The 243,793-nt window shown below is 34.3% G+C and overlaps 2 protein-coding genes and 1 long non-coding RNA gene across 5 annotated transcripts in view; all 3 read right to left on the bottom strand.

The window, feature by feature from the left end:
* Positions 1-246: 246 nt before the first annotated feature.
* On the bottom strand, positions 247-160,541 carry LOC115209302 (GTPase HRas). 2 transcript variants are annotated; one of them, XM_029777641.2, is made up of 9 exons: positions 160,081-160,541; positions 159,192-159,350; positions 56,230-56,278; positions 41,321-41,349; positions 34,523-34,607; positions 13,576-13,678; positions 12,266-12,305; positions 4,583-4,743; positions 247-771 (listed from the first exon to the last, which is right to left on the bottom strand). In XM_029777641.2, the coding sequence occupies exons 2-9, from the start codon at positions 159,220-159,222 to the stop codon at positions 712-714; spliced, it is 558 nt and encodes a 185-aa protein (XP_029633501.1). In that variant the 5' UTR covers positions 159,223-159,350; positions 160,081-160,541; the 3' UTR covers positions 247-711. The 2 variants fall into 2 exon arrangements, with proteins under 2 accessions (XP_029633501.1, XP_029633500.1); XM_029777640.2 differs by lacking the exon at positions 34,523-34,607 and adding an exon at positions 34,383-34,467 and having other exon boundaries at positions 253-771; positions 160,081-160,536.
* On the bottom strand, positions 68,554-86,212 carry LOC118762610. Its single transcript, XR_004998367.1, has 3 exons — positions 86,202-86,212; positions 72,548-72,558; positions 68,554-68,729 (listed from the first exon to the last, which is right to left on the bottom strand). It is a non-coding gene; the product is annotated as an uncharacterized LOC118762610 (long non-coding RNA).
* A 60,394-nt stretch (positions 160,542-220,935) lies between the features above and the next one.
* The window catches only part of LOC115209545 (aldehyde dehydrogenase family 3 member B1-like), a 37,664-nt gene continuing 14,806 nt past the window's right edge, over positions 220,936-243,793 (bottom strand). The window contains exons 5-14 of one of the 2 annotated variants that reach the window (XM_036501434.1): positions 240,600-240,685; positions 239,100-239,263; positions 235,409-235,535; positions 231,261-231,364; positions 229,811-229,937; positions 229,165-229,235; positions 226,082-226,197; positions 224,915-225,044; positions 223,335-223,408; positions 220,936-221,940 (exon numbers count right to left, since the gene is read on the bottom strand). In XM_036501434.1, coding sequence (XP_036357327.1) covers positions 221,933-221,940; positions 223,335-223,408; positions 224,915-225,044; positions 226,082-226,197; positions 229,165-229,235; positions 229,811-229,937; positions 231,261-231,364; positions 235,409-235,535; positions 239,100-239,263; positions 240,600-240,685 — 1,007 coding nt within the window. In that variant the 3' untranslated portion in view covers positions 220,936-221,932. The remainder of the gene's footprint in view (positions 221,941-223,334; positions 223,409-224,914; positions 225,045-226,081; positions 226,198-229,164; positions 229,236-229,810; positions 229,938-231,260; positions 231,365-235,408; positions 235,536-239,099; positions 239,264-240,599; positions 240,686-243,793) is intronic. The other variant, XM_036501435.1, reaches the window with a different exon arrangement.

Genomic DNA, 243,793 nt, shown 5'->3' with positions numbered 1-243,793 from the left:
AAAAGGAGAAAAATAAGAATCTGATGATAAAAACAATATAGCTTGACTTCATTCCTTCCCACAGTCATAATATATATATATATATATATATATATAATATATATATATATTCATATATATATATATATATTCATATATATATTATATATTCATATATATATTATATATTTATTCTTACACATATATGCATACATACATATATATATTCTTACACATATGCTTACATGTACATACATATATATAGACATACATACATGTATATATATATAATTATATACACGCACACACACACACACACACACACAAATAAGGACAAAATTTAAACCCTATAAAAACAAAAGAGCATTTGTGTACCTTTACAGGAAAAACAAATTAATAAGAATTGAATCAACAAAAAAATTATTTAAACCCAATGAAAATTAGGACAGCACTTGGTAATAAAAAAAAAAAAAAAGAAAAGATAATCACGGGTTTAATGAAATGACAGAATTGAAGGAGCTTAATTGCTAACCTAATTCAAAACAATTTGTAGAAGACATGACATGGGTGTTAACTACATTCTTCAAAATTGCAATGGGACATTGATCCATAGAGTACAAAAATAAGAAAGACCCCAAAATTTAAGTAAATTTCTCCATCAAGATAAAGAGGAAACAGTAAAGTTTGCCAAGTCAACTGTCACTGACTGAAATGTCTGGGAAAAAAAAAACCTCACAAAAGGACACAGGGAAATCGGCGTCGCTTCTTTTTGTTCTTGCCTTTCTTCTCTTTCTGAAAGATTAAAGAAGACAGAATTAGTTAAATAAATTACACCAATTTCTTAAATCGAAACAAATCTACAAATTTCTGGTAATTGTTTAAATGGAAATGAAAGGCATCAATGATCCTAATACAATTTAATGTGCGATGGTACTGCTGTGAGGGAGCTTTCAAATCAAAGGTGAACCCAAGAATTTTTAATATTTATAGATATACCCTTCCAACATCTTCACACACATACAACCTTTTCTTTGTTTCTTTCCAATTGATATATAGTCTGTAGAGAAGATTAAATAAGTGATTGTGTTAAATCAAAGCATTTTGCACTTTGGAACACTGAAACCAACCAAGTGTACTCTCATCCACAGACTTGTCAGGTTTAGCATTTCTAATTTTACAATGTGCTGTTTGGGATTTGTATACTAATTATTTAAATGAATTGCACATTATGATTGTAGCTTTTATAATTATTTTAAAATTAAATGAAAGATTGTAAGTGATGATGTGTCTTTACTTCTAAGAGTGAGCATCTATTTAATGAAGTACAACAATGGCAAAAGACTTGCTTGGAGAAGTTGAACGGTGTGTAAACAAATGAGGCTTAAAATGGGAAAAACTAATAAATGTAACAACAGATGAATTCTCAAGTCTTACTGGGACAAATAGAAAGCAACCAAAAGGAATCCAAAATCAGGTTAATGAAATTAATACTGAAGGGATCGTCTTTTTGCACTACTTCATACATCAAGAGCCCCAATGCAGAAAAACTTTGAAGCTTAATCATGGAGGAGACACAGTAACAGGTATTGTAAATTACATTAGAGAGCATGGCTTAAATCATAAGTAGTTTGTGAATATTTTGTAAGAACAGCAAGTAGAACAATGATGTCTCCTACAACACAAGTGTATGCTGGTTACATTTAGATCAAGATTGCAATTCATCATCATCATCATCGTCGTCGTTTAGCGTCCGTTTTCCATGCTAGCATGGGTTGGACGGTTCTACTGGGGTCTGTGAAGCCAGAAGGCTTCATCAGGCCCAGTCAAATCTGGCAGTGTTTCTACAGCTGGATGCCCTTCCTAACGCCAACCACTCCGTGAGTGTAGTGGGTGCTTTTTACGTGCCACCCGCACAGGTGCCAGACAGAGCTGGCAAACGGCCACGAACGGATGGTGCTTTTTATGTGCCACCGGCACAAGGGCCAGGCGAGGCTGGCAACGGACACGAAACGGGGCGGTGCTGGCAACGGTCGCGAAACGGAAGGTTCTCTTACATGCCACCGGCACTGGTAACACATCTGCAATTTCCATTGATCGATTTCCATTCTGATCCTCACTTGCCTCAACGGGTCTACACAAGTAGAGTTTCGACATGCCACCGGCACTGGTAACACATCTGCAATTTCCATTGATCGATTTCCATTCTGATCCTCACTTGCCTCAACGGGTCTTCACAAGTAGAGTTTCGACATGCCACTGGCACTGGTAACACATCTGCAATTTCCATTGATCGATTTCGATTCTGATCCTCACTTGCCTCAACAGGTCTTCACAAGTAGAGTTTTGTGTCCCAAGAAGGGAAGGATGCATACGTAGGCTGGCTCCATCCCAAGTAGAAGGCCACGGGTTATGGACTCACTTGTCCTGCCGGGTCTTCTCGCGCACAGCACACTTCCAGAGGACTCGGTCTCTAGTCATTTCCTCAGTGAGACCTAAAGTTCGAAGGTCGTGCTTCACCACCTCGTCCCAGGTTTTCCTGGGTCTGCCTCTTCCACAGGTTCCCTCAACCGCTAGGGTGTGGCACTTTTTCACACAACTATCTTCATCCATTCTCGCCAATTGACCATACCAGCGCAATCGTCTCTCTTGCACACCACAACTGATGCTTCTTAGGTTCAGCTTTTCTCTCAAGGTACTTACACTCTGTCGATTATGAACACTGACATTACACATCCATCGGAGCATACTGGCTTCATTTCTTGCGAGCTTACACATATCCTCAGCAGTCACGGCCCATGTTTCACTGCCATGTAGCATGGCTGTTCGTACACACGCATCATACAGTCTGCCTTTCACTCTGTGCGAGAGGCCTTTTGTCACCAGCAGAGGTAAGAGCTCTCTGAACTTTGCCCAAGCTATTCTTACTCTAGCAGTTACACTTTCAGCACACCTGCTCCCGCTACTGACTTGGTCACCTAGGTAACGGAAACTATCAACTATTTCTAGTTTTTCTCCCTGGAAAGTGACGGAAGTTGGTCTCAGAGCATTTTCAGTATTTATTGTTCCTGAGCATCTGCCACATACAAAAACCATCTTCCTAGTTAGCCTTCCTTTGACATTGCTGCACCTCTTATGTGTCCATAGCTTACACTTGGTGCATCTTATAGAGTTTCTACCTACATCTTTTCTACAGATCGAGCAGGGCCATCTACCTGAAGGCGTTTGTGATTTGTCTACCTTCCTACTGATTACGACTTTGGTTTTAGCTAGATTGACTCTGAGGCCCTTCGATTCTAATCCTTGTTTCCACACCTGAAACTTCTCCAGTTCTGATAGCGACTCAGCAATTAGAGCAAAGTCATCAGCATAGAGGAGCTCCCAAGGGCATCCTGTCTTGAATTCCTCCGTTATTGCCTGGAGGACTATGATAAATAGGAGGGGGCTGAGTACTGAGCCTTGGTGGACCCCTACCTCTACATGGAATTCTTCACTGTACTCGTTTCCAACCCTCACCCTACTAGCAGCGTCTCTATACATGGCCCGCACAGCTCTCACTAACCATTCATCTATCCCTAGTTTCCTCATTGCCCACCAGATAAGGGATCGGGGGACCCTGTCGAAGGCTTTCTCCATGTCAACAAAAGCCAGGTACAGGGGCTTATCTTTGGCTAGGTATTTCTCCTGCAGCTGCCTTACCAGGAATATAGCATCAGTAGTACTTTTCCCTGGCACAAACCTAAACTGCATCTCATCTAAACTAACTCTCTCTCTAATTAGTTGGGCTATGACCCTCTCCGTAACCTTCATCACCTGATCCAACAGCTTGATACCTCTGTAAATAAGGAATTTGAAAATTGATATAAAACATTTTTTTTAAAACTTTCTAAAACTGTATAATAAAAACTGGATATCAGATTTTGTATTTGCCGTCAAATTACTCACACATTTCAATGAATTTGATCACAAACTTGCAAGGGAAAAACACCTTAACATATGACATGTTTAAAAGCATAAAGGCATTTATGAACTAACTACATTTTCCTGAGAAAGGGAAAAGGGGCAATTTATTCATTTTAAAACTTTATAGTGAAAAAGTTAAGCAATTACAATTTCAAGTTAATGGATCATCATGCTGAATTGTCCCAAAATGTTACAAAGTGAACTAAGTTTGGTATCAACTCCACGTTTGTTGCTGATGAAACTACAGCCAAGCCTCAAACTGAACAAATTATCTTCAAAGTGATATGCAGCATTCTGATTTGTTTTTTAAAGTTAATTCTGATCATGAAATTTCATGTTGCTTTCAGTGAAGAAAAAATTCCAAACCTAAAGGATTTTGTTTAAAAATACCTTGTTTTCTTTGGTTTAACTAACACTTGTGAGCAAAAGTTTTTGATGATGAAACATAAGTCAAGATTAAGGACTATGACAATCACCAAGCATTTATCTCCTGTATAAACCATTACTACCTCTGATCTTAACCACTGCTTTAATAACAGTTTGTAACATAAACACAAAGACTGAAATTTTAAAGGGAAGGGGTTAGTTCATCATCAACCCCAGTAATTCTAAACAGTAATAAATCAGCCACAATAGTACTTACATATTTTCTTATTTCTCTAACTAGTGTATAAAATGCTTCATCAACACCTTGTCGTGTCTTGGCTGAGGTCTCAACATAAGGGATTCCATAACTTTCAGCCATTTGCTTTGCCTGCTTTGTGTCTACTGTTCGAGTAGAAAGATCCACTTTATTACCAACCACTGAAATAAAGGAAAGAATAAATTAAATGAAAGAATGCAATAAATATGCAACAGCAGAGCAACCAATTTTAATTCACAAACAGAATACATTGTTTTTTACATAAGTGTAAATAAATGGTTTAATCAAGATAAAGTGACTGAATATTCTATGAATGTGTAATTCTCAGGCAGAATCAGTAGGAAACAAAATGTGGCAAGTCTGGACTTTTGGAATTACAAATGCAATCCATCCAGTGGGCTTCCACAAAGTTTCTGTGAACCCAGTTTCACTCACAAGGCTTATGCTGACCAAAGCTTATGGAAAATGCACTTGCCAATGTTGCCAAATTGGGTTGCTATGAATACAGAGTAAACTTCTAATCACTTCACCATGCCTCTATCCAGATGGGTATGCTTGTGCATGCAAACGCACAAACATAGTAAAGGTGCTTGGCCTAGTGGTTAAGGTGTTGAATTCACAATCTTTCCCACACCAGCAGTGCAATGTGGTCTTGAGCAAAATACTTGATTTCATGTTGCCTAGTCTATTCAACTGCAATTAGGTAACCCTGTGATTGGCATTCTGTTCTGGTGAAATGTTGATCTGCCCACCTAGCAAGCACGATGGCATCATTCAAAGTTACAATGTAAGGGAGCACATTGTGTTCAGCAGTGTATAACAACATCTGACAGTTTGGTTGATACAGTGGTGCTCTAGCATGGGTACAGTCAAATAACTGAAACAAATTAAAAGTATATATATATATATATATATATATATATATATATATATATATACACACACACTGCATGAGTTGTGCATGTACATGCACATTTAGTCCTGTGGTAAGTTTTTGGCAAACAAACTTCATGACTTGATTTTAATTTCCGAGTTGAATCTGCTTTATTTAACTCTGTTTTACACCTACTGCCAGGTACATAATTGGGGCGTTCGAGAAGTTGTTGCTTCCTGATTATCCTTACAGGAAAAAAAAAACAAACTATTTTTGCTCCCTAGCTAACGAAGGTGTGGTATTATAACCATTTCTATATAACCTAGCACAAGAATACACAGAGAAAAACTGTTAGCACACAAAGATCAAGTAATTCATTTTAATTTTATATGCCCAGGGATTACAATATAGCATGCACGACTGGTGTTTAATAATTTTCAGTCAGTCCATGAAACTATGTAAAAGTGAATAATAATAGTTATAATTATTTCTAAAACAGAATCAAGGCTGCAAACATATTCAATCACACTAGTTCCAATGTTTGACTGGTATTTTTTTTGACTCTGGAAGAATGAAAAGAAAAGGAAGCTTTGATGTGATTTGAACATAAATGAATACAAGGTATTTTGTCCACTACTACTCTTAATGATAATTTTCATCACTAGTACTTTACTATATGCTCCACCATACCAGAATGGAATTCTAAAAGAAAATTAAAAGGACAACATAAAGAAAAATCTAGAGAGAATATATGGATTTTTCTTTGATAAGATAATTCAATGAGAGCTGACTGGGCAAAAACTTTAGTTCATTCAGTTTTTAGAGTCATGCTCTCTTTAGGGAGAATCAAAATTATTGTAGAGCAAAACTAAAAATATTTTGTATTGAATGAATCCTAAATGTCTAGTACCATTGAATAATCATATTGCAGTGACCAGCTTTTGGTTAGTTTGATAGACATGCAGACCTTGTGGATAATGTTTATGCTGCATATGGACGACAAAGGGGGAATGAAGGCCAGCATTATTGGTGTAAATAACTTAAGTGGACATCAAATAGGATAGGTTTGTGCAAAAGTTGACTGAATCATGGTGACACTATCAGGTTTTATAAGGAAAAAAAACCCTATTAATTAAGTTCATCAACACGTTGTTGCAAGGAAGCTTTCTGTTAGAAAATTTCCACTTAAGTTACTTGTATGAAACTCTCTGCAATGGGTGTGAGGGATGACCTTTTTAACTGGTTGAAATCGTTCATTCTCAACCGAAAGGAGGTAGTCACAGTTCTAGGACAGCATTCTACACCATATGAGATGTCATCGGGTGTACCACAGGGATCTGTTCTTGGTCCCCTCTTGTTTGTGGCATACATTAATGACATAGATGCAAATTTAAAGAATGCCACAGTATTAAAATATGCAGACGACATCAAGCTGTACCTTGAAATCAAGAGGACAGATCCTGTTGTCTACAGCTCTTTCCTGCAATCAGACCTGGACACAATGCAGCAATGGATCACAGACTGGCAACTGAAACTGGCTGTGGACAAGTGTACCACCATGCATTTTGGGAGAAAAAACCCTGCGTCCACATACTCCCTCCACAACACTGATATCAAGAAATCCTTTTGCGAGCGTGACCTAGGCATCACTGTCAGCAGTGATTTGCGTTGGACAAAGCATATCTCTAAAATTGTCAAGAAGGCCGAGGGTGTCTTGGCATCACTCAGCAAGACTTTTGTTAGCCGCTCTCCAGCCATCTATTTAAAACTGTATACAGCTATGGTATGACCACACTTGGAATTCGCATCATCAGTTTGGAACCCCTATCTTGCTCAGAACATTCACCTCCTGGAATCTGTTCAGAGACGTGCAACCAAACGCATACCCTCCATCAGACACCTACCATATTCTGAGCGCCTTGTTTCCCTGGGCATGGATTCACTGAAGCTCCGGTGTCTGGCGACGGACTTGGTAAACGCCCACAAAGTTGTCAACCACCTCACCAATAACAACACTGAACACTTTTTGATCTCCATGTGTCTAACACACGTGGACATGCCTACAAAGTCAGAAAACAACACAGCTCCCATGACTTTCGGAAACATTTTTTCACGCTCAGAGTTGCTGAAGCGTGGAATAGACTGCCTGCGTCAGTTGTTGACTGCCATGACACTGCATCCTTTAAGGCCCTCATGCTTCCCGAAATCCGTCGAAACTACACCTGAGCACTGTACACAATGTTTATTATTATTATTATTATTACAGAACCTATAATACAACTGCTTTGCTAGAACATTCTTACACCAACAAAGTCAAGGGCAACAACTTCGTTTTAACTGAAGTAGTTCTCAATGAGTAATCACTTGTGTTAATGAAAGGGAAGTTACAAAAATGATACATTTAGAGATCAACATTTAAATCTTAGCAATAATAATTCTCTAAAAAGACATGATAAAGTTGTAATTTAGTTTGACATGAATTCAAATATCAGAAAACATTTAGAATTTGTATATTTTGACGAAAATAATGAAGCTATTAATATTAAAGGGCTGATGGGCATCGAGTTTGTTTTTCATAGTCAGATTTCTGAAAACTTTCAATAGCTTAATATATTAGTTCACTAAACATTTTAGATGAAGCAGCCTGTAGTCAGCAAACCAAGCCTTGCAAATACAACTCAATAACAAACAACTCCATCCAGTGAAATACTTTAAATGCCTTGGAGGAGCACTTGACAGAACCTTAACTTTCAGACATCTGGATAACAGCAGAAATTTACAAAAGAGAAACAAACTGATCATAAAGTTAGCTGAAACATATTGGGAAGCATTGCAAACAGTGCTAAGAACATCTATACTGGTCTTATGTTAAAGTATAGCTGAATTAGGTGATCCAGTATGGACATGCAGTGCCTATACAAATAAAATCAACACTTAACTACATGAAACTATGCATATTATATCTGATACTATAAACTCTAGATTTTGAGTGTGAATGCACCATTGTATCAGGAACACAAATAACTGTTGCAACACCTACCATTTCAAGATGAAAATTAAGAAAACCATTATAAATCAGTGAAAGAAAACTTCAATATCAAGGGAACCTAACCAGGTCCCTATCACTTTGGTGGGGACTTTGTTGGTGACTGCACTGAACTACTGCCTGGATTCTATCACCTAAGCAGAGAGTAGTTGACATATGCAAACAAACTGGATCATGGTAGGACAGCAGCTAATCTGCATTGAAGATATCATGACCTTCACCTCCAATATATACCCAGAATGTTAGCTATTCTGACAAGACAAAGGATACCTTGATCCTGAAGGGATATGGAGCAATCCATGAAGCTGGTGAAACAAACATCAATAAGATTTTGATTGGAGATATGAGACACCATGCAAAACAACAACACCCATGTGAAGATGTTGGGACAAGCCAACTACAGGTACACCTCACCCTATGTCGTTAATTGGTTCCAGGAGACACGACTAAAGTCAAATTAACTTGTCTCTAGGCTAGTCTAGGCCGAATTTACTTGTCTCTAGGCTAAACTGATAATAACCATTCCCAGTTCTGCACTTTATTTAGGAATGCATTTTTAATAATACATGGTTAATAAATACCTATTTTATGCTTACAAACAAATAACTTTAATTGTTTAATACAGTACAGAAAAAAAAAAGTAATCTAAATTAATGAATACAATTTGGTGGTGTTTACTGTATATCGCAGATGCTTTATTTATGAATGCGGTTTGCAATAAGACATGGTAAAATAAAAGCCTCTTTTAAGCTTAAAAAACCCCCAATTCAGTGATTATTATTTCACAATAGTAAAAAGAACTTAATTATTTTAAATTTACCAATACGTACATACAATTTGGTGATTTCGTGATTTCATTCACTAAGCTAAACTACTTTATGGTGTGCATCATAACATTTACTGTACATATTTTAATATGATTTTATATGCTTTTATCCTTATTTATTGTACAGTGGCATGTAAAAAGCACCATTTAAGTGTGATTGATGGCATCATGATTGATCCAGATTAGATTGGAGCCTGGTACAGCCTTCTGGCTTGCCAGGTCTCAGTCAAACCGTCCAAACCCATGCCAGCATGGAAAGTGGACATTAAACAATGATGATGTACAGTAACATGATTTTATGTGTTTTTAACAGATTTCAAGTGATTTTACGATTCCAATATTTGTGGCGGACAGATATAAAGTTGAGTAAAATGACAACTTGATTTTGATTTTCCATATATCATTTTTGAAAACCAATGTATAATCGAGAACGACTTAATCGAAATGATTTAAGCCAAGGTATGCCTGTATATAGTTTTATTGTTGCTTAGAAGACTGACTCACTAGCATACTTCTCTCAGTGGTTCAATTTCTGCCAGCTGTATAGGTTCCCTTTTGTTAAGGTCTTATCATCATTGTTTAACGTCCGTTTTCCGTGCTAGCATGGGTTGGACGGTTCGACCGGGGTTTGGGAAGTCAGGAGGCTGCACCAGGCTCCAGTCTGATCTGGCAGTGTTTCTACAGCTGGATGCCTTTCCTAATACCAACCGCTCCGTGAGTGCTTTTTATGTGCCAGGGTAGGCTGGCAGCAGCTACGATCGGTTGGTGCTTTTTACGTGCCACCGGTACAGAAGCCAGTCAAGGTGGCACTGGCATCGGCCACGTTCAGATGGTGCTTTTTATGTGCCACTGGCACAGGTATCACAACTACAATTTCCATTTGATATTTATTTTGATGTTGATGTACTTGACTCAATAGGTCTCCTCAAGCACAGCAGGTCACCCTACGATCCAAGGTAAGCACAGCAGGTCGTTCTGCAATCCAAGGTACTTTGGATGGGCTGGGGCTATGCAAAACTGGTGCAGGAAGCAGCCATGAACTCACATTATTTGTCGGGTCTTTGCAGTCACAGCATATCTCCACAGATCTCGGTCTTTCGTCATTGCCTCTGTTCGAAGGTCATGCTTGACCACCTCATTGCATGTCTTCCTGGGTCTACCTCTCCCCCAGATACCTTCAACTGTTTGGGAGTGGCACTTCTTCACACATCTCTCCTCATCCATCCACAGTACATGACCATACCAGCACAAACGTCTCTCTTGCACACCAAATCTGATGCTTCTTATGTCCAGCATTTCTCTTAGGGCGCTTACACTGTCGTACGCGCACACTGACATTACACATCCAGCGGATCATGCTAGCTTTATTTCTTTTAAGCCTACGCATGTCCTCTGCAGTTACTACCGTGAAGCATGGCAGTTCGCACACATGCATTGTACAATCTACCTCTCACTCTGAGCGAGAGACCCTTTGTCACCAGTAGGGGTAGGGGCTTTCTGTGGTGACACTCTCTGAGCATCCACCTCCACTACTAACTTGGTCACCTAGGTAGCAGAAACTATCAACTACTTCTAGTTTCTTCCCCTGGAGTGTGATGGAATCTGTTTTCTGAGTATCTGTGGTGTCTATTGCCCCTGTGCATCTGCCACACATGAAAGCTATCTTCTCGGTTAATTTTCCTTTGATATTGTTGCACCTCTTCTGCATCCATAGCTTACACTGGGTACATCTTAGGGAGTTTCTACCTACACCTTTTCTACAGATTGAGCAGGGCCACCTGCCTGAGGGGATGTGTGATAAGTTCGCCTTTCTGCTTACTATAACTTTAGTCTCTGCTACATTGACTCTAAGGCTTTTTGATTATAAACCTAGCTTCCACACCCAAAATTTCTTTTCTAGTTCCGGTAGTGATTCTGCTATGAGGGCCAGGTCATCAGGATAGAGGAGCTCCCAGGGGCAACCCGTCTTGAATTCCTCTGTTATTGCCTGGAGGACTATGATGAATAGAAGGGGACTAAGGGCTGAACCTTGGTGGACCCCTACTTCTACCCGGAATTCTTCACTATACTCGTTGCCAATCCTCACCTTACTAACAGCCTCTCTGTATAGGGCCTGTACAGCCCTTATTGGTATATATTCATTTACTTTAAAAAATATTCAGCAACATGTATTTCATAGACAAAAATCATCTTTGGCCAGATTCTAAATAAGCTAGTGAATAGGGAAGGTGTAGAATAAGTAGCTTCTGCATTTCTCTTAGACTAGCAGATAGGGTTAAGTTAACTTTACCTCCTAATAATTCATTCTTCACAATGGTGTTGGATAAATTTAGGAAGTTAAATCTCAACTTCATTTTATTAAATATGGCAAGTTGTCTGCCCCTTTTCAATCCTTACAGTCCATTGCCACAATAAACACTGGGTTAAGTGCAGATAGTGTGTTTGAACCTTTGTAGGCTAATAGTTTTGAGACAAATCTAACTGATGCTTCTACACTGAAGGTGCCACTTTTACACAAGGAAATTACTTATAGTTCTTCAATTTGACACATACACGTGTGTGGAAGCAAGTTCATGATAATAAAGTCAATTAATAGACTTTTCTGTAGATACAGTAAGCACATACAAGTTGCATTGTCTAGATGTCATTGTCATTAGAAAAGGGGCTTTAATTAAAATTGTAACAAATATATTAATATGTAATTACTTGCTGGGCAAAAAAGCTAATAGTTCTGAAATTCTGAATTGCTACATCATCATCATTGTTTAATGTTCGTTTTCCATGCTAGCATGGGTTGGACGGTTCAACTGGGGTCTGGGGAGCCAGTAGGCTGCGCCAGGCCCAGTCTGATTTGGCAGTGTTTCTACAGCTGGATATCCTTCCTAACGCCAATACATTAAATATTTTCTATTAGAAAAAAATTAAAATGGTACTTACACACCATAGGGACTTCATCAGCATCTTTCACTCGTTTTATCTATGATGGGGAAAACAATTAGAAATAATAATAGAACAACAAATTGGTTTAAGAATGGGGCATTAGAATAAAGTTAGAGAAGAGCTAAAATAGTCCAAGACTGGTGTTATATAGAATAACAATTTAAAGCTGTCTATGCAAAGCTTTGATCACTTCATAAAATATGGAAATTTTGTTACATAAGTGATTGATCTGATTGGTAATAACTACAACTGTGATGTAATTAAGTAATAATGTATGTAATATGGTACAACTGAAAAGAAATTCTTTTAATAAAAACAGTGACAGAAATGTGCAAGAGAAGAAACTATGTAATTAGGATATCTAATAAGAATGGATGATGCATGCTGAGTGAAAAACAAAAACTTGAATTAATTTACAGCTGAAGGAAAACCCCTGAAAGAATAACTGATGTGAATTTAATGAAGAGAGAGAGATTAGGAACAGTAAACTCCATCAACACATAATTGAGGGAAAAACAAAAAATTAAAGCAAAGATGATGAATTAGGGTGAAACAATGGAATATGAAATGAAGTGAAAAGAGAAAATATGTAGCATTTAGAAGATGGAAGAATGATTTGTAGTAACAGAAAATGGATGAAGTGACTGGAAATGAATGTATGTAAGAGAGAAGACTATAATGGTATAGACATCTGATGAGATATTAGAACATGGTTGACAGTTTAGATAAGATTCAATAATCCGAGAAAAAGTTAAAATCAGAGATGTTTAGTGAAATTATCTTAAATTTTATTTCTACTTCTATTGCCTTTTATATTTACAACACTTATTTCTGTCTATTAATCAAGGAGAGGCTGTAATGGCAAACACAGGACTCCACTTCATTGGATAAACTAAAAATTAAAAAAAGGAAGGGTTCTACTTTGCTTAAATGAGTTTAGAATAAAGTACACATGCTACTATGGTGAATAAGCAGAGTCTGAGATGCAATTCTTTGGGAAATTTTGATTGAATGTAAGATATGGTACCAACATCAGAAAATACTATGGGCACAGATCTAACAATTCAATAGTAATTAAGTTTAGAAATGAAATAAATTTAGAGAGCAACACGTTGAAAAAGAGTTTAGTTAACATGCTAGTTATGTGAATGATGGTGGATTAAGAAAATAGACAGATAATTTTAGAGAAAAAAATTCTAGAAGTGAATGCTTTGCATGAAGAATGAGAAGTAACCTAATATTTTTTTAAAAGATGGTGGTAAGTTGTAGAGTCAAAAGCAAAAGTATGGATGTAAATAGATTTTTACCTGTTCTCGATATTGGTTGATATCCTCGAATGATTTTGTGTTGTTTACTGCAAAAACACACAGAAAGCCTTCACCTGTTCGCATATACTGGTCCCTCATTGCACTACAAGTAAACAGAGAAGAAAGAATGAAGTAGCTATAGTGGTGGAAGAAATTATCACAAGTTGGACTGTTGTAGTCTTGAGCAGTGGTACACGGTGTCAAAATTAGGAAATGCAAAAACAAATATGACTAAATCATGAAAAAATAAGATATAAAAAAAGCTTGTCTGTTAGCAGAAAGCAACAAAATTACAAAGACTAACATGATAAAGTCACAACATTAAATTGCATCAAGTATCAAAGCAAAATATCTGGGAACATTAAATCTTTCCATTAATAGTATACTTTAGCATGAAAGAATGGTTTGCTCAGATAACATCAATTTACTAATTAAAAAAAATTTTTGAACTCCAGGTTCCAGAAGAATTCTTAAAAAAATATTTAAAATGTGATGAAATCAAGCATACTATGAAATTTTAGCCCCTATATCACAATATATTAAGTACATACTCCGTTTAGAATGTCTTAATACTTTTATTATCCCCTAAAGCCAAATCATAGTTATTCTGTATTTTTGGCCCATCAAATCTTTGGACTTAACAAAAAAAAACCCATTTTAATGTAGGAAAACAAGGGAAAATGAAGAGATGTTTGATTGATTACAGACTTGCTAAAAGGTACACTCATACTTACAGTCAAGACTTTATAAAGAGACTTCCATTTCAATCATAATTACTGGGTATTCTTGCCCATTAAAATTTTAGATTTAATCAACAAAAAGATAGCATTCAACCAAACATAATGAGGAAAACATGCACTCAAGCTGTTTAAATATTTTAGGCTAAACCGAGGGGATGTGTTTGATAACAGAATAAATTACTGTACTTATTGACACTACACACACAGAACATTTCTAATTAATTGATATAATAGAGAGAGAATGGATCATGCATTTTACTGAATTTGACATACATCTCAATAAAGGTGAAATTGCAATAATAAAGAAAACTCTATTTTTAAATTCTAAATTTTATTCATTAAGAATCTGTATTCAGATATGAAATTTACTAAGGTACTGCCCATAATTAAGAGATATGTTCCAAGCCATTTTCAATGGATGGTTATTTGAGTTCCATTAAAATAAGTCAATCTTAAAATATATGAACTTCATTCACTGAAGTCTAACATTTTAGCAAAGCACAATAAAAATAGCTTAAGCTAATTCAAAGCAAGAAACACACACACATTGAGTCAACAAGGAGATATTTTCATAATTATTCAGATAATGCAGCTACTAACTTCAAAATGGACAACAGTAAAGAGAGAACGGTTACAGCTGAATGTTGGGTTCAATCAGTAGCTGTTTCTGTGTTAGGTATGATTTATTTGAGCAAATTGGGTGAGAGCTTAACATAATAAATCTGGTAAAATGCTCAACTGATATGAATTACACAACTGATTAATTCATTCAACTTTTCCTTATAAAGTAGATACTAAGCCTTCTAACAACAATAGTTACTGAAATGATTAAGAAACATTACAGATAATAATGGGATCAAAATTTCTGGAAGAAAAATTTGACTGATGGTACCTTACAATTCAAGTCATTCATCATTTCAGAGGTACATTCACAGAAATTAGTATTTAATTCTACCAGTTACAAAAATTTCTAGCTAATTTATTGAATACTTACAATTGTTAACCACATTCCAATTGTTAACCCTGTCTATATCCTTATCTGCTGTTTCTTTTAACATATAGTGTTCTAAACTTATTGAAGCACATGTTTACATATCCTGAGCTACAAGGAATTCTTTCAAAAAGAAATGTCGTGCATTTTATTCCAGTATATCACACCAGAGAGGAGACAGAATGAGTGATAGTGTGTGTGCATACACATGTCCTGTCGTCAGGTTTTTAGGTGGCCTTTTTGAACCATTTTCTCAACTTGCAATGAACAGTAAAAATGAATATTATGACTCTTTAATTAAAAATGAAAACTTCCCCAATTATTTGGTTTCAGGTGGTCTCTTTTGAGCAGCTCTGTTAGCAGAAACTGAAAGAAGCCTGTCATGCATGCATGCATGCATATATATATATATATATATATATATATATATATACACACACACACACAACACACACACACAATCAAGAGACCACTCAATACATTGTATAGCCTAAGTTTGTATGTGAGCTAATGTTCACTCAAATGTCCATTACTTGAAGTTTATTAAACATGAAAAGACATGTAATTATTCAGTTGTCCGCCTTGAATGAAGTTTTACCTGCATGTGATTTCAAAAGGTCAGTTGTTAATAAGGCACCTTCCCACTGATAAAGTAGTCATATAGAAATTGTTTGAAGTTGATGCCCTAAAATCACTGCTAGAATGTAAGGGGGACAACTCGGCTAACTTTTCATTAGCAAGGGAGTTTACTCCTTGATTTTTCTCTAGCTGTTTCAAAATATGCAGTTATTCTGATAAGAATATTCTCAGTTAATAGTCAAGCAGTCATACCCTTGTTATCTAAGCTTCTGCATAAAACATTGAATTTACCCAATCCTGAATCTTAAGGAGTGCAGATGTTGATTGTACTAATTTTTGTGAAGAATAGATTGTATGATGTTCGTGTACAAAGTACAATAATGCATGGGGGAGAAACATGGTCCTTGATGTGCAAAAGAAAGACCAGATGAAGTGAACAGGCTCTGCAGGATATGTAATATTAGTGCATATGAAAGTTGGAGCAAAATGAACTGAGTATAATCAACTGCAGTTTTCAAGAAACTGTTTCTGTATAGATGCATATGAAAGATGATAGTCAAATAAAGAATCTCAATCCAAATAGGACTCTGTGGAACAAGATGATATGAGAAGTGATTAAGACTGAGCAGAGGAGGATAAACCTCATAAAGATGATAATGGATAAACAGCAAGACACTGTGCTGAAGAAAACTCATCACACACATGCAAGCATGGAAAAATAAATGTAAAATGAAATAAACAACATTACCATCCCATCATTACCATTTAATATCTGTATTGTGCTGACATGGGTTGGACAGTTTCACAGGATCTGATGGGTCTGAAGACTATGCATGCCCCAATGCCTGTTTTATCATGGTTTTTATGGTCAAATGCCCTTCTTAATGCCAACCATTTTACAGTGCTTATTGGTTGCTATTTTCATGGCACCAGCATTAGTGAGGTTGGCATGCAGTCTGCAAAACTAAGATCCAAGTGGGGGCTACAATACAGCTTTATAGACAGGAGAGAGGAATTAAAGTGTGGAAGAAAGGACCAGAACAGAACTGGCTCCTTCTGTAGAGGAGTAAAAGAGCTAAATGGTTACTCATATTATGGAAGAAAGGGAATAACCAGAGTGGGGCTGGAAAGAGATAAAAATAGTGATGAGGTGTCAGAGTGGACTTTCGAGATGCGATGAATGGAGAGAGAACAGGAAGTGTAGGTGGTTAGAGGTCGCAAGGGTGTATGGAAGAGTGAGAGATTGTTAGAGACAGGAAATAGACGATACATTGCGAGGCAAGAACACAGTACGTAACCTTTTTACAAGGTACCCAGACTGAGAGCATTAATGTAGCCAATGCCCAATTTTAACATCTGCAGGAAATAAATGTAAGTGGAGAGAAAACAATATCTGAGGCTAAGCAAGAAAACTACAGCTTAGAATACAGTACAGTGGAATTTAGAAGTTCTTAACATCTTAGTCATGCTTATGGTCAAGATAGCTTGTGCCATGTTTTTGATGATTGTTTTAGGTGTCCTTATAGTTGTGAGCAGACATGGACTGCATCTTGAAACTTCCACCATTGACCTAGCGAAACATTAAAGGATTTGATAGCTGGAAGGATAATGAACCACTACAGTATGAAATAAAGTGCCTTAGTCAAGGATATAATGCACTACTTGATTTAGGAATCAAAGCCACAACCTTACAATCAAGAGCTTAACAACCTAATCACAAGACTATACACTAATCTCTTGGTTACATAACCATTTACAAACACACATGTGTGTATAATATATACAGGGTGAACAAATTTTAGTGGGTCATAAATAGATGACCTAAAAATGTTATGCAACATGCACCAAATTGTAACTTTTTCGGTTCTCAGACATACCAACAGTATCAAACATAGCAGTTTCCATTATGATACAAGAAAGAAAAATGGCATGCTATGCTAGTGCCATTAACTGCCGATTATTGTGTATGGTCTTCTTGAATAAGGTCAGGTCCTTCTTGTTGAGGAATAGAAAAGGGTTGGAGGCCTCTGGTAGGAGATGTGTCAGCCATGACCAAGAGAAAAACATCTTTGGTAGTTAAGATATCAACAATAATACTGGAGGATCAATGAAGGCCAGTGTCAAACAGCTCTAGATAACCAGATGACAAACTCTAACCAACAGTTCATGCTAAGCAAAACTTCAGAGATGAATGTGACCATGTGATCCCTTGGAATGTTGCATCAAAGGTTCAAGTATGGGAGGAAGGGACAGCTCTTTGATGCCAGGGACTTGGGAGTTGCTTCTGTGGGCATGGATAGAATCACTTTGCTCTAGAATGCAACTGCTTCTGTGGTTGCAGAGCTATCATTGAGGCAGAGAGTAGTTTATTGAAACGCTATTTCTTTGCTGTATCTATTTACAAGTGTTTTTCTGGGAAATTATATTTAGGAAGAGCTGATATTTTTCCATAGTGTCATTGATATGTGCTGTGGGTGCAGGTACAGACAACTATTGAACTATAGTGTATTATTGTTGACTAGGGTGGTGTTAGTAGAGGTATCAGTATTCTATAGAATGATTTTTCTGAAACAATTACCTTTCAGGAAGAAGACTTCCATATTTTAAACAATAGCATGTCAGCTTCTTTTGTTCACATTGTGACTCTTAATGACAAAGGACATGTTTTGCATGCAGTGGTAGCTTATCTTTACATTGTGTTTAATATGGGGTGGAATTATACCCTACCAAAGGTCTTCTGCAGGTCAATGACTGCTAGCTTGCTCTTGGCTAAGACACCCCCACCTCACACACACTCTATACACTAAAGATAAATATTTGTCACAAATATTTTCAGTGAACAAGTGAATGCAACATCAATCACTTTACAGAGTGTACTGGGTGTTTTTTTATGTGGCACCAGCACTGGTGTGTGTTTTATGACACCAACACCAGATAGATAGTCAAGTAATTTGCAAAACAAAGACCACTTGGCTGGGAGAGGGAGTGGAACTGAGGGACGTAGCTTTGTGCTGGCTGAGCTGTTAAAGTGTAACAGAAGGATAGAGACAGGTGCTTTACTATAGAGGAGATACTTTGCTACTCCCTACAAAGTCCAAATTGAAGATAAGACAGCAAATTCACTAAATCTGAGCAGGCATACAATCATCATATTTTCTTATTCTCATTAATACAAAATATAAACATATTTCTTTAACCCTTTTAGCATTCAGATTACTCTGTCTAATGTAATGTTTATTTATTCACATTGTTTTGAAATCAATCATGTACCATCTCATAGCTTGACATTGCTATGATGTGATTGTTTATTTTTAGAATGTCATTGTAGGTTAGATGTGAGAGGCCAGATCTGGCCAGTTCAAACACAAGACAGGTAGAGTATGTGGGTTGGATATGGCTGGTTTAAATGCTAAAAGGTTAAACTTTATACTTACTGGAACTGTCTTTTGGGAAAAACAACTGATTGATCAAACATCCAACAAATTTTGGAATTAAAAAAAGACAAGGCTTCTAATAAACCAGCAAACAAATAGCCATATAAAAGGATACTGCTTAAATATACATACAGATATGTATAGGGATGTGCACACATACACACACAAAACTTATGCATTTATAGAAGTAGTTACCACAAAGCTTTAGCTCTGCTTAAGTGGCAATGCAGCTAATGTTCGTTTTAAATTTTACAAACTGAATCTAGTAGGATAAAAATTGGTTAAGAAGAGAATTCCAAAGGAGCTGCTAAAGTACTTAGTCCAGAGTATTGCAAGTGAGAAGTGTATAGATGAGTGAAACAAGTAGTAAGGGATTCTTTACCAATCAGTCAAACAGCTCTTTTGTTCCACATGAAAATTTTAATTTCAATATCATAGGTTTAATTAGGAATAGAGAGAGAGAGAGAGAGAGAGAGATAGACAGAAAGAGAGAGAGAGAGAGGGGGGGGAACCATGCAGAATAAAAAAAAAAAAAGAAAAAAAGGTTCATATCTAGAAAATATACATTTGAAGCATGCATGAATATCAAGAATTTCAGTCCTTTAGAAATGATGTAAAGTGTTTCTAAAATTTAATGATAACTGAGAGCAGAACACTGAATGCAGATGGTAAAGAACAAGGAAGCTGCAGCAACAGATTTGCAAGCTTTATAGTGAAGAGAGATTAAATCTGTGAAAAAGATAATTTATGGCAACGCTATAACAAAAATCTGTTATAATTATGTTTGTGTTAGTAAATTAGAAAACTACAAAGTGCCAAAAGCAAACATTTTATTTTAATCCTAAATTAGTAGAAATTTGCAGAAAATATTCCAAACTTTAACCAACTACTGATAAGAAGTTGAAACTATTGTTGGAATCTTGGATTTCATTGTATTAAAATAAGCCAGTAATCTAATTATAATATAACTGAATAACTTTGAAATTTTAGCTAAAACTTTTAAACAAAAATATAATTCTGGTATATTATTTTTATGAGCTTTGTACTGAGCTCATTCCTTTTACATTTCCTGATTTAATATTTTATCAGTGAATTTAATGAAAGACGATGTCAAATTGTTACTGATAGTTTTGTCTGGGAAATATACAAATAAATAAGAGTTCTATCTAAAGAAACCATAGCAACTTGCTATGATACTAAGCATAAATACTAACTATAAATTCCGATACATTGAATAACACTTAATATTCAGTAGTTTACATATATGAAAAGTAAAGCTTAAAATGGAACTAAGAATTGATAAGTATCTATTCAATTCTATACAGCACATTAATATTATAACTTCAGTGAAGACATTTCTAAAACAATCACTGAAAACTTATTTAATCTCGGTAGAAGTAAAGTTAAATATAAACTGAATAGAAGCACATTTGATTCACACACACACACACACATACATACATACATACACATACATACACATACATACACATACATACACATACATACATACATACACATACATACACATATATATATATATAATATATATATATATATATATATATTATATATATAAAGTAAAAGGTAAGAAATTCTGTCTAGCAGAACAAATTAAAAGAAAAATTACCAATATAAAATACATATTTATTTCTAGTACAGGTACAAAAAACAAATTTGGAATATAGTAGATTACATAGACCCTATTATCTTATCTTAATGACTTCAGGTGGTTGAAAAGTAAAGGGAATAAACTACAGCAAAGTACTTAGATGTGCTAATGATTCTGTCAACGATTCTTGAGTAATAATATTGCTAACATGGCTGCGACTGGAAAAGCTAGGCGGCAATAATAGTCTAAAAGTGCAGTACAAAGGAACTGGATCATACTGATGTACAAGGTGGTATCAGAAAGTTCCTGGACTAGTTCTGTAGCATACCAACAGATGGTAGCACACGGTTGTGGATGCAGTCAGAGCTAGCAGTGACCATCATGAGGCAGTGTGCCGAGTAACATCTTTCTGTTTACTTCCTAAGTTGTGAAATTTGTATCTTTGTGATCATGTATATGCAGTAGTCTACAGATTTCGTCATGGACACAATGCTGGAACAAAGAGCAAACAGGAAATTTTGCATTAAACTTGGGAAGTCTGCTTCAGAAACATTGAGCACACTTTGGCAAGCTTATGGTGACAAGGCAATGGGTCATGAGCAATATGGAAGACCTGCCACGAGCATCACCCCTGTTAATGTAGAGAAAATTCATCAGTTTGTGCATGAGGATCATCGAAAGATAACCAACGATGTGCGGAAGCATTTGAGGGAGGATGTTCAGTGAAAGCGACTGGATCTGTAGAGCATGAAGAATTGGATTCTTCCTGAGGACAATGCACTCTGTCATTGAATTCTCTTCACTCGTGAGTTTCTCACCAAAAACAACATGGTATCACTTCCACACCTGTCCTATTCACTAAATTTAGTACCTGTGGGCTTCCATCTCTTCCTTAAGATGAAAATGCAGCTGAAAGGTTGCTGTTTTAACACCATTGTCAGGATTTAATGTGAATCACAGAAGGTCCTCGACTTGCTTATGGAAAATGACTTCCAGGCCAGATTCCAAAAGTGGCAGGAATGCTGGGACTGGTGTATTGCTGTGCAAAGTGACTCTTTCAAAGATGATGATGTCAAAACTTAGGTAAATAAATTATATTAAAAATCAATTCTAAATTTAAAATATACTGTATTGCTTCAAAAGTTATTGCATTATTGTCTTTGATAGTGTTTTAATAAGATAGAGCAAGGGACTTTACTATACTTTCACTAATTGTTTTAGTCACTTAGGCCATGTCAGTTGGAAGGAGAGAAAGCTACACCATCAGCTGGCTAACATTCATTTCAGCTGGATAGACTGAAATAACATGAAATGAAGTGTCTTGTTCATGTTACCTTGAATTGTGGACCCAGGAATAAAACCCATGACTCCTGACCATTAGTCCAATACCCTGACTGCTAGGCTATGCATCTTCATGATGTCAAATTAACTGTATACAAAACATTGGATGCATGAAAAAGTAAGTTATTGAGAGCGGTAGCAAATGTCACTTTAACTATATATTATACAGGCTTGTAAGAAATGTTGATTGTTGTTGTTGTTCTTCACTAATCAACCAAGATTAATTTTCTGTAATTGAAGTCATATAGATAATAGTTAAGATACTCTTGATTAACATGATCAGCATTTTAATGTCTATCTATTCTGGTCATGTATTGGATAAAACTGCAATACATCAGCTCTCCATGTATCTTGACCTCACATATATACGAAGATATGTCCTTAACAAAATCAAACTGCCTGTGTTTTCAATTAATTTTTAAGATCAAGAAAATTAGTAAATTTAATGCTATATTATGCTGCTGTTTAGATTATAATTAAATATAAGTTTCTTACATAGAACTATAATAGAACTTTTATCAATTAGAATATCTTGTGTTGTAATGAGATTTAGTGAAGATCTCAACATAAATATTATGAGCAATTCCAAGTTGGATCATGTAAAATCTCTGGTGAGTTGTTTTATAGGATCTCGAAAGAAATATGTATGCTAATGGCTGTTCAAATTAATAAATGTGAAAGGACCAATTAATGAATTTTTATGAGGCAAGGAAATTATGAGCAAGAGAAATGCAATAGTACATAGTAGGATGTTGGAATTAATTTTGCCAAGGATGTAACTATAAAAGCTGTAAAGATGATAATTGTAGTTAGTAATTCCATTCTCCCCCACCCACCTGAAAACAAATGAAGTGAAATGGTAGGAACTTATGCTTCAAAGATGTATCAGCTTTCACTCATCCTTTGCTTTACTGGTTTCTGTCACTTGACTGCAGCCATGTTGAGCACCAGCTTCAAGGAATTTTAAATTATACTGACCATAGCCTATTATTTAATAGCTAAGTTTACTTATAAGTTATGTTCCTTTAGGAATCTAAGTATCACAAAGTATTTTTACACTGGCACACACACTATATATATATATAAATATATATATATATATAATATATATATTATATATAAATATATATATATATATATATATATATAAATGGTAGACTTCTGCAATTTTTGTAAACCAGCTCTACATTTGATGGTCACCAATGTTATATGACAGACAACTATTAATATTGGTGAGTTTAATAAGTAATCATCATTGTCGTCGTCATCGTTTAACGTCCGTTTTCCATTCTGGCATGGGTTGGACAGTTTGACTGAGGTCTGGAGAGCCAGTGGCTGCACCAGGCTCCAATATGATCTGGTGATGTTTCTACAGCTAGATGCCCTTCCTAACTCCAACTACTCAGAGTATAGTGGGTGCTTTTTACATGCCACCAACACAGGAGCCAGTCAGGTGGGCCTGGCATCAATCAAGTTCGGATAGTGCTTTTTACATTTCACAGGCACAGGGGCCAGTCATGAGATACTGGCATAAGCCATGCTCGGATATGGTGCCTTTTACGTGCCACCGGCACAGAAGCCAATCAGGGGGCACTGGCCACAGATACAGTATTGGTTTTACTTGACTCAACAGGTCTTCTCAAGCATATCATATCGCCTGACGCATTAAGAGTACTCTTAACTGGGCTGGACATGCATGGCTGCGATCTCACTTTAGTTGCCAGGTCTTCTCAATTACAACATATCTCCATATGTCTTGGTCTCCTGTCATTGCCTGTGAGGCGCAATGTTCGAAGGTCATGCTTCATCACCTCATCCCATGTCTTCTTGGGTCTACTCCTTTCACAGCACTTCCTCACACAGCTGTCCTCATCCACATGTAACACATGACTATACCAGTGCAGTTGTCTCTCTTGCACACCACATCTGATGCTTCTTCTACCCTGCTTTTCCCTTAGAGTGCTTACACTCTATTGTGTATGCACACTAACATTACACATCCAGCAGATCATACTAGCTTCATTTCTTTCAAGCCTACACATCCTCAGCAGTCATGGCCCATGTTTCACTGCTGTGTAGCATAGCAGTTCGCACACATGCATCATACAGTCTACTTTTTACTCTGAGCAAGAGGCCCTTAGTTGCCAGCAGAGGTAGGAGCTCCCTGAACTTTGCCCAGGCTATTCTTATTCTAGCTGCTATAAATAATAATAAATTGCTGAAAGAACTGTTTTAGCAACTTCCTCTAGAAGAGCTTGTCAGGATTACAGATTCTGCTTTCATTACTGGCCATAAAGAATAACTTTCTAATCTAAGTATTGAGCCAGCAGGTTTGAGGAGAAAGGGGTTAGACAATTACATCATACCAAGAACTTGACTGATACTGTATTTTATCAACCTCAGAGGGATGAAAACAAAGTTGACCATAGTAAGATTTGAACTTAGAATGTAAACACATACCACAAGGTATTTGTCCATCACTTAATTTTGCCAATTGATTGGCTTAACAACAATCTAAAGAATTATAAAATTAAAAAAAAAAGACAAGCACTCTTTGATTAGACATATGTAAGCAAGAGTTCTTTAAAAGAATTGTATCATCACGATTTCTCTATATTCTGTCTGGAAACTTTTTATGAAAGTGGAATCTCTATACAGCCAACAATTTAGTTATCCTGGTAGTGAAACTGCATTTAACTCCAGTGAACATTTGGAAAGGTTAAATGACTGGACTCTGTTGCTTTGGTATTTGAAATAGGAGAAAAAGGAAGACAGAAAACTAAAACATACTATTTGGTGGTTAGTAGCAAACATTAGTTTTTTTTCATGTTTCATGTTATGATGTAAAAGAAGGACAATAGGAGCAAAGAGTCAAAAGCAAAGAATATCTTCTCAAAAGATAAATACAACAGTAAACACTAAAGATGATTTGAACTATCAATGTATTCCTCTTTATACACTATAGTTTGCTATGTTCTACCAGTTATTCAGCAGCTTCATCAACAGGTAAGTTTTTAAGTAACCCATCTCAATTTGACAAATAGGTCAGTAGGACACTTTCTAGCAGCAGCCTATAGGCTACTCATATAGTGATGGTGATATGCTTCAGTAACTAGGTTTATTATAGAAAAGATTTCCTACATATATAGCAATTCTTGTACTAGCATCTGGAGTATAATAACTTAACTGCTTTATAAATGACAGTTAGTAAATTTTTAGTTTTAAATATATTATGTGCCAATTATACTGCCAACTAGAAGCTACCTTGTTGACTAATTTGTTGTAAAAGTAAACAAACACTGAAAAGCAAGCAATGTTTTTACTGGTTGCAAATTCCATCCTTGTTGAAACTTCAGCATAGTTACAGAACAGGAAACTGAAAGTTGCCTAAGAATACTCAGGTTGAAATTTATAAACAAAACTTTCAAGATGTCTACTTTAAAGTCACATTATTTCAAGAAATCATGAATTGTAGGATTAACATGCTGTCTGATTTAACACTGCTACTCAGTTGCCTTTAGCAAAGTTTACCTATTTGCATGTATTCACCCACATTTTTTTCTACAGATGTACTGACTGGCTGTCAACTGCATGAATCTCATATGTCTGGGACAGCCTACAGAGATCATGAATGCTACTCTTCCGTCTCCTGAGTAATTTGTCAAAAAGTATGAAGATGTTTCACCAGTATTGGTTTAGTTTTATTAGCATTTAGTTCAATGCAGAGTCAGATTTCTAACTCCATTTTGATTTGAAATATCTGAAGAGATTTAACCTTTGCATTTAACCATAGTGTAAATTGTAATACAGTCACTCAGTAATAAATGGATATATGATTGAAATCCCAACAGTAGATTTTTCTTGGCCTCACTATCAAATTAGCATTTACATAGAAAAATTCTTAAGGTGTTAATTTAGGATTCACATCCCTAGAATATAATTCTTTGAAAATATTTAATCAAGATTGGCTATCTTATTCCATTCAGTCATTTATCAAAGACACTTGGTGAATTACAAAGTGCTAAGTACAAAAGAGAAAAGTAGAAAAAGAAAAGTGAAAATGTGTTGTGGATAAAAATTAACTTTTTAGCATTTAAACAGGCCATATCTGGCCCAAATATTCTGCCTGTTTTATGTTGAGGCTAGCTATATTCAGCCTCTCACACCTACCCTACAATGTCATTCTAAAATAAACAAGTATATTATTGAAATCTCAAAGCTATGAGATAATCCATGGGTAATTCAAAACAATGCAAATAAATAAGCATTACATTAGACGGGATAATCTGAATGCTAAGAGGTTAACTGAAAAGCATAATCCAGTGTATACAGTTGAAGTAGTATTAAAATAACCATTTGTGTATCATACTTAATATATATACATCAATGACAGGCAAGTTACTGTGGTTTGATCCTAGATAAAATCTCTTATGGCCCAACAAGGCTGAAATGCATTTGACATTCTTGCAATCTCTGCCACGATGATTTTTCATCTCTCTTCAAATATGTGTATTTTAAAACAGCACATCCATAGATTTTATCTTGGACAAAAACCAAAGTATTTTGCCTGTCAAGGGTATATATACATTAAGTATGACACACAAATGGCTATTTTAGTTAAAAGCAATTTAAGAAAGAGGGGAATAAAATATTGGTGCACAATGGCTAACAAGTGATGGATCAATTACAATGGAGTTGTTCATTTAAAAAAAAATATTTTAAAAAAATGATATATAGAAGTGTTATGAAAACAATCCACGCCCCATTACCAGAAGTTTTGGGGTAAAAATGAAGATTTTGTTTCCCATTGATGACTTAAAAGAACAAGTACAATAATATTGTTCTTTCCTCAAAATTCTCAAGAAGATTTAGTACAGTATTGCAAGTTAAAGCCACCAATATTCACCATACTGTGAGAAGTCACATTTCAAGAAGAGACCTTCATCAAAAGACAAATGAAGATATAAGAAGTTTGGAAAGAAAAACAAACTTTTAATATTCTCCGCCCTTATAAAGGAGAACTATACTTTATATCTTCACACAGGATCTATTACAGTGAACAATATAGCCAATCAAATTAGAATTGTTTCAAGTGTCCAGTTGCAGCAGTTACTGATCAAAATGCATTTAGAAGATATGCTAAAAACAATCACTTATTCTGGACATGACTCACTGTTTACTATATGATTTGATTGATTACCATGCTCAGTTATTCTCATAAATACATCTTCATAACAAGACATAAAAATATATGGAAAACAGACATGTAATTGATATATAAAACAAAAAGGAGAAAATAATATTAACTCTTAAGATCAGAAATAAATAGGTCATCTAAAATAAAGGAGATGCTTTGAAGAGTATTTAATTAGTCATTATGGCTGGAGATTTAAAACAAACAAAATTTCACATGTTCAATAAAGAATTCAACATTTTAGTATTTCAAATCATTGGTTTCTAATTAAAGAAACAAAACTAAACTAATCACAGTTAGAGTTAATCTACCTCTACCAGGATACTGCTCTCATGCCTGCAGATGGAGCAGCTGCTCATCTAAACTTGTTGGCCAAATACTACTAATTGCTCCACCCTTCACCTAAATATTTCTCAACTCATAAGCCAACTCGTTTGAAATAGCACTCAAATTTTCAAATCATACACCCTATCTTCATAAAAACCAAAGAATACAGTGAATAATGTAAGCCTAGATACATGTACAAAAAAAAGATGGAATGGTCATGACTGGAACATATCTGATCACAGGCTAGACCAGAGCTGATCTAGAGTTTTAAAAAAGTAGCATTAAAACTCATTCAGCACTCCTGAAATGTGTACAAAACATTTCTCAGAACAGAATTTTACTGAAAATTCTTTTCCACCTATGTTTTCTTTTCAGCAAATAATTTTATATGATTTTAATGGGACATTAAGTACACCAACTTGGCTTATCTATATGTACCAATATGGGGAAAAGGGGATGGAGGAGGACTCCCTTCTCCACCAAACTATGGGAAAAACTGAAAACTATAAATATTTCTCTTCTGCAGAGCAAAACATTCTGAGCAAAAATACACACACACACACACACCATTATCAATCCTTTACAGCACCTACTGATCCTTCTCTCTCCCCTTTCCCCCTATGGGATGTGAATAACCATGCAGATTTCTCTACAAGAACCTGCTCTGCACCTCCCACCTGTTCATAGTGATCCTCCCATCCCCTAACGTGAAACTGCAAAATTGCCTCCTTGCCTCACAGTCTTGTGAATTGTAGGGTGAGCTCAATAGTGCAGGTGGCATGAAAAAAAGCATTCAGTCTACAGTGTAAAATGGTTGGCATTAGGAAGGGCATCCAACCATGGAAACCATGCCAAAGCAGACACTTGAGGACAATACAGTCCTGGATACAATAGATTCTGTCAACCTATCCAATCCATGCCAGCATAGAATATGGATGTTAAATGGTGATGATGATGATACAAAGTTCTTTTACATTTATGAAATATGGGGAGATGCTAAGTGAATTACATCACCCTTAGTACTAGACTGGTACTTTATTTTATCAACACTGAAAGGATGAAAAGCAAAGTTGACTTAGGCAGTATTTGAACTCAGAACATAAAGAGGCAGAACAAATGCCAGATTCTGTCTCTTGTGCTAACAATTCTGCTGGCTCACTGGTTTCATAAAAATAATGGTTTCAAATTTTGGCACAAGGCCAACAATTTTAGGTGTTGGGGTTAGTTGATTAAATTCACCCCAAAACTTAAATAGTACTCAATATTAATGATCCCAAAAGGATGAACGGTATCACTAACCTTGACAGAATTTGAACTCAATGAAAAGAACTGGGAAAAATATATTCTGCTAAGCATTTTGTCAGATATGGTAACAATTCTACTAGCTTGCCACCTCTACCTCAATAATGTAGTGAAATTATTACAATATGGTGAATAGCACACACATTTCAGGTTCAGCATATAGCCATACTTAGCATATCGAGGCTTGGTCTATTTTTTCTTTTCGGTTTTATAACATCCAAAATCTCTAACATTTAAATCTTCATATTAAATCAATATTACTGTTTTCACTATTTTGAAATAATGGTTTAACTATTCACCTAATGCAACATATATATATATATATATATATATATATAATATATATATATATGTGTGTGTGTATATATATATATGAGAGAGAGAGAGAGAGATATTAGTAAGATTTTGTATCAGTAAGTTAGCAAGTTATGTTTGTGAAGCTTGAAGTGTAATGTCTGACAATGCAGGCTGAACCTTTAATTGGCAAATAAAAGAAGGTAGGGAGGTAATTTTTAAAATGTCTGATATTTTATCTCAAAATAGCATACCACTACATTACATTCTTTGAGTATCTAATGCTAATGACAAAAGATCTCTAAATTAACTTCAGTTTTCCTTCTTTGCTACACAACTTATATAAAAATGGGATTGCTTTATATGTCATAATGTAACAGCATGATTTGCTTGATGACTGCACTTTATACTCCTGCTTTTGAAGATATAGTATTTATTTTTGTAAATTACTTTTTTTTCATATTCCTTTTTGTCCATGGTGGGAGGGACTGTATATTACTTGGCTAGACTTTGGTGTATTGCACCCATTCAAGGGATATGTCATAGTTATTACAAACTATTCCAAACACACATACACAAAAAAAATTCATTCTAATATAAATATATATTATAAGTTTAATATTGTTGCAATAGACTGACTGATAACTGTGTGTAGAAAGGTTTTGAAGAAGAAACCAAAACTTTCTTGAAACAAAATGGCAAATGAAAACAGAGGGTCAATAATTGACTTTTATGTAAGAAAGTAATGCAGATAAGATAGAAATAGTTATATAAAAAAGCAGGATAGAAGCAGATTCATAATCAGCAAAGGCAAGAGAATGGCTTACAGAAATGGATAGTAAACTGATTAGGAAAAATAGAATAATTAGGTTAAAGGATATAAAGACTGATTGATAGACATCACATGAAAGTGACCAGTTTAAGAATTTTAGCCTAATAGAGAATTTCTAATATGATATGGCAACTGAAATATATGTTATAGCTACAATAATATGATGGGTACTAATTGGTTTGTGACTCATCAATAGTTACCGAACAATGACTAATATGTTAATGATTGTTGTCAACTGATATTTCAACATGGCAGCTAATTAAGATAATTTGATATTTCTTAAAATAGCTTTGACTTTGCTCAAACTATTAAGCTATTAACTATTTACACAAATAAAACAAAATTCAAATAAAAAATTTTTTAAAAGAAAAAAAAAAAAAATCAAGATCCAAGAGATTTAAATGGATATATTCAAAAATGGAAAAAAAACCCCAAACTTATGATTTGAAAACCTAGTTACAAGAAAGCCAGGAAGCTGTAACATTGAAACCTTCAGCAAACACAAATTGTTTAAGTGCAAGTTGAAACCATGACATGGTTTCCATTCACTGAGAACTTACTGTCACATGATACAATTAATACAACAATGACTAAGTGATGTCGCTTCTAGATACATAATTGTTCTATTTGGAACAAATTTCAACAAATTCCTTACCATCTTTAAAGCAAGAAATACATGTAAACCTGTAGCATTCAGATTATTCTGTCAAATGTAATATAAATTGAATCAAATTGTTTAATCTAGTAGCTTTGAGATTTCAATGATCTGATTGTTTATTTTAAAAATTACATAGTAAAATAGGTGTGAGAGGTCAGTTTCACCATAAATCAGGTAGAATATTTGGGCTGGATGTAGCCAGTTTAAATGCTAAAGCATTAATCATTCTGTAACTTTGTTTCTAACAAGTAGATTGCCTACGTATTTTAATTTTCAATACAATCAAGACTTTGGAGCTTTAGTAACTTTTTATATTTATATATTACATGAATGTTGATTAACTGACTGACCTTCCATGTAATGAAATTTGGATTGAGATTATAATAAAATATAATACAAGTGGGTGGGTATTAGAAAAGTCAAGTTGTACATTTTAGGATGGCACAAGAGGTCATCTATTCAAATGTTGAAGTTTGATCCTAAAATAACATGCCAAACATATCAGTATTTAGACTTATAGGTTACTATCCAGCATCTGATTGGATACTTCTATGTCATAGCTTTACTAAAGTAGAGCTAAGTGCTACTCAACTGTAATATTCTTATCTAAACCTCAATGGCTAGCCCTTCAGAAAAATAAAATACACATAATACTGAAAATGATTGCCAAAAAGCTAATTTATACTTGTTTCATGTCAGTGTTATTTCCAGCAAACACTTGCTATGTGAGACTAGTTTTATAAAACAGTCCCATATATTAAAACAGCAATAAAAAAGCACAAAAATCAAAATTTTGAGCAACAAAGCATTATAAATAAATTGCTCAGACTTAATATAACAGCTAAATCTAAGATTTTGATCTGAAATATAACTTCTCCATTTCGAAGATGAGAAGCTAGTTGAGAGATAATTGGTTAGTAGCTTGGCTACGTTGAATAATTTAACAGCATTCTTTTCTACTTATAGCTTAGTATATAAAATTAATTGTGCCCATTGTAATTTATTTAACCACAGAAATGTATTTTAAATTTTATTCACTATTCAGAGTACTTGGTTTGGTGCACAATTTAATGCCAAAAAAGTGAGAACATGCTCTCTTAAAAAAAAAGTCATTTATATATTAATCTCTATTTTGAAAGAAATTTAAAACTAAATTGTGCTGTGAATGTTGCCTTTATTATATTAATTGTTTAAAGTCTGCAACTATTAATATGTCTACATATCCTACCAAATATCTTCTTTCACTTTCTTCAGTCACTGAGCTGTGGTCATGCTGGGACACTGCCTTGAAGGGCTTTAGTCAAAGCAGTCAACCCTAGTACTTACTTTTAAGTCTGGTACTTAATGTATTAACCTATTTGCTGAATTGCTATGTTAAGGAGGTTTTAAACAAACCAACACCTGTTGTTAAATGGTGGTGATCAACTAACATAAACACAAAGACACACACACATACATGACGGGCTTCCACAGCTTCTGTCTGCCAAATTCACTCATAAGGGATTATTCAGCCTAGGGTTATAAAAGATACTTGCCCAAGGTACCTAAAATTATCATTTATGTCCAAATTCAATTCAAATATTAGCAGCTTGCATTTAACCACAAGTTACTAACATAGAAAGTACAAAATAAAATCCAAACCTGATTTCAAAGGTGACCCTTTAATGCAATAAGAAAACAACACAATCTATAAAATATACATTCAATAAAGCTCCTTTGGATTTATACATATGGATTTAACAAAGCATAGGAATTGTTTGCTGAATATATTTTCAAGAAAGAGTAAATCAATAGCCTTTTAGATATATGTCAACATAAAATGACTTAAAGTAAAACTATTGATTTAAGCTCTGAAATGGTTATCTGGTTAACTTTCCTTACATTACTGTTTAGTTCAAAATCTTAGTCAAGGATGCTGTCAACATAAAAAACAAGTTTCCCTGTTAACTTTCATCAATTACCCAGCATTACAGGTTTTGTTTTTTCAGCAAGACATAAGGTTCTTGTGGGAAGAAGTAGAAAATATAGGGTCAGGAGATGAAACATTAAAAAAAAGAGCAGTGTAGTATTAAAATATGTACACATCTATGTCTAAAAAACTAAAATTATTTCATCAACTTATCTGGAAAGAACTTGTGTTAAAATTACTATTTATCCTAGTCAGGGCAGGTAAAGTTCCTACCTTAACAGGAAGTAATCAAAATCTAAACATTATGCAACTGGCAATTGTTAGAAAGTCAAAGATTCAATTAAAAACAATTGTTTTGTTGATTGGTTATTTTTATCAGATGGCTGCTGAATGTCAACTGTATCAGTCATTTTATATGTATACACACATTGTGTGTGCCTGCATGTGTACATGTTTTGAAGATTGCAAGTTTGTTCAGTTTTTAAATTAAGTGTAAAAAAAAAATCAATGATAATAATAGTACATATTTAATTAAAAGTAAAAATGTTAGTGTTTTTAAAATCCAGCAAAAAAAAAAAAGAATTTCCAACAAAATAAAATAAAAACCTCACTAAGTCATAAGAAAAAGAATAAAAGATTTTTATCATTGAATCAATAAAATACCAATATTCAATACAGAACATGGAGTTAAAAAGGAAAAAAAAAAATCAAATTTTGTTTGAATTTTTAAGATTGATTTTAAAAAGCTTCTTTATCTTCAAATAATGTTTGAAAAGAAATGGAATGGAACATTGACCTAATTAAGGTGAAAGATTTTAATCCTACCTGAATCGTTTTAGATTAAATGTGCTATATGCAGGATTGACTAGGAGACATAGCAGAATAAGATTTATATAAAAAAAAAGTAACAAAGTCAATTACAAGAAACCAATACAAAATTAAAAGCAAGTGATAGGATTGAGGAAATGAGAAGGAAAATATATAAGCTATGACAAGGATGAAAAGAAGGAAAATATAACAGACAATGAAAAAAATGATAAAACACAAAGCAAAACCTATTAAAAGTAATATCAAAGTATAAAGCCAAAATACACAATTATTTTTGTAAAATGGCAAACCAATATTTTGAAACGGTGTTTTTAAGAAAGCAATGAAACCAAGAAAAAAAAGGTGCAAGATATCAACCTTTACAATCTTCAGTGTTAAATTGCACACATGAAATCATAACAGAACAAAGTGTGTACATGGGTGTGTGTGTGTGTGTGTGTGCATGAGTAAGAGATGTTAAACTGAATGTTAAAGCAAAGATGTAGAAGACAACAGATTTATAGATTGAATGTGAAAAAGGAGAATAGGAGTGAGGGTTATTTTCAATTAAGTTACAGATAACAACAAAATATAAAGAACAATACTGAATGTTCCAGAAACTTACAGATGATAGCTTACAGGTGAGGAGGACAAGGGTGGTTAAAATAAGGTGAAATGATGTGTAGAGGGAGGGAAAGAAAAAACAAAAACAAAACAACCATGCCTGCTAGGTGCTGAAAAGCTAAAGAATGTCGGGGCAGGAGTGTGTGTTAACCCAGCAACCAACCTGTATTCTTCTTGACCTGCTGTGTCCAGAATATCCAACAGACAAGTATCCCCATCTATGACAACCTGTTTTCTGTAGGAGTCCTCTGAAAAGGAAAAAAACAAATTAACAATGAAATTTAGCCAATGTTTAAAACCAACCTGTATTCTTCCTGACCAGCTGTGTCCAGAATGTCCAACAGGCAAGTCTCGGAATCAATAACAACCTGCTTTCGATGAGAATCCTCTGAAATGCAAAGATATCAAAGTTGAAATGCTTTTCAAAGATTATTTGAATATAGCCTCACTATAAAGAATGTCAATAGGGACCAGGGACAAGGACCTCAGCTTACATCCATCTGTGTAATCACACTGTTACCTCTTGATGCATGCATCTCTTCTCTTCCCTTCAATCCCCTTTTGTTTAATCTCTTACACCTTTCATCTAAATATTCTGCTTTAGAATTTATCCCTACTAAATAGTAGAAACCCAAGCTGAACATTAGCTCTACCCAGATACTTCCTATTCTGAATGTAAGATGAACTTGAAAAAATGCAAACATGCACTGACTCCTTAATTTAAAGACAAAACCTTTTTACATTTGTCATAGGTATTGGGAGCATTTATGCTATTATAGCTAAAAAAATTTTTTTGACAGTACTGGAGCTGTTGCTAATAACTAATGCAATGGCTTGTGGGTGAGATGCAAGGTTTCCAATGAATCAGAAAATGTCAAAATATTTTGCTTTTTTTTTAATGTACTGCATTAGTGTATGTATATTCCTTTGCAGCAAACCACAATTCATGCACCCATCCCCATTTTAATAAATTTGATAATTCATAAAACTTTTAAAAGCTGATGGTGTGCCATAATACTTTTTAATGCCTTATTCAGAGGGTAAGAATAAAAAAAGATTGAAAATTGCTGTCCTAGAGAGATAAAAGGTAAAGTCCATCATGGCAGTATTTGAATTTAATAAATAGAATTGCAAATTAAATACTAATCAGATAAGCAAACATTTCTGCTAAACTCATGCCCTTATAAATATATAATACTTTTTTTCTCCCAAGCCATAGGACTAGTTAGTCAGTTTCCATGGTGTACAAGTGACCAAGACAACAGCATTCCCTTAAATAGGATGCTAGTCAATTGCAAAGTTCAAGAGGAAAGTGGGAACAAGTTGATTACATCAACACTTGACATATTTTATCAACTCTAAAGGGTTGAAAGGCAAAGTTGATTTCAGCAGGATTTGAACTCAGAATGTAAAGAGATGGAAGAAATGTGATAAGCATATGTGCTACATGCTAATGATTCTGCCAGCTCACTACCTACATATAATGAATGTATACTTCAATTAAAATTGGTTTTTATTAAAGCGAGAGAAAAAAAAAGTGTCCAACTGATTTATTTGCAAGGCTGAATGCCTTTGGAGTGAAATTGGGTTTCATATTTCAATTAAAATGGCCTCATGTTTTTATGTCAGACTGTCCAACAACAAAGTAATTCTCAGTAAGATAACTTTTTTTAAAAAATTTCTTTACTGAAAATGTTCTCTGCTACTGTAACATAGGTCAGATGGGAAGTTTTTTGCCTGTTAGTTTTATAGAAAAATAGGAAGTTGCAATCTTATTTTTTGTGTCAGATGTGTTTTATCAATCTTCTTGATGTATCACTTATTTCTGACGGCCTACACCAGACTTACTTAACAGATATAAAATAACAATACTATTTTTATTGGGCAGTCGATAAGAAGAACTGCTAGAATGTGAGACAAAATGAATAGTGGTATTTGTACTGGTTCTTTTTGCTCTGAATTCAAATCTCACTAAAGTTTACATTACTTTAGTGAGTCAATAAAATGAGGTACCAGTCACATACTGGGCTGATATAGTCAATGATAGAAATTATTATTATTATTAAAGCAGAGCTGGCAGAGTTGTTAGCACACCAGGCAAAATACTTAGTGGTATTTCACCCATCTTTATGTTCTGAGTTTAAATTCTGCTGAGGTCAACTTTGCCTTTCATCCTTTTGGGGTCAATAAAATAAGTGCCAGTAAAACACTGGGGTTGATGTAATTGACTTACCTCTACCCCCGAAGTTGCTGGCCTTGTGCCAAAATTTGAAACCATTATTATTATTATTATGTGGCAAGCTGGCAAAATTGTTAGCACAACATGCAAAATGTTTAGTGGCATTTTGTCCGTCTTTATATTGAGTTCAATTTCAGCTGAGGTAATTTTTCGCTTTCATCCTTTCAGGGTCAATAAAATAAGTACCAGTTGAGCACTGATGTTGATGTGATCAACTAGTCCCTTCCCCAAAATTTCAGGTAGTAGAAAGCATTATTATTATGCTGAGTTCAAATTCTACCAAGGTTGACTTTGCATTTCATACTTTCAGGGTTAACAAAATAAGTACCAGTACCACTGGGGCTGATGTAATAAACTTACACCTTCCCCTAAAATTGCTGGCCTTGTGCCAGAATTATTATCATCATTATTAAGGTGGCAAGCTGGCAGAATTGTTAACATGTCAGACAAAATGCTCAGTGGCATTTCTTTTGGCTTTGAATTTTGAGTTCAAATTCTGCCAAGGTTGACTTTGTTTTTCATCCTTTCAGTGTTGACAAAATAAGTGCCAGTGGAATGCTGGGGTCAACATAATTTATTTCCTCCCTCAAAACTGCTGGCTTTGTACTAAAATTTGAAACCATTATTATTATTTATCATAAAAGCTTCAGTAAATGAAAAGCAGCAGGATGATTTCAGATGGCTAACTAAATTATATCCCATACCACATGACAAAAAAAAACAGACAGACATATTTTTATCTATCTATCTCTTAGTAACAGAAATAGTTTTGTGCCATTGCTCTCTTTGATAAATATATAAAAAATTAGTAGATGTTAACAATAGATTTCATACAGGAACAGCTTAGTAATAATAATTCTAATTTAGACACAAGGCCAGCAACAATTTTGATCAGTGGGGTCAGTTGATCCCATCACCACAAAGTTGAACTCGGTAGAATTTGAGCTCAAAATGTAAAAAGTCAGAAGAAATGATGCACGTCTAATGATTCTGCCAGAGAGCCTGAGCAGTTCTGAAATCTGAGCTAAATGCACACAACAAGGTCTTAGCCATAAATTCGTTAGCTGTTCCAGTCATTACATACAGCTGTGTTGAACTGGAAATATCAATGAAACAGAGAAAATTGACAGAAAAGTTCCTAAGCTGCTAACTTGTAACAAGATGTACCACCCAAAGGCAGATGTGGATCATCTTTACCTTCCCAGAGTCCAAGGAGGTCGAGGTTTAATCCAGTTTGAACTTTCTTACAAAACCACAATTGGACTGACTAAATATCTTGAAATAACAAACAACTGGTTGAAAATCACAAGAGGCACAAGAAGTTTCATACTATCTTAAAAGAGAGTAAAAGATTAGCTACTGATTTTATGATATCCAAGCTGAACAATCTGAAGGAAGTGTGGCAACTGTAGTTGCAAAGAAAATAAAATTAATGATAAAGAAAAAAAAGCACAAACAATTGGCTGGTAGGTGGGAACCTCTGCATGGCAAATATGGAGCCTATAGCAAATGAACTGATGTTGACCAGAAGTACGTCCATCAGAGAATATAAAGTTCAGGGCTAAAGGCAGAGGGTGAAGGTTTCATCTTAGTAGCTCAAGCTCATAGCTTATTGATCCAGAACTATCAAGCCAATGTGATGAAAACTGGAGTAGATTGAAGTGCCGATTCTGAAATGAGGAGACTGAAACAGTGGACCACTTATCTCTGAATGTACTTTTAGTACCAGTAGAGTATAAATCAAGACATGATAGAGTGGCCAATATCTATACTGGTTAAGATGTTGGCATTGTAACTGAAGGAGAAAATGCAATGATTCTTTGGGACTTTCTAATATATATCAACAGAATAATCAAACTAATGGTAATGATTTATACTGAAAACAGTAAAAAGTATTATCTTGGATAGGAAGTTATCTATCATACCATTACTCTATAGCCATGCAAATTTAAAATATAATCAGCCCTCACTGAGCAGAGATTATGATCAAAGGCAATCTAGTTGTGACCATCATATTTTATTTCAGACATAATGAGTCCAAGCATGACATTATGTAAGGCTTCCTTTTTAAAGATGATTTAACTAAGTATTGGCTGTTATTTCTTAGAATTGAGCAATTACATATAGGTTCCAACTTAAAGTAAGTAAATTAAGACTGTTTTAAATTAACTTCATAAAACTAATATTTCAGTGGAAAAGATATATTTTTCTGTGAGCCTTAAAAGCACTGGCATGAAAATTTATATAAATTATTTTCAATTTATCTAAGGTACTAAAAACAATATTGATTACGGAAAAGAAATAAACATGTTTATAGGGGAGAGAAAATGCATTGTTATAATATTTGTGCCTTTCATAAGGATAGGACAATCATTTCTGTAATACAGAACAAGCAATCTTTAGTTTTTGGGACATACATAACTGCAGGATTGATAATGAGACCAAAACAATCTTGGAAAATACAAAAATACACTTAGTTATCCCAAGTCTGCAAGACTAATATGCTAAGTGTATTAAATGTTATTACAGATTTCTCTTTTTAATTGAACAGCCTACCTTTTTAAAGTTATTACAAGAAAATTTTACATATAAAGTTTAAATTCAATAGATGAAAACTAAATTTGTTGTTTTATGTCTCTTTAGCACAGAATGCAACATTGAATAAGAAGGATCTTACACACAAATATGGAATGTATTGTATAACTACTTCTGACATCAAAGTAAATTCTAGTAGCACAGTCCTATGGCACAAAATAATAGGATCTTGCAGTGACCATCTCGTTAATTCATGGGGTATCTCCTAAAATACTGAAAACAGCAGGGTGTTTGTTGCAAGGGAGATTTGGCAGTAATGTTGTATAGTGATGAAAGAAAAATTTTCTTATTGGTTAATGTTAATTAAGTTAAAGCTTTCTCAGACAATATGATCCCTGAAAACAAGGATATAATCATATAAAATACCTATTAAATTTTTTTGTTGTTTTATTTTAATGCCAGTAGCCTTCATTAGAAACATTAGAAAAATAATCTTGCCAAAAAATGTTAGTTTAAATCTGATGGGAATTGTTTTCCTTGATAAAAGTTTTCTCACACACACACATGGCGTATAAGTAAATTACTAAGTAATCCTTTATATAATAACATGAAAAATGAAAAATACATCAACAAATATTGTAATGATATTTTTTTAAATGCTCTAAAGATGTTAATGTAAATTATTTTAGAGATATTCAATATATTTCTAAATCTTTAAGATGTTCTTGTTTGTTATTTTTCATCAACTGTTTAAAGTACATTAAAACATCTATACTTTCTACATGTTCTGCAATATCAATGAAAAGAAAGACTGGGAAAGATTAGTTTTTTAATCTGATACCAAAAATTTAGCCTAGATAGAAATAAAAATGAAAAATAGTCCAGTGTAAGAATCTCAGTATAGAATATAATTTAAACAGGTACATTGATAATACTGTTATACAATATATCGTCTTATGAAACCTTAAGAGAATAACTTTTTTCTTTGTTTCATGAGAAATCTAAAGAAAATATTTATGTTTAATTTAATATTCTTATAAAGAAAATAAAAACATGTCTGATTTCACTGATCAAGTCAAACAATATTTGTATGCCCAAAACTTTGGCAATGCTATAATTTTGAATATTTTCTAACTAGTAATGTCAACTCTATCAAATAGAATGGTACTTGAAATGCCTCTTTCACTTCAATTTTTTCAAACTGATAGAGAGAAAAATTACATTATTCCTTATACTAGTGCCTATTACTATGTTACTGTTAATCTGGGTTCTTGACATCAAATGGATTTTTTTCAAGGAAGTCACCTTGAGAAATTAAGCATAAGAGGGAGATACTTTCTACCTTAGAAGATAAGAATGTATTTCCATAAATATCAGAAATACCAGCTCATGAATTTTGTCATTAGGTTCATAATAGAATTCTACTAAAACTACCTTAAATCAGGCTCTAAGAGATCACAACTGTTTCCCTCCTACTGGTAATATTTAAAACTGACAATTCAATTGAGGGAGTAAAAAATGAGAAGCAATTTTTATTTATTGCCCTAATGCATAGAAAAACTTTTTTCATGAGACAGAAAGAGAGATCTATAATGCAGTACAAAGTGACCTTTAAGAGTTTCACTGCTGTATGTACATAAATGTAGTATATAGAGAATATAAAGACTGATAAGAGTACAGTAAGCCAGTGACACATTGATAAATAAGGTTCTGTAACCAAAAGGACAACTGAGGGTATTTGAATATGTAACAGTTGCTGGGTTTGGGGTTGAATACAACAAGGAGATTCAAACTTGAGTGAGTGAGTGAGTGAGTGAGTGAGTGAGTGAGTGAGTGAGTGAGTGTGTGTGTGTGTGTGTGTGTGTGTATTTATTACACAGCCCACCTGTCATACACAAGCTGACCTAAATATGTACAGCCACCAGTTTTTTTTGTAATTAGGTAACCTACTTAAATATAGCTCTGAAGACGCATGCAGTTAATTAAACCAGGACAAGTTTATACCCAGCTATGGGATAGCTGAACTTAAGATTTGAGAGAACTTTAGGCAATACCCTTTTTTATTACTTTATTTTTTTCCCTTTCAAATATTTACCAAAACTGTCATATATATTACAATCTTAAATATATGCTGATTCAGATTACAAAGCAACACATACATCCACTGAGAGGGAATACTCTCTCCTCCACACAATTTTTAATTTATGGTTACAAAGATTTAAAATTACGTAATAAAACTAAGCAACTAGTAACTTGTACCTTATTTGTGCATATATGGTATTTTTTTTTTTAGCATGACACTATGTAACAATAAAATGATAACTTACCAATTGTTGGATCATACTCTTCCACAAAGCTGAAATATAAAAAAGGAGAAGAATATAGAAAATGATTTTTAAATTGCAAGATTTTATCAATGTTTCACACAGAAGAAACAAAAATGTTAAGCAGAATCAGCATGATGCCAGATAAAATGCCTTGTGGTATTTATGTCTTCACATTTCAAAGCACAAATCCATTTAATATTGAATTTGTCTTTCATCCTCCTGGAGTGTAATACTGGAAAAATTAAGTCAACATTAGCCTTTCATAAGATTTATAGCTTTTTTTTTGTCATTAGAGAAGGAATTATTATTATTATTATTATTAGGTGAAATGATAGAATTGTTAGCATGTCGGGTGAACTGTTTAGTGATACAGTTCATCAGTCCTTACATTCTGAGTTCAAATTCCACCAAAGTCAACTGTGCCTTTCATCCTTCCAGAGTCAATTAAATTAAGTACCTATTTCTTTACTACCCACAAGGGGCTAAACACAGAAGGGACAAACAAGGACAAATGGATTAAGTCGATTATATTGACCTCAGTGCATAACTGGTACTTATTTAATTGACCCCGAAAGGATGAAAGGCAAAGTCAACCTCGGCGGAATTTGAACTCAGAACATAGCAGCAGATGTAATACTGCTAAGCATTTCGCCCAGCGTGCTAACGTTTCTGCCAGCTCGCCGCCTCAATTAAATTAAGTACCAGTTGAGCACTGGGGCTGAGTTAACCAACATACTCTATTCCCCTAAACTGCTGATCTAGTGTCAAAATTTGAAGTCATTATTATTAGTCGGTGAGCTTGTACAATTGTTAACACACTGGACAGAAGCTCAATAGTATTTTATCCATCTTCACATTTTGATTTCAAATGTTACTGGTGTTGATGCTGCCTTTCAAAATTTTGGCATTGATAAACTACCATAAAAACCCATGAAATTTATGCATTTTTTCCCCACAAAAATAGAAAAGCTTTAGGGGTGCATATATTACACGAGTAGATCGTTTTTAGAATCTTTTTAGAAATTTCTTTTGTTGCAAAAAGACATAGAAAATATAAATATTTGTACCAGAATTGGACTCATTTAATATCAGAATAGGGTTTTACAGAAAAAACAAGGGCTTAAATATAATGAAATTGACTTATGCTAAACGGTATAATGCTTACTTTTTCTGTATAAATTTACTAAAACCATTAAATGGTTAACTACTTTTTGAAGTCTGATGTTCATGCAGGTAATCATGGCCTGGGCCATATTTTACATATTTTATTCGGTTGAGTAAAGTGTCATCCAAGCTGATGTTTATCGGTATTTAAACTTAATTTTCAACACCTGTGCATATTTATCAGCTTTGTTTTTGTTAATAATTCTTGGTAACTTTTCCTGTGATCATGATTTGAGAAGACATACAGCAGTATACTGAAGATCAGACATAAACTCTTGTGGGCAAGAAATGTAAAAGTCTACTATAAATGACATAAACACTTTTGTAATTTAATAGCTTTTAATGTGATACTTGTTAAACAGAAATTATTTCTATTTAATGAAAATTTAATAAAATCTAATCATAACTAAGTGAAATGCTAAATACAACTAAATTGAAAACCTTTTCCCCCTGGCCATGTCGACAATTCTGAAAACTTTTGAGTGCAAATTTTACAATTTTTATCCTGAAAATCACCTGTGTAAATTACACAGGTACGCAAATTACATGGGTTTTTATTGTAATTGATTAGTTCCTTCCCCACAAAATTTCAGGACTTGTACCTATAATGGAAAGAATTATTGTTATTACTATTATTATATCTACAAATGATGGTACACTTAGATCATTATAATATTTTGTTGCCTTTTTCATCATTCTGAGTTCAAATCCTACTGGAAGTGATTCTTTTATTCCCAAGTTATTTAATATTATATTGATTTTACAATTAACTGAAATAATATGAATATATAGCTGGAAATAAAGTTATTTTTATTACATATAAGTGAAATGATAAGAATATATGTAGAGATAACTTACAAAGATACTCTGTCCTATCTATCTGGTAACAACTAAATTGAATGTTAGTTTGTCCTTTTTAGGATGTGACTAAAAGATTTATAAATTACCTCATGTGAATTTAAAACAGCAAGAATCTTATCCAAATTCATAAAAACTTTAAAGATGCAAATATTAGAATTTTGCAACTTTTGTATAATATCAAAATATAGCTTTATATAACATAATGGCATGTTAGAGGACATTTATAAAAAGTTATTCAAATCTTGCTCATAGAGCACAAGATACAATGCTAATATATACAGATGGTTATTCTGCCTAAGGCTACAGAAGAGACTGATTAATTTATTTTTTCCTCCTGTTTCAAGTCCCTAAAGAAATGCCAAAAAGAAAGACTACAGTTAGCTACAAATGAGTCAAAGAATTTGCATTTATGCTAAAAGCAGAAAAGATAGCTTTCATGTTTTTTTTTCTGCACCCTGCTGTTGTGATGTACAAAATTGGTAGTGGAGAAAAAAATGTAGCTGAATGATAGGCTACCAAAGATAAACAAAGTTAACACTTGTCTTGCTAGTAGTTTATAAATTTTCTCCCTAGCTCAAACAACTCAAGATAATAAAATCTTGGCTGCAGTACTGTGCAGAGTGTATGATGCTGTGAAGCATCATCAGTCATACAAAAGTATTGATTATGGAGTAAAAGTTGACAAAGGAATATACTGTGACTCATAGGTAGTGAAAAGCATGTGTGTAAAAACTGAAGTAAAAGCTTATTGTTGAAATATTCTAGCACTATTCTGTACAAAAGCACATGGAATATATCAAAGAATATAGTTTGCCCTTTTCAGTAGCAACTTAATGGTTCAAACAAAACTGCAACAAAGTTTGTTCCAATACTTTCCTGAGATTCTTTCATTTTGAGAAGTTAGTGCAACATGTGTTACTTGACTTTTACAATGAATCATCAGAGAAAATAACAAATCAGCTGTTAACTTAACCACAGATGTCAAGTCTGGACCTGAATAAAGCATCAGTATACATTGCTGACAATGCATGTATAAATCATAGAAAACATGACAGTACTTATCAAAAACTGAAAATAGCTCAAAAGAACAATATTCCTGCAAATGGTCTACTTCACACTATCACAATGCAATGGTGCAGGAAAACTGGAATTTGATGTTGATAATGGTGAGCGTAAAGTGTACAAGCATCTCAGCTAAAAAAGTTGCAGTTAAAGGAATTTTATGAGCTCATGGATGTTAATTATAATTTGTTGTACATTTTCGTGATTAGGAGGCTATCTCTTTTGTTTTTTATTGACAAAATACTTAAGAGCTAGGAAGTCCTAAAAAATTGCTTTCAGAATCAAGGTGAGAAAAGTACCTTACGGCACCATGGAAATAATTTTGGTTGCATGTGGATTGTCAGATCCACGGTTCTTAGACATTATTGATACAAATCCTAACACAATTTCAGTTTTTTTAAGCTAATAACTGAACTGAAAAGCAAAACGAGTGAAAGATTGCTCATGTCTTTTTATCCTGTAGACATTAAGCTCAGACAGTTTATAATAATCTCAAATGTATTTAAGAAATGGGAACCAGACCTTAGTGGTTTTTATGAAAAAATCCATAAAGTGACAGCTTTTATAACAAATCTGCATAACTTAGCCAAATGAGTGAAGCAGTCAATGCTTGAAGTATCCAAGGTATTGACAGATGAATTATGTGAAGAATATGTGAGGGTAGAGTCAATTATCAACAATCCTGAGTTGGTAGATAGCCACAATGAAGATACTATTCAGAAAATCTCAGCCCTCTTTTACAAATCTGAGGGAAGTGTGTGCTTATATCTTTTATTCTATGCAACAATGTTTGTATAGAAGTTCTTTAATGTTGACTTCAGTTGGAAAAATGAAAGAAACCTTTTGCAAGTCAACTCAATCAAAGCAGAGTGCCAAGGATATATAACAAAATTAATCAATCACAACAAGCTTAAAAGTTACAAACAAGTTTGGATTTATTTAACAAGTAACTACATTAGTTAGTTGCTATAAGAATGCTGCTCTACCTATATGCAAATTAAATTATAGGTAATACTCTCAAAAGAGTGTCCAGCTATAGATAAAAGTTCCTGGCCAAGTAAAAAACCCCTATGGAAAACATGTAAATAAAAGTGACTACTATAAAAAGAAATTTCATCCCATTCACAGTGACTAGAATTTATATAAAAATACAAAATAATGAATCCCTGAATAAGAAAATACTTCTGGATTTTATATAAGTTTCAAAAAGTAGCTTGTTAGAATCTTTAATACTTAAAACTAAAGCGATAATTTATTTTGTTTTTAAAATCATTTAAATTGTATAAAAGAAATCATCATCATTTAACATCTGTTTTTCCATGCTGGCATGGGTTGGATAATATTGTAATATATAGAGAGTACTCTATAGTAAGTATGACCACATAATTATGCCCTGCATTTCAGAAGTGGCACTCCTAAGTGATATAAATCATAATGTGTGTGTTATATATTACATATTAAAACAACTGAAACGATAATTTGAACAGATATAGCTGTGTTACATATATCAAAACTCTCATAATAGCAATGTGATGATATTAATTTAAAATGATAGTTCATAGAATTGCCTGCACATAAGTATAATAATAAATTCACATCCAAAACAAGAAAATAATAAAGTGAAATAGTGTCTATAGAAATATATTAACTACAATAAATTGTAAGACTTCAGCTGTCTCTAACCACATATATAAGGAATTATAATGAAGTCAGATAACAAACTTTCAAATCTGCAAAAAGATTTGAATTTACTTAAGTTAGTTGTTACATAATTTTTTGAATCCAACTAATATACTACTGCTTCAACAAACTATCATTTTCTTCTAGAAAAATATCAAGATTATAGTGTAAGAAAGTGAAAACTCGTTTTTCTTCTTTCAACACTTTTCCCTAAATTTTCAAATGTAAATTCAGAAAGTGGTTCAGGAAGACTCATTGGTTGATGTATGCAGGAGAGATGGCTAAGCTGGAATAAGTAACAGAATGGATGATGTATTATTATAAGTAACATATTGGTGTGAATTACATATGGAAAGTACCCATGGCAGAAGTAGGCCAATGAAAACTTAGGATGTCATAGGTTAAATCTAAACTGGACTAAGTAGGTTTGTCTTCCATAAGAATCACAACCATACTACAGTGCATGCTATTTTTACCAATAATAAATAATTACTTTGAGCTAAAGACAGAACTTGTAAAAGGGCAACCTTTTACAAGCAGTGGACCACATGAGATATAGTTCATCTTAAGGCAAGCCACACTATTAAAAAATTTAAGGTAATTTTTTGTTGAAGCCATTTTCATTAAAGAAAATCATTTGCACAAGCATCTGCTTTACAAGTGGAGAAAGTTGCTTTCCTCTTTTTTTTTTTTGGAGACAAATTTTTTTTTTCTATAATTAAGTAATTGAAGTCTTGGTATAATATTACTGATGACAGTGTGATTCTTCTTCTTTAGTCTACACCATATCACTTATGGAGGTTGGCTCCAACTCGAGAGCAAACTTACTTCCAGGCTGTATGAGATGACACTGCATGTGCCAACTGTAGGATAGTGTATGGTTCTATGTTCTGACTACCAGGCTTGAATGTTCTCACAAGGTTAGAGAAAAAAAGCACAATGACAGGTTGATCTGTTTGACAGAAACAGTGGCCTGCAAATTTTAGTTGTCTTTGCTTGGTTGTGTGGCTAATGGGCTGTAAAGATCCATATAGTGCTTCATCTTCATGGATTTCAAAGCTTTTGACTTTCCACCAAGAATGAATGTTTCAGATTCTTTTCGCCTATGACATACCAAATGAAGTATATGCAGACTGCAAAAGTTTTATGTGCACCCCTGATGGAGACACCATAGATCCTTTCCTTTGCATTAAATAATTCTGGACTATGTATAACAGCATGCTATGGTATCTGAACAAGGTATAACTCTCCATCGCTGTCAAGGTTCAGGTCATCAGGCATTGTATCTCATTGACCTTAACTTCACAGATGACAATGAACAATTGCGATCATATATGAGACAAGTGCAAACTCTCCTCACAAATCTGGAGTCAACCAACTGGAAAGCCCAAAATCATTGGTGAAAAATGCTGGCGTGTTTGATCTTACACTTCCATCAGGGCCCATTGAGTCACTTGCTGATTTCTTATATTTACTCTACTAGCACAGATGTTAACATTTGTAATACGACAACACTCAGCATTTGAATAGGTGTGGAAAAATTTGGAAAGCATCACAACTGCCATATGACTTGAAACTATGCCTATTTCATACTACATTTAATTTGTTCTGTGCCACAGCTCTGAATACTAGTCTCTTACAGTGGCCCAACAACAATCATTTGATGGTATATATATATACTTGACTTCTGCATAAGGCCTTAAACATCTCTTATGCTGACCATATACCAAACAAGTCACTATATAGACTTTTACCACATGCAGCCAGACAATGACACAAAAAGAGACAGTGTGATTAACACACACTGCTGCTGCGATACATCACAGAATAATTAAAAGAAAAAAATAAGTACTTGAAAAATTAGAGCAATAAGTATGAATATCTATATGATCCATGTATTGAAGAAATAATTGACGATTTTCGTAATCTGTGGATCAAAATTTTTCTGAAACTATTTTTTTAAAATAATAGGTGCACATTTGACAATCTGATCATTAATTTCATTGGTCACTTTTAAATTGAAAGATAACATTAATGTAAAAATATGCAAGATTTGTTTTTGATTTATTCATTTGACTATAAACAATTTTATCTCTTCTTCAAGAAAAAAAAAACAAAAAAATATTTTCCATTTCTAAACCAAGGGACTTTGGAGGTGCAGGAGTGGTTGTGTGGTAAGTAGCTTGCTTGCCAACCAAAGCCTTGTGAGTGGATTTGGTAGACGGAAACTGGAAGAAGCCCATCGTATATGTATATATATATGTGTGTATATTTCTGTGTGTCCGTGTTTGTCCCACCCCCCCAAGCATCGCTTGACAACTGATGCTGGAGTGTTTACATCTCCATAACTTAGCGGTTCAGCAATAGAGACCGATAGAATAACTACTAGGCTTACACAGAATAAGCTCTGGGATCGATTTGCTTGACTAAAGGTGGTGCTCCAGTATGGCCCCAAAACAAGTAAAAGAGAGTAATCTTTGTTATGTATGTGGTTCAAATGAACTGTTTCAAGATCTGATGTGAGGTTGGGGGAAATAATGGTAACCTGTTTAAAGCTATAAAAAAAAGAAGAACAAAAACAAATTAACATGACCTGACAAGTTAGGTGGAGCATAACAACTGAAATGCTGTGCAAAAATTTGAGTAACATAGCAAGGAAACTAGCCCGACTAAATCACATACAATGATTAAAATACTGCCTAAACAGGAAACATGACATTTATTATTCAGTTATCAACAAAAATAGAAATATTTTAACCACAAATTTTAGTGAGAAACTTAGTATTGTACTTCTTCATTTCTCTCTTTTTCTTTACTACAATTTTTCTCTGGAATGTTGCAACTTATGAAATTATCTTCAGTATGAATACTTCTCAAGCTGGATCTAGTTTTTGATCATTTATATATATATATATAAAAAAATCGCTAACAGTACACACACGGTCACATTTATATCATCATCATCATCATTTAGCGTCCGTTTTCCATGCTGGCATGGGTTGGACGGTTCTACTGGGGTCTGTGAAGCCAGAAGGCTTCATCAGGCCCAGTCAAATCTGGCAGTGTTTCTACGGCTGGATGCCCTTCCTAACGCCAATGTATATATATATATATATATATATATATATATATAAATAAATAAATGTGACCGCGTGTGTACTGTTAGTGATTTTTTTCCTCTGTCTTCCCTTCTCCTATGTTTCCGACGAAGAGCTCTGCTCGAAATGTTAAACCCTCTTTCTTTCCTGAGCGTCCAATAATACTATATTTGTTCCACATCCTTGCGTTGTTGTGTTTTTTTTGTGCTTTCTTGTTTGGATTAACTTTATATATATATATATTATATATATATATATATATATATAAGTTCACATATACCATACATGGAGGCATATCTTCTTGTGAAGCACACTATTTTGAGATAGTTTTCTTCAGAAAGAGTTCCATAAAACTACAATAATCATTTGTCTTTTTGCTTCAGAAATTCATCGCTTTGGAGTTTATTTTCATTTGAGGTCCCTTTTGTGCCACTTTTGCAATATCAGCATTAAAGGGGTTTTGAAAAAGGTTAGAAATCACCCTTTCTAGCTTTGAAGTTATTTTTTATCAATTTAATAAATACCACAACAAAATCTTTGTATCCAAATTCCCCGTGATTGGATAATATGGGGAAATAGAAAGAGTCACCAGTCTTCAGTTAATTCTCCAAATATGAAATTTTGTTTCAAAAGCATTGACATGAGAATACATCTCATGAATCAACTGAGTTTGCTTTTGCAGTTTAAAACTGAGATCATGAAAAATGCAAGGTCACACATGTAGTTATCCTTCAGCTTGGGAACAAATTTATACTTCATTTCTAAAAAAGCATACATCTCTTTTCTGTGGTTATAAAACCATTGAAGTAGCTGCCTTTACATAACCAGTTAGCTGCACAGTAGTAAACCAGATTGTCATGCTCCAATTAAAGTAATAAGAACTCTTTAAACTGGTAATGGTTAAGTGCTCATGGTTTTATAAAATTTCTGGTTGAAACAACTGCATTTCTTAACGTTTTCAAATTTTACAGACTTTGCATATAAATTTTCTTAAATTATGCAACGAATCATTGCAAAGTTACTGTTTACTAAATTCAAAAAGTTAATTTGGATAGAAAACCTATCTTTAACCCTTTAGTGTTCAGATTACTCTGTTAAATGAAATATTTTTTTGCTCAAATTGTTTTGAATTAATCATGCATTATCTTATAGCTTTGAGGCTTCAATGATGTGATTGTTTATTTTTAGAATGTCAATGTGGATTAGGTGTGAGAGGCTAGATATCACCAGTTTGAATATAAAACATAGAATATTTGGGCCAGATATGGCCAGTTTATATACTAAAGGGTTAATCCTAACCACTGCTGGGATCCCATCTGCTGCAACACTGATGGGCTTTTCAAGTGCAAAATTCGACATCATTGTTGCTTTCTTCACTTCTTTATAAATGTTATATCTTACATTTTGTTGTGTGAACAGTAAATAATTCTTTGGCCATATTGAATGATTTATCAATATCACATTTGAAAATTATCAATTAAGCTGAATCAAATACATCTGTGCTTTTGTCGATAGCCAGTGAAAAAGAATCAAATTCTCTTATGTTTTTCCTTTTTTTTTTCTGACAGTGTATCTGCTGCAATTTCTTCAGTTTGTTTTGTTACTGTCCTGTAAGACAAGCTAATCTTGTCAAATATACTTAACTTTAATGCTGAGCGTAAAAGTTCAGTCACTGCCAAAAGACATTCTTTTATAAATTCAGCATAATTATTTGAATGTTCAGCAACTTTTCACTAACAACACAGCTTGCATGTACAATTTCTTTGAGTTCTGTCTACACTTTAGAAAAAAAGTGTATTTGAATTGCTGTTTCTTGAGAACTTCAATTTTTGGCTTTCGTATAGCTCCTTTGAATTCATTATACTCCAAATGTTTTGAATGTTAATGCCACTTCACATTAAATTCTTTAAAAGCAGAGATGGATTCATAATATAAACACATTGGTCTGTTTTTTTTTCTTTTCTTTCTTTCTAACAAAAAGTAATCATATGTCCAATTTTCTTCTCATTTCTTCAGAAATCTTGCTTTTTCTTTTTTCTGATGAAGCCATGGGCTGATATTTAGAAATAAAATGTAAAAAAAATACTTATTGATTTAATGTTCAATTTGTTTCCACCACTTATGACTTGTTGCAATTCAGTAACTAACTACTGGTGCATATTGCACAGTGCAGCTTTGCACACACTTTAAAAGTAAAGTTTTGTCCATCCTGCCTGATAATGCTATGCAATATGCACTTGTAATTACATTGATTGAATTATAACAAGAACTTGTTATAAGAGATAGAAACAGAAATTTAACATTAAATCAATAATTTTCATTTTGTTGATGTAGTGTCCTGAGCAGATATACCAATTTAGGGTTTTTGACTGTTTGGATGGGTGCATACTGACAGAGGCACATTGAAATTTACAGATAATAGCGGTGAATATTTTTATTTTTGTGACTGATGTACTCATAAGGCAATAGGTATTAATAAATGAGGGATGTTAGCTAGGCATTTAATAACTGTTCCACTTTGACACCAGCTTCCCCAAACCACTCTGCATGAGCATGAGTGAACAAGTGAGGGAAAAAAAAAATTTAATATACATATCTTCCTCTATAGGCACAGGCATGGTTGTGTAGCAAGAAGCTTGCTTCCCAACCACATGGTTCTAGGTTCAGTCCCACTGTGTGGCACCTTGGGCAAGTGTCTTCTACAATAGCCTCAGGTCAGTGGATTTGGTAGACAGAAACTGAAAGAAGCCCATTGTGTGTGTGTGTGAGTGTGTGCGCACGCACACACACACGTAGATGTATATATTTATGTCTGTGTCCATGTTTGTGCTCCCACCATCACTTGACAACTGATGTTGGTGTTTACATTCCCATAACTTAGACTCATGTTAGCACAAAAAGATTTATGTATGTAATGAAAAGTGTTACGCAAGAAGACATTTTGTGGGTTTTCTTTTCTTAAAGTGCTTGCTGCAGTTATCTTAAAAACTGGAAAAAAGCAGTGCTGGATTCTCTATGGGGGTCAAATAATCTCTAAAGTTATGCAGATGATACTGCTGTCATTGATAATGACATTGCTAGTCTTCAAGATTATGTTAATCATTTAGCTTCAAATGCGAAAGAAGTGGGTTTCTAAATTAATCTTGATAAGACTGAGAACATGACTACAGATAAGACAAACTACAGCTATGCATAATTATACACTCCAAGCAAGGCATATACCTTGTCTACCTAGGTCATAAACTATCAATAGCTTCAAGCAATAGTGAAATTGCTGTTAACCGCAAAAATGTATTAGTATGAGAAAAGTTTTTGAAAGTGGGATGAGTGTGTGCCTTTAGAAATCATATGAAATGTCAATAAGTTCAAGTTTAAGGTATTTAACAATTACATTGTCCTGTACCTGTGTATAGATATAATTACGTCACTTGGTTTACAAAAACTGAAGTATTTTAAAATCATACTGAAATTCATGACTTGCAAATATCTAACTGACAATGTTAAAAAAGTACTAAATCTATGATAAATGATACAACTATAACCAATTTTTAATGAAGTTTAATGAAGTTAAAAGTAACACCCTCAAACTGTTAGGCCACATCAAACATTCAGCTTGGTTTTTCTAAAATCAGTTTAGTGTGTGTGTGTGTGTGTGTAATACCTAGAAAGCAAAATCAAGGATATCCAATGGTAGATGGAGAGAGTAGGTTATAAAATGGGTTCATTTTTAATCATGAGCAGAACTCACAGCAATGATTGCAAGCAGGGATATGTACAGAAACTACGTTCATGCCATTTCATACTCTGCTCCAAGTTAAAACAATATTTAGGTAAGAAGTTTTTCAGAGGAAAGAAGTATGGTCAATGGAACATACTTAATGGTTCTAGAAAAAAGACAGTCTCAAAAAAGAAATAAAAAAGTGACACATATAACCTGACACTCAGATATCCCTACCATTCTAATAAGGTTTTATAACATTATCACAAGGTTACAAATATTGCTGTAGAGTATAGATGATTAAATAGTCTTCATACTTGCCAGAGGTCTATTTTATTGGTCCCAGAAGTATGAAAGGCAAAGTATACGTTTCAGAATGTAGAGACTTAACTAAATACTGCAAGGCACTTCATCAGGTATTCTACTGATTTTACACAACCTTCTGCCAATAATAATAATGTGCAGAAAAGAGATAGCACAGGAAAGAGAAAAAAAAATAACATTGCTTTGACATGATAATTGTAAATTTATAGACCACTAAAATCCTATAATTCAAAATGATAAAACTGTAACGGAAAAAGGCAAGAAGCGGAGAGTATTACAGATGACAACTAATCAGTTACAGCTATAGGCAGCTTATTACTATTGCAAGTGCTGAATGGCAGAATAAAAGGCAATCTTTACTGAGATTTGTCTTTGAGGTTGTCTAAGCTAACAAAGATTCTAATAGATAAAAATGGAGCCAAATTAATTAGACTTTCATTTCCTGTTTATCTCATGGAGCACTGCAAATTATTGTATTCAAACACTAGTAGTAGTAATGGCAGTAACAAATGATATTCTCTTGTTTGTTTTATGCTGTAGAACACAAATATCTTCTGGTATTTTAATTAAATTGATTTGGCTATAGATTTCATTTCAACGAGTAAAGCTAATAAAAAGAAAAACATTTCTGTTTTGGTTTACTGCATTTAACTAACATTTTCTAATTTAGCCCCCATTTCTCTTCTTGAAATTACAAAGAATCATATTTGTCAATGAAAATTACAACAGAAACAAAGCAAGCAAAGAGATAATGACATGTTTGAAACTTCCATTCTACTTGGGCTGCAGGCAACAAAAAAGCTTGTATAATTGGATTGGAATTTAAAGTTTGTCTTTCACATTTGGCAGTCTGAAGGTAAGAGATGGTACATATAGTAACTTTAAACTTAAACTGTGAAGAATATATATAGATAATTGGGTAAGGCAGCTCTATTTGATGTTCAAGCTTAAATTGGTATTAAAAAAGGATGAGGAGAAACGTGGCTGGAAAAGTCCACTACAGAGATATAGTTTTTGCATATGAGAGTTGTGACAATGAAAGTGCTAGGTGAAGGAGAGTGTTTGAAAAACAATGGTAATTGAAGACTCTCTGCCTGTTATTTTCTTGGAAGCAGTCAAAAGTGTGTGAATAACATGTGCGAATGAATATATGTGCATGTATAACTATCATATATATGCATACATGTATAAACTAATGTGAGTTATTGCATGAGCTTCTTCAAGATTTGAAGTCTCATCATGTGGACCCTGTTCATCTCTACATGGTGAGTACACATGTGCATACACACTAATGCATGTATGTGCGCACACTGACACACCTGTAAGTGCACAATTCCTCAGATGAGAACAGCATTCTAGAACAAATTTTGTGCTTTGTAAAGAGGTTCCAAAGTTGAAAATGTTCCTGCCTCTGAAGTATAAGCCTACCCACTGCAGTCATAGCTAAGAATATGGACCTTGCATTTAAAGGGAATGTGATAGAATGAGCTTTGTATAATTTATGACTAGAAGAGTGTCATTTTTCTGAGACTGTTTTCATGAGATGTACAATGATGTCTGTACACAAATCCTTACTGTCTATTTTCCATGCTGACATGGGCTGGATTGTTTGTCAGGAGCTGGCAAACCAGAGGATTGCGCCAAGCTCTACTGTCAGCTTTAGCGTGGTTTCTACAACTGGATGCCCTTCCTAATGTAAATCACAGTGTACAATAAATTGTAACTGCTTTGTCATAGCATGCACTGGAAGAACCAATGATAAAATTGTTCTCTGTCTTCTATTCTTCCGCACTGTCAATCCATTAAAAATTTATGTCAATCCCATCGGAGTTTATAACTGCCCACAAAACCAATTACGAAGAACATAAAACAGGGTTTTTGCAGCACTACAAGCTGCAAGCAAAATGAAAGAGACTGGACGTAGAAACACTCATTGCTGCAATAAGTTACAACTCTAAGATTCTCTTCACCTACATTGTTAACTCTCTTAAAATGCTCAGAACACTGCTACATTACCACCTCTCCCATCTAATCTAGTCCAGCCAAACATACCAAAGATATAAGTGCTCTGCTGTGCTAATAAAATCATTACATGTTATACATAGGGTGGTCCTGAACCAGGTGGCGATATGTATAGAATGTTGAATCTGTGAATCACATCTAGTTGTTCAACTGACTGCTTGAACATCACAGATCTGCACAATCAGTTGGCCAGTGTTGAGCACCAACCAATAAAATAACCTTTATCCCATAAATCTATTTAAAATGAACAAATTGAACACAGTTATATGAAATAGATCACATTTTTAAAACAGAAAGTTAGTCAGTTAAAAGAAAAACAAAAAATAACCCCCATAATATGAAATAGTGTCCAAGGAATATGCTCAAGCTGGGGGCTAAGTAGGTGCTGCTGACTTCAAATAGCAGTGTGCTAGGATTATCTGCCATCCTTACTTTTCACATTACTTTTTTGCCAGTCTTTCACAGTATGAAGCTACATTTGTGTGTAGCTAGTATAGGTTTCTGATAATCCAACTTAAAGTAAGTAACATTAGTTCAGTTGGTAGCACACAAAATATAAGCATTCATAATCATATTATTTTATGACTTTAGTTGATATTCTGTGCATTTCTAGCACATTCTGAGTACACACACCCAGTGTGTGAGTGTGTGTGAAATATTGTTCTTCGAGAAGGCATAACACAATGTTGATATAAAACAGAATATATGTAGTCTCTTGGGCTTTAGTTGGGATGGGGCTCTAACTCTGCATTTGTTTAAAGGCACCACAAAATGAAATAAAAATCCACAAAGGAATACAGATGCATTGTACAAAATTACTTTAGGAAGCATGCTCACAATATCAGTGAGACCATCCTACAAAGATGTTTCAAGGTAAAGTTGTAGTGCACTGAAGAGGCAGTAAGAAAGTGCTAAAATAATATTAAATTGAATTTCAAAAGAAATGTTTTACACAAAATTTTTAAACCAACAGTACTTACTGGTTTTGTATGAGTTGTATGGTCAAGGCACTCTTTCCAACACCACCCGCTGTAAAGAGAAAAAAAAGAAATATTAGAATCCAAGAGATAATTTAATAAACTACAATTTAACAATGCACTGCCATCTAGAAATATTGATTTCTTCTGACTTGACACAGGACCAAATTTTGCTAGAGAGTGTATGTGTGTGTGGTACCGTTGATTAAATCAACTTTAATATCTATTCCACGTAGTTATTTTATTGATTTGAATACGGAAACTTGTAATTCTTGCGTGGGAAGAAAATAATTCAGAAAAGAACATTACCTTTTCTGACATGCCAAAGCAGACATTAGAGAATGATGCAGTCCTCAGACATGTTGCATCCTGTCAAACTGTCCAACTCAACCTATGCCATTTATTCTTAAAATTGCAACTTCTTGGTATAATTTAGCCTATAAGGAATGTTTTTGGAGAAGTGAGAGCAAGAGAGAGAAAAAATATCCCTTGCTTATTAACAAGGAAAGGATGTTTGAATCTGATAATGATTATGATGATATGCATCCAACTCTTCAACATTTTCACCAGCCAAAGACACCTGTCTTACTGAAACTTCATAACTTTACTTCAAACTAAATCAAATGAAATGTGGGTCACTGAAATGTTAAACTTGTTAGCAAGAAAGTTTACAAAATAAAAAAAAATTATCAAAGATGGTTCTGAAGAATACTCATGATAAAAATGGATTTGTGATGATTCAGGAACAATTAAAGAGAGAGAGAGAAAGAAAGAGAGAGAGAGAGAGAGAGAGAAAGAAAGAGAGAGAGAGAGAGAGAGAGAGAGAGAGAAAGAGAAAGAAAGAGAGAATGTGTACATGCACATGTGTTATGCACTCAAGTGCAATATTGTAAAAGCTCAGGCAATATTCTGTGCTTTGAATACTGCATTCTGATCTTTGAAGATTGTTATTTGCTTTTTGTATTTCCTGTTGTGCATTCTGATACTGAGTGATCTGGAATTCTCAAATTATGTACAATGAACTTTGTATTCTGATATTTGAACTTTGTGATTTGCTTTTTACATTTTGCATTTGATATTTGCAGTACTAACTTCACATTTACCACCTGGCATTACATTGTATTGTGGAGTTACAAAACCTCAGTAGTTAAATCTATATTGGGTGGTACAAAGGTACTATATAATGCATGGTGACATTATTGCATGTGGCAAATGAACACTTGACATCAAAGTCTGCATATACTATTCTGAGATGGCCAGCTTATCACACACTTTCTACCTGCTATCATTCATTTGTCTGCTTCAATTCATCTACTATTATGGTAAGTGGTATGTTTTTCTCAGTGATCCAAAGTAACTTCATTTATTTGGTCTAGCTTTCATAGATTTCTTTTTGTTACTTTCCAAATAACACTTCAATCTTTCTCATAAAAACCATTTGTTTTGAAAGCACATTAATCTTGTTATAATTTATCCTATATAGTATTGCATCATTAAAAAAGGGATTGCATATTCAAGGATATGGCATTACCTTCTGAATAATAGTCAACCAGATTGATCCAAAAAAAATTATATTCTACCACACAATATTTATATAAAATTAAATCAAACAAGTCCAAAGGAATCAAGTTAATTACATGAGGGAACTTTTTCCTCATGATCGATTTTAAGCTAGCTTTTGTTATTCAAACCCCCAGTTCTACCTATACCCATCCAACGTTTTAAGTATATCCCAGGCTGTGTACTTCCTTTTTAAAGATGATAGACTGTAGTTGGATGGGATTGAACAGCTATTTCTAGCAGGTTGATTTGTATGCACTGAATCAAGGTATATTTAATATTAAACTATTCTACCTTTCTTTCCACAGAAATTATGTGTATAAGTGTTAGAAGTGAGTCCCAACACATCAGGCTTTAGCTTTATGTAATAATTGTGTTTAGGAACAAATGAATTTCACACTGCATGCAAATAAAACATTATAGATGTTATTTTTGTTCAACTACAGACCAGCCCTGATTGAACAATCTTATGATCAAAGGCATATCACTCCATTTTTAAGACACAGTCTGTATAGGACATTATTCAATGCACCCCTCTTTTTTTTTATCAAAGACAAAAATACCTTTTGGTATCAATTTACAGCTAGCCAGATTAAGTTATTCAAGAGGAAATGCCAAGTCCTTGAACATACAATCCCTTTTTTTAATGATGCAATGCTATAAAGGATAAATTATAACAAGATTAATGCGCTTTCAAAACAAATGGTTTTTATGAGAATGATTGAAGTGTTATTTGGAAAATGACAAAAAGAAATTTGTGAAAGCTGGACCAAATAAATGAAGTTACTTAGGATCCAGATAAATGGAATTAGCCAATATGGAACAAGGAAATGGATATTAAAATGATCATGATGATTGTTTTACATAAGCCTAAAGGACATTGTAATTAAGTGAGGTTAGTACAACTGTTAACATTTAACTTCAACAAAAGCAAGTGAGTAATTGATGAGAAATCATGAGCAATGAGAGAATTCTGGATAACCAGTTAGAAAAATGAAACTGAGTAAAATGTCAGTCTAAATCAAATCTTGTACAGATCACAAAAAGACCAGGACCATATATATGGGCAATAGAGTTGGCCAAGATAGTAGAATCCTAAATTAAAGTCTTCAGAGTATTTAGTTTAATCTCTGTTGATTATGAATTTATAGACTTTATTTCTCATTCCTATGATACCCCAGAAAATGCCGCAGTAATATATTCAGGACAGGCCAATAAGTTGAGATTGACTCACTTGTAATTCCTCTATAAAAATTGGTCTTGTACTTAATCCCTCCACTCATTTAAAAAATAAATTACAAACAAGACTGTTTCTTGATTCAGTAATCTCAAAATTGATTTTCCCTTTTATAGATATTTCTAAATCCTCTATGCCCCATTGGAAGCTCTAATTGGTTATGTTAGATATGTTTGGATTGTAAGCGGTATAAACTTGATCTATGTACTGAGATAGCATCAGTGACATGGAAAGAGAAAAGAGACTTGTCATAGGTACAGGAATGGCTGTGTAGTAAGCAGCTTGCTTACCAACCACATGGTTCCAGATTCAGCCCCATTGCATGGCACCTTGGGCAAGTGTCTTCTACTATAGCCCTGAGTGGATTTGGTAGACGGAAACTGAAAGAAGCCTGTCATATATATATGCTTGTGTATGTCACCCCAACATCGCTTGACAACCAATGCTGGTGTGTTTACCTCACCAAGTAACTTGTATGACCTCTCAAGTGAGTGGGGGTGTGGTATAAACAGATATGGCTTTACACCAGGTGTCTTGTTGAAGAGGTCATATATAGCTTCTCCAGCAGGAAAGAGAGGAAAGATGTGAAGGCAGAATACCTAAGTACAAGCTGAACATGAGAATAGGGACAGAGGATTGCAAAGGGTGAGTGGGAACTAAGTTTGTGAGAAAGTGAAAGGAGAGTGCCAGATGGCTAAAGATGGGGAAAGAGATGGCCTGCATGAATGGGACAAACGAGTAGAGGCATGGTCAGTAATTAATGTTAGTTTGGGGTGGGAAGTGAAGTAAATAGGTGTGGGTCAGGGAGGAAGAAAAGGTTTAAGGTGATAGTAATAGGGAGATGTAACAGGATAACTGATATCATTTACAGCACCTGTGTGAATAGTGCTGTAGTTAGTAGAGTGCTAGACCAGGGACATTCCCTGTCTTCATATCCTCAATTACTCCACTCATCATACTGCAGTCAATTAAAAAGGTTGGTCTCTCTGTTAGGTTTACATTAGGAAGAATCTCTTTCTCCCTTTCATTCTCCTCATTTAGTAGCCTTTTATAATAGCAATTCCATGTCTTTTTTCTTTTCAGAACCACTAAGTGCAAAAAAAACATTATCTTATTCATACACAGATCTCCCCACCAACATCTTGATTTTCTTTGATACACAGCCTTACAATCTGGAATACCTCATGCTTCTTCTCCCCACATTGCAGAACATAGGCAAACCTCTTTCTGCTTCCCGTCTTGCTAAATAGACCTGTCATCTAGCTTCTCTTCTAGCTACATGGTGTTGTTCTCTGCTACTCACCCTTCCCACCAAGACATTCACACATACATACTGAATTCTGGAGAACCACCAAGTTAAAGCAAATGCACACAGCTGATCACTATACCTAACTAGCATTATTTGATTTCACCAGGAGACTAATTAGTATTAAAGCAGAGATAACCATCAAGATTTAATTTTGGTATATACCATTACATAATTGGTGGAGTCCTACCACCATCTTAATAAGAAGTTAATTACAGTTGCATTGTGTACAATAAGGCTAATTATGGCCTGCTATCTGTAAGCAACTGAATTATATCTTCATTATCTACAAATCATTAATTTTCTTTAGAGAACTGACCAACATATCAACACAGAAAAATCTATTTCATTTTAGATTAACAATGTATCTGTCAATGTATTTTTATAACTCCAAGGAAGAACGTAAGGTCAGTAATCAGTGGAAGATTGTTACAGTTGGTAAACATTTGGATCATCTTTATGCGACACACAATCAGTACCGTGCTAGATTAAATGGCTTGCAGGAAAGAAAGAGACGTCATTAGAACATTGGATAGAATGTCATGTAGGGTTTCTTCTGGCTCACTGCATTCTGAGTTCAAATCATGTCAACTTTACCTTTCACTCTTCCAGGGTTGATAAAGTACCAGCCAAGGATGAGGGTTGTTTCTCCTTTTGTTTAAAATCGACTGCAAGTTAGTGGAGGAGTGTTGCCACTTGAGTTTATGTGCCAAAACCTGGCCTTCTATTGACTGGGGCTTTGGCAGAGTCTGTAGATGTAGGCATCAACAGGTCAAGAAATGGTTCTAAATATTTTCCATATTCCCAGTTCAAATCCTGTCAGACATAACCTTACATTGCATCTCATTGGAGTTGGTAAATAAATACCTACTATTGACCATTGCTTTAAACAAAATATATAATCTCGTATGAAATTTACTTCATACTTGAATAGAAAACACACATATTGGTAAATGGAAGTATGGCTTAACTCTTTAGTAATCCAATTACTGTCAGATGCATTATTTATTTATTATTTATTTATTTATTTATTCATTCATTCATTTATTGTTTTGAATTTATTATGCTTATCTCATAGATTTGAGATTTTGATGATGTCATTGTACATTTTTAGAATGACGTTGTAGGGTAGGTGTGAGAGACCAGAACTGACCAGTTTCAACATAAAACAATATTTGGGCTGGATATGGTCAGTTTAAGGGGTTAAGCTAAGAGCAAAAAAAAAAAAAAAAAAAAAGACTGTCAGCCACATATTTATAGCTATATTATATCACTTAACAGATTTCCAACAGGCCTATTATTATTTCACACACACAATTGTCTTGGGATCTTTCCATATTTAAGGTGATGACAAACTAATGGGATCATTTTTTAGTGAAAAATATGCTCACATAATTGTGAAGAATATTCTAATTTTAATTTTAACATTAATTATACAATTATATAGGACATATTTATGAGTACAAACATTTTAAATATTGTTTAGTAATGTACTGTGATGTAATAATGTTCGCACTAGTTCATGTATATACAAGCAGCTGTTTGCACATAGTGCTTAATTTATGTCCACACACAGAAAGTTAAGCAGAGAAGAAAAGGAAGCAATTTCATTAATTGAATTATGATTGAGTAGGCCTATGATGGGAGACTTTCAGCTATAACTATGCTTTTTTTTTTTTTGGTACATGAGGTATTTTCTTTAAGGTACCCTCCCTTTTTTGAGGCCGTACATCTCCCTTATTACCATTTTAACATTTACTTTTCCCTGTTTGGACAGAGAAGATGAAATTCGCCGAGATAGATTTCCTATGACTAGATGCTCTTTCTGTCACCAAGCTTCAACTGTTTTGTGATAGACTGGAAACATGACTTTTTGAATGACAATGTTGCTTGCCTGCAACTACCACATGATGCCATAACAAGACACAAACATACACACGACAGGCCTCTTTCAGTTTCCATCCACTTACAAGGCATTGGTATGCGCATGCATGCACACACACAGACACGTAGAGGAAGTTTTCTGTTAGAAAGAGTTAGCCATATATATCTGCATCTCAAGTTCTTCACCAGGTCACATAATTGATTAGATTTGTGACTGATCACAAGTTGTCCATTCAGTTCTCAACACTATAGATACATCAGTCTACTCAGAATAGCAAGGTAAAATAAATCTATTTTAGAATAAAAAAAGTAGTTTTAGAATCTTTTGCTATCAGCTATGATTGGTACTTTAGGTCCGAAATGGTTAAAAGAAAACCAGTAATAGTACAATGGTAAAGCAAAATTCTCAGTAGAGACAATACCTTATTAAATACTGGCATAATTACCAACAAATATAGCTTTACATAATAAAATAACATGTCTGCATTAACTACAAATAGCCACACTTCTTGTGGGTAAGTTCTTTTTGTCCTTGGATTGAAAGCAGTGTTGTTGATTAGAGCTTATGAAGTATCTTATTACTAGAATACCCTCAACCAAATTATATGGTTAACAACTAGTTTAGCTGATGTGGTAATGTCATTAACATTTAGTTTTGTGTACAAAGTGCTCAAATAACAGAAAAATAAACATGAAATAGAAATGCAGTTGGAATGTGTCATGTCAATTATCTGTGGTATTATTGCATAATCAAAGTTTTCAAATATGCAATTGGTTGCACCAGTATATAACATCATTCTTCTGTGATATTATATACTCCAGTGCACAACTTTAGGGAAACAAGACAAACTGCAAAAGAATTTTCTGGGTGGGCTAATTAGTTTTAAATTCATAAATTTTGTATAACTGGAGAACAGCCCCAAGGAAATAGTAGTAGTATCTTAAAAAAATATTTCTGATCTCTATTCATGAGTTCAAACTCAGCTTCAGAGAGAGAAGAACTGTACCCAAGGTATAGCATGTTAATCTACTTACTTTAATTAAGTCCTATTGAAATGAATTTAAAAATTTCTAGTAAGAGCTAAAAGAATTTTTAAGAGCTATTGCTTCTTGCTCTAGTTTCATGGTGTTAATAAGGGATAAATTTCCTCTGGATAGGATATTAACCAACAATAGGTATTGCGTCCTCTTTGATTTGGGAAGATTAACTGGGAAGGATGCATTGGATAATGTATCAGTATGTGTATTATTGTTGGATAAAAGAGGAAGTGGTCATGGCTGATATGCATTGAATCATAGGTCCACTTGATCAAAGTTGACCCAGGATTAAATAGTTCTTAATAAAAAGCTATATTGAAAAAGAAAAGTCACAGTTGACTGGGCCAGAATGAAAAGAATTAAATCTGTAGAAGGCATATAAATAAGCAGGCATGGGGAGCTATTTCAAAACAACTTTTGAAATAAATGAAACTTGACTGAGATTTTTTTTTATTTATACTGTGGAAGGAACTAAATTGAATATTTTTGTTGTTGTTGGTGAATACTTAATATTTGAATGACAGCTTTTACTGCCGAAATCAGAATTGCCGGTGGTTTTAAAGAAAAAGCTATACTGTGTTCAGAACTAAATTCAAGATTATTATTATTTTGGTTGAATACTTAATATTTGATTGACAGGTATTACATACAATAACCATCCTCTCCTGTCTATCAAAATAATAATGATACCAGAATTGCTAATTGTTTTAAAGAAAAAGATAATGAAAAAAAAAAAGACAACAAAGAAAAAAAAACTGTTTAGTCACTGAGAATTTATTCTAACAAAAATCTAGGTCAAAAATCTTTTTTGATATTTATAATAGTCATTATATTTGGCATTCAAAGTTTTACAAAACCTTCCTTTCCAATTTTTTTTCTGGAAAGGGAATGTATAAAAATACAATTTTATTATGTATGGTTTTGTTTCAGAATGTTATTTATCTTGAAACTAAACAGCTATATAATTCAGGCTATTACAAAATTGCGAGAGCAGTGGAAGTGGTGCTATTTTATTGTATTGCAATTTGTTGTCTCACTGGTCTATGCCCATATCCCCATAGACTCAACTTTATTTTCCCTTCAGCCAAGGTTGGTAAAGGCAGCATTATCTTATTTCTGGAGGAGTCAGAAGATAAGCCAATTGATTAAACTTAGGTTTCCTATTTATTCATAGCACCTAATATATTACCCATGAGTACTTTCTGAACAGCAGTACCCAGTTGTTCTTTGTATTCTATTAATTCATTTACTGGGTTTAATTGGACTTAAAAAGACTTATGAAATAATTGAAAAAGCTAGCTTTATCATGAACCTAGTAATGGTATCACCACATTCTGGGTGGAATCACTATCACAGTAAAAGAAATGAAATAGTAAGTACACTGTTTGTGTAAATGCTTTACAATATAATATATTCGGTGTTACTCAAGTCCACTGACACCAATTTTTGCCTTTCAACTAAATTTCTGCAATTAATAAAACAGGTACCTATGTAAAATGAGAGTTTAAAATACTGCTACAACTATTATGCACATAGTTGAACAATAAGTTAAGTTATCTTTATCCCTACAAAATAATGAAACAATATTTTCAACAAAAAACAATCCTAAAAGGGATCAATAGTTAGTTTTATTCAAGTATTTTTTGATAGAATACAATTTTAGTTAGACTTCTTATAATGTAAAATCTATAAATTTTTCTATAAAAAAACTTTAAATGATCTTAAAAAGTACTATAAAAATTTCCATACCCAAACTGTAGTAATCAATTTTGTTCTCAACATTCTCAAAATGTCTTAAAGGTAATATTTAAACAGATAAACTTGAGAGAGAGGTGAGGAGGAAGAGAGGATAAATGAATGTTTGTGAGCATGCATGCAAAAAAAAAAAAAAGAAATCAACAAAAAACAAGAGACTGAAAATTAAATTATTGATCAAGCAAAAAGTATTAAATTAGATTTTAGATGCTATGGAATTTATTTAATTGAAAAAAATCATGTCTTCTTTAAACGATGTTGATAATAAAACCATATTCAAAACTGAACTCCATTTATTTTGTAATGGCTGTGGCTGGAGCACTTTGATCATAGATCTGTTCAATCACAGTTTGCTTGGAGTTAACAACAAAACCACTACCAACACTGAAGTAAATTAATCCGATCTATTTCAATTTTTACCATTATCCTTTTAATATTCTGCTAGAACTTTACTTTTGACAGGGCCCTTCATAATACTTAGGACAGTAGACACAATAAAGAACAGATAAGTTACACACAAGACCATATTAGGAGTAAAAACAGGTATTTTCATATGAAGTAAATAAGTAAATATTTGGTCTTTAACTGAATGCTTTTTCTTATTCTACAGTCTTCACTCATAAATGTAAGTGGTGCCCATTTTTCGTATCAACATTCAAAAACAAGCAGAATAATGCACACTGTGTAATAGGAAAGCAATTAAATTACAATGGTGAGATTTCAATGCACTACCTTGTGATCTACAGTCCAACCTTTTAACTGTTTAACCACTTGTAGTTATTTTGTCCTGGGTGGTTGTGGTAAGTGGGAGGAAATTATCAGTTTATACCATTAATCAAATTTTAGTATCTTTTTCTTTTCTTTTCTTGGACTGGATCAGAAATGTAGAACACACCCAATAAAATACTGTTGATTATCAAGGAGTGTCTTCCTTTTTCTTATTATTACACATTTAAATACTCCTTCTGACTGTAGTAGACACACAAGTGATATTGAGGGCAGATTATAGTGAAAGTCAAAAGAGGTTGTTGACCCTCTTGTGATTGCGCAGTAAGGTAGTGATTGTGCATAGTTTTTATGATTAAAAGAATGCACACTACTCACTCTCATACACTAAAATATTAAACACGAAAAAGTAAAATTTGGAACTTGCTTTAATACGGTGGCATAGTCTCTATAATAATTGTATTTTTAAATAAGATATATTTACAAAAAAAGTTATACGAGAAATTAAAGATTACCTTCTGGAGGGTGGTAAGATGAACCAGATAGCAGAGAGAAGGGGGATGTCATGGTGTGCCAAGTTATACCATTTTATGGTACAAGACATTTCACTTCCCTATCATAGTGAAATTTTATAGAACAAAGTGGTTCTTTAGAGACAAGATTTTGAGAAACTGTTACTGAACAATTTCACTCAATTCTATTGATGCTATGTTAAAAGCACCCAGTACACACTGTAAATGGTTGGTATTAGGAATAGCATCCAGCTGTAGAAACCATGCCAAAACAGACAATGGAGCCTGATATGGCACCCAGACTTGCCAGCTCCTGTCATACCATCCAATCCATGCCAGCATGGAAAATAAATGCTAAATGATGATGCAATCTTTATTTAGATTTAAATGTAAATAAATTTGAACAAATTATAAAATTCTTAATTTTATCTTGCAAAAAAATGCTTCAGCGAAGCTACAACCTGCTTACTGGAATCAGTACTAGTAGGAGTAAAAAGTTAAAGTTATAGTCGACATATGCAGGGAATATCAACAAGCTAATTAAATATAATTAAGGAGTGAAGGAAAAACAATATTTTCACCTTTCTTTTTAATCGTAAGTTTCTATTATATTTGCAGAAATATATTACCAAGTGTACAAAATTGTCATCAGTTAGCCATAAGAAAATAGAATGACATAAAAGATGACATCAGCAAGTAATGCAAAGAGCATAAAAAAATAAACTAGAAATAACTAGCCAAGGCTGGGGGGGGGGAGACCCAACATATTTAGTGTAGTGAACAAAATAACTAATGTGACATCCTTAAAAAAAGCAAAAAAATGGTTAATGATCAATTTTTAGGAAAGACAGAAGAGAGAATCCAAATTTCAACTAAAAATTGAGTATCTTTAGCAAGTACAGTGAAAACCCTGGACAAGTTTTAGCCTTATTAGACCTCATCAGCATAGTCTCACCAATATTTGCAAGATCTTGACTAGTGAAATCATCGATTTTGAGTGATTAAACACTTGATAGTGTGGTAAAAGATTGACTGGGGGAAAATTATCAGTTATAAGTTTCTATCCACTCAGTGGAACCACCCCCTGAGATATATTGAGTTATATGTGTAATACATTGATAGTTCATTTGATTTCAATGGAAAACTTTGGAGAACTTGAGCTAAGCAACACCCTAGTTCAGGTGTTCTTAATAATTTTTTTTATCTATGGACTCTTGATTACTATTTTATTCTGGTGGACCCCCATAGCCATTCAATATTTAAAAACTAGTTTTATAGAAACTTCTTTCAAAATTTCTGTTTTGTTTTTCACACTTTCGCTTATGTGGGTTGAACTATGTAAAATATTAGAGAAAAATACCTAGCTGTTTCTTGCAATAAATACCAATACATACATCTAAAGCAAAATATTTTCAGGAGCCTTTAAAATACTTTTGTGGATCCCAATTTGTTGCATGGACCCACAAAAATTTTACATGGACCTTCAGGGGCCATAGGGACACCAGTTGAAAACCCTGGTTGATTGCCAATAAGACTAGATTAACTAAAACGTTAGACATAACAGAGTATCTGTGAAATATAAAATAATTTAAAAGAAGGAAATTTACTGTGATGTAGTGTGAAAAAATAGAAAACTCAAAAATAACTATAATGATCTGAAACCAGGACAAGAAATTACAACAGCCAAGTCTAGTTGAAGAATCAAAAGTTCACAGCTGGGATTTAGGTTCTGCTTTACTAGCTTTCTTTTAAATTGGTTAACACTATTCATGTTTTTAACATCTGCAATACTTTTATTTATGAGATATCAAAAAGACCCTTGTTCTGTTTCTGTGCAATGAATGAAATTTGAAAGTTAAAATGCAGCAGTTAGTGGAGCATAGACAACTTTAAATAAAAGTATTGCAGATGTTAAAAACATGAATAGTGTTAACCAATTTAAAAGAAAGCTAGTAAAGCAGAACCTAAATCCTAGACAATAATTTTAGGGCCTTAGGAATGCATAAGCTTTTGTACCAGATGGTTAAAACCAAACCAAGCAGTATTTCAAAAAAATTAGATAAAACGTCAACGATCATACATCTGAGTTTCCAAGGTTAGCTATTATTAATATACACTTATTATCCTAATCTTATGTGTTTCAATTGTAGGTCAACAGGTTTTTGGAGGGGATAGTCTGCCATCAAATTTGACAGCTTCACCTCAACCTGGAATCGAGAGCACCCTGGTAGATAAAGCAATTAAGGATATTAAGTCAGCTGCAGGAGAAATATCTAACCAAAGATAAACCCCTATTCTTGACTTTTGTTGACTTGGAGAAAGCCTTTGACAGGGTTCCCCGATCCCTTATCTGATGGGCTATGTGGAAACTAGGGATAGATGAGTGGTTAATAAGAGCTGTACACGAATGCCGTCAGTAAGGTAAGGGTCTGCAATGAGTATAGTGAAGAATTCCAGGTAGAAGTAGCGGTTCGCCAAGGATCAACTCTCAGCCCTCTTTTATTCATCATAGTTCTCCAAGCAATAACAGAGGAATTCAAAACAGGCTGCCCCTAGGAGCTCCTCTATGCTGATGACCCTGCTCTCATAGTGGAATCACTACCAGAACTAGAAGAAATTTCAGGTGTGGAAGCAATTTTAGAACCGAGGGGCCTTAGAGTTAATGTTGCAAAAGCCAAAGTCCTAGTAAGTAAGAAGGCGAACAAATCACAAACCTCTTCAGGTAGATGGCCCTGCTTGATCTATAGAACAAGTATAGGTAAAACTCTATGATACCTTTTGTGTGTGGCAGATGCACAGGGGCAATAAACATTGTACAGCTCTAACAAGCCACTCCTCTACTCCTAACTTCCTTAGAGACCACCACATAACAGAGCAGAGGACTGTTGAAAGCTTTCTCCATGTTGCTGAAAGCTAAGTACAATGGCTCACTTTTGACCAAGGACTTTTCCTGCAGCTGTCTCACAAAACCAAACTGCATCTTGTCTAGTTTAATTCTATTCCTAATCAATTGAGCTATAACCCTCTCAGTAACTTTTATGACCTGGTCTAGCAGTTTGATACCTCTGTAGTTGTTTCTATCCAAGGCATCACCTTTATCCTTGTAGCAGCTAACTATAATACTACTACACTAATCACTGGAGATGGCACCTTCCTGAATAACCTGATTAAGTATATGAGTAATATATGGTGTATGCTACACCATTGGATATTTTAATCTTCTCGGCAGTGATTTCTGATGGCCCAGAGGCTTTCTCTGTCTTCATATTCTTAATTGCCTTATCTATTAGGCTGCTATCAACTCTTATGGCTGGTCCCACAACTGGTTCGATATTTGAAACACTCCTTCTCCCATTCATTAGAATTCACAAGAGGGAAAAATGCAAGTTAAATATTAACTTCTATTCTATGAAAGAGACAGTAAAATAGTTATATAAAAAAAAAAAAAGATTTAATGAAAAATATAATGAACTAGAAAAATTAGCAGATCAAAATAGTTGAGAGGCGGGGGACTAAATGATAGACAGGGATAGATGTATATATGCTTTGCTTTATGTGAATTCAAGTGATTGAAGAGATTAAAGATATAGCATGGTGAATTAAAAAATGAAAAGCAATGTTTTGTGTGTTATTTATAGCTTTGATGACTATTTGTGGTAAAGATTTATATATATATATATAGCAGTCATTACTACAAATAGTCATCAAAACTATAACACATACATAAGTGCACATACAAATTTCATTTCATTTAATTGTATTTTGCCTTGCAACATTCCATGGCAAAATGAGATTGTAAATGCATAAGTAGACACGAAAGTACATAGACTTGTAGTTAGTTGTTGTATGTTCCTTCCTTTGAGGTAAGTCCATAGCCAAGACAACTTCTTTTGGGTCACAGCTATAATTTGCAAAGGGGTATAAGTGTAAATTACTATTACCTTGTATAATTGAGTTGCATTTTCGTATTAGTATAGAGAAAACTACTGGAAACCACTCAACATCAGAGCAGAGACATCAATCTTCTTAATATAGACTACTATAGATTTTTAGCCATCATTATATGTAATAGACTTATGTAAACAGTGTCTTTATACATAAAATCTTCATAGACAACAGAAGATTTGGTTTTAGTCCAGTATTGGGATTTCATCAGTGACTGAATATCTTTAACTGTCACTTGTAGACACTGCTTATAAACCCACTGTCTCTGACTGATTTTTCTTTTCCTATTTGCAAAAATACTGTACACAAAGACAGTGTCCACATCTATGACATACAGTGTTGGCTAAAATCTATAGATATCTTCAATAATACAGAATACTGAAACAAAACAATATACAAATAATTTATCTTCTTGATCAACACTGCTATTGGAGTCAGACCCTGTTCCAATTCTGGTAATAGGAGGTGCATGTGTGCAATGGTTTAGTGTTTAAGATATTTGGCTCATGATAATAAGGTTGTGAGTTTGATTCCCACCTTGTGTCCTTGAGCAAGACACTATTTCATGTTACTCCATTTCACCCAGCTGACAAAAACGAGTTGTATCTGTAATTGAAAGGGCCAGCCTTGTCACATTCTGAGTCATGCTGAATCTCTCTGAGAACTATTTTAAGGGTACATGTGTCTAAAGTGCTCAGTCACTTACATGTTAATTTCACAAGCAAGCTGGTCTGTTGATTGAATCAGCTGGAACACCTGTCATAACTGACAAATCTACACCAGGCTATAATTTACTTATATTGAGCTCATCATATACAGATATCCAGTACCAGGTGGGTATCTAACTTGATTATGAAAGATCTGCTACATTATTAAATGTGTAGCTTTAACTTGCAACATTGCTCCAGCAATTCATTTCCTTCAATTTGCAAGTATTCCAAGTAGATTTTAATTTCCCTGTAATAGAAGAATTTAATTTGCATAGAACACTGCTACTTGAAACTGACATGAGCAATTAACTACTTTCTTTAACATCTGTGGACAATACTATTACACCATAGTACTGCCCCACTCCCATATATATATATACACACACACAATAGTCTATATTTTATATGTAGGTAATAACTATAATATCACTAAAAACCAATTAACTTCTAAGACACCCTAATGAAACTAGATTAGGCTTTACTTTTTATGCCAAAATCCACTACTATATATTATGATCATTTCTTCAGTTACATATTATGCTTGAGATAATGATTTGTGGCATTATGATGCATAGAGTTTTCCCCAATGAAAACAAAAGTTCTGAGAGGAAATAAAAAAAAAAATTTTGAATGGACAAGTAACTGATACAGCACAAGTTTTAACATGCTTTTAACAAATAGTAATCTCTCACATGTCTTACATAGTATGGTTCATATGGTCAGATCCAATATACTAGTGGATTTTCATATAGAGTTCAGTTTCAAGCAAGATGTATATGAAGGGAGAAAGGATTTTACTTCAGTGTTCTTATATTTGTTGCTACTCTAACTTAATACTAATTTCCAACCTATGAGCACATAGCTTCAAATTTTGGAGGAGAATATCTTTCAATCCAAGCTCTTAGGAAAACAAAAAGCAAAGTCAATGGTGGTTGTTGAATGCAAATTGCAAAGGGACCTAATTAAATGCCAGATCATATTTAATGCATTAATGTAATTTAGGTACAAAGCCAGCAATTTGGATGGGAGGGGATTTGTCAATACTAGATTGGTAAGATTAGAACTCAGAATGCAACAAGCCAGAACAAATACCACAAGATGTTTTTTCCAATACCCTAGTGGTTCTGCCAATCAACAATAATAATAATTTTGGAAAAACGCCAGCAGTTTCAAGGGAGGGGTTTAGTTGATTACATCAACCCCTCAAAAGGATGAAAGGCAAAGTCAACCCTGGCAGCAGTTGAACTCAGAGTGTAAAGAAGGATGAAATGCCGCTAAGCATTTCATCCAGCGTGCTAATGATTCTGTCAGCTTGCCACCTTAAATAATAATAATAATAAATGATAGTCTTTCTAACTTTTGTATGAAGCTAGAAATTTTGAGAGAAGTGGCAAGTTGATTACTGCTCATTTTATTGATTCCAAATAGATGAAAAGCAAAGTCAATCTTAACACAATTTGAACTCAGAATGTAAAGAGCCAAAGGAAATGTTACCATCTCACTACCTTGCATAGGAATAATAATTTCTGAAACTGACACAAGGGAATAGTTGCTTAAATCAACTCCCCTGTACTTGACTGGTACTATTTTATCACCCACATAAAGGTGAAATTCCTAACTAAATATCAGAAAACATTTAATATGTCACTCTTCAGTCTACTGTACTCGTGAATAATAATTATAAACAGTATTCCAAGTGCTAACGTCCAGGACAAATCCAAAATTGTTTGCTATTATGAAAGGCATCTCAATGTAGAAATAACTATTTACTGAGCCATTAAAAAAAAAATTCAACAAAAGCTAGTATGAATTAAAATAGCCAAAAATCATTTTATGATTTCAACTTACAATAATTTGCAAAGCCAAACTTTTTAAGAAAGCCAAATCCTTGAATTGCTGTCTAATTATAGCATTAGCATGCCTATTTAATAACACATAGTTACAGTCAACAAGGTCAGTATAAATCAGAGCCATTGAAAATGATACAGGCTGCCTAAATTTGTAAAATAACTTTATAACTTGTTCCTTGTAATTTCAAATGTACTGTTTTCTTTACTCATAAGAGCATGCAAGATTGGCTAAAGTAAGTATAGTTGTCTTGCATTCTTTCTATCTATCTATCTATTTACCTACCTCTCTATACATACATATGAGAGAGAGAGAGAGAGAGAGAGAGAGAGAGAAAGGCAGATAGACAAATAGAAAAAGTTGGTAGAACAATTTTAAGAAAAGGTTGAATTTGAGTTTGGAGTTTCTCGTTACAGATCCTCAGATGTTTGACTTCATGGAAAGTTTTGTTATATATAACCATCATCATCATTGTTGTTGTTTAATGCCCATCTCCATGCTGGCATGGGGTTGGATGGTTTGACTGAGGGCTGGTGAGACAGGAGGCTGCACCAGGCTCCAATCCAATCTGGCAATGTTTCTACAGCTGGATGCCCTTCCTAACGCCAGCCACTCCGAGAATGTAGTGGGTGCTTTTTATGTGCCACCAACACAGGAGCCAGTCAGGTGGCACTGGCATCGGCCATGCTCAAATGGAGCTTTTTATGTGCTACCAGTATGGGTGCCAATCAGGCGGTACTGTCATCAGCCATGACAACGACTTCACTTGCTTCAACAGGTCTTCGAAAGTGCAGTTTATTGCCCAATGATTGAAGCGTACTCTTAAATGAGCCGATTTTGCTGAACTGGCATAGGCCACAGTTATGGTCTCACTTGCCTTGCCGGGTCTTCTCAAGCACAGCATATCTCCAAAGGTCTTTGTCACCTGTCATCGCCTTGGTGAGGCCCAATGTTCAATGGTTGTGCTTCAACACCTCATCCCAGGTCTTCCTGGGTGTAGCTCTTCCACAGGTTCCCAATACTACTAGGGTGTGACACTTTTTCACACAGCTGTCCTCATCCATACGCAACACATGACCTAACTAGCATAGTCGTCTCTCTTGCACACTACATCTGATGCTTCTTAAGTTCAACTCTTCTCTCAGGGCGCTTACACTCCGTCATGTATGCACACTGACATTATACATCCATATATATATATATATATATATATATATATATATATATATATATATACACACACACACACACATACAAATTGATTGTATCACTGTATATAGAGGGGAAAAAACTAAATATACACACATATATACATACCACATATAACATGCAGTACTGCACAATTGCTAGGAGCAAGATAATCTACAATAATCCAATATATTAGTTTATATTATTTAATATCTATCTCTCAATCTTAATATATATAAGAAATAACACAGCTTTATTACTTTGTGCATTTTACTTAAAATATAAGTGGATGAAAAAAAAGTCTAGCAGCCTAATACCAACATTACATGTAACTGTAATGTGATTTTGGTGAATAAAGTGTGCAAGTTAACATGGAATTTAGTAGTATAAGAAAAAAAGATATACAGAGGGACTACTGTGCTTATGTTTATGGTTTCTGTTAGAGAAAAGTAAATAGTTAATACATGTTTGTGAGTATGTGTGAACTCACTTGAATAATTAAAACATTAAAAATCATCTGGTTGACAGATGAAACCTATGGTATAGGGTTTAATAGTCTAGCTGCTATACACACATTCACTACATCCTAAAGGGCAACTGAATCATGTATTGTGATGAGGGAATGTCACCATGTTGGAAACCATCTCTCTAAATGGCGTAGCAACAAATAAATTTGTGTTGCAGAACTCTCCATCACCACAAGCTTAAAACCAACACCTTACAGTAAGTACACCTGCACATGTGAATGCATAAATACACAATATTCTTTGCAAATGTATTGCTTGACTTGATATCATTTTCCATTTTAGATCTGGGTGTGAGAACTAAATATAATGGTAAGAGCTCCTCAGTTTATCAACACAATTCATTCCCTAAGTCAGTTGCATGTAAGAGTGCAGAGGAAGGTAAAAATGAAATTAATTACTCTTTATGAACCTATTGAATATGTCTATACACACGCATGTACATGCATGGCTGATAAAACAGTACCAGTTAAGTACAGTGGTGGAGTTGATTTAAACTACTATTCCTTTGTGTTCATATCAGAAATTATTAGTGGCTTGACAGTATTGTTAGAGCATCAAAAAACATGCTTTGTAGCATTTGTTCCAGCTTTTTACATTTTGAGTTCAAACCTTGTAGATGTTGATGGACATCTGGTTGTAAAAAATAACCTCAATAATACATACAGCTAACCCTTGCTAGAATGGAAAAACAGATAAAATTAAATAAATGAAACTATATGTTTATTTAAGGGTAATATATTCAAGCAGTTTTAATAACAGAGCATTTACTGATGGGGCAACTCAATACTAAAAGTGGAGTCAAAACTAGCATACAATTTATTTTGACTGGAATCTTTTTTTTTTACATAAAGGAAAGCAGAGGTAGATGTGAAGGAAGACAATAAAAAATATGTATCGATTCATCTAAGTTATTCAAAGAGGACTAATTCTATGGAGACTTGGTAAAAATTCCTTGATGTCATTATGGAGGAATGTAGCATAAACAAACTTAATGCTCTTTGTTTTTGGCTTTGTCACATTGCTAATAATATCATTCTGAGAGAGAGAGAGAGAGAGAGAGAGAGAGAGAGAGAGAACACAAAACATACCTCCTCAAATCATGCATGATTTTTCAACCCAAATTAGAATTTTCAACAAGTTTAATTCATCAGACTGTTTTCTAAGCATATGCTTATGAACAGAAAACAAAATGTGAAAAAAACTGAAGATGGTAGGGTACATGAGAATGATTATCAAGCATGTTTTCTTTAACAAATGTTAAGTAGGCATGCAAAAAACAGCAATTGGCAGCTGCAAAGAAAAAATACAGTTACATACAACACTTGTACACATTTGCACAACACTCATGACTACTGACATAAGTAGGTAAAAATGTAATCATCCATACATTTATACAAACTTATCTACATATGTTAAACTGAATTTAAATTCAACAATATTTGTTTCAATCTAATTTGACATCTATTTCCAGACTAACTGTTTAGCAAACTGCTAAACAGATAAGTTGCAGATGCAACTAAGTGCAATATATCTTCCATGACACAAACCATCCACCTGCCAACTCTAGTAAAAATAAATTGGAAATCAACACAGACAAAAGCAAACAGTATCCAGTAAATATATTATATGAGAAGGCAAATTCTTGATATTTTTAAAACTTCATTTCTGAAATCACAGGAACATCTTAACTTGCAGTTCTATAAACAGACAAGTAACTGTAAAGACAAACAACTGGTCTAGCAACAATACGTTGACACAAGCAAATGGACTGGTAATCTACAAGGGACATAGCAACTGCACTGACAACCCTATACAGATCACTAACTGTTCATATGCAGAGGTAAATAACTGGATTGGTAATAATTTGACAGGCAGCTATACAAAACATGACTGCATTGGCACCTAGACACAAATAGAAGCAACTGGACTAGCAACTATTCAGAGGTAAAGATAAATGGAATGGCCACCACAGTTAAATTAGAAGCAACTCAACCAGCTGCTATATAAGCATATAATATCATTACCATATATTGAAAACACTAGCACCATTCATTAAAAAAATTGCAAACTATTTTCATTGCTAGAGTGGTAACCAAATTATTAGGTTGCAATCAGTCTAAAATACCTTTGTACACAGTCTGTTTTATTATGAGGTAAAATATCAGATTTGTTTACTTTTATGTCATATTTTTCAAATAAATCCACTTGACCTGCTAAAACAATAACAAGAAAGCAACAACGTACAAATAACTTGAGTAAAAGACAACTAGAGCACACAAAAATAGTTTCCATAAATTTTGGATAAAACATGAGCACCCCATCACTCTCTTTTAAATTTGTCTTGAACAAACAGTGGCTTCTAATTTATAAGGCCAGCAATTTTGAGTGAAGGAGGAGTGACACCATTGGCCCTGGATGGACAAAAGGTAAAGTTTACCATGGCAGGATTTGAACTTAGAATGTAAAAGAGCTAGAAAGAATGCTGCAAAGCAATTTTTTTTCAGACACTATAATGATTATGTCAATCTGCTGCAATAATATGTCAGACTCAACTAAACTGTAAAGGAAATTCAAGTTCAACAATTAATAAAATATGTCAATTACAAAGTATTATCATTGTTTACAATGGTAAGCTGTACCTTCCAAAAGTACCTATCTTCAGCTAGGTGTACTTTTAGAGTTATAATTACAGAGCATTGCCAAAGATACATCAACAATGCCATTGTGGAATGGGAACAATTGACTTTCCAGTCAGAGAGTTATTGGTTTGTCAATATAGCTGGCTTGCTGCAAGTTTCAACATACAAACTAAAATGACAGTAATTTTTAAAAGTTAGAGCAATTAACTTCAATATAAAAAAAAAAATTAAATTATGTTAAAATTTAGATTGCTTAATCATTTCTGCAGTTTGATGAAGTGATCTTGGTTATTCTTCTCCAAAATTTGGAATGATGTTTTTTGTAATTTTAGAAAGCAGAAAAGCGAGTTCCTTTAGAATGTCATTGACATAACAAATAAAATTCACAGCCACAACTCACCAGAACTGGACCGATGAAGTACAAGGCATTTTCTCCCTCCCTCCATGTGTGTGTGTGTGAGTGGAGAGAGAGAGAGAGAGAGAAACAGACAGACAGACAGAGGGGGTACAATCAGTCGAAAGCTATAACAATTCAAAGAATCACATTGTAATCAACAGTGTGCAACAACATTCAATAGTCTGGTCAATACAATTATATGCACACATATATGCATTATATCTTAGTTACATCACTATATCACGACTATATATTGTGTGCATATCTGCATGTATATGTATGTTTTAAAGACAAGGTTGTTCATGGAAATGATAACCCTGGCAATATCAATGTGTACAGATGAACTAAAAAAGTTTAAAGAAAGGGAAACCAGCACTGAAGACAAAATATACAGTGTGGAGAGATGAACTGCAACCACTGACACAAATTATCAGAGAGTGGACATTAAATTGCATGAGCAGATGAGTTACAATTATACAAGTATATTGAGGTCACAATCCATTAAAGAATTTTGTGGTCACAATCCATTATAGAAGATGGAAGACCTTGGATATCAGAAAGTGTATGACAGTTGATATTCAATTTGAAGGAAATAAGAATGAAAGTCTGCTTTGATTTACTGGAAGGAAGTGTTTGAAGCTAATGAAAACACATTTTTTTGGATCTGGTGACAGGGAATGAAACATGAATGTATCTTTAAGATCAAGAAAGAGACAAAGGGAATGAAACAATGTATTTTTATGATTCAGTCCATGGAATGATGTCATACCTCTTTTCCAAAGCCTAAGAATTCAAGAGCTAGTAACTGAGACAAAGTTTTTTGTTTTTTTTAATGGGCTTTTTTTTTTATGGAAGGGTGAAACTGGTTATCATTCTCCTTGATTTTTGTGGTTAGACTCTGACAACCAAGCAGTACATTGAAATGCTCAAGAGATCAAAAAAAAAAAAAAAAATGGAAAAGAGTTCATATTCATCATGAGCATGTCTAATTAAAATTGGCAACAAATTAGGCAACCAGCAGCAAATTGGGCATATCAGTGGTGCCCCATCTACCCTGGATTTGGCACCATCTGACTAGTTCAGTTCATTGAAAGTTGTTAGGGGTCAGTTTGATGACACAGAGGAGGTGAAAGTGGAACAAAAGTGGGGTACAATAGCACACCTGAATTTTTTTGAAGAGGATTTTAAAGTTGGGTGTAAATCATCATTGTGATGAAGATTATGCTAAATAGTACCTCTCTATAAAGAAGTTATGCTACTAAACATGTGCAATTTAAACAAACAATGTCAGTTAATAAAAAAGTTATGCTCACTTTTGCATTACTTTCAGGAAACCCTTGTTGTAGGTTGGTGGCTTTTCTAATTTAAAATATGTTTTATTAACTAATCCTATTTCAGATTTAGCTGGGTTAATCAATCTGTAAGGGTCAGATATAAAATTGTTTTTATGGATCTATAATGCTTTTTATACCTGGTGCTTGGCAAGTTTGTTGCCCAGTTTTCAAATATATAAACTTGCTTCCATAAAGAAACAAATGAACCTTATAACAATAGATAAATCTAATGCTCCGAGTTGTAGGTATTTTACTTCATTCATATCATCAATGATCATAAGATTGGCATAACTACCACATGTTCCATTACATTTTGAGCATCCCTATGAATCTTACACACAGCTTCAGAATCACATAGAAACTCATCTAAACATCATCTAAGCTGTATAAGATTTATGCTGCTTAATAGTAATATAGATTTTGTAAGTTACACCTGGCCAAGATAATAGGATATCATTCACATGAATTATTAAACATGTGTTAAATAAAAACCTAAAATAACTCATCTTAAGTTAATTGCCAATATAAATCCCAAGTAATTGACAATAAAAAATGTTCATTAATTGCTCAGGTAAGTAAGTTAATCTTCAATACAATAGCATCTACATTTAATTGAAACAAGCAAGCACACACTAGAGTTGAAGCTACGCTTCCAGTGAAGTCTACATTCTGGTTTTGTTTCTGAGTGTTTATAATTTCAAACAGTGAATGTCCAACCAAAGATGAATGTCACACATCAGAAGTTGTAAACAAAGTCATCTGATTTATATGTTTTAATAAAGAATATTCAATAAGATATTCAACAAGGGGAAGAACATTAAGAAATGTCAAATGGTAACTTCCAAATGGTAAAAAAACCCAAAAAAACTTGGTAATTAACAATACAAAGTCTAACAAAAGTCATTGTTGGTCATTAGGACATATCATACACATCCAAATAAGCAAGCATTCTTCTTGCTCCTTTCAGGACGCTAGAATTGATAGTTAAGTTGCAGTAAACATTTTAGATGTTCTCAGCATTTACTATTTCCAAACTTATGATTGTTGTAGTTGTACTTGCTTAAGAGAGAGGATACATGACTAAAGGTTTGCAGGTTTCAGTGTTACCTAAAACTTTGTGTTCAGGAGTTTGAGATAAATGGCTTGTTGAGACTGTCAGGCTTCCCTGTTAAAAATTAAATGAGGACATTAAGGGAGTACTTTAATTACATTTTTAAATCACCACCCGAGCAAGTTCTTTTATCATCTTGTTTGCTTGAATTAAGTACAACTTAGTAGTTTTCCACATCTTCCCATTGTAACATTCATATTGTCCATTTGGTAATTTATAGCGATGAGTTGTTCTTTCTACTTAAAAATTCCAAACCCAGTGCTTTCATATTGAGTGCCATGGTTACTATGAACAAAGCTTGGAGCTCTGAACCAAGTGAATAATGAGTAGAAGCTTTTAATGAGAGCTTGGAAAATTTTCTTTTTGTAAAACAAATACAATAATACATAAACTCATTAGCTACTGTCAGAATGTAAGAGTCACTCATTATAGTAATTGATTTTGGTCCTACAATATCAAGGGACAGTTGCTGCAAGGTTTTGTTGATTGTATAAGCTAGCAAGTTGAAACTCTTGATGAAATAAGGTTTTAATGTCATACACATACAATCTAATTTCATCTGTAATGTGTTTTTGTAACAGATTATTAGAACTGACTCTTCATAGAAGCCAATTTGTGTATTTAACCCCTTAGCATTCAGATTACTATCAAGTGTAATGCTTATCTATTCAAATTCTTCATTATCATTTAACATATATTTTCCATGCTGGCATGGGTTAGATGGTTTGTCATGGAACTGACCAGCTGGGAGCTGTCCAGACTCCAATTGTCTGTTATGGTATGGTTTCTATGGCTGGATGCTCTTCCTAATGCCAACTACTTTACAGAGTGTGCCAGGTGCTTTTCATGTGCCACCAGCATGGGTACATTTATGTTGCACCAACATGAGTGAATTTTATATGGCACCAGCATTTGTAAAGGACAAGCCTATATGTACGGAGGACAGCAATTTTACTTTGCTTGGTGCATCACCACAACTCCCAGTTCCTTATCATTTCCTTAATGAGGCCCAACATCCAAAGATTCTTTCTTGCCACTTTGTCCGTCTTCCACAGGTTCCCTTCACAATTACAATGGAACTTCTTTATGCAACTGTACTCCTCCATACACACTACATGATTAAACCAGCACAGTCTTCTCTCTTGCACAAAAGTAGAAGCTCTGAACTTTGACTCACTCCTTATTCTATTAACTATACTTTCAGAACTTCTTCATCCACAGCTAACTTGGTCTCTTAGGTAACAGAAGCTATCTACTTCTAATGATCTCTCTGAGCATTTGAGGGAATCTATTGATATCAATTCATCATCTTACAAGTACTTCTTGGATGGTACTGTATTTCATGTGAACTCTGTGAGCTATAGTCTTACAGAGTATTAGTATTAGATGGAGACTAAGTAACATAAGGAAAGTTATTGTTTGTTGATCTATATTAAGTTTGAATTTTTGTGTTAACAGGTAGTGTTGCATATTTTTCAAATGATAAAATATGAGCTGCAACAAGTTATATCTTTTCAATAGCACTCAATCTATGTGAATAGTAGCAAATTGGCTGCCCATTTTGAATTAGCACAGAAACTTTTAATGAAACAGATGAATATCTGCTTCAATCGTAAGTAGGGAACCAAGTGTTGGAAGATGATGAACATAAGGAAGCTCTTTAATTGTTTCTTACCTTCTCTAAATATGTAACCCAGAAATAGTAACTCAGTCACACTGATTTTACATTATTTTAGATTGGAGTTAAAGCCCTCTCATTTGCACATATTCACAACAGAAGATATTTTAGTATTTTCTCCACAAATCACCACATTAAAGTAATGAGGCTATTTCTTTTAAGTCTTTAATTTCTTTCACTACTCTGCTAAAAGCTAATGCTATTTGTAATTTCAGAATCTTGCATAAATTGGAATAATTCACTATTAGCTTCGAAAGAAGTAAAATGTTACTCTTGAGGAGTAAACTACACTTAATGTGCTGAATGAAGGTCAACCATACTGAAATTATGATTTCTGTAACTTAGGTTTAAAACATTACTAATAAATGGGATAGGAAATGTACCTAGCTGGGTATATCTGTTAATAGTAGATACGTAGTGAAACACTTTTTGCCACAACTTTTATTGACTTCAACACTTGAGAACACCATGACTCTGAAGATATAAATATTCCCTCATCCAGTAGTTTATTAATTTCAACTTTAATGAATTTGAGGTTTTCAAAAGAACGAGTCTGAGTGAAGCAAAATTATTACTTTTACTAAAATTCCTAAGTTTGAGACAATGAATACTCAGACTTTTAAATGTTTGTTAAATATATTAACTTTCAGATTAACACATGCAATATAATTAAAGGTGGAAGTTTATCTTTAAATTTAAATTGAAGTGACTGTAGTTGTGATAATGCAGAAATTCCAAAAATGGCAGAATCAGATATTCCATAGACAACAGAAACTTTAGTTACTAGGAAACAATTTATTTCACTACTTTGAATTGCTTTTGATGGAAGGATACTTTTAATACTTTTGGTTTCCAAAATATCTTTGCAAAATGTTCCATTACCTTACATTGTTTATCAGTTAGCAGGAAATTCTCTATGGCCATGTAAGGTAAGAGCTATCCTAAAAACAAGTTTTAGACTAAAAGTTAATTTCCCAACAGCAACATAAGAATTAGAATGTCTTAAGATGCTGTCTATAGCACTAATGATAGATTCTTCCACTTGAATAAGGGTTTTTCTAGTTTTATGAAAAAACACAAAGCTATGGAAAACTACTTTTCAAATGGTTAAAGCTCTAGGCAAAAAGCACCTGTAAGAACTTCTTTTGCAAATGATATAGGAAGTCTGCAATATTTGTCAAAGAGAACTGACAAAGTCATTAACAGGTTGTCCAGGTGATTGTTTCCAGGTGATTGTTCACTGAGTATTTTTATCATTTGTAAATTTAGATGCAATGAAATGCTTTATTCGTGAAAAGTAGTTAATGACATCCTCAGCTGTCTCTTTTGCAATCTTAAACCACTATTTCATCAGAGTAACCAAATATTGAACACCTCCCAGACTTAATAGAAATAAATTAATTTTATTGTATTCATCTGGCTTCATAAATCTAAGATATCTTTCAAAACAGATAATAAATTTATGAAAAAGCTCTGTAAAATTACTCCTTAATATAGGAGGGTCAGTTCTAAATATTCATTATATCACTAATGCACTAAAAAAAAGAGAAAAAATGCAGGGAATCATTGTAAGATGTGCCTGAGAATGAATAGGCTTAAAAAAAAGCAAACAAAAAAGTCTGCAGAAATATAGAATATGTAAAGTTACTCCACTTGTCTCAGTCACTTTCAATGATATTTGTTGCTATTAAACATAGTTAAGGTGAATAAAGAAAACAAGATTACAGTGAGAATGTTAAAAATACACCTGAACAACGATCTAGCTAATCTAGGTTGAAGCAAATACCTCAAGTCAGCATGTGGAATGTAATACAGTGTGCAAAGTGGCAAGTATACAGCATACTTTAAAATATTTTTCATAATTTGTGTAAATGAAGAAAAACTATATATTCCTGAAAGCATTTCTAGATTTACCTCCATCAGCAAAGAAAAAGAAAATAAAAATGAAAAAACTGAACAAAATAAATAGTCATGCTATTTTTGATAAACTGCCTTCTAACTAGAGGTGTAATTGTGATCTGCCTTTTCAAATTATATATACATAAATTAGTATGAAGACTTCCTCATGACTATTGAAGAGGCTTTCAGACCCAAGAGAATGACATCCAGACAATGAAGGTATTTTTATGCAAGAAAAAAAAATTTTAACCACGAAACAAAAAATGTGTTAATAATCACAATGTGCACAATTTGGCTTGGCATCCATGCACTGTTAGAGACATGCTTTGAGTGAGAGAGTGGGATGGGCTTTACACTAACTCATCTATTTTGAACGAATTCCTTATTCATGTAGCTTAGCATGCAAAGCCTGATGGAAATGTAATTTTCTTCTAAGCCCCATTTAAGGATTGGTGCATACCTTCAAATTTATGGTATGAAGCAAAAGAGATAAATCATCTGTTGTACAAGATCTTGGTCTACCACAAGTCAGTTTCAGTTGATTTGTTACCTATTCCTAACAGATTGGTAAACTGAAGCAATAAAGCATTCTGCCCAGAAATTACATTGGAATGCCAGCAGTAGATCTCAAACCACAACCTATGCAATGAGTAGGTAGGTGGTCCAATATCTTATTTACTCTACCATCTTACTTCTAAAAGCATAGAGTAGCCAAAATTAAGTGAAAGAAATAGTAAAATAATGAAAATGGTCAAGCTTGGGAACACAGAACCATTTTGATTGTCTATTAGTTGCGAGACATATGACAGAGATATTGCAAAAGTTATGTAGCTGAAATACTATAACCTTCAAAAAGGAATTTCAAAACTGAAGAAATGCATAAACATAAAAATCAAAGAGCAAGAGCAAAGTGTTAATCGGTGCAAGGTGTGTGGAGCAGTGTATTTAGCCAAGGTAATTTGTATAGGGTGCAGTATGACTAAGTGAGATGTATTGGGTATCGCTTAAGATCATGTCATCAATCAAGCAGTGTATTAAGTAGAGCATCTTACTCTTGCTTTTCCGGTCAAGTATATTTTCCAATACTTATAAAGTGCATGTTTCTAAGTTTTGATGACAAAGTTAATGCCATATACAATACAATTTTACTTTCATACATTGGTATGAAACCTCAAATTTACAGGGAAGATACAAGGAATATGTAGTGATTTTAAGTGTGATATTGACTTAACTGAAAATTGATAATATATTAAAGTACTCAGCAGCCAAGAAAGAAAATTATCTTTCTTATAATAAAACACGTTTCTTGTCAAATGTCCAAATGCCTGATCACCAAATTGTCCTACATATAAACTCTTCTACAGGTTTTATGACAATCTTTATCTCACAATATTCTCATGCTTTATAGTCCGAAAGTATGTTCCACCATACTTTCATGCTCCACTTAAACATACACATTAAACCCATCTTGGAACAAATTTCCCACCCATATCAGATGTGCTAGCTCCACCCAACTAGCTCAAAAACAATTCTACACAGATGAAAAATTGTTATCTGTTCACTGATGCACCTTCAGCAGACAGGTTCATATCTGGAGACCATACTTGTCTGGCTCTCAACTACCTCATCCTTATCAGTAATTACATGCAGATTATAATGGACTAGTTAATTAGCAGCATGTTACTGGTTCTTATATTACAGTCCCAAGTAATGAAAGCTCACTATCTGTTTGAAAAGTGAAAAACCAAACTAGCTACACCAAAGCTACCAACTTTTGGCTGTCGGTTATATCAATAATTAAGAAAAATGAAAGAATGACGCTATATAGCATGAAGACTGATCAAACAGATTTATATAATCAAAGGTTTTCAATCTGTGACCATCTTGCATTTTAGAGACAGGTCTTGAGAGAAAAATTGGGCATAACAGGCATCAGATGTGGTGTGCAAGAGAGACGACTGTGCTGGTATGGTCATGTAATGTGTATGGACAAGGACAGCTGTGTGAAGAAGGGCTGATCTCTAGTGGAAGAGGTAGATCCAGGAAGCCATGGGACTAGGTGATGAAGCATGATCTTCAAACGTTGGGCCTGATGGGGGCAATGACAAATGACCAAGACCTTTGACGATACCATGCTTGAGAAGACTCATCAAACCAAGTAAAATTGCAGTCGTGGCTGATGCTAGTGTCATATAACTGGCACTTGTGCTGGTGGCATGTAAAAAACACCCTTCAGACATTGGGCAACATGTTGTGCTTGAGAAGACCCATCAAGCTAAATGAAATCGTAGTTGTGGCCAATGCAACGCCGGTGGTGCATACCTGGCACCAGTACTAGTGGCATGTAAAAAGCACCGTTCAAATGTTGGATCCCATGGAGGCAGTGATATGTGATGAAGACCATTGGCAATATACTATGCTTAAGAAGACCTGTCAAGCCAAGTGAAATCATAGTCGTGACTGATGCTGATGTTTCATAACTGACACTCATGCCAATAGCATGTAGAAAGCATTCACTACATTCTTAGAGTGGTTGGCATTAAGAAGGGTATCCAGTAAAAATCATGCCAAACCAGACTGGAACCTGGGGCAGCTTACCAGTTTTCAGTCAAACCATTTAATCTATGCCAGCATAGAAAACAGATGTTATATGACAATAATGATGTCTAAAACAACATTACCCAATCATCATCATCGTTTAACGTCCGCTTTCCGCGCTAGCACGGGTTGGACAGTTCGACCGGGGTCTGGGAAGCCAGGGGCTGCACCAGGCTCCAGTCTGATCTGGCAGTGTTTCTACAGCTGGATGCCCTTCCTAATGCCAACCACTCCGCGAGTGTAGTGGGTGCTTTTTACGTGCCACTGGCACAGGTGCCAGGGGAGTCTGGCACCGTCCACAATCGGTTGGTGCTATTAATGTGCCACCAACACGGAAGCCAGCCAAGGCGGCGCTGGCATTGGCCACGTTCGGATGGTGCTTTTTATGTGCCACCGGCACAGAAGCTAGTCGAGGCGGCGCTGGCATCGGCCACGTTTGGATGGTGCTTTTTATGTGCCACCAGCACAGAAGCCAGTTGAGGTGGCGCTGGCAGCAACCACGTTTGGATGGTGCTTTTTATGTGCCACCGGCACAGGTATCACAACTACTATTTCCATTGATATTTATTTTGATGTTCATGTACTTGACTCAACAGGTTTCCTCATGCACAGCGGGATGTTTCTGGAATCCAAGGTACTTTGAATGGGCAGGGGCTATGCAGAACTGGTGCAGAAAGCAGCCCGAGTATTTTTCCACTGGCATCGGCCACGTTCGGATGGTGCTTTTTATGTGCCACTGGCACAGAAGCCAGTCGAGGCGGCGCTGGCAGCGGCCACGTTCGGATGGTGCTTTTTATGTGCCACCGGCACAGGTATCACAACTACTATTTCCATTGATATTTATTTCGATGTTCATGTACTTGACTCAACAGGTCTCCTCAAGCACAGCGGGATGTTCTGGAATCCAAGGTACTTTGAATGGGCAGGGGCTATGCGAACTGGTGCAGGAAGCAGCCCAGGTCTTTGCAGTCACAGCATATCTACTGAGATCTTGGTCCTTCGCCATTGCCTCAGTGAGGCCCAATGTGTACTTCAATTTTTAAAACAGCACAGAATGATTTGATGGAAAGTGTCCATAGTGAGATATAATATAGTCACATTGTGTTAATGAAGCATAGGACAAGCAATTGCAAGGAGATAGAAATGTAGGGGAGAATAGACAGAATAGTTATGTGAAGCTGAGAGAGAGAACAAAACAGAACTTGAGAAGAAAGGAGTGTATGAAAAGGTCAGTTTTAAAGTGGAGTAAGAATAAGAGAGTAACAGAAAGAGTGAAGAGCAAAATAAAGCAAGAAATGGAAAAGGAAGAAGTGAAGGGGTAGAAAACAGACAAGATTGTAAAAAGTTTTTTTAAAAATCTGCAAACCAAAAAAAAACAAAGAAAGCAAAACCAGAAAATGGATGTGACAGAGCAAACATGGACAAAGGGTGCCGAGAGAAAGAAATCAAGTGATTAAAAAGGTGGTGGAAAAAGAGGACAAGGTGAGTAATTAATACAACTTCCAATAACAGCAAGTGTAACACAAAAATCTAATTTAGTCATCACAACCACTGATACTGTCTACACAACTAAGAGCGGTCTCTGTAAAAGAACAACTGTAGCACTGCCTGATTTCCAATCAACAGCATTACATAATTTAGCTATACATCATATTCAAGCACCAATGTCTTTTTGTGTGTAATGTACAAACATTGACTCAACTTTTATAAGCAAGTGACCTCTGGTAAAAACAGTAATAAACTTAAAAACGTCTATGTTCAGTAGATAGGTATTCAAATCATATTTTATACATGAGTGCAGTTGATATTTGCCAGTCATGTCTGTATAATGCTATAAAAATTACACTCATAAAAACTAGCTGTAATGGAATGAAAAGCAAAGAAAAATAACAAAGACCCATAAGTGTGGGAATGTACTCTCACAACAGAGATAACAAACCTATGATTAAACACATCCACAAGACAGATATCAAGGAACTGGAACAGAGTACTGTAAAGAACATTTATTATGTTAAAATAAACATCCTAAAAGTAGACCCAGTAAAAATGATGAGAAATATATCCCACATACACCTACTTAACTGCAAAAGTAAGCACTGGATTTCAACCACTACAGATATGGCCAAAAGTACCAAATAGGTTTTAGTGAAACCAAGAAAAGGTTCAAAACTATCAACATCAATGATGCAAATGAAATAAGAGGAGACTCTGGAATAGATTAGAAAGGACATGTAAAAAAAAAAATCCTGGTATGATAAGTTCCAGGGTGTAATGTTTGATGAAGTCACACCTAAGAATGATAAAAACTCACAATATTGCTGAAAACTAGTGACTATATATATACATGCACTCAAAAATAAATGTAAGGGTAGGTGTATGGATGGACAGGCAGACCAGCACAACACAAGCAGGTAAGTACATGCACTAGTAAATGACCATAAACAACATATGGCAATAAAATAAGAACAAATGTGTGTCTGTGTATCTATATAAGGAAAAACACAAGTAGAAGCCCCTACTATGAGCGCCTCCAATTACAAAGAGAGAGAGAGAGAGTAGATATAAATACCAGATCAAAAGGAAGATATAGTTGCAGGGGTGGGGGAGTGACTGAAAAATTACAGTTGTATTGGTGAAAGATAAACCAATCAACTGAATTCATTTATAAAATGTGAATTATGACAATGCATGTGGCAAAATGACCCTCCTGAAGAGTATCAATATCTGCTATAATACACAATACATCAACCCCAGTACCAGTTACATACTGGGGTCGATGTAATCAACTTAATCTGTTTGTCTTTCCTTGTTTTTCCTCTCTGTGTTTAGCCCCTTATGGGTAGTAAAGAAATATATAATACACAAGAATTCAAGAACTGTACAAAACATTCAAGAAAATCACAAAACAAATATTTAAAAAGTCCTATTGAGATATTTGGCTTAAAATTTCTTGAGAGGAAAAATGGAAGGTTGTGATATTGATAATTACCCACAATCATTGGTGAAGTCAGTGAATTGAAATGACACCAAACTGAAAATTTAGTTGACAAATAACTCACCAAGCTGCCTTCTTGATGCTTACCATATGTAATGATGGTTTCAAATTGAATGGGTATACTCAAATGAACATTGTCTACTACTTTTTTTATTGACCCTGGAAAGGTGAAGAGCTACTTTTGCCATTAGATTGGAGATTTTGTAGTAGATAATATGAAGGGACATTAAAATACCACAATACATTGTGCACAGCTCTTTACCAATTCTGCCAGCAATTAATACTAGTTTCTAATTTAGGCATAAAGCCAAAAATTTTGAAGCAAAGTGGCAAGCCAATACCATTGACTTGGTACTCAATAGGTGCCTTATTTCAACAATACCTGGCGGATGTAATGTGAAGTTGACCCCAGTAGGATTTGAACTCTGGATGTAGAGAATTGACAAATAGCACAAAACATTTTGTCCATTGCTCTATAGTAGAAATGATGATGTTAAAGTAAATACTATGCTGTACTAAGTTTCTTTCCAGTATGCCATAGGCACAGACATGGCAACGTAAAAAAGTGTGTCCCAAACACTTAATTTTGGGTTCAGTCCCACTGTGTGGAAATTTGAGCGAGTGTCTTCTACTTTAGACCCAGGCTAACCAAACCCTTGTGAGTGGACTTGATAGATGGAAACTGAAAGAAGCCTGCTGTATGCATGTGAGAGTGTGTATGTCAGTAGCTCTTTGTCTTAACACTGTGATAGTATCACTGTCAGACAAGCAGTGTCATTCATTTGCAATGTTCTGTAAAGACATATCTGGCCATGGGAAAAATATTACATTATTTGGTGACAAGGACATCTGGCTGTGTAAAATCCACTTCAATAAACTGACTTGTACAAGCATGGAGAAGTGGACAGTAAAATGATAGCAATGATGTGATATAACCTTAAATTTGGCTAAGGCCAATTTTATTTTAGATCTTTCTGGAGAGATATCAGTGAAATAGTTCCAGTCATATACTGGGAAAGAGGAAATGATTCAGCGAACTTTTACCAATAGCCTATCATGTAAGAAATTATCCTTATGTTAAATCAGATCTGTTTATCTAACATTTAAAAAGAAAATGCACTTAAATACTAATTCTATTATCTGCTTTATTTGAAAAAAACACTCCTAAATCTGAAAAGAGGATGACTGAGCAAGGTTTATCAGATAGAGAAGTACAACGTAGACTAGGAGAAAGCTTCAGTAGAGGAAAAATAAAGAATGGTTTCAATATAGGCAAGACCTCATGGGGTAAGATAACAGTGGTTTGAAAGAAAGTTGGGGTGACTGGAGATAGTTTTCAAAGAAATACAAGCATAAATATGTGATTGAACCCCCAAAGGGAAGGATTGTCATGTTGGAGAACCATTTCATAAATCTATTATTCTTTTAGTTAACCAAAAAGAGAATATATAATTATAACCTTGTAGTTAGTTATAAAATGTTCACATATATGGCCAGATTGAAAGTAATAGTGGTATTGGCAGTGATTAGAACAGCAAGTTTGACAATTGACAATCCTAGTCTGAGCGCCCTCTGATAATGGTGTGATTAATAATGGTGGAGGTGGTGCAGGTTAGACTAGCTTCAACTAGTTATTTCTGACCTTATATCTGATATGAATTAAACCTTTAGGCTTATCTGTAACCCTTCAGAGATAAGGCTGCTGTTACTTCTACATGAAAAAATACAATTTCTTACACAAACAAAAGATTACATGATTTGTGCAAAGAGAAACTAGAAGTTAGGATTTTGTTGTTCCCAATGGCACTGCTGGCAGAGAAATTAAATAGCTACAATCAGTTTCAGAACCAAGATGCACATTAGGTTTGTTGAAGAATTTTCACAGCTCAGTAGCTAATAAAGAGTTGGATTTTGGTTTAAAAGCAGAAATATATAAGGAAGTGGTATAATCAATTAAACTAACACTGATATCTAACTGGTATTTATTATTAACTTGCAGATGAAAGGATATGTGTTAATCCTTGACAGATTTGAATTTAAGTGTTGGGGTGGCTAGAAATATATACTACACACATTTTCTGAAAATTGAATATCCTCTTCTAGGCACACAACCCTAAGTTTGGGAGCAGGGTTAGTCTATTACACTGACCCCAGTATTTAACTACTACTTTATTATGTCAACCTCAAATGGATGACAGTCAAGGTTGACCTGAACAAGATTTGGACCCAGAACATAAGTTAGAAGAAATACTGCAAGGAATTTTTTCCAGACACGATTCTACCAATCCATCACAACTATAATAATAATTCTTTCTATTATAGGTACAAAGCTGGAAATATTTGGGGAGGAAGTTAGTCGATTCCATCAACCCCAGTGCTCAACTTGTATTCATTCTATTGTCCCTGAAAGAATGAAAGGCAAAGTTGACCTCAAGCAGGACTTGAACTCAGAATGTAAAAACAGTCAAAATGCTACTAAGCATTTTGCTCAGCATGCTAACAATTCTGCAATGGTTTCAAATCTTAGCACAAGGCCAGCAATTTCAAGGGAGTGGGTGAGTGGACTACATCAATCTCAGTGCTCAACTGGTACTTATTTTATCAACTCCAAAAGGATGAAAAGCAAAGTTAACCTCAGCAGAATTTGAACTCAGAACATAAAGACAGGTGAATTGCTGCTAAACATTTTGCCGAGAATGTTTATGATTTTGCTAGCACAATAATAATAATAGCAGCAGTAGTTTCCCACACTGGCATAGTGAGGGGGCACAGTCATAACTATTTGTCCAAGAGCTGAAATTCAGTTTGTTCAGGATGGGTCAGTGATTTACTATATATTAAATGAAATCTAGTGTGTGCGTGTGCGCACATGCACATACATATTTTAATGTGAGTATACAAGCATATACATATGCTGTGCTGTGATGTGGTTTAACTCAGGAAATTAGAACTTCTTTTATGATTATGCTGGTGACATTTAATGGGAAGTTACTGATAATCAAGAAGGTGGTGTGGGTATGTTATAGAAAACATATATAAATGAAAATAGACTTAACTGATAGAGAGTGTTAAATGGAGTCAAGTGGTATGTGATGGTGAGGTAAGAGGGACACTGTGCTGGCTAGTGTAAGGTGGGAAACAAGAGAGAACATTATTTAGCAATTTCAAATTGGTAGCTATCTGCTCTATGAAATCTATCTAGCTTTAATGCAAACAATGAATGGTAGAAAATGACAGCAAATAGTTTTCCATAGTTATATGAAAATGTATATATAAGTGTTAACTCGTTGCCCTATCAAATTACAAAACTCCAGCTCATATAGCTTAGCCCTTTCAACAGAATTTAGAGCAGGCTGGCTAAAGCACATCTAATGATTCAATCCATTATAGTCTAAAAAGGTTTTAATAAATGTATATTTGAACTAGTTCTTTTGTTTGAAATCCCTTCCAGTACACAACAGAATCCTAAAAACTGAAGAATATTGTTCATCTTCATTTCATTTATGTTTTTCTTGTGGGAATAAGTTGAATAGATCATTATCATCTGAGCCAGCTCTTTTTAGAGTTACTATCTTCTTCAACAGGTTGCAGGGCCATATCTCACTTACCATTTGGCATGGTTTCTATGACTGGATGTCTTTCCTAACACCAACCACTTTACAGAGTGTATTCATCATCATCATCATCGTTTAACATCTGCTTTCCATGCTGACATGGGTTGGACAGTTTGACTGGGGACTGGCAAGCCAAGAGGCCGCACCAGGCTCCAATCTAATCTGGCAGTGTTTCTATAGCTGAATACCCTTCTTAATGCCAACCACTCCAAGAGTGTAATGGGTGCTTTTTACGTGCCACCAGGATGGAAACCAGTCATGCGGCACCTGCATCGGCCATGTTTGGATGGTGCTTTTTATGTGCTACTGGCATGGGGAGCCAGTCAGGCGGCACTGGCAACGACATGCATGAATGGTGCTTATTGCGTGCCACTAGCATGAGAGCCAATCAGGCAGCACTGGCATCGACCACAGCTACAATTCCCATTTGATTTTTGGTTTTGATTTTACTTACTGGATGTGTTTTATCATGGCACCAGAGAGGTTGCCATGCACTTGGAGAGAGAGAGAGAGAGCCCTCTCTTAGTTTCCACTATTTGTTTACCAACCACTTTACAGAATGTACAGAGTGTATTTTATCATAGCACCAACACTAGAGATGATGCCTTGTCCTTACAAGTCTTGAAGAGTTGTCTACGCTATATTGGTTTCATTCTTTTAAGGTAAAAGGACAGAAAGTATTGAAAGACAAGAATGATGATTAAAAGGAAACAGAAGAGAGTACGAATGTGATTAGAGAAATATAGTCATAGGATAGTGAAGAAGTGAGTAATGGAAAAGAGTGTGATAGCTATATGTTAGTTGTTGATGAGGAGACTGAATAGGAAACATTATGAGCAGTGTCATGATAAGGGAGAGAGAGAGATGAAGTGATAAGCGAAAATGGTTAGTGGTAGAAAAGTGATGGGAATGGAGTATCAGTATCCATCCTTCATAGAAGAGACACAAAAGAAAGTAATACACATGCACACTGAGAAAAACACATATAAAAGCAGATACACCCACAGTAAATAATTAATGCTCATGTACAGATACAGAAAAATATATATATAAAAACACACATTTAATAGTGAATGCACAAATAAACAGACAAATACATACCAGAAAAGACACAAAGGTACAGTAATTAGACACATAAGGAAGAGATTCATATGCACATAAGTATAAAGCATTTTTTGAATAACCACTAAATTACACACGCAGTGCATTTCCTGTATATCATATAACACATAATATATACACAAAGTTGAGCAATAAGTATTACTATTGCCTTAACAAAAAAAAAAAAAAAACCTGACTTTATGAAAATTTTGGCAAAATTGTCATTGGTTGTGTTTAGAATATACAATTCTGAAAAAAGTTTGGGGGGAAAAAGTCAGAAAAATACAAAACTACTGCTGGTTGCATAATGAAGAAGCAGAGTAGCCAAAACATTCAATTAAACAAGTTACTGCAGGGTGCTTATTACACAACTCAATCATATATAAAACATGGCTGTAAGCTTGGCTGCCTTGCCTGCCACAATGGGTATATGTCTTCAACAATAGCCTCAGGATTACCAATGTCTTCTGAGCAAAATTTGGTTGACAGAAATTGTAACACACAATTCGTATATACTTTCACAGTGCTTAAAAACTGCTCATTGTTTAGACGTATGACAAGTATAGATTGATTTAATAAGTCCCAGACTTAAATATAGATACCAAAGCCAGTATGATCATATTGACTTTAGTAAACCCTTGAATGTGGTGCTCCAGCATGACTGCCAGTAAAAGAATGGTTGTGTGATGAACCAGACTGAAAAGGCTGGAGACAAATTCTTTCCTCTATGGCCAAGCCTTCATGAACTTTCTTAAGTTTCACTTGAAAAGGAAGCTGATTATAGAAAAGGAAGTGCTGCTCCCAGCAATTTTGTTGGAAGGTGGGTGAATGTGGAAAGAATTGTCTGAGTGAACAGGTCTACTCTAAGCATGTGCCTGTAACTTGAAGGAAAATGATATGGAGAGGGCACTTGCCCTAGTGGTCAGGGTAACTGTAGTTTTCATGAACAGCTCTAGGAAGTCTCCCTCCTTCTTTTGGGGAATTATTCATCATTAGAATTTATTTTAACATTTTTCTACTTTTTACATACTTCTTTATATAATCCCACATTGTATTATCTAGCAACAGCCCCCAAATTTTTTGTAAATCCATAGTGTTAAATAAAACATTATTATTACCCTAGTTGGTTGTTGATTTTCTTTCTCTAAACTTTGATGTCCAAGAAGCACCTTTCTGTAGAAAGTCATGTCATACATAACTAATTACAAACACATTCACACAAGCAATAAAATATAAGATAAATTATTTTCTCTAAGTCATCACTTAATAACTTACAAAACTATTCAAATGGAAAGGAAGTTCTATGACTGCTATAATGACATTAGTGAGATGACTTACCATTATGATAGTTTTGATATAAGCGTTCTTTCAGAATATTTAAACATACTAAAAACACTCGCCTTCCAGTAAGCTTCCTGTTAGTGTATATTAAAAGCATCATTGATTATTTTGAAGTAGGTAATAGATTAATTTTTGTAGTCAATTGAATTAATCTGAATATATATTAATTACTTACTTTATCAAACCTAACTGACAAAAAGTGAAGCTAACTTCAGTAAGATTCAACCTAGAATCCAGAGAGAAGCAAAAGTTGATATAATTTAGATTCTTTTCTACTCTAGGCACAAGGCCCGAAATTTTGGTGAGGCAGCCAGTTGATTAGATCAACACAACTGGTACTTCATTTATCGACCCCGAAAGGATGAAAGGCAAAGTCAACCTTGGCGGAATTTGAACTCAGAATGTAAAAACAGACAAAATACCACTAAACATTTCACCTGGTGTACTAACGTTTCTGCCAGTTTGCCACCTTAAGTATAATGTATTTAGATAAATGCTCCATGATTTCTGCCAAGTCTACTGTCTTCTATTGACAAAATATTATAAGATAAATTTCAATATTTCTATGTATTAAAAGGCAGTGGGGGTGACTGAAATGTTCTGAGTGTTGGATTAAATGCATAGTATTTATATCTAACCTATTTTTTATCTTAACTTTTACTTGTTTCAGTTACTGGACTGTGGCCATGCTGGGGTACTGCTTTGAAGAGTTTAGTTGAACAAACTGACCCTAATAACCTATTGGTTTCTTTGCCAAAACTGCTAGGCTACAGGGACAGAAACAAATCAGCACCATTTGTAAACTGACAGTGGTGGGGAACATATACAAACACATATATACTTATGTATACAACAGACTTCTGCATGGTTTTTACCTTCCAAATTTTCCCACAAGGCATTGGTTGACCTGAAGTTGTAGAAGGCACTTATCCAGAATGTCATACAGTGAGACTGAACCTAAAACCATGTGGTTCCAAAGCAAGCTTCTTAACCACACAGCTAAGTGTGTGCTTATGTTCAAATCTCTTCAGAGTTGGCGTTGTCTTTCACTCATCCTCCCATCATAAAATACCAGTCATATACTAGGTGTCAGTTCATTTAACCATAGCATTCATACAAATTTATAGCCCACTGTTATCATTTTAATGTCCAATTTTCTGTGCTTGCATAGTTCAGACTAATATAAGAAATCAATATTTATATGTAAACCATACTAAAAGCAATGTCTGGAGTAATATTTGAGGGGAGAGGTATTTTTGTAGCAAGTTTTTTTTTTTGTTTCTTGAAAACAAAAACTAAATAGAATATAGCTGTGCAATGATAATATTTCGAGGGTTACGCTATTACATACAAGGGTTCTAAAGAAAAAATTTTTCAGCACTAATTTCTTACACTTGCACAAGGCTACAAAAGAGTGAATTAATTCAGGTACCCACCTTTATTTTTAATCACTCCAGGAGAGATCAGAGGCAAAGTTAACTCCTGTTCTCAGAATGTAAAAAGATACAGCTACATACATGAAGGTGCTACTGACAATGAGGTCATCAACTGTCCCCTTTCAAACTAATATAGTCAGATAATGGCACTAATAAATGGAAGTACAACAGGCTGTGAGAAGTCCCAACTACATTACCAGCTTTCGAATCTAACATTACTAATATACACTGCAACTCCTGTAACATGATCAAGTTGACTCAATAACATTTGTGTGAAAGAGACAAAGAAAGAGAACAAAGGGTTGGGGGGTTGGGGGAAGAAATGAAATGTGAGGGTAGAAGTGGGTATTGGAGAAAGAGACTAAATTTACAAGCAGGAAACAGGTAGGACACTAATAGATAGTGAACACTAAAAGGTTAAAATTTGAGTAGGTTTGAGTATGTTCAGATAACCTTCATTTAGCTGCAGCAATCTTTAGTAAAATGGCTTCACAGTGAAAACATATTCTGAATTCAGTGTATATTTCTAGGCCAAGAGTAAAAAAAAAAGAAAAATCCAGGAGTACTAAGAAATATATTATTCAGACTTGAGTTTTAATATTCTCATACATTCGTTATTGTTAATCGTCCTACAGTATTTGTTTTTTCTTTCATAAAATATTCATTACTTTTCTACTAGACATAATGACATCAATAATATTGATTAAAAAAATAAAACATCCTCAAGAAATTCCTTAACCTGTTGAGATATCTTTTGAAGTAAAGGTATCCAAATTCCCAAAACCAAGAATGTCTTTGCACATTCATCATACAGCTTGGAATCTCTTCAGCCTCCTAAACTTTAGCAGAACTTTGAAGTTTCTCATCATCAATTTTGGACACAAGTTTCATGACACTTCCAGCAGTGAGTGTGACCAAAAAGTGTCTGTGCAACTTGGGTACAATAAATACCACTAGGTATTTTGTTTGGCACAGTGGTTTATCAATAAATTATCTCCCAGAGTGTATACATTTTGCTGTTAATGTGTACCATCTAAGAAGAGCAACCTGTCTGACCTTGCCAACTGCTCACCCCTTCCAACTGCTTGAAGGCAGTCATAAGCAATAAAATTCTTCATTACCCTTCCCCATTCAGTATCACCAATACTATTTTCATGCAGCCAGCTGTACCAGTGATCTTTTTTTCTTGAGAGGATTCAGCAAAAACAATCCAGTTGCCATTGATTCATTAAAGCTTTTAATCATATCAGGTATAAAAGAACATCTTAGCTAAGATACTTGCTTATAGAATCCATTTCTGTAAAGTTTTGCATCAGAAGTTTCTTGTTAGATCATTCCACTAACTGTGTACTGATCAATTCTGGTGTATCCTAAGTTTCAATTATGACTTTTACGCTCATTTTTCCCTGTTCACTGATGCTGTCTCTTCTCATAATGATTACACACATGTAAAACCACACTTATCTTCCCACAAAAAAAACCAAGGCAATTTTTGCCAGGCATTAGAAACATCTTTCACTGAGAACATGACAACTTAATCATTCTTAACAGCAAAAATTCAAAATTACTACACACATTAAAGAAACAACTATGTTCTTCACACCCTCTGTAAATATGAAATACAGCTAATCATGAGCAAGAAGAGAATCGAAGGTTTCCAGTTTGGAGGATGAATTGTCAGGAAAATAGTCTATAGTACGAGATCTGGGTGGGTGGGAGTAAGACATAGTAAGAGGAGAATTGACAACTTCTGCTGGATGGACTTGAGTAGAGGAAATATGTACTAGTTCAGAGGCCATTGTAATATAGAAGCAGCAGTAAAAAGAAAGTGTCTCTGTAATTCTTTGTTAATCAGCTGTATAGTTTTCTTGTATGTTACTTAGTGTTACTACAAATGCTACACTAAATCTCTGATGACCTCTCATGGTGGCCAAAAGTATTACCAAAAGTGCCTCCAAGAGTACTTTGGTTCCAATCATTTGCTAACAACCAACAAAGCTAAGAGATAACTCCGAGTACAGCTCACATATTTGAGATAGTGTGCTGCTACACCATACACAAACACACACAAAACTATAGAGCTGATTAGCAAAGAACTATTTATACACACAATTCTCTTTGCATCTTCTATCTCTGCTACAATGGCCACTGTGTCTCAGGTAGCTAGCTACATATTTCTTTCATCCAGGCCCACTTAACACACCCATCTAATTTCCTCTCACCATCATCACAATCAGTGTCCTACCCACCAATTCTGTACAGAAGTCTTTCCTAACAATTAACTGCTAAATTCTCATCCTGCCCACAATTTCCTTGCAGATGCTGAACTCCAGACATTCCAAGTTAACATCAATCTTATCAATCTGGGAGCACTTGCAAAAAGCCATGGTACTGCCCCACAGACAAAAAATAAAATGAAGAAAAGCCACATACACAAATGAGATCAAGTATTAAGGTACAAGTTTATGCATCTTGAGTTCAAATCCAATGCTGGTGTTTTGTCATTCATTTGGGCAGTATATTTAATTCAACATTAATTCAGTTCATTTTGCTGTTGAGGAAACCAGATATTCTGGGAATGCCCAGTGGACTATTCATAAGGTGATTTATACCATTGACATAAGGCCATAAAACACTAGAACAGATGTGATGGTAAGTGACATACAAGTTTGCCTTATAACACATTGATTCTCCATTCCTTGTAATCGTTAACATTAGTGAACTTGCCAACATTCTTGCCTTGCTTTTATTTCTCAAACCTTCAGTGAAACTTATTGTGATTGCTCATAGAAACATATACAAGATGATGTATATCTCTTGCTCACTGAAGCATTTGTTTTATGTCTGATAAGATAAAATATACAAAATCAACATGCAAAGTTAGTATCTAAAATAGATCCTTAATCTGATCTTACTGGCTTAAGCCCCAGATTAGCGAGAGTTATGCAATCTTCAACAATTTTAATCTCAGCTCCTTTTAGCTGTCAATTTTCACTGAGGAAAGAAAGATATTGTAAAGTGGCTCACTTACGAACAGTCATCTGGTATAAGGTTGATATGGGGGTGGACAAGGTTTTAGTGTGAACAGATAACACATTACTAGAAATGTCATGATGAACAAATCCATCCCACTTTATCATTGCAGTCAGCAATAAATAGGACATGCAACCATAAAAACATGCAATGAAAACTACACGAGATGCATTGTAACTAAAAATACCATCATATATGTTTACAGATTAAAGAAAGCCAAGAAATAAACAGTCAAAACAATCTTGACAGAACTGGTAATGATGCTGTATCAAGATTAATGCCAAGATGCAACATTGCTGATTTGTTGTAACCTATGTCTGCATGGGAAAACCAATGTAAAACTTATGGTGATAAAAAAAAAGTAGCAATACGTTAATTATCTAAAAGGTAATTAAAGGGTAAAACTTCTCTAATTCATAACTAATGAATTAAGTTTTAGTCTTTTCAATGAAAGGAAAGAGAGAATAGTCTGTCAACTGACATGTCTAATATATTAGACTTTATCATGCCAGAAAAATTCAGATCTCTATGAAGAAGCTAACCAGATGGAGTAAACCACTTCATACAGCTTTCTATCTACATCAGCTGCTTTGCCCTCAGGTTAAAAATTTACATAAGAAATGGGGAAATTGTCTTCAATATTTGAAGAAGACAGTATTGAAAAGTGTTGTAGTGGTGGATGTAGTAGTAGCAGCAGTAATAGTGATGAATCTTCATTATATACAAAAGAGTATTTCTTCTTTATTCCTCATCAGTAATGCAAGTTTGAATGTAGATTCCTAATAGATTGAAAAGAATCTAATAATAAATTAAAATGAAATTTCAGCACAAAGCAGAATAAATAATACATCAGTATTGTAGCAGTAAAAGCTGAATATATGGAAAAGAATTACATCACTTCAATGCACAATTTAATTTGGATATTTGAGGTGCTAACTAAAACTACAGCACTTTATCGTCAATAAAACCACTGGAAAATATTCTGGCTCAATGCTTTTTCTTTATATAATTTATGCCTTCTTCTTCCTTATAAACCAGGATTTAAAATGACTTAAGTTTGAACTCATTACCATGTGGCAACACAGAAAAATGTAATACATATGCAAATTTACATACTATATTGTTATAAAATAATAGGAAAAATAGCCTTACTGTATAAAATGCATTGAAGTCCAAATTTTTCTCAAGGGCATTAACAATCTCAGTGAAAGTAATTGTCAACTGGGAATAAAAGTGAGGTTATAGACTAAGTTCCCTATGAACTGCAACTTATGACCAGCTATAACATGCAATTAAGTAATGAAATAAATAATCTACACCAAATCTAACCAGATTTAGTGTAAAATATGTTAAAAGAAACACGAGTAGTATATGTATAAATGAAACTGACTGAACTAGCAGTGCTTCTTAATCTACTTATTCAACATTTACAGCTGAGAACACCCTTGCATCAGCATTGAACAATCTATTTTCAATAGGAATAATGAAGAATTTATCATCAACATGACAAAACACTGTATTAGCATAGCATCCAAATACATTATAACTTTAACTAGCAACAGATGGAATGAATAAGTAGCCAAAGATAGGTTTTATGTCAGCTGGTTGGCTATAGTCTGATTTCAATATGTATTACGTTTTTTTTTTCATATATTAAATACATGAAAGATAAACTACCAACATATGGTGACAAGTATGACAGGCATTATAAACAACTTCAAAATAGATTAATTTGCCACTTAAATTAATTTTATATTACCAAAAAAATACTGCTAAAATAGTCATGTATTTTGAAAACCAAAGTTAGTGTATTATGAGATCTTTGGGTAGCAAGTATACAATCAAATAATTAAAAAAAAAAAAAGAAGAAATGCAATAGACAGTGTGGGAACAAAAAAGTTGGGAAGCAGAGCTAAATATATAAAGAAACAGTAGCCAAATTCTGATATCAGAGCAAGAAACTAAAATGATTAAGCAGTGCAGGTAGCTAAAAGATGGTTGGATGTTTGTAGAAATTATGAGCCAATTAGGGCCATTAGTTTGAGAATCTATCATGGTCCTGTGAAATAGATGAAGATGTGCATGTTAATCTGTAAATGGTTGGCTTACAGGTCTTAATTTGTATACTGATAACAGTACTGTATAATTGGGCACAGTACTTTTACCAATCCACCTTGGTGCATACTACTGGAATATATATTCAATGGTTCATCTGGGAAATTAACTTGGAATATACAAGTGTTTTAATCAGGAATAATTTTTATCCTTTCTATATTTTAGTGTGTTTTGGGAACTCAGAATAAGCAAGAAATCTGTGTATCACTAATGTGTAAAAGATTAATCTTTACTTTATCAAAAGAATACACAGGTTTACTTGTTCCGTCTAAGTCAACATACACACATACTCCTCCTCCCCACCACCTCATGATTGTTACTAAGTTGTAGAAAATGTGTCTATAGCTCTTGTAAGGATTTTATTTCAAGAGTTTATACAGCTTAGATATAATTGCAAATCGTATTAAAAAAGCTTTGTGAGAGAGAGGAGAGAGAGAAGCATTTTCAACTGCTTCATCTCTAGCATCTACAACTTATTTTCTTCTAACTACATAATTCACTTTGCCTTACAGACAAACTCTATTATACATGCCACTTCCATTCAAATAACATATCACTTTCCTATAATTTTTGTATATCATGCCAGTTATTTCTAGTATTAATATCCTTGTTTTTTGTTAATAACATTACCAAGTAGCAATTCAACTCTGTATCCACTATCTACATTTCAAAACCTTAGCATGGAAGAATGATCACAAAAGCAACAGATGGTCAGAATAAGAATGGCAGAGAATATCAACAGAATCTAATCATACATAAGAGATCTAAAAGAAATTGTGAAACTATAGAATCCAACAAATGCCATTATGTGACAGATCCAAAAATAAACTGCAAATAGAAAAAAAGACAAAAAACTAATAAAACAATTGCAGTCCTTAGACAGAGAGAGAGAGAGAGAGAGAGAGAGAGAGAGAGAGAGAGAGAGGAGAGAGAGAGAGAGAGAGAGGGAGACCCTTCCCGCAAAATATGATTTTCTTTTAAGTAGGAAATGATCTATTTAGAATAAACTGGAAAACTTATTTCTTAGTAATGAGGAAATGACAGATTTGTTTTCACTTGCATTTCAAAAGCAGGATAACAATTTTAAAATGACAAAAATCAAAAACATTTCAAAGATTATGGGTTTTTTAATCAAATTTGTTTATCCAGACATTATAGTGCAAAAAAAAAATTTTTTTTTTAAATGAACATGTATCAAATTTGGATTACCAAAGAAGGAAACAATAAATATAAGACTGATCTCTTTCCTGAGAGCAAGCATTACAATATCCTTATATCAATAACAGCTGATATACAATTGGTTTAATTTTTCCTACCTAACCTAATAGCCAATGTTCAACATTAGCTATAAATAAAAAAATACTTATGCTCTACTTCATGCTAAGAAATTTTAGAGAATATGGAAAGTTGAAGAGCCAGTATTTGAACAAATCTTACACCGACAAAGAAGCCTCTACAGGAGTGTTCAACCTGCTGGAAATAGCAACCACATCATCTTCTGATCACACACGGATACACTGGACAATGTAGTTCAATATAAAACTATGATGGTCACAGCAGGGAAGCCTTTGATCATTGGTCTACTAGATCATAGCTCTTTTGGGGTTAAACATCTCTATGATGTGTCCATATTTAAGTTTTAAAATAGTCCAGTCTTTCCAACTGCCAATACCTGGTAGTACTCAAAAAACAGCAAGAGCACTACAAGAGCAAAACAGCAAGAATATTTAATAATGATATAAAAAAATATAAATTCTCCAATGAGTGTGGTTTGGAGAGAGATGGGCTTGCCCATGACACATTGCAGGAAGATGTGATCTGCAAGCAATACTCCAATGACCAACTAGGTGATAATGTTTTATTCAAATACAGGGCAAAAAGAGATTGCATCAAAATATAAAATACTAAAAAAAGTACTTATTAAAAATTGCTACAACGAGAGAGTGTGTGTGTGTGTGTGTGTGTGTGTGTGTGTGTGTGTGTTAATTAGAGGATATATTAATTTCTTAAAGGGATGATTACATCCAAGAAAACATTGGGTCTATATCTTATATCTTTGGGAAATAAAATTTCCCTAGATCTATATGTATATAATTGCAGCGTGTTTGCTTTTCACGTGAAAACGGCTGTGCTAATTGCTTTCATATTTGGGATGCACAAATAATTTGACCTCTGATACATAAGGTCATCAGTTTATTTTTTTATTAAAAATAAATAATATTGCTTTATATTTTTTATGAGTTACTTCTTTAAAAAGGTTTCTCAATGTCAACTTCTGGTATTGATGTAGCAACAGTGAAATTTTACATTTTAATTTGTGAAATCTCCCATTCTCTATTTTAATGTTTTCATTTCAAGTTTTAATTTGCTATTTATTAACTATGATAAATTACTGAAAGAAATATTTACTAAGTTCACAAATTTAAATATTCGATGCAAGATAGTTTTTAATGTGCTTTTATGCTTGATTTTTTCATTTCATGTTATTTATTTAATTCATTGCTTGCAATGTTCTCTGTGCCCCCTCTTTCATACACACACACTCCAGGTTTGATTTCATTATTACACAAATATCACATTAAAATTTTGCAATTCAACATAGGGCATCCAAAAAAATATGGGCATTCTTTCGCTTGAATCCACACAATTTGTTAATTTCTGTTAAAAAATTTTTATTTACTTTTTTGCGTGCCATGTTCAGCACTATGTATTTGTAGTCAGTGACACATGCACGAGCTTGTGTATGTATGTTTGTATACATTTATGTATGTGTGCTTGTGTGCGTGTGAGAGAGATTGATTGAAAGTGTGTTATGTATACATACATATGCATACATCTTTTCTGTATGTATGTGAGAGAGAGAGTGATGTCTAAGTGGCACTCTCTCTTTCTCACACACACACACACACACACATACAAAAAAGATGTATACTTATATATGTATACATGACAATACACCCCTTCACTTGTTCTTGTCTCTCTCACACACACACACACATCATTTCAACTGAAGTTTGATACTGTGTGTGTGTGTGGCGTTCTACAATCACTACAAAAAAGTGGAGGAATTTTCTTTCTTGATGCTCCTGGCGGCACAGGTAAAACATTTTGTAATACTGCTTTTCTCCAAAGTAAGGCAACAAAAAAGAATTGCAGTTGCTGTAGCATTGTCTGGCTTTGCTGCCACCGTTCTCTTGAGAGGACGAACAGCTCATTCTGCTTTTAAATAACCACTAAACCTGGTCACAAATGACAGCCCAATTTGTAACATATGCAAAGATTCAGGTTCAGCAGAAGTGTTGTACCAATGCCACCTTATCATCTGGGATCAAATGCATCATTTCAAATAGAAGTGCAATGGAATCTCTTGATAAGACCTTACAGGACATAAGAGGACATGGGGGGAGTTACATTAGTTTTATCAGAAGACTTCAGACAGACATTAGCAGATCTGATGAAATAAAACCATGCATTAAGTCTTCACACCAATGAAATAAAGTGTGAGCTTTATTACATGGGAACCAATGCGCAAAACAATTTTCAGTCTAGCTCCTCCAATTAGGAAATGGGAAAGCACTATTTGATGGGAATGATGATATCAATTTGGCTCATATTGCTATCATGGTGAATTCCCCAGCTGAATTGAAGAACAGGGCATTTCCAGACTTAAATAATAATTACAGTTCACATAAATGGTTGTGTGAAAGGGCTATTCTTGCTCCAAAAAATGAGACAGTAGCAAGAATTAACCATGAATTAACAAATAAGGTTCCAACAGTCATTAAGGAGTACAAATCAGTTGATTCAGTCCCTCAAGTTTAATTCTCTTGAGTCACCTGGAACTCCTCCACAGAAACTTTTTCTGAAGGTAGGAGACCTAATAATGCTTCTAAGAAATTTAGATCCTCCTAAATTATGCAATGGGACAAGACTGATTGTGAAAACATTATCACCTAATGTGACAGAAGCTACCATCATCACTGGATGTGGCTTTGGGGAAGAGGTTTTCATTCCAAGAATTCCAATCAAACCAACAGACATGCCATTTGAGTTCAAATGAACACAATTCCCAGTGTGACTTTGCCTTGCAATGTCTATTAATAAAGCTCAAGGTCAGACTTTAAAATCTACTGACTTACTTTTCTCATGGTCAACTTTATGTTGGTTACTCCAGGGTTGCTAGCTTGCAAGACTTGTTTGTCTATGCTCTAAACCAGAAAACAAAGAATGCTGTTTACCCAGAAGCTCTTCCATAATTTCCTTCAAAAGTTTTAAATTTTGTATTTCCGTTTATTATTATTATTATTATTATTTTGTATTATGAATTCAGAAGTGATTTCCCAATTAAAGAATAAATTGAATTTAGAATAAAATTTCTATACAACATATTTTGCTTTTTTCTTCCAATATATAAGGAATGGTTTCATTCCCGGTCAATACCGGGTGCCTCTGCTTGTGTGTGTGTGTATATATATATATATATATGATAAATCAGGATTTGAATGAATTAGGCACTTAAATGATAAGGTCATGTTGAAAAGTAAAATGTGTACACAACAAAAATAAAGGAATACATATGTGGGTACCGAAGTACAGGCAAAATGATATTCATCAATAGCCCTGAGGTTAGTCAAGAAATGCACATTGTACTAAATGTACAGTCCATAATATATTTCAAATCTACACAAGGAGCAGGTTCTGAGATAGGTGAATAATAAATTAATAAATAACAAATGGATAATGCATCACTTCACTACAGCTGTTTCCGACAAATTTTTAGTTGATCAACAGAGACATTACATCATTAGAAAAAAACATTTTCATCAGGTGAGTACATGGAACAGTTTTTTCTAATGATGTAATGTCTCCATTAATCAAAAATTCATTGGAAACAGCTGTAGTGAATTGACGCATTATCCATCTGTTATTCATTTATATTATATGTGTGTGTGTATATATATATATATATATATATATATATATATATATATATATGTGTGTGTGTGTGTGTGTATGAAAATTGCAACTAAAAGATGACATATATGTAGGAAAAATTGTGACTAAAAGATAAAATATATATATATATATATATAAAAATCTTTTTTTCTCAATTCTTCCTAAAGCATTCCAATAATATAAAAATATTCAACAAACTGTAAACAATCTTTCTTACCAACTCCATTGTTAAGAGAAATGCTTCCAGTACTTACCTGAAATATTGAAAAAGAAAAAAAATTATTAACATAAATTTCTTTTCAGAAAACTTAATAGTAATGGGGGGAAAAAACGAAACAAAAACAAATTGATTTGTTATAACAATGTTTAGCACAAATAATAGGTTATAAAAACTAATACATTCAAATAATGACTAAATTACTATATTGATGTATAAATGATTGTTTTTCTTTAAAAAACATTTCCAGTGCCTTAAAACATTGGTTGATTTATTATAAGGAATTAACTGAGAAGTATATTCCAATAAGATATGCTAGAAAAAGGTTGTGAAATAGATTCTTGAATTAAAATTACATACCATATTGCCAGTACCATTATCTCTCCTCTCTGCTATTCTTAATAGACAACCATCCCTTATTCTTGTCATCAGCCACTCATATTTACTATGCCTGTTCACCATTCATCCCATATATACATTCTGGTACCTCATTACCACCATGTCTCACTTTGGCATACTACTCTAGCCATTCCCATTCACTTATGTAAATTACTAAGTAGCTATGAATCTCCTCCACAAGAAGGAACTGGTAGCTGTTCCTCCCATCATGCGTTAGCATTTCAACATCTTGTTTAAAGCAGCTACTCTATTTCCTATCACTCTTCTCAGTCTAAAGAGATCTTTAGTTTTGCATGTTACAAGCTAACCTCACTAGTGCTGGTGCCAGGAAGTACAATCTGTAAAGTGGTTCATGTTAGGAAGGGTATCCAACCATACAAGCTATGTCAAAACTGAAACACTGGAGCAAGATGTGGTCCTCTGACTCATTGGATCTTGTTAAAATGTCCAACCAATGCCAACATAAAAATAAATATGTCACTTATGAAGTTCTCACAGAGATTCAGTGTGACACAGAGTGTGACAAGGCTGGCCCTTTGAAATACAGACAACTCATTTTTGCCAGCTGAGTGGACTGGAGCAACATGAAATAAAGTGTCTTGCTCAAGGACATAACGTATCGCCAGGAATTGAACTCATGACCTTACAATTGTAAGTCGAATGCCCTAACCACTAAGCCACGTACCTTCTACAGATAATTGAAAAAAACCCAAAAAAACAATGTGCAGTGAAATTGGAACAAAATATTTCTGAGTGTGGAATATTATCTTTACTAAAAAACTCCAGAATAGCGAAAAATAATTCTTTCTTTCTGTGGGCATAGCAATTCAGGTTTAGATGGTAGTGGATATGGAAAAGTGAAGTGCTCACAATTTCCCCAAAGACATTAGCAACACAATTCAATCCATTCTAACAAAAAATTAAATCTCAAAAGGGGAAAATGTGATTTAATATTTTTATTATATTGCTGTTAAAATACATGGTCTTTGCTTTATTTTTGAAAATAATTAAGAATTTATTAAAATAAATTTGTCACTATTAAGCTGGTGTTTGGAATATAAATTAACATGAAATTTTGATGGAAGGTTTTCATTTAGATCAATTTAAAACAGTGAATTTGTGTCAGAGCTAAGGGTGGTTTCAGGCAGGTTGATATCAAACGGGTTAAATTAATTGCTTTTTTTCTCCCCAATTCATTAGGATAGGTATCAAATATTTTAGTTTTATTAATAAATCCATCCCCCACTCTTTATATTCCACATATATGTTAAGAATTAAAACAGAAGACATTAGTCTATTTATTAATAGAATATTTGAGACTGTCACCCACTAAGTCTATCAAATCTGATTCAGTAATGGTTATGCAATTTTGATACATTAGTGACAAAGGAAATACTACTAAAATTGTTTAAAATTTATAACAAAATTCTCATATAAGAACTTGATTTGGGAAATATAAAGTTTATTCAGATTCTGAAACATGTGCTTCAAAAATAAGTCAGGATTATCACTATCTTCTCATATCTGATGGCTGTATTAGAATGTCTTTGGCAGTTGTCTAACAGAAAAAGAAACCAACAAACAGTATATTTGGCATCATTTCAATGCTATCTTAATATAGATAAGGTAATTCCAAAAATCTCTGAAAGGAGAGATGAGGGGAGATAGCTAGATCCAGATCAGTAAACATCAGTAGTAACAATCTTTTGGCGAAGAATTCAGCTGTGAATATAAAATAGTCCTAATACCACAAGAGGACCATTTCACTAGATGCAGAAATGAAAACAACAAAATTAATCTATTTCATTCACCACTGGCTTGAAAGGCAACTTGGACGTCTTACAGAATAAAAAGTCAGATTTGCCACAGTATGGATGGACTTTAATTGAATAAATACTTACAAGGTGCTTAAAAATAGTAGTCCCTTGGAATAAGTAAGGATTAATTACACAATAAGTTTTTTGGCCAACCAAACTGGGAAGTAAAATGGCTGACTGACTATGGAAAGGGATGAGCAATCTATAAAATCTAGAGATAGTCCAGTTTTCACAGCAGCAGTATACAGAGTGCAATGGGTAAATTGTTGCCACTTTATATTTTTAATTTTGCGCATTATTTTTGATTTTGTCAACTACACAGTATAATAGGGTCAGTTGGGCACATCTGTGAGAAAAACAGCACCATGACGCAATTCACTCTGCCAGAAATTTGAAACAATATGCTGTACTGCTTAGCATTCACACCAGAAGTGCCAATATGAACATTTCAGAGTGTTTGGGTGTCAATCTGAGGACAGTGCAGAGGATTCGGAAAGAGTTGGAGGAGTCTAATGGTGATTACAAAGGTACAGCAGCTTGGAAAACTCACTCTGGTCATTCTGATAAGAACTCTTGAAATGGCTGGTGAGATCCAGACCATAATTGACAATGATCCCAGCAAGTCAGTCAGGTCCATTGCCAGACATGGGAGTGTCTGAGCTTCTTATCAGACAGGTAGTGCATGAAGACATTCAATTTTCCTCATACAAGATGAGAAAGGGCCAATTTTTGTCCCAAGCTATCAAAGACAAGAGGAAAGAACATGCTACAAAGCTTTTGAACTAACTCAAGGATTCTGCACCATGCGACACAGGCAAAACAACCCAGTCATGGCTGTCAGACAATTTCTGCTACCGCAACACTCCTAAATTCTAGCCATCTAACTCCCCACACTGCAACCCCCTTGATTATTATGTGTGGGGTACAGTTGAGGGAGAGACCAGCAAAACTCCTTGTAACACCCAAAGATGAACTAAAGGCAAGGATTATGGCAGCATTCACCAACTTAAACAAGGATACCGTCCAGAAAAGTTGCAGGAGATTCCAAAGTTGTCTGGAGGCTGTGGTTGAAGCCAATGGCGATTTTATTGAATAAACTTACTCTTTAGTATTTCAAGATAATTTTACGTAATTTTGGTAAAAATGTCTGTTAAATTGAGATGTCAGTGTTATTTTTCAGTTTTGTATAATTTTGACGACAATTTAGTCACCACACCCTGTAGGTCATGTATACAATTCTATGAATGTCCGTAATAACATTTAAGACCTGGGGATATTAGATAATGATATCTTGATATTCTACCACAGGGAGAAATTTCTCTTACATCCTCTTCAAGTTATGAAAGCATCAACTGTTATAAGTTTGTAGGTGGCTATAACAGATTTATATCATATTTTTAACATCAGCAACAATTGAATGTTGGCCTAGTCCAGTGCATCTAAAACTGTTTTTGTAACTATAGCCGCTTTTTCTCTTACTAACACTTTTACAATGTCCCTATACTACAATGCAATCACAACTAAATTGTTGCTGACTGATTTGCCATTAAAAGATCACTTGCATATAACATGTAAAGTCAAAACATTTCAACCACTTATGATGTTATCAAATGATTCACACGCATTAAAAATTGAAAATATTTTTGAAAATTAGGATAGTTAAAAGATGTATCTCTTTCCCAGCACCACCTGCTTTATAAAAATTTCCACCCCTTCTTGGCCAGTACACTCTGAGAAGTATTGGCCAAGTCCATCATGACCTTGTTTGAGCAAATAATCAACTGAAAATTACTTACAATGGCAAATCTAAAGAGTAGCTTTAAAAAAATTTGGCAGAAAATTAGGTAAGTGAAGATTTTTATTTTTTGATTGCTTACAGGTGAATTATTTCTGAGAAAAAGGACACATTGTGTAAAACAAATCAACACTACCTTCAGTAACCTTTCTTAATATCTATTACATCAATCTGCACCTGAAAGTTTATATTCTTATTCAATTCTAAAAGACATTTTACCACTAAATGGCTGCATTATGAATATTGCCCATCCTTTCTGGATCAATAATTATTACACATTTAAAATGATAATTATATTATCTGCAATTTTCCTGCTGCTTTAACTTCTTTACTCTTCTAATTACTAGAAAATGGAAGCTCTGAAGAGAACTACAAGAAATATTAACGTGAGTACATTTTAATAGTGCCTCTGTAATGAGATGACAACTTAATACAATGAGGCATTTGATTAAATCTCTTAACAGTTATGGGTATATAAAACTCTGTAATTAATTTTGCTAAATTTTACTTAAATTGGTTTCTCACAAATGCACATATGGTCTTGAATTTATAAAGATTTATAGAAAATTAAATTGTGTGACATGCTTTCCCCTGGGTTTTAAAAGTAAAAATGAAGTAATTTTAACTGGGAATCAAGCCTAAAAATAGGAACACCATGTCACTTTCTTTCTAGCTTCTCATAAACAAATACATCTAAGCTTGAATTCTTAAAGGCTTGTTGTTCATTAAAGTAAACAAAATAGTTTTTATCTTATCTTTTTGTTAAAGATTTGTCATCAGAATTTGTAAGCTGTTTACTATGGCTGAAACAACTTAGAGTGACTTTAATAAATTAGGATATGTACAAGAGAAGATAAAAGTGGCTAAAAATTAACTTAGCAGGAATGGTGCCACAGCTATAGTTAGACAAGAAAGTCGCTATATCTCAGTCTCTATGTGCCATTAGACCTGCTAGAAATAGCAGTTCCTCAAATTATACCAACTGTTTTAGAGAGGAGTAAAAGAAAAAAGTCAACGGATAATGTAATCTAAAGTTCAGTGGCAGAGAAAAATATAGGACAATCATGGCTGTGATGCCTTTGATCATAGTCTGTTCAATAAGGACCAACTTTGAGCAGACAAGTGTTGTTAATCAGATACTAAGTGAAGTATTATTTTATTCCAGTTTTAAGAAAAAAAATATTACAAGATTTAGAAAATTTTAACACTTTACCACAAACTTACTCAAAAAGCATGCAGAGAAGAAAATTAAACCAATTAGAGAGATAAATCTGGGTAGCAAATGTTAAAAAGCAAATGACAAAAAAGTTTCTCTGAATAAATCTTGTATATTTCGTATTTTCATCACTACTGAGGTTTCTTAATGACAAGATTAAAATGCAAGACAGTTTAGATGGAAGGTGGAGAAGGTGGATGGAAAACCCAAAGAATCAGAGTGAGAGAATGAAAGAAAAAAAGAAAATACTAGAAATTAATTTGAAACACACATGGAGGCACAAAGACATAAACATATGTAAGCATAGATATGTCTGCACAGAGATACAGACATGTATATATCAGTTATTTTAAAGCTAATTCAAAACATGTTGCTATGTTAAGACATATCTGGGAATATACACACGACGGCTGTTTATTATGAGTATTTGACATCAAAATGTATTTAATAAATCCAGTATATTATATTAATATATTCAAGAGTTCAACTAATGAAACAACTGGTAGACATTAAATATCTGCAGATTTATTCAGATACCAGTTTACATTGAATTAAAAAAAAAAAAAGAAGCAAATCACTAGTTCAATTTTAACATGGAAAAGGCACTATGTGAGTTTTGAAATTAAAAACTGATAATTCATTTGCTACTCAAAATTTGAAGGAGTACTGATTAATCTTTGTTATCTGTAATAGGTTCGGTCAAGATTTTGAACACCAGCTCAATGACCATATTCCTGAAAAAAGGCACTCTTCCAAAAACTTCATTAACATCTTACAAAATTTAAAAAAAAAAAAGCTGTTCCCTTAAAGTAAAATAAGTAAAATTATAATCAAAGACATCCCACTTGTGACCATCCTGCATTTTCTTCAGACAGAGTATCAAGAACTACATTATTGAATGCATATTCCTTTAAGAAGGTAGGATGAGATTTAAGAAGACTTGCTTGATATTTCAACCTAGTTGAGTGACTGTGTAAAGATTCTCTCACAGGCTTAAGCGAAAGTTTGACTGTCAAAAGTGTCAAATTGGTTGCAAATGGGAAGTGTAAATATTAATAACCTTGATCCTATCTTTGTAAAATGTGTGTAATGCTAAGGGAAGAACAAGAAAATATATAAGTAGTGGTAGAGAGAGTAGCAATAACATTGGTGTTGATAATGGTAAATAGAGAGAGAGAGACAGAGATTATAAGAAGCAAGAGGCTGTAATGATATAACTGCATTTTTAGTTTTTCTTTTTCCCTCCTTCATTATCAACACCAATATCACTGCTGTTGCTTGCACCATCACTATTATTATATCCAAGTTCTTTTTTTGTGTGTGTATGCATGTTTTGTAGTTTGTTGTGGTAAGTATTCATGTGTTTATATATTTTAGCCTGTAATGCACGAAAAAAAAAGTATTTAAAGGCACAGTGTTAGATAGAAATCTCTTTTTTGTCAAGTGTAACACATACAGCTCAAATCTTATTTTCAGTTATTATCAAACTATGGTAATATACTTACTAAATCAATGTTGTATTTATAAGTATAAAAAAATAAGTTCATCACAATATTATGAAGGAAATGACAGGATAATTTCCAACAGAAGATATGCTTATGGCTGACATTGTACCACAAAAATGGGCTATGGATTTTCAACAAGTACAGCTCATATTATAAAAAAATTAATCAACAGCCTATAAAAATTATAAATAAAATTAAATTGAGATTTAATTTCACTGAAACCAAGTAATACTTGATAACTCCAGTTGGATTTATCAGGTTACTGCTTTATTAGCAAAGGTTTCCATGTCATTAATCAGATTCTGTGCTAGTTAAAACATTTGCTAGTGTAGTTCACCCCACTATAATTAAATACCACATTACAGATTTAGGATATTCAAGCTGAACATTAGCCACATCAGGGACACTGATCTGTCTTCCTCAGGCTAATTTATATATAAAAAGTTAATCTTAGTAGTTGTGGTAAAGCACAAGGACTTCATTAGCTTACAGTATGAGTTTACATCCTCAAACCCAAAACGATACTTTAATGATTAGTCTGAGTTAAGAGGAGTACTCAAAATTAATTTTCATGAATTCCTAGAAACCACTCAAACTAAAGAGTTAGTGTCATCTTTTAGAAATCCAGTTCTTATGTCAAATCTGTAAATCTTTTCTTATAAACAACTTGTCAGTTTCCAATTAGTTTGAGACTCAATTTCCTTTCACTATCTTTCTTTGTTTCTCAAATTATAAGAATCCATTCAAGTGTTTGTTATTATAAAAAGTTTGAATCAGTAAGATTTGTTTAGAAAGGAATAGTTTGATTTTGAATGATAGGCTGATATGAGATTTGTTAAAACTTTTTGATGCCTCTTATGGTTGAATATCTTCAGATTCCAGAACAAAAAACTTTTCTTCTTACTTATACAGATATAAGTGTAGTAAATAAATGATACTGAAAGACATGAAAAATTAGAGAACAAATTAATCCAAAGATCTTTTATAAATATTAGTATATATATCAGCTATGTAACTATGTTTTCAGGTTTGATCCTGCTGAGCTAAATCTTGGGTAGGTGTTTTTTACCAAATGTTTGGGAGAGAAATTTAGCAGATAGAAACTGTGATGATGCCTGTTGGTTTGACACCACCATTTGACTATTAGGTATCTTTAACAGAGTCTACTACATTGTAAGAATTTGGGCTAGGTCTCTGGTCAAATGATAACTTCATTAATCCCACTGGTCATAGGAAAGGATAACAGGTGTCATCCTTCTTCCTCTGATGAAACCATAAAAAATATTTACTTTTCAAAAAATAACTGACCTGGGAAGATGACACGAATGCAAAAATTATTTATTAATATTATAGTTAACAGTGATAATATGTCACTAATGACACAAAGCCACAAATTTTGTGAGAGAGAATAGTTGATTAAATCAACTCTAGTACTTGATTGGAACATATTTTATTGACCCAAGAATTAGGAAAGTCAATTATTGCAAGATTTGAATTTGGAACACAGGGGTAACTACTAGACAGTATTTTCTTTAGTATTTAGGCAGTGGCTATGCTCTGATGCTGTACCAGACAGTGGTTGTGCCCTGGTGCAGTACCAGACAATGGCTCTTATGGCTTTTAATCTTAAGTGATTGGAAGTGCTATCATGTACATGTTTTTTTGTCTTAGTTTTTAAAAAAATGGTCTACAGCAAACATTCTGTTCAATACTACAGATTTGCTTGTCAGTTGCTTGACCACAACCAGTTAAGTATGTCCCTTAGTGGCTGACAATATGTGCATCCTTGATCACGAGCAGAAATAGTGGGTGAGCATCATAGCCATGTTTTGAAATGAATTCTTTGGTAGGTTTCATTCATCATCCTTAAAGAAACCTTATTCAGGGACCTTTTGAGCAGGATGGGCTACTCGACCTAAAGAAAACTCTGACTGGGCCTCACCTGCAAGGTTATGTGCTATTTATCTTGATATGAAATCACTATGTTGTACACATATGGCTGTAATGGAATTGCATGGTGTACCCTTATCATAGGGGTAGTTATGATGGGTATATTGGGCTGTGTATATTTGTACCCCAGTGTCATTTTGATGGCATGCGCTACTCTCTCATTCAATAATAATCCCCTCTACAATAGGTATAAGGCCCAAAATCTTCTCTGGGAGTGGGGAATAGCTAGTTGACTACCTTGACCCCACTGGTACTTATTCCGTTAACCCTGAGAAAATAAAAGGCAATTTAACCTTGATGGAATTTGAACACAGAATGTAAAAATGGACAGAATGCTAGTAAGCAATTTGTCCATTCTGCCAGCTTGCCACCTTATAATAAATTCCTACACAGAACATGACTACAAACTTAAGGAGAGGTATAGGTAATAAAACCAACTATTTACTTGACTGGTACTAAACTGATCTTAAGATAAAAGGTAGTCAATCTTGGAAGGATTTGAATATGAAAAGAAAGTAACTAAACACCACAAGGCAGTTTGTCTTTCAGTCAGTTGTCTGTCATTCACTGCTTTTGATGACAACAATATCAATACACAAGGGAGCTAAATTAACAAATGTACCCAGTGGGACTCAAATCTTCTCATTGATGTTTCTGGTTACTGCATTATTCTCTTCATGCATGCAGACATTATAGTTACATATTTCGCTTTGTTTAAAAATGTAAACCTAATTAGCAATTACTCCTAAATTAAACAGTAAATTTAATTTTTCAAGCACATTGGTCATAAAGAAAATTACAAATAGAGTTTCTTGTAAAATGATCTGTAAAAAATGGCTATTTTATCACCAATGATATTTGATAAAAGATTTTACAATCTATCTAATCAAATCAAAACAAGAGAGAAATGAATAATAAAGTTTTACTCAAGAGCATAAATTCTTCCAATCTTTCAAAAAATAAATAGATAAATGAAAATGATTTCTAATGTAGGTACAGGCATAGTTGTGTGGTCAAGAAGTTCATTTTACAAAAGTGGTTTCAGGCTCAGTCCCACAGCATGGCACCTTGGGTAAGTATCTTCGGTGCAAAGAAACTAATCACATGTGTGTATAAAAATTTATATGTGTGAGTGTGGGTCTCCTTGTCTTGACATACATTAAATGTAAACAAACATTACTGTCATTCAAGCTGTGGCATTTATATGAACATGTATACAACCATTGTGCTGTTCATACTTGAAGGACTGGGGAAACAGGTGAGGGTTGATGACACAAACTGCATCTTGCCATAGAAAATCATCAACTCCAACTTTCGTTTGACACATGTAAGCATGGAAAAGTAGGCAGCAAAACACTGTATAAGGCCTATGAGCTACCTGAGTTATTTACATCTCTTGACATAAAATAATGTAAAGATATGTAAATAACTATATTAAACATGAAATTTTGATGTTGACTGTTTGGGCCTTTATGAGTTGATATTCACATTGTATGATGGTAGCTAATGACAATTGGAAAAAGTGTAAACTTGAGATTAATCTTCATTGATTTAAGTTGTTCTTATGAAGAACAAAATTACATAATATACATTATATTGTTATCTTCATACAGATATTGCTCTACATTTAAGAAATTGCCATTACAAGTAAAACTATAATGCTTTCAGGAATTTTTTTGTTTTTCAACACAGAATGTTATTTTTATTGAAAGTTGAAACTGAGTAAAGAAACAGATTACAAACTGAAAAATTTGGCTGTTCATATCCTGTTAACAATAGAATACAGCTACCCCTATCTAGTTGCCCTACATAACACCGCATGAGGACAAACTCTTGTGGCAGTATGCCAAAATGACTTACAGAAAAACCTCACCTCCACAAATACTTAAATTTAATTATTAGTTTGTGTTTTGCTTTTTAAATTATAAAAGAAGGAGGAGTCACAAATACTACTGACTTAATAGTAAAGCTGATTTATGCAACTGTATATCCCAAATCTCAACTCAAAATTACTTTGGATAAAACACTGAACTAAAGAGACACTGCTGAGTATGGATGATGGAGTATAACAAAGTCTTAAAATAATTAAAAAGAAAACAACTGCTATAATCATTAGCATATTTTTTTCTAATACATTTATGTATTTAATGAAGTAAAGCTAAACATGATTCAGCTAAAGTTTAAAAATTTTGAAGTTTTATATGCTTAGTTGTGTGTGTATGTATGTGTGCATGTACGCATACAAGAGAGGGGAGTGGTTAACAAGTTGTACCCATCAGAAGTCTAGTTTAGTTTCATTTATAAAAGGCTAAAATGCTACCACAAACTTTACAATCAAGTAGTTTTCAGGCAGTAAAATGTCAAGTTAACTTTTGAGTAAATAGTAATATTTAAGTTTGGTCTCTAGTGTACACTAAATACTTTTCTTCTATCACTTCCACCACTTTTTTTTTGCTTTTTTAATTTCTTGATAAAAATAATATAGTTTCTAACACAGGCACAAAGCCTGAAATTTTAGAAGGGAGTATAAGTTGATTAAAACAATGCCATTACTTGACTGGTACTTTGTTTTTTTTTACTCTAGAAAGATAAAAAAATAAAATTGACATTGGCATGTTTTGAACTGAGGAATGTAAAAAGCCACAGTTAAAGACCACAAAGCACTTTGTCCAACACTAAATCAGCCAATTCATATGTATAAGGATTTTTTTCTTTTTATTATTATGCCTAATTAGCTGAGCTGAGCCACATATATTACTGATATATATGTTTCATTGATACTGGTAGGATAAAAAAAAAGAAAAAAAAAACAATCATATCCAGAGGGATCTGAACTCAAAATAAAGGAAACAAGACTACATATCATAAGCCAGTTAGGTTCATACTTTAATGTTCTTGCACACTCAGTGCTCTTGGTGAAAATAATTTCTTATAAGACTAAATTTTAGGAAGATTACAACCAACTGAAATGACATCAATATATTCTTAACACTTGTTTCAACAGTTCCTAGAGGAATGAAATGAGAAACTAACTGTAGTAATTACTTGGAATCAGAACATAGAACAAAATTAAATACAGTATAAAATAATAATAATAATAATAAAAACAGAGTCCAAAGAAGTAGTATAGGTTTGTGTCAGAAAGTTCATAAAATGAGATAAATTGAAGTCTAAATATTCTACAAATTTAGCTAACTTGCAGCTTTGTGTTAGTTTCTTATTTCAGTCTTACATTTAATGGCAAAACTGACATTTTTGGTAAAAAAAATTAGCAAGCAATTAGGATGCAGTAAAATAGCCACTGGCCAATACTAAGATCGACAAAGAAAGGGCACTCCGAGAAAAACAACAGTAGAGATGGATCGGCAAATTCATAGGCTCTCTGAAGATAACTGAATGCTAACAGCAGTGGACATTTGCAAGCAATTATCTGATGAAACTGACATCAGCTTCACACCACAAACTGTCAAACTGCCTAAAAGAATTTGAACTGTTTGGCCGGATCACTGTAAAGAAGTTGATATTTTCTGAGATTAACCAGCAGAAGCAGATCAAGTTTGCTAAAAGTCATTAAATGGACTGCTGAAGACTGGTCAAAAGTTCTTTGAAGCGACGAATCCTGCTTCTGCATCATTGGATTAGATGGAAAGACCCATGTTACACGCTGTCTAACTGAACAATTCCAACCTAAGTGTGTCGAAACAATGACGCAAGCAGGAGGGGGGGTCACGTTCAGCAGTTTAAGTTTAGGTCCAATTGTTAAAGTTGAGGGCAGACTGAACAGTGTAGGCTATTTGCAATTAGTAAATGAAAATGTGCTGCCATATTTAAATATCAGATACCACTGGGGTCTATTTTCAAGCAGGACAATTGCCCCGTTCATAAGGCTAGGAAAGTTTTGCAATATTTTGAGCGCAATAACATGGTGGTTATTGAGTGACCACTGCAGAGCCTGGATTTGAATCCAATAGAAAATTTATGGAATTACGTTTCGGAAAGAGTTCATGCTAAAAAAATGCCAACAAATTTGTCCCAATTATACAATTTTATTGAAGAAATATGGCAGAAAATTCCAAGTGATTTTTGTGCTCATTTGTTGAACTCCATGTCCCACTATTGTAAGGCCGTAATTGAAAATAATGGCTATGGAACTAGATACTAACAACAAATTTTTGTTCGTTGACCATTGTGCTGTAAATTTTCAATTTAAACAAAATAATGTTGGTATGGTCTTAAATTTATTTTGCCAACAACTTTTAATCATTTGAATTAAGTGCCCATTAAAATTATTCAAATTGTATAAAGATATATAATGCCTATATCATTTGAAAGAGAAAAAAATTCTACATAAACAGTAAAAAGTAAAATTTTATATAGCTTTGTTAAAAATAAATTAATGAAGAATAAAACTGTCATCATTAGTCTTAAACTTATTTTGGCCAGTGTATATAACCCAAAAGCTTAATTTAAGAAAGCATTTTAAATTCTCCATCGAATATTCTATGTACTAAGTTCCCCCTGTCCAACCCTAAACATCTTTGAACCTAAGCAAGCTATGTATAGAACATTCTTTGCTCAGTGATATACTTTCATCCCCAAAACATCAGCCACATGAAAGTCTCTTCTTATCCAGGATCTTTCCACAGATGTCAAATTGCAGAGATTCAAATTGAACATGAATGTATCAATGCCACAAACATCAAAGAGTCTGCAAATGTCTTTCTACTGACTATACTATAAAAATATAAATTTGCAGCTGAGACACATGGAGTGTAGGCTTGAAAGTCAGAGTGCAATCTGCTGTATTCTCAAACAAGAAGAGTGTTAAACCTTACTTATAAATAATAAACACACACAAAGGCTGATTCACTTAGCTATACTCATCTAGAAATATTGGCACTGCACCTAATAAAAAACAAAAATATTTTTTAACATTACACTAATACCATTTTATTAAAATAATGCCTGAAGATTAGATATTTTCTCTTTCACTTTTATTTCTTCTTTCAGATAATTAAATACTACATACTGCTAAATGCCTTTGTTCACAACACTGTGTTTGGCATTGTTAGCAATTAAGCACTTTAGCTAGTGACAACTAACCTTTTCCAACTGGACTGAAATAAATGTACGTTGCAAAGTAGACTTCCAGAGAGGAAATAGTGGAGGAAATATCAAGATGTGACACACAACCAATTGTCTATTTCCTTGACGGCACACTAGTTAGTGAATGGCAGTAGACTATTCAACTAATTTACTTAATACACACCAACAAAACTAACATTATCATTCACAAATTTTACTAGGTCACACATGTCTACAGTTAATATAGAGACAATAGATAGAAAAAAAAAAAAAAAAAAAATCAGTCAGAGTCCATGAGCAGATCCCAGCAAAATAACCCATTATGAAATGAAACAGACCAAAGGATGATAGTATTTAGAAATGAAAGATTACAAACTTCCTTTTTCTTAAGAACAAAACTAGCTTGTTCTTAAATATCAAACTGGTACAGTTTAACACAAATCTTAATCTAGATAAGGTTGTTAAAAATCATTTTTAAAAGTTGGGCATGGGAATAGAAGCACATTTCATTACACACATGAGCATGAGTGACATGTATTTGGAAAAAAGTGCAGTAATTTGGCAGAGAAGTTTCCAAAACAGAGGTAGATCAAAGAAGAACTAACAAAAAAGTTGACCAGAGAACATTTGAATTTGACAGACAAGTTACAGACATGTAGGAAGGTACCAATTTGTAAATCCATCCATGGGGATATGAAACAAATGTTAATGCATGCAAAAGGGTAAAAGCTCGCTCGATTTTGATTTTCAGTACTTAACACACAGAATATTTGTTCCAAATTTTCTAACCAAACGACTGTTTATTCAAGTTGTATTGAATATTGTGTGGTGTAATTTTACAATATGAAATTCTGTATTGAGGAGCTTATTTGCCTACAGAGCTGAATATTCAACTGGTAAATAAAAATATAAACTGGACTAAGCTGACATAACGAAATTAGGTGAAGAATTAATTATTCTTTTTTGAAGAGAACTATCTTCAAGAAACAGTAATTATAGTTTAAGAATGACGTTCAGAGAAGACAACATGGAAAGAAATAATATGATAGGTAATTTTGGATCTTACAGTTAAGATGATAAGAGAGAGAGAGAGGTAAAGAGAATAGTCTACCCCATGCCAACATGAAAGGAAAAACTATTACAGTGATAATTTAAACTATAATTAGAGATTACTAATATATTATCAAGATAAGCAAGTATATTGAAATGTTAACCAATACCTCACTATATAACAATATATGTTCCATAATTTAGCAGTTTGGCAAATGAAACTAGAATATGTATTAGACTTTAAAAAAAATCCGGGGGTCGATTTGTTCGACTAAGGCCCTTCAAGGCCCCAGCATAGTCAGTCAAATGACTAAAACAAGTAAGCAATTATATATATATGAAACCATTTTTTTAAATGATGTTTGCTTCTGAAAAGCTGTGAACCTGTAACTCCTGAAACTGAGAGGAAGAGAGACAATTTATATCTCAAATTATTCAGGGATAGGTAAAAGCACATGAATTTATAAAATGTTTTTTTTTTTAAATAGTAAAATGTAAAAATAAAATCTTCCAAGATTATAATCAAACAAGGACAGTATTATAAGAGAGTATGTTACATTAGAAATATTGTATCTCAACAAAAATACAATCACCACCAGTAAAACGAAAACTCTATACCAAAGAAATTTCTTATGATCATCCCCTACCTCCTCCTCTAATCCAGAACAACTCAAAGTTACTGCAAACAAACATTTCACTGTTCTGAAAAAATTTCTACACCCTTGACAAAACTTAAAAGTTATTTGAGACAAGCCATAAACTTGGTATCGGTTTTAAAAAAATTAAAAAAACAACCATTATTCCTATTACATGAGGTAAAACATTTCATTAAAAGGAAAAGATTAATGTTCTTTAACACAAAGTGAATGTGTGTATGCACATAACTGGTCTCTGTGATTCTGTGTTGCTTTCAATCTCAAGTATTCCATGAAATACACTATTTAGACATTATACTGCTTAAAAATGGGAGCAAATTAAGAGTACTGTGGTTATAGATCCAAATCTGCTCATGCCTTTTGAAACTGTTAGCAGCAGCCATAGTAGTAGCCATAGATGAAAACCTTTTCAGATAACCAACATTTGATTCCTCAGTCATAAAAGCAGTTAGATAAGGGGAGCAAGTTTGAAGAAAGCAAAAAAGAAGGGAAGAAGATAGTAGGGAGAGTAAGCAATATGTTACAAATTCTATTTGTTTTATTTTTTGCTTCTTTAGAATATTTTCTAAAAGTGCCACAAAAACACTATATAGTGTTTTAATTTTGTTAAAACACTGTTCTTTATCAATCTTGGCAATTTAAACAATATCAATAAGATAAAGATTAGTGGCATTATGGGTTGGGATACAGAAAGAGGAAAAGAGGCTCAGGACAAAAAAAAAAAGACATGCAAAGAAAAGAGAAGAGTTACTGTTGTAGGGTGACAGACCCAACTTAGATAAACAAACCGAAAATTGAATTTTTCCACTACTATATATTTGGATGACTAACTTCTTTATATATTCCTCAATTTTATCTGTGGACAGGTTGTTAAACAGATAAACATTAGAAAAATTAACAATAATAATAATAGTGATTTTCTAACATAGGCACAATAAAAACCAAACATGAACAGTCAAAAACTAAAAAAGAAATTTTGAAGTAGACAATAAGGTCTTCTGTTTGAATTTGAAAATGAAGTCCACATGGAAAGTGTTAGTGTACTGTAAAAGCTTTTCTACTGAACCCAAACCTGTCATGCCCTCAGGGAATTAGACACCCTCACAACTTCAGGCATATCAATTTAGATTAGATACAGACAACTTTGGAATGGGTGTGGCAACTAGCTTTATTGATTATTATGCTGGCATGAATAAAATGGTAAGCTGTTTTGCATCCCATCAAAAGTGCTGGGTAGTAAGTACTCTAGGCAAGAGGACTCAACTCACATTGCACCCAACCACCTAGTCATTAATAGACACTATGACTGTAAGCAGCAAATATACACACAATTTCTTTTGACTAGGTACAAGGCCAATACAGAGGGAAGAGTAGAATCATTTGTATTTATATTACTGGCCCCTTAAGGTTCCACAATGAAAGAACTGGCAATAAACTAAGCAGGTTTTGAACTTAAGATAGTGAAGAATTCACTCAGACATTCAAGCTACTTTAAAATCAAATGAAAATTTTTTTTCAACAAAATCAAACATACCAACTGTCACACATGTGTATTTATTTATCTATCTACACACATAAAACAAATATTCTAGCAATCTATCCTCTAACATAAAAATGGCTGTTTGTTGTTGGTGATGCTACTGTTTTCAGGACATTCCAGTGCCTTCACATACCAAAATATTAAAATTCCACAATAAAGCTATGCCATCACTACTATTATCCTGGTCCCATTCAATTATCTATAGCAATGACATCATACAAACTTCCATTTCTTTCTTCTTTTTTTTTAGGTATCTAGAAAACAGAAAAACATGTTATTGTAAAGTGAATGGAATGTAGCAGTAGCAGCAGTCACTACAATCTCCACTGCTGACATCACCTCTCCAAAAGATGAAGAAAAACTAAAACTATAATCCATCTTTTCCAAATCCAATAAATAGCATAAATGATCAAAACACAGGCGTATGTGTGTGTGTGTGCAGGTACAAAACAACTGTTCTATAGGTAATGTCAATTTTCTTTCTAAAATAAAATCTACAAGGTATTGAATTAATTTCAATTACTGTGTTGTGTCCCTGGGCAAAGCACATAATTGTATTTGCTACAGTTTGACTAACAAAAAACATATCACTAAAGCTTCACAGGTGAGTGATTACTAGTGAAATAAGTGTGGACATCCAACTGTGAAAAATTGCTGTAACCAAAACTATTCCACCCACTAAGCACAGACATATAAAACTGTGCGTGCGCACAAGCACACACACACACACATGGATGCATGTATATTAAAACCGATAAATATCTTAATAAATTACACAACTGAAAGCAGAGTACTGTATAACTGCCAAAAGTTTTAGTTTGCAGTACTCAGTTGAAATGTTCCTTCAAGTCTAGCTTGGAGAGGAATGAACTCCATGTTGACTGTATCAAGGCACACCCTTTAAATTCAAAGCTGGTGGTTCACAATCCAGTTGGACTGTACCAAACCACTTGACTTGAGAGACAGAAAATTAGTCATTGCTTCTTCAATAGTCCCAGCCATTTCTACTAAATCAATTCAATGATATGAGGATCCAATTTTGTGTCTCCAACACTATCATAATTTCTCACTATTTCTCTGGCAGTATCTAGAATTATAGTAACTAGACCTGCAATACCTTAATACACAGCTTTTAATTAATGATAATAATATTGGTAACTACATGAACATTTTCAAGCAACTGACAGGAATTGCTGAGAAACAGGAAACTGTGGAAGAAAAATTATATAAACTCTATTGAAATTTCCAAGGAAAAAAAATTAACACCAAGTATAAGAGAGATATTCAAGTAGCAAGAATCAAATCATATTATTGATATAACAACCATACACATAAGACTGAATTCCTTGGACTCCTTGATCAAGAAATAGTTTATATTGTCAATACATACTGAATAACTGAATAACAGGATTGACTGATTGATCAAAGAATAGCTTTTGTCATCTTGTATTATGACACAAACCGACATAATATACCATCAGAAATCCTGAATGTCAGATACATGCTGGGAGTGAATCCATTTGCTTATCTAAAGCCCAATATCTTCCCAGTAGACTTCAGTGAAGTTCTAAGTGCACCTAAAAAGCCAAAACTACTGCTAACACACAAACACATACAGAAAAATATCTCAATATGATTGCAGCAAAACTGTAATTTACTTCACAAATAAATAAAAAGAGAGAAAAATAGAAAAAGCCATCATTTTCAGCCAACAGAACCCATTACCAGAACCAGGCTGATATTCACAAGATAAGAACAGAAATATTTACTGATACCTCAGTGATAAAAAGTAAACAGCAGGAGTAGCAGAAAGAATCTATTACTAATATAAGAATTGCACCAAACAATATAGATGGACAAGGAACCAAAGAGGCTCTTTATTCAGAAGTATAAAAAGGTTATACAAACAACTTACCCATAAAAAAAAAGATAGATGGGTGGAGGGATACTGATTCTCTCACCCAACAACACAAGATGCAAAGCATTTTTTCTTTCTTTTTTTCTTTACTCCATACTGACACCTAACACAAGATAAAAGATCAGAGTGAAGGAAAAGATTGTGTGACATTCATGTCCTTCTCAAATACAGGAATGGCCTATAGCTCAATTGAAACTGAGTGAAGCTGAGTTAATGATTAAGAAATTCTTGACACTTTAATTCTCTAGAACTGTTTAAATTCGGGTCTGTCATAAAAAAACAACAAAAAAACTACCATTAATGGAGACCCAGATGACATTTTAAGTATTTTTTTAGAAAGAAAAAGATTTTTTTTATTATACTTTGATATGAATAAATATACTGTAACAGATATCAAGTATGTTCTTTGTTTATAAAACTACCTTCAATACAGAGACACCAGCAAGCAAGTAAAGCAAGTGTATATTGATGAAAGACATTCAAGATGAAACTTGTTTCAGTCTTATTGTACTGAAAAATTTAACATTGAATATAGTTATGAAACTTGTCAAGCAGGTTATCATCATGTGGTCAAGAAGTTCACTTTACAATAACATGGTTCTCAGTTTGATCCTACTGAGTAACACCTTGTTTAACTTTTTTTATCATAGCCTCAGTCAAGTCACATAAAATGAAACTGGATACACTAAATTTTATGGAAGCATTTATCTGATTTAACATCAAACCTTTTGAACGTATTTGGACTGAAGAGAATTTGGTATATTGATGCAGAAACCTACGAGTTTAGGTTTCTTAACCTCACCTACCAGTTTGGAGGCTGTGCCAATTCCACAGGTGTTAAGCCATTATGAAAAAATAAATTCTTAATGTTGACAATCTCAACATCTAGGAGTGTGTAACATCCAAAGACCGAGGTTCAAGTACAAGAGTAATTCATGGTTGATGACAACTACAGCACTATAAATTAGTAAAAAGGTGCAAAAAATTTTTAAAATTTTAGTTCAGCTTGTCTAGAAAATATATGACAGATAAAACCAGACAAATGAAGGAGTTGATAAAGAAACCCCTATCAAAATTGTATGTTTCTAAGAAAGTGAAAAGTTAATGGCAGCAAATGTAGTATTTTCATAACTAGATAAGTGATATTTACCATACTTACAAGAAATTTAATAGAAGTAGGTAAAAGGTTTTCTTATAATATTTAATTGCACAACTGACAAATCTAAATAGAAAAAATTACAAAAAGAAAATGCAAACCTAAATTTAAATAAGCTAGATAAACTACCTTAAAAAAAAGAAAAAAATGGCTGGAGTGCCTTCAATCATATGTCTGCCTGCTTGATAAGAGCTGACATGGAGCTAATAATAACCATCTGGTTTTCAAAGGTGTACAGAAAGAAACACTCTGTACTACTCTGTAATTTACTCTATAGATACGTTTTTCTTATTTTTTTCTTATAATCTTTTACAAAGATAGGTCAATGAACATGTTGTTATAGCAGCTGTATCAGATACAATATCAGTGTCCATCAAGCTTTCAAATCAAAATTGGAAAGTAATATTTCCAACTCTCTCTTATAGCATGAACATAATAAAACCAAGAGAACAATCATTTCTGATTCATTGTCACTCATCCTTAACAGCTGAAACCTCTAACACTCAAACCATCTTGAGAATTCTATGAAACATATGCTACACCAGTAATTGTTCTGACTGAGGATTTATTCCATATTCAGTATCATAAAACCACAATTGAGCACTAGTTTATGGATAAGAAAGAACAATAAAAATCTTTCAGAAGTGTTACTCTAATATTTCAGGGTTTTTGAACTGGAATGCTAGCAATGAAAAATTGCAGATACTCCAATTACATAACTATTGTTTTTTTTAAAAAACTGAACATTGTGTAGATATAATTTTGTCAGGTGATTATAGGTCACCTTAAAAAAAAAAGACTGAAAAGCTATGTGCTAAATTCAATTGAGATAAACAAATGCTTTAGAGTGAGAAAATATTTCCATGAAGTATTGATAAAAGTTTTTTGTATGTGATGATAAGCCACCTGTTGCAAGTGGTTTGGATACATGCCTATAATATAGCAGCTTGCATAAAATAATCTAGTGTAGTGAGCAGTGATATTTGCTTGTAATAGTGTTAGAAATTTAAATATCTGAATTTAAAATATCAATTTTTGCACATCACTAAAAAATAATTGTGGAAGAGATAACAGACTAGCAAAAAGTCAGATTGAGTATATCATACTATCCAAAATTTGGCCTCAGACTTCTGGGTCCAAATGTCACAGATCTATTTTGCTTAGCATTCCTCCTATTTGATAAAGCAAGGATGACTACAATACTAGTGTTCAATAATAGAAATTGTATATTTGCCTTTACGAACAGTATTTCCTTGTCTAGACAGAAAAAAAAGTACCAATCAAATATATGGTACTACTGCGTGCCTTATACAGAGTAAGCTCCTGGTAAGCTCAATCCACAACCCACTTTTGATTTCTGAGTTAAACACTTAAAAGAGCATTTACCAAAGCCATATGCAGCAAATTTTATTTATATTCTATGATAAAAAGTAGCTGTTTAAAATCAGGTGTACATCTATGAAGTCAATAAAAAGCTAAGTTAATAAGATTTTGATTTACTCTTTAACTTATGAAACTAATATTTTTCAGAAAAGCACAAATATTACATTTGCATTTCTCCCTACTTCCATATTCTAAACTGTCAAGTTCACTCACAAAACAAAATAGGAAACCTAATAGTAACAAATTAAAAAGAACCAGATCTGCTGTATGATGCAAATAAATCTCTACCAACAAACTTTATAACAGATACAGGTCTTTTGAAGTCCAAATTCTTCAGACATACTTGCTATTTATCTCCTGAATTGTTCTTGATTTAGCAGACTATGACCAAATAAAATTTCAATCATCCCCATCATGCCATCTTTTCAAGAATCAATATACCTCATGACTACATTATCCAATGTTTTTAAGAAGGTAGAGTGAGAGTGGACTGAGATTTAGCTGTTAGTTCCAGCAGGTTGAATGACAACATATGGTAGACTCATGATTCATCATCAATTAGCATCTATTTTCTATGCTAGCATGGGTCTGACTGGATCTGGTAAGCCAGATTATATTTTATCTTGGCAGGTGCTACTAAACAAAAAGGTTTTCATCATCTTGAAGCTGAATATATATATGATCATCATTTAAAATTTGTTGTCCATGGGTTTGTTTGACCAGAGCAGGTAAGCTGGGGAGCTGCACCAGACTCCAGTTTGATTTGGCATGGTTTCTATAGCTGGATACCCTTCCTGGTGCCAACCACTTTACAGAGTGTGCTAAGTGCTTTTACATAGCACTGCATCAGCTTATGGCAACAGAAAACTTCAGGAGAGAGAGAGAGAGCAAAACTATTTGGTAAATAATTTTCACTGCAGGGAATGGTTCAATATTTCAGACACTTGTCTCACAAGAATTTAAAGACAAAAAATGTAGAATGAGACCAGATATTTAAAACTTAATACAGCATAGTGAATGAGCAGTGGAAGTGTATACAGAATGGATTATTTTACAGCCAATTCTACCAGAAACTGCCATCTGACCATGTCCCATACAACCAACTCATCTTCCCACATAGTACATCATGTAACTTAATCATCTATGGTCACCCTAAAATCTATTAAGCCAATACTCCTGTTTTGATTGCTGACTTTCCAGTATATATTCATGATACCAACCATGCCTTCTGCCTCTTTCAGGTTCTTTCCACAGTTCAATCCCTTTATACTCATCCCAAAGATGATGGCCTCCTAGTCCTAAACTTTCAAGTTCAGCATCCCCACTATCCACCACTTTGCTGAATTCATCCTCATGCTCACCTGTTTCTCTTTCCAAAGATTTCTATCTGCAAGCAGACCCATTGTGGACCTTCTGTCACCCATTTGTACTGTGAACAACAGCTAATTATTAATCCCAACTGGAATTAATAATCACATTTTCCTTTAGGAAAACTGCCTCCCAAACATTGCTACACCCCCACCACCATGTACAAATTATTATACATTACTCAATTATCATACATAACTTTCGCAACTGTGACCAATAACCATGTTGCTATTCTCAACATCATCCCCCACCCCATTCCCCAGAACTTATATTACACACAAGCTGGTGATAAACACTCCTTTACACCCACACATACATCTTGCTTATCATTCTGCATACTTCCATGCTATTCACTTTTGCTATTCCTCCACCATACTGGATTTAGTTTAAGCAATATTTCTTTTATCTCTTTCTTTTCTTTATCATGGTTCTTAACAAAGGACAAGTGTCCAAAATATTGAACCCTCTGTCCCTTCCTAATAGCATAACTGTGTACTTTATCTTCTTGAGTCTTTCTTTCTTTTCTGTTTTGTTCTAAAATTTATTTTGGATATATAGCGGACGCTAAATGATGATGATGATGATATTTCTTTACATTTGAATTATGTATGTAACACTTCCTACCAATAACCATTCAGCTATGAAAAGGGAGTGGCAGCTATTTTCCTCAAAACCCAACCTAGTTCTCAAAAGTTGTAGTGTTCTCACCAAAAGAAAACTTAATACTGCATAAATGATCAATCTACTTGTATTTTAGGAAGAGGAATAGCTAAAATATTGTGATGTTCATGGCTTTTCCAAGAGCATGTGTAACATACAAGAAATTAGCTTGTACCAAAATTAAGTAAAATAAGGAAATTAATTGAAATAATTTTTAAAACCCTGAGATAGGATAGAAGATATTTTGCTATCTAATGGCAGTACACCAGCATAGCCTCAACCACTGGCTGGAAACAATAAGTGGGTAATGGATATGCATTTGATTATTCTCTAATGCAAAATTACTTTTTTTTTTACATGGTTTGATATTTTATTGCTTTTATCAGAAATTTGTGGTTAGCCCTCAACTTGACTATTCAAAAAAATTTTTCCAACAAAAATTTCAAAACTAAATTGTATATGTTTTATTAATTATTCACTGGCTTATTTGGTATATCTGGAATTAGGGGGCATAAACTTGTTTTAAAAAATATCTGAGCTCTGGCATCAGTGGCCTTAAGACCATTGTCAGTTCAAAAATTAATGCAAAGGACACTAATTTTATGTGTCAGTAGTTGGCTAGGTGATGGGGTAGGATACATCCCCATGAGTTAAAATGAAGTTGTATTATTTAGTATCAGCTTTTGCAGACCATAGCAAGCAAGTTTCTTTAGCTCATGTAATCTTGCAATTGATGTTACCTCAATCAAATGCTTTTTGTTTTCTCTTAAATTAATGAGATGAACTGGGTAATCATAATATTATGCAGAGAGAGAGAGAGAGAGAGAGAGAGAGAGAAAGAGAGAGAGATGGACAGAGAGAGAGAGAGAGAAACAGAGAAGAGTTGAAAGAGGAGCTGAGAAGAGTAAGTTCAAATCCCTTGCAAGTGTTGTATTCTCTGAGCAGGACATTTAATTCAATGTATGGAATTGGTGTCCTGTTCAAGTGGATGGTTGATTTGTTTCTTATCCATTTAATGTTACAAAAAGGAATTAAATCCCAGACCCTATTGACTTCTGTAGTCCACAAAAGGATGTGGGGGCAGGGGGAGATATCCATTTTAAAACCTATCCAATAACAAACTGACTACATGATATCACTGGATTGTTTCATTACTGTCATTGATTTCTTTAATTGTCGACATGACATTTTTTCTTATTTCCTCTTTTCTTTTTCATTATCTCACCACTCCCTTTCCTAACTTCCTTTCTTATTGCCACTCTCCTTCACCTCCATCACTCATTGATTCCCATGCCTCTCCAAAAAGGTTTTCCCCACCCTTTTCCCCAAACCACTCACATATCCCATTCCTTTTCTTCTCTTCACCCTTTTCATACTACTTCTCTATCTTCCTCACCACTGTTTCTTACCTATCCCCTTATTTTTTTCCCTCTTTAACTTCTTTCCTCTTATCCCCCTTCCTGTTTTCACCTCATCCCACTTTATCATTCTCCTCCATACACAATTTTCTCTTATTTAACCTCTCACCACTCCATGTACAACACCTCTCAATCCACTCAGTTATTCTAAAGTTAATTGACCAATTATTGTATTGATCTTATTTAATGTGTTGTATTGCTTTTCTAAATGCCTGTGCAGATATGAAACCTCAAAAACAAAATAATATACAGTGGAACCAAATCATCACAGGTTCTATTTCAATTTGAAATTAAGACTTGCTGGAGATAAACATTTGTAGATTATCTGTTACATTATAAAATCCTTATTCATACTTTTATTATCTCCAGATTCTTTAGGCCCTTAAATCAATGAACAACTTCCTTAAGAACTATATACTTTTCATGGAACTGTAGTTTCCCTTTACTTTCCTTTAAATATTTCTCACAAGAGACTATCTTGTCAGCTAAAAACAAAGTTTGCCCCACCTGCCTTAGCATTCATAATGTAAAGAACCAAATATCACAAACGCCTACAATCTAGATAAAAGTTATTCTCTATTTATTGATTATTGTAAGAGAAATCAAAACAGAAATAGTGAAATCACAGGTTCAGACTATTACACTCAATCTTATGTATTTAAAATGCACAACTGTGAGAATGCCAAAGATTTATTTCTATGTCAAACATCTGTGACTAAATACTGAATAAAAGATACCATTCAGAATTGTATAAATGAGAATATGTTCCTGTTACCATTTCCAACCTCAGTCATATTAAGGACTGACTTACACTTAATGTGGTGAATAATTAATTTTTTTTGAATTGCAGAACTTGTGGCAGCAGTGCTTTTGTCTTCCCAGACAAAGGAATATTCTTTGATAGCCAAATTAAAATGTCACAAGTATTTATTCTATAATTTCCTATTCCTCTGCATTGAAGAGTCAATCACATTAGTCACTTCACTGATTACATTCTAAACTCTTATCTTTATATTGAACTATAAACTTTATTACAGCTCAAAAGTTTGAACACTCTCTCACTCAGATGAAATGACACCCCAGAAACAACAGACTCCTTCCATCCCATGACATACAAACTAATCCAAACTACATCAACTTTACAATTTTTGTCAATACATACAGACCACTCTCAGTTTTCCTTGGCTGTTTTTACCCATAACTCATCACCGCAGCATTATTGTTCAGTTTTTCTGATTTCAGCAGTTGAAGCTTCCTACAAATGCATTCAGTCATACATACCAATGTTTCTCATAATGTAAAGTAACAAAATTTGTCCCACAATAACCATCTAAAATTGATTTTAGTAGATACTCTTAAAGCCTAATTCTCATGTTCTAAGCATTGTAGCATTACTATTGAATGGAAATATAATTCTTAGATACTAACTTACAAATCAGACTAGCAGCTGCTTGAAATAAGTTATAATCACTTTAGTACAACTTTTTTGGTGTCATGCTGTACTTTTACTAAAAGTACGAAAGACACACAAAAGGCTAACTTGCCAGACACCTGGCCCATGGGGTCATGAATTTTCAGGCCCCCATCCCATTGTGTTTCTGAATGACTAATTCAAATATCATTATTGAAAACATTTACTAGAAACAGGGATAGGAACAATGTGGATTTGTTCAAAACAACATCAACATTTTCGGTGCTGAATTAGGAAATAATGCATTTCCTTTTCTACAACAGATTCATCATATTCTTTGCCTAATAATATTTGTGAAGTGTCTATGTAACTACAGTGAGTGCTTAAAGCAATGTGATTCAATTGAGAGCACTTAAAATGACCCCAAATCAGGAAAACCTACCTTTGGATCAAATGTTTTCCTTAACCTAAGGTTGTAACTATAATATAACTACACTATTAGTGTAATTCATATACATACATATTAAACAAATTTGCAATAATTTTTTTAAGGCAATTATCTTTGGAATGTGCACACTTGAATACACATAGTCAAGAAGATAAAAGACTGAAACCCTTTACCTATATATTTTTGCATGTGGTAAAATATGCATAAATAATTACATGAATATAGACAAAAAAGGCATGCAAACTTTTTAAGATAAAAAACAGGTGGGTAAGATGAAATATCATTGGATGCTGTTAATGATGACATATGGTTGCTTCACAATCATGTGGTTTTAGGTTCAATATGGTTGCTTCACAACCATGTGTTTTTAGGTTCAGCCACGTGTGTGTGTGTGTGTGTGTGTGTGAGTATGAGAGAGAGAGAGAGAGAGAGAGAGAGAGGAGAGAGAGAGAGAGAGAGAGAGAGAGTAGGCACACACATAGGTCTGTGTGAATGCTTGGTGTTTTCACTAGAAACTGAACACAAAAGCAGTGATGTTATGTTGAGATTGTTTCAGTGAGGATTTTAGTGTAATAGTTGCAGTCCATCAATGCTCAGTTTTCAGTCCCCTCCTATTCACCATAATCCTACAGGCCATCAGAGGCATTTAAGACTGTCCATGGGAACTCTAATATGCTGATGACCTAATTCTCATAGCTGAATCTATAATGGAATTCGAAAGGAAACATCAGGCATGGAAGCTAAACCTGGAGTTGAAAGGTCTTAAGGTAAACTTAGTAAAGATATAGCAGAATCACAAGCAGACTATCAGTGAACATAAGCCTCATATGTGACAGATGCACTGGAACAGTGTGTTCCACAAACAGCAGTATGCCTTGATGATTCACTAGTAGTTGATAGTTTTTCCTAACTAAAAGATGTCATCAGCAAGGGAGATGGTTGCTCTGAATGCATAGTAGCCTGAGTAAGAATGGGTTGGAAAAAGTTCAGGGAACTCATCACACTTAGTGACAAAGATCTTTTCTCAGAGTGAAAAGCAGTTTCTAGAAGCACTGCATGGGTATGTATTATATGTACACACACACACGAGCACCTCAATTCCCTCTTCCTGTTGACCTTGCCCGCTATCACAGCTCTTCCCCTTCTCAATACCACTTTTCACTCTTACTATCCAGAACATTCTCATTTGTTAGCTATTTTCTTCATTCAGTAATATTGTCAGCCACACCCACATGTTACAGTAACCATCTCTCTGGACCTCAAAATTATCTCTTATGTGCTACACCTATCTATTTCTCTATTCTGCTCTTGCAGCCTACCCAAACATGTCATTTCTCCTCACCTCCGGTCAAGGGCATCATCATTACTATCCTGCCACAAGCATCCAACTTGGGCACCTCCTCCTTTCAAGCCTTTTCTGTCCACCTACCTCCCTCTTCTCCATTCACTCTATTTCTTTCCCCATACACTCTTGGAAAACCCTACCCACTATTACCTCTCTTACTTGAGGTACCATCCACTATCTCTTTCAAGATATCAATAATTCATTTTCACTCTCTCTCCTAAATGTGAGTAGCCATGTAGCTCCTCTACAGCAACAACTTGCTCTACCCCAATGTTTACCCTTCATACCTTAGCTCTTATCTAACAAAGACACAGAAATCCCCTCCTTGGGTTTGTACACCTGTGAGCTACAGGGTTACCTCAAAAGTACCAGTGGCATGAAAAGTACCCAATACATAATGTAAAATGGTTGGTGTTAGGAAGGGCATCTAGCCATAGAAACCATACCAAAGCAGACAGTCAAGCATGAAAAAGTCCTTAAACTCATTATATTCCTATCAAACCATCTAACCCATGCCAACATGGAACATGGGCATTAAATGATGATGCTGTGTATGAAAAGTTTTTTAATCCTTTTGTTATCTTATTTTTATTGAACTACATCCTCTTTGATTCAATTAATTTTGAAAATAATGAAAAATACAGCAAAAACAAAAAAACTGATGTTTGGAAAATAAATTAGCATGAAATTTTAATTTAGACTTTAAATGTAGAAGTTTGTACAATAGAACCAAAAGTAGTATTGGGCAGGTTGGTATCAAAAGGTTTAACTGATAATTTCTTTCTTTTGATAATGTTAGCAACTACAATTGGGTGTGATAAAAATTAGTTTATCAATATAATAGTATATGGCAATAAAAGAATAATTAGACATCTTTAACAAAGAAATACAAGGGAAAATTACATTATTAAAATAACTATCACATTCAGTTAAACTAGAGAAGTTGACAAAAACAAAAACTATTAAAAAGGTAAAAAAAAAAAATTCTTTTAAAGAAATCTTGCTGAGATTTGATGTAATTAAACAAAATGTCGGAGATTTTGTCGACCACATACATACTGAGTTTCATTACCTGCCAAAAAGGTTTATTGAAATGAAAATTTTATTTCAAACACCCACAGTTACAGTATTTACTACAAAAGAATTAAAACAGTAGCAGCTGCCACCAGCACAGATTGATCTTATACAATAGGAATTCAATTGTATAAAGCAGTATTGGAGAAATGAGAGTGCACAAGGTCCATACTTCTTCCAAACAAGATGAAGCATTGTGAGTCAAGTGAAATTGTTACAATGACGAATTGGAAGAGAGTTGCATATTCAGCACACCGGAAAGTTTACCTGTATTTTATTTCTTGCTTCGAGTTGAAAAAATTGATTCTTAAAAAGTTATATCCTCAGATTTATAAAAGAAATAAAGTTGAAATATTTTCCACTAAAATATTAGTATGTAAAAATGGTTATAACTTGCATTGATAAGCAGATAGTGGGGCAACTCACTGAACCATATATACCAACCATTAATATGGTATTGTACTTTTAAGTAAAGAGTTCAAATCATATGCATTCTGACATAATGTTACCACCTGGCCCTTGGCTGAATTTAGCAGAGTTGACATTGTTGCAAGCATTTAGGCTAGATCTTCAGACTAAAGAGGATTCTTCCTCCCTTCTTTCTACCAGTCTCAGAAGCCTTAGAAAACAGTTCTGGATAATATCCTTCATCCTCTGATTAGTCATTAACCCTTTTGGTACTGAGATGAGACCGCCCAAGGTTCTATGATATAAAGTTCATGTTAATTGATGTTCCAAACACCAGCTTAAAAATTCTCCAATATTTTCAAACATAACTGAAACAACAGCAGTGTATTTCAACAAGAATATGGTGACAAAAAAAAAATCCTGCTAGTTTATTCCCTTTAGGTCTATGGCCCAACTAAAGAGTTCTAAATGGTTGCTTAACCTGCTAGAAATATGGCTATTTAAGAGGTAATTTTGCCAGACAGTTAGGTACATATTTTCCTACTTGGTAAAATTAAGCAGTGTCGGCAATGGGTAAATAAAATGGAGAACATTGCAATCAGGTAAGATTAATACCATAAAATAAATGTGATATGTATAAATGACAGTACATATGTTTATAATCAGTGCAGAAAATATGAAATAAGATTAGTGTTTATATGTACTTGTATTATATTACCCAGAAATATACTCTTTGCTTAGATATACAAATATCTGTTCTGGAAAATAAACAGTTGAACCACTATTCAGATATCTAATTCCCTTTGCTTCTTTGCTTTTATGAAAAAATGCCTATTGGTTAAAATAGTTGGCAATCTTCACCCAAAATGTTTTCATATTCTAGCAGAATGTTTTTTTTACCTCACAAACCAACTAAAATTAGGGAAGGGCTAGAGAAGAGTTACTAACTTGCTAGCACTGTAACACAAGTAAATCCAAAGACACTGTCTTCAGTGATATGACCAATAATAAAATATTAAAATAAAAACATTAATAAAATGTATATAATACAAATTTCTGAAAACGGTACTTAATCTCAATTGCTTATTGTTCTTGGTAGCTATGAGAATATTATTCAAAACAATTGTGAAATGAGACTATTCTTCGTAAACAAAAGAATTTTACAGAACAACATACAATTAATGAAAATGTACCAAAACTAAAATTTAATTTCAAATTTGAGCAACTCAAATTATCTGGCTATTTTTAAACTGGGCAATTTCATTGGCTTAAAAATGTAAAAAATTTCTACCCCAAATAAAATATACATTGTTGTTAGAATATAACAATGTACGTCACAAATGATTATATGAGAATAACATGTAATTTCCTCATGAATTACATCTAGGTCATATCTGATACAAAACTAAACACCATAATGGTGAAGGTGAAAATAGTAGAAGCAGTAGGGGGTCTGATAATAAGTGATGATGGCAGCAGCAGCACTGGTAACAGCGACAATGAAGGAGAGAAACCCCACAAATGACGTGATGAAGTGTCAGTCATGAGAAGAAAATAGGTGCAGTTCTTAACTAGCAGGCGAGATTTAGCTTCTTTCATCTTTCAAGTATCAATGTTTTGAAGTATAACTGGATGGAATGTTGTTGGTTGCCGAACATTCAACTGACTCAGACATTCAGTCAAAGTTGATACCAAATACCATATTTTGAGAATGGGAGACAGTGGGGGTTTAAAGCTGCACATTTTTTCTGTTTCAATGAGCATTTTTTTGTACCAACTGAATCATTTTTCTGATTAAATTAAATTTTTAAGAAGAAAATAAAAAAACAAAAAATAAAACTTTCATGCACTGTGATAACTAGAAGACAAATTACATTCTACAACAGTTGCAAGCAAATCATTTTGTTTTTTTTGCAAATAAATTCCCTGAGCAAATTAGAAAATATTTCTCAGATATATGTAATAAATACTTTGTTCCTGAATGAAACAAACAAAGTCTTATACATATTTTGTTTCAGAATGAAACAAAGTATTTATTTTAAAATAAGCAAAAAATAAGTAAAAACATTGAAGAATAATATTTCTGGTATATATCTCAATATCCATTATATTGACCTTTTTTTTCTCTTTTTAAAGAGAATCTCCCTCACTTTTTCTCTCCAAGCATAAAATGTACTGAATATTTCTATTCAGTATTCAGTAAAATATTTTAGAATGAGATAAGGTTATAATTGTCATTCTACACGATATACACACATAAAGACATGTAAGATCAACAACTGTTGCATTATTGTATGTATACACTATAAAATGACTAAGCATATTATATGCAAATGTAGGCATAAGCAGTTGAATTTTGGAATAATATGTCAGTGCGAAGTCAGCTGTACTAAGAAGCACCACAACACATAACATATAACAACCAGGTGGTGCTATTAAGTTAGACATGGCCTGGGCCAATAATGGCCGAAACCTATCAAAGTATAATGTGTTTTAAAAACACCAACTGTTTGAAAAAAAAAAATGACTATACATATACACACAAAAGCTCTTAGGAATGAAAGCAGCACAACTACAAGAATGCATGAATAATTATGCAGTAGGAAGAAGAATCTTTTCCACTCTAGGCACAAGGCCTAAAATTTTTGGGGAGGGGGCAGTTGATTAGATAGACCCCAATACACAACTGGTACTTAATCTGTCGACCCCGAAAGGATGAAAGGTAGAGTCGACCTTGGCAGAGGAAGAAGAATAAAAGAAACAATGTTTCAAGCAAAGACTTTTTCGTCAAGATAAAGAAATAAAGTTCTTGCAGTCAGTTGGATTGTAAGTCCTTTGGTGAAGAGGTAGAACACAAAAGTAACTTATCAGACAATAGCTGATAGAAATAATTGAGCTGAATGAAGTTTCTTAGTAGAAAAAGCATTTCAATCAAGGGAGAAATACTGGGGATGGGGGAGGAGTGCTTATGTATGTACGTTTGTCTGCATGTGTCCAGCACAATTTTTTCTCCAAGTTAAACTATACTGAATTTGTATTGTACTGCACAAAATATCTGCAACATTTTAACATCCACTTTGCCATGCTTGGATGGGTTGGATGATACATTGAAGATTTTTCTATGGCCAATGCCCTTCCTGTTATCAAAATGCACCTGTCCCCTAGTAATATTTCCTTAGAGGCAGACACATTTTCACAACTGTGTGATGTCAAGAAACATATAAACACGTGCATGCAAGTGATAGGCTTCCTTCAGTTTCTGCCTATTAAATCCTCTCACAAAGCTTTAGTCAAGCTAATGTTGCAGTAGAAAATATTCACCCAGCTCAAGGTACCACATAGTGGAACTGAGTCCAAAACCATATGGTTTGAGTAAAATTCAGCCCAACCTGTGCCTATGAAAAAAACATTGGGAGGCATGCATAAGCAATATGATGCAATATGGTAGTGAGTTTGTGAGCAATTGCTATATTGAGAAAGGAATAAATTGTGGTGCATTGGATGCATAATATTTAAATTAAGATGAGAATATGTCAATTGAGGAAGCTACTGAGTACCAACCAAAAATAGATGGAGCAAGAAAACAAACCCACTAGATATACAAGTGTCAAGTGAATAAATAATTCCATACAGAATAAAGAAAGGGGAAGGTACCGCAACTAAGGTAAACAGCAAAAGCAAACTAGCTAAATGAATGTTATTGCACTGAAATAAGGAATTTTATCATTTTAACACATCTCAGTTTACATAAGTATTAGGAATGGGTGTCAGATCTCCTGATACAGAAAATCTGAGATAGACCCAATTTGAAATGGCAATTTGTCTTAATCCACTTAATGCTCTTCAAATGGAATAAAATACCAGCCCTTAAAAGTTTCTTGGTGTTCAGCAAAAATTTACAATTACATTTTATGAAAAGAGACCAAGGAAAACCTGAACAGAAAATATTTAGGCCTGAAAAAGTGAACTGACAGATGAAACAAAATCAAATGACATGTTTAAGATCCTGTCCAATTCATATCAAAACAGAAAGCTGAAACTTTAATACTTATTAATTCTTGAACTTATTAAAAAAATTTTTAAGTCCTTTTCTGACTCACAGAAACAGAGTTGGTATTTATCACTGATTTTCCTATGTTAAGAAAAGGAGAGAGAAATCTTCCTTGGACAGAGTAGATTTTTCTGCTGGAAAAATATTCAAGAATATAATAAATACTTAATAAAAGTGACTTTGTGGCTACTAGAACTGCTAGAACTAGTAAGGGAATTTGGCTGCTATTTTTAACTGCCAAATTCCACTCAAGCAACTCTTTACCATCATAAGAAGATGAAGGGCACACTAAGTACACTGCCTGAAAAATAGATGGTATGATCATGGCTGCAATGTTTTGATCATTGATCTGTTTGATCAGAACTGATCTGGAGCTGAACAACAATACTGGCCACAGTAGATTATTCTGATTGTAGTGGTCCATTGAGAGCTAAAATACAAACAATGCTGGTGACAAGGTATGAACTACTGAACCACAGCTGGTTGTCCAGTACTTTATCAACTCAGCCAACTGTTATTACACTGAAGCTCAAAATAAACAATAGTTTAAATAACAACCACAAGGATTGGAGTTAGTTGGAATTTTTTCTTCAGCTCCAATTCCCATATTCCACTGAGTTTATCCATTTATGTGTCATGATTATAAACAACAAAATGAAATACTTAAGACAATGAACTTTATTGCCAACCTGTTAAGAAATTTGAATCTTATCCGAGACATGTTCCTCAATCTATTAGGTCCTAATTATATTTGATATCTCTGTGGTTTATATGGAAACATGACTAATGAAAATCATTGAAGAGGTGAGAAACATATCAATTTGGAGCTGTTAAAAACAGACTTCAAAGTTCCTTCTATTTCAGTGGATAATTAAGTTATAATTAGTTTCTAAAATATTTTCATTTGAGAGAGAGAAAATAGTGAAAGTGTATAAAATATTTTTTTAGATACATAGAATAAATTGTAAAGTGCCAAAAAGAAAAAGTTTTTATTTTTACAACTCTAATCAAACAGCTCCATCAACCAGATGTTGAAGATTTAAAAAAAATAACACCACCAGTTAATTTTTTTTTAATGTTCCTATCACACATGAATTAACTGTTATAGATTGAAAGTTTTTCAGATAAAAAAATAATTAGAAAAGATTCAAAGAGAAGGACCACAAAGTTGCACAAACCATCACCAATAAACTAAATATGAAAAACACATGGGAAAATTTAGCCCTTTGGTTTTTTTGGATATAGAAAGGTCTTCTTTTAAAGTTAACTCATCTCAAGAATCTTGGTTTATCTTGCATAAATATTACAATAAAGATATGAACATTAATTAAAGTAACTGAATACTAAGTGCAAAAGAAAATCTATGAAAAATTAAGAACTGGTCTGAGCAGCTAAGTTCACTTTGCAATAATTATGTTCAGTAATGTTAAAAATGGTTACCAATGACTATAATAATTAGTATTAATAATTGGTTATCAGAGATTGGGTTGACTCAAGAAAAATTGGGTAGATTAAAAACTGTGCGAAACCTATCAGTTAGACTATAATTCAAATGGCAGTTTTGTTACACTCTATATCATGCAGATTCTGCCTGAGGATTTCATCAAGGGTACAAGTATTTGTGAAATAGTCAGTCATTTTACATTATAATTCAATGAGCAAGCAGTTCAATTCATTGAACAACTGAAATCAACAGAGAATTCATTCATTTTTATTGAGACCTAGAAGTATTCATCTCTTGCTATTCTAACAGTGCATGCTGTGCAGGGTGGTGAAAGACCATTTATTCACTAGGAGATTAAATCTGAACATCATAATAATAAAAGGTAATGTGATACAATTTGCCAAATATCTTCAAGGGCTGAAAAAGTAAGAGTTAGGATTACTAACAAGTTTGATTAAAATTGCAAGTTCAATACTTTTTTTTTTACTTTATTTCTTGAAACCACAGTAGTTAATATTCAGAGAAAGATGGTTCCAAGGGGTTTTTATATACAGATTTTCTGAATTTCATTACAGATTCAAGTAAAGTGTGAAAATCTAATAAAGGCAATAGTTATTTAAAATTGTATATATTCTTCAGCTGATAGGGGAGGGGCTCAAAAAGCAAAAGACTTCAGCTTGCTAAAAAGCATTTTGAAGAGAAAGCTTAGTTAAAAGAACTGGTTTTCTTTCATTTTCTCTACAATTTGTGGATTCACAAGTATTTTTCCCAGGCTATTGAAGAAAGGATGAGTTTGGAAGTATGGATATTTGCATCTAAATTGCTATGGTTATTGCTTTCATAGCCGAATCCTTTTTTTCTAACATTAACCATTTAAGTGTAAAGAAGAGAGTGTCAGGTATAATGAAGCAAGAGTACTTACAACATCTACAGAGAAATTGAATTAATGATTTGAAATAGAGACATTATACATAGGAGACAAAACAGTGAAAGATTACAACAAAAATCAGAAAGTTTAATATTTTTGAGAACTCATAATTTAACACATATGTATACTAAATAAATTAGATGAATACTGGGATCTAGTTGGTTTGACTGCCAACATACCAAAAATTCAAGTTTATCTAAAATTTTGAAATTTGGCACATTAATATACTTTTCCAAGCTGAATTGCTGGAGTTATTTCACTTTTTCTAGAAAAATGTTTTTAAAAAGTTATAGAGGTTTAAAGTTTGATCAGCTTCACCCAGTCAGGAAACAGGATTTGGAAGCTGTCATTTTGTGCATGACTGCACATGTTGTCAACATTCTGAAAATAGCATGTGTTTTTATATGAGACTGTAAACAAATCAAATTCTGCTTAATCTACAACATAAAAACACCTTATAACTTTTTTAAAATTTGGAATTTTCATAAAATGTTGTACTCTACACACAGGGATTCATACAATTATGCAAAAAAGATTTTTATAAGTGGGGGTGGGCATGATTTAAGGCTTATTTTTAGCATGTCTTATGACCAGGGTACAAGCAACAGTGTCAACGCATGTGGCATTATGTAGAATATATTTATCAACACACATGCTTTCTTGCTGACAAAAGAGTTCTCATGTTTGGCTTGTTACTATGGAAACGGGCACAAATGTGTCTGTAGCATACAATTGGCTAAAATTACCCAAAATTTTCAAACTTTAATTGCTACTAACTCTTTATTTATTGATTTATAGCGAAAATGATTTTCACGTCATTCATTAGCCTATAAGAATGTAACATTACACTGAATATGAAATCAATTCAAACAGAAAATGATACTAGCAGCCAAACCAACTAGATCCAAATACTGTCTCTACTCAGCATCATATGCCAACTAATCTTATTTGGAAATCCTTAGAACAAATATAAACTTCTGAATTGTGGTGTATAGATCCATCAACATGTAAATTATATTCTATTTGAGACACCAACAACTATGAACAAATAACATTCAGTGTAATACGTAAAACTGTATACAAATCTTAGACATAACGGAATGGTAGCTTGCTATGGAGACAGCCTTAGAAACAAAAGTAAAAATAATTTTTTTTAAAATTACAATGGTTTTGTCTAAATTCCTCTCTCCTAATGTGATTGTTCTCTCACAACCACACATGGTCTCAAACTTCTAGCAAAAACAATGGCATCACTTGTGGATGAAAGTTTTAAAGTGTCGAAACCTCTCTAACATCTCAAGTAGCACACACAAATACACCACATTTGGTTTGCTTTACTTTGTCTTGTTATTTATCCTAAATTGGTTCTCTTTGGGAAGAAAAAAAAGCCCCAATATCATATCATGAAGATTCAACCTTTTTAGTGCTGTGGACTAACTTGAGCAAAGATTTTCTACTTAAAAAATAAATAAAAACAAAATTCATAAGTAACATCAATCAACATTATAGCTAGTATGCAAAGTAAGTCTTTCAATACTGTCTTCAATCCTTTCAATTTTGTAATTCATTGTGTATGTGTGTGTTAATCCTTAGGAAGATGGGCCAAAGAACAACTAAATGAGAAGTTTTTGTATTGTTAAGCAGATGCTGGCGAGGTCTAAAGGAGATGTCAGTTTGCTATTATTATTCTACTGCATGTTAACCCTGATCATATTGGTCTAAGCACAACACAGTACATTCCAACATAAGAGTTAATTAAATGATTTGTAATATTAATGAGGGATTCCCTCAGTTCAACCATAATTCTTTTAGAATATGAATATATTAAAAATAAGCATCAGCTGTTTTAACCAGCCAATCAAGAAACTAATACTGAATACTAGAATGAACGCACAAAATACATAAAACTGCAGTTGCAAAGGTTTTGTTTATGCCCATATCTCCCAGTACATTTATATCACACTCACATCTTGTTAAATGAATCCATTTTCAGTGTAATAATTTGAATTTATATCAATTTTGCTCCTGGGAAAACAGACATTAAATAATGATGATGATCATTGTAATAATACTAGTCATACATTTAGTGCTATTGATACATATGTGGAAGAGTATGGTTTATTGGTTAGAGTGTTGGACTCATTATTGTAAGATTGTGGTTTTGATTCCTGGACCAGATGACATGTATTCTTGAGTAAAACACTTCATTTCATGTTGTTCCAGTCCACTCAGCTGGCAAAAATGGTAATCCTGCAATGGACCAGTGTTCAGTCCAGGTGGGGAATATATACACCACAGAAACTGGGAAACTGGCCCTTTGAGTCTATATGATACAAACAGGATCTTTCATATCCCTTTTTTTTTTTTGTCTATATATATTCTTAAAAACTATCTTTATAAAAGTAAATATACATTTAAGTTTAAAATAAAAAGCAGTTGAAAGATTGGAAAGCAACCTAGAATGAATAAGCAAGATGCTTCACTCTTTCTAATCTAGTTTAGAATTCAAGCCATTATGATCACAACAATTATTATATCTTGTACCAGATCAGACATGACCTGAGTTAACAATGGTCCATACATATTATTGCTGCTCTCACTTGAAAGTGAGAGAAGGTTGAATTGTTTACAAGCTAGTATGTCACTGGCTTAATATCTAGTATTGAGTCACAAAGTTGAAGGTGTAGGAACCTTATTTGCTATTTTTAGAATGACGCAAGAAAATGACTGACACAAGACATCTACTTTTGTCTTTTATTCAAAGTACAATTCAATGATTTTTTTTATCTCTATCTCACTACTGTAAACAAGTATTTTTCAAGACATGGATATCATCTAATGTGATAAGTCTTCTTTCTATACAGTAATCTGATTCTATAAATAGCATGTGCTACGTAATCACTCAGACATTTCTTTTTTTTACTGTGTAAATTCCTTTTGATTGATCATGAATGTATTGTCATCATCATCAAAATTTAACATCCTTGTTTGATGCTGCCTGTGTTGGAAAGTTTGACAGGATCTAATGAATCCATGGAATGCCTACTTGGCATGGTTCCTACATTGGATGCCCTCCCTAGCAGTAACCACTTTATATCATGTACTGGGAAAAAATTTCTGAATCTATATCTAATAGATAGCCTGAAAATAACAAACAGCTATTATTTTAAAGAACAAGGCATGAAATGAATCCAAAGACCAGTTTTCAGTGACATGAGAATGCTTTTAATAATGGTTTTAAATTTTGGCACAAGGCAAGCAATTTCAAGGGTTAAGGAGAAAGTCAATTACATCAATCCTAGTACTTGATTGGTACTTTATTTTATCAACCCTGAAATGATTGAAGGCTAAGTTGACCTCAGTGGGATTAGAAGTCAGAAGAAATGCTAAGCATTTGGTCCTACACATAATTCTGCCAGCTCATTAATAATAATTTTTTATAAGTTCACACATTTTCAAGAGAAGGTACAGTTTAATTAGATCAACCCAAATACTTTAAATGCAAATTATTTTATTAACTCAAGAAGACTGGATAGCAATCTTTGTCCTTGACAGGATTTGAACATAAACATAAATACTACCAGGTAATAAATCTGCTGCTCTACTGATTTCAAAATGAACCGATTTCAGAAAAGCAACTGCACAATTCCTGACGATTTAGAGTGGATTTTTTTAACCCACTGCCCAATATTTTTATAACTATCTCTCTCTTTCATTATATATATATGCAGCACAAAATTTTGTCAGTGAACAGGTCACGGCCTCAAAGTGATGAAAATATTTTAGCAAATTCAATTTAAATGTTGAAATGAATCTAACGGTTTTTGTGCAGTTTAAATGGCTTATAAACACCTTCCATGCTGCAATTGTTTATATTTTAATCATTTTTGGGGCTTTGTTATGAGCATCAGGGATTGTAAATCTCGCAAAAAAAAAAAATTTTAATTCTTTCAAACTATTTTTTTTTAAATCAGAAACTGCACAGCTAGAAGTTTTACAGCAGCAGTACTTTACACACACACACATATATTATAAAGAAAACTGCCTCCCAACCACATGGTTCCGGGTTCAGTCCTACTGTGTGGTACCTTGAGCAAGTGTCTTTTACTATAGTCTCAGGTGGACTAAAGCCTTGTGAGTGGATTTGGTAGATGGAAATCGAAAGAAGCCCATTGTATATATATATATATATGTATATCATCATCATCATTTAACGCCTGCTTTCCATGCTATGTATATGTGTGTGTGTCTGCGTTTGTTGCCCCATCATTGCTTGACAACCGATGTTGGAGTGTTTACATCCTTGTGACTTAGCGGTTCAGCAAAAAAGACCAATAGAATAAGTACTAGGTTTACAAAGTATTAGTCCTGGGGTCGATTTCTTCAACTAAAACCCTTTAGGGCAGTGCTCCAGCCTGGCTACAGTCAAATGATTGAAACAAAAGAATACACACACACACAGAGTTTGCCTCAATATCAGCCACCTTTGCTAAATATGTATTTTGAAAATCAACTAGTTATTGATTATCTGAAACAGCTGTAAAGACAAAACTTGATTACATCATGTAAACTGTACATGCAACTATTGTTGGTCTGTCTCAACACACACATATGTGCATCATTTTAACATCCACTTTTTCATGACTGCATAGGTTGAATGGAATTTGCTAAGACAGACTTTCTACAGCTTGATGCCCTATCATGCAAAGTCAAAGAAAGGAGACAGTAAAACACACACACACACACACACACACAATGGGCTTCTTTCAGTTTCCATCAACCAAATCCACTCACAAAGCTTTGGTCAGCCTGGGTCTGTAGTAGGTACCATGCAGCTGGGAAGTAAATTTCTTAAGTACACAGCCATGCCTGCACGCATACATCTCCACTTTTTTGTTTTGTTTGGCTTACTTTATATCAACCCACATTCTTTGGCTTACCTTATATCAACTCAACACTGGCTAAATTCAATACAGATGAAGACACAGGAAGGTAATAATAGTATATTTTTTTTCTTTTTATTGCTGCATTAGAGATTCATTCTTCTTATTTAAATTCACATAGACATTGGTCATAGCTCTTATTAATTTGTAATTAGCAATAAAGCATTCTCAGCGATTAAATACTTCAAATACTTTGTTGAGATAAATTAAGACATGCCGTATAGGACTTGTGTATGACTATCATGCACACAGAAAGCTTTAAAATATCACACACTTATTATCCACTGCAAAGTTAATACTAAGATAACAAAAATACTCCATTAGGGTGTTATCATTGACTGTGATCAAGAAGACTGCACCATATGCATAGATAAGCTGCTTCACGTGTGCATAGCATAGAGGGTACTATGCAATCAACCCATACAACTGATTATGAAATAAGACAGACAGACAGACACACACACATAAATATATATATATATATATATATATATATATATATTATATATATATATATATACACACACACACACATTAAGATGCTATCTAAAAAATGACATGAGAAAAATTACTAGAGACAGAAGTTAACAAGTCATCTAACCAATCTATATCTAAACAAGCTGCTGAAAACAAATACAATAGATATGCCAATAATAAAACTTCTACATAGTTACTCAAACTGATAGAAACAGCCACATCACCTGTGTCTTAAAAAGATAAGATGACCATATATCATTACAATCATAATTTTTCATCTGATTTCCATGCTGGCATGGGTTGAACAACTTGTTACAATCAAAGATGTTTCTTATCGAAATCTGTTACTCATGTTCACATATATCAGTTTCGTTTCTATGGGTAGAGGCCTTTTTTACTGCCAACCACTTTACAGAGTACTGGGTATGTTTCTCATAACACCAAACACTAGAAAGGTTGTATATAGGGACCTCAGAACCCTTCACATTCTCTGCTCTTTTGCCAACCACTTCACAGTCTATGCTGAGCACATTTTGTAATACCAAAACTAAAGAGATTCACCCATCACATGAGGGAGGAGTTGTCAGTTTCAATTGTGACACCAAAGTGTGCCTTGTACATAGAACATTGTAGAGAATATTCAGAGAGCTGAGACATGCAACAAAGCCAAAAGTGGATGAGAAAAGTAAAGGCCAAGAGTACTTAATAACCAAGGGTGTGTACATTTGCTCAGGTGACTAAGAGATTAGAAGAGCAATGACATCAGAAAGACCAGGAAGAAAGGAGTAACAGTATGATGTAAGCAACAAAGTTATTTGGGGTGGAGTCAGGTAAGGAGTGACTTAACAGCAAAGGTGGACAAAGGTAAGAGCACGTGATGGGATCAGATAAAAAGGGAGAGATGGTAATAAAGTGGCTTTGAGTAGGGGAGAATGACTGGTGATAGAGACAAGGAAAGAGAATGAAGGAGATGCACTAGAGAGAATAAGAGAACTATGAAAATGGTCCAATATGCTCTCTTATGCACAGACTTAGTAATGGACTGAAGTGAAAGAGGGAGCAAAAGGTTGATGAAGAGGCTCAAAGGATTCAAGGTCAAGGGGCCAGTAAGATTTACTACATAAGTTTGACAGAGCAGAAAGTATATCAACCTCTAAGCATACTTCTAAACCATGATAAATCTTTATGCTATAAAACATACTGAGTTCTCTGGACACCTTGGAAAAGTGTCTTCCACTTTAACCCAGGGAAAATCAAAGCCTTATGAGTGGGTTTGAAATATGGAAACAGAAAGAAGCTCATTGTGTGTTTGTGTGTTCACCACTTGTCAACTGGTGGTGGTTTATTTGTGCCTCCATAACTTAGCAGTCTGGCAAAAAGGACACTGATAGAATAAGTACCAGGCTTAAAAATAAGTACTAGAGTTTATTTGTTCAATTAAGCCTTCAAGGTAGTGTCCCAGCAAGGCTAAAACAAAACATGAAAGATATATATATAGGCACAGGAATGGCTGCATGGTAAGTAGCTTGCTTACCAACCATATGGTTCCGGATTCAGTCCCACTGCATGACACCTTGGGCAGGGATCTTCTACTATAGCCTCAGGCAGACCAAAGCCTTGTGAGTGGATTTGGTAGACAGAAACTGAAAGAAGCCTGCCGTATATATATGTGTGTTTATGTGTGTGTCCACCACCATCACTTGACAACTGATGTTGGTGTGTTTACATACCCATAACTTAGCGGTTTGGCAAAAGGTACCAATAGAATAAGTACTAGACTTACAAAGAATAAGTCCTGGGGTCGATTTGTTTGACTAAAGGCAGTGCTCCAGCATGGCTACAGTCAAATGACTGAAACAAAAGAGTGAAAGAGTATATATACTTGTTTCAGTCATTTGATTGCAGCCATGCTAGAGCACCACCTTTAGTTGACCCCAGGACGACGGGCTTCTTTCAGTTTCTGTCTACCAAATTCACTCACAAGACTTTGGTTGGCCCGAGGCTATAGATGACTCTTGCTCAAGGTGCCATGCAATGGGACTGAACCTGGAACCATGTGGCTGGGAAGCAAGCTTCTACTACACAGCCACTCCTGTACCTATATATATATATATATATATATATATACATGACTTTTACACAATTCAACCAGAATGAAATATCTCAAATACAAAAGTTATGGGTGACCTACTTCAAGTTTCATGTTTGAGTATGAAACTTAGTAGCTCACCCATAATTCTTGTATTTATTAATGATATATTTTATCAGCCAATATTTACATCTTACTAAATTGTAACATAGCCATGATCCTTTAGAATATTAAAAATTGTTGACATTTATGTCTTCCTTAAATCAGTAACCTTTTGGAATTCCTCACAGGAATCTAAGAATCAGTGAAAACAGGCCACTGTAAAATGATTTCAAGTTTTCAGCATGATGTTCAGGCTGATGACTTTATAATTTTTACTGACACTGTTATTAAAGAAATCAGAAGAACGACAGATAAATACAAGACAAGTTAGTACCTCGTTTGATTCATCTAAATTTCTGTCCTAAAAATTATTTTCACTAGGCACAATGCAATTTTTTCCACAGGATGATGCTAAGTCAAATGACTTGCTGCAGCAGATTACAAGTACTAATTTTATCAACCACAATGAAAATGGGAAAGGCTATACCTAGAACAATAAGTGATGTTCAATCTGAACTGTTCTTGTTAAAACCTGTAGGTCATAGATGTGTCTAATTACTCATCACTACAACATCATAGATCAACTCAAAGATTCAAAACAACTGTTCAGAAACAAAATCTGAAGTTAGGGTACTAATTTTCTAAAGTGGAAACGTTGCAACTACATCCACTGTATTCTTGTGTTCCACTGTTTCTCTGGTAAAGGAACATTAGTGTCAAGAAGAGAGAGAGAGAGTACTTCACTACAAACAAATTACAACAATAAAAAAGGCTACCATACATTTACTGGTAAGAACCCAAGGAATGAAATAAATAGGTATACAGACAGAAATGTCTGGAAGTCCTAGTTTATGTCCCTAACATATAAGACTGACTCTACAAAAATATTGAGTGATGTAAAAGCCTGTAGAGGTAACAACTTAACTGGATTGATTACTGAAGCTTCAGTTCAGAGAACTATTTAAGATTTCCTAACATTCTACAACAAAGTTAGAATAAAAAAATGATGTATTTAGATAGTTTTCAATTTTGCTGGAGCAGATTCATTTTGTAAATAAACAAAATTTTCAGAACTGATCAATATATTCAACTAAAAAGTATGCTTGTTGTGAACCTTAAATTCTAATGTTTAGCTTAATTCCATATCTCTATTTTAAGGTAACCACCAACTGCCTAATTTTAAAAAGGCATCCAATAAATCATCATCATCTTCATCATTTAACATCCACTTTCCATGCTGGCATGGGCTGGAGATAATTTATTCATTAAAAAAATAAAAACAGAGCATAACCTATTTTTAAAATGGTGAATACAATTTTTATAAAATAAATTTGCATTGAAAGAAATCTTATCTCACAGAACCCAAAAAAGTTTCATGGAATCTGTTTTGAGAAATGCTGATCTAGATTGCTTAGTTCTATTTATTTATGGATACAATTTGGCCAGCAGTGACTCTGGTATCACTTTTTTCACACATTCCAAATAGGAATGTCAGATGGTTCAATTATCAGAGACAATCTCTAGCATCAAGATTTTAAAGATATCACCATCATCACACCATTACGTCTACCACAGCAATCACTACAACGACGACCACCACCACCACCACCAATACAACTATGTCCTGTTTGGAATAGTCATAAGACCAATTTTGTAATCTACTGAATTAATTCCAGTGTATTGCTGTTGATTCTAAACAGATTAAATTTTGTAGAATTTGAACCATTATCACTATTAGTTCTAGTGCTAATGAAAGTAATAATTTCTTACATGTGCACATAACATGTGGCTCAGTAATTTACCTTGTTCAAAGCACAAAGCATGTCTGCATCAAAGAATTTGAAATGTGTTTTGTGTCAACCTTGTCCAATTAATTGGCCAAACCATCCCTAACAACTGTCAAAGGTAACCCTATGCAATTGACTATTTAGATAATTTAGAACTCTCTCACACACAACTATCATCACCATCATTTAACATCCATTTTCCATGCTGGCATGGGTTGGATAGTTTGACAGGAGCTGACCAGCTGAAGGGCTGTTCAGGCTCCATGTCTGTTTGGGCATGGTTTCTTCAGCTGGGTGCCCTTCCTAACTCCACTTTACAGAGTATACTGGGTGCTTTTGCACAGCACCAACACCTATGAGCCTGCAAGATTAGGGATGCTCAGCAGGAGAGGGTTGCAAGGGACAAGTCTGTGTGCAGGAGCAACCATGCTTTTTACTTAGCTTGATGTGTCTTTTCAAGCAAAGCAAACTGTCAGGAGTCTCAGTCCTGTAGATCCTTTTTCACCACTCCATCTCACATCTCCCTGGGTCTACCCCTTCCACATGTTCCCTTTACAATTAGAGAATGGCACCTCTTGATGCAACTGATGAGCTTCTTTCAGTTTCTGTCTCTTAAACCCATTCACAAGGCTTTGGTTGATGCAAGGATATAGTAAAACCTGAAACCATGAGATTGGAAAGCTAACTTCTTACTACACAGCCACACCTGTTCCTTATAAAGACTATGAAGGAGAAATAGTCCTAAATACTACACAATAGCAAACATACAGATCCTTCGGTTAAAGAAACCTAAAAAGACTCAACTGAATCAGTATACATGAAAATATCAGTAACGATTAAAGAGAAGTTTGTTAAAATTAACTTTTTAACAAGCTCAAAATTGAGAGAATTAAAAATCAAAATTATAAATAAATAGATTTTTTTTGTCATTTGCTGTAACTTGATACAGACAGTAATTGAAATGTGGTTTGAAAGAGTTTGAAGGTTAATTATAAATTAGAACAGAATAGATAATCAAAGGTGCAAGTAATGAAATACTTTAAATATAACTATTACATTTAAGATTTCTGACCATTCATATATAGTTAGTGAAATAACAGAAAAGGAAATATTCTAAGATATGTTGATGCTTTAAAGCAATGTGGAAGCAAACATGAAAATGGCTTAGCTGCAGCCAATTTCTAAGTATGCAATTAAGAGATTATTTAGGGTTTCAGTTCTTAAGCATGGTCAAACATCACTTTCTAATTATAAGAAGTCTCTTCTAAAATAGCCATTTACAGATATAACTTATCTATTGCATGACATTGTCCATTAGGTCACTTGGAGAATTCACTGGAGTAGTTCTGCACTGTTTTTCCTATGTAGCTGACTGAAGTCAAAGACTTCTAGAACAGAATCTTCATGTTTTTTCCCCAAATGTATATTAATTAGGAGAAAAAAGTGAAGTGAAAATGATTCCGACTGAAAGAAGATCACAAATGCTATTTCCTGTTAGCATACAGCAAATCCAGGATGCTCACACAATTGTAGTAATTGCAAGGTTGAATTGTGAAGAAAAATTTAACTGTCTTAGAGGAAATCTCAATAGAATTCTTGTCTGAGTTGGAGTTTATAGAAAAATTATTTAAGATATGAGAAAGATAAGGTAGAAAATTTCAAAAGCATGCGATTTGAAAAACTGTCTTGGAACATAAATATAAAATATTTCTTAAATGCATGTAATAAAGAATGGTTTTTAGAGAAAAAAAATATAGCAATGAAGAAGAATGTACAGACAACTTTAAAAAATTTCACACATTAAAGGAGAGTGAAGATATTTTTTGTTTTTTGTCAGACCAAACATTGTTTATATAAGCTGATATAGGATGTAAAATACTTTAGTCTTCATTTTAAAGTTATGTTTGTTTGTAGCTCTTAAAAAAAAAAACCTTGATGGATTCTATAAATTAATGAATGGTTTCACGAGTTCAAGCCCACTTTTATCTGAAAGAGTATCTAATTATATATACTTGACAGGCAATGTTGCTATGCCACAAGAAGGAAATTCCAATGTTTTATTCAGTTTAACTTTCATATTCCAATATCTCAAGGAAAATAGTGAAAAAAATTAGCAAGCTGACAGGAAGACGTCTAACATGCATACACATATATAATGTTTAAAAACAAAGAACATGGATGAAAGAGATACTAATTCAAACGCCAAGTGCCAAGAAGCAGGCGGTCGTTGGGTTAACAATGTAATTGAGAAAGAAGGTTATTTAGATGATATAATAGTTGTGAACATATTCCACAACACGTGCAAATATTGGTCGACTTGAGACATGTAAAGAAAACAAAAGGAAGGACTTCAGATGACGCAACATGTACAGGAAGAACGAAAGAAATATTTTAAAGGATATCATACTGGAATAAAGAAAAAGAGGAAATCAAAACTAGGACATCCCAATAGTGAAAAAAAGTTCAGAACAGTATTATTAGAGTGTAACAGGGCGGGGGAGTAAGCATGTGTGATAAAAGATGATAAAAGAGAACAAATAGCTGGGAGGTGTAAAGAAACTAAGGTTTGAAATATACCACACTGTTTGAACTCAGTTCACGAAATCCGTTAAAAATATATACAAAGTCAACCAACAAGCAGTATTTTATAACGACAACCATTTCCCTCTCCTCGAGCAAAGTAAAATGTGTACAGAGGGAGGGGGAGAATCCATGACAATTTCCTTGCTACTGTTCATGAAAACTCAACCATAAGGACTATTATTTTGAGTAATATTGCACATATAATGTGATGAAATATCTAAAAATAACGATAACACAATGATATATTATAGCTGTAGACAAAAATATACTAAAATTTTTACTAAATATTGGCACAAATCCAAACATTGAACGCGTGCGAATATTAACAGCATCTGTTCATATGAATATATGCACATAATAATCGAGCTGTTAAGATCTAATATAATATTTATATCCAGATTGAAAGAACATTGTCATAATGTGATAAACGTAGAAAAATCACTGGAAGTTGTTAAGTATTGGCGACCGTCTTCAATACCCGGTCGAATTAGAGAGGATGGCTATTAAAAAAGTCAAAATAATGAGTAGGAAAGTTGAAGTTCATGAACTCAACGTACACGCAAACAGAATGTAATGTAAATGTAGACATATATTAAACATTACCGTGTAATAGTGTGTATGTAGTAACATACTCGTTCGGGGGAAAAGAATTTAGTTTGTATTTAAATGGTATATGAACAGAACAATTTTTTTAAGGAGTAGAAGCTACACTATTATACAGCTTATAGGGTGGGGATTAAACAGTACCCGGAATATAGAATTTTTATACGACACAGAGCTTTGGTATTTTTTAAGAGGGGAAAACGGACACAATATGTGTAGCATTTAGGATATTCATGATACAAAATAAGACGAAATGGCCATAACCGGAAATCGAAACCGGTTCACGGCTGGGCTTAGCATGCCGAGAGCTGACATTCTATAGCATTCTAAACATTAGATAAATATGTCATTATTAAACAAAATCCTGTCTCTCTTATTAAATATTTTGAAGGCAGACCTACTCAGATCAACAGAAAAATGAGAAAAAGCAATAAAACAAATATAAGGATAGATTTAATCCTTAAAAATCGTTTCCCCGTACTGCTGCTAATATATAGTGCCAGCAAATAATAAAGTTATTTGGGGATGGCAGTGAATTATAATTGTAACCTGAGAGAAATCTATACTCGTTTTGACCTAAGTCACTTATCTCACACCGTGAACGAGAAACTCCGAGTAATGACTCAGCTTTGAATAAACATCCTACACTAACAAATAACGTTGAGTATTTTCTTTCGCTTAATTGCATTCCACACCAATGTGATCCTACCATGGGTGGAGTTTCTGCTTCTCTCTTTCTCTCATATATATATATACATATCTTTCATATAAATATACATATAGTATGCGATTTTGTTCAAGGCAATTATAGAGGAGAGAGAAGTATTAACGGTAAAGCATTTTAAAAGTTGTTGCCAAGGGCGTGTATAGAAGTTAGATAAAACTAAGCGGAATAAAAAGGTTTTTAATGAGTTCCCTGTCAGAAAACTAGATATAAACTAAAAAAAATGAAATGCTGATCAATTTATAGAATAAAATAAAATACAAGTAAAGATTGTCATTAAAATGTGTTTCTATAGAAAGTGTTGTGTAACTAACAAAACTAAGCAGCTAGTGAAAACCGAATTCCCACTACTACTATCACCAACACTACTCGTTTGATACATGACCCCTAACAGCTAACAAAATGAGTGTGTACAATATACATATTTATGTATGAATGCGGGAACATGTTTATGCGTGTATAAATCAGAGCGAAAATATGTGTGCAGTGCGAATGTACTACAGTGTGTACGCGCGCGCGCGCACATACACACACGAACTACATAGACAACAGAGACCAAAGCAACGGCAGATATAAGCGCACCTGCCGTTATAGTAATTTAAGATGGGAAAAACACCTGTACACTCAACTGCTCCTCGACAGTCATATTATAGAGCAAATATTCAATTTAAAAAGTAGGAGCAAAATGAAATGTTTCTTATCACTTCAAACTGCCAGCAAAAACAAACAATTTAAAAATCAGAAATCCCCATGACATTGCCCCACCAGCTGATTATGAAGTAGAGGTAATTAGTAAACAGGTAGTTACAGACAAACAACCATTCAAAATATTTCTCATATAAGCTTAGCACTGAGATATAAAGTCAGATCTTAAAGGGACTGGATCGACCCAAGGCCAGGACTGGTATCTATTTTATTGATGGGCGATCTTAAGATCGCCTATTGATGATAGAAGGATGATTGTTAGTCGCAAGCATCAGAACTTTGAACAAAATAAAATACTATACGGTATTCAATTCAGCTCTCCATTTCTGCCTCACCCTTACATACCATGTGTGTGTGCATATATATATATATATATATATATATATATATATATATATATATATATACGCACACACACAATTTACGAGAACAATTCATCTGTTCAATCCCACGTTTTCTACCCGGCAACCTGGCTATTCACCTTTACTTACGACTCGAACGCTTTTGGGCAATGAATAATTTGCTCTCACATCTCAATTCTCATATCTTATAAATATGAATACCTTGCACCTTTACAAAATATCAGTATTGTACCCTTTATTTCAAATATTTAATCTATCCAAAGCATTTCCTCTAACAGTTATGAGAGAAAGACTTCAGTAATTTAAATAACATTTCTGAATAGTCGAAAAACGATATACCACACACATTTAAATGTACAAAAGGGAGTACGAGTAGTTCGTTACTTGAAAGCTCGTCATAACGAGAAACTCTGATTAGCGACAGAGTGAATCATCGGCTTTGAACGAATACGCGCACGCGCGCAATATAGCAGGGATGGGAATAGATATATTGACTATGCCCTCAATCTTTGCCAATATTTGATTGTTTATTTCGAGCAAGGAGACTAGGGAGAAAGAGGCGGATAAATAAAGCAGTTTAAGTTAAACTCCAACTAATAACTATAGGCAACATAAATGATAGAGCCATCCTTCCCACTCACCAATTTACATATAGTATCAGCAGAAAGAATTTATTGGGGGAGGGGGTAACTGGGAGAAGGCAGATGAAAACAAGGTTTTTTTTTTCTTTGGTAGTAACTGCTAGGCTTCGAAAATACGACGGTTAATCGTATATAATAATTTGTCCTTCCTAAATATAATTTATCCCTTCAACTACAGTTGAAGCAAGCAAAGTGAGAGAACGTACAATCATTTAAGTTATTTGCATACCAGAGGCAAATCAATGAAGCATAAAAGATCCTGGCGTGCATGAAAGATTATTTTCATTAACTTCATTGGTGAGAATAAACATCGTTTAAGAGAAAAGTTAGTTAAGTCGGAGATCCGAGGTCAAATATAGTTCAAATTTAACATACACAATCGGTCCAAATTCAGTCACAGCAACCAGCTGTGAACGTAACCATTGAATTTAAAAGCACATACACTACTCGATTAAGAAACCGGGGTGCGGCTACATTACTTGAAGAAAACAATAAATAAAAGCATGAAACGAGAACGGGATGTTGGGGTACAGACAGTAGAGATAAAGTCAGCACAAGATGCTGCTTTGTAATTTAATAAAAATCGACGAAAACACAGCAGCAGATTGATGATTGTAGTGGCGGGGTGGTAGTTTCATTACTAACTACCCTGCACATCCTACAGTCATTAAACCAGGAGAAATGACACCATAATAATTACACAACATTATTTCCCACTAAACTGCCAACAGGTTTACATAATATCGAAACATTTAAAAAAATTTCTATGCCATATTGACTGTTGGGACATGCTTTTAAGAACTTGTGGTTATAGAAATTAAAGAATACAGGCATCATTTAAAAATATCAAATGTAAGTTTTAAAAAAGTGTATCATGCGAAATATCTGAACTAAACAAGGTAATGACATCAGTTAATAAAATTTGCATAATCGCCCAACTGTCTCAAGTAGGAAATAATCCCAGCTTTTTAAGGAGAGGGAGATTCTATCACTTTATAGCAGGTGCATGTATGTGTCAACCTCGGGTAAATTACACATGAAGACTTATTACAATGAGTCAGTGAATGCATCTTGATCAACTATATAAAATTTAGTTCGCGTGCTCATATGGCAGCTAGACAGGTCAGTCATGAACTATAAACAACTCGAGACCAACGCCCTGTTCAGATACATGTGTACACACGGAAATATGATTTTATTAGACAAGTTTTGAATTCCACTTACCTCCAACCACAACCAACTTATATTCAGTCATCAGGCAGTCGTAGCTTCCAACGTTCTTAACACTTTCAGGGAGATAATTCTCTCAATATGCAAATAAAATATATTTACTATAAATATATAATCCTTTTTTTTTTTAGTGACTTCTTCAATCGTGTACTCCTTCGAAAATAGAAAGAAAGAAAAAAAAATCAGTATTACACTATATGAATATGAATGCAAACAAAAAGAATTTTTTTAATTGGCTATCGCGACACAAAATCAGTGCAAGGGTAAATCTAAATCTTTACTCGTCGTTCTCCTTAATTTTTTTAATTTTAAATTTTCTATTCCTGATTTGTTTTAAGGAAAAAACATCAGATACACGCAAACAAACCTTTGGATAAAACCCGCCAACTCGTGGAAAGAAAGCAGCGAGTTTTAAGTTTGGTAGGGAGGTGAAGCGTGAGTCGGGGTGTGAAATTTAAATTGTAATGTGAAGATGGTTCAGTTTTAGTAGTCCATGTTGTGGTGTCAAGCAATATGATTGTCTGACGAAGCAATAACTAGCAAACAACGGTAGGAAGTATAAACCAATATAGTAATTTTGCTTTCAAAAAAATAACAGAAAAATGTGTCATTATAGCAAAGCGTATTTTCCACCTTTCTTCCGTACACTAACACTTGAGTAGTAAGAAAAGGTAAATTTGAATATTATTTCAGGTGTAAACAGATCGAACTGCTTTTAAAAGTGTTTGTGTGAAGCTAAAACTACAACATCCATCTGCAAACAATTCAGTAATATAAATACTATCTGTAAATAAAAAGTATGTCTATAAAGCAAAGAGATGAAGAAAGCGGAGAGGTGATTTAACAATCTTAAAGGAGAAACTGAAAAATACTATTTACTTACGAATGTTCTAGTGTAGCTTTTTACTTTTCCCGCTCCAGTTTTGATTTCAATTTTTTTCTTTCTGTTCCTTAAATCTACCCAATGTTAGAAGGAACACATTATTTACTGGAATCAAGCGCCAATCTCTTGTAACGTCCACTGCTGCCACCGTCACGATCCTGCTGCTACCTTGACTCCATGTAAACCTTAGTCAGCCAAGCTATTCTAGAGCTAATGCTGATTGACTTGGCCCAGTTGGGGGAGAGAAAAAAAGAACACACATACACACACTAATTACACTCAATTAACGAATGAACAACTAAGCACCACAGTGTGGAATGTACTCGTAATTTCTAAGTCCCACCACGGCTGTCTAAGCGCCTACCGACGTCCTGGTTCTTTCTGTATTGTTCCCACACTGAAGTAGGAGGAGGTCACGCCCATACAAATCACTTCGGTACTCACTACACACGAGGGGACAACACAGGGGAAGTTACTCCGTTTCATAACGTTTTACGGGTAATTATAGAACGAGTGCATAAAATAGAACGTTTTGAAATACGTGATAATTCTCTTGAGTGCGAAAAAATATTTTCACGCACTCAGTTGCAGACAAACACAAATACATAACTACACTGATATACATAGTTACATGCATACATTTATATGTATGTATATGCGTATGGATATATGTACATATGGATGATCATGATTTCACACCGGTATCAATATTGTTATTTAGAATGGAATAACATTATTTATTCAAAGCTGAGTCTGCATGGGTCCTATACGCGTGTAGCATGCATGCATATATGCGTACGTGCATGCAGGCATGCTTGCATGTATGTATGTACGTATGCGCACGTGTGTGTGTGTAACAGTTGGTGGTATCATATTGGTTTGAAATACATTTAAGCAAAAGAAAATACTCTTAATGTTAGATAGAGAGGATAATATTTAATCAAAGTTGAATCTCAGTGAGTCACCACCTGGAGTTTCTCCTACCTGATCCTCAGGCAACTGATTTTATGGTTAATGAAGCTTTTTCAGTATAACTATGGATTAGATCTGTTTGGTTTATGCTGTTAAACCTGACAAGGATTACTGATTTCACATATGGACATTTAACATTGTTGAAACGAATAAAAATTTGTAATAATTTCTGTAGAACAACATCTGTTGGTAAGGTGAAAATCTATAATAAAGTTCTTTGTAAATATTCCTATGAAATATTCTAAAAGAGAATTCTATTAAGAAGCTTGTAATGAATTCCAATATGATAGGTTAACATATCAATGTAAATAATTATTTGAAACATAGGTTGCCTGTATCTTGTACTGGCTGTTTTTAGTCAAAGAGGGCATGTTGTTGACTTTATTGTACATGTTTTTGCATTGTTTGCATAGTTTTGTTATGCACACACCTGCACATACACAGACATATATGCACCCTTGCACAACTAATGTTTACACACACACACATATGCTGGCATGGGAGGCAGATGTTAAACAATGTTGATGATGATGATATATATATGTGTGTATTATATATATATATATATATATATATATATGTATGTATGTAAATCTATCTATATATATATATATATATATATATATATATATATATATATATATATATATATATAGTGCCACATAAAAAGCACCTAGCCCACTCTGTAAAGTGGTTGTCATTAGGATGGGGATCCAACCATAAAAATCTGCCAAAACAGATCTTACCAGGGCTGATTGCCACATGAAAAGCACCCAATACATTCTGTAAAGTAATTGGCATTAGGAAGAGCATCCAGCCATAAAAAAAAAACCATACCAAAAGAGACAGTGGTGTTTGGTACAGTCCTCTGGCTTGCCAGCCCCTTTCAAGCCTTCCAACTCATGCTAGCATGGAAAACAGACTTTAAATGATGATGATGATGATGATATACCTATACAACTACATGTTAACATATAAGCCTGTTCAGTTTTGCACATTCCATCTAGGTTGAGTTTTTGTTTTTATTTTATTGCATCCGACATGACTAACATCTATTATAATTTGACTTCATGCGACACTATCTTTCTGCTTGTTGCAGAAAGTAACTGATGAAGAAAATATACACATTTTCTGTGTATGGTATATCTGAAATTCATTTCTTTCACATTTGGTCTGGTCATAAGATGTAGCATGCAAGAGATAAGACTACGTTGGTTTGGACATGTAATGTGTATGATTGAAGACAGCTGTATGAAGTACTGATTGCTTAAGTGGATGTCACCTGTGAAAGAGGGAGACCCAAGAAAACATAGGATGAAGTAGTGAGGGCTGATCTCAAGATGTTGGGCTTCACAGAGGAGATGACAATGGACTGAGATATCTGGTGATTTGAAGTTCTTGAGAAGCCCCATCCACCTCAGCAAAAACGGAGTCCTAGAAGCACTATGTTTCACCCATATGTACATTAATTTCACCCTATTTTCATAAACCAAACAACCTCACCTCTTTTCCTCTTTTCCTCTTTCTCTCATCTCCTCTTCTTCATGCACTATGCTTATCTCTCCCTCCCCATTCCTGCACCCCAATCCTGTCCTCTCGCCCTGCCAACAGTACCATTGTTATTCTGCTGTTTTCCCTTTACCCAGGTTTTACCGGTTACTGCATTCTCCTCCTTTCCCCATCTTTTGGCATTCTCATAAACTCCCTACTTACGCACCCTGGGCAATCTTCTACCATTTCATTAATATTCACATCCTTGTACCTTGAGAGTATACCCTGGCTCATAACTACTATTTCTCTGTCTGTCTGTCTGTCTCTCTCTTTTTCTCTCTCCCTCTAACTGAGGTAACCATGTACTTCTTCTACAGCAAGGTGCCTGTTTCTGTCCCTCTGTCATAATCTAACTTCTCATTATTTGGAACAAAGCCACCTCCTTTAATACCACCCCACCTCTCAAAGGATCTTTGTCTTGCAAGCTATTTAGTGACCTCACTGGTGCTGGTGCTAAGTAAAAAGCACTCAATCAACTCTGTAAAGGGGTTGGCATTGGGAAGGGGATCCAATCATAAAAGCTATACCAAAGCAAACCTTGCTGGTATTGGTGCTATGTAAAAAGCACCTAGTACACTCTGTAAAATGATTGGCATTAGGAAGGGCATCCAGCTGCAAAATGCCAAAGCAGATGGTGGGGGGTTGGTGCAGTCCTCAGGCTTGCCAGCTACCATCAAACTGTCCAGTCCATACCAACATGGAAGACAGCATTAAATGATGATGAACCCTATCAAATTTTTAATTACTTGTTGGCTATGTTAAATGCATGAATAAGTAAGTTAAGATGCTTTCCATGCTCCCTCCCATGTGTGTCTAATTGCCATTTATCGAATTATCTCCACAAATTATATTTCAAGTTGAGCACTTAAGAGGTTTAGCAGTATTTATTTGATTATATATAAGCTCATTTATTTTTGTAGATTCTTTCACTGATGCCTTTATATCCAGCCCCCTACATTACCAGCTGGTATCTATAGTTTGCATTCACAAGATACTGTTTTTCCACATGGAGGAGTGAAAGCAGAAATAAGCATGTTTGTTACAGATGGTAACTGATGAAGTACATATATATATATATATATATATATATATATATATATGAAATTCATTCTTTTGGAATTTTCAACAAGTTGGGCATTGTTCAATTTTTAATTAGACGTTGACCATTTTAAGTGAATAATACTTTGTTTATATAAATGCATATACATATATATGGATAGCAGCAGGACAAAGATAGGCCTTGTGGGACCCTTCTGTGTCTTGTTGCTCTATACACATATGTATGTATATGCAAATGTATACATAGACTTATGCACACTTTTGTGTGCTTGCATGCACATGTACATGAAAGCATGTGTGTATGTGAATGTAAATGCATGTATGTACATCCATGCATACCTACAACCATCCATCCATCCATCCATACATACATACATACATACAAACATACATACATACATACATACATACATACATACATACATACATACATACATACATACATACATACATACATACATACATACATACATACATGCATACATTCATGCATGTCTCCCTTGTCTGTAATTATAAAAACAATAAGTATCTAAAAATTGATGAGTGTGTTACATACATTGGTTCTGTGACTAAAGCCAGAATAGAAAAAGAGTACTTCTATAGACTCTGGAAAATATGGAACTCAAAGCTGTCTGCTGTTAACAAGACCATATCTCAATGTTTTTACAGTGCTAGTGCTAGTATTAACATTTGGGATATTGAACTGGACATTTAATGGGATCCTCAGTCTGGACATCAAAATTAAAAAGGTACTGACCACCAATGGCAACTTCCATATCAACAGTGATACTGATAGGATCTATGTGTGATGAAGTGATGGTAGTAGAGGCAGAAGGTCAGACCAGACAGCCTTTGAATGTTGCATTGCATCAGTCAAACAATATTTGCTGAACAGTAAAGAAGGAAATGAGTACATTCCATGAATACTCAGAAGTGAAAGCAACAACATCTTAGAGAGTTGAAGAAGAACTACTGAGCAGGTACTCTGAGAATACAACTGTCTCATGTGACCCAAAGGAGGCTGGACTGGCCTACCTAAGTGGAAGCTTGGGGGAAAAGCAGGCATCATACCAACAAAATGCAGTGCATGGGTACATACCCCATAAGCTAGAGAATAACAATAGTATTGACAAGAAAAGTAGCCTCTCCTGGACCTCTTAATTTTATGTATATGTTGGGTGTATTTGGTCTATACTTGTGGATGTATACTTAACTGGAAAGACTTATCTGTGCATTCTTTATACACAGGTATGCTATCCTCAACTCTACCTTGGTGTCTTTGTTATTAAAATACTCCAATTCTATTGGATCCTGAAAATAATTTCATATATACATACACACACACACACACACACACATATATATATATATATATGTATTTATGACTCAGGGTTTGAATCATAAAGTTGAATGGGAGAAGGCTAAATGCTAGAAAGCTGATTGCAAATGACTTGAAAATCAGATCACTGACAGCTAAAAGACGAAATACAGAGAATGTTGAAGTTTGAAATATTTTATGGAAAAATATTGTAACATATTTACTTTTTTGTCCTTCTGCTATACCAGAACAACTATTCTGGAGGAAAATTGGTCTTAAAAACCTATATCAACAGTTCTGAAATGGAATATATTCAAGAAGCATAGTATTTACATGCCTTTTTATATATATCTATAATACTATGTCAAAATAAAGGTAAGCTTGACATGGTGAGCATCTCCACTTATAGAAAAACATCATCATCGTCATCATTTTATTGTCCAATTTTCAAAGCTAGCAAGGATCAAATGGAATATATTGAGGCTTATTTTTTACAGTCAGATGCCCTCCTTGTCACCAATCATCATCTGTCTCCAAGAAAGATATTTCCATATGGTTAGATGTTATTTTGCATAATATTAAAAATGAATTGCACTGCCTGCTTGTATGACAGTGACACTCACAACTATCACATGATGTCAAAACAAGGAGACACAAACATACACACACTCACACACACATATATACACACACACACACTTGTATATATGCATATATACATAAGTATATGTTTGTTATTAGCACACCAAGTAGTATTAGTTCGAAATAGCAATATATATACATATATATATATATATATATGTATATATATATATATATATACATATATATGTATATATATATATATATATATATATACATATATACATATATATATATATATATATATATATATATATATATATATATATATATATACATATATACATATAAATATATATATATATATACATATACATATATATATATATATATATATATATATATATATATATATAATATATATATATATATACATATATACATATATATATATATATAATATATATATATACATATATATATATATATATATATATATATATATATATATATATATATTATATATATATATATATATATTATATATATATATTTATGACTCAGAGTTTGAATCATAAAGTTGAATGATTCTATATATACTAATACTAATTATAGCTGATATATATAGCGATACTAATTATAGCTGATATATTGTTGAAAATCTGATAAACTGCAGTATTTATCTCAACAAAGCATTTTTTATAGATGTATAGTGTTAAAAAAACACAGAAATATATCAGCAGCAGATATATATTTCAGTTTAACAGGTTTTCAACAACATATCTGCTTTAAGTATGGTTAACACATTGATCTATAAGTGTGTGATTGTATGTGTGTACATGTGTTTATGTTTTCTACAACACACACAAATGGAATGCAATAACACAATAACAGCCATGTAATGATCTACAATTGACGTGATATGATCAGCAACCTTCTTAGCAGAAGCTGTAGTTAGTACAAGCTGAAAAATATTCACATCGGTCATGGGCAACCCATAAGACTTTCTGAATGACATGCCTAATGAAATGAAATTTTTGAAGAAGTGGGTTGCATGAGACATGGTTCATTACCTGATGATAAATCATGTTTCATGTGACCCAGTTCTTGAAAAAGCTACCCATGCTTGATTTGTATCTTCTCAAATAATAATATTCATCCAAACTTTAACCTACCATAATGTAAATTCTTTAAACAGACTCAAATCTCTCTCACTTACCCTTCACAAACTAGTGCACATGACCAGATTCATAAGATCAATATAAGTTCCTCTGTGAAAGTCTCTTAGAAAGTTTCATATTACCTAAAGAGGTTTACCTTACCAACACATGTTCTATACAAATGTTTATACATTGTTATTAATCTCTTACAAGGTAATAATATTAGACCCTGTGAGTATCAACATATAATTTCTTTTTTCATTTGGACTAAAACAATACAACATTGGCACTGGTTCAGTATTACGTGTCAAAAGAGAAAGAGTAAGATTTTTATTGTAATGTGATATAATATTGATTCACTTTTATTCTTTTACTTTTAATTCTAATGTGATAACACTAAGATCATCTTCTTTCTATTATATTTGAAATAAATGAATAATCTATATCCTAATGTGAACAACATTACACATCGGCAACTTTCTGTCTTTACAGCCATGATAGTGGAGTGGTGTGTCAGTGTATGCCACCAAAGAAAAGACATACTCTCTCCAGAAAGAAGTATAAAGCAAGGAGGATTGTAGGAACTAAAGATCATCAAATGCATGCTCAGCACATCAAATGGAATCTCAAGACAGAAGTGAGATGAGACTTTCTCAAGATCAGCAAATGCATGCTGCAGCACGTCAGATGGAGTCTCAAGAGGGAAGAGAGATAAGACTTTCCCAAGATCAGCAAAGGCATGCTGTAGCACTTGATGCTGAATCATTAAAACGTTTTCATGATTAGACAGAGGTTCAATAGAACAGCTCTCAGAAACAGACTATGTACAAATTCGCTCTTCACAACTCCTGGAGCTGCTTTCATATATGATAAATCCCATTCTTATAAAAAGAATAATTTTGTTCAAATTGGTGTGCTACACTCAAATTGTCATTTCTGTAAAGCTTTAAAATTTCCAAATGAAACTAATGGCATGTGCTGCTCAGGCAGTAAGGTAAGATTGCCAGATCCTCCTCAACCTCTTACAGATCTTCTGAAAGGCATTTCCATCCAGTCAAAAGATTTTCTGAACAATATCAGACAATACAATACTGCATTTCAAATGACATCGTTTGGTGTATCTAAGGAGATAGTTGAACAGGGATTTACACCAATGTTCAAAGTTCAAAGGCAAGTTTATCACCTCATTGCTTCCCTTTTACTCAAAAATGAATGACCACAGTTCTTCCAAATTTACTTTATGAGTGATGTAGAACAACAAACCCAAAGGAGGTGTCAAAACTTCAGACAATGGGTCATGTTAGATGCAGTGCTGACAACCACAAAGCAGAGTATATCAACTAACAGCTTTGTGGTGCATTCAAATATCACATACCCCCATCCCCAATTTTCCATGACAGGTTAGGACCTAGAATACACCAACAGACACATGACATGTCACTTAGTTAAATTAGCGCACAAATATTTTGTTGTTAACACTGCACATTCCCATATCACCTGTTTCAACATAGCTGTAATATATATATATATATATATAAACTATGCCATTTTGACCCTGAGCAACACCAGGTATCTCTGTTAGTTTATTGCTAATTTTTGCATTTTCTATTCATTATTATATGTCCATATGTGTAATCAATAATTCCAACCACATTGATTTCATTATGACACAAACATCAAATCAATAGTGATATAAAAAAGCTTTATTGGACAGTTGCTTGTAGACTAGGATTGAGGAAACTCTGAGTGGCAACTTATTAAAAATCAGCTATGAATACATACATATGCACACAGATACATACATGCATATAAATATATAAGTATGTGCGAGTTTATGCATATGTTTCATATGTGTGCATGGCTGTAATCTTCATATTGAAAATAGTTTACAAAGGCATATAGTTGTAATACAATAATTAAATCAGGTCTTACATGGCTATAATCTTCATATTGAAAATAGTTTACTAAAGCATATAGTTGTAATACAATAATTAAATCAGGTCTTTACATCAGTTTTTCTTCACTAGCTTTCCAAAACTATAGTTTACCTGCTTGTCACATCCACAACCAGTTATTTAGCTATTATCAGTTCCCTCTTTAGTTTATATTTTAGTCATTTATCAATCAATGATGGCTTACTCAACTCCCTTTTAATCAATTCTTATCATTTCTCCATAACAACACCATTTTCTTCCATGAATAATAGCTGAATGCATTTTGTAAAAAAAAAAAGCCTGAAGCAAATACAAAATTTCCCTTAATCAGAAAGAAATGATCTCAGTTTAAACAATAAAAGATACCAGGAATTACCTCGACATTTGCAACTAAATAGTAGACCTGTGTTCATATGTATATGTGTATAAGCATATAATCAGATGCCTATCTATATGTGTGTGCACATGTGCATGTGTGTATTTACATATATATATGTATGTATGTATGTATGTATGTATATATATATATATATATATATATATATATATATATATACATATATATATATACATATATATATATAATATATATATATATATATAATATATATATATATAATATAATATAATATAATATAATATAATATAATATAATATAATATAAATAAAGTTAGATAAGGCCAGTTCATGGGATTACCCGGGGTTTCACGCCCATAAAGTACTTAGCTTTATGGTGTATTATTAGATCCCCAAAACTGTTGGCTTAAGGCCTCTCTAACAGTGAAAGGAACCTGTGGAAGAGGTAGACCCAGGAAGACATGGGACAAGGTGGTGAAGCATGACCTTTGAACACTGGGAATCACTGAGGCAATGACAAGAGACTGAGACCTTTGGAGATATGTTGTGATTGGAAAGACCTGGCAAGTAAAGTGAGATCGTAGCTGTGACCAATGCCAGTGTTGCACGACTGGCCCATTTAAAAGTACCCTTGAAGCATCGGGTGATATGATATGCTTGAGAAGACCTGTTGAGTCAAGTGAAATCGAAATCGTAGTTGTGGCCAGTGCCACCTGACTGGCACCTGTGCTGGTGGCACATAATAAGTACCATTTGAGTGTGGATCAATGCCTGTGCCTCCTGACTGGTTCCTGGCTGGTGACATGTAAAAAGCACCATCCAAACATGGTCAATGCCAGTGACCCTTGACTGGCTCTCATGCTGGTGGTACATAAAAAGCACCCACTACACTCTCGGATTGGTTGGTGTTAAGAAGGGCATCCAGCCATAGAAACATTGCCAGATCAGACTGGAGCCTGGTGCAGTCTTCTAGCTTGCCAAACCTCAGTCAAACCATCCCACCCATGCCAGCATGGAAAGCAGATGTTAAATGATGATGATGAGAAGGAGGAGGAGGAGGATGTATGTGTATATATATGTGTGTGTGTGTGCCTGTGTGTATGGGTATGTATATGTAGGTATATTTGTGTATATGTATATATATATATGTATGTGTCCGTGTGTGTATATATATATATATATGTATGTATATATGTGTATATGTATATGTGTGTGCATGTGTAATTATACACACACAGCTGGAAAGTTTCCCTTGAAACATTTAAATGATATATAGAGAGAAAAATATCTCTAAACACTCAAAATGCTTTGCTCTAATGGCTTAGTATTAAACAGAAAAAGAGATAAGCTTCCCAGTGGATATATCACTAGGATACCTTTCAGATGATCTGGACACTATTCCCAATGGATAGTTAAACTGAAACAATATAGAACAAATCTAGATAAAACTGTCTGCAGTAGATTTGAACTTATGATCTATGAGCAATTATTTGAATACCTTATCTGTTCAGCTATCTTACATCAACCTTAAAATACAGGGAATCTCCAAGCAGTTGTTGAGCCTGCCAGACATAACAGCCAAATCTTCCCTTAATTACACTCTACAATCCTTAAATAAGAAAAAGAGACATTGAATAATGTATGCTGAAGAAAAGCTGAGAATTTATTCCTTATGGAATTATTGTGTAAGAGGTGAATTAATCTACCAACATGTTTCCTTGACCCTTTAACTGTGAAATTAAATTTCATGGTTATTCCAGTAATGATGTTAAGTATCTGCCAAATAATAGATTTGGTATTTTCCTCAATAAACTTCACATGTGTCAACAACAACAAAAAATAAAAGTCTTAAACATGATATCCCTTAATAAAAGATAGATTGTTATTAGAAACTGCTTTCCAGATTTAATGGTAATGAAATTTTGAGTAGATATATCTGGTTTCGCAATAAAAGGTTAATGCTATTACCAATTGGATTCAGTATGACACTGTGTGACAACAAGGCTGTACTACTGAATTGCAAGTATAATTCATCCATTCAGCAGCTTTACAGATGCTACCCATTTCACTGTGAAAGTGAAGCTTTAGAAAATAACATTCTGTGTAGTCCAAGTCCAAAATATCATGCAGTGAAATCAAATGAAAAATCCTGCATTGTTGAAAAGCAAACTTCTTATTGATTTGGACACACACACACACATATATATATGTGAGACCGCGTGTGTATTGTTGGCGATTTTCTTTCTCCGTCTTCCCTTGGACCTTTCCTTTTTCTATGTTTCTGACGAAGATCTCTTCTCAAAACGTTAAATCTTCTTTCTTTCTTTCCTTTCCTGAGCATCCAATAACACTATACTTGTTCCACGTCCTCGCGTTGTTGTGTTTCCTCTTTGTTCATGTTTTGATTAACTATATATATATATATATATATATATATATATATATATATATATGTATGTATGTATAGTAAATCCAAAAAACAAGTTTGAAAAAACTACAACTTGGGTACATGTTACATGTAATGTATTAGCAGATGCTCAGGAATAGAAAGAAAGATGGTTTAACATTTCAAGCAGACACTCTTCTTTGGAAACAGAAGAAAGTCCAATAGAAGGGAAGATGGAGGAAGAAAATCGTCAATGATTCACATGTGGTTACATTTTGAAATGACCGGAAAAGAATGGGTGAAGGAAAAGTTCTTTCTAAGACAGGAGAGTGTAGGAGAAGGAGGTATGTGTGGGTATGTGCATGTACGCAGGTCTGTGTGTGTGCATAATAGCACGTGTGTGTGTGTGTATGTGCATCTAGTTGTATGCATATATACACATTTGTGTGTGTTTTTGCATATTTATATGTGTGTGTGGGTGTATATGTGTATATATACATATGTATGTATGTATATATATATATATATATATATCAGAGGTGACTCTAGGTCATCAGTATCTCTCAGGTTCATCATAGATTTCACATAAGGTACATGCCTGCTTGAAGAATTTCATGTTTTTCCACTTTATTTCTAGCCCCAAATGGCTTATTTTTTATATCTAGCACTATGTCTTTTTCCATTTCTAAGTTAAGGGTAAAAATAAAGCAACTCTGTGAAACACAACTGATCAATACACACAGCTGCACAGAATAACAACAATCAAATAATGACAGCGATCTGACTGTCGCCTGTACTCTTGATCAGAGATGCCTGTTAGTCTTTTACACCTACAAGGCTTGTTTGTATTAGCCCGAGTTGCTGTATAATTTTTTGTTCCTTTAAGAATATTATAGAACGGAAACATTTCATAGATTAAAATCTAAATCCTAATCTCTGTAGAAATTTATTGTTTCAAGAAAACATTAAATTTGAATTATTTTTAATTTTTATGATAACAACTCAGGCTGTAAACTTCTGAGCCTGAGTTAGGCATATGTGAACTATGTAAAGAGAATGTATGCTACAAATGTTATTTTTTGATATGAATGGAAATAAATGAACTGCAATCAAGCTCAATAAAAGGGGCCTGAGTTCTTGGGTGCAATTACATACTTGAAATCAGTATCAGTAGAAATTAAATCAGCTTGTAAATACACGTTCAGACAGACATTCAATTGCAAGGCCTACCTCACCCTCCTCTTCCTCTGGAACTGGTGCTTCTTCATCCTCTATGCTGGCAGACATTGTTAACTCCAACAAATCTTCATCTGTTGACCTCATCTTGTGTGATGACATCAAAACCTTCGCCACTAAGTAATTTTGCCAGTTTCACTGTTGACAGCCTTGTACTGAATATCTTCAGGTGAGAAGCCCTCATAGTCCTGGACACACTCTGGCCACACCTTCTTCCAGCATGCAATGAAGGTTTCTTTTTTCATGTCTTTAAGGGTAGCAGGGATGACTGACAGGTATGTTGTGATAGCGAAGTTATGCCAGTATTCTTTAAACTTGAAATTCTTGTCCAAATCCATTGCATCCACAAGATGTTGGAGATAGTTCCAAATGTAAAGTGCTTTGAAAGCATGGATCATAAGTTGGATGAAGGAGGTGGTGTTGGCAGGGAGGAACTCGACTTGAATTTCCTTGTGATTCAAATCCAAAGAGTGACCACCAGCATTATCCAAAACAAGCAACACCTTGGATTCCATGCAAAGATTTTGGAGGTATTCCTCAGCTTGAGGGATGAAGCATTGGTGGAACCAATTCAAAGTTAGACTTCTGGCAATCCAGGCTTTGAGGTTGTGCATCCAGTGAACAGGCAATTCATCTGCAATTGAATGAACAGGCAGCGGATTTTTATTCTTATTTTTGAAGGCCCTCAGGTTCACGGATTTGTAGATAAGTCCTGGTTTTCTTCATGAAGCCAGCAGTATTGCCACACATAATTAGCATCACTCTGTCCTTCTGTGCCTTTTAATCCTGGGGCTCTGGCTTCATCCTTCATGATGTACATTCTGGAAGGCATCTTCTTCCAGAACAAGCCAGTCTTGTCCATACTAAAAACCTGTTCTAGCTTGTATCCCTTGTCCTCAATAATCTACCTGAAAGTCTCGAGGTACTTCTTGGTGGCTTTTTTGTCAGTTGGTGCTGTCTCTCCATGCAGGGAAACACACCTTATTTTAAACCGTTTCTGGAAACAGTCAAACTATCCCTTGCTGGTTTGAAAATCTTTGGGCTCCGGTACTGTCAATGGTCTTGGTTGTGGTTTTTGGTGCCTTCTGCTCCATCTCCTCTGTTGAACTGCTGGTATAATTTTCATGCTTTCTTGTGGATGATGTTACCACTCAAAGGACTCTTTTTCTTCTTGCAGTCACTGATCCACAGTGCCAAGGCTGATTCCATCCTGACGAAGTACTTATTTCTCATTATCATTATCTTTTTGGCACTTTCACAGAAACTCACTGCTACAGTAGTCCTGATTACCACCTTGTTCTTCTTTATGTAGCGTATGATGCTTTCATTGACAACATAATAACAATGTACTGCTGCATAACTTTTACCTTCCTGGAACATGCCCAGCAGTTGTGCCTTCTCATGGAGCATCATAACTAGGTGTAGGATGTTTGGGCGTCATCTTAGGGCTTTAATAACATGCTGTGAAAAACACAGCACTCGAGAAAATGCTGGATGCAGTTTTTCCAAAAAAAAAAATACCTACAGAAAAATCTTCTTTGTGTCTAATATGCATATACCATGAATGGGAGATTGAGCAGAGATTAAAAATAATCATGGTTTTGAAAAATTTAGTTTGTATTACCACAAGATACAGTAATCTATACTATAATCATGAGAGAGAGAGGGACCTGCAAGTAACCTAATTTCAATGAGGCTATATTGGCTCACAACCTTAAAAATTATCCTGTTGAAATAAGCAATGTGTATGATGAAATGTAGCGATGATTTTAAAAAAAGTACTGGTAGTCACTATAATAATTAGCAAAGCTTTGATTGAAAGCAGGAATAAGAGATACAAGATACAGTGAACTTGTTTCTAAGAAAAATCAAGCCATGTGATGCACGGCTATTCTAATCAGAGGGACCTTCAGCTACGAAGGGATGTCCAGTAAACTGGCAGATACAGTATATTATTATTAATAATTTAGCCTCAAAAAGTGTGAAAAACTATATGTTGCCATGAAAAGTGCCATAAAAAATTGTGAACGATATTTACGATTCTGTGAATATGTGATGGTTTCTGCAAATAATCATTAGTTCTGTGAATAACCAGGACCACGAACGCTGAACGACGAATAAGCAGGAGTACACAGTATATAATTATATAGATATAATTATAATTAAGGGTACTGAGAAACAGTGCCTACATGCTAGAGATAGATGTCAAAAGTCTATAACAACCACTTCAAATTATGCTTCCTTAGTACAAGGCTGAAAGTGAGCAAATGAATAAAAGAGATTTAGTAAAATTGTTGAGGTTAATTCTAGATCATCTGATTTCTGGTTTAGTAATTCAAATGACTTTATCATCATCTGTAGAATATACCAGCAGTACATAAATATAAATATATATACATACCCATACAAATACATGCATATTACATACCCATACTAATATATACATGCCCATACAAATACATTCATATTACATTTTATTACATGCTGGTCACTGATAAGATCATTAAGTGATTTTATCCTTAATTATGTATACATACACACACACACACACACACACACACACACACACATACATACATATATTATAGGCGCAGGAGCGGCTGTGTGATAAGTAGCTTGCTTACCACATGGTTCTGGGTACAGTTCCACTGTGTGACACTTTGTGCAAGTGTCTTTGACTATAGCCTCAGGTTGACCAAAGCCTTGTGAGTGGATTTGGTAGACAGAAACTGAAAGAAGCCCATCATATGTGTGTGTGTGTGTGTGTGCGTGTGTATGTTTCTATGTCTGTGTTTGTCCTCCTAACATCACTTGACAACTTATGCTGGCATGTTTTACATCCCCGTAACTTAGCAGTTCAGCAAAAGAACCTGATAGAATAAGTACTAGGCTTACAAAGAATATGTCCTGGCATCGATTTACTCAACTAAAGGCGATGCTCCAGCATGGCCACAACCACATGACTGAAACAAGTAAAAGAATAAAAGAATATATATATATATATCATCAAATGCCAGTGGGGTAAGCTAGAGGTAGTTGATAGCTTCTGTTATCTAGGTGATCAAGTTAGTAGCGGAGATGGATGTTCTCAGAGAATAGGTGTGAGAATAAAAATAGGCTGGGTAAAGTTCAGAAAGCTCCTACATCTATTGGCAACAAAGGGTCTCTCTCTCAGAGTAAAAGACAGACTGTATGATGCCTGTGTGCATTATACAGCTATGTTACATGGCAGTGAAACATGGGTTGTGACTGGTGAGGACATGCATAGGCTTGTAAGAAATGAAGCTAGTATGATCCGCTGGATGTGTAATGTCAGTGTACATACATGACAGAGTGTAAGTGTTTAGAGGGGAAAAGTTGAGCATAAGAGGCATCAGATGTGTTGTGCAAGAGAGATGACTGCACTGGTATGGTCATGTGATGTGTATGGACAAGGAAAGCTCTATGGAGGGAACCTGTGGAAGAGGTAGACCCAGGAAGACATGGGATGAGATGGTGAAGCATTATCTTTGAATGTTGGGCCTCACAGAGGCAATGACTGGTGACCAAGACCCTAATGGCTGGTGGACTGTAACCACCAGCCATTAGGATCTGACGAGACACACACACATGCATATGCACATACACACACGCACACATACATATGCACAAATGGATGGATGCATGCATGTAGGTTTAAATGCACAAATTAATGAATATACACATATACATAAATGTGGAATTATCAATGTGTTAACCTAAGGTATGCTACCTAAGAGATCGTGTGTGTGTGTGTGTATTTACAAACACACACATGACTGACTTTTTTCAGTTTCCAACTCCCAAATCCACCCTGAAGGTTTTGGTTTGTTTAGGTTGATGATACCTGCAGAAAGTGTCATATGATGGGGCTAAACCTGAAAGCAAACTTCTTAACCACACAGCCATGCCTGCCAACTTGCTTTTAGTATGAAAAGCAGTTGTACTCATAATTACCCGAAACTCAAATAGTACATCAAATATTTTTACAAGCTCCATCTTGTTCTGTATACATTATACAGTGCGATATTGAAAATTTATACTGTTTTAAATTGGTAGTGCCAGAGTAAAGAATTATTCATTTCTATGAGGATGCTATGGAACAGATGGTAATATCAAGGATTCAGTGAATCATTCCACATCCTGTGAAGAATATCTTCCATGGTAGAATCTGGAAAAATTGGCAACAAAATTCTTTTTATTATTATTTTTGATTGTTGTTTTTTTTATAAACAAGAAACTGAAAATGCTTTCATGGCATCAGAATAGCTTTTCAAATGTGTGTGTATGTGTGTATACACACACACACACACACATATATATGTAAATATCTATCTATATATATATATTTAAACACACACAGCCACTCACACAAAATTGCATTTACTCTTATACCAATACTTATGTATACATATCTTTATATATAAAAGTGAAGTTGTGTGTCTGTCTCCTACGATTTAGATTCCTAACTACTCCCACATTTTGTGGTGCAGTTTAACCAAAACCGGGTATCTTATAGTCGTGATTCATATCGAGCCCTTCTGGGTATTAGCACGCGTCTACGATGAGTCTACGATTTTAAAACAAATTTACCATAATTTTTTTCCATTTTAATGCATTTTTCGCTATTATATAGGGGAAGTAACTCTCTAAAAATGTCTACGATGAGTCAACGATTTAAAAAAAAAATTTACCATAATTTTTTTCCCATTTTTAATGTATTTTTTTGCTATTTTTTGGCTATAACTCTCTAAAAATGCTTATATAGTTATTTCCCTTACAAACCCGAGCAACACCGGGCGATACTGCTAGTTATCTTATATATGCATACATATATGTTTCTGTCTGTGTTTAGTTAAAAGCACACAAATAGATGCATACTTCCACCCACATACACAAACGTGTGTATATGTCTGTGTATGTGCATGTATATATATAGTTTGTATATATACATATATGTGTATGTGTGTGTGTGTGTGTATAAAGCAGCAAATAATATGTACAAAAAAAAATCATAACTTTATTTTAGATCTCACCTTAAAAATCCAACAAACGGAAATTTAACCATATTCTTTTATATTGAGTGCTTAATTGATAGCTACCAGGATTTTTTTAATTCCATTTTTCTTCTAATTCTCTCTCTCTCTCTCTCTCTCTCTCTCTCTCACTGTCGCTATATATATATGTATGTGTGTGTATATATATATACATATATATATATATATTATATATATATATATATATATATATATATATATATATATATAATGTATGTATGTATAAGAGGTATCTGTGTTGGTCCCAAGAGACCATGGCTCTGTGTCTGAAGAAATTGTGTCAGCTGCTGATGATGGTGCAGTATCTGTTGTGACTGTATAAGCCCACATGGGAGTGGCAGTCATGCATACAGTGACTGCATTGAAAGGAGCTCTCTGTTGTCATTACTGGATTTTCCTTCTTTTGAGTGCACTTTTTTTGGTGGCAAGTTCCTGTTTTCTTCTGCTCTCTTCATCCCGTTTTACAATATTTGTCTCCAGTGTGAGCGATCATTTGTGACTCCCATCTCAGGACATCCAGAGCAAGTGACTTCATATCCCTCATACAGATGTACTTGAAGCGTAGATGAGGTCTTCCATGTGCTCTTGTGCCAGTAGCTAATTCCCCATACAGGTTCTTTTGAGATTCTCCTATCTGGCATGTGATGTACATGACTGAGCCAGGACTGACGATGCTGCCAGAACAGAGAAAGTATGTTGGCTGTGATTGAGGACTTCGGTGTTGGAGATTTGGTTGATCCACTTGATATCCATGATGCATCCAAATTACGAAGGTAGATGTTGAGACACCATTCCTGTCTGGAGTAGCAGGTCCACATCTCACTGCCATAAAGTAGCATACTATGGATGCATACCTTATAGACAGCAATCTTGGTGTTTACAGCTAGTTTTCTGTTTTCCCAGACTCTCTTTGTGAACCTGGCAAATTTGGAGGATGCTTGTTCAATTTGCCTGTTAATTGCCATTTTTTCTTCTAATTCTCTCTCTCTATATATATGTATATATATGTATACATATATACACATATACATTGACTGAGACCTTTGGTGATGTACTATGTTTGAGAGGACCCATCAAGCCAAGTGTTATAATGCTGGTGGCATGTAAAAGCACTCAGAGTGGTTGGCATTAAGAAGGGCATCCAGCCATAGAAAACCATGCCAAATCAGACTGGACTCTGGTGTAGCCTTCCAGCATGCCAGCCTTGTCAACCCATCTAACCCATGCCAGCATGGACAACAGATGTTAAATGATGATGATGATGATGATGATATATATATATATACATGTTCATGAGAAGACTCACCCATGTCAGCGAAAATGAGTTCTAGAAGTTCTGTGTGTCCCAACCACACTTAGCAAGAAAACTTCTCACACATCCTACCACAACAAACAAAACCACATCTTTACATCTCTTCTCTTCCTCACATTTCTGCTTCATGCACTATGCTTACCTCCCACTCCCCTATCCTGTCTTCTTGGCTCTGTGCCATGATATCATTGCTCTCCACTAGTCCCTGACGTGTGTGTTCCACCTACATGCTCTGTCTCTCTGTATCATAGCCGTGTGTTCCACCCACATATAACAAAACTTTTCACACACCCTACCCCAACAAACCAATCTACATCTCTACATCTCTTCTCTTCCTCACATTTCCTCCTTCATTCACTATGCCTAGCTCTCACTCCTCAATCCTGTCCTCATAGCCCTGTTCCTCTGTATCATTGCTATCCAGTAGCCTCCCTGACTCTATATACCCAGGTTTTCGACACTCACCCCTCCTCCGAACTCTTTAATCATGCTTCCTTTGCAATATCCTGCCACTTATATTTTGACATTCGACATTTGCCACCATCTATATCTCTCTCTTACTCTACTCAACCATCCCATTTATATTCTGATCCTCATCCCTTGTGAGTATGCCCGGCACTTTGCCACCATCTCTATCCTGCTGTCTCCCATTCTCTCTCTCCTTTTCCTGCACTTCCCTCAGGTTGGGTAACCATGTATTTCCTGTTTCTGTCTTCATTACTAAGCTCTCTCTCTCTCTCTCTCTCTCCCCACCCCACCCTGGCTGGGTAACCTTCTACCTCCTCTGCAGCGAGACATCTGTTTCTGTCTCTCTGTCTCACTATAACCTTTCATCATCTAGCAGAAGATCACCTCTTCCAATGCCTCCTCCCCTCTCAAATGAGATTTTTTTTTTGTCTTGCAAGTACTTGGTGACCCTGTCAGTGCAGGTGCCACTCAAAAGCACCCAGTCTACACTGTAAAGTGGTTGATATTTGGAAGGACATCCAGCTGTAAAAGCCTTGCCAAAACTGATCTCACCTGTGCATGTGCCACATAAAAAGCACTGAGTCCACTCTTTTGAGTGGTTGGTGTTAGGAAGGGCATCCTGCTGTAAAAATCCTGCCAAAACGTTACAGAAGTTTGGTGCAGGCTTCTGCCTGGCTGACTCTTGTGAAATCATCTCATCCATGCCAGCATGGAAGGTGGACATTAAACGATGATGATGATTATATCATTTTTATCATCTCACATTATAATATTTAGATACACACACGTGAATGTATGTACATTTGTGGTATGTGTCTGTGTGTTTGCATATGTTTTGAGTATCAAGTGAATACAATTAACATGAAATTGTTGATAATAATTATAGGGAGGAGGAGGAATAGATAACTTAAAATAAGTGTTTTAAGCAGATGTTTAGCTTGTAATCAGCTTATTCTGTTTGAAATTGGATAATTAAATCCCCACATTATAATGCATTGCAATCAAATAGGATTATAAAATAACCTATGTTAAATCATCATTGCATTAGAATTAAACAATAAATAAACACTTGTAGGATAATGAGAGACAGATTAATAAATTAACAGATATGAATTTGGTGTGAGTTTGTGTGTGGAAAATGACAACACAAAAAGATGTAAACTTTAGATAAACTGAGTCTGCAGTCATTTATGATTCCTAGTAGTTGCTCATTCATTACAAATACACTGCTAACACTGGTGATGTCCATGGAACTGATGATAACTCAAACAGTATATGTTTCCTTTCATGAAAAATAAAACTGTCAGCTCTTGTTGTTGGCATTGGCATTGGTATCAGCATCAATGTCATCATCGTAATCGTTGTTATCATCATCATCACCATCATCATTGCCATTGTTGTCATCATCATCATCATCCTCATCATCATTGTTGTTATTATGTATGCATAAAGGATAAAGGGTAAAGACCCCCTTTGGTCATGAATGATCATGGGATTGCACCTAGAAAGTTCCTTTTTCGAGATCAGCGACAGTTTGTTACTGGAAAAAACATATTGTATTTTGTGTGTGGAATTATCACAATCAGTGTGATTATCACACACTAATGATGGTTTTCATTTGAAAAGTTGAAAGCTCTACAGAGCTACACTAACCTAACTTGCCATCTGCATTTTATCCAAGCACTCGAAAGACCCAACACTCACACAAGTACAAGAGTATGTCCTCATTAAGGAAACATCCCCAGTACTAAGTAGGAAATATAAATAAAAGGTGTCATACTCCAATACCCACTGTTTATATGGTCACACAAACCCATACACAGACACACACAAACATGCTCACACAAGGAAACAGGTACACATACATACAGACACACACACACGCACAAACACACACATCATCACACAAACATGAACACAAACACAAACACACACAAACATGAACACACAAGCACATGGATATGCAGAATACATACATACAAACATGCACTCATGTATACATATATATGCATACACACACACATACATGCATACACACATACATGCAGAGCATATACATACAAATGTGTACACATGCATACATACATATATGCATACACGCACACATACATACACATACACACACATACATACATGCATGCATACATACATACATACTTACATTCATACATACATACATACATACATACATACATACATACATACATACATACATACATACATGCACACACACACACACTGACACACACGCACATGCACACAAACAAGCAAAAAAGAGAACTCAGTTCCAATAACGGACAGAGTCAATGACTATTGAAAAGTCTGCAAGATGCAATGAAAAGTTTAGTAAAAATAAATAAGTAAATGAGTGGAAATCGGACTGGTCAGTATGTTAAATTAATACGGCACTAAAAGAGAATGACTCTCCCCAGACACAATAAAATATGCTTCAACACATGAATTCACCTCATGAATCTTGCAGACCAAATGCAAAAAGGAGTGGCTGTGTGGTAAGTAGCTTGCTTACCAACCACATGGTTCCAGGTTCTGTCCCACTGCATAGCACCTTGGGCAAGTGTCTTCTACTATAGCCTTGGGCCGACGAAGGCCTTGTGAGTGGATTTGGTAGACGGAAACTGAAAGAAGCTCGTCATATATATATAGATATATATATATATATATATATATTAATAATAAAATATTAGGGAATAAATCCAAACTTACAGGGAAAAATCAGATTTAGGATTGAATCCAATTTTATAGTAAAATATTATATTATATTAAATTAGAGATAAAACCACTATTAGGCAAATCAAACAAGGAAAAACTTAAGCCAATACATAAAATTAATTAAGTTATATTATTTTAAATATATATCAAAAGTATTAAAATTTAATAAAAGATAATGAGTAAAACACTACGATCATTTCATGGCTGTCCAATTCGTAACAATTTGAGTTATGGTTACAGTCAATCTTCAGGTAATTGAAATATAAGATTGACTGTAACCATAACTCGAATTATTACGAATTGGACAGCCATGAAATGATCGTAGTGTTTTACTCATTATCTTTTATTAAATTTTAATACTTTTGATATATATTTAAAATAATATAAATTAATTAATTTTATGTATTGGCTTAAGTTTTTCATTGTTTGATTTGCCTAATAGTGGTTTTATCTCTAATTTGATATAATATATATATATATATATATATATATATATATATATATATATATATATATATATATATATATATACACAAGTGTATGTATATGTATATGTTTGTGTGTCTGTGTTTGTCTCCCCACCAACATCGCTTGACAACCGATGCTGCTGGTGTGTTTATGGTCCCTGTCACTTAGCAGTTCGGCAAGAGAGACTGATAGAATAAGTACTAGGCTTACAAACAATAAGTCCTGGGTTCGATTTACTCGACTAAAGGCGGTGCTCCAACATGGCCACAGTCAAATGACTGAAACAAATAAAAGAATATATTTACACACACACACACACACACACACACACACACACATATATATATATATTATATATATATATATATATTTTAACTGAAATTATCAGTCAAAGGAGTATAAAGCCTATGATGAAAGAGTGTCAGGTTTGTTGACAATCAAGTTAGCCATTTAAGTCATGGAGTTGGACCTAAATCCCAGATACAAATTGCCAGAAGTTTGTAATGTACACCACAAAGATCACAGAATTTCTGTTTTACAAAGAAAAACCATGAAAAGTGCTTCATATATTTTGTAGAAGTCTGACTATGTTTGTGTGTGAGTAAATAACCACACACACACACGCACATTTACATTTACACATATATAAAATATATATTTACACACTCAAATACATACATGCAGACATACGTAAAGACAGACAGACTTACTGGCTACAAGCATTTCATTCATTTCTGATGTTTTCCTATTTGTAATTTAATCTGAATCAAGGAGCTAACAATGTTTTCTCTATTTATCAGAGATAATTCTAAATTACAAAAATACTTTCCATTAAAAACAAATGAACAAACATGACTTGTTGATGTGATGTCCAAATAGTTCATCAAAGAATCTTTATTTGAGAAATTAAATGTGTAAAAAAAATAGTAATAATCAGACAAAGTACTTTCTCATGTCCAAATTGAGCTCTACCAAAAATATTTCATGATAGGAACAATGAATAAATGGATTTTTGCAAAACTATAGACAGACCTAGTATATGCATGTGTGTGTGAGAGAGAGAAATAATGTATGCATTGTACATAAACCACCAATTAAAAATTATGTAAGAGCACTCTGGAAATCAAGAGTTGCAGTTATAATTTAATCACTATGTGTATGTACTATTTATTTTGATAAGCTAGTAGGAGAGCTTCAATGAGGTCATTCAAGCAGCTAAAGATACTGGCTAAATTCCTACCATCTTGGAAAAGAAAAGACATACTGGTTAATATAAGTCATGAAAAATAAACAGTAAGCTGGTCTTGGTTAGAAATTTTAAGTCGATGTGTGGAAAAAGCATATTAAGTTAAAAACCATTTTAAGTTAAAACTTTCTGGTTACCATCATTTCATTGATATTAATTTATTTTAAAATGATCAACTATCTATATGGACTGAATAAAATAATTAAGTTGGGAACATTGCAAAAAGTTTTAACATAAAATTATGGAGGACAGGTTTAATTATATATGAATACTTTAAAACAGGTTGTGCTTTTTTTCCATCCAAATACGAGAGGAAGTCTGGTATTTGACATCAAAAGGCGTAACATCACCATCACCATCATCATCATCATCATCATCATCATCATCATCATCATCATCATCATCATTTACCATCTGCTTTCCATGCTTATATGGGTTGGATGGTTTGACAAGAGCTGGCAAGCAGAAGAGCTACACCAGGTTTCAGTCTGATTTGGCTTGGTTACTATAGCCAGATGCCCTTCCTAACACCAACCACTTTACAGTGTGTGGTGGGTACTTTCAATGTGGCACCAGCATGAGTACTTTTACATAGCACTGGCACCGGTGCTTTTTACATGGGACTGGGACTTTTGTGGGCCAATCCTCTTCATGGCCTTAATATTTCTGCTCAATACACTAGCACTCTGTTGCATATATATATCTACATTACACATCTAGTGGAACATACTAGCCTCTAGAGCATGTATATGCATGTATGAATGTGTGCATGTGTGTGTGTGTCTATCTATCTATCTATCTATCTATCTATCTATCTATCTATCTATCTATCTATCTATCTATCTATATTTTTTGATTTTGATTTTTCCAGTTTCAGCTCATGAGCTGTGGCCATGCTGGGGCACCGCCATTAAATAATAGGGAGGCTGCCGTGACCAGGATTCGAACCTGGGTTACCATATATATATATATCATCATCATCATCACCATCACCACTATCATTATCATTATTATCATTATCTTTTAACATCCACTTTCCATGGTGGCATACGTTAGAAAGGTTGACAGGTCCAAGGATTGTATCATGCTCCAGTCTATGCTTCAACATCATTTCTTCAGCTGGATCCTCTTCCTAATATCAATCACTTTATAAAATTTACTGGGTGTTTTTTTTTTCATGGCACCAGCACTAATGAGGTTGCCATGCAGCACACAGGATTAAAATCCATCTTGAGAGACTGAAACAGAGAAAAAGACAGCTTTATGCTTGGAAACGAGAGGTTAAATTATGAAAGAAAGTGACAGAACATACCAGACCCTCAATATACCATGTAAACAGGAGTGAGCAGGGACAGAAGAACAAGGAGTGTGGGTAGGTAGAAGCCCTGAGAATGTATTGGGAGAGAGATGGGTAATGGGTGATGGAACAAATATAATGAATGATGAAAAAGGAGTGTGAGTTGGAGGGAAGGTAAGGAAAAGTAGATGATGATAGTAAAGACTGAGTTGAGTTGAGGTGTGTATGTAGTGGATGGTGGACAAAGATAGAGGAGTGATTAATGATACATATAAGGTAGGGAAGGTAGGCTGCACATAGTTATAGAAGAGGCAGGCATAGTGTGTGGAGAGTGAGAAATGTATAGTGGTTGAAAAGGAGAGATAATTTGGTTGCACAGATGGGTAATCAATGTAAAATGTAGGTGGAGAGGGACAGTTTTATGAATGAAAGATGGACTATGAGTGAAGTAGTTCCAGGAAGTGAGAAAGATAACTGGTATCACCAAAAAAGTTGATGCGATATGCAGTTCTCTTCTCATTTAATTACAGTAACAGAATACTGCAGTTATAAAGGTAATGAAAACATCAGTGATAGAGAGATGATGGGTGGTGGGGAAGGCTTGAAAGGGAAATTAGGCTAGGGCACCTAAATGAATATTTCATCGTTGCCATCATCATCATCATCATCATCATCATCATCATTTAATAGCTGTTCCCCATGCTGGCATGAGTTGGATGGTTTGACAGGAATTAGACAGGCTCCATTTTGTCTGTTTTGGCATAGTTTCTATGGCTAGATGCCCTTTCTAACACCAGCCACTTTACAGGAATTGGTATGGGCACTTTTATGTGGCACTGGCATGAGTGCTTTTATGACACCTGCACAGGTACTTTTACATGACACCAGCATGGGTGCTTTTATGTGGCACCAGTACTCATGAGCCTGCAAGGCTAACATCTTTCAGCTGAGGAAGGGACACAGAGGACATGCCTGTATGTATGGACAGCCATGATCTTACTTAGCTTGATGTATCTTCTCAAGCACTGCAAACTGCTAGAAGTATTAGTCCTCTGTCATCTCCTCTGTGAGGCTAAAAGTCTGAAGGTCCTTTCTCACCACTTTATCCCACATCTTCCTGAGACTATGTACATGTGTGTGTGTGTGTGTGTATACATGTATATATATAGGCTACATATATTATATTATAACCTGACACTATGAGGACTGAAATTCCTGTTGATAGACTACTGGTATAACATGAAGTGTTAGACACTTATGATATGCAAATTAGTAGCTCCAGCTCTCTGTAGCTACCAGATTTGTTGAGTATATAAACAGTGTGGCTGCTAATTTCTCTGGGATTGGTCAAAAAGAAGTAGACACTTGTGGTAAGAACCCAATAAAATTCAAAAATTGATTAAAGCTGTTCATCACTTTTTACCGTCAATGGAGAAATAACTAAGTTTACCTTGTTTATATATCTACTACATAGATTACACTACATACACATGTATAGTATTTCTTGAATCTCAGTTTTGCTGAAATGAGAACGGATTCTTGAGCCTTGGTGAATGAATCTTCTCTAGGTGTGATGGGCTGGTCTTCCCATGAGATGGGTAGATACATACATATATTACATGGAAAAATGTGAGCAAGAGAAATTATATTCTTAAGATTATAAACCTGGAAAATTAGAGGTGGAAAAGTTCAGGACAACTTATTACATCTGGTAAAGTAGAGAACAAAAAAATTTTTATTTAAAATATTGCAGCTAAGGATAACATTTCAAATAAAATATTAGCTGTTATTAAAACTAAAAATTTTATTACATGTCATTACTTATATTTGTTATTACTTGTTACTTCTACTAAAAATAAAAAATTACTCAATTAAAATTTTTTGCTCTTTAAAAAATTCATTTTAAAAATTATTAATTAATAATTAGAAATTTGAAAATAGGTTATAAAAAATAATAGTAGTACATAATTAGTTTGTACAATAAATAGAATAATACAAAAATTAGTTATATATTACAGTAAAATCTACCTATAACAACAAATTCACAGTAAAATTTGCTTGAGTTATTGCCTAAGTTATTGCTAAGTCTTCATATTTTTAGTCTTGACCCAATGCCTATTTTTTACATAATGAATTTGCCTACCATATATATTATTCTACTTTGTATAAAACTTTAGCTATATTTCGGTACTTCTGGCTCTCATTTTTAAAGTATCCTAGTGTGTTAATATTTTAACAAAAATGACGGTACATTTTTAAAATTATAATGTTACTTTGTGAATTAAAATCAAATAATTTTTAATATTCATATTTTATTCTTAGCGGCAATATTTTAAGTAATAATTTTCTTGTTCTGTATTTTACTAGATGTAATAAGTTGTCCTGAACTTTGCCAAGTCTAATAACTTGTCCTGTAATTTTCCATGTTTATAATCTTATTTCTCTTGCTTGCATTTTTCCATGTAATCCATGTTTTTTCCAGGCTATTATGCTAATTAATAATGTGTCAAATGTGTCACTTAGTGGTGTCATTGATAATTTTTTCCTTACCTCATGACGCTGGTGACATATATTAAAAGCCCCCTTATACAACTATATTCATAAAGAAGTATAGAACTATATCGTCACCCTCAAATTTAAGAAGCAAACGCTTATAAGCTTTTTCTGTTAAAACTTCATTGCATGAGATTGATACTGTGAAATTCCTCTCACTGAGCTCTATCATTTAAGCTTAATTAAAATATAGTTCGTTTTTAAAATAAAAAGGTTAATTATACTTCAATCCAATTTTTTGCCTTACTTATATTTTTTCATATTTTACCTCACAACTTTTTTGATACAAATTTTTGTTGCATGGGACTGAAACTATGAAATTCTTCATGCTTTCTTCTATGATTGAAGCTAAGATAAATATATTTTGCTTTTAAAATAAAAAAAAGTTATTTAGATCTAAACTTGATTGGTGGCGTTACTTACTCTCCAATAATGTTGCTACAAATTTTGATGTAAACTTTTTTCTATTAGATAAATTTCAATTTTTAAAGCCAAAATGTAGCTAGAGATCAGTCCTCTTCAAAAATGTTTACAGTTTTCAATTTGGTTAAGAACTGAATTAGTGACAAGCTCTGAAAGGTGCTGCATGTAAGTAAATTGTGGCCTCAAGAATATTATTCAATTACAACTGTAGTTGAATGATATATATATATATATATATACACACACAGCTAATTTAGCCCTGACCTCGTGTGTACCGTTGGCGATTTTTTTCCTCTGTCTTCCCTTCTCTGGATCTTTCTTTCTCCTATGTTTCCGACGAAGAGCTCCGCTCGAAACATTAAACCCTCCTCCTTTCCTTCTTTCCTGAGCGTCCAATAATACTATATTTGTTCCACGTCCTCGCGTTGTTGTGTTTTTTTGTGCTTTCTTGTTGGATTAACTTTATATATATATATATATATATATATATATATATAATATATATATATAGATAGATAGATAGATAGATAGATAGATAGATAGATAGATAGATAGATAGATAGATAGGTAGGTAGGTAGGTAGGTAGGTAGGTAGGTAGATAGGTAGATAGATAGGTAGATAGATAGATAGATAGATAGATAGATAGATAGATAGATAGATTGATAGATAGATAGATAGATAGATAAATAGATAGATAGATAGACAGACAGACAGACAGATAAAACTTACTTGGAAATGGATGCATGGCATTCAATCATATAATAATAAAAATAATATATAAATATATATGCATACATACATACATATATGTACATATATATAGATGTATATATATATGTTTATGGGCACAGGATACCGCAGAATGTAAACAACATGAAATACAAAACATGAAGACATGGAATACAAACTTTTTTTTTGCAAACAACGAAAGAAACAAATGGAAAACAAGACAAGCAACATAAAAAGACGATCCTTCATCAGTTGTCACCTGTTTTTCTATCTCATATTTCAAGCAATTCACGACAAGATACATTTTCGACAAAACAGTTGCTCCCACAAAGAAAAGTTAAATAAAATTTGGGATTTTGCAGAGGGTCAAAGTTAGTAACAAAAACAAGACAGTGAAAACAAACAGGAAGGGTTACTAAACCTGAATGAGTTGACTTGGTGAATGCAGAGGAACAAGCTCTGCCCGGAGACAGACAAGAATGCATCTTATCCCTGCAGCTGATCAGAAAGAAAGAAAGAAAAAAAAGTAAGAAAGAAAGAAATTCAAACTAGGAAAAGAAAGATGGCCAATGGTCACATGCAAGCAATGAGAAAGCAATGGTAAGAGAGGGACAGACAGAGAATGGCAAAGGAGAGAGAAAAAGAATTAGAGAAAGGATGAGTGAGAAAAAATGAAAGGGGGAGAAGGGAAGATAAAAAGAATTAGAGAAAAGAAGAGAGAGAGGAAACGAAAGAGGAGAGGAAAGAGAAATAGAAAAAGATAGGATAAGTGTCGCATCGAAATTATTAAGATACAACTTACTAGGAAATGGATGTGTGGCGTTCAATCATATGATAATTTAAATAATATATAAATATATATGCATACATACCTACATATATGTACATACATATACATGTATATACACATGCATATATGAGCACAGAACATCACAGAACGTAAACAACATGAAATATAAAAACATGAAATACGAAAACATGGAATGCAAACTTTTTTTGTGAACAGTGAAAGAAATAAATGGAAAACAAGACAAGCAACATAAAATAAAGACTCTTCATCAGTTGTTGGCTGTTTTTCTACTTCGTATTTTGAGTAATTCACAACAAGATACGTTTTCGATAAAACAGTTGCTCCCACAAAGCAAATTAAATAAAATTTGGAGAGGATATATTGACCTCTTAAAAGGATAATTACAACCAAGAAAACACTGGTTCTATACCTAATATTTTTGGGAAATAAAATTTCCTTAAATCAATAGGTATATATTAAGCATATAATCAGTATTCAATTAATAGAAGAAAAGAAAATGAGCTGAAAGTTAATAATTATTTATTAATAAATTGATAATTTTTCATTCTTACAGCTGTTCTCATTAGTGCTCATTAAATAAATTACAAATTTAGGCTTTAAATTTGTATTGATAAAGTATGAGTTAAAGTATCATCAAGGAAAAAGATATACATTAAAAGATTATATGTTGAGCTCTTAGTTCATACCAGTTGGCTCTGAGTTCACTGGCATAGACTAAGAGGTCAACATGTAATCTTTTAATCTATATCTTTTTCCCTGATGATATTTTTGCTCATATCTTATAAATGCAAATTTTATGCATAAATTTATAATTTATTTAATGAGCACTAATGGAAACAGCTGTAGGAACTAAGAATTATCAATTTATTAATAAATAATTATTAACTGTCAACTCATCATTTTCTTTTCTTCTACTAATTGAATACTGATTACATATACATACATACATACATACATACATACATACATACATACATACATACATACATATATATAAATCTGTCTCAATAGACTCCTGTTGACCCATGCAAGTATGGAAAACTAGATATCAAAAGATAAAACAAAAAAGCATGTAATGATGATGTACACACACACACACACGCAACACATACTCCCATATGTATAACTTAGGCCAAGCAGGTGTTGGTGCTATAATGCAAAAATATATTCATCTGTTTATGCACAAAGGCATTGATAAGTACACTTGTAAACAAAGTGTTTGTTCAGTAAAGGATACCTGTTATATATAATGGAAAAAATGTGTCTATGTTACAATTTGATGTAAAAATATTCAGGAAAATACAAATTCAAGTAAACACAAGCATTCTATCAAAAATATCATACAGAGAGTAGGTAAAATGATATATCAGGGAACTGGAAATTAATAATAGCATACTGAGCCAGTTCTTTGGCTATGCAGTTTTCTTTTATAGGACGAATGCTTTGATTAGAACAGTTTGTCTTAGAAGTAGGAACTGTTCCAATCAAAACAAAAGGAGGATACTTACACAGTAGTTAGGATTTAATTTAGCAAAATTATGCATAATGATAGCATGAGTAGTTATGGAGGAGAGTCTCAAAGTATATTTTTTAACAAGGTTATGATATTTTTGGGTTGGTGGGAAATTGTTTAGATAAAAGTTTGAGGAAAATTTTGTCTATGGGTGTAGTTACAAGCTGGGTAGATGGTGAGTTATATCAATTAATATTTCTTTTCCTATTTCCATGTTAGTTACTATAAGATGGAAGTTCTGGATAGTATTGTACTTCATCAGTGAACCTACTTTTTTAAGTAAGGAGAAGAACAGTTTCTTTAAAAACCCATTGAATAGATGATAAAGAGAAAGCTCATAAGGAAATATTATAGACAAGATTATCTATGGTTTGCTAGTTTGATTACATGGAGGGACTTTTCGATTTTCTTTTTTTGATTAGCAATATTTAGCCTTGTCTAGATATCATGTAATATCTAAGAAGTTGACAATTTTTAGGCACTGATCTGAGCTCAAAATTTTTTATGAAGGTGTATGTGTGTGTGTTTGTGTGTGTGTGTGTGTGTATCCTACCTCTACCTCATCTCTAACCATCTCCTCACACTGTTATGAAACTTCTTCCTCTATCCTCCTCTATCCTGAGAGTATGTTTCAACATCTCTCCACCACCACTCTCTCATTCTCCTTTTCGCTCCTTTCCTTTACTCCTCTACTGCAAGATACTGGTCTCTGTTCTTCTATTATACCTTAACCTCTCATCAACTGGCACAAAACCACCCCTTCCTAGTCAAAGGGTCTTTGTTTTGTAAGTTATTTGGTAACCCTGCTAGTACTGGTGCAACATAAAAAGCACCCAGTAACTCTGTAAAGTAGTTTGTGTTAGGAAGGGCATCCAGCCATAAGACCAATACCAAAGCAGACAAGACAATATAGCTTGGCATAGTCCTTTAGTTAGCCAGCACCAGTCAAATCATCAAACACATACTAACATGGAAAACAGATGTTAAATGATGATGACGATGATACACACACACACACACACTCACACACACTCACACACACTCACACACACACACACACTCACTCACACACACACTCACACACACACACACACACACACACAGTTAAGTGACCAGTGGACTGCAGATTCACTCCCTTGGTAAAAAGAAGGAAAAGGTTGCTTTGAAGGAAAAGAAACAGAGTTTTGGAGGATATTCAGGATATATTAGCTTATGAAGTTGTTTATTTCAGCTGAACTCTTTGATTTCATAGTAACAACGAAGGGTTCAGACGAATGTTGAAAGGTAGAAAAGAAGAAATTTTCTAGTTTCCAGTATTGTTTCAATGATCTGAAGTTTTACTGATGTGGTAGAATTCTATAGTTAATAGATTAATAGAGAATTTGGAAATAGGAATGTGATATTCTCAAGGTATCAATCTGGAAAAAAAAGCAATTTTTCTGGTTTTAGATGTAGGTGAGCCAACTTAGTACGAGGCTTATATTATTGTGCGATAGTAACTGAGATATTTCTTTTTAACTTTGGTAGCAAAAAATCCATTTTACTTCTAGTTACACCTAAATTGGTTTTGGAGGAGTTTATTTGTTAAATAGGAAGTTGTTGATAGATGTTATTTTTGTGGTCATTTAAGTTAGAATAAAGCTCTTGTGGCTTTAGCAAATGTTTTATTATCATTTTATTTAGTGGCTGTCTTTAGCAGAAGAATTTATGCCATTTAGTGCTATGTTGTATGTTTTCTTTTAAGTGCTGGAGATCAAATCAGAGAGATATTGGGGTTTTTTCATTGTCATTTTCATATAGATTTTTCATTTAACCTGAGTTAACAAAAATGTTTCTACTTTTCTTGATTAAATATATTTCAGAATTCTTCATATTTTCATTGAGTAGCAAGAAGATACTAGGTGGATGGTTCTTAAATGTTTCAACTCATATTTATTACTTACAATATTCCTGAGTGAATTTTTTAATGAAAGATATGCTTTCTATTTACTACTGTTATTGTTGTCGCTGTTGGTGTCATTGTTGTCATTGCCACCACCACCACCACCACCACCACCTTCATTTAAAGTCCATGTCTTATGCTGGCATAAGCAGGATGATAGGATTGGATGAGTCCAAAGACTGCATGTGCTCCAAGGTCTGCTTTGGCATAAATTCTATGGCTGGTTGTCTTTCTTAATGTCATCTACTGTACCGTATGTACTGGACACTTTTTTGTAGCACCAGAACTTTATTAAGTTGCTATGTATCCTGCAAGACTAAGATTCTCTTTGACTACGTGCCGGGATGGGGACTACAGTAGCAAGGGAGGTAGCTTTATGCTATGAAATGAGGGGTTAAAGTGTGAAAGAAGGGGTCAGAAAAGAACAGATTTCCAGTTGTAGAGGAGCTACCTGGAAACTCTGATTACAGAAGAGAGGATGGAAGTAACTAGGATGGAGCTGGAAAGGGATAATAATGGTGATGATGAGATTTCAGGGTGGACCCTCAAGATAGGAGATGAGTAGAAGAGAGTGAGGACAGAAGAACAGAAAGTGTGAGTAGGTAGAGGATGCAAGAGTGTATGGAAGAGTGAGAGATGATTAGTGGTAGGGAATGGGTGAAGGGGTGAATATAACAAAGAACAAGTGTTGAGGGGAGATAAGGAGGAGAGAGGGAAGAGTAGGTGACAACTGTAGAAATTGGGTGGTGTTGAGATGTGACTATGAATTGGGGTAAGCAGGGAAGAGGAGATGAATGACAGTGCATAGAAGTGGGTGGAGAGCAGCAGAATGGCAATAATGATAAAGTAGAGAGGGGAAGGATGAGGAAGGATGGAAGAGAGAGAGAGAGAGAGAGGGGGAGAGAGAGGGAGAAAAAGAGTGAGATGTTGTGTAGATTCTAAGAGTGTAGTAAATGAAGAGAAAGGGGAGGAGAGATGTGTGTTGGTGGAGGAGAAATAATTTGGTGGCTCAGGAGGGTGACCAATGTAAACTGTGGTTGAAGTAGACAGTATTAAGAATGAAGGATGGATATCAGGTGTAGTGGTTCTGGGTAGCAGGAAAGATAAAGTGGTATCAGAGAAAAACTAATGAAATATGCAGCTCTGCCCACATTTAATTACAGCTGCAGTATTCTGCAGCAAAAGAGAGAGTTGGAAGGTGGTTACTATGTCTTGAGGAAGAAACTGGGGGGGGGGGGGCCTCTGAAATTTCAGTCAGCATTGCAGGAAGTTCTCACTTTTGAAAGAGGAGCCTAATATTTGGTGTTGGTGTTTTTAGTAAAATTAAAAACATCAAAAAAACATTAATTAAACAAAAGTCTTAATAACAAACTAGAGTCAAAAACTTTTATCAGACAAAAAAAAAAAAAAGAACAGGGTTACTGTGATTTCAAACTTCACAGTTAATGACTTGGCTAAGAGTGAAGAATTAAAAGCAGCACAGCTTTAAATGTGTAAGAAATAGTATTAAGAAAGATTTTGGAAGCTGGAAGAAGTTAGAGCATTATGGAAAATTCTAGATAATTTTTCTTTTATCTTTTACTTGTCTCAGTCACTAGACTGTAGCCATGCTGGGGCACTGCCTTGAAGAACTTTTAGTCAAATGAATCAACACCAGTACTTATCTATTTTTTAAGCCTGGTACTTATTGTATAGGTTTCTTTTGCCAAACTGTTAAGTTACAAGAACATAAACACCCCAACACCAGTTATCAAGCAATGGTGGGGGGCAAACACTGACTCAAACACACACACGTGTGCGCACATACACACACATACACACACAACAGGCTTCTTTCAGTTTTTGTCTACCAAATCCATTCCACAAGGCTTTGGTCAGCCTATAGCTATAGTAGAAGACACTTACCGAAGGTGCTATGCAGTGGGACTGAATCTCAAACCATATGGCTAGGAAGCAAACTTCTTATCACACAGCCCTGCCTGTGCCTATCATGCATGAAAAATTTGGTTAAGTGTGACATCAAAGAATTAGATTTAATGAACAAAATTGAAATCTATCCTCCACCACTGATTGTAAATAAAACTCTATCATCACTCTTTCACTTTCAGTATTCTCACTTTTACTCTCTCTCCCTCTATGACTGTCTTTATCACCTATCAACTTATTGGATTTCTATCCAATCTCTTCACCAAAAATCACTGAGCAGCTCTCCCTCATTGTCTGTCCATCCGTCTGTTTCTCTCTCTCTCTCTCTATCTCTCTCTCTCTCTCTCTCTCTCTGCCCTTCCTTTCTTGCCTCTTCTATTACAGTCTTGATCCTATCACTTTTGGTCTCTTCCATTCCTCTCTCCTCTCTCTTCTGTTCTCTCCAACTTGTTCCTTTTTATCAGTGCCAGGGATGAGATGACTTTTTCTGGTACTGGTAAATAAATAGATGGAAGTAACATAGAATAAATTTTCGTTGTCTTGCTTGAGACAAAACAACTTCTCTAATGCTGGTGTCAATGAAATCTACCCCCAATGTATTCTACTAAGTGGTTGGTGAATGAATAGAAATAACTTAAGGTAGAGAAAAATTTTTTGATTTGTCCTTAAGGAATTGACAAATTTACTAGGGCACGATGTCATGAATAAACTCACCTGCTTCATTCTGTAAAGCAGATAGGGATAGGAAAGGTATCCAGTTATAGAGGGCATTAAATTGAAATCAATGTGTGAGACATGGTCATCAAAACATTTTTGTGAGTACCAGCTTCAACTAAGAACTGACTCACTCTGTGATATCTTGCTCAACGTAGTTTGAAAAATGGACATAAAATGATGATGAAGTAATGAAGAGGATAATATAAATGTGTGTGTGTGTGCGCGCTCACATGCATATATGTAGATATAGGTATAAATATAGATATACACACATGCAAGTGTATAGGTGCAAAACACGGTGGAAAAAAATAGCTCTCGAGTACTGAAGTGTTTTATTGAAGCTGAAAAACTTTCACAAACTGTTATTAAGAATTTCATATAACTGATCATCAGAGAGTTGCACTGAGCTTGTGAAGTATTTTCAGCTTAAATAAAACACTATACATATGTGTGTATGCATGTGTGTGCACACACATATGGGTGTGCATGTGTGTGAGTATATATATATATATATATATATATATAAATGTAAGGATAAACAAGTTAGGCGTGTCGGTATACAAAATATATTTAAATGTATTTAATATTTTATGTATATCAATTTACCTATCTTGCTTATCCTCACATTTACTCCTCAACCTGCTCAAGTTTAAACCTCTTGAGCATTAAGAAGTATATTCTGCATGAAGAATATCTGTGTCATCTCTCTCTCTCTCTCTCTCTCTATATATATATATATATATATATATATATGTGTGTGTGTGTGTGTGTGTGTGTACGTGTGTATACATAGGGGTACCCCCAAAAAAGCAGAATTTTGTAATATTATTTTATTCACTTAGTTTTACATGCTTACGCTTTTATGGTCTTCAAAATATTCTCCGTTTGAAGCAATGCATTGGTCTAGACACATTTTCCACTATTCAAAGCAGTACTAGAACTCTTGCAAAGTGATGCCTTTTGATGCCTCCGTTGTTTTTTTTTCTTCACCTCTTCTGCATCTTCAAATTCCATAACACCAACTTTCGTCACCAGTGATGAGCTTCGATTCTCTGTGCTCACCCTCTCTAGTGCTCACCTTCATGACCCTTAAGAGTTTGCTCTTGCACCTCACTACTACCTACCTTTTATCTCCTCCAGCCATATAGCTCCTCTATAGCAAGACATCTGTGCTTGTCTTTCTGTCATACTTTAGCCCTTCAGCACCACCCAGCCATACATCCACCCACCACAATCTTTGGAAAATGGTCTGGATCAACTTCCAACTGTTCTTTCAGTTCATGACATGTATTCAGGTTCAGTGATCAACTCATGAATTTTCATGATGTTTTCATTTGTTTGAGAGGTCAATGGTCATCCTGAATGAGGTTGGTTTTCAAGTGACAAGTGACCATTCCTAAAGCATTTTGCTCATGGCAGCATCCTTGTAAGCTGTTTGAAGCATGACAACTGTTTCAGCGGCCATTTTCCCCAGCAGAAAACAAAATTTCATGGAAGCATGTTGTTCCTTTGTTTCAGCTATTGTAAAAATTGACAAACAGGAGAAGCACTGCAAAACGAAGACACATCACATGGCAGTACAACTTTGCTCAACGAGGCTGGTTGCAGATGAATGCCTGAGAGTCACATGAAGTGGCTTCTAATAGCAGAAGCCTGAACGACAATGGGTTTTTTCCCACAGAAAATATTTCTGGTTAATTTTGGGTACCCTCTTGTATACACAGACACATACACACATGTGTATATATATATATATATATATATATATATATATATATATATATATACATATGATGAGGACAGTTGCATAAAAAAGTGCCAATTGTTTAAAGTGGATGGAAGTGATGGAAGAGGAAGATGCAGGAAGACATGGGATGAAGTACTGAAGGCTGATCTCAAGATGCTGAGCCTTACAAGGTGATGACAAAGGACTGAGATGTTTGGCATTTTGCTGTGCTCAAGAAGAGCCACCAATTACAGCAAAACCCCACTCAGTTATTCTTGTATATGTGAGGCCCTGTCCCCCTTTTCTCTTTCCCCTCTCCCTGATATGTCAAGCATTCCTCTCCAAATTTTTTCATCCCCACCACCCAACTGTGGTACTACATGGCTACTGTACTCACCAGAGAGCAGTATCAGCACATACTATATTCCATCCCTTCCCAAACAGTGCCTCTTCTCTCAGTGGAACGCCTTCAATGCTTCATCATCCTTGTCCACACTATTTCAACAGGTTACCTTTCTGTGACTTCAGCCACTACTCTATCTCCCCTCTGTTCTAAACATCTCTTTTATATGCTATCATTCTTGATGCCCTCGCACATCTAACATCATAACTAACCTACTATATGTATCTCTATATCTCCCCCTCCACAGCTCCTATTTGCACATCATTCTACAACTTCTTGTTCTATTCTCCTTCTTGAGTCACTCTTATATCTCCCACCTAAGCCCTCTCCATACTGGTATTTCCCATCATCTGCACCTTTGTTCATCACTCATTACATTAACCTTTACCTCCATCTATTTGCCACTCCGCTCCCCCACACATACACTCTTATAAAAGCACCCACTCTCTCATCTCCTCCCATGGTTCACTGTCCTCACCCTCTCTAATGCTCACCTTCTTGATCCTTAAGAGTTTGCTCTAGCACCCCACCACTACCTACCTTTTATCTCCTTCAGCCATATATCTCCTCTATAGCAAGACACCTGTGCTTGTCCCTCTATCATACTTTAGCCTTTCAGCACCACTCACCCATATATCCACCCACCTACACTTTCTCTTCTTAAATACTTCCTCTTAGTTGTAGAGGCTTTTACTGCTTCGTTTTTCTGTGGTATTTTTTGTTTGCAAGTTACATGACACTAGTGCTGGTGGCATGAAAAAGGCACCCAGTACACTGAGTTAAATGGTTGGCATTAGGAAGGGCATTCAGCCATAGAAACCATTCCAAAGATGACATCAGAGCTTGATGCATCTCTGCAGCTTGCTGGTACCATGTCAAACCATCCTACCTATGCCAGCATTAAAAGCAGATTTTAACTGATGATGATGATAATGACATATACATATGTATATATGCGTATATGTACACACACACACACACACACAACACACACACACACACACACACACACAGTTTGTATAAAAATGTCAAAGTGTGCAAAGCAGTCTTACATGGGAAAAGTTTAGAATGTAAAGAATGTATACTGACTGTAACTAAGGCTACAAACGTATGTACTCAGCAGTGGGTAGAAATGAACCAGAACCAGAGATAAAGATTGATTAAGTATGAATGGCTCCTCACATCATGTACAATGAAAGGCAGTTGATATCATGGGCTATGTAACTGTCAAGTGTTGTCTAAAACTTTCAACTGTCGCCTATTCTTTCCTTCCACCTGTTGTATACAGCCACCCAGACAAACTGACTGCACTGAATCTTTAGGTGTCGCTTTTTAATCCTAGTTACCACATACATATGCACATACATACATTTATGCATATTTGTGTGTGCATGTGTGTGTGTGTGTGTTTGCTTGTTTTTTGTATACACACACATACATATATTTATACGTATACACATATATAATATATAAATAAATACATACATACATACATACATACATACAAACATACATATACATATATATATATATATATATATATATTATATATATATATATATATATATAATATATATATATATATATATATATATACACACACATATACATATATACATAAATATACATGCATATATATATGTATGCATATGTATGTATGTATATATATTTTATATATATATATATATATATGTTATATATACATATATATATATATATATATGGAGAGAGAGAGAGCGAGAGAGAGTTTGCCAAAAGAATTTATATACACTTCAGAGAAAGAAAAAATGTGTAGAAACATTTTAGTGGTAAATTTATTCAGACATCATAGGATTAATATAACTTACCTTTAAACTTTTATGCATTTTTTGACATGTTGACAAAGCAGTCAATTTACTGAGTGTCAATGTTTGGTGTAGAGTGTCATCAAAATGTTTAATAGGACCATTTTTCTTTGAAGGTTCTGACACTGTTCAGGCACACCTAGACATGCTATGCATAGCCATTTTACCTGCCATACATGTATTTTATCGAAATGATGACATTTTTTCAACAAGACAGCACACCAACACACTACTGCAGAGACATGTGAGCTTATCTGGATAAGAATTTGCAAGAACACAAGATAGTATACAATTGAGTTACTTGCATGTTCTCCTGATTTAACATTTGCAGAAACTTTTACTTATGGGTTACCCTAAAGAATGACTGTATTGCAGAATACTGACTGCACTGACAGTCCTTTAGGAAGAAATTGAATGGCATGTGCAGCAATCTTACTGAACACTTTGGCCAACATTGCCCAAAGCAGCATTTCGCTGTACTAATAAGTGTCTGGAAGCTAATGGTGACCACTTTGAGCACCTCTTGCAATTGTGGAGGTTAAAGATAGACTGTATCAATTCTGTGATATCTGAATAAATTTAGTATAAGCTTTTGCAGTCATATTTGTACATTTGTCATTCAATTTGATAACTGGGTCATTTAAAGTCACAAAAAACATTAGTGCCATGAAGTTAGTCATTCAAATTTGTCTTTCAATCATTCAATTTTGCACTTTGGTCAAAGAATTTGGCATTTACATCATTCAAATTAAAATGCCTGTCGAGAGCATTCAGATTAGTTGGAATGTGAAGAAGTATCTTTTCGAGCATTCAAATTTGCATGTGAGCATTCAAATTTGGAATAAGTTTATTCAATTTAGCACTAATTTTACATGTCTGTTTTTACTCACATTCTAAGAAGTGAGTGTTAAAAATGACAAATTTAAGTGACATGTTTTGTCATGCAAATTTTATTATGCTGTTATAACTACAAAGAAGAAATAAATTGATTCTTCTGTACATGAAAGTCTTTTTCATTGCAACACTTGTAATTGGTTGGTATCAGTTACATTTTATATTCCTTTCTCTTATACCAGTTTGTAATCATGGAGCCACACATAAGATACATGCGTATATTGGATGAAGATAGGGCAAGGCTGGTTGACGCCTTTGAGATTACCTGCAACTGGTAGACACATTTGGCATTAAAAGGAGTACTGCCTGATCCATAGTAGTGACCTACCTACAGTCTGGGAGGTACCACAAGTTGTCCAGAGGAGCTACCCACCTCATTAAGGTTGATGAGGAAATGTGAGCCAGGTTTCAGGTGATTATTGGTGCCAACCTACTTGCAACCTTTCAACAGATGAAGAGGGACTTAGAGGCAGCATTGCCTGGAAAGCTACCTGTTTCCATGTCTGCTATCTCGTGGGCTCTAGATGGGATGTTGATAATTATGAAGCTGGCCGAAGATGTCCCAGATGCAAGAAATACCCCCAAGAACTCTAGAAAAGCATTATAAGTACATGCATTGGTTTATGGAAAAGGAAGTCATCATCTATTACATATTTATCGATAAATGTGGGTACAACATTTGGATCAGGTGACCTTTTGGATGAGACCCTTGAGGCATTCCTGTTCGCCGAGTTGTCAACTATCAGTGTGGGAAAACTGCAATAGCACTTTCACAATGTTGGGAGAAATTGGCCTGGTTCACCACTCCATTGTGAATGATACTGTTACACAAAACTCTTTCGAGGAGTTCTTGGCTGACATGACCATGGAGGAATGAGCACATGTCATACAACAGGTCGCAAGGTGTAATATCAAAGCTATCACTCCAGAAAATTGTGTTCGTTGGTATAGACACACAGAGACCTACCTCCCACGGTGCCTCAACTGCCAGGAAATAGATGGCTAAATCTTCTCAAACAAACTCTTCTTATCAAGACTGTAAATCAATAATTATCTTAGTGTACATAGCACCCTTTCCCTGATGAAAGAAAAAATGCAAAAATCAAAGAAATATATACTTTTCCCAACAAGACATATTATGCAAAGGAAGAACACATATCACAACATGATGTGTTCAAAATCAAAGAAAATGAACATTTTTTGTAATTGTGAGTTTCTTTAAAAAGATTGAAAAGGCTGGAATGCAATTTCATGAAGTCTCACAATAAATACATGTACCTATGCAAAAATAAAAGAATACATAGAAAAGACATGGGCATGATAGAGTACTTAAAGCATAAACAATGGATGAAAACACATGATTATGATAACAATGACCATGAGATAAATCCAAAATAGCTATCGTGCTAATTTGATTGCTTGAACTGTTAAATAGATTGCTCTAAAACGAATTTGAATGCTCGAAAAGATGCTTCCTCACATTCCGACTTATTTGAATGCTCTCGATAGGCATTTTATTTTGAATGATGTAAATGCTAAATTCTTTGACCGATGTGCAAAACTGAATGATTGTAAAATGAATTTGAATGCCTAACTTCATGGCGCTAACTTTTTCACACCCTTGAATGACCCGATTATCAAATTGAATGACAAACGTATGAAAATGACTGCAAAAACCTACATCAAAATATTTCTAGACATTTTTCTTTCCTTGACGTATGTATACATATTTTTGGCTGATTCTGTTACATACATACATACATACATACATACATACATACATATATATATATATATATATATATATATATATATATATATATATATATATATATATATATATATATATATATATATAATCATCATCATCATTTAAAGTCTGCCTTCCATGCAGGAATGGGTTGGATAGTTTGACAGGAGTTGGCCAGGTAGAAAACTACCCCAGGGTAGAATTATAATATATATATAATAATTGTTAATTACATGTATTCTTTTATTAGTTCCTATTTATAAAGATTTTAGTATTATCCATTAAGTTACTGGTATAAGTTTAACATTAAAGCATGTAAGGATAACAAATATTTAATATGTATGTAGTGTTTTAATTATTAACTTTTGGATTATGAAATAGTGTAATTCACTCAGAATTAGTTATATTATTAGTTAAGTTAAGTTCAATCAAGTTTATTTTGTTTTTGAGTGAATAAAATATCAAGATTTCACTTTTATATTAATAACTATGGAAGACTAGTGGAAATATTATCTGTATAGACTTAAAGGATTGGTGGCTATTTAGTTATATAATTTTGGAGTTATAGGTATTTAGTTTTTGCATTTCATGTTCTCGTTTTTCATGTTGTTTACATTTTTTTATGTCCTGTACCCATATATGCATGTGCATATAAATATATATGTAAGTATGTACATGTATGTATGTATATGTGCATATATATGCATATTATTTATATTATTATATGATCGAATGCCATGCATCCATTTCCAAGTAAGTTTTATCTTAATAATTCTGATGCGACACTATTCTATCACTATCCCTATTTCTCTTTCTCTTCCTCTTTCTATATTCTTTTTTCTCTCCCACCCTTTCTCTAATTCTTCTACTCCCCCTTCACTGTTCTCTATCTGTCCCTCTCTCTCCCTTACTCTTCCTCCTTGACTCTCTTGTTGCTCACATGTGACCGGCGACCATCTTTCTTCTTCTAACTAAAATTTCTTTCTTTCTTCTTGTTCAGCTACAAGGGATAGCATGCATTTTTGTCTGTCTCCCGTTAAAGCTTGTTTCTCCAGCATTCACCACTTCACCTCGTTATGGCTTAACAGTTTACTTACTGTTTGTTTTAACTGTCCTGTTTTTGTTACCAACTTTGACCCTCTGCAAATCCCAAATTTTATTTAATTTGCTTTGTGGGAGCGACTGTTTTGACAAAGACACATCTTGTCCTAATGTCAAAATCTGGAGTAGATAAAACAGTGGACAACGGATGAAGTGATTGTTCTTTATGTTGCCTGTCTCGTTTTTCTATTTGTTTCTTTTGTTGTCAGCAAAATAAGTTTGTTTTCCATGTTTTGCATTTCATGTTCTCCTTTTTCATGTTGTTTGCATTTTTTAACATCCTGTACCCATATATGCATGTATATATACATATATATGTAAGTATGTACAAGGGAAGGCGTACATGACATAAGCACTCCTTCAAGTGCAGGGGTCCCAACGTCAAATAGAGTATCATTGACAGAGCCCCTCCATAATCAACTGTAACTTGTAATTGCCATCTCTGCCTCTGCAAGGGATTATACATACTCCACCAACCTGCAATGTCCATCAACAGGAAGAATAAACTATCTTATTGTTGCCACCAGGAGTACTCCTTGTTAATGAACTTCAAGCCACTGGCAGCCAACAGTTGATATATACCACCTTAGGCCTGATTGCTCTATCCTCAAAGGCACAGTGCCTAATCTCTACCACACCACCCAAATAGACTACAGCACCATCCACTCTGATAATCTACTCTAGCACCACGAAATTTTAATCCAGCACCACCAAATCTGGTTACTCTCATGGAAAGTCTGTTGCAGCTAAGGTGTTAGTTTTTCACTAACCCAAAAGAACATCCTGCTCTGCCATGTGTAGTATGAACTTTGTAGTCTCTGTTGCATCTGTCTATTTCACATTTTACAGCCTTTACAGAGTCATGATGTTGGCATTTAGATACCCAGCATGAATCATTCAATATTCAGATGGCTTCCAGTTCTCCATATCAGCTAACTTTTTTTCAGCTACAACTTCAATCTTTATACTCTCCAATGCTATTGACTTTTCACCAATGTATCAAGTTGTTCTTGCGAAAAAAGGAGACATAAAATTGTCAAATTTATCCTGAACATCCTGTATACCCCCCCCCACCTACATACACATACGTATATGTGTGCATGGTATACAAACTGGAGTAGCCATTACAAAGTGTGTAAGTGTGTGTGTATCATACATAGGCTATTCCACACACCTTTGTTTGAATGTGGACATCTATTTGCTCTTATATTTACAAAACTGTACAAATATATGCATGTTCAGAGTCCTTGTTTACTCATACAAAAGAAAAATGAAATGATGGTGGTTATATGGAGCAGGGTAGATAAAGAGACTATTGATGGACAGGACTGTTTTTCCACATTAACCTATCAAATACGAGCATTTCTTTTGCCTATATACCATTCCTACATCAGCCGAAAATGCACTATCCCAGCTGTTTTCAACATTGTAAGCATTCTGAGTATAGATCTGTGTTAAAGTTTGAACTCAACTTATTATTTCATATCAAGAAATTTTTGACAAACAACAACTCAATTTTTCTAATCAGCTGATGATATCATTAAAAAAAATTAACTAATGGTTCTCAACAACTATACATCAAACTTACTGATTGATGTTAGCAAAAAGCTGATGAATCAAAGTTATTGATGGTAAATCAGTCAAGCTTAATATAAGCTGGAAGAAAATAGACAAGATCGCAGAACAGAGCAGACTTGTGAAAGAGTGAATGCAATCAAGCATCATATCATGTTAGCTGCAGCAATCCAGCAATCAGCTATGTTTGACAGCCTGATCTGTCAAATATGAAGAGTCTGTAAATTTAACTACCTGTATTGTTTCTTGCTTAAGGGCTACTCTTTGGCAGATGACACACACACACACTCTCTCTCTCTCTCTCTCTTTCTCTCTCTCTCTCTCTCTCTCTCTTTCTTTCTCTCTCTGCTCTATCGCTCTCTTTCTCTCTCCATGCTCACATAACTAAAGAACCAGTCCACAATCACACTACTGTATATAAAATGTACTTTCTCTGTAGTTCTCTGTCAGACAGTCATGTTCTATTCAAACTTTTAACAATAAACATATGGAGAACACATACACAGTTTCATGTGATGGGTCTGGTTAGAAATTACATCAGTTTGTTTGTACACATGTGTTGATAAAAAATAGAAGTCAGTATAGAAACTAAATTCTTTATGTATAACATCATCATCATCATCGCCATCATTATCATCATTTAACTTCCATTTTCCATACTGGTATGGGTTGGATAATTTGACAGGATCTAGTGAGCTGCAGGACTGTGAAAGCTCAGCAGCTTTAGTGTGGTTTCTACAAATGGATGCCCTTCCTAATGCCAGCCACTTTACAGTATGTACTGAATGATTTTTCTTACGCCATCGGCACTAATGAACTCAACAAGTAACTTGCAAAACAAGAAAGTACAGTAGAAGGAAAGGAAAAAAAAATAGCACAAAGAAAAAGTCCCCTTCACTTAGTGGGAGGGAGGGGTGGAGGAATGTCAGAGGTGAGGAGTTGGTTGTATGCCAGGTGTTGAGGGGCAAAGAAATATGACTGAGGACAGCCCAAGTATCTTATTATAGAGCAGATACATGGCTACCTCGCATCCTTAAGGCATGGATGGGTGTACCTGGTAAGAGAATAGACATGTCAGCCTTTAGAAGCCACAGCATCTCAAAATTCAAGGTAATGTGAAGGGAGAGTAGCAGTTGGTCAGAAATTGGGACAGAGGTGAATGTAGGGAATGACAGACAATAGTGGAGATGCAATTTGGGAAGTGCCAGTATAATGCTCACTTGTTTGTAGGATCAGCAAAAAAGTACTTAACCTAGCAAGGAATAAGTATCATTTGATGAATACAGGGGTTACATATAAACTACTTCAAGTTTTTAGCATAGACAGTACAGTCACTGGATGGCTCATATAGTATACCAAGCTCAATCTAGCAATCATTCAGGCTCAGATGACATGGCTACACAGTGAAGAAACGCAAGAGAAAATGAGAACTTATAGCAATCACTATTTAAATCAAATACAAACCAGAACTTAGCTGTAATGCCTTAGATAATTTTCACAGTGTATTTATACCAGTGTTGGCTTACCCACTAATATTTTCTTTATACTGGGTGTATAAAGGAACTTTTCATCATCATCATTTAATGTCCATGTTCCATGTAGGTATGAGATGAATAGTTTGACAGGATCCAATGGACCTAAGAACTACATCAATGCATATATATAGACTATGGAAGCTCAAACACCCAATAAACAGACGAAAATTTAGAGATTTACTAATGAAAGCTTCTAACAAAAGTGAGGAAGAGTTGGAGACATATAACTTAGAGGACAATTGGAAATTTCTACAGGACAATCTACTGAGGGCTAGGAACAAAATCTGTGGTTGGTGCAGAGTCCCAGTTAGACCAAGAGTGTCATGGTGGTGGAACAAGGAGGTTGACAGTGCTATAAAAGCAAAAAGATCAGTCTGGAAAAACGGTGGAAACAGAGAATTATATTAGGTAGCCAAAAGGGCAGCTAGGTGTCAGGTATACATAGCAAAAGGAGTAGATGAAGGTAAGAGATTTGCAAATGTTTTACAGTGTGAGGATCAGAGGCATGAGGTGTTCAGGATTGCGAAGCAGTGTATCAGAGAAAATAGAGATGTGGTAGGTGAGAAATGTGTGCGAATGGATAATGGTATGCTTGCATTTAGTGATTCAGAGAAGAAAGATGCATGGAAGTGTCACTATGAAAGGTTACTAAGTGTGGAAAATGAATAGAAGAAAGAGAATCTACCAAATATGAAACCAATTGAGGGACCAGCCATTGGAGACAATAGCAGCACAATAGATAAGGCAATTAAGGATGTGAAGACAGGGAAAGACCCTGGGCCATCAGGAATCACTGCCAAGATGATTAAAATTTCTGGTGGTGTAGGATATAGTTTAGTCACCCATATAGTCAATCAGGTTATTCAGGAAGGCACCATCCCCAATGACTGCTGTTGTAGTATAATAGTTAGCTGCTACAAGGGTAATGGTGATGCCTTAGATAGAAACAAGTACAGAGGTATTAAATTGCTAGACCAAGTCATGAAAGTAAATGAGAGGGTTATAACTCAATTGATTAGAAATAGAATTAAACTAGATGAAATGCAGTTTGGTTTTGTACCTGGAAAGAGTACCACACATGCCCTATTCTTAGTGAGACAGCTGCAGGAAAAGTACTTGGCCAAAAGTAAGCCATTGTACTTAGCCTTTGTTGACCTGGAAAAAACTTTTGACAGAGTTCCCCACTCTGTCTTTTGTCTTTGTGAGGCCCACTGTTTGATGGTCATGCTTGACCACCTCATCCTATGTCTTCCTGAGTCTACCTCACCCTGGATTCCTTCAACTGTTTGGGAGTGGCACTTCTTCACGCACACACACATATATATATATAGTTATATACATACATATACATACATACATCTATGTATATGCATTGTAAGTATGCTATATTTTAAGTATGATTTTTTTGTGTTCATATTTTGTGGAAGAACTGTTTGTTTCTCTTTGTGTGTATGTGCTGTCTGTATGTGTGTGCTTGTGTGTGTGTGTGTGGTGTGTGTGTGTGTACACACGTGCATGTTTGCATGCATGTTCCTGCATGCTCATGTGTATGTGCTTATGTTTTTTGTCTGTAAATATGTAAGCTGTGGAAGAAGTCAAAATATTAAGTGGAGATAATTTATAACCTGAGGTGAAGTGTTTCCTTAAGTCTAAACATGATATCTGCTTCAGAACTTACAATGCTTATAGTTTACTGTTGACACCCTAAATACATAGATAAATAAATGAAAGAATACATAAATAACAAGATTGGGGTGGTTAGTGGTTGATGGTGTTTTGCTACTGCTACTGCTGCCACTACTGCTGCTCCTATTCAGTGTTTGTTTCTTATTCCAGCATTTTTGCAAATCTTTCTATATATGAATATAAATTTCAGCTTACTCTTAAATAATTTTTACATTGTAATTTCCTGAGAGAACATGTTGGCCTGACAATGAAAGGACTGAGATCTTAACTTAGTTATATCTTATTTAGCTTCTATGTATTCAGAAACAATAAAAAATTGTTAATTAGATTGTCTACATGTCCATGTAAAAATTGATGATTATTCATCTGGTGACGTTAATTGGACAATAAGTGTAGAAAAAGAATTATGTAATGGCTGATAATTCAAATGAGTTAATTAAGTATAAGAATATATATTATGAATAATACACCCTTGTGCATGTCTGTGTGTATGCATTTATATATGTATGTATGTATGTATGTATGTACGTATGTACGTATGTACATATGTATGTATGTATGTATGTCCGTATGTATGTATGCATGTATGTATATATCTACATCTATCTGTATATTTGCCTGTCTGTCTGTCTATTTATACATACATACACATACTCTTTCTCACACACACATGTATGCATGCATGCATACATAAGTACATACATACATACATACGTATGTATGTATGTATGTACGAATGTATGTATGCATGTATGTATGTATGTATCTATGTATCTTCATATGTATGTATGTATGAATGTATGTATGTATGTATCTACATCTATTTGTATATTTGCCTGTCTGTCTGTCTATTTATACATACATACACACACACATGTATGCATGCATACATAAGTACATACATGCATACGTATATACGTATGTATGCATGTACACACAAACGTATGTATGTACGTATGTATGTATATGGGTATGTATGTATATGTGTGTGTGTGTACACATACACCCTCAGACGATTAAATTCAGATATATAAAATCTGCCTAGAGTTATACAAGGTTCTGACAGAAGCTAAATGAGACCCAATTATGTTTATAATATGATCCCTTATTTGTCAGACCCTCATGTTCTCTTGATGAGCTCTGTAAAATTAGTTCAAAGCAAGACTAAATATATATCTTAATATAAAGTTAATTTATTCATTTGCTCTATGCTGCTTTCAGAATAAATCATTTGCTGAGTGTGGAAATTGTGGAAAGATGTGAAATTGAATACTGTAGGGCAGTTTATTTTTATTAAAGAATTACATTACTTAAGTATCATAATTTGATATTGATTTCTTACTCAAGTGCAGAGTCATAATTTATAGTGAAATAGCATAACATTGTGTAATATTCATGTTTTTCTCTGATGATACAATTAGTGGAAAAAGCAAATTGAATTGATTTCACATAGGAATTGAAACTGAATCACTAGTTCAGATTGCCAGAAGCTTGTCTCTTTGCTTTATAGCATTTGTTTGCCTGAAGAACAACATTAAAGATGTATTTTGACTATAAGCAAGGTTTATTGAAAATTGAGTTAAATCCCAATGATATCTCAAAAACAGAGATTGATCTAATGGAAATTTAGGGTTAAACACAAAAAACTATGTAAGATGCCATTAATTGTCTAGAAATTATTGATTACAGGTACATAATTTACTTGTCTCTAGTTTCTCTTGTCTAAGTATATTGATTTCTTAAAAGGCATAAAGCCACAGTCTTGTATATGAAGAGGATGGAACATTGTGAAGCTGACACTTTCTCAAGGATTTTCATCATTCCAATGAAAAGAAATAACTATATTTCAGAATCAAAATAATGAAAACAATTTATCAAAAGATTTTTTTTTTTGCTTTAATCAGTTGCAAGACCTTTGAATTTTTAGACAATAGAAAAATGGGATAACCATATCTTTCCACTAAACTTAAGTGGTACGAAACAAAAGATTTCTATGACCAGGAATCGAACTAGTAATTTACCCACTGGGTAGTTTTTATATACTTGGGTTTCTAATTCTTGTCTATGGCTAATAAAATATATTGACTTTTTAAATAGATGTTAATCATTTTCAGATTGACAATGGAGAGGAGTAGAATGAGATATTTTGATGTTTGTATTTCCCTTTGTAGGACAGTGGCAAAAGTGAAGTCCTGAGCTTAATTATAGCCATAAGTATAGCTCAGAAAGACACTCTCATAAAGATAGTGGAGTAAGTCCTGTATTGTAGTATTGCCAAATATGAAAAAGTGTAGCAATTGGTTCTAAGTATTACGTTTGTGAGGTTTCCTTTCATAGTTTCTTGTAACTCTTGCCTTAGTGTATTTATCTCTGTGATGACAGTTCATATCATCACCAATACCACCACCACTGTCACCACCGCCACTGTTACCACCACCGCCGCCGCCACCACTACCACCACCACCACCACCACCACCATTTAACGTCTATTTTCCATGCTGGCATAGGATGGACAGTTTCACAGGAACTGGCTAGGCCAGGGGCTGCACCAGGCTCCATTGTCTGTCCTGGCATGGTTTCTATGGCTGGATGCCCTTCCTAATGCCAGTTACTTTAAAGAGTGTACTGAGTACTTTTTATCTGGTACCACCACCAACAGACTAGACTGAAATAGCTTATCATGTTGTCTTCTCTAAGACATGAAACCTAACATCTTTTAGGAAAGAGGAAGAAAATAGATAAAAGAGATACAATATGATGTTCATGCAGTACTTACAGACATCAATGAAGTGAAACAAATTGCTATCACTGGGAATTGAAACCAGCACACAAACATCTCAGTTTCCTCAGAAGTTATCTGCTTGCTCCATGGTTGCCAAAAGAATTATTTTAATATTACTGATTGTTAAGCATTTTATTGTTAAGAAGAAATCACCAGTGTTTTGTAATAAAGCACAAAGCCTCCTTCCATCACCATCTTTCTGTCACTGGAGTTGCTAATGTCAAATTTCTATGGCAACTAACTACCTAACAAGAGGCATTCTGTTTCTCTTGCTGCCCATATCGTATACATTCATAAACAAGACCTTTTCAGATTTTATCAAAGGAAGACATACATGTGTGCATATGTATATATGTACATGTATATGTTTATGTCTGTATGAGTGTGTGTTTGTGTGTACAAGGATGCTTGTGAGAATGTATGAGTCTGTGAGTGTAGATGTTGGTACTTTTAAATTTATGTGCATATGTGCACATATATGTATGCGTTTGTTTGTATTCATGTATTTGTGTATGAGTGTATGTATGTGTGTGTGTGTGTGTATGTTTGTATGTGTATGTGTGTGGGTGTTTGTGTGTGTGTTTGTGTATGTGTGTGTGTTTTTCTTTTATAATCCAACATCATCTCCACATGCAAGCATTTATGAAAGCTAATTATTTTTATTTATTCAACGATAACAACAAGAATAGCAGCAGTAACAACAGTAATAAAAAGACAATGACAACAACAACAACAACAACAATTCCTAACAATGTTACAAAGTTTGTTGTGAATGGATATAAACCATTTAACTGACACTCAGTATATAACTGATACTTATTATATTGAATTCTGAAGGAATGAAAGACAAAACTAATCCCAGCAGGATTCGAACTCAGAATGTAGCTGAATAATGCAAGGTTTTGTCTGGTGCTCTCATGGCCAATATCTTGTATGTCACAAGGGAAAATAATACAAAAAAGCTTTACATGAGATAATGAAATACACAAGCAAGCAGACACAGAAAAGCAATGTGACATTATCATTTGTATAAAATATTGGTTTCCGATTTGGCACAAGTCCAGCAAGTTCAGGAGAGTGGTAAGTCAATTACATGGACCTCAGTTTTCAACTGGCATTTATTTTATCTAACCCAAAAGGATGAAAGGTAAAGTTAATCTTGGCAGTATTTGAACTCTGAACATAAAGACAGACAAAATGCTGCTAAGTATTTTCCCCAGTGTGCTAATGATTCCACCAGCTCATCACCTATGTGAAAAATATTGATGATCTAAAAATGACTTGAAAATATTTATAAATAAATATATGTGTAACTAGAATCTCCAAAAAGCAAGAACAAAAGTGGGGATATCTCTTAAGCATGATCAGAATATCTTCAAAATCTAAACTAATTTTGGTGTAGGAAAATCATCTTGTTCCAGCCCAGAAGTGACACCTAAAACAGAACTGTTGTTCAACATCATATCTGCTGTTCACATTGATATTACATAAAATACATTTAAGAGTATTAGTTTTCTTTTAGCTATCATCTCTTTGGAGGTCATGAAGGTTTCATTGGCAAGAAAGACAATTCTTATTTCTTTACTGCCCACAAGGTGCTACACACAGAGGGGACAAACTAGGATAGACAAACTGGTACTTAATTTATTGACCCCGAAAGGATGAAAAGCAAAGTCGACCTCGGCAGAATTTGAACTCAGAACATAGTGGCAGACAAAATACCGCTAAGTATTTCGCCCAGCGTGCTAACGTTTATGCCAGCTCACTGCCTTTAGCATTTGCTGCAACCAACTGCCATATCATTCAACAGAAGAAAGTTTTTGGTGAATTCAGCTGCTAAAGTTTATCCCAAACTGGAAATTCACCTATATGGTAGAACTGTTGCAAATGAAACAATTGCAAAATTCCCTATTGACTTCATGTTGAAAATCCTTTTGGAAAAATGGTGTTCTTCATAATTGTCTAGAAGCTAACACAGGACATTCAACTACAATATATCTTAACAAATGGAAAGTAGCTTAACAACTATTCCACAAAATATGAAAAGTGAAGCAAAACAATTGAATTGCATATTTATTGGAAGAAGAAATGTCAGCATGCAAATTAGACTTCCAATCATCTCACTTTTTAAAGATGTTTTCCCTTAGAACTTGTTTCCATTAGGACAGTAAATGAGTCCATAAGAAATCATTTACTGATGAGAATCATTTGTCATATATTTCCAGTTCCTGCTTAAATGGAAACTAAAGTGAGTCAGTGTCTCAGCAAATTAACTAAATTATTATCCAGCAGAAAATCTATCTGATATGGATCTATAGTTATTATTGGACTTGTTCTGGTTACTCTTGACTTTTGTTATATTTCATCTTTGTATTGTGATTGATACTTGTTTTAGTTTCAGCTGTGTTGGTGTTGGTGATAGCAGAGTTGGCTTAAGTTATAGAGGAAGTGGATTAAGATAATTATTAAACAGGTGGAATGTTCATAGTAGAGTCAAGAGCTGAGGATTCAGCAAAACTTGTGGCTGTGTTGGTGTTAAGGCTGAAAAAAGTGCCAGCTGTCTCTATACAGTGATATTGTCAGCTGTCATGTTGCAGTGATACCATCATTTGTCATGTTACAGTCATATTGTCATTTATCATGCTACAGTGATTTTGTCAGTTACCATGCTACAGTGATACTGTCATCTGTGATGTTACAATGATAGTGTAATGTCATGAGATCATTTTTCACCATCCCATCCCAAGTCTTTCTTGATCTCACTCTTCCACAGATGCACTTCATTTTGTATCTTTTCTTGTGCTGCTGTCATGCTTCATTTGTGTCATGTGCCCATACCAGCACAATCTTTTCTGTCACATTACATTTGATTCCTTTTTCACCAACCTTGTCTCTCAATTCATGTATATGTTGTCATTTCTTAAACACAAGGACATGTGTGTGAGCTTGGGTATATCTGTATTTGTGTATGTATATATGTAACAGCATAGTTAGTAAAGTTGAATTTAAATTTAACACATCATTAACTCTAAATTCTTCAAAGACAACTATTAAATTTATCAAACCCATTAATCCCAAGTTTGTTGCAAGCATTTTTAAACTTAGCAAAATCCATTACTGCCAAATCTTCCAAAAGAAGTCAATGAACCATTCAATAACATTCAACCTGTCTTCTGAAAATAGTACTAGAATCATTCTTTGCATTAAATATTATTAAAAGTTCAAACTTTAACCTCATTGATCTCACAGATCTAGAAAGAACTTTTAAACCATAGGCACAGCTTTTTCTTCTAGACTAAACCAAAAAGCTTTTTTAAAAAATAAAAATAAAAATAACTTACCCAACTTTAACTCCTGGAACATTATTCAACCTGATAAAATTCTGAATGCATTTACATAATAACCTCAGAAATCCCTTTACCACCACTCTCTGGACACAGTAAGAAGAATTCTGATTCTGATATTTAATCCATTGACATGAAATTTCTATGACTGAAGAAAGATCTACTGAACAAGATCAAATTATCTGATAGACAGTGCTATCAACAGCTGGTCCAAGTAGAAGACCTGGGTGACTGATACATATGACATCTCATAGAATTAGATTCTGTTGATAAAAAATATCTAAGATAAATTGAGCATGAACTGAAGACCACCTAATCTACTAAGAGTCTCATTCTTCCAAAGCTTATAATCATCCTTGTGAGGTATATTGAAATGCAAATCTCAAGTCTACAGCTGATTTCATCAAGATAAGCTTATGAGCCCTTAAATATGAGATTTTTATAGCTACCCCAATTCAAGAAATAGGGATCCACAAATGCTTTCCCATTTGAAACATTTTCTGTATTCAATCTCGTTGCCCAAGTAACCATGAAACAAAAATCACTTTTCAAACAATAAATCACATGACAATGCTGAGGAGGCAGAGGAGGACTAACCCTTCAACATCTTGCAACAGTTTTTCAATGATTAGAAAAATGCCAATTTGCTACAAACACTATAAAACATTTTTTAATTTTTATGTCTAGTATTTCATATTCCTTGAACACTGTATGACCTTCACAAAATTTCACCACTTCCTGTCAAAGTTACAGTCAAAATAACAATTACAAAAGTTTAATCAGCATGATAAATTTCAGTTGCTGCTATATTCACAATTGGTGCTTTTATGTTGCCTTATGATATTTTTTATTACATATTGAAAGGAAAAAATTTTATAGAGCACACTGAGCATAAATTCCTGTTTTATGCACTACTTTCCCATCAGCAAATAACCAACATACAAAGTCTACTGCCAACAGTTTAACTCTGAGACCCAGAACATTAAATTAACAAAGAATGCTGTTATTGATGGCTTATCTCACACTCAGAATAATATGCTCATTTGCACCTAGGCAATATACTGACTTTAAATTTTAGCTCAAGCCAGCAGTTTTGCAGGCGGGAATAAGTCGATTACATCCATCCCAGTGGTCGACTGGTGCTTATTTTAAAGACCCCAAAAGAATGTGAAGTAAAGTCGACCTTGGTGGAATTTGAACTCAGAAAGTAAAGATGGAGGAAATATCACTAAGCATTTGGTCTGGTGTGCTAATGAGTCAGCCAGCTTGCCACCTTATACCTAAACAATATATTGAATTAATAGTAAATCAGAAGAATTAACAAGTGATTAAGTGAATTATAGACTGTACTGTAAATAAGTCTCATTACTCAACACATCAGTAATCATTTACTATGACATAACTAACAGCCTTCACTGTGTGTTGAAAGATATTTGATGTCCTGCACACATCCTAGTGTTCATAAACCATTGAGATTTGTATTCATAGAACCAATGATAAAATCAGTGGTATAAGAATGTGGGCTAAAAATTTCCAGTTGCTTATATTTACTTTGACAACTCAAGTTCTTCAACTTCTAAGACTAATAACACAACCCAACAACATACAACTCTTACAAACCCATTTCCAGTCCAAACCCAGTCACAATTCATGTCAACGTTTGTGTCATTCAGTTTTCTTTATTAACCCTTTTGTTACTATATCTATTTTGAGATACTCTGTATTTCTTTCGATTACTTTAAATATAACAAAGAATTTAGTAAAATAACTTGGTTATCATTCAGCTAGTGTTAGGAACATAAATTGTGACTAAGGATTGGTGGAAAATTTTAATTAAAAACTTATGAAAACAAGACATTTGTACTCAGAGCCAGAGCTGGTTTCAGCTGGGTTGGTAACAAAGGAGTTAATACTGCTCATTGAAAATACATTGCAGTTAAATATAAATACATCCATACAAGTAGTGTGGTCAAAGAGTTCACATCTTTATCATGTGATTCTGGGTTCAAACACACTGTGAGACATTTCAGATAATTATCTTTTTTTTGAAAGTTGACAAATATGTTGTGAATGGAATTTAGTTGATGGAAACTGTGGAGAACTGTTGTGTGTGTGTGTGTGCAATTAAAGTTAGATAAGGCCGGTTTATGGGATTACTTTAGGTTTCACATCCCTAAAGGGTTTAGCTTTATGGCATATCATCAGATCCCAAAACCTGCTGGCTAAAGACCTCTCTAGCGAGTGGCCTTATCTAACTTGAACATATACTGCTCCATAACTTAGAGTGTGCTTCTTTTTTCGGGTTTATGTTTACAGACGATATATATATATATATATATATATATATATATATATATATATATATATATATATAGGACAGATAGACCTAGTGTAAGTTCAGCAATTATATAACAATAGCACGGGCCCTCAGATATTTGGTATCTGGCATGCTGGGAGACCACTGTGCCTGGGGCACTCATCAGCTTTTGCTAAAGTATGTCTCTGGAAGAAGGTTACTCTAGTATAAAACCAGATATGCTGGGAATGACATTGAACATTTTAGGGATCTTTTGCTTGCATTTGAAATCATGGCACTCCCACATTCTTGAGCCTGTGACCCATATTGGTACTGGCTTGTCTGGATCATGTCAGTAGGGTGGAGAGAGTCTGTGAGGTGTTGTGCAAGCATTACTGAACCTAAAATTTTAGGTTGTGCAATTGCCACTGCAGGGACTTTCCAATGCCTGGTTGAGTAAGACGAGCATGGAAACTGTGGACTTGAATCCAAGAGAAGCAGAATGCAGGTGTAATAAACTCATGCACAAGCACTATTGACATATATAATTGCCACCATCACCACCAAAACCATTATCATGTTGCTGCATTTGCTTTCCATGCTGGCATGTTAGCCTCTTATTTAGAGTTATTGCCCTTCTAGATGCGTCTGAGAATAGTGTTTTGCTTGTTTGTCTCCATTTTGGTATTGTTTTCTATTGCTGGATGTTGTTCATAATACTGACCACTTTACAGGATGTATGGAGTGCATTTGATAATGGCACCACCTCTGGTGAGGTTGTCATATCTTACCAAGACTAAGCAGTCCTCTCAGTTTTATATTGTCTCCATTTGTTCATCAACCATGTTTCTGAATGTACAGGGTGCAGTTTATCCTGGTCCCAGCATTGAGGGGAGAGAGAGTGACAGAGAATGAGAGAGGGAGAAGAAAGAGAAAGAGTAAGAGAGAAGAAAGAGACATTGCCTTGTTCCTTGCAAGACTTTTCTACTCTACATTGTGTTGCCTTTGTTCTGCATGACTGACCCTATGGGTGAATACAGAAGAGAGTGATGACTAAGAGGATGGAGAGTATGAGAAGGTGGAAAAAACGATATGAGTGAGAGGATGGTAGGAGAGAGAGCATTGTGAAACAGTGATAGTTGCATGTTAACTGATGGTAATGAAATTGTATAGTAAAATAAGCCATAAAAATGTGTGATAACAATAAATGTGTAGTAGCAATAGAGATGAGTGATGGTAAGAGTGGTAGATGTCACTGAAGAGCTTTTGGGGTTGGGAGATGATGAGTATATGAGAAAGAGAGAGAGAGAGAGAAAGATTGTGAGATTGAGAGGTAGTGGTGGTGGAAGAGAGGTGGAATGATAAGTGGAGAGACTGGAGAAGTTGAGTGATAGAAGGTGATGTTATGGGTGGGGGGGGGAGGTAGAGCTTATATATGTGTGTGCAAATGGTTCTTGGCTGTCAACAATATAAATACAAGTGCTTTTATGCACCATGAGTCCATATGAGAAGTCCTCAAAAGCAAAATAATGTAGTATTCTATGTTCTAGCACAATATTGAAGTTATGTTGGAGATAAAGATTGCCTTCAACCTTATCCTTTAAAATCCATGCTGGCATGGGTTGAATGGTTTGACAGGACTCAATGGGTTCAAGGACTGCATTGTGCTCCAGTGTTTGCTTTAGCATTTTTCTATAGCTGAATGCCCTTCTTAATCCAAACCATTTTACACCATGCATTGGGTGCTTTTTTCATGCCACTAGCACTATATATACACATGCTCTTAGTCTCTCTCCCTCCCTCTCTCTCTCTCTCTTTCACACACACACATACACACACACACAACATACACACACTCACATATTAGGATGTATAAGCAGAAAAAAGGGCTCAATACAAGTAATAGAGTTTATTCATTTGAAGGTGATGATTTGCATTGTTGTTACTCCAAATTTCTTGCTGGTATGTGTTCATTTAGGCGACCTGTTATTTTTCTCAAGTCTTATTGGTGTCAAATATATGTTATTGAAATAAGACACAAAACATATCGAAATTGTTATTCTATTATTTTATTTAACATACATTTTAGTAACAATTAGAAAACGAGTATAAAAATCGCTAGTCATGCTAATGTATTTCTTTGTAATTTGATGGCTCTATTGAACATTAAAAGGAAATTAATGAAGGCTAATCTACAATTATTTCATATTAAAATATCGATGGATGTATTGAACTATATATAGTTAATTAATTATTAAAGCTGAAATTAATCAAGAAATACATTAATATATGTTGATTATAAGTTTGAATATAGTGCAAAATAAAAAGAGAAGTGAGCACTTGGCAGTCCTGTCTTTTTATTACGTTTTATTTCTAGATCTTATCTATTCACTGTGCACATTTAAAAATGATAAGTGTTTTTTTATTTGGCCTGAATAAATTGAGTTAATCACTTGACCTTTTGTCATCAGAAGTATCTTTCAATGGGTGATCAGCTCCATTGATGTCATTGACCTTTTCATAGAAAATCTATTTCTAACAGTCAGGAAAAGTGATGTGATGTAGAATTATGTGTGGGGAAAAATTATTTATTTTAATATGTATACAGCAGTTGTCATGCCACTTCCTACACTATATTTTCTTACACTATCCTCTAGGCTCTTCTACTGTGCCTTTTGGTAAACTTTGTACTGAAATACTACTGTAATATTTGAAATATATATATGTGTGTATGTATGTATATATGCACACACACACACACACATACACACACACACACTTATAGAGTGAGTGAGAGCAAAGTATACGTAACACAGAATAATGCTCAAACGAATGTGAACTTAATTCCTCATCCAGGGCCTGGCTCAGGGCTTCAAAAGTGGCTAAATTAAGCTGCTATGGTAGTAGTAGTAGTAAAGCTTGGGACATATACATATGTGTCTCAAGTCTAACTGTGTTTATTTATCCTTACTACTTCTACATGTATATATGTAAGTGTGTATGTGTCTACATATATAAATATGTGTGTGTGTGTGTGTGTGTGTGTGTGTGTGTGTGTGTGTGTGTGTGTGTTCATATATACTAACAAAAGAAAAGGCTGCTCAATTTATCATGAAGAGTTTAAAATTAAGTAATCAGCAAATAATTCACAGATACATTACTTACAATTTTACATGTGCACCCTGCCCCACATTTTGTGTATGTGTAAGCTTTCAGTAATGAATTCATGGATCATTAACTGTTTAACATGTACAATATGTATATAAACAACAGTAATACCGTCCTCTATAGGACCACTACATTTAGTTGGCAAATATATATATATATAAATGTATCTATCTATCTATCTATCTATCTATCTATCTATCTATCTATCTATCTATCTATCTATCTATCTATCTATCTCTATCTATCTATCTATCTATATATATATATATATATATATATATATAATATATATATATATAATGTATCTATCTATCTATCTATCTATCTATCTATCTATCTATCTATCTATCTATATCTATCTATCTATCTATCTATCTATATCTATCTATCTATATATATATATATATATATATATATATATATATATATATATATATATATAATATATATATATATATATAAAGTATTAATGGAATGATAAGGGTACAGGAATTACATCATGAGCTTCATTAGCTTTCGACTGTTTCTACTATAAGATGAAGTATAATTACTCAGCTCTGAGTGTACTGCCTATTATAGCAGAAACAGTTGTAAGCTAATGAAGTTGATTATATAATTCCTGTTCTTTTGTCATTTCATTAATTTCATATTACACCCTGTAATTGCCAAATACTCTATTCTGAAGCATAAGTATATTGAGTCCTAACAACAGGTTAATTAATATTGCTATGCCTAAGTGAAACATCATCATCATCATCATCGTTTAACGTCCGCTTTCCATGCTAGCATGGGTTGGACGATTTGACTGAGGACTGGCAAACCAGATGGCTGCACCAGGCTCCAATCTGATCTGACAGAGTTTCTACAGCTGGATGCCCTTCCTAATGCCAACCACTCCGAGAGTGTAGTGGGTGCTTTTATGTGCCACCGGCATGAGGGCTGGAGATTCTTTTTGCAAGTTATCATATCTACCATTTGAAATGAGAAAATAAAAGTGTACATTGAAATGATAGTCAATTAATTAACCAATATTGATTTTTCTCCTACAAGTCTGATTAAATAGATTTACTAGCTTGAATATTTCTCAAACTAATTAAATGTATTGATTTAGGGATGTGCCTCTTTAATTTCTGCCCATGATATTTGGTTAGCAGAAAAGTACACCTCAACCATTAAGATAGATGAGACCAACAAAAGTTATGTCTTGTCATTTGAAATATACTTTATAAAAATATAAAAAATATGGACCAGATAAAAATAATGTAGAAATGTGTTAGTAGCACACCTTGAATATTAACCTTGTTGTTGATAAGAATTGCTTGAGAAAAATATAGTAATAAGGTATTTTATAGATACTTTTTAGTTTCTTTTGTATTTTACAAGGTAATCCTATCTCTTTTCTAACTGAAATGAACCAAGATACTTTGTCCAGATTTATAAGATAGTGCCTTTGGTAAGGCCTGAAGCTTTTATTTTTAGTATCAAGCACCTTAATCCATCAAAGCTATTATATATTTTAACCCTTTTCTTATGACAATCTCTTAAATCATTCTGTATAAAACGTCCTGAATCTGATTTTAATACTACTTTTGTTCTGTTCTATAAGAATTTGATATGCCAGGATTTATATTCGAAAGTTGGTAGAAATGGTATTGCAATTTACTAGTAAGATACAAATTAACAGAAGAATATCCAAATTCAACATCAATCACTTGTTAGCAGAACAATTAGCCTAGCGGCATTTCGTCCGACTTTGTTCTTGTGTCTCAGTCAACAAGAGCCTTGAAAATCCCTAAACATTTTTCTTGGACTATATGTATATAAAAATAATTGATAGAAGGAAGCTTATAATAATCTCTCAATAGGGATTTGAAAATAGATAAAACAGATTAATAAATTAAAAGGATTATTAAACATTGAAAAATTAAATTTCATTCTTAACATAGATCCTCTTGAATTTATGCTTCTGTTCTTGTTAATGATCAGTGTCCTGCAGAAAAAAAAAGAAAACAAAAAGAAAAAAATTATAAACATTTTGAGCATTAACAACAAAATAAAACAGTTTTCTGTTTATCTAAGCTTACAAGCCACAAACAAAATTTTGATTTTGTATTTTGTAATTTGCAAGAATATCTTTATTCTCTAAAATGTAAACACATATGAAAATATGAATAAATGAACTCAGTATTCTAAAATGCCAATAAATAATGCTGCTCTGTAAAAAAGAAGCAATAAGAAGAGAAAGGTCTAGGACAGAGGTTCCCAAACTGCAGTGGCAATACCCCCTTGGGTACAAGATAACATTTCAGGAGTGTGATAAAGAAGGAAAGTACGTACTTTATTACAATTACTTTTCAGAATAACATTATTAATTTACTCTTAAAAGTACATTTCTACTATGAAACAATACAAGAACTTTATCATTCTGTAGTACTATATGTGATTAAAAAAGAAAATTAGTAATTGAGTTTTTTGTCTTCATATATGATATTACTTTTGTAAAAGCAGTAAAAATTAATCAGTAATTTAGTAACACACAAAAGGTTGGGATTCACTAATCTAAGATGTTACTAATCATTCATTGTGTGTGTGCTCATGCGTGCATGCATGTGTGTGTATATGTGTACATGCATGTGTGGATTTGTGTGTGTTCATGTGCATGTATGCATGATGGTGCAAAAGCATGTATGTAGGATAGATAGTAAAAATTCTGAGCAAAAAAATTCGCTAAAGGCCTTGATTAACTGTTCTATAATTCTATAGAGCTCACTCAGATCGTGATAAGCCATCCAAACTCATACCAGCATAGAAAGCAGATTTAAAATGATTATGAGGACAATGTTTAACGGTTGAAATCTCTTCAGTCAACTTTCTTGAAAATCGAAGTACCATGTGGAGGTTCTCTTACTGGCTCATCTGTAAATAAGCTGATTTGTTAGTTGATTAGAAAAGGAGATACAGCATGTGGATACAACACAGCTACCTCCACCTTTTATACCGGAGACCTGGTGGGAGAGTAGTTGTGGAGGGACGGGGGTTGAATTTTATCTGTCAGGCAGGATACTTTTGCTTTTAATGCCATCAGATGTGCATACATGCATATGAAAAACCACTTGAGCTCTAAGAGTTTTTTAAGGACCTGCACTTTACGCCTGGTTCAATGGTGTTAAGTGCATGGGAGATAATTCCTTAAAGCATGATATCGGCTAGTTTTCGGTGATGTCCCGGTACCTACTCTTCACAGTAATGTAATCTAAGGTGTGTAAAATTAAGTGTATGTTTATGTTTAGTCCTACACAACAGTACTCTCTAAAACAAATGAAGCATTAAAAAAAAACTAAATATTAAAACAAGTAAAATAAATTATTAAATCAAATAAAATACCTCTTTTGAGAGATTTCCTGAGCACCCACTGCAATCTTCGATAGTTTCGCTCATTATATGGAGGATAACGAATTCTGAAATAAATACCATACAAAGTACATCAATTTCAAAAGACCTAATGATTAAGTACAAATATAGTATAGGTTATAAGTATATATCATACAAAGTCTTATCTTTACATTAAGTGGAAATGCTACATAAGTGACTCAAATGTCTTGAGTTTTGTGTATGGTACTTATAAACTGATACAGCTAATAAATAAATAAATAAATAAATGTAAATGTATATATACTCTACTTTGCAAATTAAGTTCTATTTCTTCTGTTTGTATCAGCAAGCCTGTATGTTTAATTAATATATATTTGGTCTTGCTCTGAAAATCTGAGTAGTTAAGAAACAGAGCTTTCAGCAACTTGGAATGAAGGTCAAACTGACTACTTTCATCTCTCATTAATGAATCATCAGTTATTGCTTACCTATGTACACAACAAAACTAAATATATTCTTATTAAATGTATAGCTACAACTCTGTCCATGTATATATATATTATATTTATTCTAATACCCTCCATCAGTCAATTACCATATTTTGAATGTATTGCTTAGCAGCTGACTTGATATAAAGCCACCAGATCATCCATCATCTTTCCAACAACAATTTTGACCACTTTTTTGAGTTTACTACCTCTACCATGTGTAGGTAAAGGTAAAGAAACCCCTTCAGTCATGAATGACTATGGGATTGCACTTAGAAAGTTACTCTCCAAGGTACAAGTCTTAGCAAGGTTGTTTATGGAATACCAGCAGTCACCCTTGCACACCAGCCACCCTTCTCCATGCCATTGATATTATCCAAGGGAAAGGCAAAGGCCAATACAGCTTGGAATCTGTTAACTGGAGCAATGTGAAATAAAGAGTCTTGCTCAAGAACACAACACACAGGCCGATCTGGGAATCGAACACACCACCTCATGATTGTGAGAAGATATTCTAACCACTGAGCCACGTGCCTTCACACCATATGTGGACATGCATATAAAATTAAAAAAACAGTGCAGCACCCATAATTCAGAACCATTTTTTCATGCTCAGAGCTGTTGAAGCATGGAATAAACTAAAAACAGCAGTTGTTAGCTGTTGGGACATTGTATCTTTCAAAACTTCCATACTTCCTGAAATTTTCTATCACTACTCCTGATGTGTGTTTGCACCATTTTCTCTATATGGTTTATTTATTGCTCCCTTTTCTGTAATTTTTCTGTGTGACTCAAGGCCATCAATTTTAGGGAAGAGGTTAAGTCAATTATATCGACTCCAGTGTCAAACAGGTTCTTATTTTATCAACCCTGAAAAGATGGCAGAGTCGACTCTGGCAGCATTTGAACTTCCAATTTTATATTCTGAGTTCAAATGCTGCCAGAGGATGATAAAATGAATACTAGTCCAATACTGGGATTGATATAATCAATTTAACCTCTCCCACCAAACTGCTGGCCCTGTGCTAAAATTTGAAACCATCATCATCATCATCATCATCATCATTGTTATTATGTCAAGAAAGAAATTAAATATATACTTACGAGTTAACTGATTCAAGGGCCATAGATTTCCACATGACTGATTTATGGTGACTGAAGTTATCAAAGGAGAATTTTCCATGGTAGTAACCCATACCACTGTGGCCAACTCCCCCAAATGGAAGAGTGTTAACTGGTGAATAAAATAGGAGTAAATGTCAGGTTAAGTCAAATATGGAAGCATGAGAAGAACTTGAGGTTATAGCGACGATGGTGGAGGTGTTAGTGGAGGTTGTTGCAGTAATGACTCTGATCAAGAAGTCTATACTATTGTATAGCTTCTGCTAAGTTTCAAATAATTTCATTCTGATCCTAAGTTTAGGACTGAAGCCCATAAAAAGCAAAGCCAGCTGTGAGAAAATAACTGTGCCACCATAAAAGGCATTAATGCCTCTGTGAACATGGTTTGCTTAAACAGATTAGTTGGTGTGTAACCAAACAGTAGTAAACTTGAAAGTAAGCTTTGTGAATTTTCCTGTCAAATAGTTCTGCTGAAGTTTCTAGAAGTTTTGACTGAATGTTATTAAAGCTGGGTAATCAGCCATCTTAAAAGAACAACCTAAGGTGTTACAGAAAATACTTTTGGTCAGTTTTGTGATAAGGTGCTCTCCCTTTTTCAACTTATTTTGCTTTTATAACCACGAAAAATTTTCATATAAATAACTAAAATATTTTATGCAATGATGACTTTTAACTGTCCCATTTACTGTTTCTGGCTTACTGGTTTTTTAATTAATTGTTGTACATTAATAAGTGTTATAACAAACATGGAAACTTATAAAAACATTGACATTACCATTCTTACCTGGACACACAGCCTATCTAATATTGTGGTCTACCAACAGCAACTTAATAATTAAGACCACTGAAGAAATAACCCCACTAAAACTATCGATGAGTTTTCTTTTGATAGCATCACTGTCATTATAACCACTACTGCCACTATCAGCATTGCTATAAAACAGCCACTGCCGCTGCCACCACCACCACCACCACCACTAACAACAACAATAGCAACAGTAATTACAACAACATCATCAAAAATGAAAACATTTTATGCAAATATGTAGCCTTTCAGCTCTTTCTAGTGTTCATTTTGCTATGGGAAAATGGGAAAGAAATTATCAAATAGTGTACAGCAGAAATAGAAAGGAAAAAATGTTTACATACGTGCTGTGTGAACCACAGTGTCATTGATGCATACACCTCCACTAGAAGTTTCTGTCAGAAACTGCTGTATTAACCTTTTATCTTTACTGAATAAATATAAAGCAAGTGGCTTCTCACTGCAAAAAAGAACACAATTCAAGTTAAAATCAAATCAAAATATTGCATATATTCTCAATAGTCACACAGTGATTAGCTATCATCGTTATTGTTTAACGTTCGCTTTCCGTGCTAACTTGGGTTGGACGATTTTGACTGAGGGCTGGCGAAACAGACAGCCGCACCAGGCTCCAATCTTGATCTGGCAGAGCTTCTACAGCTGGATGCCCTTCCTAATGCCAACCACTCCGAGAGTGTAGTGGGTACTTTCTATGTGCCACCAGCACGGGGCCAGTCAGGCGGTACTGGCAAGTTCTATAAAATAAAATCATTCAGGGTGTACATTGTCAAACTGATGCAAGTACTATTTTTATATCTGGTATTTATATGTTTAACCCTTAAGCATTCAAATTATTCTGTCAAATGCAATACATATTTATTTACATTGATTTGAATTAATCATGGATTATCTTGTAGCTTTGATATTTCAATGATGCGATTGCTTATGTTTTGAATGACATTGTTAGATCAGTGTGAGAGGCCAGATCTGGCCAGTTTGAACATAAAACAGGTAGAAAATTTTGACCAGATGATGGTGGAGGATTTTGACTCCTTACTTGTTTTTCTAAAATGCACTATAAATGTTCAATAATATTGAGATCTGCAGATTGTGGTGGCCAGATAAGATGTTCAACTTCACTAGAATGTTCCTCATACTATTCAGTAACAACTTTAGCTGTGTGAATTGGTGCATTATCATCCTGAAAGATTGCGTTTCCCTCCAGAAACAGTTCTGCAACCATAGGATGAATTTGATCAGATAAAATGCTTAAATAGTCTTCACTATTAATTCTGCCATGAAGAGAAACCATTGGGCCAGCGGATTTCCAAGATGTAGGACTCCCACCCCCGCCAGATCATCACAGATCATCCTCCTTGTCTAACAGTTGAAAGAAGGCAGTCTGGGTCAGATGCATCTTTTGGCTGTCTCCACACATATAATTGGTGGTCGGAAATAAGGTAAAGGATGACCTGTTCAAGAAAATAACATTCTTCCACTGCTCTAGGGACCAATTGTGTAGGTTTTTACTCCACTCTAAATGCTTTGCAACGTTTGTATTTGAAAATAGTGGTTTTCTGATTGTAGCCCACCCACAAAATCTGGCTTTGTGCAGCTCTTGGCAAACAGTTTTTGTGGAAACTAGGTTCTCGAGGTGGTCATTAAGCTCTGCAGTAATTTTGGGAGCTGTACATTTGTGATCCTTTCTAATAACTTGCGTAAGAGTCTGACAGTCCCTATCTGAAAGTTTTGGTTTTCTTCTGGAGTTTTGTTTCGATGAGGAGGTTTTTCTCTCTTTCTCAAAGATTGTCATTACTTTCAAGACAGTACTTTTTGATACACCAAACATTTTGGCTGTTTTTATTATGCTAGTGCCTGCCATACGAGCACCAACAGTTTGACCTTTTTGAAAGTCTGATATATCTGTCATTTTAATGAATTTTAATTATATTTTTCTGATGATATCTGAAAAGAAACAGCAATTTTAGCCAAACATATTAAGCAATACTAATAATAAATACAAAAAAACATAAAAATAAACAAGCTTTTGATGGTTTTATAGATATTTCAAAATTATGATGCTATGATGCTAGGTGTTTCCATTATTTTGTCCAACCCCTGTATATGTATGTATTAACAGAATCTCATTACTTGGGTTAATATTTAAACTCCTCCTTTCTATTCTCAAACCCCAGTACTTATCTCAGTCCCTTAAATGTAAACTCTTCAACATTACAATTATGTCCCTCATTTTCAATTTTAATTTCACTATTTCCACCTTTAAGCTAAATTGTTTCTCCTTGAAATCCAATCTCTCAACCTCCTAAGGAGTTTAAACTACCAATGCCAAACTTGTATTTTAACAAAGGCTTTAAGTACAAATTCAAAACATCCAAGAACCATAGTCAAAGACCAATGGCTAATAGATTTTGAAGGGATATAATCCAAAATGTAAATTTGAAATAAAAGTTGTTAAACAACTATAGCAAAATATCCAGCTAGCTGACCCTGAAGGATATAAACTAGTTGGCCATACAGTATACACTACCAACTGCCAAGATATCTAATTTCAAAGCCTGGGGCAGCTAAAGAAAATGAATGAAGAGTTTAAAAGTGATGCTGTGAGCACGTCACATTCTTTTATTTCAAGTAATTTGGACAAAACTTTCAGTTTCTTCTCCAACTATAGTGTCTCACTGCAAAATGGCATGATTGATTTGACAAGTGGATCATGGAATATCATTGAAGAGTTAGTTATCATGTAGTGATTCAAACAAGAAATATACTGAAGTGGTTTCCCATTACATTCCTACAGAAGAAATTGAATTCACCATTCAAATTGACACAAGGGTGTACAGTGCAGGCTCTGTCTAGAACAGTGGACTATACTACTCTACAGTGCCTATTTAGAGTTAAGGGAACTCTGCTGTTGAGGGTCATGTGTTTTAAAGACAAATAAAACAAGGGAGAACCTTGTGGGATAAGCTGATCCTTATCAAACTCAGCTGTCAAGACTCTTATCTCACAGTATTGATAGACTGATAAAATAGTTTTCACAATTTACTTGGAAACAGAGAAAAGACTTTTGAAGTTGGAGACCTGAACTGAACAATGCAAAATAATGAAACATAGGTTACTTATACAGTATCCTTATATAGTACAGTAGTGACTTTGCATAACCAGCATCATGTATTTACATTTAGGCAGTATCAGATATGATATGTTAAGTAACTTTGACAAAGACTCATTGCAAATTAGTGATAGAATACAAATGATCAATTCTTCATTTGGAAACTGGTGACTACTACAAGAAGTGGGTTCAAAAAAGCAAGAGAACATTCTTTCTAACATGAGAATAAATTAAGGATGTCAAGTAAAATCTGTGAAGTTTTGCAGAAAATAACTTGTGTTTTTATGAATTACTTACTAACTGTTGATGAGATCAATTGCTTCATCAGCACTTCTCACTGGCACAATTGGAAGTATTGGACCAAAAATCTAATAAATGAGTAAAGTTAACTTGCTTAATTTTAAGATTTAAAAACAAATATATAAGGGAAAAATAAATATTATTTATTCACAACAAAAGAAAAATATGTTACTTATATTGCTCTCTCTCCCCTCCCTCTTTCTCTTTTTCCCCCTCTCTCCCCTTTCTCTCTCTTTCTCTCCACCACACACACACAAGTAGACAAGGACATATATCTATATGAATCTATTTATTCATACATACACACACATATATACACCAAGGGAGGTGTAAGGCAAAGTACTCTTGCAATATGTAAAGATATTGTAAAAATATGTAAAAAATGCAGCAAGCTGGCAGAAACGTTAGCACACCGGGCGAAATGCTTTGCGGTATTTCATCTGTCTTTATGCTCTGAGTTCAAATTCCACCAAGGTCGACTTTGCCTTTCATCCTTTTGGGGTCGATGAGTTAAGTGCCAGTTGTGTACTGGAATCAATCTAATCAACTAGCCTTCTCCCCCCAAATTACGGGCTTTGTGCCTAGAGTAGAAAAGAATATGTAAAAATATTTTTATCTTAAACATCAAAATATATAATGTTACCTCTTCTTCCATAAATGGATCTCCTGGCTTTGCATTTATAATTAATCCAGGTGTTATAAGTTGTTGCGTATCATCAACCCGGCCTCCATAAGTTGGTTGTTGGCGCATCAAAAGGTTTTTGAGCCGTCTGGATGAAAGAAGTTAACTAAACATCAGTCATTTATGCATTACAATTTTCCCTTTTTCATAAAGGGCCAAGAAAATAAAAAAATTGTTTTGAAATTCATCTGATATTTTTATTTAGATGAACCCTTTATCCACCTTCATTGACGACCATGAATCAGTTGGATGAAAATTTATGTTTAGGATGCTTGCTTGATAAATAACAAGATAATTTTATATACACCAAATCTCCACTCAGTAATTATTTAGTTATTGTCTGTCACTCTTTCTTTGTTTCTTTTTTACAGTATAGCCACTGTTGCCATGATTTTACCAGCTTCACTTTCATCCTCACTTAAACCCACTGCTATCACCCTTCTTCATTGCTTCCCACAACTTCAACTGTGCTTTAGTTTCTGTATCTCACACTAGATATGTTCTTCTCTCTCTCTCCCTCTCTGTCTCTCTCTGTCTCTCTCACTTTCTCTCTTACTGCATAAATATACATGTATACAGCATCCAGTACACTCTGTAAAGTGGTTGGCATTAGGAAGGGCATCTAGCCATAGAAACCATGCTAAATCAGACTGGACTCCCCCAGCTAGCCAGCTCTGGTCACACCATCCAACCCATGCCAGAATGGACAACAGATGCTAAATGATGATGATGATGATGATGATGATATATATATATATATATAATATATATATATATATATATATATATATATATATATATATATATTATATATATATATATGTATATATATATATGTATATATATATATAATATATATATATATATATATATATATATAATATATATATATATATATATATACATTCACCATGATAGATCGCTAGCCACTACACATTCTTTATTTTCTCTCTTTGTTTCTTTCTGTGTTCCTTTCTGTGAAAGAGCGTAGGCTCGAAACATTAAAGACTTTTTCACTTCCTGAGTGTTAAACTAATACATCTGTTTGTTGTCTACACCTGTCTTCGTCTTTTGTTTTTTTGTGAATTCTCCCCCCCCCCCACATACACACACATACACACATATAATTCTCTCCCCCCAACATCGCTTGACAACCGATGCTGGTGTGTTTACATCCCCGTAACTTAGCGGTCTGGCAAATGAGACTGATAGAATAAGTACTAGGCTTACAAAGAATAAGTCCTGGGGGTCGATATGCTCAACTAAAGGCAATGCTCCAGTATGGCCACAGTCAAATGACTGAAACAAGTAAAAGAGTATATATATATGAATGAATGAATGTTTAAATTAAATCAGTTACTACTCTATCAAGTGACTGTTTATATCAATGAATGAATGAATCTTTACTTACTGATATTGTTGTTCATTGGCAATTTTCCCATAAAACTCTGAGCCATTGATTTCATTACCATAAAATTTTTGAATTGCCATTTGCATTCTTTCAAACAAAAGGTCCTGATTTTAAGGAAATAGATAAAAGAAATTAATTCAACATTCTTAAATTATTTAAAAAACAATTCTTTCATTCATTAAAATAAGATGGATATTAATGGACTCAGTGACATTACATTTCTTTTTAAACTATTTTGAAATACTGAAAATATTTTCTTCCTACAATGGAAGAACATTTGAATTATATTTTGACAAGATTTTTTTTTTTGTTCCTGCAATTCTTTCAAATATTTTATTCATTTATATAAATTTTTACAAGGAAATAGTTGACAGTAACTTTGGAGTTTCAACTTACTAACAGCCATTAAATTATCTGATGATGGCTAGTAAGCCAAAATTTAGAGTCATTGACAACATTTTTCGTGTGAAAATATGGTACTCTTCTGAAAGTATTAAGCAATCCTTAAATTTAATGTTTAGCTGTTTTTATATATAAATTTACATAACAACTAATATTAGTACATTCATTTACAAACGTTTCTTCTTACCTTTTCTTCCATCCTCTTGGGATTATTTATTTATTTATCTATCTATTTATTTAGTTTACAATAATTTGGTAGGAAACTAGTAATGCCCCAAAGTTTAATTTTCCTCTTGAACAATGCATGAAAAACATAGCTAAGAATGGAATTTTCAAGGAGAAGATGTTCTGGAATAGAAGAATTGTCTGAGTAGTTAGTATTGGGCCTAATGAGGGACTCAATATGGGTGATAAGAGGAGACAAAGTGTGGATGTCAAAGATTGGTGAATGACTTCATGCCAATCTTATAGTGGCCCTTTTCTGGATGCAGTGCACAGTAACTACATGCGCAATAGCAGCCCCATCTCAAATGTGAGAACATATTTCACTGTAGATCTCACATGGTCTTTGTAAAAGTTTAGTGGTTGTTGGGATCTGCATTGTTCTGTGGTCCCAAAAAAGAAAGGACTGTTATTGTGAAGTAGTTCTTGAAATGTTGAGGATAAGAAGAGACCCTCATTATTAATGAAGCTCAGTATTTGTTGTGAGCTTGGGGATCCTGTTGCATGTTCATGCTTAAGGACACTGTATAATATTACCTTTTTGATACATGCAGTTGTGAACTTGTGCAGATGAATGCAATAGCTGACACCATTTAGCTTTTATTAGTTACCACAGAGTTGTATAGTACCCTGTTGCAGCAACAGTAGCACTGTAAAATTGACAAGTAATTTGTTGGTTTGCAATGCTGAGTCTAATTGTTTCCATAGGAAAGTACAGTATTCCTTCACCATATCACAATTCACCTATACTGGTTCACCTAATGCAGTTCATCTCTCATGGTTTATTATTTAAGCTTATGCTGATTCTTCCATGGTGTTGTTTTGCATAATAAAATAATTTTAAAGAAATTATAAAAAATATTAAAAAATTATACAGTACGGTACTGTTGCTACTTCACGGATTTTCATCTATTGGGGAGGGTTTTGGAACACAACATCCATGAAAGTCAAGGGATTATTGTAATTTGTCTCTCATACACAGGAGCTGGAGATAAGAACAGATCAAGTATTTCAAAGAAAGTAGTATGTTTAGTGTTACCCATGTGAAATCTTTTGTGTTATCATCCTCTGAAGTATTTTATAGCCCATCTAAGTAATTTACAGAGCAGAAGACAATGTACACACAACGCAGATCCATAGGCATTTTAGAAATCTCTAATCGTTATATCAGAAATCAGAACCATCGTGGTATTTAGTCGGAGTAAGCTCTATTACTATCCCATAGTACGTACTTAATGGTAACTCAACAAAGACTGAAAGTTTTATTTATTTATTTATTCTTCCTTTCCGGAATAATATATAAAACCTGAATATTGACAAGGCAAACCATTATCACTGCAAACAATTCAAGGGAAGTAAATCTTTTCCTAGATTATCTCCCTTATATTGCTTTTCATTCTATCCTTGTGTACGCGTAACTGTTACAATCAGTTTTAATTTTAATGTATTATTTTAGAGTAATTCTGGTTTCTTTTCAAAATGTATAATGGTTCACGTGTCTACAGCCAACTTGAGTTGTAAGTCAACAATCCATTGTTGCATTGTGTCCAGATCAGATGGCAAGAAAGCTCTATATTATCTTTTCATCCCAAGGCATAGCTTAATATTGTCTGAATATTTAACACAATATTAATAATATGCAACCAAGAGAATAGAGAACCAAGAATGGATCCCTGTGGCATATCAGATGTCATAGCATAAGGTGTAGGTTATCGTTCTAGTTCCGTAACTCTCTCTTTTCGATTGAGAGTGGAGAACTTCAGCCAGTTATAACAACTAGCGAGAGGCTGCATGGCCTATTGGTTAGGGTGTTGCACTCACGATCGTGAGATCGTGGGTTTGATGCCCGGACCAGGCAGTGCGCTGTGTTCTTCACCAAAACACTTTATAATGGAAGGAAGATTTTTACGATACTTTTGGGTTATCTTCTTCCATTATAATTATTCTGTTGATTCAAGGATCTGAAAATACGAAGAATGAAGTTCTCAGGCGGAGTAAATTCAATAACCGTTTATTCACATGTGCTTCATACAAGGGGTTTGCTTTCAGTAACCATCTTCACAGCAGTGCATAGTTAGCCTTCTCTCCTATACACATGCTGTTCAATAACCTCTGGAGACAATGCATGTGGTATCACAGCAGGACAAAAGTCCACTGTGAGCTCCTAGCTATGAGGTATTGCTCGGCGGTCAGCATGAGAAGAATCAGAGGGAAAATGTTCTTGTCTTTTCCTTAAATAATGGTTGCAGGCGAGATTTCGTTTTTGTCTCACATATGGCAATGGTTGCAGGTGAGATCTCGCTATTTCAAAATGGTGCTGGCTTCTTTGTGCCTTCCTACAACTTCATTTCATGTTGCTCTGTGGACACTGTACAGGTAGTGTTGATTTGATGGAGTAAGTGCAATACAAACATTTGGAAGTTGCAGAACCGGGAATCTCGGATTTGAGAGACAACCATACATAAAGATTAGCCTTCCTGCCCATTGCAGAAATTTTCACCATGACCGTTTGGGAAGCAAGAAGTTAAGGGCTTGAAACATCCAGAAACAGGCTTGCAAGAAATTCAATAAGTTGGCCATAACAGCTGAAGTGAGAAATAGATCCAAGCTGTGAGGGTTGAATAATTTTATGAGAGCTTTAGAAGTTCCAGAGTGTCTCTCTGACATAGGACTTCATCTATCGGCAATACAGGTAGTGAGATTAACTGGACTATGATTAACAGTTGATATACAATTGCTTTTTTGAAGCAGGAGAATAACATTGGCAATTTTCCACTTTTCAGAGGAAACGTAGTTATTAAATGGAAAAGTAGCAAAAACTGGTGCAGCAGAAATAGCCTACCACATTTAAGAAGCAGATAAGTAACACCATCAGGGGAGGCATAGTTGTGTAAATGCTTCAGGTGACATTGCAGTATTGCAGGAGTGGATTCAACAGTTGTTAAGGAATTTGGTGGGATTTTCAAGGTAATGACCCAGGAAAGTCCACTAATATTTATTCAAACCAAAAGCTTGTCCTGATATAACTTGGCACCAGAGCTGTTGCAGGTCAAGGAGCTAGAATAGATAATATATGTCATTTTACCTGACTCTCTTATAGTTTCACCAATCCTGTACTCTGGATTGATACTTTCATTGACCCCCAAAGGATAAAAGAGATTTGAACTTAGAGAGTTGGAACAAATACCATGAAGTGCTGTATCCAATGCTCTAATAACTCTGCTAGTTTGCTGCCTTGGTTGTATGATGTGGCTATGATATTGATGAAGACTTCTGTAACAGACATTGTTGATAAATTAAAATGGAGTGTTGTGTGTCTACTGGATTTGGATCACCACTAAAAGCTTCAACTTCTGGTAATGTATAAAGGACAAAGCAGTGCATAAAGATAGTGAAGATGGTTTTGATGTTGGTGATGACAATTATTGTAGTGGTGGTGATAAGAGATCTTGGAAAATGTGTGTGTGTGTGTGTGTGTGTGTGTGTGTGTGTGTGTGCTTCTGAAAGTACAAAGTACACCTTACCTGGATCTCAAAGTTACATATGACGTAGTCTGGAGCAACACAGTTTTGTCCAACATTGATAAGTTTTCCCCAAATGATCCTTTGTGCTACAACTTCTAAGTTACAGTTTTCATCCACATAAACAGGGCTAGAAGGAAGAACCCAGTAAATCTATTAGTTGTCTATATAAAGTGATCTCTTAATGATTTATGAATGGTTTTGGAAAACATTGTATGACCAGGCCTAGAGTATTTATAACTAAATAAACAGTAACAATATGGGTGTGAGCAGGGCAGTGTAGGTAAGAAGTTTACTTTACAACTATGTAGTTTTAGGTTCAAATCCATTGTGCAGTACATTGGGCAAATGTATTTTATCATAGCTTCAGATCATCCAAACTTTGTGAGTGATATTTGGTAGACAGAGGTTGTGTGGAAGGACATCAATGACTTGAGTAGTAGATTTAAAGTGTCTCTTGATTTAACACAACCACCTGTTCCTTAGGCACCTTTAAGAAAATACATTCCATTCTAAAGATTTGGGTCAGATCTCTAGCTTGAAGATAACCTTTCACCTTTCTTCTATTAGCCTTAGAAGCTTTAAAGAAAGTCATAGGTCTTTTTCACTTCCCCCTTTGATGTAATCAATAAAAATATAAATAAAATATGAAGGAATGATCCATCTCAGAGTTAGAAAATACTTCATAGCTAACGTTTAATAGAGTTAACTACATCATAAGAATTGTGTCATAATGAAACTCTATAATCTTAGTTAAATAAGAAGTCTATCTGGAGATTAGATGGACGCATGTGTGCTTTTATTTTAGTAATTTCAGCCAATGTGTTGTGGCCAAGAATGTGTGTAGAAACTTTTAAATTGGAATGGACATCTGCACATCAGGCATAACTTGTAGTCTAGATTCAATTACAAAGTGAGCCAAGACTGAAGAGGAATCTGGTCTAAAGCTGAAGCTACATGAGTAGCATCAATTTTATACAATCCAGCATGTAAATTTTCCCTTTTGTTATCTAAATTCCACGATAGAACTTTGTTTCTTTGTTACCCTTTTTATAGGAAGGATTCAAATAGAGAAAGAGACCATATACATACATACAGACAGACAAAGCACATACATGCACACACACAAACATGTGTACACACACACATATGCATGTATGTGTGGAGTATATATGCATATATAAATAGGAAGATTAAAGATATGAAAACAAGGCAAGCAGTTGATACTCAAGGAGAGTCACTAAGATACTTAAATGTTTGGTAAGGTAGAGTATGTGATTGTCATTTGAAAAGTCAGTCAAAGGACACAAGATTGTGTAATACCCAATTACAAGTATAATAATATCATTGTTAACTACTACAAGGGTAAAAGAGATGCATTAGAGAGAGGCAACAACAGAGGCATAAAATTACTAGAATAGGTTATGAAAGTTATTGAAAGAGTTATTGCAAAATTGATTAAGAATTGGATTAGCCTGGATGAGACGTCTGGCTTTGTGCAGGAAAAGTACTTAGCTAGGAATTCCTATACTTAATATTTATCAACTTCAAGAAGACCTTTGGCAGAGTCCCTTACTCTGTGATCCAGGAGCCACTAAGGAATCTACAGGTAGATGACTAGTTTTACAAAATCCATACAACTGGTGCAATCAGTAAAATGTGAGTGAAGATTGAGTTCAATGAGGAATTTAGCTTGCAAGCATGGATTTATCAGTGTTCAGTCCTTGTCTTTACAATAGTTCTCCAAGATATAACTGAAAGTATATACAGGAGAATAACACTGGTAGATTTCTACTGTTCAGGGGTAACACAGTTATCAAAACAGAACTGGAAAAGTAGAAAAAGTGATGCAGTAGAAAGAGTCTGCTTCAAATGAAAATCAGATAATAAGTAACACCATCAAGATTAGGGGAGGAATAGTTGCATATATGGTTAAGACTGTATGGCAGAATTGCAAGAGTAAATTCAACAGATGTTATGGAATTTGGTGTCAGTAGACGTGAAGATGGTACATCTGGATTTTCAGTGCTGATATAGCATCCAGCAAAAAGTTCTGTACACTTTTCGAGAACCTGGAAAGTGAGGCCTTTGTTGCAAATGCCCCTATTTCCAGGATGCTTTACTTTTTGGGTTGATTGCTAGTAGCCTGTTAATCTGAAGTTTCTCTGGTATGCTGTCAATTCCTTAAACAGAGAAGTGCTGGTTAATGGTTAAAGACTCACCAGTCTGGTGGCAAGAAGATGGGACAATCATGAATAGACAGAAAAAGCTATAAACTGCAAGTCCGTGCACATACACACACACACACACACACACACACACACACACACACACACACACACACACACACACACACATGCACACACACACATGCATGCACACAGACATTAAAGCTTTCAGTAGAGCTAGAAAAGAAAAAGAAAGGAACAGGAGACATGGAGAAAGGGAAATAGAGAAAGAGAAGAGAAAGAAAGGTGAGAAAGAGTGTGGGGAAGCTGGGAAGGTGGTCAGAAGACAGCAGCTAAAAAAGGTTGATGGTGTGGTAGAGTATAGTGGAGCCCTTACATGCACATCCACAGAATATATTGGGCCCCTGAACATTTGCCTTAGGATAGTGGTGTCAGTTTGGAATGAGGAAAAGGGCCCTGATCAGTTATGAGCATTGAAGTCATCAAGAGTGATGGCTTCAGGGAGAGAGTTGAAGTAGAAACTTTCTTTTAATCCAAATCAGATTAATCCAGCCAGATTATGACCAAATTCCTTCTATGCTACCACACCTCTGATACTACAGTTTTGTTAATTAAAAGTTGTTCTGCACATCTCCAGACTCTTTTCTTCCCAGCTGCTAGTTCACTGTAATGATATTGCTACTATTACAGTAATTCTGCAGGAATAGATTCAGAGAAACTGTGTACATTACATACATTAGATTCTTATATGTATTTGGGTAATAGTTTTTCCCTATGTGAGCAACTTTATTTTGAGGTATCCATTTTGATTCTGCAAGCATAAATCAGCTTAGATTATTTATATCCCTACTGAAAGCTCGCTGGTAAAAGTCTTTAAGATCCCCCACTCAGAAGGCCAATTATTTTGCTGCAATATCCAGCAATCAAGTTTCTTCACGATGTTTTCATATCACTGTCTCATGAGTATCACTACTGGTACTGTATGCTTTGGACATTATACAAAGATAATAGATTTTTATATTTCTTCTAGCTATCTTGCATCATGGTTGAAGTCCTTTTTCTCATTCTAGACTTTTCTCCAAAATAAAGCTATATTTTCCTGAGAAAATGACATTTATTGACAGAATTCCTCATATCACAGGCTGGTTAGAAATGAATGTCTCAATAATTTTTTTCTCTCTTCTGATGCCAGCAATTTTCACTGAAAGCTTTTAATTCTTGTTTGAGGGCAAGTAATTTGCATTCAATTGTTCAGTTCTCACTATCTCCAAACATCCTTTCTATTTTATTTTTCACTCTTTGTTGATGGGGAATAGTAGCTATTTGTTCATTTGCTTGTGATAAACAATACCACACGACTGATATTCAAGCTTGTATGTATGTATGCATGTGTGTGTGTGTGTGTGTGCATGCATGGTTGTGTGCAAAGGTGCTTATTGATGTTAGGGTGTCTGTTAGCATGTATATGTGTATCTGTAGAAAAACAAAATGAATTTTATGTATACCATTTGCTACTCAGCTGTAAGGTAACAGGTGTGAGGAATTTTGATGCAGCAGCCATAACAGCCCGACCAAAGCTTGAACTTCCAGCAAAGAAGATATGATCAAATCTCTGATCCAGTAGGTCTGTGAGCTCTTCAGTACCTCCAGGATACACACATATACATTCCTAAAGGAAGGAAGAAAAGAAATATATGAACCAGCTTTATATAAAGCAACAGATATTGTTTTAATTATCATTGATATAGAAGAGGCAACAGGACCAACCAGTCATTCTTTAAACTAAGTAAAGGACCTGTCTAGTATGTACGGTTAAATCAGAGGTCAGTGTGGTTAGGAGAGTGTCCTGGTCACTGGAATGTCATGTAGCTATTGTTATTTAGACCCATGTCAGCCCTGGCCAAGCAGACTTATGATCAAATGTATTCCAACTCTGACCATCCTATTTTGTTATATCAGTGCATATATTGTCTAATGTATCCTTCTTCAGATGGATATTGTCTTTAGAAGATGATAGGGTGTGATCAGAGGGAGATTTGACTGTTATGTTTAGTAAGTTGAGTGGCTGCATAGAAGCTCCCTAGCTGGTTCATTGTATTGTTAGTTTTCTGTAGTGGTCAATGTTGTATAGACTTTGAAATGTTTATCTTCAGAGACTGTTTAATATTGCTTAGTAATGGTCAGCTGTGATCAAGGAACTGTGGTGTAGTATAATTTAGTGGTTAAATTTCTGTAATCTTGAGGTCTGTGGTGGTCAATGAAATATAAGTCAGTGATGGTCAAAGACTCTAATGTAGTGGTATGTCATTGTTTAACCCTAGGACAACTCTCATTGAATAAACTGACACTGGTTTCAAATTTTGGAAAAAAGTCAGCAATTTCAGTGGAGGTAGGTAAGTCAATTACATCAACCTCAGTGCTCAGCTGGTACTTGATTTTACTGAGCACAAAAGAATGAAAGGCAAAGTCAACCTCACTGAAGCTGGAACTCAGAACATTGAGACATACAAAATACTCCTAAGCATTTTGCTTGGTGTGCTAAGGATTCTGCCAGCTATCCACCTCAGAACAAACCTAATGATAAAGACATTTCAATTATAACTATCTCATCTTTTTGTACATCTAGGCCAACACTTTCCTATTATTTCCTATCTTTTTTAAGATGGCAGGATGTGATTTGAGGGAAATTTGGCTGCTATTTCTAACAGGTTGTAGAACAACATGGAAATTCCGTTGCTGGTTTTGTTCAGTTCTACATAATTGGACAAATGTAATGTAAGAACAGATCTTGATCCAAGAATTGCAATCATTGTAAAATTGAGGAAACTTTTGTGAGTCAACATTTTCTAATCTTATTCAAAATACTAAATATGGTGAGGTATGGAATTGGTAGAATGTCAGCCAAAACCTCTTGAGTTCTTTTCTATCTGGGTGCAATACCTGATAGCATCCACTTTACTGCTCGAAGTCAATAAAATAAGTAGTAAACTTTAAAACTGACTTACTGTGTCCATATATCTAGGTATAAGGGTTTCTATCAGTTGACTTGTTTGTGGAGCAAATTCTGATGGTTTTAACATTGCACAGTTTCCTAGAGAAAAGACAAGAAATTGATCAAACATCACACATTTTATATATAAACTAGCTAACTCCATGCCATCAAAAATGACGACTAATTGTAATATTTTATATATAAAATAGGTACATAATAATCACACATACAAACATTCACATACTTCCCTTATACACATACACATATATACTCGCACAGAGTTGAAACACTATTTGATTTTTCTTTTCAGTGTTGAATGTTCACTCACACTTACAAACATTCACTTTTTGCCATCACCCCTTCCTTCCTTATTCATCTATTACCCCTTCCTTTCTCATTCATATGTTGTGACGGAAAAAACACAAGAGTACAAGAGTATTATTATACCACCACCCCACTTCCATTGCGCACACACACACACACACACACACACATTCACATACCTCCATTTTTACACACACACTCAGAGTTGAAAAGCTGTTTGATTTTTTTTCACCCCTTCCTTCCTTATTCATCTATCACCCCTTCCTTTCTCATTCATATGTTGTGACAGAGAAAACACAAGAGTACAAGAGTATTATTATACCACCACCCCACTTCCATTGCGCACACACACACACACACACACACATTCACATACCTCCATTTTTACACACACACTCAGAGTTGAAAAGCTGTTTGATTTTTTTTCACCCCTTCCTTCCTTATTCATCTATCACCCCTTCCTTTCTCATTCATATGTTGTGACAGAGAAAACACAAGAGTATTATTATAGTAGATATTTATATAAAATATTTTATGTTCATTTACCAAATATTAATTCCTAACAAAGGCGCATGTCACACATGTTGAATGAAGGCATAGTCAGTTATATTGACTGGTATCCTATTTTATTGTTCTGGAAAGATTAAAGGCAAGGTTCATCATTGCAGAATTTGAACTAAGGATATAACAGACCATAACTAAATGCTGAATGGCATTTAATTATGGTCTGAAGATTCTGCTAATCTTCAGTAATATTAATTAAATGCAATGTTTATTATATGTGTGTATTTATTATGTATGTGTACATTTACATCAATTCTTACGTAAAATCATTTGTAATCTAAGGCTAATAAGAGAGTAATCAATTTGTTTCAGCTATAATTAGTATTTATATTTATATAGATTTTTAAATAAATACTTTGTTTATTAGCTAAAACCTAATAAAGTAGTAATCTAAATGATCTGTTCACTTATACTTACACACACATACACATACATTTATGTATGTATGTGAATGTATACTCTGCTCTTCATCATCATCATTCTCTCCTCCTCCCCTCCTTTTCCCCTCCTTCTCCTCCTCTCCTTCTCTTCCTCCTCCTCTCCCTCCTCCTCTCCCCCTCCTCTCCCTCCCCCTCCTCCTCCTCCTCTTCATCTCCCCTTCCTCTTCCACCCATTTCTCTCCCCCTCCTACTTCTCCACCTCCACCACCCCCTCTTTCTCCCAATCATCGTCATCATCATCACCCTCATCAACACCATTATTTGCTGTTCATCTTCCATGCTCGCATGTGTTGAATGGTTTGACAAGATCTGACCAGTGCATTGAGCCCCACTGTCTGCTTTGGCATGGCTTCTACTGCTTCCTACACCCTTCCTAATGCCAACCATTTATAGAGTGGACTGATGCTTTGTTCATGGCACCAGTACTAGTGAAGCTGTCATGTGGCTCACCAGACTAAGATTCTCTTTGACTGAGAAGGACTACAGTAGAGAGGGAGGTGGCATTATACTAGGGAATGAGAGGTAAAAGTATAAAAGAAGGGGCCAGTATTGGTTTCTTGCTGTAGAGGAGCTACATGGTTGCTGACATTATAAAAGAGAGTGTGGGAGTGGCTAGGGTGGAGCTGGAAAAAGATGAAGGAATTACAACCGTGTTTCGTGGTCTGCTACCACAACAGCTCCTTTATAGGATCCAGTTAGCTCAAGACATCATCTGGAGGAACCATGTCCGGTTTCGGCCCCTACTCCCCTACTGTTTTGACATGGTGGGGCCCCCCTTTTCGGAGGTGTCTTCAGCTCTGGTGTTGGGTGCATGTCTTCTTTCTTCTGTTCCCTGGCCTCTTCGATGTATTGTCAGCGAGTGTCAGCCGGTGACTGACTGACTTGTCAAATTTTTCCCTTTAAATACCTGCCGCCTAGGCTCCAGCAGGCAGCCCCAGCAAGTTGTCACGTGACACTGTCTCACCTTAATGGTGATGCCCTGTCAGGGTGGATACTCAAGATATGATGTAAATAGAAGTGAGTGTGAACAATAGAACAAGAAGTATGGGTGAGTAGAGTTGCAAGAATGTATGGGGAGAGTGAGGGATGGTCAGAGATTGGAGTGGGATATAACAATGAAAAAGAAAGCATTGAGTGATGATAAATATATGCATGAAGGATTGTAGGAAGAGTAGGTAATGGTTGTAGAAATTTGGTAGAGTTGAGATGTGGATGCAGTAAATGGTGAACAAAAGGTGGGTAGGGTGACAAATGAAATATGAATGGGGGTAGGTGGGGAGAGCAGGTAGTTGGAGTAGGTAGGAGGAGTAGGTGATGACAGTACAGAGAGGGGTGAAGACAGTAGAATATTAATTATGCATTAGACAGGGAAAGGATGAGAGAAAGAGAGATGATGTGCAGTTAGGTAGGTTGCAAGAGTGTGAAGGGAGAGGCAAATACAGTGCATGGTGAAAGTGAGAGGTGCATGTGGTGGAGAATAAGGTATAAATTTGGTGGCACAGAGGGTGATCAACGGAAAATGTAGGTGGAGAGGGACAGTATTAAGAATGAATGATACATGTCAATATATATACATATATATATATATATAGAGAGAGAGAGACCATAGTGTACGTACGCTGCTATATTTTATATATAAAAAATACAAAAATGGGACAAGAATGCAAAACATCCAGACAGCTAGGTGAAACAAAAAAAAGGAAAACAAAATATCCAGACAGGTGATACAAGGAAAACAAAGACGGATCATTTGGATATTTTCTATCCTCAGTCAAGTTCCAGATTATCTTTGCAATTTTGGCTGGTTATACTCAAGATTGCTCCAATCTGGCCAGCCCCAAGGAAAAATAAGCTAAGAGCATTACATTCCTTGGAAGAA

This window comes from Octopus sinensis, linkage group LG3 (genome assembly GCF_006345805.1).
Source record: "Octopus sinensis linkage group LG3, ASM634580v1, whole genome shotgun sequence".
NCBI lineage: Eukaryota > Metazoa > Mollusca > Cephalopoda > Octopoda > Octopodidae > Octopus > Octopus sinensis.
Note: the sequence above shows the minus strand (reverse complement) of the source record. Positions and strands in the feature narration are given on the sequence as shown.

What these genes read in the sequence shown, in the direction of transcription:
- LOC115209302 (XM_029777641.2), bottom strand. Translation starts at nt 159,222, where the DNA reads ATGACTGAATATAAGTTGGTTGTGGTTGGAG. An exon ending in GCTGGTCAGGAAGAATACAG is followed by an intron (nt 13,679 to 34,522) that starts GTTGGTTTTAAA and finishes GTTTACTTGTAG; the next exon opens with TGCAATGAGGGACCAGTATA. An exon ending in TGATGAAGTCCCTATGGTGT is followed by an intron (nt 4,744 to 12,265) that starts GTAAGTACCATT and finishes CCTTTATTTCAG; the next exon opens with TGGTTGGTAATAAAGTGGAT.